The sequence below is a fragment of the Nyctereutes procyonoides genome, unplaced genomic scaffold, assembly GCF_905146905.1.
Source record: "Nyctereutes procyonoides isolate TBG_1078 unplaced genomic scaffold, NYPRO_anot_genome, whole genome shotgun sequence".
Lineage (NCBI taxonomy): Eukaryota > Metazoa > Chordata > Mammalia > Carnivora > Canidae > Nyctereutes > Nyctereutes procyonoides.
Window position 1 is genome coordinate 53,349,688 of NW_026575049.1, and position 288,358 is coordinate 53,638,045.

General features: G+C 34.7%; 1 protein-coding gene across 1 annotated transcript; it reads right to left on the minus strand.

The window, feature by feature from the left end:
- Positions 1-5,346: 5,346 nt before the first annotated feature.
- On the minus strand, positions 5,347-238,644 carry LOC129512185 (neurexin-1-like). Its single transcript, XM_055329447.1, has 6 exons — positions 237,830-238,644; positions 141,737-141,754; positions 138,445-138,474; positions 136,668-136,824; positions 75,689-75,845; positions 5,347-5,562 (listed from the first exon to the last, which is right to left on the minus strand). The coding sequence occupies exons 1-6, from the start codon at positions 238,599-238,601 to the stop codon at positions 5,347-5,349; spliced, it is 1,350 nt and encodes a 449-aa protein (XP_055185422.1). The 5' UTR covers positions 238,602-238,644.
- Between the last annotated feature and the right edge of the window lie 49,714 nt (positions 238,645-288,358).

The following is a 288,358-nucleotide window of genomic DNA, read 5'->3' on the forward strand; positions in this document are numbered from 1 at the left end:
GTTGAGATAGGGTCTTTAAGGAGGTAATTAAATTGATGTCATAAGGGGTGACAAGAGTCCCTGAATACACTGGTATTCTTATAAGAAGAGGAAACAGCATCAGAGTCCATTATCCCCACTCGGTTTTCTCCTCTGACACCCTCTCTACTTCCCTCTGCGCATGGGCGTGTGCGCGCGCGCACACACACACACACACACACACACACACACACAGAGGAAAGACCATATGAGAAGATAGCAAGAAGGCAAGTATCCGTGAGTCAGGAAAAGAAGACTCAACAGAAACTAACCCTGATGAGTGCCTTGGTATTGGACTTCTGCCTTTAGATCTGTGATAAAGTCAATTATTTTGTTTAAGGCACCTACAACCCTGTGGTATTTTGTTATGGTGACCACAGCCGACTAACGCAGAGTGTTTTGTAAGAAAAAGTAAAAGTAGTAAGGTAAACAAAGTCCCAAACTAGCAGAAACTCTGAGGTAGAAAAGTTCACAGAATAGAGGAAGCTTTCAGTTGTTAGCTTCACAGCACTGAAATAGAGTACACTCATGAGTATCTTGTACAAGGGAGTTCTAGCACAAAGGGCCATAGAGATTCGTTTCTGAGGAGACAGTATTCTGGAGTGGTGATGGATCAGCCACACAGTTGTCCAACTACTATTGTATCCTGGTCTCTATTTTCATTCCTGGAGGCTGTGTCACAGCCAAGGCTGTTTCTTGTACGACTTGATTCCCAGTGTGGTGTAAGAGCTATGGCCCTGCCTTTCTCTGGAGTCAACTGGAGCAGGCCTTTTCACTTGCACTCTGAAACTGCCGAATAAAAAAGTGGGAAGGAGAATTCATGTTAGGATGAGCAGAGAGGAAACAATGACTACAGACTGACTCAAGAAATCTGGGGAAGTGATGTTAGTAATCCAAAGATTTTGTAAAAAATATAAACTTTTTATTTTAGCAACCTGGTTTATAATATTGAAAAAACATGCACATAATGAGAGCCATCTATGTAACACAAAACGTGTGGCATGAGGCTGGCTCTAAATGAAGAGGGACTCTTTAAAAATGACACTACAAAATCTGTTTTTATTCACCTCTATAACAAATTGGCTCAGTTTAAATGCCAGGCTATAAAAGGCTTCATCCACATTCTCAATACCTACCGATTTTGAGAAAAGAAATGAAGGAAAGCTCTTAGTGCACTTTTTTTCAGCACCTGCCAACATGGTGCCTGGGTTTTCGGACAGAATTTCATAAATGGAACAAATGAAGAATAATGATCTTTCCTTTACCTCTGTGCCATTATAGCCCTATCAAGCTGAAGACAAGTAAGATTATAGGATTTAGACAGTCCTTGTAGAGGAATTGGCAAGTAGATTATTCTTCTGCCTGCTTAAAAATAGTTTAAATTCTGATCTGAGGCATATCTGTGTGTGTGTGTGTGTGTGTGTGTGCATCTGTATGAGATAGAGAGAGACATACAGAGTTTCTGAGGCAGATTCCCTCCTTTTGTTTTTCATATTAACACACTCCACCTGTGCTTTTAACATCCAGATGCTATCATATTTTAATTATACTGATTAATGTCTATGTAAGAATTACAAATGGTAAACCAACCTTCCCTCATATTAGGCAAGTCAATCTGTTTAAAAGCAGAACAGTGAAATAGGACACCAGGCTAAAATCATAGAAGAGATGGAAATGTCTTCATTTGTTTTTGTTTGTGTGCTTTTAATTAAAGGTGACAGAATGGCCTTTGCTACCAGTGCAGCAAGCGTGATGTGCAAAGATGAATGCGTTTACAGCTGTAGGTAGTGTTGCTATTTTAACATTATTACTCTCACCGTTGGGAAAACATCTGTGGAAAATAAGAAGAGGGGGAGTTATCTTAATAAAACTGAGAAGAGACGTTGAAAGAAATGCTGCTGTCTCCATCTTTGGAGAGTTTCAATCATTTTGACCAGATATTCCAATAACTCTGAAGTATCTCTTAGTGTATCCAAAGTCTCTCTCCAGTGCATCTCTGGCACACTTCTTTAGGAAAACACAAAGTAAGAAAACAAAACACCTCCATTATAATGTACCATGTAATTTAAAGTAAAATCATTTTTCTCCCTGACCACACCATGATTTAATGATTTTCCCTGAGTAAGGGCATTTGTGAAGTGGAGGATGAGGAGTGCCTTTGGCACTGGTGATCTGCCCTAAAGCATTTTGAATCCATGATTTTCAGTTCTGTCATCTAAGAATGGAGATCTCACCACTTCTCAGGGATGTCACAGGATTAAGTGACACAATGCAGATGAAAGTGCCTTGAATATTTCTGTATACTAATCTAAGGTGAGTTTGTACAGATAAGGATCCCAAAATATTTTGTGCTCCAAAATATGAGGAAGTAAATGCTGCTTTTTCATTCAGGTATTTTATCTTATCTGCATCACTGCCTTCCCCACTCTTTACACACTATTTGCTAAGAGCTTTCCATTTAGAGTGCATCAATGTCATGTAACAATTCCACACTAAACATGTTTATATGAGCCTGATGCTAGTGTATAAGGACAAGGTCATCGGTTTTGGGTAACTTATATGATATCACAGGCTCTCGTTTCCAAGATATCTACTACTGATGAAGTGTGTATGAGTGTGTATGTGTATGGGATGGAGGTAGAGAGAGAGAGAGGAGCACAAGCACACAAGGACGAGGGCACACACCTTTGACAATGGCTCCTCAAATCAAATTCTGAGAATAAGATAGAAATTTCAACCTAACAGTGATGGTATGCATGGTAGTTATCTATTGTGTGGCTAATATGCATCCTATCTATAAGGAGTATATAATATACAAGGATAGAGTTTCCTGGGTGGCTCAGTCAGTTAAGTGTCTGACTCTTGGTTTCAGTGCAGGTCACAAGATCAAGCCCTGCATCAGGCAATGGGCTGGTGCAGAGGTTGTTTCAGATTCTCTCTCTCCTTCCTTTTCTCCTCCATTCCACTTGCACACACTCTCTCTCTCTAAATTAAACGAATAAACTAATAAAGATTTTAAAAAGTCACTATATGAGGATAAAACAGACAAGTAGATTCAGCAATTACCATATAAGAACAAGAATTAAGGTAATTAAAGGCTTGAGCGGTCATAGAAACTTTGTCAACAAAGGCATTACATAAAAAATAACTCTTTGATGGAAATAGGGAGATAGAAAGGTTGAGGGAATGGATAAGTATGAATTCAAAAGTGGGGAATGGGATAGAAGAGAAAAAGAACATTACAGGCAAAGGGATAGCTTCTGTAAGGTCTGCAGGTTATTTTTTTTTAAATTTCATACATTCCAGAAAGGCTGAAGTTTTAAATCATAATTTACATCTTTTGTACATTTTCATATTTTCCTATATAAACACAGATAGCCACATCTTTCTATACCTAACTGCATGGATCTAAAACCTAATTTCTGGCTCCCATGTCCTCTACATACAGGCAAGAAAAGCCAAATACAACATGGCTGTGACATCTAAAAAGGCTTCTATTAAATGCAACCATGAAATGATAGGGTTTAACAAAGATTCATTGAAGTTTCATCTTGCAAGCACAATGCAAGTTTAAATAGATTCCAGCTCCATTCAATCTCAGCTACAGGGCAATCACAACTGTAACTAACTCCTACGTCTTTCATCTTTTGACAATGAAATTAAAATATTGCTTCATGCTACAGAAGGAAAGAAATGATCTAAAATAAATAATCCCAAAGTTGAAATAAAACTGAAAATAACAGCAGTGCCTCTCAGAGACAGTGGGCGGCAATGTTAATGAATGGAAGCTTTGCATACAAATAAACACATTGATTTTAAAGGAATATGGGAAGAAGATAAAGCTAAACTATGGACAGCAGGGGATCCCTGGGTGGCTCAGTGGTTTAGCACCTGCCTTTGGCCCAGGGCGTGATCCTAGAGTTCCGGGAAATCCCACGTCGGGCTCCCTGCATAGAGTCTGCTTCTCCCTTTGCCTGTGTCTCTGCCTTTGCCTCTCTCTGTGTCTCTCATGAATAAATAAATAAAAATCTTAAAAAAAAAATATGGACAGCAGATAGTTCAAAGTCGAAGTCACAGCCAACCAAATTAAGTAAAAAGAAGTAATTATTTTCTAAAAGAAGTGGTACATAGGGAAAGTACTGAAGAAAATCATCATTCACCTGAGATACTAATTTACAGAATAAGTAATCAAACTTGGACTTTACTATACATGGTGAGATGAAGAAGGATCATTTTAGAATATTACATTTCCCCTGCTCCTAGTATGAATGGACAGAAAAACACTGAGTCCTAGGTTTTTCCAAATTATATTCCTTAAAGTGAATGAATAGCTCTATGAATTAAGGCAGGATAAATCCTTTTTCAGCCTATCGTTACATGTTTCTGTACTACTGGTAAAGACATTCTGGCCTCCTATACTAGGGTAAACCTGGTCCTTTGGTTTTTCCTACCATGTTGGCCAAAAAGCAACCACCAAAGAATTGGATTAACTGCTTTTAACTTTATTTAACCCTCATCATTCTCAGACAAAAACCAGGCCTATTTGTCCCAGGGCTTCCTAATTATGAAACACTCCCATTCAGTTGTTACAGACTCTGTTCATCCTCTGTTGGGAATCTAATCTCAACCCAAAGAAACTTAGTGATATGTAGAAGTGGCAGCTGCTTTAATAATTCACTAGACATGATGATCTCTTATATTACTTGAAGTTTGCCTTGAAATGGGCAGTTCCTCTTTGGATTTGGATCCCCCAAATCACCTCAATTCCTGGCCACTCATTCCCCTCTACCTAAATAAAAAATAAAACCAAAAACATTAGAGACAGGCTATCTCAAGGAGTTAATATACTGCCCACTAAGAAAAATGACTTCACTGTTCCTTCAGAACAAACTCATAGAGTAAAATACATACTAGTTCCTGATTTTTGAGCTTTCCTGTTTGGAATAATTTTTCCAAAAATGACAAAAATGCAACAGATACTATAGAAAAACAGTAACTGAAACTCAACTTATGTTGCTACTTCTTTCAGTAGTAAATGCAACCAAAATAAAACAAAAACAAAAGCAACTCTCAAAAGCGAGGCATGCACTAAAGAAGAAAAGCTTTGGAGAGCTAGACTCTGCACTTCACAGCAAAATGTGGATATAAATGCTTTACTAACAGTGGAATTGGAAATTGGAGAAATTCCTTTGTGGGATAGAAACGGTCTAAATACTACAGCAGATTCCAAACTTTTTGCTTTGAAAAATCCTAGCTTTGCCTGTACAGCTCTCCTTCACACAGGAAAGATGTGGTCTTCCGTCCCAGGGAGAGTAATGGCTAGGCTTCTCAACTCTCGTAACAGAATGTCAACAGCACCATCTGCTCATCTGGCTTCCAAAGGATGCATATGGATTCATCTTCTCGCCCAGATTCTCCTCTCGCTTTGGGGCTTTTCCCTTCCGTTTGGTCCTCGGTGTGCATTCCTAAGTTTGCCAAATGCACACTGGAGGCCATTGAAGGCTCTTTGCTGAAGAATACCTCAGTGATGAATTGAATCCTTATCTATTCAGAAGGTTTTCTTAAAAGAAAAAAAATTCTCTGCAGCATATTCAACCTGTACAACCCCAATTATAATCCCCTGACTGTGGCAATTTAGAAGTTATTCCAAAATTAAGACCTTTGTTCATAAATACTATTTGCTTAAAAATTAGAATTATACCCTTTATATCAAATAACAATTTCCATGTGTCTTTAGATCTGCTTGTATTAATTGAAACAGAAGGGTCAGGGTCTCATTACTCTTTCAGAACCACAAAGAAACCTCTGGAAGCAAACATTTCTGTTGTTGTTTCTGTTCCACATAGGTTTAAAATGTGCTCTGAAAACACAATCCTGTCACAACTGAAATGTGGGTGGGCATTATGCATAATTAAATGAGAGTGAAGAGAGCATTACAAACTAAAGAAACAGAAAAATTTATTAAAGAATGTATAAATTCCAGTCCCATTTGAAGTATAGTTCTTTGGAAGAATGTTAGGGTCTTTACAACTAATTAGCTGAGTGACTTTGGGCAAGACATAATCTCTCTAGAGATTTATGTAAAATTAGAATTATGTGTGAGAAAACTGAAGTTTGGAAGGATGAAAAGTAATTACAAAGTAAAGAAGTTGAACATAAATCTTGAACATGATCATTAATTGAGTGATAGAAGAAAAATAATAAAAAATATCATTAATCTTTGTTTAATTTTCTATCTTCTCCCACAAGATTCCAAGCCCATGAGATCATATATATCTTGGTCATCATTTTATCTTCTACATAATACAGTGCCTAGTACAGTGCAGATTAAAAAACTGGAGAAAAGACTAAATAGGTTTTAACTATCTCATCTGGTATTATAATATCATGATGATTTTGTCTTTCAGTTCCTTGCTAATGAAATAGATACACTACATACTTTCTAACATAAATATGGGAAGGGATGACATTGGTGATCGCTGAGTATGTAAAAAGAGGTTAGGTCTTGCATAAGAAATAAATTTCTCAAAATATTATTAATGGAAAAATAGGTATAAACTTCAATTATACTGAAAGCAGAGACTTGTATCACAAAAAGGGTCAATGGTTAGTTCAGAATCAAATGAAATAAAAATATAATATTTTATTTAAAAAATTCCATTTAGTGAACATAAATTACAAAAGTAAAATTTCTCAACAATTCTAATTATAGATACAATAACAGTTTTAAATAAGAAAAAAATAAAACGTAAACAAAGTTAAGTGACTTACCCAAAGTCACATGAACTGTAAGCAGGAAAATGGGCATTTGAGTCTTGGTACCATAGTTCTAAAGTTGGCCCTCTTTCTTGTATATATCTCATATTAAATGAGAGTCTACCAACCACCAGATATTGAGCTGAACACTCCTTGGGTAGGAAGACAAATTTTTTTTTAAAAAAGATTTCATTTATTTATTCATAAGAGGCTCACAGAGAGAGGCAGAGACATAGGCAAAGGGAGAAGCAGGCTCCCCACAGGGAGTCTGATGTGGGACTTGATCCCATGACCCCGGGATCACGCTCTGAGCTGAAGGCAGATGCTCAACTACTGAGCCACGCAGGCATCCCAAGAAGACAAATTAAACATTGGCTTCAATTAATGAGAAATGTTTCCCTCTACTAAGTGTAAATAATACATTTTGGAAATGTAATGTTATGAATGTTATCAAGAAGAACATCAAAGTATTTAGAGGTCTAACATCTATTTATAATGAAATAATTGTGGAAAAACCAACAAAAATAAACTCCTTAAGATCAATGCTTAATGAAAGCCCATAATAGTTAACAGTATAAGTAAAAATTCATGATTGTCAATGGTATGGGAATGTCCAGAGAAAGAAATCATGTCTACATAAGACAGAAAGTTTATGTCTCAGTTGTGTGGTCATCAATGAAGTATTAATGTTCATTGAGTCAAGACTATTATTCCTCAGCTTTGACATCTTCATTTTCAGTGGGGGGTAGAAGAGCCATCTTTGATTCAAGGTTCCACTTAGCCTTCACTAATGGTAAGAAAGAGAGCTGAGTTGTATGAGATAATCCTGCGTATGAAAGCAGAGATCCAAAGGTAGTAGAACATTCACTCATCAGAAACCACTACACTAAAACCTCAAAAAAAAAAAAAAATATCTGAAAACCTTCATAATGCCCCCTTGTTTATTCCCTGATTTTATTACCGTGGAAATTAGCATAAAATCTTCCAAGTACAAAAGAGTTTGTTCTTTCAAAGATATAAAAGAAGAGGCAGCTGAAGAGACTTTACCTTGCTTCACACCAGAAGATAAACAAAACTCAAAGGACCTACTGGATTAGGATACTCATTGTATGAGAGGAAAATACCCTATATTCTTGGATTTCTGGACAAGATAGAAGAGTGCATAAAAGAATCTGGAAAATCCCCCAAAAGGCCCTGAGACTGAGCAGCAGAATTATCCAAGATGACTTACGTGCAATAGGTCTGTTTTTGTTGTTGTTGTTTGCTTGTTTAAGTTAGCAACATTTTACAGTTTAAGCTTTTATTTCAATGACATCAAGCAATAGTTCTCATCTAAGGGGCAATCTTGAGACCGTGGAAACATGTAACAACATCCGCAGACATTTTTGGTTGTCACAACTTGTGAGAGGACGTTGTGATAATACTTCTAAGTATCTGGTAGACAGACACAGGGGTATTGCTAAACATCCTACAATGCATGGGTCCATCCTTTGCTTTTTAAAAATAATTTATTTATTCATGAGAGACACAGAGAGAGGCAGAGACATAAGCAGAGAGAGAATCAGGCTCCTCGCGGGGGAGCCTGATGCACGACTAGATTCCTGATCCTGGACCCCAGGATCACGCCCTGAGCCAAAGGCAGATGTTCAACCACTGAGCCACCCAGGCATCCCTGGGCCCTTCCTTAGAATAAAGAATTAAACAGCCCAGAATGTCAATAGTGCCAAGGTTGTAAAATCCTGGAGTAAAGCAGAAACTACATCTATTTTTTTTCTATTTGGTCTGGTTATAGGCATTTTTCACGTTTCTTTGATACATCTGACTCAAACAGCCTAACTAGCAAACTTCAGGAGTGACCTTGTTACAAGACACATCATTTGTCAGCATCAGATTCACAATACTCTTTCTTATTTAAAGTCTACCATTAGTTATTTCTCCCCAAAAGGCTTCTACGATTTAACAGTCAGGACATGTTATGGCTGTGAAATAGATGTCCCTATCATCCTGCTTTAGATGAGAAAAGAAACATTCTGCAGTGTTTATAAGTCATAAAGAATTCTAAATATCTCCCACTCAACACATTCAGGCAAAATGATGGTATAATTTCTGTGCTGGGTGGCACTCTTTCATACCATTATGTGTCTTGTGAACCAACCGTAGGTAATGCACTATCTTCCTTTAATCAAATCTGCATTGTAATTTCTATAAAAAAATCAATTAAACACAAGAAGCAATTACTTATTTTTTATCACAGCATAATTTACTTTCCCAGAACAGCAGCATGAAAATGTGAGGAAAGATCTCATCTATGTCACTGTATTTAAATAAAGAATGCATATTTTTAAAAGAAATGCAAAGGAAACACTGCCAAATGTGCAATATATTACCTATACATAATTCCCCATCTACATCAACTTTATGGATGGGTAATATGGTATAATGGCAGAAGACAGATTTTTTTAAAAAGCTTTTTTTTAATATATTCAATATTATGCCCGAAAACCTTTTTCAGATCCTTGCAGTGATATAATTAGACAACAATTTGCTCATCAACCTCATCCAGTCAGTTTTATGAATGATCCACTTAGATGTCAAATAAACCCTAAAGAGTAATTTCCTTAAAACCTCACAAATCCATCCTTATTTGTATTTCTATACCTATCTGTAGTTCTTATTATCCTTAAAGAATTTTATTAATTATTTGCTTAGTTTGGATTTATGTTAGTTTAGGAGACTTAGTATCCTTCCAAATAGGACCTCTAGTCTTTTCAAATTCATTCTACACTATTAATCAGTGGTTCCCAAATTTGAGCCAGCATCAGAATCACTTGGAGGTCTAAATTAAGTAGGTGTGGGGTGCCCCAAAATTTGCATTTCTAACGAGATCTCAAGAGTGCTGATGCTACTGGTCTGGGGAATCACACTTTGAAAAAGCCAATTATCATCATGACACAGTGATCTAGATGCACTCTTACCCACTAGGCAAGTTTATTTCTCTTCTAGTTTTATGTTATCAGTCTCTTTCTCACTAGGATACTTAGAACAATCCTCTTCTATCTGAATGATTGCATTTGTTCCTCTCTTTCTCCCCTCTCCTCCCCTCTCCTTTCCTTTGCCCCCTCCCTCCCACCCATTTGCCTGCCTGTCTTCATTCCTTCTTCCTTTCCTCATTCCCCCCTTCCTTCCCCCTCCTCCTCCTTCTCCCCTGATTCTCTTTTTCTCTCTCTTCTCTGTATAATTTTACAGTTTTACTAATGTTGTTTCCTCTAACATTCTGTAACTATGATCTCTTTCAATTCCACATTCACCATGGCAATGAAACCATCGATAATTCACTTGATCTAATGAAAAAATCTCCCCTCCATCTTGAACCACTCAGTACTTATGTACTCACTTTTAAGACATTCCTTGGTACATTACTTAATAAATTAGGGCCTTTGTGCATGCCTATGATGTATGGCACTAATCATATTATTATATTATTTATTATATACATAGTTCCTTATTCATGACAATGCCTGCTTGGATGATTGGCTCACAATCAGTGTGTAATAAATGTGGTTAGTACAATATTATAATGAACCAGGAGTACAAAGCAAATCAGTGTCCCATCACTAAATGACTGAAAGTTCAAAAGATATCTAACTAGCCCTACAACCAAAGCCACCAGCCAAATCTGGAGGAAATCAGCTATAAAATATGCTGCCTTAGATTTCCCAGTGGCTGCTGCTATTATTCTATTGATGAGGGAACTGTATGGAAGAAAAAGCTTAGTATGTTGTGAGGGTGTCTGCACAATATCCAGCAGGGAATTTGGAAACCATTGTAAGCATGTTTAAACTCTCCTAAAATGGCCACTGTTGACAGAGGAAAGAGAAATTTCAAAAAATAATTTCTACACCTCTTTAATAGCCCGGTGTGCCCTAACCCGTAATTGAGAAGTCTCTTAACTATCCTGTCTTATTTAATGTGTCATTCAGTTCTGAACATAAGTAATTTTGGAATAAAGACCTTTTGGACATACAGGTGATATGGGTATCATGAATAGTAGGACAGCAGAAGTCTTAAAAGGATGATCAAAGCTTCCTCTGTGTCTGCGTGTGCACATGTGCGTGCATGTCTCTCTCTCTCTCTCTCTCTCTCTCTCTCTCTCTCTTCCTCCTTCTCTCTAAGATATAGATGGCTAATAGAAGATTAATTATCTAAGGGCTATAGGAAAATTCCACACTTTATCAGCACTGGATAAAAAGTTTGGCTTTTCCCATGTGATTCCACACAAATGAAGTAACAGAGAAACTCTCTGAGTGTTAAGGAATTTCTATGAAGGTGACAAGGCACTTATATTTAAAAGTGGCTAATCAGGTTGCGCCTTGTAGTTTTAGTAAAGTATAAGACTCTTGACCTTGGGGTTCTGAGTTCAAGCCCCATGTTGGAGATAGAGATTACTTAAAAATAAAAATATTCAAATAAATAAATAAAACTTACTGATCAGATTAAAGGAGCCAATGTCATGGTTACTTCACATTAATGATCAGAATTTTAATTTTAATTTGATAACCAGGTCATTAATCCAGTGTTTTTGTTTGTTCATTTTCTTTTTTTCCCCTCCCTGGTTGGTTCATAATTTGATTTATTGTTATATGAAAGCTTAAGTTGTGGATATTTTTTCTTATCATTTCCATGTCATGGACATGATATTAGAAATGCAGTAAGGACACAACACATGTCCAGGTTTAATTAGACTGTGGTTCTCGTCTAGGGGAGATTTTATCCCCCATGAGACCTGTCAAAATATCTGACAACATACTCGGTTGTCATAAAAAAGGAATGGGTTTCTACTGGCATACGGTGAGTAGAGGTCAGATATGCTGTTAAACATTTTAAAGGCACAGAACAGCCCCCTCAACAAAGAGTTATCTAGCCTCAAATGTAAACAATATCGAGGGTACATCACAGCCCTGGTACATCTTAGGGACTACATAAATGCTATCTTCCATTAGTTCAAATTTACCATGACTATAAGCTCTTACCAGAAAAAAAAAAGATCATCCTCAGATAAACCATTCTCTGTAAAAATGTTCAAAAATTCCCAGTGTAAGCTAAGAGAGCAGTTTCCTTGTCCATAAATACTTAATCGGTTTCCTTTGTCCATGTAAGAACTCAACTATTTAAATATTTCCTTGATATTTGTTATTTATTTGAAGGGGGCTAATGGAAAATGTGCATTAAAAATAGATATATCCTATTATTCCATAAAATATTTACTATGAAATAAAACAAACTCTGGTTTTTTTTTAAAGAAATAATCACCCAATAAAAAGTTTACTTAGAGAAAAGAGTAATAAAAAGAACTTGGGAAGAAAAAAAAAAGCTATATTTAACTAACCTCTTAGAAGATTCCAATAGCAATAAGAATACTTGTGAGTTTAGTTGTGACTGGGAAAATTTAGGTCATTAAAATTCCAAACCAATATTCTCCTCAATAAGTCCATATGCATATTTTATTTGAAAACTACTGTGTATACATGGAACATTCCTTCTTTTCTTAACCAGGTACTGCTTCTTAAATCTGCTTTTTTCAAGTCTTAAGAGGACTTACAAAAAATTCAGACAAGCAATTGAGTTTCAGCACTACATGAAAACAGAGTGATAATTTTATATGTGTATCTGTGATCCAGGGCTTATTTTCTGAAGCTCTCATCATTAGGACTGCTGAAACTCTCTGATGTAGCACACTAATGCTGTACGTTCTATATCTTCATCAAGAAAATGTAATACTTTAGAAGGCAAACCCAAATAAGGAAATATTTTCCTTACAAAATAAAGTCCATCGAAGCCACATACTGATTGATATGTCTGTATAAACTAGAGAAGCCATATCAGATATTACAACAAGGTCTATTCCATGCCTCAAATGCAGTAAAATTACAACAGTCTAAATCAGTTCTCTTTTGAATAAAAGCTTACAAAGTCATTAAAAAGAATGTTTAAATACTAAATAAAATCAGATTTTAATCTATAATACCAGAATACCAGAAGATTAGAAGATTGTGGTGAAATAATTTGAGAAACATTTTCTACAGTGGTACTTTAGTTGTTGGAAGCAAGTGCTGAAAACTTAGTAATTTTACTTATTTTTTGGTAGAATATATCTAAACATCTTAGAACAGTTTTATCTATCTATATCTATTTTTTTTCTTTTATGGGGTTTGAAAAGATTAATATATATGAATCTCTCCTAGTCATTAATATATGCAGTAAGATGATGCTCAAAATAAGTTTATTTGGTAAATAAATGAATTACTTTGTACTTTGTTCCAAAAAGGTATATTAAGCTTCACCAAAATCTTGTACTATGTTTGGATTCCTATAAGAAGTAGTTTTTGAATTTATATTTGAGAAAGGGAGTGATTTTATTCCTATAATGATGGCAAAGTTGAAAGTTATATAGACGTGAAGAAATACCTGCCTTTTTAGGGGTTAGGGGAGGGAGAATGGGACAAAAAGCAGAGAGAGAGAGTCTGTCTGAGAACTATCTAGCAAAACTACTTGAAATCTTAGGTGCACTGTGTGGATGTGTTCAGAACACAGTATTTGTTTAGGAAATACTTGTTGTGATCAATCCCCAACTCTAATTTTGTGATACTTCAAGATACACACACACACACACACGAATTAAATATATATATAAATATATTAAATATATATAATATAATAAATTAATATATAAATATATTAAATATATATAAACTTAATTACATTTAAAAGATCCTGTGTATATAATATGTGGAAATGAATGATAGAAGTGGTTTAACAAAATGAATGTTGAAGAATCATCATCACACAAAAAAGTAAAAAGTCACTATTTTATGACTCCATGGTCTTTAACCTCTAAGCAGGAATATAGATTGTTTGTTTGGTTGGTTGGTTGGTTGGTTTGTTTTAGAGAGGCAGAGAGAGAGAGGAGGGGCAGAAGGAGAAGGAGAGAAAAAAATCTTAAGCAGATGCCACACCAAGCACAAAGCCCTATGTGGAGCTTGATCTCAAAACTCTAATATCATGACTTGAGACAAAATCAAGAGTTAGATGCCTAGCAGATTGAGCCACCCAGGTGCCCCTACAGATAGTTTTAATCTTGTCATTTTAACCATTTTACTTTGACCCATTGTTTGTATTGACTTCAAAGATATTTTGAGTTTTTTAAATGTATGCAAGTATACCATAAGAATTTACACAGAATTTTCTTGAATGACTTCCATTAAACTAAATTAATTGCTTAATTTCCTCCAAAATGTTACATTTTTGGAGAATTTTGAAATCTCACTTATCTCTTAACTAAAAATTACTGTTATCAATTATTTCCTATGTAATAGAAATACATTTTTTTAAAGATTTTATTTATTTATTCATGAGAGACACAGAGAGGCAGAGACATAGGCAGAGGAAGAAGGAGGCTCCCTGCAGGGAGCCTGATGTGGAACTTGATCCCAGGACCCTGGGATCACAACCTAAGCCAAAGGCAGATGCCCAATCACTGAACCACCCAGGTACCACTACAAATACCATTTTTAATTAAAAAAATAACTGAGTCGGGATCCCTGGGTGGCGCAGTGGTTTGGCGCCTGCCTTTGGCCCAGGGTGCGATCCTGGAGACCCGGGATCGAATCCCACATCGGGCTCCCGGTGCATGGAGCCTGCTTCTCCCTCTGCCTGTGTCTCTGCCTCTCTCTCTCTCTCTCTCTGTGACTATCATAAATAAATTAAAAAATTAAAAAAAATACCTGAGTCACTAATCAGTTTTATCTATATCAAAATTTTCTATTAATATTATTCTGGCATGGTGAGGCTTTTGTTATAATTGTTGTTAAAGTCTCTACAAAACCCCATTTTTCTGAGACAAATTTTCAGATAGCAGCTTTTGTTTCACACAAAAATTTACCTATCATAACTGTTATTTAGTTTCCATAATTTATATGCAGTTATGTTTACCAGCAGTGTGTATTGTGAATCATTTTATTTCTTGGAGTAAAGGATTAGGTAAAAGTTTCAGCTTTTGCATATCTTTCTTGGGAAAAAAATTCTGCTCTACAAGACACTGTCAAGAAAATGAAACATACTACAGAGTGGGAGGAAGTATTTGGAAGTATTTATATCTGATAAAGGATTATTAACCCAAATAAGAAAAGAACTCTTTTTAAGAGTTTAAGAGTTTAAAATCTTAAGAGTTTAAGAGTCAATAAGAATGCACACAGATTTAAAAATAAACCAAAGACCTTACTCGACATCTCATCAGAGAAGACATACAGATGGAAAGATGTTCTACATCATATGTCATCAGGGAAATACAAATAAAAACAGTGAGATACCACAACAAATCTATCAGAACAGCCAACATCTAGAAAAGTGACAACACCAAACTCTGCTGGCAAGAATGTGGAGCAACAGAAACAATCATTCATTACTGGTGGTAATGCCAAATGGTGCAGCCACTTTGGAAGACAATTTGACAGTTTCGTACAAAACTAAACATACCCGTACCATATAACCGAGCAGTCATGCTCCTTAGTATTTACCCAAAGAAGTTGAAAACTTCACAACCATACAACAATCTGCACATGAATGTCTATAGCAACTTTATTCATAATTGTTGAAACTTGCAATCAAGATGTTCTTCATAGGTAAATGGATGAATAAACTGGCCCATCCATCCAATGAAATTTTATGAAGTACTAAAAAGAAATCAAGTCATGATATGACATAGAGGAAATTTTAAATGCTTATTACCAAGTGAAATAAGTCAACCTAAAAATACTACATACTTCGTGATTTCAACTATATATTTCAAATCTTTCTACAAAAGGCAAAACTATGGAGACCCTAAAAACATCAGTGGTTGCCAGGAGTTACAAGTTAAGGAGTGATGAATGGGCAGAACACGGAGAATTTTTAGAGAGGAAAACTACTCATTTTGATACAATAATGGTAGATACATGTCATTATACATTTGTCCAAACCCACAGAATGTAACACAATGAGTGAACCCTACTGTGAGCTATGGACTCTACATGACAATGATGTACCAAGGTGGGTTCATCAATTATAGCAAATGTACCTCTCCAGCAGGGATGCTGAGATGGGGGGTGGATATACATGTCTGAGGCAGAGGATATGTGGGAAATACATTTTTCTCAATTTTGCTGTGAACCTGAAAGTGCTCTAAAAAAAATAAAGTTTATTTAAAAATATCTTTGTTAGGTAAAGATACAGGATCCATGTATATAGTAAAGTTTAAATAGCAGGTATAAACTCTAAGGCTAAAACATCATATGCTATCATATTAGGCCTTTGACCCAAACTCCATTCTTTGTCCTTTAAAAACAAACAAACAAAAAAACCCTGAATTATTTTGAAGGATTTTGCAGAAGAAAAGTTCCAGTTATACATAGTTTTGCCCCTAAATTTTTTTTTATAGGAGTCTAGTTTTTGTAATTTCTGTAACTGCACTTCCGTAATTTCAGGACTACATTTGATGTAATGGAAATAGGGGCTAAGAGTTGATAAAGCTGATGCAGGATGAGATGTGGGCTTGATCTTGACACACTGCTGTGTGCATCCCCACGCATGGCCCTGGCCCTCATCCTGACCCCGCACTTCCTGGGAGCTCCTGTGCCTACCTCCCTGCTGGATCCTGCAGCCACGGAGACCAGCAGTGAGCATCGTTCACTTTTCTAAGTTCTCCGTTCTGGTAACGTATTGCTTTTACAAGTGGGGAGAAAAACAAATAGGACATTTTTAAAGCAAAAAATATATGTTTTTTCTGAAGACAAATTATTCCTGGTGTAACTTTTGAATAAATGTGTATTTTCTTGTATCAAGTTACCTTAGAATGAAATCAAACTGCATTGACATTTTGGTTTCCCAGGGTTCATTGTTATGTGGACCATTCAAAAGCAGAGATAGCCAAAGGTTTTTAAGTTCTAATGTCACCATTATAATCTTACCAACCAAGAACAAGAAGGCTGCAAACTTTGCCATCTTTACGATTTTGATAATTTCGTATTTATATGCAGAGAAAAACCATGCCCAACAAAAGAAAATAATATATGATATGGAGTTATAAAGTCTTCTCTATTTCCAGCTCCTGGTTTAGCTGTGTCTCCTGACCAGAAAAACAAACAAACAAAAAAACATGTTAAAGTCATAACCCTTAGTATCTCAGAATGCGACCTTGTTAGGAAACAGGCAGTCAAATTAAAATGAGGTTATCAGCATAGGCCCTAATCCAATACGACTATTTCTCTAAAAACAAGAAGATACTTGGAAAGAAATCACACATAGAGGGAAGCCAGGGCGAAGACACACCGTGAGAATGCCTTGCTCAATCAAGGATGCACCTACAGGCAAAGGAACACTAAAGTGCCTGCAGACAACCAGATCCTAGGAAGAGGCAAGGAAGGATGCCTCTACAGGTTTCAGAGGAAGCACTGCCCTGCCAACACAATGATTTTAAGTTTCCAGTCTCCAGGACTGTGAGATAAACAATTCTGTTGTTTTAAGCCATTAGCTTTTTTTTTTTTTTTTTAAAGATCTTATTTATTTGAGAGAGGAAGAGAGAGAGAGAGAGCAAGCACAAGTGGGTGGAGGGGCAGAGGGAGACGCAGATCCCCACTGAGCAGGGAGCCCAATGCAGGGCTGGATTCCAGAATCCTGAGATTATGACCTGAGCAGACACTTCACCAACTGAGCCACCCAGGTACCCCATCAAGCCACCCAGTTTTAGCTGCTTTGTTAAGGCTGCCCTAGGAAACCAATATGCTGCTTTTCCCAACATTTTCCCATGGCAAAATCCCAACAACGCCAATAATAAAAAGCCTACTTTTCTGCTTACTCTTCTTGTAAAACCTGCCAGGGACTCATTTCCTCTGATTTGATTACATTTACATACAATTTTAATTAAAGAACTACTAGTAGATATTTCAAGTACAGGAAAAAAATACACTTAATAAGATATCCTCAATGATGATGATTTGACAAGTCTTTTTGTCAGAAAACTTCATAGATATATTTATTTTTCTGTTCTGATGTCACAGAAAAAAGTGGGGGAGACGCTAATTCAAATCCCATACATTATCAACTGAGTAATGGATCCCTCACGATTATAGGTAGGAATTCATAGATGCTTACCCCATAGTTTCTTCAGTAAATATTTCTATTTATCATTTATATATAAAGAATAATACATTTTTATCCCTTAGCATAATAAATGTGTAATTTTTGCAGTTATTCATTGTGTACTATTTTATAAAATGGTGTCAATGCTGAGAATTTTCTTGAGTAGTCCCTCTTGGCAGATAAAATGAATTTTTGGAAGATTTTCAAAATAATATCCTTGCAAATGGGAATGGTAAGCTTAATAGAGCATGTTGTTTGAGGTCAGTATTGCTGAACCTTACTATTTGCATCATCTTCAGATGTATAAAGCCATGAAGGATGCCTGCACGGAAGATCCTAAGTGGTATGTTGGCATAGCTAGGTAATTTCTTTTCCATACTTAAGACATTGCTTTCAAAAACAACATGTATTCAACATATTTTTTACTCTCTTGATAATAATGCAGGGCTTTGATATTTTTGTCATTCTTTTGGGCTTTAGGATCAGCCCTTTGACACACGAACATATTCTATACCACTGACAAACCTCAAAGGCTTTATTGCACTTTCCTTTAAATTCTCTCTGGGTTGACATTTAGAGTATAATCCATTAGCCACGTCCTTGCAATAACCACAGTGGAAGATGGAAGAGAAAAGTAAATATCACTGTGATTTTTTTACTGAGATATTTTCCTACGTTCTCCCCTCTCAAACAGCAAATCAGTTCTATAGAAGAAATGCCTTTTAGATATGATTGCCAATTATAAAAAGATTGTGGTGCCAGTCTTTTTTAAATTGGATCAATCGCCAAGCACCATTAAGATTACCTTGCTTACCTTGTATTAAGTGAACCATGGTATCTACAGACACTTAATAGACAAAGCTGAGCTTATACTAACAAGAACTACCATTTATTCAATGTTTTCATATACAAAAACTGATACTTTGCAAGCATTACCTTGCCTAAAACTGTTTTTGTTTGTTTGTTTTTAAGTAGGCTTTATGCCCAACATGGGGCTTGAACTCACTGATCCAGAGAGAATCTGTAAGGTACCCCGTAATCGTAAGCCTATGAAGTGCATGTTATTTTTCCAAATTTACACGTGAGGGATGTTATCCCCACAGCCATATAGGAAATATGTCTCAGGCAAAATTTTAAGTTTAGTCTCTCAGATTCCAAAGCCTGGTTCTTTTTCAAATATGTCACCTTAATTTCTACACTGACACTTTTGACACTTGCCATAAAGTCAGCACATCCTCTTTGACACCGTGAATACAGTGAATGCTGTCTACTTTGAACAAAAATAAGAGGAAGTAAAAGTACAAGACTATCTTCAGACAAATGAAGGAGTATCCCAGTTTGTCTTTTTTGTTGCAGCTTCTCTTCCTAATTCCCTCTTTTCTATCAACCTCCCCAAAGAAAATGTATGTTTGCACCTTCAGGAGTTTAGAGGTTGCTCTCTTCACATTTAACTACCCAAACTGTTACTCTAGCTCCAACAGGTCCTTGACACCAATAAAAAAATTTGATATTAGCAAGGTTACTGGATGACTGTGAATCTGTTTCTTTCCCTTTGTTTCTTTCAGGGTCAAGGTGTATGTACATGTAAGAAGCGATGCAATGTAATAAAGTAGGAGGGTTTGGAGCTAGACTCTGGGATATGAATCTCTGTTCTGCCATTCTTTAGCAGTATCATCTGACTACCTGCTTAGCCAGTTTGTGTCTCAAGTTTATCATTTGTAAAGTAGGGCCTATCTTGAAGGCTCATGGTGAGAATTAAACGAGGTAATATATGTAAATGCTTAAAATGATGCTTGGCACATAGTTGTCATTATTCTCTAAATGTATCTGTATCTGTCATTAATTAAAAAAATAAATAAACTCTATCTTCTACCAAAGGAATTGCATAAAAACCATGTAGAGGTGGGTATAAAACAGTTATTTGGTGGTGGGGATTTTATTGAAATCAGATCCCATGAACATTTTAGACATACAAGGTCACTCCTATGAGGAAGTAAAATATAAACTATGTCAAGTGATTTAAGATTTTCAATTTTAACATTCACATATTTTTCCATGTACACATGATTTCATTTTGAATTAACGGTGTTGCATGGGCAATTAGAAAATTGACAAAAACTGAAATAAACTTAAAAATGTGCTTGATTGAAAAAGACAGAGAAATATTCATTCTCTAAATTCTGTAGGAGTCTGGATTTTGTGCCATAGAGTTTCTTGTTACCTGTCATGATCTATTTTGCTGGTTGCTTTTATAGGGTATTCCACTCTCTCCCTTATTACCTTGGCTTTTAAAAGTCACATGGCAATGTATTATTTTCATTTAGAGGCCATAGATATCTACATTTTTTCTGTCCTTCAAGTTGTATTATTTTCCAACCATATTTACCACTTAAGTACATAAAATTAACTTTTATAATTTTTCTGATGGGCCATATACAAATATACAAATGTGTTTGAGACACAATTCATTTCATCATATTTTACAATCCACACTGCCAGCTATAAATAATCTGAAACCACTATAAAAGTGTATCTCTTTAAATGTAACAGCAGGCATTCTTTATTTTCCAATTTGCTATAGGCAAACTTCAAATAATGCCTAAAGAAATGATGGTTAACCTTATTAGCATGAGAGGAAATCATTTACTGTATATCAGCTTGAGTTGAAATAATTACAGTTAAGAAAACGTTTTGTCAATTAATGATGGCTTTCACTCCATAAACGAATGCTTTACAACTTAAGATATATAACCTTGTATTTAATCATTTTGTTAGGAAACCTCATTATGACATCCTTTAACCCTATTATTAAACATAAAATGACAAAATACATTTTTTTTTGCTGTTGTTATTTACTCAAGGTCTGTTCAAGTGTTTTACTTTCACATAATCGAACTTCCCTTCTCTGCTTAAGGAGTATATAGCTGGGGGAAACACATAAACCCTAAAAATGACAAGTTAAGCAAAAAGAAGGAAAGAGGGAAGGAAGGAAGGAGAGAGAGAGAAAGAAAGAGAGAGGGAGGGAAGGAGGAAGGGGGAGGAAAGAAAAGAAGAGAAAAGAAAAGAAAAAAGAAAAGAAAAAAAGTTTAAGTGCATCAATGTGTCTATATATGATGAGGTATTTTTCCCCCTCTAACTAAAAGATGGTTTCCTTTCCATGCTGCCTATGTCTTTCATTGAGCCACCTCTGAATATGCAAGCCTAAATTAATATAAGCTTTCTATTCTACCTATACTCAGAAATATATGATTGGAAACTTTAATATAATCTGTCTTGTATTTTTATCTAATTGTTGGTAAGCATTATCCTTTAGTTCCAACTTTGTGTTGCAGTTCTAATTTATGTTATATAGTATTTAGTCCATTGTGAACAATAGGCTGAAATTAAAAACATAATTTTTGATTATTTATGTTGCTTTATAGGTAGAATTATGGGAGTACCATACATTCCTAGCAGCCTTGAAATTTAGGGCAACCCCGGTAGCTCAGTGGTTTAGTGCTGACTTCAGCTCAGGGCGCGATCCTGGGGATCTGGGATTGAGTCCCTCATCGGGGTCCCTGCATGGAGCCTGCTTCTCCCTCTGCCTGTGTCTCTGCCTCTCTCTCTCTCTGTGCCTCTCATGAGTAAATAAATAAAATCTTTAAAAAAAAAAGAAATTTATAAAAACTGCAGTGTCCTTGAGTGTTCCAGAAAAGTCAATGTATTAATTAATGAAGTCTTTGACTCAGGTTGAAATATTTGATTACTTTCTTCTCTCTCTCTTTCTCTACTTCTATTTTCCTCTCAGATATGAAAATTTTGCTTAACACTGCTTTGGAGAAACCTTAACTAAGATACTGGGGATTATTATCCAGGATAAGTCAACAGCAGGTTCTGGCCTTAGTATAGCTAAAGTAAGTCACCTGAAAAATCAAATGATTAATGACAAGAAAATTAGGGCTCCTATCCTATTGATGAACTTCCAAGAGTTCTATGCCCACTTCCAAAAGGTATTATAACAAACTGATATGAATACTGAAAGTGCATGAAGGAATGGTAGTGACATATGGATAGGCTTTTATAATAGAGAGCTTTCCTAGCAGAGGAGGTAAGGATAAATAAGCCTTAAATTTTGTCACATCACAAGCTTGCAAAGAGGGCCCTCCAGTATTGAGTTTCTTTCCTTGGTCCAGCTCTACTAATGTAAATCTGATCTATCACTCATTCCGCTTGTCCTGGACTTGTATTACTATCGTTAGTGATTCTTGACATCAATATATTATAAGTTTAACCCTACCTGATTGCAAGTAGGCATTGTATCAAAAATTGTATAGAAAATTCAAAGCTTTATGAAGACTAAGGAAGAAATGTAAATAAAGATATTTGTATGCAAGGAAATGAAACACAGTCAAACTAAGAACCAAGCAAGGGCATGCACATTTTAAATATAGGGTTTTCAAACTCTTACTGCATTGAAAAAATACTTATCGGTCTTTCTGAAAATTTCATTCTAAACACATTAGTATTTTTTTAAAAGATTTTATTTATTTATTCATAGAGACACAGAGAGAGAGAGAGAGAGAGAGAGAGAGAGAGAGAGGCAGAGACACAGGCAGAGGGAGAAGCAGGCTCCATGCAGAGCCCGACATGGGACTCGATCCAGGGTCTCCAGGATCATGCCCTGGGCTGCAGGTGGCGCTAAACTGCTGCGCCACAGGGGCTGCCCAACACATTAGTATTTAAACTTTATTTCAGAAGTGCTGAAATGAACACTTTCAGGTCAGTTTATTCAGATTTACTCAGATAACTAAACCAATTGGCTTAGTGGATCACCCAACCTTCTGACCTTCAACACACTGAATACTTTAAGTTGATGTAACAAGCTTTAAGGATCTTCTGAAGAAGACAACAAATTATCACAATTTTGTCAATCACTCCAGGTAAACAATATTATCTTGATTCATGCAATTTCCTTATGAATATATGGGAAACTTTTTGGAAAAGGATGTATCTAAGAAAATACAGAGTACTTCTAACCTGTTGAAATTCCTCAAATAGGTTCAGTGGCACATTATATGCAGTGTACATATAGAGTTCACAGACTGAGAGACAACAGAAAGGGGTCTCTTTATGGAAAAGAATGAAAATTTATTTTTTCTTGAGAATGAAAATTTCATTCATTCATTCATTCATTCATACATTTATTCATTCATTTGAGAGAGAGCAAGCAGGAATGGGGGAAGGGATAGAGGGGGAGGGAGAAGAAGACTCCCCACTGACTGCAGGGCTGATCCCAGAACCCTGAGATCATGACCTGAGCTGAAGGCAGACACTCAGGCCAACTCAACCAACTGAGCCACCCAGGCACCTCTGAAAATTTACTTAAAATTCATTAATAATCAGAGATTTTTGTCAAGTTATTGCAAAAGGTCTAGCTTTCTGATAATACAACTCCTCAAAAGAAGCCTAAGCATGATGATAGCCACTTCTCCCAAGAATAAATCAAGATACTTGGTGACCTCTAACTCAAGCTCCCTCAAAGCCAAATGGCCAAATATTTTTAGATCATTACTCTCACAGTAATGCTTAGAAGTTAATAGTTCATTAAAGATTCTGTGTCATATGAGCAGAGGAGAAAAATTGTTGGAGATACTTTCCAAGACAGAAGATAATCCAAAACAATTCATATGTTATTCTAGAAACTGCAAATGAGTAAAATTCTGTCTTTAAGTATTTTCCCTTTTTTAATTATATAGAGAAAACATTTAATGTTTTTAGGCTATTACAAATCCTGAAGTAAAACTTGTTATGCTCTATACTTTGGGGCTCCAGAAAACATAAAAAGAAAGCAAATTTTAATTTAGAAGAATTAAACTACTTTTGTGAATAATTAGCTTAAACATTCCTGGGTCAGAGAAGAGGGTACCAGTTTATTGTGATGTAAACATGTCTCAGAGTGCCAGATCAAGGTCACTTACATTTTCCACACTGACTGCCAAACAACTATCAGCAATCAAGGGTTTGAGGTCACTACCCTTCATGAGTTGAATTCAAATGATTCTCTAAAGGAGAAATAATACACTAAGTTTTGTTCTTTCATTGGTGGAGAGGGAAGTATACCTGCCAATTGCCTATATAGAAATTCATTGTTGAGTTTATTTCTTTAAATAGGCTTTCAGCCCTTCCATTTCAATTTCTTTGCTAAACTCACTAGTGCATTGTCTTTCAATACACACACGTGCAAAACAAGATAGCATGCAACCATTGAGGGAGGAATATATATTTCATATAGTTTTATTGCTTCCTCCTACCATCTACTGTTGATGAATATACTCCAAAACATTCTAAAGCAATCTTTGAGATCAATTCTTGGACTTAGAGTACAAAGAATAGAAGTTTGGCTAATTCCAAGAATTTCCTTATATGGTAAAGATGCTACTTTGAGGCCAAATCCATGCTACCTAACACTGAGTAATTTATTTCAAATGACTTCAAATCTTCCAAAACACAGCAAGCATTTTTAGATAGATAGATTGATAGATATCAAAAGTTTCTGAATAAAGTAATAAAGTGCTTTGAAACTTGAGAGCGAACCAAAGGATGTTTATTACTAAGATGTAGTGTCTTTCTGAAGAGTTGACACCTGATACTTCAAATACCTTAATCTTGCCAAAAAACATTTTACACTCAGAAATTCATCTTATAAGATAAACAAGAATAGTAAGTAACATTATTAGTAGAAATCTCTGGCTGAGCTCCATACATATATTCAACTTCCTCTAAAAAAAACTATCTTGCTTGACACAACACAGAAATTAATCAGCATAAGTAATACTTCAATAAGTGTTTGCATCTCACTTTGAGAACATTAATAAAGAAATGCATACCTTGATAAATGGGTCAGATAACCTAAAAGAATTCAGGAGAGGGGTAGTTTCCCTTAGATAATGATCTTATTTAAAATGTTTTAATATGCCAATTATATCTCAATAAAGCGGGGGTGGGGGTTATAGTTGGCAGGCAGATAAATGAAGTATAAAAATTTTGCCTTTAATTCCTTAATATAACGTACATCATCTCTCTCAAAGATGTGCTAAAGTAACACTGATGACTTCCCTGAAAATTCACTTGACTTAAATTTATACTTTCTAAAAACTTTTAGTGATTAGATCTTGCTAACTCATTATATTTTAGTTATTCTTTGAACTACTAATTATTCTCTCATTTCTTCCATTATTTTATTATTGTGACTTAACACATTTTCTGTTCTCACTAATCTATTTTTAATTAAGAAGCTTAGTTTAGGGATCCCTGGGTGGCGCAGCAGTTTGGCGCCTGCCTTTGGCCCAGGGCGCGATCCTGGAGACCCGGGATCGAATCCCACGTTGGGCTCCCGGTGCATGGAGCCTGCTTCTCCCTCTGCCTGTGTCTCTGCCTCTCTCTCTCTCTCTCTCTCTCTCTCTGACTATCATAAATAAATAAAAATTAAAAAAAATTTAAAAAAAAAAAAAAAAAAAAAAAGAAGCTTAGTTTATTCCACCAAGATTAAATAGGAGATCATAATCCAGTTTTATTCAAAAAACAAAGTCTTCTTATTCTTAGAAAGAGAAGAAGAAAAATGAGAGCAACAATTAGTAAAACTCTAATTTAGGTCACTCATTCACATCATAGGGTAACTATGGCAGCAGTGTGGAAAATGCAGCAGCCAAGCACTTTATTAATATATATAATAAAATATTATATATATATAAATACATGACCGGGCTTTCTTCCTAATTTTTTAAATCAATATAAACTCTGAAACTTCATTCATTAGGTTTAATAACACTCTGACACTCTGAACTTCTATCCCTTTCACCTTCTCATTCCCTAAGATCTGTGTGTCTACTGTGAAATGAATTCATAAACCAAGAAATAATTTTTTTATTCCAATACTTACATATTTACATGGCAAACACAGAAAGAGGTTGGGAAGTACTTTTTGGAAAACCATAGAAAGAAAAATCCTGAAGAATGGAGAATAATTTCTAGGAGTATACCATACTACATAAAATCTGAAAAATCCCTTCATTCCTGCCTATTTCCCTCTCTCAATTTATCCCCATATCAGATAAAAATTATGTCTGGAATTTGATCAATTCTCTTATACCACCTGCAAATATTACTTCAAAGGTCTTAATGGGACCCCTGCCCCTCAAAAAAAAAAAAAAAGAAGAAGGAAAGAGACAAAGGAAGAAAGAAAAGGCTCTTCTTTTAAAATCTATAGATAACCATATTTGATAAACATTTATTTTTTGAGGTACCAATTTGAATCCTGTTTTGTGTCCCCTTATCTAGCATTTCACTGAGAATAAAGTGTGCACCATTTACTTTACTCAATTATTTACTTTAAAAGGAGAGAGAGTTTCAGAAAAAATTCTAAAAAAAAACTATGTTGATGCATGTTCTGATTCTATATCATAAAAGCATAAGGTGCTCAGAGGAGAATTCTAGAACCATATCTATAATCAGAACATGATGGGGCAGAATTTTTAAAATTATGTTGCAAGTAGGGATGCCCGGGTGGCTCAGCAGTTTAGCCCCTGCCTTTGGCCCAGGGCGTGATCCTGGAGCCCTGGGACTGAGTCCCACGTCGGGCTCCCTGCGTGGAGCCTGCTTCTCCCTCTGCCTGTGCACTCTACCTCTCTCTCTCTTTCTGTCTCTCATGAATAAATAGATATAATCTTTAAAAATATGTTGCAAGTAGATGAATTGACATCTTTTTCCCCCTCTTTCCTATATAATCAACTTGCAACTATTTACCTTGATCATGTTAGTATTAGTCCTACTTCCTCCTTACTGAAAAATCTGTTCCTTCCTTTATGAAAACCAAGCTACATTTTATAACTTTCTTTTCATTAAAGCAGATGCACTCTCAATGATTATGCATGTCATGTACACAGATCAAGACAGACACAAGTCTCCAGTGTACAGGTACATCAGACAATGTGACAACAAAAGCAGTGGTAATTATAAAAGGCATATTGACATTACATTTTTTTCTAATTCCCATTAGGATGACGTATGTTTTTTAATTTGTTATTTGATCAGGATGAAGGGGGTGAGGTAATTAAAATCTTTACAGGATCTATACTTGATATATACTACAAAAGAGGAAAAATATGTGGAAGTACATTTCAGGCACTGCATCACCTCTGTGTCTTATAAGTCTCTTATTGAAAAATCCATGGTATTTAATCTGATTTCTATTTATATATTACTAATTATTAAAAACAGTTATAACCACATTTCTGATATTTCAGGGGAGATACAATATAATAACTTTTAAAACTCTTTTACAAAATTTTGTGACCCCCTTAATAAATTTTAAATTAAAAGCATGAATAAAATAAATACCATGGCTATTTCAAAACCAATGTGTGGTGTGTGTGTCACAGTAATCTTAAGGAAGTCTGAGATTTCATTGAAACATATACTTCAATACTAGTTTAAATAGTCTTCAAAGCAAAGCATTATTTTTACACTGTTTTATCCAAAGAATCAATAGTTTTATAATAGAATCATATAATTTTCTATCTGAAAGGGTCCTCAGAGCCCACCTTTCTACAGATCAAGTCATACATAAGCTTACCCCCAAAAATGTTAGAATATTTTTCCTCAAGGAAACCCATATAATGAACTACTAATTTCTGTAAAAGAGACCTGCTGTATTTGCAGATCCTTTTTCACTATGCCTAGACAGACTTCAACTTATAAATGGACATTCAATAAAGTCTGAAGTATAATTAATGCAACCAAAACACATAAATATCACTCTTATTCTTTAAAATTGCATTAATTTTAAAATAATAAATCCCTTTGTTCCCTAAGAACCAGAGCCCTGTGGCTTGCTCTTAATGTTCAAGGAAATAAATTGTATAATTATAAATCAAAGTCACATTAGAAAACTCATATCTACTATGTTAGGAATGTTTTGGGAGGATGATGTTAAAGCTGCTTCTATTTAGTTCAGGGCTCTCATTGGATGTTATATCTCAGTTTACATATTTTAGTGGCCCTGTTTGACCTCACAGAATGAGGCAAAGAGTTTTATGATGAGAGAGCAGGAATGTTTCACCGGGTCTTTATCACAAAAAAATAAAATAAAATAAAAAATAAAAAGCAATCATAAGTCAAATAGCTTTCAGCAATCATGAAATAGCATGGACGGTGTCTTAGAGTGAAATTAAACAAGTCGTGTAGATATAGAACTTGGAAGGGAAACAAAGCTAACACTGTTAGAAGGCAGAGGCTGCTTATCTCTATGTATTTTGTTTCATTCTGCATTAATGAAAGATCCTTTAAAGTACTGCTTGTTTGACATGTGGGGTGAAAATCTTCAAAAAGAGAAGAACCAGGAGTTACAAGAAGAGAATATCTCCCATGTTGATGCAATTAATATCACCCAGACCAGAGAAGATTCTGGCTCTAATGTTGATGATCATTTGAACCATAAGTTGTTTGCTAGTAGGCCCCCTACAGAAGGCCTGACCAACTACTATTTTTGCCTAACAGCAGAGATTCCAAAATTTAATGACTCAACAAAAGTCTTTCCCTAAATAGATTACAGATGCAAATGAGCCAGGGAGAATTCAGGTATCTTTATTTGAGATAAAACAGTATAGATTGCTTTAACATTATTGGTAAGTTATCTTTAAGGTAGTTGTATTTAAAAATGCCATGAGGGCTCTCTGAGACTGTAAGAATTCCATAGGGTTCTCAGAGACCAAAAACTGCATCAAGAAAGTGCTTCAGCTCTCTGTGTGTTCATGACTGAATTTCCACATTTGGGTAAATATGATTTCTTGCAATGGAAGTGAGACCATGAGGGACACAGAGAAAGAGCAAGTTACCTTAAAAAGAGATATAGGATAGTAAATGCTTTTCTAGTTAGAATCCTTTTTTTTTTTTTTTCAATGCAAACACACGAGGGCTTATTTTCTCTAGTTAGAATCTCAATGACTTTGAGGGGATTATGAAGATTACTATGAACAATTATACAGCAACAATAGGAAAACATGAAAGGAATTGTTAAACTCTTAAAAACATGCAACCCATCAAGACTGAGTCATGAAGAAACAGAAAATCTGAATAGACTAATAATGAGTGAGGAGATTGAATTAGTAGTCAAAATCTTTCCAACAAAGAGAAGTCCAGGACCAGATGGCTTCACTGGAGAATTATATCAAACTTTAAGGAAGAATTAACGACAATCTTTCTTCAAATTTCCACTGAATAAGTGCAAATATACTCCGAAAGTCATTTTATGAAGCCAGCACTGTCCTTAATTCAAAGCCAGACAAAAGCACTGTAAGAAAAGAAAACTACTATAGGCAACTATCCTTGATGTATATATTTTTTCCTTGATGTATATTGATGCAATATACATAACAATATACTAGCAAGTCAAATTCAACAGCACATTAAGATAAATTATACACCATGACAGACTGGTATTTATCCTTGGGATGTAAGAATGGCTCAGCATACACAAATCAATGAATGTGATATAATATATTAATAGAACAAAGGATAAAAAAAATCACACAATCTTCTCATTATACGCAGAAAGTGCCTATTACAAAATTCAAAACTTTTCATGACAAAAACTCTTAACAAACTAGATATACAAGGAAATTATCTCAAAATAATAAAGGCCATATACAAAAATCCCAGAGCTGACATTGTAATTAATAGTGGAAAACTAAAAGCCTATACTCTAAGATCAGGAACAAGGTAAGAATGTCCAATTTTGATACTTCTATTCAACACAGTACTGGAAGTCCTAGCCAGAGCAGTTGGCTACATAAGAGAAATAGAAGGCATCTAAATAGGAAAAGAAGATGTAAAATTATCTATTCACAAATGACATGATCTTCCATGTAGAAAATCCTAAAGATTCCACAAAAAAATCCTGCCAAAACTACAGGAAATTCAGTAAAGTTGTAGAATATAATCAACGTATAAAAATTAGTTGTATTTCTACATACAATGAACAATTTGAAAAGGAAATTAAGAAAAAAATTCCATTTTTACATAGCACGAAAAAATTTTTATTCTAAAAGAATAAAATACTTAGGAGTAAATTTAACCATGTAGGTTAAAGACTTACACATTGAAAATGAGAAAACACTGGTTAAATAAAAGGTTACAGAATTAAGTAGAATGGCATTTCATCTTCATGAATTAGAAAACTTAATATTGTTAAAAATGTCTATACCACTCAAAATGATATACAATTCAATGTAATTCCTATCAAAACCACAATGGCATATTTTACATAAATAGAAAAAAAATCCTAAAATTCATATGGAATCCCAAAGGACCCCAGAGAGTCAAAACAATCTTGAAAAAGAAAAAGATGGGAGCCACATATTTTTTTACTTCAAAAGATAATTACAAAGGTACAATAGTCAAAACAGTATGGTGCTGGCACAGAGACAGAGACCAATGGGACAGAATTATAAAACCCAAAAATAAACCCATGCATATTTAAGGTCAAATTATCTTCCACAAGGGTGTCAAGACTACACAATAGGAAAAAAATATAGTCTCTTCAACAAATAGTAAAACTGGATATCCACATGAAAAAGAATAATTGTCCCTTATTCTCTATATAAAAGTAAACTCAAATGGATTAGACATAGATGTAAAACCTGAAACTATAAAACTATAGGAGAAACTATAGTTGAAAAGTTTCATGACACTGGTCTTCACAATGATTTCTTTGATATATCACTACAAGCGCAGGCAACAAAAGTAAAAATAGACAACTGAGACAACATCAAACTAAAAACCTTCTATACAGCAAAGGAAATAATAGTGTAAAAAGGCAACCTATGAAATGGGATAAAATATGTGTAAAGCATATGTTTGATAAGAGATTGATATCTAAAATATATAAGGAACTCCTACAACTCTACAGCAAAAGAACAAAATAAACTAATTTAAAAATGGGCAAAGGATTTGAATAGACATCTTTCCAAAGAATATATACAATGGCTAACAGGTATGTGAAAAGCTGTTTAACATCACTAATTGTAAGGGAAATACAAACCCAAATCACAAGGAGCTATTACCTCATACCTGTAAGAAAGACCATTATAAAACAAAACAAAACAGAAAATAGTGTTAGTGATGATGCAGCTTAATTGGAACCCATGTGAACTTTTGATGGGAATATAAAATGGTGCAGGAGGCAGGGAAACAGTATGGAGATTTCTCAAAAAAAAAATAAAAATAAAAAGAGAACTACCATATGATTCAGTAATCTCACCTTTAGGTATTTATCTGAAAGAACTGAAAACAGAGTGTCAGATATTTGCACTTCAGTGTTTTATAACATTACTCACAATAGGTACGGGGTGAAAACAACCTAAATGTCCATAGACTGATGACTAGATAAATTATGATATGTACATAATCATATTTTATGGACTATTATTTAGCCTTAAAAATGAAGAAAACCTTTCATATGCCACAACATGGATGAAATTAAAGGAAATCATACAAAGTGAAATAAGTCAGTCATAGAAGGACAATTAGTACATGATCCACTTATATGAAGTCTCTAAAGTAGTCAAACCCACAGAAGCAGAAAATAGAATGGTGGTGGATAAGGATGGGGAAAGGAAGAAATGGGGCAGCTATTATTCAATAGGCACAGAGTTTCAATCATGCAAGCTGAAAAAAATGGATTTAGAGATCCACCATACAACAAATTTGCATTTACTTATTAATAATATTATATTGTACACATAAACATTTGTTAAAAGAATAGATGTCATGACTTTTGTTAATACAATAAAAACAGAAAAAAAAAAGAAAAAGAACAAAAAAGCTTGGTTGCTCATTCAGCCATAGAATAATTGCTATAATCCCTGACTCATCAGTACTTGCCAGTTGACACTGAACTGAGCCGACTTTGCTCATAACAGTCACTGTGTTTGCCAGTTCCATTATACCACACTGACTTGTCCCTGGATGCACCAGCACCACTCTACTTGCTTGATAATAGACATGTTTTCCATTTGTACATAGTGGTCACAGGTCACTCTGTCCTTACATTTAATTGTTGACTTCTCTTCAAAATAAGTAGAGCAGAATCATAAATATTGAGGTGTTTGGTCAGCAAGGATGGATTAACTAGGACTCACGCTCTTGCCTTAGTTTATCTATAGCAGACCATATATGCTATTCTCTCAGCTCCAGGGATAGGAATGTGCAAAAAGAGCCATTAAGTGGTCCAGAAAATTTTTCTGGCCCATCCTGATTCCTCTCCTCTCTAAATTCTTATTAATCTTACTACTCATTCTATTTGGTTTAGTGCAAAATTGCTTTCTGATAGTGCCTGTCATTCATTATTCTGTTTCCCTATTAGATTATTTCACTCTGTTATTTTAGTTTTTCACACTACTTCCAGCAGAGGATTGTCTCTCATAATCGTACTGCTTGAGTGATCCCAGTTAATTGAACTCACATGACCTTCTTGTAGTTCAGTGAAAGGTGCCCTTTAGACAAAACAGAGGAGAACCTTGACCTCAGAATTGCTCAGCTGTACTGCTAAGGACCTATTCTGAGACCACAGAAACTTTTTTCAGTGATTTGTTTAAATTGCTCAACAGATAATATATTCACAAAGCTCGAAAATCATAAAACACAAAAAGATCTATGGCACAAAGTGTCCCTCCTACCTTGGTCTTCTTTCCATCCTTCCTCCTTCCCATATCCTCCTAAGTGATCCTGGGATGTAGTAAACAAGAACATTGTTCCATTTTCAGTCATAAGTAAGGAGAAGTGCCTGGTATAATTTCAGGGTCTGGTTTCCCAGTGCTGCCTGTCCAGTGTGGTTTCCAGGTGCTGCAGTGTCAGTTTTTTAAAAACCAATTAATCAACCACTGAATCAACCAACCAAATTCTTACTGAGAACTCAGGAGGAAAAACTGTGTTATAGGTTATAAAGAATAGGAACAAGGGGCAGCTGGGGTAGCGCCGCCTTCAGCCCAGGGCCTGATCCTGGAGACTCGGGATCGAGTCCCAGGTCAGGCTCCCAGCGTAGAGCCTGCTTCTCCCTCTGCCTCTCTCTCTCTCCGTCTCTCATAGCTAAATAAATAAAATCTTAAAAAAAAAATAATAGGAATAAAAAGTTTTTTTTGAAGCTATCATTCGTAAAACATTTATGTGGAAAATCATCAATACGAGAATATTTCTAATTAAGCAAGTGTGAAATTTTCATATATACATTTACCCCTATCAACATATTCATTTATTTAGGGTTTGGCAGAACTTCAGGTGTCATCAATGCCAATCCATTCATTTAACTAATGAGGAAAGTGAAATTCAGAGAAGCAGCAAGATTTATAATTAAAACCATGAAGCCTGACTCAGTTTAAATCCTAGTTCCACCATTAGCATTTTGTGAATTACACAAAGTACTTAACTTATTTGTGCTTAAATCTTCCCGTCTGGAAAATAGGTATAATAAGAATATTTCTCTTATAGGAATATAGTGATTATTATATGGGTTAATATATATAAAAGGTTATTTGACACAGAATAAGCACCATAGAAGTGAAAGCTATTTTCACTGGTTAATGACTTGTGAAAGATGAAACAGCTGAATGGCATGGAAAGGACTAGCCTGATAAAATTCGGTATTGGATTATTCCTTACAAAACAATAAAGGTATATAAAATTCCTAATAAGGTAACAACATAGTGTACAAGTGAAAAAAGGAATCTTAGAAAAAAGAGGGAATGAAAATGATACTTGATTTGGTTTAGTTAGCTCTTAAATAATTAAACAGAAAATCAAGGAGGTGAGCAAAGTAGCAGGTTTTTATAAGCATCATTGGGCCAGGAGACAGGTCCTAGAGACTCCAAATCTGCTTCAGGTGGAAATGTTTCCCTTTGCTTTTCTTTTTTATGTTTTCTAAAGAAAAAAAAAAAAAAGATGGAAAAGAAGAATATTCATAGGTAAGACCTAAATGTTTAGGGTCGGGGAAACATTTTAAACACTAACTGACTTTCAATCGGGACTGAATAAATTCTAGTCTTTGTTTTAATTAAGTGATGGCGCCTTTGATGTAAGAGTATTAACAAAGGGATAAAATAAAAAGGATGAGCTACTACTCACCTGTTCGTATGTGAATGCTAACATGAATTTTAGAAATGCAAAAAGCTTGAAAGCTTAATAAAAGTTCACTTCTTAATTTAAAATAAATTTAAAAAAATAAAATAAAATAAAATAAAAAATAAAATAAATATAATTTTCCCTTTAAATTCTGTCATGGAATACTTTTAACAGCAAAAAAAAAAGTACATGTGGTATGCTTCAAAGTTATAATACATAATTTTATTGAAGAGAAAATGGAGCAAAGCTCACAAATAACACTGATCTATAATTTCCAGATTGGTTGTGTTTCAGTGATTGAACACCTACTAGGGAAATCCTTAAAAAATGAATTTTTTTTTCCTGAAAGAAAATCACAACCACATCCTAGTCTTGAGAGTTCCTGCCTTTTGCATAAGATGGGACACTCACAGGATGCAGTAAGCCCAGAGAGCCTTTAAAGGCAAGGCAGTCAAATCTAATCAAGTTGAGATTATCAGATAAACCAAAGGGAATCACCCCTATTTTATTCAAGAGTTAATTCTAAGGAAACAAAAAAAAAAAAAAAAGGGAAAATGTATCTTGCACATTATGAATAAGATAATTAGCTACCTTGCTAGTGTAGTCCTTCTGATATTAAAGTCCTTCATCTTCATTCTTCTTTCCTACCAGATCTAATATAACATGAGAACTACATAGCACAGTAAGAAAAATAATAATGTACTTAAAGTCTCTGTTTGTCAGTACAGCTTATACCCCTACCTAGAGTTTAGAACTTGGCCTTTTAATTAAATTGCAGACAAATACTTTTTTTTCAGTTATAGTTTATATTTTGTAATGAATTATTTTGAGTCTTTGACTTACCATAGATTATTGAGCATATTTTGTGGCAATGGAAAAGGTAAGTGATTGCATTTCCAGCACTCATTCAACTTCATTAGACAAACCACACAATTCAGTAGTTGATGTGCACTTGCACCAGGGATCCTGAGCACCAATGAGCCTGAAAGGCTTCCAGGGACTCCTTTGTCACTTTAATTATTTGCATATTAAGATCTCTTCAGATAGGCAATGCTTCAAATGTTAGGACAAATAGCCCCTTCAGAAGTCACTAAGCCCAGTGTTGCCAAATATTTTAATTGTCATACAATTTTGATAACTAACAAAATGTCTTAAAGTCTATTATTCCAAGCCTGTCAGAGTGAGGAGAAGGGCTGAGGTATTGAGCTATGGCTGAAGGCCACCAGTACAAGCTGGAAGTGCTGAAGATTTGAAATTCTACATAGAAATATTTCCCTTGGAAGAAAGACAGGAAATAACAAATAAGAACACCTACCACCATATAGTTGTAGTCAAATAAAGCCTTTACTTTAACAAGTAAAGTCACATAGTAGATAATAACTAAAAGCTAACCTTTGTCATCGTAATTAGTGGCAGAGGTAACTTAAGAGCCATATTCCTGTTTCACATATCACCACTTTTTAATGGATTAATTAATTTGGTTTCCTCAAACTAAAATGCAGGGCCAAAAAAAAAAAAAAAGTCTTATTTTGCCAAAGCACAAAGTGTTTTGTTTTGTCTATATGCTGATTAAGTTTGCCAAACTATTCTCTATGTTCCTAGAAGACAAATAATAAGTGTTGGGTCCTACAGAGCACCCAAAATTGTGCTGGATCCACAGTAAATGTTCAGCAATTGGTTATTTATTGCTGATTTTTGAGTAAGCCTCAAAAATGAAGGACTCAGTGTTAAAGAATCAAACAGGCATTGATGAATGGGATCAATCAGGGATGGTTACCATCCTAAAGGTAAATTTAAATTCTTTTGTTCTTCAAATCACCGTCAAATGTCTCTGCAACATAAGGAACTGATGCTCTTCTCTGTGAATGGCATGTGGCACTTGTGCTGAGCTTTGACCTCTCCTACTCCCATACCACCTTACATATCCTTTGAACAAGGGACAGGAAGTCATATTGGCCAGACTATCCATCATAGAAACAATCTCCTGCTTACAGGGCAGGATTTGATATAGGGAATAGTAGGGAAGAAGATGCCACAACTATTCCTATGAAATCATCTTCTCACTATATCTTTTCATGAAAAAAAGAGGAAGGAGCAGTGAAATTGTGAAATTAGAAGCTAAATGGAGAGAAGAAACAGTATTTATTGTTTATATCCAATATATGAAAAACTTATTTGAGAAAAGAAAAATACGACTACAGTGTGGTATTACATTATTATTACTGCAATTCCAGGCCTTTGTGTGTATGTGAAAAATAAAAAGTTAAATTTACAGAAATGCCAAGTGTGGAATTTTATAATCTTAAATATTTTAAGGGTATGACTATTACACCTTGGCCAACTGTCACTTACATTTTAAATATAAGAATACAGAGGCAGTTAATACTTAAAAAATTTACCATCCCTAAAATTCTGTAATTTTACATTTCTGACTAAAAGTAAGCTGCTTTTAAAACAAGATGATGTATTTGAGCTATGAGCCTTCCCAAGAACAGATTATGCCAGGACCCAGCAAGAGGAAATAGAGGCTTGGCCTAAGGGTTAAACAAATAAGCATGCTGAGGCCAGAGGAACACTCAAGGGTCAGGTTCGGAGGTAAGACAACAGTTCCTGTCTGAAGCCTGTAGGTAAACCTGGAGCCCAGACAGAAAAATGCTCACTTTTCCAGGGGATTACCAATCTAAAACAGGCAGTTGTGGAATCAGATAAAAAGTTAAGTGGACTCCAAGAAGAACCAGAACCCCAGAAGTCATCCCTCAGTAAGGTCCTTCTGATGGGTGAAATGAAAACACTTGTTCTAAAATTGCATCAAACTAACTGAAAAGTAAAGATTAGGTAAAGGCGTTCACCATTTATAACTACTTTTTAAAGCTTGGACACTGGAATTTTCTCACGTACTTGAACTGACTGCATTCAAGTGACAGACTATAGAGTAAAGCGAGAACAAAATCAAAAAATTGGTAACTAAACAGGGCGGCTACCACCTTTTCCCCCTGAATGCTTCAAATGTATCCACAGTTTATATTTATTTAGAAAAATATATATTGTAGGAACAAACTCAGAGTACATAAGTCATGAAAAGATCAGTAAGACTGAAACAAAGCAAGTGAAGGAGAGTAAAGTAAGTATGAGGCAATCTGGGGTCACAGAGCAAGAAAGGTGCCAAGTCATGTAGATCTACAGTAATGAGTGATTTTAGAGATTAAATCAAGGGCTATTCCAGTCATCATGTTACTGGATGATGATGGCTTGATTAGAGTGTTAGCTGTGGCAATGGAGAAACACAGAAATTGATATGTTTTGAAAGTGGACTCGTGGGCTTTCAATTGTTGGATCACATGTGTCCTTATATTTTAGGGAGGGGCTCAGGGAGGAATTAATAACAAATATGAAGTATTAGATTTGAACAACTCGATGTATGATAATAGTACTTTTTGAGAAGGGATTTCTGCAGAACTTTTGGGTTTGGAAAGGGAAAATGGACAGCTCTGTTTCAGTCCTGAGAAGTCTGAGATAGCTCTTAGACATATTAGTGGAAATATCAAGTAGGTGGTCAGTTTTGTAAATTAGGAGTCCATCGTAGGGATGAAGATTCCAGATACACATTGGGGATTCATCAGTATATAAATGACATCAAAAGCCACAATATGATGGACTGAGTAAGTCTTATTAAAATGTGGCAGGGCTCTTAGCAAAGAAATGCTATCATTTTCATTCAAAGCAATTCATGCCTGATTTTATGAATATCACAATATAGGATTTGGTAATAATTTATTGTTTCATGGCAGTTATTTTTTTAAGTATTGAGAACCCACAATAATTAGCAGCAAATAAATTGTATGTTTTATAAAATGCTTTGGGGAAATATGCCTTATTACCTAGTGTTCCAAATGGCACCATTCTTATAAGTAATAAATGTGACCCTGTGGCTATAATATTGAAAAAAAAATTAGGAGAAACAAAGTAAACTCTTCTAAAGACGTATTTTCAAATGTCACCAGAGCAATAAATTATTGATTTCCACATCTAAAATTAATGTTTTTATTTATGAAGTAACTTTTAACTCTTGGTAACATAATATATAACTTTGCTTTAACAGACCATTTTATTTTAAAGAATTATAGAGTCTGAATGAACCCAATTAAGTGTGCTCTGTGTGTCTTCTCAGTCGGCCCTTACCAAAGCTCACAATGTGAGTTCTGTTCTACTTGGTATCAGGGAAAACCACACAGGAACACAGAGAATATTGCTTGCTGGGGGAAAAAAAAAAAAAAAAAAAGGAGCTCGTTTCTTCATAAAGTCTCTGGCTGTGGTCACATAGAACACAGCATCCATTTATACATCTCCTAACTGGCCCTAAGCCATTGTCTGAGCTTGCATTTCCTTACTGGAAAATGCACTTCATTTTTATTTGTGCTCTTCAACAGATACAGTTACTAATACCTACAGATGTGAATTACAAAAAATTATCTAGGCAGGTAGAAAGAATTAAAATTTAGAGATAGTTCAGTGGCTTAGCAGGAAGAGGGAAGGAGGCCTAAACTACATTGAAGAAGGAATATTTTGTGAAAATGAACAAAGCCCCATGTTCTCTTTTGAATAATAAAAAACACTCATCCACATACTGACATGACACAGGGATTTTATTATCAATTGTCACACACAGTAGTTTTATTAGCACCTATTCAAGACTAAGCTAATTTAAAAGCACTTGAAACCTTAGGCAGATGTTTTTAAATGCAAAAAAAAAAGTTCAAAAAGCTCTGCATCATATACTATCGACTATAAATAAAAAAAGGATCAGTTCTTCCTCAGTTTTTTTTTTTTTCGTCAGTTTTAGAACACATTCATTTACACAGGAGCTGCCTGTACCAGGATCATAGTCATCATTCTTTAGGGCATCATTTTTAGGGCATCATTCTTTAGGTTGTTCTCTACTTTGTTAGAACTTTATGACATGTATTTTTTTATTTTTTTGCCTAATTTTAACTGCTCTGTCCATTTAATGTTATTTTTTTAATTTCCTTTTTTTCAAAAAAAATTTCCTTTTTTTCTTTTTTTTTAATTTTTTTTTTTATTCATTTATGATAGTCACACAGAGACAGAGAGAGAGAGGTGCAGAGACACAGGCAGAGGGAGAAGCAGGCTCCATGCACCGGGAGCCCGATGTGGGATTCGATCCCGGGTCTCCAGGATCGCGCCCTGGGCCAAAGGCAGGCGCCAAACCGCTGCGCCACCCAGGGATCCCCCATTTAATGTTATAATACATCTCCTCCCACATTAGATTCTTATAAATAGTCTCATTCAGATTCTTTTAAAATTTGATGAAATAAAGGGAGAGTGGGTGTCTCCTTTGGTTTAGCATCGGACTCTTTGTTTCCACTCAGGTCATGATCTCAGAATTGTGAGACAGAGCCCCAGATGGGGCTCCACGCTCAAAGTAGAGTCTTCTTGAGACTCTTTCTCTCTCCCTCTGCTTCTCTCTCCACTTGTATGCTCACACACGCACACACACACACACATATTCTCTCTGTCTGTAAAATAAATAAATACATCTTTAAAAATTTTTGAGGAAATAAGACTTTGAAAAATTGGTGGTCTTCACTAAAGCTCAACATAAGCATACTCCACAACCTAGACTTTCCTTTTTTTTTTCAACCTAGACTTTCCATGCCTAAATACAGATCTCACAGAAAAGACTTAACACATGTTCACCAAATGGCATGCACTATAATAAATATTATGAGATACACCACTATTCCTAATAGCACATAACAGGAAACACCCTAAATGTGCCCAAATCAAAAATAGAATGGATAAAATTATCACACAATGGAAACTGTACTACAATGAGCATGAACAATCTACAACATTATGCAACAATGGGGGAAAAAAATCTCAAGAATAGTTTGTTGAATGAAAGACATCAGATAGAGATTACCAGAGTGAATGTCTTCATTACATAAGCCATAATACCTAAATAACATAAAAATAGTTAATAAAACATATTGGAAAATTTGGCTGATGTGAACATTAACGATTTCGGAGGGGTAGTTTTTATTGGAAACAGGCGCACAACATGTGTTCTAAAAATCTCTTCAAATCTCAAGTTTAATTCTAAATTCTATCCCTAATAAGCAATAATTTTAAAATATTGTATTTATTTTAGAGAGAAATAGAGAGTGCATGAGCAGGAAGATGAGCAGAGGAAGAAGGGAAAGAGAGAATCCCAAGTAAACTCCACAGGGAGCATGGAGCCTGATATGGGGTTAATGTGAGGCTGGATCTCAAAACCCTGAGATCATGACCTGAGCCAAGATCAAGAGCTGGCCACTTAACTGACTTAACCACCTAACCAGGTGTCCCTATTAAGGAGATTTTTAAAATGACTGTTCTTTGTTTTGTTTTGGTTGTTTGCTTTCTTCTTTCTTTTTATGCCCACCTTCATGTTTGGGCCAAATTTTCAGTTTTATAACATAATAAAATAGTACAGAACTAGTAACTGACTTTTAGTGTCATACAAATAGCCAGTTTGCTATATAAACTAGATTGTACATTTCCCGAGAGCAGGAGAGTAGAAGCCATTTCTATATACAGCACTGCTGCAAAGAGAACATTCTGAGTGGAACTGATTGCTCACTCTGAGTAATAGTCGTAGGCAAGCAAGGAGAAACAGGACTGAAGTTTGGAAGATCTTGAATAATAATAGGTTTCCAAGTTTGGATGCCATTCTCCTCACAATGGTGAATTACAGAAAGTTTTTAAGTAAAGATCACAAACTTAAAATATCATTTTGAGCATGCATGCTAGACTAGAACCTGGTAAATAAGTGCTAGCAGGCCAGTTAGCAAGATTTGTATGAGGGGATAAATAGACTCTGAACTAGGATGATGGTAGCACTAATGGAAAATAGGGGTGCCTGTATGTGAAGAAAGTTAGACAAATAATCTATTGAACTTGGAAACTGACAGAGTAAAAGGGAGTTGGAAGGGTCTAATATGACTCAGTTTTGGAAACAGAGTAAGAACTTGAGAAAGAGAGGAAAACTTTATGGGTCAGTTGGTTTGAGAAGACAATGGAAAAAAATGACCAAATGAATACCTAAGGGTGCAGGTCAGTGCAGGAACAATATAAGTATAAGGCTCAGATAACATATAGTCAATGTTTCTGTTTTTTCCAATGTACTACAAACACTAAGGGGGTGCACAGTTACAGTGAGAAATCATGAGAAGATTTAGAAACATTAAATACTATCAAAATTAAAACTTTTGGGCAGCCCAGGTGGTTCAGCAATTTAGTGCTACCTTCAGCGCAGGGCCTGATCGTGAAGACCTGGGATCGAGTCCCACGTCAGGCTCCCTGCATGGAGCCTGCTTCTCCCTCTGCCTGTGTCTCTGCCTCTCTTTCTCTCTGTGTCTCTCATGAATAAATAAATAAAAACTTAAAAAAAATAAAACTTTTTCTCTGTGGAAATAATGGATAAGAGAATAATAAGACAAGCTACAGGCTAGGAGAATATGCAAATCTCATATCTGACAAAAGATTTGCATCTAGGCTATATCAATAACTCTCAAATCTTAACATTAATCAAATCTCCAATTTGCAAATGGGCAAAAGAATTGAACAAACATTTTAGCAGATAGGATATACAGATGGTAACTAAGCACAGGAAGAAAAATGTTTAACATCATTAGCCATTGGACTCAGTGGTGGATCGCTAAATTCTACACTGAAACTGATATTACTCTATGTTAACTAACTGGTATTTAAATAAAAATTTGAAACTACAAAAAAATCACATTACAAAAAAAACCCCATTAGGAAAGCCATTAGGAAAATGCAAATTAACACTTCACTGAAATACCACAATATACACATTATACTGATTATAGTAAGAAGTACTGATAATAACCAAGTGTTGGCAAAGATGTGGAACACTAACACATTGCTATTGGGAATGAAAAATGTTACAGTTACTCTGAAAAATGATTTGGATATTTCTTTTAAATTTATATTTATCATATGGCCCAGAAATCCCACTATTAGGTATTTACGTTAAGAGAAAGGAAAGTATCTATCCATAAGAAGATTTATATATGACTATTTATAGCTGCTCTATTCATAATCGTCAATGACAGGATACTTAAATGAACCTTCACTTCACCAGGTGAATGGATATACAAATTGGTACATCTCTTCAATGAAATACTGTGATTCAGCAATAAAAAAAGGAGCAAACTAAAAAAAAAAAAAGGAGCAAACTATTGAGACACACAAAGGGCATGAATCTCAAAGGCAGTGCTGAGAGAAAGAAAGTGGTCCAAATGGTCATATAGGGCATGATTTCATTTATACTATATTCGCAATAAGACAAAACGCCAGTGACAGTAGACAGTTCAGTGAATGCTAGTGGTTAAAGATGGGAGAAAGGTATACCTACAAAGTGAAAGCAAACACTATTTTCTGAGTGATGGAAATTTCTTTAATCCATTTTGTGGTGGTGGCTATACAAATCTCTTCATGAGTTAAAATTCACAGAATTATGTACTCCATCCCCACAAGTCATTTTTATGTTAACTTGAGAAAACAATTTTAATAATGACATCTGTAAGGAAATACACAGATGCAAAACAAGTGTTTCAATGCCAGTATTATTTTACACTTTGAGTTTTATCAGCATAACTATTACTGCTTCTCTAACAGGACCTCTAAAGAGTAAATAGGCCAAGTTACTTACCAGAAAATCTTCAGTATTCCTTTTAAAAAGACATAAAAAAACAAAACCATCAAACTAAAAAGGGTAGAGCCTTTTTTTACCCGATAATCAAAACTAATTTGTACCACACTGCACAAAATATTTAATGCAAAATTTGTTATTAAATCTATTAGCAAGTTTATATTGCCACTGACTGAGATAGCTGAATACCGAGCAGTACTTACTAGGAAATTAAAGACTAGTCAAGAAACAAAAGATATTTAACTAAATTGATCATGGGATGGGCTACAATAATGGGTTACAATTATTTGAAATCAGTTTTTGATAATCTGAATGAATATGTTCTCTAGATAAACAGGGACAATAATAAATCATCAGTGAATAATGTTTTGTCAATTTTGTTAAAGTGGGTCTCATGAGCATATCCTGGAGTTCTCAGACAATTAAGTGGTTCTGCACAGTTTTGAAGAATCTAGTGCTCAGGTTCCTTTGGTGTGGGTTTAAAAATAATTCAACTGCTTGAATTTCAGGAGGAAAGAAACAACCATAATAAAATCTATCTATGGTGGCCTTTCAAACTAAGACCTTTTCAAAAAACTTAGTCTAAATGATCAGACTGGTTTCATGTGTCATATTGGTGTTGAATTAAGATGGGAATCATTGATAGAAGACGTCAAAAAACCTAGATTTGAAGGATGCTGTTAGCAAAGTAGATGATCTCAGGTAAAGTCTTAAATCTCTTTGGGCCTCAGTTTACTCATTTGTAAAATGAAGTGTCTGGATTTGATAAATCATTCTAATCTTTCCTATATTCTCCCTCTCCTTTTCTTTCCTTCTCCCTCTCTCTCTTTCTCTCTCTCTCTCTCTGTGTGTGTGTGTGTGTGTGTTTATATGTGTGTATCTTAGATTCTTAGATAAGGCTCAACACCAGATTTGAGTTACAGCTCGAAGATCTACCTTTGTAATAAGGAGCCCTAATGATGCTCAGCTCGGTAGTCCTTAGATCACACTTTGAGAAACACTGAACTAGATAGAGAGGCAGTCCCTCCCTCTCGCAGCTCTAATACTCTATGATTTAGTCAATGTCTTTGTAGCCTACTTTCATATTGTCCTTCCCTGCTCTTTAGCAGTGCAGACCAGGCTATTAGATTTGTCCTCTTTCATATCAGAAAGGCCAAAAAATTACTAGGGTTTCCCTTAGATCTGTATTTTCTGTGAATAATACAGATAACCTCAGACAGCCCAGGGAGAGCTTACTTTTCACAACTGCTTTCAGAAGGGGTATCTTCTACTCTGCAGTCTCACCTTCCCTATAATTTTTGTAATTCAAACAGGGCTCATAAACCACAATTGATCTTAAAGGAGTCACCTTTTAGATTGTCTCCTCAAAAAGATTGAAACTCCTAACTGCGAGATGGAATAATATGATATAGATGAAAATCTACTTATATCCTTGAAATTAGATTGCATTTAGGCAAACTAAATGACCTACTAAAGAAAATTATGTTTGACCTTTACTTTCAATTTCTTACATAATTCTGCCTTGTTTTTTTCAACAATAAAGATAAAATTACATTTAAAATATTTTGATATTTAGTTAAAGGAATTCTATTGGTTCTAAAAGAAGGTTTTAATTTTACTCCAAAAGTAAATTCTAGTGGGTTAATCTTATCCTGTGATTTAAAAAATGTAAATGTTTCGAATAATAATGATAATTGACATGCCAGTAGATGACATTTGCTTTGAGAATATTAAAATTCTCTGAGGAAATATGGGTATAAACATTCAAAATTAAACTTTGAGATAATTAATTATTTTAATTCTAGGTGAATAATAAATCTCCAGAAGTAAAAATAATCTTTAAGTGCTAGAAAAATCAACATAATCATATTCATTTATGCTGCCCAAGTGTACACACTGTGTGGAAGAACCCTGACGTGGAGGGCTGAAATCTAACATTTCAGCCAAAACCAGATGAGAGTAATGGGTCAGAATCCAAGATCCTTTCTTTAAAAAATAGATTGGGGCAGATAATTTAAGCTTACTGAATCCCATTTTCTTTATAAAATAGGGATGACTTTGGGCATATAACAAAATCTGTGTTAATTCCTTAAATTAAATGAGGGTAGTTAAAGGCCTCTGTTAATCCTTATGTTGCAGCATCTACATTGTTGTGCCTGAAAAACTTTTAAATATTCTCTTCACATCTGATAAATATGAAAACATGCTATCAGCCACTATAAACTATAAAATAAATTGCATGGTTATACTTTTAGAAATTAATAAGAAAAAGAGGCATGCTTGGTTTTAGTCATTCACAATAATAAAATTGATTTTATTTTTCATTTTTTAAATGTTTTGTTCCTATTTTCCTTCTGTGATTTTCCATAGTCTTTTTTTTAATTTAATTTATTTATTCATGAAAGACACAGAAAGAAGCAGAGACATAGGCAGAGGGAGCCTGATGTGGGAACTGATCCCAGGACCTCGGGATCACAACCAAAGGCAGACGCTCAGCCACTGAGCCACTCAGGTGTCCTGATCTTCCATAATCTTGATCTAGGTTACAAATCTGAGGATCCTTTAGGTTTTCATATTCTTGGGATATGAGAAATATTTAAGTCATTACAGAATCAGTGTAAGAAATTTGGAGGACAACAGATATTGACTGTTGCAATACCGATAGACGTTGCTTAGTTTATATAAAGTTTAAAAATTAGATATAACTGAAATCACCCGGGACAATATTCAAAGTCAAGATCCAGAGCACATGGTCATGTCTCAGTTTACAATGCTAAAAAGGTATAAATCCTAAAGATACCTTGCATAATAGCCTCATCACCTTAACTAGACTTTGTTCTGTGAAAAGAAGTCTACCCTGGTTATCACTGTATTCCCAGAGGAAAACACAATGCTTTCTACTTAATAGGTGTTAATTTTCTATAATTGAAGAATATGCTAATGAACAATGTACAATAGTTCTGAGGAAACAACAGAACTATATAACCTTAGTGTTATCTACACATAGTCAAGTGAGAATCCAACTGAATATCCTGAAGATTGGCATAAAGAAGACCCTTTAAAATATGAGTGAGATCAATAATTTATTTAACTGGAAACTGAACATCTTTGCATTTAGTTGAGGCTGCACAACATAATGGTTTAGGGCAGGAATAATGTTTGAGTCAGATAAGAAGGGTAAAAAATCAAGCTCCCTCTATACAAACATTGTTAACTTGGGCAAGTAACTTCATCCTGTTGAGGCTCATTTTCTTTACTTACAAAACTGGGCAAATGAATTTTAACTTATGGTGCTAAAGAGATATTGAAATGTCACAAATTGTATAAAACATTTAGTATGGTGTCCAGCACATAGCAATTGCTCAATAAACAACTGTTAGGACAGCTATTAAAATCACCATTTACATAATTCACAGCTATCCCCAAAGGCTGGTGTCAACTTAATAGATAAGAAACAAGATAATCATTTTTATCTTGAGATATTTTTCAAGACATAAGAAATTCAGTTTGCTTTTTAACTCCTCCTTGCTTAATTTGTATTTCTAGCACCAAGATTAATATTGTTAATATTAACATTAGCTAGTCTTAATATTAATAATGTTGTCTTTTCCTTACAGCATGCAATTATTAATCCTCTTTCATACACATTCAAGCTCCACCTCCTCTCTGACACTTAAAGAATTTCAGCCCATACAGTCTCTCAATCCTTTATTATTTTTTAAGATTTATTTATTTATTTATGATAGACATAGAGAGAGAGAGAGAGAGAGAGAGAGAGAGAGAGCGAGGCAGAGACACAGGAGGAGAGAGAAGCAGGCTCCATGCGAGGAGCCTGACGTGGGACTCAATCCCGGGACTCCAGGATCACACCCCGGGCCAAAGGCAGGCGCTAAACGGCTGAGCCACCCAGGGATCCCTCTCTCAATCCTTTAACCTTCCACCACTATCAGACACATATTTTAGCTGGTTGTGTTTATGCTGATTTTATCTCTGTAGTTACACAATGAGCTCCTTAAGGGTATAGGCCATGCACAAAAATTAATGTGTTTTGTCTTTCTTCTCCATACTCTTAGTGCTGTCTTCTTTTAATATTAATAGTTTCATGCATTATATAAATTGTTTCTTTCCTCTTTTCATCAAATAAACTGCATACCAGAACCTTTACCTTCTCTTTCTTTCTTTTTTTTTTTTTACCTTCTCTTTCTTTGCCTTACTTGTACACATATACCACACTTTAAAAAGAGGCTGGTACACGTATGTGCATCATCGAGAGATAAACAAGGTAATGCTTAACCTACTGAGCCACCCAGGCACCCCAATATAACATGTCTTAATTTCTATTTAAAAATATAATTCCTGAAATTGCTATGAAATCACATTTTTTTTGTCTTTTGGGATGGGATAAGTAATTTCTGTGACCTAACTATTTTTCTGTGACCTCAGATACAAATATATACATGTAAAATTTAATGTAATTATATTTGTATGGCAATATATAATTTATGTATTTATTATAAATTAATATGTCCATACAGTTAATATATTCAAAGCAGCATAATAAACTAATACTCTAAGGTTTACTTACAAATAAGATTTGTATTTTTAAATTATAATTTGTTATACATTAAATATAAATTATATATACACATTTATAATTTAATTTCCTAGATCTCTTAAGATGGAGAAATGTTTTAGGCCAAGAAATATATATATATAAATGCTTATAATATGCAAGGTTATCTTGCTAGACACTGAACATGTTCATGAAGGCTTAGAAAGTGGCACTTGAGAGATTTTTATTATGCAGTGCTTGTTGCTGGATTGTTTTAGTCAACTCATATTTTGACAGTTGTATTTAAGTCAGCATATGGAAGTTTGTACTTGATTTCAACATTACTATTGAAGAAGTACTCACAACAGTCACTTAACCTAATATTACAGACAGCAAAAAATAGGTTGGCATTCTGAATATTTACAACTAAATTCTGTTCAATTAGCTAGCTGCTCTAAAATTCAAAGACAAAGTTATCATCAAGATGCTTTCCGCAAAAAAAAAAAAAAAAAAAAAGATGCCTTCCGCCTATTAAGAAGTATGATGGTATCTCATTTTTGAGGGTCCAAGAACCTTTTTCCTTTTTCGAAAAAAAATAAGTTTTTATAAAAATGCAATTAAGCATTCATATTCTATTTCCAAATATCCATAAAAATGATCCTACTTTATACTTTCAATAGGATCTTGCTTACTGTATGGATAACAATTTTTATACAATATACTATCTTACCAAGCTGAGATGAGATAAAATTTTTATTTTTCTAAATCTATCTTTCTATTTATTTATATTGTCATTTCCGAGGTATATTAAAAATATTTAAAAACCTTAAACTTTGGAAATTTACATATAATTGTCCATAAAAAGAATAGCAAGTATACTTACAACAAATATATTTTTGAAAATATGTCTCTTCAAAGTTTTACAAACCAGTATCAAATAGGTCAGTTCTTAGAAATAATTTTTACAAATCAAGAAATTCAAACTATATTAAATGATCTAAATTGGATCTCAAATACTCCACTGTTTTGCTTTTCCATTTAATATCAGTTTTGACTTTGTAATTGAAATGCCAAGTTATGTTTCTATAAAGATATCCTCACTCTTAGAATTTCATTTTGTAAGCTAAACAATGTTGAGTTTTTATCTTAACTCATAACTTTGTTTTCTGATTAAGCAGAACAGAGGGAAATTAAGGAATTGAGATAGTAATATAATAAGCAAGATATGAGGAAAAATAGCCAAGTAGATAAAAAACGCCAAAAGTACAATGCCATTTCTATACTTATGTAAATTTATCACATTATCTAGTTATGTGGTAGTTACATGGTAGGATATTCTATAACTATGTTTTGAATGGTCTATTGCTCAGAGACATGTTGATGAAAGGAAACTATTTTATATCTTAAAAACATGCTTGTCAGATTATACGTTTTATACACAAGAGTGTATAACAAAATCACAGTGATGGGCTGTATGAGACAGAGTGGTGTCAGAATGACCTTTCTCTCACAGTTCACATCATTTTCATCCCAATTTCTTTCCTCTTCCTTTCTTGTCATTTCCACTACTGCATAGACATAAAGATTTCAGCGAATGAGAAAGATTCTGAACATGGACACAACACACTGAACCCATCAAAAATAGATGGCTATTTCTCAAGTATGCCACTCTGAAGTGGCAAGTAAGAACAATGATAATGGCAAAATAAAAATAAACATGCACTTAAAAAACAACAACACTATTTTAGGAGAGGATATAGTGGACTGGTCTTTGATTAGAACACACACACACACACACATTAAAAAAAAAAAAAAAGAACACTCACACAATGTCATAACATATGCCTTTCTCCTGACCAAGGAAAGAGAAGGAAGTAAATTAAGTCCGTATTGTGTTAGAATCTCTGGTAATGAGTCCAAGAGCATTCTTCTATTAAAGACATGTCTCACACAGCAGAGATAAATGGCTTTTCAAAAGAAAACATGTTGACTATGCCCAACGGAGGCTTTACTATAGCAACTTCTGCCAAAAACTTTCTAAACCTCAGTGAATATGTCAAAGGTGCTAATGGATTTGCACAACTCTTTTGACCAAATGTTTTCTAGAGATCTGAAATGAAATCAAATTTGATTTGATTAAAATTTGAAAATAATTAAAATTTGGAGAAAAAAGTAAAAATTAAAATATATTTTACCAAAAATATATATTTTATCAATACTAATATCTTGAAAATTTTAATTTATTTAGGGGGTCTCACTGGCAATTTGCGATGTTCTATACCTGAAAAGCATTTAGCTTCTTTAGTAATGATGAATTCAATTGCTACTCCTTATGAATTGAATTTTCTATAATAGTAAGAAGGAAGTGATTTTTTATTACGTTAGAGATGCATGCAATAATATTTTTCCATAAATAAGAAAAAGATACAGAATAAGTGTTAACAGATTTAAGTGATTCAATGTGCTTAACATTTATGAAATTGTAGTAGTTGTCATAAAAATAAATAAATCCATTTCTACATGGAAATACAGAAATCTGGTACAGAAATCCTTTTCAGAAGTATTCCTAGAAATGTCTAAATATGAATTCATGGTATTCCACAGTGAGTTTATTTCTTTACCTTAGTTATTGTTTTGGAAACCTATTATGTTACCAGTCCTTCAATATTCTACATTGTCAGCTTTTTGATACTAAGTGAAATACAGCTAAAAATTACCACAATCTACTTTGTTCTTATGAAGTGGCAGAGAATAAATGGTTGAAAAGAGTTGCTCAAATTTTATAGAAGTTTCACTGTCTACTACAAACTGTCCAGGTTCAACATAAATCCTGAAATCTCTCTTTAGTTGTCGAAATCACACTTCTTTACAATGACGTTAGTTTAGGAATTACTCTGAAAACTATTATAAACAACTTAAAAAATGTATATAAATCATGAAAATCATTCTATCTTCCATAATGACCCAGAAGATCTTTATATTTATATGATGGTAAAAGAATGGGTAGATATGGTTTTAAAAGTTATCTGGTAGAGATCTCCAAGTGATAGATAGATAGATAGATAGATAGATAGATAGATAGATAGATAGATATAATTTTTTCTTTTTAAATTTACTATTAATTCTTCTTGATATTAGAGTTATAATCATGTAGAACCTAAAGGAACTGTTATGGGTTAAACTGTGCCCCACGGCTACCCCCCATCCCCCCAGAAAATAATGTTGTAGCATGAATCCTTGGTACTTCAGAATGTGGCCTTATATAGAAATAGGGATTTTGTAGGGATAATCAAGTTAAAATGAGATCACTGGGTAAATTCTAGTCCAAAATGACTTCTACAAAAGAGAAATTTGGACACAGACATGCACAGAGGAAAGACAATATTATAATAGTGAGGGATAAGACAGCAATGGGACTATACAGTGATGCATCCACAAGCCAACGAACACTTCTATAAGTTGGAAGAGGTAAAGAATGATCCTCCTTAGAGCTGTCAGGGACAATGTGGCCATGCCTATACCTAGATTTCAGAGTTTAAGCCTCCAGAATTGTGATGAATCTCTGTTGTTTTAGCCACTCAGGTTTCGGTACTTTGATACTGCAGCATTAGGAAACTAATACAGGAACCTTAAAGAACTTATGATCCCGTAAGTCAAAAAACCGATGTAAGAAATGAATGAAAAAGAATATATCAAAAGTAAAAAAAAAAAAAAAAAAGAAAAAGAAAGAATGAGGTGTCTTGCTGCCCAAGATCACATAGCTACTTCAGCCTGGTTTACTTAACTACAAGTTGATGGCTGCCTCTTCCTCACCTTAGAGAATGAAAGATTGAAAATTCTCAGTTCTAAAAGGTTCATTCCTTTAAGCTATTTTATTTAGTCTTCTGTTAAAACTGAAAATAAACATTAGTACTCTTGCTTCTATTCTAATTCTTTCAAAGTAGCCATGGACCAATTTCTAAAGCTAATTTTCTTTTTCCTTTTTTAAAGATTTTATTTATTTATTTATTTATTTATTTATTTATTTATTTATTTATAAAGATTTTATTTATTTATTCATGAGAGACACAGAGAGAGAGGCAGAGACACAGGCAGAGGGAGAAGCAGGCTCCCTGATGCGGGACTCAATCCCAGGACTCCAGGATCATGCCCTGAGCCAAAGGCAGACACTGAACTCCTGAGCCACCCAGGAGTCCCTTATTTATTTATCTTAGACAAATAGTATGAGGGCGGAGAGGGGCAAAGGAAGAGGGAGAGGGGCACAGAGAGACAGAGAGTGAGAAGCAGACTCTCTGCTGAGCATGGAGTCCAACTCAGGGCTCGATCTCAGGACCTTGAGATTATAACCTGAGCCAAAAATCAGGAGCTGGATGCTTAACCAATTGAACCACCCAGGTGCCCCTAAAGCTATGTTTTCCATCTTCAAGATAAAATTAAAATGTCTTTTTAACCCATTTGTTTCTTGATTTTTATCAAATGATTCACTCATTATGTGCAAAATGATGTGACACTTAAAAATTATTAAAACAGGGGCACCTCGCTGGCTCAGTTGGTAGCGAATGTGACTCTTGATCTCAGGGCAATGAATTCAAACCCCATGTTGGGTGTGGAGCCCACTTAAAAAATTATTAAAACAAAATGAAAAGGAAAATGAAATTATCGTGAAAGATCAGACTATCAGGGTTTTGATTACACAATACTTTTGGTAATATTTGAATCATTAACCTTGTAAAATACTAATTTTACAAAACCCTACATACATATGAAACCTTTCATATTTCAGCTGTAAGAATAATTATTTCTTCCAACTAATTTGGAAGCTTTGTGAAGGCAGAGAAAGATTTTTGTACCTCTGAACATCTAGTACTATGCCCAGCACAAAACTGGTGCTCCAAAATGGAGCAATACATATAGTGAGCATTTATTTAGCAGTTACTGTGTGTTAGATATAACTCTGTATGCTGGGAATAAACCAATGGAAACTTAGGAAAATTCCTGCCATTACTGAGTTTATATTAGAATGAAGAGCTACAGAGAAGAAAGAAGATAAATTATATTGTATACTGAAATGTGATAAGTATTAAGGAAAAAATAAGGCAGGGGGCAAAGATTAAGAATACTGAGGGTTGCTGCCCTTCTCATTAGGGATGCAAGGGCTTTTGGGGCTTTTGAAAATTTCAACTGGTCATTGACACTTGAGCAAAGACTTAAAGAATGCATGTTTGAGCAGCTCTAAGCTTGAAAACCAAGCTGTATCTTTTCATTGTCAAGAAATAAGATCCTGGTTTGCCTGGATGGTGCCAGTTTCTATATCTCTTATCCTAGTATAACTACTAGTAGCTCTACCTTTAACTCTTACTGGTATTTCAGATTGAATGATAAATTACAGTGTCAGACCACTTAGATCATCATCTCTACAGAGTATGTGCCAAGGTCGGTTAAATGAATGAGTAAATAAAAAAAAAAAGTGTATCTCCACCTCATGTCTTATCATTTGTTATTTGTCAAAATATTTAACCTCGTTGTACAGCAATGCAGCCATCAATCCCAAAACTTTAAGACCAAGATTGGCACTGAGAGAATCTTTTAATATCCTTAGGTGAAAAGCTCAAAAGATATACTTATGATTAGCATCAACAATAACAATTTTCTCTCACTACGTAAGTTTTATTTAGTATCCTCCTTGTCTTTCATTTCACCGCTGAGACCAACATCTTTATAGAGGTCCAGATGGTGCAGAGAGATTATAACAATGAAAGGTAGCTCATGCTGAGGGCCTAAAGGAAAAACAAATCACGGCTTGCCTGAAAGACCAATTTCAATTACATACTTACTATGTCCTTATCAGATGGAGCACTTGCTCTGTACCATGCCTTGTGCAACTTAAGATAACACATGAGTATATCAGTAGTCGCATACTAAAGAGGGGTGCTGTGGACAATTAAAATTCTTACTACTATAAATAAGCTACATTACATCTATTTTAGATGTGGGGGAATTCATCGAAAATGACTACCTGTGCAGAAATCCCATGTTAATCATCTGACATTGTATCTTACAGTAGACTTTTAGGGTTCCTTATTATAAGAGGAAACTTTGAAGCATACCATGTTTGTCAGGCTGGCCATTCCAATTTGTATAAGTAGGTTGTCAGAAGAAGACAAAGACTTCAGCTCAGATGTGTAATTTACTTTCTCCACCCGGTTCCAGATTTAGGAAGAAATGATAATTAGAGTTGGAGTTTCTTTTTGGAGTCTGCATAAATTCAGCCCTGTCAACTTTGCCTATGCCCTTCTGCAAAGTGGAAAATAGTGATGTTCTACATACCATGCTAATGTATAAATAACTTCTATGCTCATTTAGCCACGTTAGCACATCCGAGAAAATGACATTATGAATGAGCTACATTACCTAGAGGAAACAGACAGACTAAATGTGGGCTCCTACACAACTTAATATGCATCTAATGTACAACTTAAGCAGTATCTTCTGCACTAAGTGACAGGCAATTTATCTCCATACATCAGTATGTGTCATGAATATGACACAGCTTTATTGTTGAAGGAATTTGAAATTTCCAGCCATAACTAGCTTTTCCTATCTCCATTTATTAACGAGCTACTTGCAGAAATCAAATTAATTGCCACATTCATGCCTACGCTTGCCTGCATTTAATTAATTTTGTTTAAGCTTTTCCTATCCTTTATTGAAATCAATCCAAGCAGGAGGTCACTGTTGAAAAGTGACAATGTTACATAGGTGTGTGTGTATGTGCATATTTTGCATTGCTGAAATCCCTCTATTTCTGTTAAGTAAATGTTTAGATCTATGTTAGTTATAGGACATTTACCTCAATTTAATATCTGTTATTTAGAGCACTTGTTTTCTGGCAAATGTCAACAGTTTTTGAAAACTAAGCATTGCTTATTGTTTAGCTGGCAGTTATAAAATAAGCACATCTAACATTTTTGTTACTTCTTAGAAAAGATAGTTTGTAATTCCTGTAATCCAAAGGGTTTCTGGAAAAATTTCCACAGTTTGTTTTATAAGGTCTTCATATTCTTGGCACCAATTCCTTACTCTTATGTTGCAAAACCATTTATTAACCCTAGCATGTACATATTTGGCATTTAACTTAATGAAGTATAATTCATTTAGATGAATAATTTGTGGAAGAAACAGTCTTTTACATGTGGACATACCTAAGTCTTACTGACTAAAACTGGTTTATATTTATCAATAATACAATTTCATGCAAAGAATTTCATTTTGACCATATAATACCAAATAACTAACTTGGCTGAATTTCTCACAGTTTTTTTAGCCCCCAAATGGACACAGTTGCTCTTTATGTATAGGCATCAGGTCTATTTCCCTTCCTCTTTCTAAGCATCTTATCTGTGAGTGGACGAGTTATCTGTCACCAGCAGAACTGTTCACCAATTTACCTTTCACTAAATCATCACTGGCCACTAGGCCCTGTCATATTTATTCCCTTCAAGTGATTTTGTATCATTATTCACAAACGTATTTAGAATATAGATACATGTTACTATAACTGGGAACCATGAGTGGCTGAAGGAAAAACATTCAAAGAATTAATAAAGGGTATCAACAATTTAGTAGAAGGACTCTTAGGTAATTTCTTAAGGAATTTTTATAGGCTATAGGACAACTGTAAATAAATTAGATGCTGTATAATCTTGAAGATTCTCTAAATTTGACTCCTTAGGTAAATTACAGAATGCCAAATAAGCTAAAGCCAAAAATTGGTGGGGGTCCCAGTCAAAATTACATACTAGAGAATAAATGCAACGTAACATCAGGACATCTGCTTTAATGGCTCAATACATGTTTGTTATGCCCCTGGAAATTAAACCGGTGCTAGTTTTTGTAGCTTGGTCAAACTGTCTGTAAGCAATTAACTAGTAACCAACTGCTAATCAGAAAATTAATTTATGAAGATGACCCTCAAAATGGATGATCTCTAAATGTTCAAGTAATGACTCTCTATGGAACCCCATCTAAAATTACATTGCTTGTATGAAGCAAGATTGATTCCTTTATTATACATGTTTATGTCAGTAAATAGTACTTTCCTATCCCTGCTAGCAAAGGTAGCCTTTGGAAACTATGATCACTTAGTTCTTAAGATGATATAAGTAGTTTCTGTTACAAGAATTTTATGGTGATCCTGTCCCTTTGGCATTATTAGAAAGATATCTCGTCATTTACACAAATCTGGAAGTAGTAAAGGTAAAGTTTGTGTGTAGAGTCCTCATTATCTCCAGAAGTGCAGGAAGGGAAAGGAAAGGAAAGGAAAGGAAAGGAAAGGAAAGGAAAGGAAAGGAAAGGAAAGGAAAGGAAGCAAACAAGCAAGCTAGCAAGCAAACAGCTAGATGGCTGGGAGCTCTGAGGAGGACACTAACTAGCTTAGATGTATCACTCATGCTGGGACCCTGGATCCTGGGCCAGGAAACCACATCATTCAAACTCCTGTCTCCCGGGAAGGGGGATCACCAAGATTCTTCTTCCACAAGCTATTAACTCCTTTAATTAAAACATGCCCCCCGCCCCCTATGGAGGTTTATAAAAAATGTTTAAAATAGCATATAAATCAAAACCTTAACATAAGGCACATAATTTTTCAATGTATTAAATTCCTGCTTTTGATGTATAAGTCTAGTTTCTTTAATCCCACAGATGAAAACTGGACCACAACATATGAAAAAATGATTGAGGAAAAGGATGTACCAGTTTTGAACTAAAGATGGAGAGTCTCTCCTCCAGAAGGAGTTCCAATGTTTTCCCCTATTACCTTATTATGTACCCTGTCATGGAATATGCCTGTTGTAGAACTGCCCCACTCACCTTTTAACTTCACTTCATTGATAACAAGTAGAAGCCCACGCAGTGGCAATTCCCACTGAGAACTGAAACTACCTATCCCTACCCAGTTTACTGTTTATGAACATGACTTCACTGTTACATTTTTCTCATTAGTATAACTTAAATACTCTAGAAGACTCATGGCCTAGCAAATAACTTGACTGTGAATTACAGGAAACTTCCAAAAGACTCATCTAGTTTTCAACAACACACAGTTAATACCCTATGACTCTTCTGCACCTCCTTCTTCCAAATCCTAAAGGTGCTATTTTTACTGATCCTTTACTAATTTTCACATTATGATCTTTAGCTATTTTTAGATAAGTCCCTACACTGAAAGACCCACCTTAAACTGAACTCCTAATTCTCAATTTATTCTGACCTAGTCTTCACTCCTCTGAGACCATGTCATAACCCAGATGAGGTAGTCCCTTACCAGAGTAAGTAGTGCATTCAGCTTTGTCTTATCAGCAGATTATGTTGGTGATATTTGGCATTTAGAATTAGCCATTTCTTACACAGGACAGAAGAGTGTATAGATTAGTGGGAGAAAACCATTTTACCAAAAGGTAGAAGTAATGTTATTATAATTCCTCTTGAAGAGAATTTAATCTTTGGTTTTAATTCCACCCATGTTTTCCCGGTTTCCAGAATAGTTGGTATGTCACACGAGAAAAAGTATAAACAGACTGCCCTGGGTTACAGGAAACATCATGGGTTGGGCACTAAGATGAGAACTACCTACTAAACATATTCATTGTATAGTATAGTTTAGCCACCCTTAACTAACCCCTAAATCAAAACAGTTACCTTTGATATGAATAAGAGAGAGTCCTATAGTTTGGATAAATCCAGGAGATAATTTCAGATCTCGTCCTTATCCCTAAAGGGACCAAGCCACACAACTCTCATAATAACTATCATTTACTGAATACTTACTGCTTATTGAATGCATATTATGAACCAGAGTATGAAAATATGTGATCACTCTTAGTTTTCGCATCAGTTTTCTATGGTGGAAGCTACAGCTATCATTTTCCAAAGAAAGTGATTCGGAGAGATTAAGGAAACTTCCCCGACATCAAATAAAAACATCCCTCCATCTCAGTCACCCTCTCTTGAAACGATGAATTGCTTTCTTCATTGTAGAATTATCCTGTCCATTTGACTGTTCACCTGTTAACTCTGTTTCCCCAACATAAATTTGTACCTCAGAAGATTAGGGAACTTGCCACTTATCTACCCTTATATCATTATTGCTAGGATAGTCCCCAGGACATAGTAAATGTACAGTATATTAAATGGCTATGGTAGAGATTACAAAGGGCTGAGGGCTGAAATAGGAGTTTAGAAAGGTTCTTATGTAATTCTGATATGTATACCCCACGCCCCTTCATGAACATGCCTGGTATAAATATCTACTCTGACAAAAACTAAAAGGAAAATAAAATATTTTTATATTTTAGAGGGAAAAAAGGTAGAAAACTCATATGAAAGTTCACTTTGACTGACAAAAGTGATAATCCTTTAGTGATGAATTTGTTAGCTTACAGTAAACTGCTACTAGAATATATCAATATTGCTGACTGGTTTTTAAAGATTACTGTTTCAGTGTTGTTTTCACATTGAAATTTCTTTCCTAGCCTCTAATAGTGGGTGACAACCTGTGGGGAGTGGTAGGTAGGAGTAGAAGAGTTCTGTAGAGATGACTTAAATAAAAATTCTCGTTGACTAAGTAATTCCATACTCCCCCAATCCTTCTCAGCTTCTAATAATTTCTAATCTACTTTGTTTCTACAAGTTTGCTTATTCTAGATGTTTATTATAAGTGGAAGCATTTGGTTTTCACCAAATTGTACACCACTACTAAACTGTTTTCCACAGCGACTGCACCATTTTACATTCCTACCAGTAATGTATGCGGACTCCAATTTCTCCACATCCCTTCCAACTATCCATTATTTTTCCATTTTTTGGACTACAGAGATTCTAGTAGACATGAAATGGTATTTTTGTTTTTTCAAGCATCAGTAAAACATATATGGTCTTATTGAATTCTCCACAACTGAAGCTATCACAGACCTGTTTTGAATCGGTATTCTCAAAATGTCAGGCATGAGGCCTAAAAGAAGGAATGTTCTTCACTCAAATCAATTTGCTCACTCAAATCAATCTACTAACTGGCTGGCAGCCAGTTACCAGCTCCTGGTCTGTAAGCAAGAAAGTCTTTTTCTTCTTCTTCTTCTTCTTCTTCTTCTTCTTCTTCTTCTTCTTCTTCTTCTTCTTCTTCTTCTTCTCTTCTTCTTCTTCTTCTTCTTTCTTCTTCTTCTTCTTCTTTTTCTTCTTCTTTCTTCTTCTTCTTCTTCTTCTTCTTCTTCTTCTTCTTCTTCTTCTTCTTCTTGTTTTAAAGCTCTGAATCCTATGGTATATTTAGCTCATGTCACTATATTTGCCTTAATATCCTTAAGAAATCTCTGTACCCTCTAAAAGACTTGTGTACATTTTTTAGAAATATACTGAGGCTAGATCTTACACCCTAAAAGATACTGTAGTCAAAGAAATAGTATAGGTCAAAAAATAAAAATAAAAAAAAAGTTCCAGCTGCAGTTGTACTATTAAATTTCTCACATTGTTTTTACTATGAAAGCAACAATTCAAGACAAAATAACAATTCAAGCAAAAAATATGACTGCATTTATGATTCCCTCATTTCAATCAATAAATTAGGAAACTGGCATTTAGAAAGAATGTGTAACCTGTCAAAGTCACAGATAAGTAAGAAGGAACTTGGCTTGAAGGCCAGGTCAGACTCCAGAGTTAAGCCTCCAAGTTGTTGGCACTCTGCCATTCCTCTTCCTGGTACTAGCATTCCCTGGGAAAGCCATTCCTCAATGAGCCAGGATTATCACCTTGCGTGCACAAATTTAAAAATTCTAGTTACATATTTGAGAAGAACTGTCTCCCACTTCTGTGAATTGGCTTGGCAGGCAAGTGGTTGGCTTGCTCTTCACCTACAATTTTAGAGGGGAAAATGTTAGAAGGAAAGCTGATGGCTAGTGAGCTCTGAAATAAAAACCTAGATAAAAAGCCTGTAGGGGTTTCCTGTTAACATTCCAGAAAGATTCACACAGGAAGACTCTAGAGCTTTGTATGATTTAGTTTGTTTCAAATTTCCCCCTATTTGTTATGCTGCTAAGACTCAAAAGTGATTAGGAGGAAACAATAGAACAAATCTACCATGCTTTGTCTTCATAGGGTGCAAATATGGCAGGGTCATCTGTGTCCCCCTGCATGCCTGGGGTCAAGAACACAAGGGTTAGTGTATGGATCGGCCATTTTAGGGAGGACAGAACAACTGGCTTACATGAAGGGAGGAAAGGAGTCTGCTCAAGTTGATCGAAAATTGAGGAAGGAACTTGTCTTTTTGTTTTGTTTTGTTTTTATTGAAGTTCGATTTGACAACATATAGTATAATACCCAGTGCTCATCTCATCAAGAGGAAGGGACTTGTCTTATCAAAAGTAAGTCCCAGCTGGTTCCCCACATGTAGCACTTACTATGTCTTAACCATCATCATTCATTGTGTTGCTCTTGACAGAAATGTCTTTCTTTCCAGTTACTTCATAGGATTCTGCAAAGTGCAACTGAAATCTTTCCACTTCCAGAACACTGTTGATCTCTCTCTGATTTCCAGCATGTCTGTAATGCTATGGCATATGTACCCTGAACTATGTAACAAAGAATATAATTTGACAGTTGGCCAAGAAGGCCTTAACATTCCCCTCAACAAAATTTTAGACAGGTTTCTTCCAGTCTAAAGGAAGGCTCCTGACCTCCCTTTTCCTAAAAGCATTTACTTTAGAAAACTTGGGAATTGTAACTCATTTCTCTGTCTCTTTGAGATGTAAATCTTTTTTCTGGATTCTTGCTAGTTTTACAACCCAGGAATGACTCTCTCAAGAACTGGGGAGACAACCTTTTGACATGTGATCATCAAGAAAGCGGGTCCAAAATCCCAGTCATTGTGGGATGGCAGAAGGCTAATCTTAGTAAGTACCAATTAGCAGCCACAGAGGGCCTAATCACTTTGACCAATTTCTCCCACCGATGTCCTCTAGTACTTTCTACTAGTTCATACCAGCTATCAAAACTCTCCTGCCTTTTCTTTCAGTGGAAAGTATTTAACCCCTCTCTCCTATTACAACAGTCTTGACTCTTACAATAATCTTGAATAAAGTCTTCTTTGTTTATTTAACCTGTCTGGTGCAATTTCTCTTTGACACACTGTCTTTCGAATTTAGCAGTTGTTTTCTGTGTATTAATTTTCTGGAGCCAGAATGTAAGATACTGAGTTAGAATGTATAATTAAATAATCTGGGTCTTTCTGGAAAGTTTTCGGTTAAAATATTCCATCTCTTCCTCGACCACTTCCACTTTTCCCAAAACTATGTCCCCACCCCTAATCTTCGACATACTATATGTCTGAATTCTAATCTTTGGAAAAGTACATATTTGGGGCCTCCCTCTCACACTGCTTCTAACAAGGGACTAAGGAGCAGTCAGTCAATACCAACTTCTTTGGTAGTCACATGCCGAACCTCAGAAAACAGACGACACATGCACCCACAGTTTTTATCCACCGTAACTATTTTAACTCTTTCCTGCTTCAGTCAGATTAGGCTCAGAATTCTTTCAACCTCACATTCCAGAGAGCTGGTTTTGTTCAATGTGGTTCCACACACAAATTAAAACCGATTTGCCCTTCTTAGACTAAACGAAGTCCTTTAATCTAAAGTACAAATGATTTTGAACTGTCTTTTGACAAGTTTCATCACCTCTATGCTTAAAGGATGATTTATTATATGGTGAGTAAATTATTTCACATTCTTAAAAAATCACTATCAAAGAATAAACTGTGTTTTTCCCCCCACACACATATTTGAGTTGTGAAATCACTGGCAGAGGGCATCTAAAATTAAACAGACCAAAAACATGCTCAAAAACAACAGATTTTGTTTTCTTGAGAGAACTTTTCCAGTCAGTATATCTTCCTAGGAAAATAAAGCCTTCCGATTGTGATTGCCTGGAAATTTTCCACTGCTTTTCTGAGGGAATGGAGCTGGAGTAGAATGTTCTTCATTCTAACAGGATCACTCTTTCTTAATACCTTCCTATGCCGTAGGGTTTAGAATGTTAAGAAAAGATACAAGAATCACTCTAGCAGACTATATGAAACAGGGATCACTAAGAAGATGCTTTTCTAAGATAGAAATACAAGAATTGAAGAACTGAGGGACATGAATCCACCATACAGCCACTTAGTATCCATTGTTTTCTGCCTTAAAGGGATTACATATTTATTGCTAAAAAAAAAAAAAAAAAAAAAAAAGGAGGGAGGTGAGATTGGTTTCAAGGTTGATTCCTAGATGAATTAATTGCCAAGATTAAAAAAAAAATGAGATGAGGGGACGAGAGTCTCCCAAGAATTCTCAAAAAAAAAAAAAAAAGTCCCAACTCCAGTCAGTCTTTTATATCAGGGTATACACTTCACCCAAGTTGAGTGATACGATGTTCATGGAATTTGGAATTGAATATTAACTTAAAATAAAGATAATTCATGAGAAATGAAAGATCTTCCAGGTGAAACAGGCAGATAAAACATAAAGGAGAGACCAATGGGAGGTGGAAAGAGAACAGAAACAAAGCAACTACCCAAGGTTCTCACCTTTCTATTGCCTTTTTCCAGGTCCTTATGAGAGGCCTTTAAATTCTGTGAAATTAAACTATGTCTTAAATTCACATTTTTTTTTTTTTTGCTAATGGTGGCTTAAATTATTTTTTTCAATTAAAAATAAAAGATACACTAAGACACTCCTAACTGTGTGCCTTTGTTTTTATTATCAGTAACAACAGAAAACACTTCAAAGGGCTTAAAGATCTTCTTAGCAATAAAAAGCTAAAGGGGAAATTGCTCAGCTATGTTAGTGATGGTCTGAAAGTCAAGGAACCCAGGTGGAAGGGCAGATGGTTGTAGCCAGAAGGGCAGAGAATGGGCCAAGTTCTTGGAACCCATGGGATATAGAGATGGAAGATGAATAAAATGTTGGCGGGGACAGATAACTGGCCTCACAGGATTTGACCAGGGAAAAGGACCTATTCTCTCATATGGTAGTTTTACAATATAACATTTGAAATACCTTCTTAAATAGATTCTAGAATATTATACACAAGGGGAGCTCCACAACTCTCTCTTCTTCCCCATGCCAGACAAAGAAGGCAAGAGGAAGGCAACTCTAAGCAAGGATGGGAATGATTCTTTCTTTTCTCTGGCCAATTTAACATGTTTTTAAAGGGATTTATTAATTTGAAAGAGAGAGGCAAGGGGCAGGCAGAGGGTGAGGGAGAGAGAAAGCCAAGCAGACTCTGTGCTGAGCCCTGAGTGTGGAGCCCATCACAGGGCTTGATCTCATGACCCAGAGATCATGACCTGAGCCTAAAGCACAAGTCGCTTCTCATTGCTTCGCTTTTCATTTTATTTTGTTGTTACATAAGAATAGAGAATTAAAGTATAATTTTTTTAATGAATGAAACATAAGTTTGCCTATCTGCTCAGACCTCAGCAGAGAGCCAGATTTCTGCCACTGTTTTGATTGTCAAAAAGACAGAAAGATTCTGGACCAAGACCTTTAGCAACTTAACTTCTTTGAACTCCGTTTTTGCTTAGGGAGAAGGATGGTTATATTTGTCTTCACACAATCTCAGAGTTGAGAAAAAATAGAAGTTATCAAATATAATTTCTCATTCACATATGCATACTGCTTGTGTCAATATTTGCTTGATATTTTTATTTAAATTCACTTTTGGAGGGGAATGCATAATTCACTTTTTACCTTTTCACAGTATTTAAAAAAATTAATATCACTGCCATGAATAAAAAACAGATAGCATATTCACAAATAGAAAGTATTAATTTAAGAAAATGTTCATCTGAATACCACCTAAAATCAACCAGTATATACATTATTCACTATCTCAGTGATGTATCATCGTTTCCTCTTGCCATCTACAAGGGTATCATAAGATATCTTTCAAAATGCTGTGCTAACAAGCAGGTAGCTATTGTTCCCAAAGCGGTTCCCCCAGAAAAGAAATCTCAATTAGTCTAGTTTGGTTTGTTCTTAGGAAGCCTACCTTGATTCCCTATTAGTATTCACTACTGAAAACGACCCAGAACCATAAAGATGCTGTGACACTTGCAAGAGGAATGGTTCTTTGTAGAATAAATATGTTGTAATGATCTTTTTCTCTATTGTCTTAAGACTGTCTGTCTGTGTTGACTAGTTGCACAAAGGAACTTTTAGACATTCTATATGCTCACGTTTCTTCAACCGCTTACTGAACAAAACAATTTCACAGTAGGATATCAGTGAAGATTTTAAAATGGAAATCTGCATGAAAGCACTGCAATAACATGCTATCATTGCTCAGAGAGAAAGAATCCTTCACATCCAGACTCTCAAAGGCTCCTTCTATGATTATCTGCAGTGGAACAGGTCACTTATATTTCTCTGTATCAGAGTCACAGGTTTCAGTTAGCCTGTGTGTTTTACTTCTGAACTTGCAAACCAGAGTGAGGCTTATAGGGGAGATGGTATTGAAAATTATATGTGAGATCTCTTTTTGTAGTAACCTATCTTTATTCATGTCTTAGCTTTGTGCAAGAAACAGACCCAGAAAAAATAGAGCTAGAAGCCCCATCAAACATTCATATAATTAGGACTCTGGGCTTAAGGAAGAAATCTCTTTTATACCTATGATAAACTCGGGTGTTTAATTTTCCCTGCAACCAAGCATATCCCTTTCTGGATAAATTGCTCAAAGAGGTTCTCTATATAACTTGTTATCCATAAACACAGGCATCCTAATCTGTATTTGTCACTGTTATTTTCTTTAATATGTAAGTCAATTATAGCAAGCTTTAAATAGAGCAGCATAATGAGAAAATCTTCTCATAATTGAAGAAAAAAGAGTAGAGAACTTACTGCCAACATGAAATGTTAATTTTGTAAACACTTTATGGACTTTTCCTAATTTCTGTGTCTTAGTCAGACTGTAAGTTTTTGCAAAATAATGTTTTTAATGAAATTTCCCCATTGAGTGCAATTTTCTTACTTTAAATGATGACTACATTTTGAATGTGAAACGTCTGTAAAATTCTCCTTGGCAAAAGGCAAGATTGAAATCACTTCCATTTGCAGGAAATTGTGTGATCAGCATGGCAGATATAGCAATAGATATCTCCCTTCCTTTTAAACTTTGAGACCCAGAAGCTTATTATTTGAATAGCTATAAAAATTGTCACTTCATTTCAAAATTCAATGTTGCCATTTAATACAGAATTATATTAGATTTCAAAAAAGAAAAAAAAAATGGATGAATAAGGAAAAAAACACATGTTCACACACACACATACTTTTTTTTTTCCTACCAGAAGTTAAAATTGCATTTCACTTAACTGACTAAAAATACGGAGCGTAACCTCTCTTCTATATTAATGCATCTTCATGTAAGATCTGTTTTAGTATGCAGACATATCCAAATGCTAAATTCCACAGAACAGTGCAAGGAAAAAAAATAAGAAAATCCAATGGAAACCTACCACTGGAAGTGGAGTGTATTCCTCTTGCTTTGCACTGCAGTAGAATTCACTCAATGGAGTATATTCAGAGTAGCAATGACCTAACTTTAAGCTATATTGTCTTACATATTTTAAGCCACACTTCGTTTGAAAGAACAGACTGGTTATTTCCAAGATGTCTTACTGAATACTTATTATAGTTTGAGGAAAATGAGACTTGGTGCTTGGCAAAACAGCCAAAGGCCTTTTGTTTTTCTGACTACTATTCAAATCTTACTTGGCCCAACTTGACAGTCATTGTTTCTGAAAACTTTAACAGGTTTCCATAGGTGGTGTGATACCTTCAGTTTTCTTCCAATTGGGATTCTAGCTCTACAGCTAATGCAGGCAACAAGGGACTTGAAAATATACTATTTTTACAACTATAAAAGTTATTTGTTTGGCTTTCCAGCTCCTACGCTATGTAGATGACATACAGGAGTAGAAGAAAGAGCAATAGACCAGGACAGGTTTTTTGTTTGTTTGTTTTTTAGATTTGGCAAGCACCAGGAAACTATTTAAAAGATAGATTATAGGGCCCTCTCTCCAGAGAGATGAATTGTGTCTGGGGTTCATGCCGGGAAACCTGTATTTTGAAAAACCTCCTCAAATTATTCCTATACCGGACATCCAGTTCCACTTCAAGTATTCTCTCTGAACACCTTGGAGTAGGGACTAAATTACTAGAATACCAATAGTACATGACAGGGAAGAGGGTGAGTATGTTTGTAGAAGATATTCTTCCCTCAGAGTTGTGTACCTTTCTACTACTATTCCATGTTATGTGCACTTTCTATCTTAAGTGTCATTTCAGCAGAAGAAAGGATGACTGGGTATTTACTTGAGCTGCATATAGAGTACTACAGATATATGTTCATAAGAATTTGTTCTCCTAATGTCCCAATGGATACCTATAGTTCCCCTCTCCCTTGCTCTGCATGTGAAGATGATGATTCTGTGGGGTAATTGGAAAAAAAAAAAGAAAAGAACACTGTGTGCAATGAGCAACAGGGTATGAGTAGTCATTTTCCCACCTAGTAGGAAGCCGCAGTTTCTAAGAATGCATTTCGTTAGGGCCATAATTATGCAGAGGACAGTTGGTTGTTCTCAGTTTTCCCTGAAGACAGAATGAAAGATAATAAGCTTCAACCATTCAGGTAATGCTTACATTGCTGGGAAGTAAGCTTTAGAACTACCGGGAAGAACAGTCTGATGACAAAGTGCTTCTAGTTTTGGCTATGGAAGAGGACATTGAGGGGATTCTTTTTTTTTTTTTTTTTCTTATTTATGATAGTCACAGAGAGAGAGAGAGAGAGAGAGAGAGAGAGGCAGAGACACAGGCAGAGGGAGAAGCAGGCTCCATGCACCGAGAGCCTGATGTGGGATTCGATCCCGGGTCTCCAGGATCACGCCCTGGGCCAAAGGCAGGCGCTAAACCGCTGCGCCACCCAGGGATCCCATTGAGGGGATTCTTACCTTAAAAACTAGATAGCTTCCCAACTGGCTAGAAGGCAAGAGGGAGACTGAGGAAATTACTCAAGACTGCTTGCAGCTCTGTATATTTATGGTTAACTCCTTTAAAACAACCTCAGAAAACAGATTTCTCCCTCAACCTGCCCCTATCTGCTTACTTGTTTTTCTTATTTAGTGTATTCTATCAGAGTAACTCCAAGAGAAAAGCTTTTCTGAAAGAAAAGGTGAGATAAAGAATAACCTGGTCAGTGGGGGAGGGGGGGGATGATTTATTCTTGCCTTATAACTTAAAGCAAATCTAGTATCAATATATTATCAATGTTTCCTCCAAATTTTGTATCAAGACAAGTGTGTATAAAAAGAGGTATTTATTCTTAATTGCCTAGAAATGTTTATCTTAGGCAAGTGTCATAATTTGAAGAACATTTGTGATACTTCATCTAATTACTTTTGTGTTTTAATTCACTTAATTTTTCCTCTAAGGGCGTTAACATTCTCTGGTCTTTCAGAGCCATGATATACAAGTTATCTTCCATTTCAATATGACATTCCTGTGTAGGAATTCTTACGGTATGACTAGCTTAGATATTAGGTTTTGAATCACAAATAATTCTCAGAGAACTAGCCCATTTTCACATTAATTGTCACATCCAATGTACCAGACACAACTGGGGACAAATGCCCTTTTATATTGTTATCAATGGCTGTCTTTCTGCAATTACTTTTAGATCAAGCTGACAAAAGTCTTGAACCAGTCTAAATGTAAACACTGAATATTACAGTACTGCTTTCTTTTATAGTTGCATATGTATTGAAGATACAGATAATATTTTAATTACTTGGGTGCTTTGTTGAGAGATGACTTGATGAATTCACTTCAAGGTAAGCGTTGAGCATGTGTGCCCTCTGAACCAGTTTTTAGGAAAAGTAGGAAAGTGGGATGCCTGGGTGGCTCAGTGATTGAACACCTGCCTTTGGTTGGCTCAGGGTCCAGGGATCGAGTTCCGCATTAGGCTCCCTGCAGGAAGTCTGCTTCTCCCTCTGCCTATTTCTCTATCTCTGTGTCTTTTATGAATAAATAAATAAAATCTTAAAAAAAATAAAGGGTAGGAAAGAGAACTTCATATTGCCAGAATGAATTCAGGAAGGAGGGGGAACTTGGCTGAGGGGGGCACTTGGTGGAGAGGTCAGAGAAAAAGCCTTTGGCAGCTGCACGGCTGGGAAAGAACTTTGGTGAAGAGCTATGGCTAGCAGTATTTTTTATGGGTTGATTTCAGATGTGAAAAATGATCTTCCTTTCCCATTCTAAAGGATGATCACTGGTGAATTCTATGTGGCTCACTGATGCTTTTGTGGAAGTAGATTCTGTTTGGAGGGCTTATAGAGAAAAATGAAGAGGCAGTTAACATCTAGGTTTTAGAAGTGTATACTCAGAGACTAACCTCTTTGAAAAAAGATACATGAGGACATCAATTTCTCTGGAGAGTGGGTCATCATTCCCCATGAGTCTACAGTTCCTCAAGGTCTCGGTCAAGGCCTTTTTCTCCAGGAAGCCATTTCTGATTATCCCTTCCTTAGTGATCTTCCTCCCTTTTGAATTCATACAATTCTTACAGCTGGTGCCATTTAATTTAGCATGTAATTCTACTGCCTTATAGAAGATTTAATACAAATAGATGGAAAAACAGAATGGAATCCAGACCAAAGCCTAGCATCCTTATTATTCATTCAACCCAGCACTAGATGATGAGGGTTTACAACACCTGCTGAAACATGATGCAATCTGATGCAAGGATCTTTTTTTGTTACACTTTCACATGTGATTCTGGGTGCTTTGATTAGAGGTAGACATCACCATTTTACCAGTGGGTAAATCTTTTCTTTTCCTAACATCTAAAATTAGTGAGGGTGGGGACAGAGAACTCAGCATGTTTTATCTACACAGATTTCTTTTTTAAAGATTTTATTTATTTATTCATGAGAGACACACAGAGAGAGAGAGAGAGAGGCAGAGACATAAACAGGCTCCATGCAGGGAAGGGAGCCCGATGTGGGACTCGATCCCGGGACTCCAGGACCATGCCCTCAGCCAAAGGCAGAGGCGCAACCGCTGAGCCACCCACGCGTCCCTACAGAGTTTTGTTTTTTTTTTTTTTCAGAATGCATCAAGACAAATTTTGGAGTGAAATGCATCATTGTTTATGGTTAGATATCAAAAGGCTGGTTGAATTAAGCTCTACATATTCATCAATAGGCACTGCCAATAAAGACACAAATAAAGCAAATTAATATTTTTTAAAACTCTGTCTTTGGAAAATTTCTATGTGGTTTTGATGAACAAAACACTAACATAAGAAGCAGTACCATTGTCTCAGTGTTTGGGCACAATCATTCTCAAGGACATCTGTGCTGTCTTTTCAAACTTGGAAGGCTGCTATCTGAATCAAACCCAGACTCCTTTGTTGGGGAAAAAAAATCTGAATTTTGAGATTTCCATTTAAGTTGAGAAACAGCTTTCTCTCCTCAAACACAAGATGCAATTTATTTTACAGTGAGATTATCAGCAGTGATTGGCTTGGAAATAAAAAAGTCTTGAATAAAAGCACCACATATCAAAAGGCTACTTAAAAAAGTTGTTCTTTGCTAAGGCAATGGAGCACACTATATATTTGCAGATCATTCTATTATAATTTCAGTCATACTATGCAGACTACTTAAGCTCAAGCTATTTGACACCTGAAAATTCAGGATTTTATTTTAGAAATCAAGATGGTTGAAATTGGACTTGTAAATATGGTATCTGCATTTCAATATAAAGTCGTACCATTTTATCTAGAATAAAACTCACCCAGCAAAGTCTCAATGCGACAACGATTTACTTAGGGGCCCAGAAAGTGGCTATCGGCAGAGATTCCATTTTTCTCAGATGAAAATATTGAGTGAAGTGTACTTCCTCTTTGATAGGAAGTCCAACTCAGAGATAAACTTTTGATGGATTCATTAATAGCCTGGCCTGTAAATCTTATCTCCACGGAGATCTTAAAGCAAATGGCATCATTCTTTCATTATGCTGAGGCCCTTACCATCCTGTTCTGAGTCAGAGCTTCAACCTAATGGCCTAAGAATATTGAAAAAGTGAAGACAGAAAGGAAATACATTTTCTTTTTTTTTTTTCCTCTCTCTCAATGCTCACTTTACATGTACAGTTATTGGCTCTGGGTCCAGGGAAGTCTTTGGTCTCTGCATACAGAATTCATCCATTCTATGTCTTACAATACCCCACCAGATCTCTTCATTCCCCCAAATCACCAGTGCCTTTAGCAGAGGCTGGAGGTAATGTAAAGAAGTGAGATTTAGCAAGAGGGGAGAAGGAGAATTTCTAAATGTTAGCTGAATGCCACAGTACACTGCATCATCTTGTTAGGTTCAAATAAGAATTATTTCTAGGGACAATATGGAATTACTGAAAGCAAGAAAAACAGGTAGTTTTACAGAAAAACAAAATGATTATTCAGAGAAACAGAAGAGGTGTAAAACAAAGAGGAAGTCTTCAACATCTGTTTTTTTGGGGTGAGTGAAGGGAAAAGTCTAATAGAATCATATACAAATGGGTTTTAGGTTTCTGTGTGTGTGTGTGTGAAATGAACAAGTTGGAAGGGTGCTGTGGGGAAGGTGTGGACAAAATGCTTGTCAGTGATAATCATTGCTGGTAAAAAAAAATAAATCATAAGATATACTCAACTCTCCCTTTCAAGTAACTTGAACACAAGGAGAAAAGCTTCACAATTTTTTTAATACTCAGAATGTCATTTCCTTCTAAAAAATGAATGTTCATGCTATATTGGATACATATTTATCAATTAAAGCTAGAGCTAAATATTTATGTTTATCCCCTTATATAAACTGTGGACACTAATACAGCAGTCTTTTCCCTATTGCAATCCAATTCCAATTCAGCATAGGAAACTGTCCTCATATCTTGTTCTTTCTAAAGCCCTTATTATATAACACAGTTTGTGTTTTTTTAGTTTTTATTTTTGTCTTTGATTTTGATGAAAAAAAAAAAAAAAAAAGATGGGGATGCCTGGGTGGCTCAGCAGGAGAGCGTCTGCCTTTGGCTCAGGGCATGATCCTGGAGTCCCGGGATGGAGTCCCACATTGGGCTCCCTGCGTAGAGCCTGCTTCTCCCTCTGCCTATGTCTCTGCCTCTCTCTGTATCTCTCAGAATAAATAAATAAAATATTTTTAAAAAAGATGGATGAAAACCTCTGGTTATGACTCTCCATCAATCAACAATTACTTAGTGGTTATCCACAACATGAACAGTCCACTGTACTAAGTTGATTTGGTGATAAGAGGAAAAAGACACTGTTTCTGACATAAACAACATGTCAACATCAGGGAAAAAAAAAAACCGTGAGGTAAGTTAATTATCTTTTTAGCTGTCTATTTGTTTGAATTTTCAGAACCTCAGACCCTGTACTAATAGCTTCAGCCCAATATTTTAATTCTACTTATGGACATCAGAGGCTAAACAAGATTTTTTGTTGGCAAATTTAATTTAAATTTAAAAAATGTAAAAAACAAAACAAAAACAAACAAAAAATAAATAAATAAACAAGATTTTAGGGAAGGGGAGATCAGAAAAAGACTTTCGGGTTTAAGGGGTGGGCTGAAGAGGTCCTTAAAAGGTAGAAGGCCATTTCTCATCAAGAAAGCAGCACATGCAATGGCTTAGACCTAGGATTTAGGTGGGGTATCTGGCCACTTGGGGAGAGGACATTAACCTACCAAGCTGGGAAGGACTCAGGAAGCATAGGTGACAGAGACAGGCTGAGAAAGACAGACAGAGGAGTTTATATTTGATACACAAATTATTCTTTCGTTTCACCCTCACTGACCATTTCCTGAGTCCCTCTCCAGGCCAGGTCCTGCACAAGAGCCCCAAAGTGAGACAAACAGGCACGGCCCAAACTACACAGAGTAGAGACTAAGACTAAAGGGCCAGACTTGGAACCCTATTCAGGTTAAGTGTTTACAAATTCAACATAAAGAAGGAAGAGGAAGAGAACATTCTTTATCAAGGAGAATATGATCTTCAATGTCATTCAGTTTTATATGTGGTAAGATATTTTATAAAGGGGTTTGTAATATTAAAATAACAGCACAGGAGTTTCAATAAAATGTTTCCTTTTAAGATACTCAAGGAAAGAACAATGAGCCAACTTTAAGAAGAATTATTGGGTCTATCAGATGACTTTTCTGAAATGATTATCAAAAAGACATCCGATCCTTATAAAGACTAAGATAAATAATTATACCACTGCAGTAATTTCAGGTCTGAGCTGCTTCCTGAATGCTGCCCCAAATAAAGGTCTTCAAAACACTTTCCAAATATGCTAATTAGCTGAGTGGGTTTGTGTGTGTTTTAAACTATATTGAGTTTCGGAGCCAATCTGCTTCACAGTCAGCTGAGGGAATAAAAGCACAGCTTGATCTGAGGTTAGCAGAGCGAAGGACAAGTGCATTTTGTCCCCTTTTACACCCTGTAGCTTCACTGTGTGTCTGTGCACTACTCTCTGAAGATTAGGCTGTAAACGCCCATACGTTTTGAGACTTAAACACAAAAGCTTTTGATATAAGGTATTTCCTAAAAATATCCAAAAACAATTTAATGCGTTCTTGAAGCTGAAGCACAGAACTACATTTTCCTGTCCCTGTCCACTGTCCCTTCCCACCCTATTACAGTGATTTCCAAATGAATAGCATTGGGTTGATTGCTTATTAGGCTGGATAATGGCCTAATTTATTATAGAAACCCTAGTCAAATATTTTTTAAAAAGGCAAAATCCTGCTGATTTATCAAATTCTTTTGAGACATAGGCTTTATGTGCAATAAAACTCTTCTAGAACATAGTGAACTTATGAGATGGGAGATCTTTGTCTCATTGGCACGAGCATTTAAAAATAGAGCACCACACCTCAGGTTGAAATGTCAAGCCTGAGATGACTGTGTTTAGATGGGTGTGCAGGACACCTAAGTTAGTCTTAAATCAGTGTGCAAACAGCAGGACTAGTGTTTCTGGATCTCTACTGTGCACAAGTGTCCACCTGTCTTATTCAATTTAAACACAAAAGGCTATTAGTCCTTTTGGGTAAAAAAGGTAAGACAGAAAAAGAACCTCAGCTCATTCCTTTCCCTAGATATTTGGACTCACATACTCAATCATTCATTTATTAAGGAAATATTTATTAAGCACTGACCAAGATCCAGGTAATATAAAATGAACAAAACAGCAATGAACAAAAACAAATATTTCTGACCCTAATGAATTTTTTAAAAGCTATGAGTCAAACAAAAACATGAATTTCAGCCTGATTTCAAGCTCCTTGAAGTAGAGTACTGCCTTTTAATATTTTCATTCCCCAGTAGACTAGCTGAATGACTTATAAATAACAGGCACCTAATATATAGAAAGAAAAGGAGGTTTTAAAATAAAGATTATAAAGGTTAGTTTTAAAGTAATAATAATTACTATCATTTATCAAAATTATACTATGTTCTGAGCACTGATTGCTCAAAAGAATCTTTGGAAGTAAAATGTCAGGTGATACTTGGGCGGAGAACCTACAAAGAATCTGCAGATCTTCTAATACTGCCCTGTAACAACCATTTCTCACGGGAAACTGATACAATTAATAGACTATTGATTTTAAGGAAGGCATGCTAAGATCTTTGGTCCTCTTCCAAAAGCCTACCTATGTCAATGGGGAAGAATGTGCAGCATCTGAAAGATCTTTGAAAGTTGGTTTCTGATGAGTTGGTTTCTTTTACACTACATTAAAAGCAATGGTTTTCAAACTTTTTGTCAGCATCAGAAGCCTGGAGAGACTATTATGACACAAATTCCAGGGCTATGACTCTAGAGTTTCTAATTTAGCACATCTTAAGTGAAGCCAGAAATTGGCATTTCTAACAAGTTTGCAGGTAAGGTTGATTCTGCTTGGTCTGCTGACTGATTTTGTGAGCCACATATGGGGAAAAGCTCTCTCTAAGAATGTATGCTTGCTAATTCTTCTAAAATGGGGTGCATAGGGGGAGATGAACATGATGATTAGGGGAAAACTGGTCCCTCACTCTCCCAGACAAAGTAATAAGAAAGAAACATACAGATAAAACATTAAAGTCATTTAGCTTAATCTCTGAAAGAAAAATAAAAGGAGTGGAACAATTGTCTCCTACATCCCATCTCTTGCTTGTACTTGCAGAGCCCAATCAAAAGCTGCAAGCAAAGCTCTCTGGGGTTCACCTTCATATCAAAGTGAGCAACTGCAGTTTTAGGACCCAGGGATAGGTGGAACTGCAGAAGACAGCTAGGAGCAGTGCAAGGAATATTCGGGTGTTTTCTGCCAAAGTGGTAACTGGGGGATAAGGAGACAGAAACCCTTCTGACTAGTCTTGGTCTCTCAGTATCCTGCAAATTCTATTCCATTACTAAAGAATAAAAGTATAGTCTTATCCAAAAAGAAGGACGCTCAAATTGTGAAACATCCTAAGATTAGTAGATTCTTTTTCATCTTCTTAGTTTTACAAACAAGAAAACTGAAGCTCAGAGTGGTTATGCAGCATCACCATGGTCACAAAACAAGAAAGCAAAGAGCCTGGATTTAACCTAGATCTACCTAGTTCCAGAGACCATGTATGTATCCATTGTATTGTTCTAGTCCTGGCTACCCTCTGTGGCCTCAATTTTTAAAAATACTATTAAACTATTATTGAGTACATACTATATATCAGGTACTAATGTTTAGGTTAACTAATTTTAAAATAATCCTGAGGGGATGCCTGGACGGCTCAGTCAGTTAAGTGTCCAACCCTTAATCTCAGCCCAAATCTTGATCTCAGGGATCTTAGATCCAGCATAAGGATATTTGAAGAAAAAAAAAAAAAAAAACGATCCTAAGAAAGAGGTATCCTATAATTCCAAGTATACTGATTTTAAACATTGAGGATTAAATAACTTGTCAGACCTTGTAGAACCAGTGGCAAAAAAATGAACCCCAAAACAATTTTACTTCAGAGCTAGCATTTTTAGATTTTTTTCTTTCTGTATAATACCAGTTACCTTCCACGATTCTTCCAAATTGATCTGTCTCTCACTCCTTATTTCTAATTATGTTTCTATGAAGTTAGGTCCTCAGAATAAAATTTAATATGTACATGAAATATCCAAGAACGTAAAGATACCTACTGTTGAATACCAATTATTATAGAAAGGTAGGAAGAATTCCACCACATTGAAACTATGGCTGATGGCTGCATTAGGGATGATTTATATCTATATTAGAGTTTCAGTTAATGTGAAATGAAATGTATCCTTACCTTTTCCACTCTCAAAATGAAATGAACCTGAATAAATTATGAATTGTATACTTTCCAATGACAGCTTTTTTTGCAGTTAAATTGATTAAATAAATGTTATCATTCAATGATGAAGAAATAATTTTCTTGAGATAACTGACCAGGCAACAGAGTTAAAATTTCCTAAAAAACAAAACAAAACAAAAAACAGGAATCATCCACTCTGACACAACATGAACTGTTTTTAACATAAAGGTCATTTTCTTGCAGTATACGTGGCTATCATTACAGTAGATGTTAAAGTTTTCAAGTTATGGACTCTTCCCTAACTTCATTTAACAGCATGAGTAATAATTTCTAATTCACATGTTTCCTTAAGGGCAGATATGAAGTCAGGACAGGGAGGAGAAAGGGAAAATAGTGGTTAACAATGGAATGGTTAGAGTTAAAACAGAACTAGTCATCATCGGAAGTTATGGAAACCAGAGAGAGGTCGATTCATGTACTTCAGAAAATTTCAAATGGCTACAAATTCACTGGCTCCACAGAAAACAAAGGACAAAAACCAGAAAAGCAAAACAAACCAAAAATTATAATTCTTTGCTTCCTTAAAGTCCAACGAGATAAGGAGAAGGATCTCTTGTGGCACCATCACTAGTAACTGATAACACAGTGCAGGACGGATACTGCCTTTTCTCCAATAAGTGTGCACACTATTTGTTTGCATCTGTCTTTTGAGAATAACTGAAAGGAACCACCTCTAAAATGTTTTATTTCATTAATAAAATTCACTAACCTAGCTCTCTGAGGCAGTCCACCCTGAGCTCCGAGTTGCAGAGGCACATTTAACCTGACTTTGGCATCTCTCCTGCATACTACCACTAGCAGATAGCGCATTCTTACCTCAACACATCTGTCCAGGGGTCCTCCAGCCGACTCCTCAGCTGTGACTGGCTTCTGACTGGTCAAAGCACTGAGTCCTAGATGCTCACTGTCCCTATTAAGACCTGTACTTGGGAGTTCTTGAGACTCTATTTTAAACACCTGCTTAGATGGCTCCCTAAAATCAACGGGGGGGTTTTACTTTCTCACTGACATTGTGCAAATGCTCATTCACTGAGGGGAAATGGCTGAGAGGGGACAGATGGAGAACTGTGAAGAAATTAAAGGACCTTTAATGGATTAAAAACAAAAAGCCATTCTGCTCTCCAGGGTGCACATTTATTTAGCTAGATTTGCTTAAAAGTATTCTCAAGCTTCCAAATTCAATAGACCAGAATGACTTTAAACAGTTTTTTTTTTTTTCTGGTCTGCTGGAGAGATATGCCTTTATATGATTATTTTAATGAGAATTATCTATCAGGTAATTGCAATGTAAAGCTAATATATAAGTATGGCAGAGTATGTGAATTATGCAAGTCAAATGTCTCCAGAGTATCTTGAAAAGCACTTTGGCTACATTTTTACGTCTAACTAAACACTCCAACAGGCACAGGAGTTATTACTCTTGGGCAAGATTCATAAGAATGGGTGAAATTAAAAAGTATGATTTTCTGAAAGATTTGTGACAGCAATTAATTTTACAAGGGACGCATTTCCTACATCCCAAGAAAACATATTTACAGTACATAATAAGATGCACTTTTTTTTTAATTTTTATTTATTTATGATAGTCACACACAGAGAGAGAGAGGCAGAGACACAGGCAGAGGGAGAAGCAGGCTCCATGCACCGGAAGCCCGACGTGGGATTCGATCCCGGATCTCCAGGATCGCGCCCTGGGCCAAAGGCAGGCGCCAAACCACTGCGCCACCCAGGGATCCCTAAGATGCACTTTTTAAAGAGAAATGCTTCCACTAAAGTTTATAATGATCTGGACTACAGAAAAAATATAATTAAATTGCTTCTTTACAAGTTCTTTTAACAAGGTAATTTAATTGCATTTTTACCAAACCTGGAATAACTTTCAATCATTGTTCAGGTTTAACAAGAATTACAGAAACAGAGTTTTTAAAAGTTCTATAAATAGGAATATAATCAGATTTTTATCTTTGAGGATTATTATTGTTGTAGACCAATGATAATATTTATATTCTTTTTTTTCTTACTTCATATTATAAATGCAAGCCAAAAATTAGAGACTAATTGACCACATTTTATTTCCATTTTGGCAACAATTTTCCTATCCTGATGGTCAGTTGAGGAAACATTGGTTTATCTCCTCCCCACCCTCAGTATACACTTTTGCCCAAGAAGTGCCTTAAAATTCAAAATATAGTCATAAAGACAAAGGGAAGAACTAAAAAAAAGTATTTAAAAAAACTTATTATCTTTGAAAAAAATATTTCCTAAATACTAATTTGGGGATTTTAAACCAATTTCTAATGTAAAATGACAATAGTTTAAAGATGTAAATAAGTTAATATTCCACAATGTAGAAATTGCTTCTTAGTCAAGGCCCATTCTTCTTTAGGTGCCTCAGATACAACTATATCATATCACTTTTCCTTTTTGAAATGACATGATAGGGAGGCCCAGATGGCTCATTTGGTTGGTTAAACATCAACTCTTGATTTTGGCTCAGGTCGCCATCTCAGGGTTTTGAGATCAAGCCCAGCATGGGGCTCCAAACTGGGCATGTAACCTGCTTAAGATTCTCTCCCTCTCTGTTTGCCCCTTTCCCCTTCACACATGATCACTGTCTCTCTCAAATAAATAAATTGACATGATATTGTACTTTTCATACTGACATGTGATAAAATTCTTGTAATGCAAGAACTCTTCTAGTAATAAAACAATAACAGCCTCAAAGAATTTAGATGACCTGTGAGTCCTTTCTTTTAGGAAGACAGAAACTAATTTACTATAATGATCTTCAAGGTTATAGGGATGAAATTATTATTTATGTAATAGAAGTATGAGGAACTAATAGGTAATACCTTCATGATGACAAAATTACTCCTATTACCAACATAACCACTACCACCAACATGACAATTTAATTTTCCTTTTTTAATTTTGCTAAAGAACAGTTTGGGAGAAAATGCTATCAGTTAAAGTATACTGATTTAAAAGTAAACCAGAAAAAAAAAAAAACAGAAAATCACTAACCACATAAGTATTAATGCTTAAATTACTTTGAGGACAAAGGAAAGTTAATACAAATAAGAACTAATTTTCATGTTAAATACACATTAAATAAAATTTTAAAGAAACTTAACATGGAACTCTGACAAGTTTCAGAGGTTTAATCAGTGATATAATTACATATGTAGCTACTGATGACATAGCCTAGAAATTTTGTGTTAGAAAGTCATAATAAAATTTTACTTTAATTAGTCTATCTAATTAAAAATACTTATGTCACTAGATTTTGAATTCCAAAATGTCAGGTACAATGCATTATACCCCTCATATCCACCAAAATCCAAACATTCTTAGCTGTTTTAGGAACTCAACAATGTAAGTTGATTTGAAATTTCTAGTTAATTGACAACATAAGGCATTAAAGTTGAAGGACAAATTCTGATAAATTAGTTAAAAGCATTATTCATTAGTTTCATAAACAGTTCTAAGCACCTCCTCTGGGCTAGGTACCATAAGTTTTGTGAATGCAAAAGTGAATAAGACATTTATTTAAAAGCTCCTTGGATTTTTTGTTTGTTTTTGTTTTTGTTTTGTTTTTGTTTTTAAATAGGCTCCATGCCTAGCATGGAGCCCAACACAGGACTTGCACTCAGGACTCTGAGATCAAGACCTGAGCTGAGATTAAGAGTTGGATTTTGACTCTTGATCCAAGAGTCAAGTGACTAAGTTTCTAAGCCACCCAGGTCCCCTAAAAGCTCTTTAGTTTTTTAAAAATAACTTCTTATAAACTGACTGCCATTTCTACATAATTCTAAGTACCTAAAATGACACTGTGATTGATTCCTGAATATTATAAAAATTTACTGATAGATCAATAACATTTAGTCACCAATGCTGCAAACTGTTGGACCTCTGTATAGCATCCCTAGAAGTTCATATACTGCTGTGAATAAAGTCAATGTATTTTGCTGAATGATGTGCTAATGATAATTTGGGGGCACAGTATGATTTTAAAGTGTATTCTAAAGATACACATACTGTGTAAATATAGTGTTAATCACATATTTTATTGAAAAATTTTAATTTTTCAAAATTAAACAATTACCTGTAGTATATAGGACAAATCCCTAGTAATTAGAAAAGTCAGTTAATTAGATCTTTTTTTTTAAGATTTTATTTTATTTTATTTTATTTTTGAGAGAACAAGAGAGAGCATGAGTGGGGAGGGGACAGGAAAGCAGAAAGAGGGAAAATCAGGCTCCCCACTTAGCAGGGAGCCTAAGGCTGCCTTTCCCAGGATCTTGGGATCATGACCTGAGCTAAAGGCAGATGCTTAACTGACTGAGCCACCTAGGTGCCCCTAGACCTTTCATTTTTCTAATTATTCTGAAACATATCCAGAAATCTACGGAAACTATCTTAGGTATAGATGTTTTAGTTTAATTCTAAACAGGAGCGCTCTCCTTTCTCTGACTTTACTTCTGTATATTCATCAATTTAGCACTTAACATAACTTGCTCTTATATGTTTGAAATTTTACAAAGAAAATCTTTAAAAGTTCCACATTATCCCATTTACATGACTTTCTTTGAGGTTAACATGGATATGCAGGCTATCAAATGGACTTAAAAGGCTGAGAATCATACAACATTCTAAAAAATTGTTGTATCATTTTAAGCAGGACTTTATAAATATGAATAATAAATTATGCTGAGTAAGTTAAATAATCATTAATTCAGTTTTTGAGAAATATGTAGGCATATATCATATTGCTAGATCTGAATATGCTTAAGGATGTCTCTGATAAAATTCTAATTCCATATTTATTTAAATCAACTTTTCATCTTTCCTGTAGAGGACTGGGAGAAAGGAAAAACTCTTAATACAGAAAGTCTTTAAAAACATATCAGGGAGCTTTAATATTCTCAAGAGGGATGATGCAAAAAGAATTTCCAAATACGAGGATTTCCTTGGTTTGAACAGAGATGTCACATTCAAGTACTTTATTCATCCTTTAATGCAAATATATTAAACGCTACATCCCACACATTAAGAATTAATATTAAGAATTATACTATTCTTGGGGCGCCTGGGTGGCTCAGTTGGTTGGGCAACTCCCTTTGGCTGGGGTCATATTGCCAGAGTGCTGGGATCCAGCCCCAAGTTGGGGGTCCCGGCTCAATAGAAGCCTGTATCTCCCTCTTCCTCTGCCTGTCGCCCCCTACTTGTGTTCTCTGTCAAATAAATGAACAAAATCTTTTTTAAAAATCAATTAATTAAAGCAAGACGTTTTTACTCTTTTGAAGTACAGATGTAGTTAACTGTAGTTAACCTCTCTGTCAAATAAATTTTAAAAATCTTAAATAAAAATAAGAATTATACTATTTTTAAAAAGCTCTTTGTGGGATTCCTGGGTGGCTCAGTGGTTTAGCACCTACCTTCGGCCCAGGGCATGATCCTGTGGGATCGGGTCCCACATCAGACTCCTTGCGTGGCACCTGTTTCTCCTTCTGCCTGTGTCTCTTCCCCTCTCTCTCTCTGTCTCTCTCATGAATAAATACATAAAATATTTAAAAAAAAGCTCTTTGCGTATAATGTTCAGTAAGAAACTGCATTCTTATTTTTAATAGACTTACAGCATGCTTTTTTTTTTTTAAATGTAATAATAGTAACTCATTTTCATTGTAAAGAAATTGAAGGGACACCTGAGTGGCTCAGCAGTTAAGCACCTGCTTTCAGCTCAGGGCATGATCCTGGAGTTCTGGAATCTAGTCCCACATCGGGTTCCTTGTATGGAGTCTGTTTCTCCCTATGTCTCTGACTCTCTCTCTCCTCTCTCTCTCCTCTCTGTGTGTGTCTTTCATGAATAAATAAATAAAATCTTTAAAAAAAAAGAAATTGAAAAATTTAGAAAACGTGTAAAAAAAGCCTCTCATAACCACTACTCAGAGATATCTTATCTTTTTCAAATATTTCCCTACATTTCTCCTGATGGCATAAATGGGTTATTATTCTATATGACATTTGTACATTTCTTTTTCTACAATGAGACTTTTATCCAAGGAAGAGTCACTACCCTCCAGGAACGTTCCACTTAGTGGGACAGACAGATGTGAGACCAAAAGATTAGCTAAAATGTAACATGTAAAAATGGAGAGACTGGACTGTAGACAGTACAATGTACATATACAGAAAGGTCCATCCATCAGTCTGGTGAATGGAAGACATGATAGATTGAGCTGAAGGTTGAGGAGTATGCACAATTGCTGAAAGACTTCTGATGGAGGTTGGGGGTGGGAAAGAAAGCAATGGGACTGGGCACTTTGGGTCTAATGGAGAACTTAGAGATGCTATAAAACTAGCAGTAGAATGGTAGAGCACCATTGAGGCCTAAGGAACAAAGCAGAGGGTGTTGGGGTTATGTCTTGCTAAGTAGCTAGATCTTTTGTCTAGGATGGTGGTCAAGAAAAAAAAATTACCATGAACAAGAAATAAAACAAATACACTCTCACTGCTGATACCCTTGAAAATCTCCCTCTCTCACCACTCTGATGTTCAATGAGTCCCTTCCAACCTCTACTGTATGCCTCTGTTGCCATAGGGCTACAGGATATACTATCAGAGCTTAAAAGATTTTGGAGGTGACCAATGTTTTATCTCTAGGGTAACCTCCACAGTGTCAAGATCTAGTGCTAAGGGGATGCTCAGTGTAGTCAGGGTCACAGACTCTGAGGCCAGATTAGATGGCTTAGAATTCTAGCTCCACCACTCACTGGCTATGTGGCCTTAGACCAATTGTCCTATCTGTGACTCAGTTTCCTTACATATATATAAAAATATAAATAATAATATCTAACTTTTAAGGCTGTTATAAGGGACAGATATGATAACATTTCTGAAGTGCTAATGATGCCTGGCACATAATAACACTGTATAAATTGTTGTTAAATAAAGCCAATATCCCCAGAGTATCAGGGAAAAAAAATGTATTATCTAAAATTCCTGCTATAGAACACAATCCATGTGTTTTGAGGCAATTGCTAATTCATTACACAGTTATTTCTAAATGGTTTCATAATCATAAAATGGGTCAATCTAACATTTCTATGGATGAATTAAAAAGGTAAAGCATCTGAGTTGATTTTAATTGAACTCATTTTAAAGTCTGATAATTTTGGGGTAGCAGTTTTGGGGTAGCAGAATACATAGGTTCTGAGTTATTTCTGAAATGGATGGTCTATGCTCTGAATTACCATAGTCTCATTTTAGAGAACTTGTAGAAATGCTCAAAAATACCTGCATTCTAGAATATTTTCGGCATTACATACAAATTGCTTAATAAACTGCAAAAGATTGAGTAATTTTTCAAAACACCCAGACTGCAGCTGTTAGATCATTATTATTCCAGAAATTCTATATTATACATGGAAGAAAAACCCCACAAGTATCTTTCTGTATTTATAGCCAAAGGCTGGTCACCAGAGATTTATGATACTCTGTGATAAACAATGCTGACCTTGCAAGTGGCCCTAGGAAGAGAGGAGCTTCAGATTCCATTGAATGAAATAAATTGCTATTAATTATGGTACCCAGCTTCGACTCCAGCCCACCCCACTGGCTTGTGACCCAGTTTTTAAAAAATTTCTTAATTCAGTCTATAATAAAGCTCCCTGAGGGAAAACAACCTCTTTCTTACATGTTTTTCTGGAGCCCGATATAGTATTTTGGCATATGACACCTTAAACATGTTTAATGAGTATTTGTTAGTTAAAAACAAATACAAATGTCATCAACAAAGCTTGTTTTGTATGGGAGCATCAGATATTTTGGAAAGAAATATTAGCTCAGATGTCATCCCTACTTCTTTCATGTATCCAATATTTCTACAAAATTTCTAAGAAATGGGTAATTCTACTTATTTTTTTTTCCCTAGGACAGAACCTTAAATAGTCTAACTTGAATCTCAAAGTAAACACATACCATGATGTCAATTCCACATCATATACTTTGCACACATTAGATAACATTCTTACAACCATTCTGCAAACTGGATATTTTCCATTCCTATTTTATAGATGAAGACACTGAGGCACCAAGTGCCCAAAGGTCACAAAGGGGATAAGGGGAAACTTTAGGATCCTGATCATCTGCCTTAGCTTTGAAATCTTCTAACTGCTTAGGATCTTACCTTGAGAATATTTTTTTGATAAAATGCGGAGTAAATGAATCCCAAAATAAATGTTATATCCCTACCCCAAATGAAATAGTGATAATAAAATCAAGTACTTTATTCCCTTTTATTTTTTTTTTTTCTAGCAAGAGATTGTCTTTCTTTTATTTCCATGGAAGGATGCTTAGTGAAAGAGAAAAAAATCCTTAATACCATCGACAGAAAGAAGTTGAATCCCATTCAGTTCCCTGTGGGGACCTTCCTTCACAGGATTGGGGACTCTGACCATTAACACATAGCTACCACTTCGATTTTTTTCAGTCCGCTAAGCAGCAGGAGAATCCTTTACATTTTCAAATACTACATTGAGAAGAGGGAATCTGTGTGCACCAAGGAGATGTTTGTTAAATGCATCTTAGAAATGCATATTATCTGTTAGAAAATTATCAAATGGGAGGAGTTAAAGACTGAAACCGGTCTAACCACAAATATAAAGTATGTTAAAAAGCTGTATCACTTGCTCATTCCCCCCCAAAAGGTGGTATTTTATGTTAGTATATGTAAAATATTTTTATGCTAGCACATTTTGCATACAGCAGTTTTGTTTTGCTTACCTAGAAAATCCTCTAGTAATACCAAGCCTTTTGCTGAGACATTCTTAATTCTTTTTGTTGTTATTTTACTAGCAAAACATATTTACAACTTAATTTCTTATTATGTGGAGTAAATTTTCTTGGCATGACTACACAAAGCTTTGAATTAAGCCAAACTAGGTTGTCCCCAAACCTTAGTATACTATATATGGAGATATAAAGTTCTATTGATATAATCTAATATAGTCTCAAATAATGAGATATTCCATTAAAAAGCTGACACATGCTTAGGATATGATAGTTCCTCAGTAAATGTTAGCAATTACTATTGTTGCTGCATTATTATTATTACTATTATTATTTCCACATAATCAAATCTCTATGCTAAACTCTAGCATCTTTCCTCCAATGCTTTCCTCTTTATAGCTTTCAAGTTTATCCTTAGGAAGCAAGATAAGCCCCTTACTTTATGCCTATCAATTACATAACATCTTGAAAACTAAGTTGCTCAATAGTGATTCTTTTTGAAGATTTTATTTAATCATTTGAGACAGAGAGAGAACACAAGCAAGGAGAGCAGCAGGCAGTGGGAGAGGCAGACAAGGCTCCCGGCTGAGCAGGGAGCCCAATGTGGGGATCCCAGAACCCAGGGATCATGACCTGAGCCCAAGGCAGACACTTAATTTTTTTTTAAGATTTTATTTATTTATTCATGAGAGAGAGAGAGAGAGAGAGAGAGAGAGAGAGAGAGAGAGAGAGAGAGAAGGCACAGACACAGGCAGAGGGAGAAGCAGGCTCCGTGCAGGGAGCCTGACGTGGGACTCGATCCCGGGTCTCCAGTATCAGGCCCTGGACCCAAGGTGGCGCTAAACCGCTGAGCCACCCGGGCTGCCCCCAAGGCAGACACTTAATTAACTGAACCAGCCAGGTGCTCATCAATAGTGATCTGATTTGATTTTTTCCCAAGTACTTTATACTGTGGGATTCTGGTAGAAGTTAGTATGAGACCAACAGAATCAACAAGTTTGGTAGCTAGGCACAAAATCTCCAGGAATTGTGATTCTAAATTGGCAGACAGCTAAACAGTTAAACTAAGCTAATGGGTAGCAGAGGCAAATAACACCTCAGTTAATTTTTCTGCTTCAATCAAATCTTATCTCATGTTCCTAGAACTATTTAATAACAGTCCAGAGTTGAAAAGGTGAGAGACTCCCGAATCTAGTACCACCAACTGCAACTAGACCCAGCCCAATCAAGTGCCCCAAAGGATTGAAAAACTAAGCAGAAGGCCTTCCAAATGGATGGAATCCTATAATTCTGTGTTGTTTATGAGACTGACTAATCTAAGCCTGATTTCTAAAGGTCATGTTGTGTGTATTTGCAGAAACAGAACAGAACTATTAAGACTATCCTTTTCCTACGCCTCGTGGATTCTAATTATTCAATGGGAGAGCATGATCTCAAATAAAGATCCCACAGTTAAAAATGTTGAAATGGAACATATTTCTTTTGCTTGGTGAATGTGACTCAGCTTAGACCAAAAAAAAAAAAAAAATTGTGTTTTTTTTTTTTTCCAATTTAATGAAAATTTTGCAAGGATTTTTTTTTTTCCTTAAAGCACTTCCAAATGTCTATGACATTATTATAATAATGAAAAATTCCACTCTGAAAGTCACAAAAAATACTATGGTCTAGTGATAGAAACTACTATTTCAAATATTTATTACATGCTTTACAATTAAAATGCAGTTTGGGAAACATGAAGAAAACAGAATGAGTAAGGGTTAGTGTCTGATGTAAATAAAACAGAAATCGTTGCCTTTTGGTTTTCTTTGGTATTTCTTTGGCTATATTAAATTCATAGTAAAATACCAATATTTGTTCACAAGTTCCCCATTTCTTTCAAAATCCTCCTTTCACATAACTTATAGTAAGCATCTATGATTTTAATGAGATAAAATATGCTGGTTTACCACAGCAACTGATATATATCCATATATCACCAGCTGTCTCAACACTGTCCACTGTTGAACTTTCATATTTTTAAGCAAGAACATGGTAGAAAAGACAGACATTGAATTTTTATGTACTTAGGAGACAATTAGACTTATTTCCAACTAATCCAAGATATTAGTGTGGTAAATGAGTCCTGAAGAGCATACGTAAGACTTATTTAAAACAAATGTGATTCTTTTATTGTCCAAAGAGAGTTCCTAGTTATATTTTGTAATACTTTTCTTTTTTTTAAGATTTTTATTTGAGAGACAGAGCACATGTGCACACGAGTGAGTGGGGGGAGGGGCAGTGAGGGAGGAACAAGCTGACTCCATGCTGAGTGTAGAGCCCTATGTGGGGCTCAATTCCAGGACCCTGAGATTCCAGGACCCTGAGATCATGACATGGGCTGAAACCAAGAGTTGGATGCTCAAATGACTGTGTCACCCACGTGCCCCAAATATTATAATACTTTGATAGTTATTTACTTCCCTTTTACTCCCTCCACACCCACAATAGTAATTTTTTACATTTAATTTTTATTGACATATTCATATTTCATTTTAACTAATTTCTATCCCTCTTTTCCAATTAGAACTTAAGGAACTCATCTGCAGGATGGTGCCCTTGTTGAATGTTGACTTGCTTAATGGAATATCCTTTAACACACACAAACATACATATTTTTATTTTCTCCTATAACTAGAGCTCTGTGAAGAAGCTTTAGAAACACCAAAGGGTTTAGCAGGCCAGTGAAAGGCTGATAGGGAGAGTAAAATATTCAGCTTTAACAGATGAACTTCTTGCTCTACCTCTTCAAATGCTGAACTTCTTTCCAAACCCAGGTCAAATGCCACCCTCCTCACACATATTTTCTAGACCACTGCACTGCAGTGTTTCCTTCTTAGTTTGAACTCCACATGCTTTCAGTCTTTGACAATTTAACAGATAAATATATATACACACATATGTATTCTCTATGCTGATCTTTTATTGTTTTCTGAATTCATGTTTTGCCCTTCTGCTTAGTCTAAGCTTTCTTGAAAATAAGGTAATGACTATATTTTATTTAGAGCATTTGAATGATAATAAGCATGTAGTGTTTTAGTAAATACATATAGATGTCTGCCTCACTATAATGTCATACTTATAAAGCCATAAGTGAAATTTGTTATACAGTTAGCAACAAGCCAGAGGGTGCTTAGCAAAGTCATGTTCTGTGGGAAGGATGCAAAATCCAAGAACACTGGAGAATTATTTTTCTTGGCAACAATCTACTGAGATGGAGCCATATAGGCATTCTATAAATGTTAACTGATTATGATCAACATATTTTATTTCCAAGAATTCGCATCCAACCAGCTGCCACACCTTACCTCCAATATAGATTCCAAAAGGACTCTAAATCAGTTTTCAAAGTTTGCCTTCCCTCCTTCTCTAAATTCTGTTTTTTGAAAGTAGGAAGCATCATGGTAGTGAAAAAAGATACTGTTTTAAATATATCAAAGTAATACAGTGAGTGCCTTGAAACAAAGGGACTTCTAAAGTTACTGTCAATATGAATCAAAAACAGGAAAAAAAAAAAAACTAATGCTGCCTTTGTCAAGTTCTACATTGCCAGAGCCCACTCTTAATGCTCAAATTTTCATCAGTCCCAGTTCCCCTCTCCCTAAAACCCACATGCAGCTGAGTTGACATTTTGAATTTTTCCTGTGAGTACAGCCCTGTGAAGAAGCTTTCAAAGTTTTAGAAGGTGCAGTGACTTTGTTTTTGTTTTTGTTTTGTTCAGTAGTTTCTTTGATCAGTTGCAGAGCCAGATACACAGATCATTCTTCCTTCCCCTATACCATAGGGGAAACAGACAGCAGTTCCTGTTTTGTTTCATTTTGTTTCATCCTTAGAAGATAGGCTTGATATACCAGCTTTTTATAAGCACTGTGTGTCTAGAACTCCAGGGATCAGAGAAGCTACCAGCCCTTCAGTGATGGAACTACAAGGCTTTAATTAAGGGAAGAAGCAAATGTACATTCATTGGCACATGTTTTCCTTTATGCCAACCACAGAATCAAATAAACTGTATAGGTTACTACACTGTGCCTGAGAATCTTTTACTAGATATACATGGGAAAAGCTCTCTTCAGAATCACCTGTGCCAGATTTGTAAATTCATCAGGTACTTTTTTACTTCCCTCACAGACTCTAATGTACAAAGAAATATTTTAACAAAGTTATAAATATGCTATTTCTACAAAGTAGAAGACAACTATTTGTGTTTATATTTTAGAGCACTATAATGGTTAACTCTGCATGTAATTTGACTAGACTATGGTGACCAGTTATTTGGCCAAACAGTAGTTTAGATGTTGCTATAAAGGTATTTGTAGATGTGATTAACACGTATAAGCACTTGACTTTATGTATAGTGGATTACCCTCCAAAATATGGGTGGACTTCTTCCAGTCATTTAAAGACCTTAAGAGCAAAGACTAAGGTTTTCCAAAGAGGAAGGACTTCCACCTCCAGACTGCAACACATAAATTGTGCTTGAGTTTCCAACCTTTGGACTCAAGACTGCGCCACCCTCTTAGATCAATCTCCAGACCTGCTGGCTCACTCTAGGGATTTTGGACTTAATAGCCTCCAATTACATGAACTAATCTCACTGAGTCTCTCCATCTAGATAGATAGATAGATAGATAGATAGATAGATAGATAGATAGATAGACAGATGACTCTCTATATACATAGATTAATATAAGCACTGATTCTGATTAATATAAGCACTAAACCCAATGCCTAAGAGAATCTGCATATAAGCAAGTCAGGGCAATTTACTAGTCTATTTGTAGTTGTTGCTAATTACTTTTCTATGTGAGTGTGCAGGCCAGGCACTAGACTATATAGTATGCCAAACAAAGGGTTGGGGCTAAAGAGCCCCAATAAATTTTTTTCTTTTCCTCTGTAGTGTTGAAAATGCCTTTATAAAAAGGCAAATATCTTCATTGAATAACCTGAAATCAGCCATATGATGGTGCAGGCAGCACATGAAGGTATAAATGGAATGACTAAGATAGGTTATAAGTTGCAGGAGGGCAGGTGGGACTTGCTTGCCAAGATACTCTTTCCCAGTTTTGCCTGTGGTCTATTCTTTGAAGGGATAGATATGTAATTAGAATTTTGTTTCCACCATTGCTTTTCTTGCTATTCTGAAGTGCCTGGGTGTGCCTAGAGGCATCTGTGGATCTAAGTATCTGTTACAGGAAAAGAATCACGTCAAATCGTGTTACGGTCCTAATGCTACAGAGAATAGCATTAAGAAGATGCACTGAGGCATTCTTTTACTTGGGACTGATCTCTGGCATGTTCTAAGTTCTGCTATGCAAGAGTCTACAGAAATTGCGCCATGGGAGAAATAAAAATACATTTTTCAACATTGGTTAAAAGATGCCTTCTGTCCCAGTACTCTGCAATAGCAATAAAAATTAACTCCAAGGATATGGAAAACCATGACACAGACAAATAGCTCTCTTTGCTACAATTCTATGGTCAGATATGGGGAAAACTGAAACATTTGCTTTGCAGTTTAACAACACACCCAAAAAGCAAAGGAGCTGCTTTTTGTTAAATAATCAAAGAGCAGTACAAGATCTGAATTACAATGTTTTATAAAATTATTTGCAATTTACACGTGAACTCTTGGGGAATTTGATTCCACTCACACAGTATCAGGCCATCTCCCTGTATTTTCAACTGGCCAACAGAAATTAGGAGTAGTATTCTGAAAGGCCAAGATGATGCTACATTTTTTGTTGAACAAGTAAAATTAAACTCAAGAAAAATAAAAGTATCTGGTGATTGCAGTTTTGATATACTACAAACCTTTATAATTCATAAGCATTAGAATATACATTACATTAACTATGGTATGTCTCACAGAGCAATCCATAAGACCTGGTAGACAATCACAAATATTTGTCACATCAACAAGTGAGCATTTTTTTTTTAAAAGAGGGTCTCATTTAATTTTCACTGTGGTTTCTGAGGTTCTTTATATTAAAAAAAAAAAAAAACTTGGCTTCAAATGGTCAAAAATTTGCCTTTGGTTATACAGACAGCAGATTGGGCATTCATCATTTTGTTTTGTTTTCAGAGCAACAGGATTTTCTTCCTGACACAAAGAAATGGAATTTGACAGTGATCGCCAATTTTGGAACCTAGGTCTATAGAAATATACTGAAAATAATTCTGTGGATCACTCAAGGAAAAAGATAAACCATAATATGGAGACAAAACATCAATATGGGGATGTACTAACTTGAACCAACCAAAGCTGTCACAGATAACAAGCTTTATACAATGCCTGTACTAAGCCCTTACTTATATAATTATGACTGAAGAAGACACAAGTTGAGGTAAGATATAATACTGCCAGGAAACAGGTAAGTCAAAAGGTATAGACCAGATTTGAGGGCTGACTGTAGATTATTAAGTAATGGCCTGTTATCAACTATATGAAATCAATTCATTAAATCAAGCTCAAAACTTGATTCAGACAATCTTATCTAAAGTTATCTGAAAATAAGCCGAAAGTGGTATTTTTTAAAAAAAACAAAAATTTGCAATTAAAGAGTCCTCTCTGCTTAAAAATATATAATTCATTAAAATCTCAGACAGATAGATACATCTAATCTAATCTTAAGCATTTCCTAGAAGTTTTATCTTGTTTTCTTTAGCAATCTATTCCCCTTTGCCGCTAAAAACAGAGTATATATTTGCCTCTAATACATTGTTACAAGATATACACATTCCTCCTATGTTCTTGCTTTCCTAAAGAAATATAAGAGTGCTTATATATATAATAGTATCTAGCAAGCTAAATACTATTTAGCCATAAATTTTCTGAAATACAGCATTTTCTTTTATTTTAGTTGGCCATTTCTACTTTTCTTATGCAGTATTAGTAACTGAACATTAAGATGTCTTTGTTCTCATGGTGCTGATGAAAGTAGTACTGAAAAAAATGAAACACAACTAATTCTGTAAGGAAAGCTAGCTGAAGTTTTCTCTCTTACCCAACAAGATTTCTGAATTATGGAAAACAAGGTATAGACAAGATCAAACAGGACTGGGGAAGTGTTAGACTCTGGGAAGTCCAAATCTATGTGCTAATTCATAAGCCAAATATAATGACTATGAAATTTTAAAGAATTAAAAGTACATGAAATTTTCAGTAAAGGGTAATGATTCTCAATAGAAAATCATGACATAAAGGCTGTAACAGATACTTGAATAATACACCCTCTTTCAATAAGGCATCCACCAAAAGAATGTATCATTCAAAACAAAGCACTGTCTCCATGAAAAATGACTTAAAACCTTTTAGTGGAATTTGTGATTTTCTAGACTCTGAATAAATTATACTGCCTAGCATACCAAAAATCAATTTCCTAACATGTCAGTACATATATTCACTTACACATTTCCTTTAAGTAAAACATCTGATTTTTTTTTTTTACTAAAATCAGACACAGTTATATCAAATTTAAGACCTTTATTTCTATATTTGTTTTTACCTTGTTGCTCTGGTACAATGTTAAAAGTATACAATAACTACATTTATGAAGTTCCTACCATTTGTCAAGCACCTTATATATGCATTATCTCTTGCATAAAATACTGCCTTCAGTATCTTAGTAGAAGCATATAAATTTCAGAGACTTTAAGTAATCGTGGAGGTGACATGGCTGGTAAACGATAAAGCTAATGATTAAACTATTGTTTATTGGAATCCAGTGCAATTATTTTCTCAGGCCACCCAGAGAGAAACAGCAAACCATAAAAGTCTTTGTAGGTACTTGGTCTTAAACAGGGAGACTGAGGCCAAAATCACTTAGCATGCAGTTAAAGAACCCCTGTACACCCACAGTATTTTTATAGTCACCATGAGGAGTGTTCCAAGTTCCTAAAAAATAACAATCTTTGGAATTTGGGAACAAGAAATTGGAATTCATAGGACTCCGTGGGAATTACTTAAACCTGAGTAAGTCTATATATTTAATAACTTTTTTGTGTTTTTGCATAATAACAAGTGACCATGATAACTAGTAAAGCATATTTTTGTGACAGGGTTATATAAAGTTTCAGATATATGTGGAACTAGCTTTGGCAAAACATATATATATATATATATATATATATATATATATATATATACAGTTTTTATTATTATGAATATATTATGGCAATATTATATATTTAGATAACATTAAAATATACTTCATTGATATGGGTATTTGATAATAGAAAACTTTAACATCAACATAAAATATATATTCAGAAAATTATTTTTAGAACTGTAAAATTAACTAAACTCAAGAAAAATAAAAGCATCTGGCAATAGCAGTGTTGATATATTGCAAACATTAAAACTGAATGGATTTAGGTTGGTATGATGTCTTCTCTAACATATACCATCATTTCAGTTCTTGTTTAGGATAGAAATGCATTGTTATGTATCTTCACATGAGCAGATAAGTGAAACTGAACCTAAATAGACAAGCAAATCATATATTTTAGGTTCCAGATGCTCACTCAGTATGTTGGTTGGAGGATTATGGTAAAGATGGGTGATGTTCATCAATATTTGGCTTTGATCTTCCTGGCAATCAGCTGGGCTACATTTTTCTGACTTTCAATCTGTATGGGAACATGTGGCTAGTTATTTGCCACTGGAATATTCAACATGTGCCATCCTTGGGATGATGCAGTTAATAGCAAGTATGCCTCCTTTCTCTTTCGTCCTCCCTCCACACTCCTCACCCCCCCAAAGCCTCCTCTTTCTCCTCTTGCCAGCCAGATGCTTATGGTCTAGCAGAGGATTCTGAGACCCTAGAGCTAGCTGTGAAGGCCTTGAGATGGAAGCACTCTATATCCCTAAACTTTGGGAAAAGCAGAGCCTGTTCCCCACCATAAGTATATCTTCTCATCTTCACTGAGCTATCATCATTTAAGTGAGAAAGAAAACTTTCTTGTGTTAAGCCACTGAGTTTTGGAGCTGATGGTTACAGTAACTGATATATATACATTAGCATATGTTGAATGACAAGAATAAACGTTCAATGAGAGAACTTAATTTATATTAATATTTTAAACTTTAATGAAATATTTGGTTAGAATGATTCTATGGTTGAGAAGTATCTAATGTTATTCTAATTGTTTTAAAAGACAGACATTTCTAGGAATTAAAGCATATGCCGCTTACCGGGAAGCTTCCTTAACATAATGAAAAATATTGACCAAAAAACCTTGCACAGTCATACTCAATGGTGGAATGTGAAAATAAGAATGCCTCTATCACCACTTTCATTCACGATATTATTTGAGGTCCTAGCTAGTATAATAAATTAAGAAAAGGAAATAAAAAAGCATAAGGATTACAAAGGATGTAATAAAACTGCCACTATTCATATATAACCTGATTACATATTTAACAATCCAAACATTTAAAAACTATTAAAATTAATAACAAATTGGGCTAAGGTGCTGAGTATAAAGTTAATATAGCAAAATCGATTGTATTTCTGTTGACGAAGGCAGTCTTAACATTTTCCTCAGCTTGACTTCTTCCTGCTTCAAGGCCCATGACCTCCTTTCATCTCTGCTCTAAAAAAAATCCATATGGTCTACCACAGAAGTCTCTCTATTCCCTTTTCTTAGAGCATTTACTTTAGAAAATTTGTAAATGTAAATTATTTTTTTTGCCTTTTTGAGATATAAATCTTCTCTTCTTGTTTTTTTTTTTTGTCAGGAATGTACAAATAAATGTCTTTTTGTTCAAAAATACAAAATAAATTCTCTGTAGGCATAGAAAATGACAGCAGTAAATCATTATATCTTGTCAACTGAAACCAGTACCTGATGGTTATAGTGATTTTCTTAAACATCAGCCCGCCTTTTCTTCAGTCATTTCCTTCAACTGACTTCTCTGAAGTTATGGTTGTGATGTAAATCTTTTCTAAAGCTTCTTGATAGATTTACAACTCAGGGTTTTCTTTCTCAAGGCTCTGAAAGCCAACCCTTTGAGATGTAATCATGAAGGAAGATATTGCCCCTAACTCTCCATCTGTATGAGGGTAGGAGCTTGACTTCGGTGAGCACCTTGCTCCGAGTTGTAAATAAATCCCTAGTTATGATGATATGAGAAATTTTACTTTTCATTTAGGTAAGATCAATTAACAAAACAGATGGCCTATGATGTTCCCACCTCAGCTCTTAAAAGCCTTTACATACTTTGTTTCAGAAGAGTTGAGCACAAGACACACAAGACAAATAGGTGTTAAATTCTGAACCCTCCACATTATATTCTAAATTGAAAAATCTCTATGATAACTAAAAAAGATTAAGTATCAACAAACAGATATCAGAAGATATCTGGCAGGTATGATAAATTAAATTTTAAAAAGCAAGTTTCAGAACAGTACATATGATAGGACTACATTTTGTTAAAACGAGTGTGTGTTTGTGTGTGTGTGTGTTTGCAAATATTCAGTAATATTTGTGGATGATAAAATACAGTTTTGAGACAGGATAAGGATACACGGGGGCAGGGTTTAGAGAGGATAATTTTACTTTTTCTTCATATAATCTCCCATAATTTGAAAATCTGAAATAAGAAATCACTTTTATAAATGGTTTAAATAGGTAATTATACTTGTATAGATATCAATCTTCTATACTTCGATCTTCCTGCGATTCTGCTTTCCAAAGTATTCTTCAGTTCTTCTATGTATTTATCTTTTTAAGTTTTTTTATTGTGGTAATATACATATAAAATTTGGTATCTTAGATTTTAAGTGTACAATTCAGTGGCATTCATTACCTTCATAATGTTCTACAATCATCATAACTATACTTTTCCAAAATATTTTTTATCACCCAAACAGAAACTCTATAACATTATCTCAATCCTCCTAAGTTTCAATAATATCTAATTTACTTGGTTTCTACGAATTCACCTATTCTAGGTTATTTAATATAAGTGGAAGCATTGGGTTTTCACCAAATTGTACACCACTGCTAAACTGTTTTCCACAGCAACTGCACCATTTTACATTCCTACCAGTAATGTATGAGGACTCCAATTTCTCCACATCCCTTCCAACTGTCTGTATTTTTCCTTTTTTTTTTTTTTTTGGACTACAGATATTCTAGTGGATGTAAAATGGTATTTTATTGTTATTTTGCTTTGCATTTTCCTAATAATTAATGATGTTGGGCATTTTTCAATGTGTCAATAAATACATTTGTTTTAGCCATTTGTGTCTTTTCTATGGAGAAATGTCTATTCAAGCTCTCTGTGCATTTTATGGGTTATAATTTTGTTGTTTAATTTTAGGAGTTCTTTATATATTTTGGATATTAAACTCTTAGAAACATGATTTGCAAATATTTTCTATCATTTTGCAGTTTATGTCACTATCCCTCCCCAATTTTACTCTGATATAATTGACTGACATATACACACTGTATTTGTTTGAGGTATATAATATAATGGTTTCATATATCTATGTTATAAAATTATCACCACAATATATTTGGTTAACACCCATTGCCTTACAGTAATATTTTTTTGTATGTGATGAGAAGAATTTCTAAGATTTACTGTTGGCAACTTTCAAATATATAATATAGTACTGATAGTCACCATGAAGTACATTATATCCCCAGAACTGATTTACCTTATAACTAAAGTTTGTACCTTTTGATCACTTTCACCCATTTCACCCATCCTCCCACCTCTGGAAACTATGATTATCATTTTACTCATTTATTTTTTTAATTTTTAAAAGATTTTAGTTACTTACTTGAGAAAGAGGGCACAAGATGGGGTGGGGAGAGGGGCAGAGGGAGAAAGAGAAGCAGACTCCCAACTGAGCAGGGAGCCCAATGTGGTGCTCAGTCCCAGGACCCTGGGATCATGACCTGAGCCAGCTAGGTGACCCTACCATTATCAATCATTTTATTGATAACATCCTCTCATGCACAATTTATAATATTAAGACCAATTTACCTGTTGTTTCTTCTGTTGCTCAGGCTTCTTATTGTTATACCTAAGAACCCACTGACAAATTCAAGGTCATGAAAACTTGCCTTCTAAGAGTACCACAGTTTCAGATCTTATATTTAGGCCAGTGATTCATGTTGAAATTATTCTTTATTGTTGTTGAAATTATTTTTTAATATATTTGTATACAGCACCAAATACGGCATGTGGAAATTCAGCAGGTTTCCCACCATTTGTGTAGAAACTTGTTATTTCCCCCACTGAATGGTCCTGACACTGTTGTCAAAAATCAACTGGCCAGAGATGTAGGTGATTTTCAATTCTATTTCATGAGGTATCTATATTTCTTTCCTTGTGCCAGTACCATATTGGTTTAGTTATTTTAGCTTTGTAATGAGTTTTGAAATTGAAAAACATAAGCACTCTTTGTTCTTCTGAGACTGAATTGGCTATTTGGAGCCTCTTGCAATTTCCTAAGGTTTGGGGCCTCTTACAATTTCAAGGTAGGCTTTCCATTCCTGGAGGGAAAAAAAGCTACTGGGATTTTCATAAGAATTCTGTGAAATGCCTTGAGAAGAACTGACTCTATAAGAATAAGTCTTTCTACCCAAGAATACAGGACAGCTTTTCACTTGTTTGGGTCTTTAATTTCTTTCAGCAAAGTTTTGTTGTGAATAGAGATAATTTCACTTCTCAAGTTGGATCTATTTTTCCCCTAATTTACCTGGTTAGAACTTTTAGTACAATAATATATAGCAGTGTGAAAGTGGACATCCTTATCTTTTCCTAATCTTAAGTGGAAAGCTTTTACATTTGAGTGTAATATTAGCTGTGTGGTTTTCCTAAATGCTTATCATGTTAAAGTTCTCTTCTTTTCTTTTCTTTTTTTTTTTTTTTTTTTGTCATGAAAGAATGTTGGATTTTGTCAGCCTTTTTAGCATCAATTGAGATGATCATTTTTCCCTTTTGTTCTACTAATGTGGTGTATTACATGAGTTAATGTTCTTATGTTGAACACTTTTGCATTCATAATTCAGCATTCACTTGGTTGCTCCAAACCTCTGGCTTTTACAGAGCTGAAACATTTGGTTCTGACTTTTCATTGTTGTTTTCTGATGTTTTGTGGGGATGATAGCATGAAGCCACCCATGCCATCACTTTGCTGATGTCACTTTTACTTTTTATCATGTGTTATCATAATTATTAAAATTATCTGTGAACCTACTCTATCTTATTCTATATTTTATGATGCAATGTTCTAGGTAATAAACCAAATTATTTCTTCACAATTCCAGTCTATTATTATTTAAAACCTTTGAACTTAATAATTGTGACTCTGGGCAAATAATTTTACTTCTCTTAGCCTCAGATTCCTCGTTGATGAAATGTAAATATTTATAACATGGAATCTACTCCATAGAGTAAGGAATAAATAATATAATAAGGTAATGCAGGTAAAGTATTTTACTCAATATATATTAGCTATTAAAGCAATTATAACAATAGCATTTTGCTATGTACAGACATAATCTCTTAGTTTATTGGCTTTTCTGTTATTGCTGAGGTTCTTTTAATGTATTCTCAATATAAGGGACCTAATCAGACTTAATGAAAAGATATGAAGATGAGGAAAATATATTCCTATCAACAAGAAATTTACTGCACTATAGGAAACATGGTGCAGTTATGAATACTACAAAAAATATATAAATATTCTCATAGGGTTACTAGCACCGTTTGATTACATATCCAGAAAATGCAGAAGTTCATTCTTCTCTCCCAAATAAATTACAAATACCTTGAATGTGGAAAATATGTTTCCTAAATCCCTCTATACCAAAAGTGGAAACTGGACTGGGCGTATAGCTGGATAATATGTATTCATGACTCAGAGCCCAGTATCTGACCACCGGATCCTTGTAGGAGGTGGATATGAACTAGGTCCTCTAAGATTATATTGTCTTTCAATAGAAATGTACCAATATATCATAGAAAACTGAAACTCTATGACAGTTTAAAATCCACTTTTCACAGAAACATACAATCCAGCCTAATACTAAGTTGAGATAACAGATAGAAACACACCAGTTTTAATAGTACCCATTAAATGAAGTTTTCCAGCTGAGAACATATTGCCTTTTAAAAAACATAACACTAGCTTTTTTCTATAAAGTGAAGAAACAGTAATTAGTGAGGGCAAAAATTCTCTCTGATATTCAGTGTCTGGAAGGAAAACATATGTTCAATGTTTTTATTCTCTGCTTTATTCAAAATAATCTATCTGTGGAAAAAAGAAAAAGATCATAAAAATAACAGAATCTTTTACAAAGGAGGTTATTTTCAAAGAGGAGACTTAAGAACAATGTAAAATGAGACTCTGGGTTCAGTATCTAATATTACTAAGAAAAGTGAAATTCCCATAAAGCAACACTCAGTAACTACACTCAGTAACTATAGCAACCTTGCAAGGTAACACAAAAGGATTCATCTTTATGCAGCACAGTTTTATAAAATTTATCATCCTAGATGTGACAGTATGTACTATCTTTTCTGGTCTGCTGTGACATCCTAATACATAGACATTATTAACTATAACCAATGGTTCATTTATTACCAGTCAAGAAAGTTATGTCTTTAATACACATGTTTAAAGTCAAAATGAGGTGTTTAAACAGTTAAGCTTCCTAACTATAAATTACCAAAAACAAAAATACAAGTAAAGCCAACTCTGCCAACATCTCTATTTTAAACATAAAAACACCAATACTTATCTATATGTTTATATTCAGTAACTATTTTATACTAGAATAAGGGAAACTAGTCAAAGTGCTATAATGGCTCTATAGTGAAAACTTTCAAGATAAAATCCCCTTGGTCTCCAAGCACACAAAACTTGATGAGTGAAAATGAGTTGTCCCAAGAGACTTGAAGAACATAGCTGCTGAAACTAGCAGTGAGCATCATTAATAATTTCCATGATGGACTCAATGTGAAACAAAATAGCTTTTTTTCTACTTAAATATGTTTGATGATGAAATTAGGACATTAAGAACGCTTGGAAAAGTTTATGGATATCTTTTTGCCCAGAATGTCTAAATTATAAACTGCAAATGTGTCCATTTATTGATAAATTATACACATAACATATATCATTATATATATGTGTATGCATTTTACACACACACACACACACACGTATACACACACACCCATTTAGTTTAGTCTAAAATATTGGAGTTATAAATGCATTTTAGAAAATCGTCTCTTTAAGGGAAAAATAAAACATAAAATAAAATACAACCCACAGACTAAATATAAAGAACTCTGTAATTTGATTTGGACCTAGCTCCTGGTTTGATTTTAACTAATATAGAAATTTTTATTTGATCATTTCGTAGACCACTAAACCATTTTTGTGCTTCCTTTTAAGTAGTCTACTGAGGAGTATAACAAACATATACTGCTGACTTAATTAATGTGAAACTACACATAAAGGTGTTTATCCAACACTTTTATGAATGGCTAAATAACTTGTTCTAAAAATAAACGGGAAAAATGAAAAGGAGAGAGGTGGTGTGAAAATACAGAAATTTACTTAATATTCTTGATGATATATTGTGAAATTTTTGTCTAATGTGTTCATTTGGAAGGCAAAAAAAAAAAAGATGGCTTTAAAAAAGCTCTGGAAAATTCTGAGGCCCAAATGTTTATTTTTTTTTCTATAATCCCCTAGCTTCTATTTTAAAAAAAAGGTTTCTATTTTTTAAAATTTATTTTGGCACACAATTATACACAGAATAAATTAGACAAAAATCTCCTAAGATTTGAGATGCAGAGAATTACAAACAACAAAGAATTATGAATATGATTTTGAAGGCCCGAGGGAAGTTAAATGCTGCTTGGAAACAGATTATTAAAGTCCATGTTCTATCAATAGTCACTGGGTGGTTGGGTAGGAGTGTTTGTGTGAAACAGACAATATGTCCATCTAAGAAACAGTAAGCCCACTGAACAGTCATAAGACATTTGCTCAGATTCTGCCTGGCAAGTTTTAAATATCCTTTAAGAACACAATTTTTTTGGTCGTTGTTGTTCTTTTTTCGTCTCTAGCTACATTGTTCTTTGGAAAACCTAAGGTCTCAAGTATTCAAAGAAACACATAAGGATCGATGTCTAAACCGTCAATTCATAAGTATGTGTTCCTCTAATATGTACATTACTGGCCTTGCATATGTGTGTGTCTTTCCTTAAAACAAAGAATTAGTTGAACTTCAAAAAAAAAATGTGTAGAACATGCTAAAACTAGGATGAAGACTTGGTAGGAAATAGAGGCTATGATGGGTACTTGTTATAGTTAGTGGTAATCATTTGTCAGAACATATTTTTTTCCTTACAAAATTAATAAAGTTATTTATGACTGAATGCTACTAGCCTCATTTTATTCATATTGATATTTTTAACATCCTAGAGAGTGATCTGACCAACTCCACTTTTGCTAGATTGTTCTCCACGACTAAACAGAGTTCAGGTGTTGGAAAAAAAAAATTCCTGAGTCTCTTCTCTAAATGACTCAGTAGAGCACTATCATTTACTTTATTTACTTATTTTCTAGATTACCAAAGTCTATATAAAATCTAAGCACTTAACTAAGCGCTTAAATAATTTCACAGACTATCAGTTGTAGATATATAATAGGCTATTGAATATAATTTTGTTGAGAAATCTAATAGAATTTTTAAATTCTCAGAATACTTAAAAGCTTCAGAAATATTCTCCTGCCATTATAATAATAATAATAATAATAATAATAGTAACCGGTGGTACAATTTTAAGTAAAGAGTAGACGTTTGAAATTAAAGAAGCTTTTGGGTCACCTGGGTGGCTCTGCTCAGGGCGTGATCCAGGGGTCCTGGGATCAAGGCCCCCATCAGGCTCCCTGCACATCGCTCTTCTTTTTGGCTTTCCCCCTTCCTGCCCACTGGTCCCCTCCCACTTGAGTGATCCATCCAGATCCTGTTTCCAATGGGTCTCTTGGTATTTATAAATCTCTTTTCTGGGACACCTGGGTGGTTCAGTGGTTAAGCGTCTGCCTTTGGCTCAGGTCATGATCCCAGGGTGCTGAGATCAAGTTTCACATAGGGCTCCCCATAAAGAGCCTGCTTCTCCCTCTGCCATGTCTCTGCTTCTCTCTCTGTCCCCAATGAATAAATAAATAAATCTTTTTTTTTTTTTTTTATAAAGAAGCTTTTGGAAAATGTCTCAAACCATTTTGATGGCCTTTAAGTATCTAGGAATTAAAATGATCAGAATTCTGTTCAGAAGTGTATCTTCGATTTTGCAATTAGGCATACATTTCTCTGTAATACAGGCATATCTCAGAGATATTGTGGATTTGGCTTCAGAACACAACAAGAAGGCAACCATGATAAAAAAAATAATAATAATAAAGTGAGTCAAATGAATTCTTTGGTTTTCCAATGCATATAAAAACTATGTTTAAAAATATATACTTACACTATACTGTAGCCTATTAAGTGTCTAATAATATTATGCCTTAAAAAACAATGCATATACCTTAATATGAAAGTATTGCTGAATAGTGTTAACCATCATCTGAGTTTTCAGTAAGTTGAGACATTTTTGCTGGTGGAGAGTCTTGGCTCATGGTTGACAGCTACTGATCAGTGCGGTGTTGATGAAGGTTGGGGAGGCTAAGGAAGTTTCTTAAAATGAGACAATATTATAGTTTGCTGCCTCAACTTCTTTTCATGATATAGATTTCTCTGTAGCATGTGATGCTCGTTTGATAGCATTCTACCCACAGCAGAACTTCTCTCAAAATTGGAGATAATCCTCTCAAACCCTGACACTGTTTTATTAACTAAGTTTATTTAATATTCTAAACCCTTTCTTGTTTTTCAGCATTCTTTGCAGCATCTTCACCAGGGGTAGAATATACCTCAAAAAACCACTTTCTTTGCTCATCCATGGGGAGGAACTCCTTAGCCATTAAATTTTGATCATGAGACTGTAGCAATTCAGTCCCATTTAAAGCTCTGCTCCTAAATCTAGGTCTCTTGCTATTTCTACCACATTTGGAGTTACTTCCTCCACTGAAGTCTTGAACCCCTCAAAGTCATCCATAAGAGTTGGAAACACCTTTTTCCAAACTCTGGTCAATGTTGATATTCTGACCTCTTCTCACGAATCATAAACATTCTTAAATGACATCTAGAATGGTGTATCCTTTCTGGGTTTTCAATTTACTATACCCAGATCCATCAGAAGAATCACTATCTATGGCAGTTATAGCCTTATGAAATGTATTTCTTAAGTAATAAGACTTGAAAGTCAAAATTATTTCTTAATCCATGGGCTGCAGAATGAATGTTGTGTTAGTAGGCATGAAAATGACACTGATCTTATTGCACATCTCCATCACAGTTCATGGGTGACACTGTCAATGAGAAGTAATACTTCAAAAATGATCTTTTTCTAAGTAGTAGGTCTCAACAATGGCCTTAAGGTATTCATAGAACTATGCTGTAAACAGATGTGCTATCACCCAGACTTCGTTGTTCCATTTTTACAGCACAGACAGAAGATTGAGTATAATTCTCAAGGGCCCTATAATTTTCAAAATGGACAACAATAATTGTCTTCAACTTAAGGTCACCAGCTCCAATAGCCTGTAAGAAGTGAGTCAACCTGTCCTTTGAAGCTTTTAGCCAGGCATGGACTTTTCTTTTGCTGTCCAAGTCCTAGATGGCATCTTCTTCCATTTGAAGACTGTTCTCTCTACATGGAAAATCTCTTGTTTAGTGCAGCCACCTTCATTCATTATCTTAGCTACAACTTCAAGATAACTTGCTGTAGCTTCTACATCAGTGCTTGTTGCTCCACTTCACACATTTTATGGAAATGATTGCTCTTTTTAAAATCATGAATCAATCTCTGCTAGCTTCAGATTTTTCTTCTGTAGCTTTCTTGCCTCTGTCAGTGTTCATAAAATTGAGAGTCAGGGCCTTGCTCTGGATTACTCAATGGCTTAAAAGAATGCTGTGACTAGTTTGATCTACCTAGATCACTAAAACTTTCTCCACTGCAGCATAAAGGTTCTTTTGTTTTCTTACCATTGGTGTGTTCACTGGTATAGCACTTTTAATTTCCTTCAAGAACTCTTCCTTTGCATTCACAACTTGGTTAACTACTTGATACAAGAAGCCTACGTTTTAGCCTATCCCAGCTTTCCTCACTAAGCTTAATAATTTTTAGCTTTTGATTTAAAGTAAGAGATATGTGACCCTTTCACTTGAATGCTTAGAGACCTTTGTATGGTTTTTAATTCACCTAATTTCAATATTTCTGTTTTCTTAGGGAATAAGGAGCCCCCAGGGGAGGGAAAGATGGTGGAATGGCTGGTTGGTAGAGCGGTGAGAACACACAACCTTTACAGATTAAATTCACTGTCTTATTTGGGAGCAATTCAATTACAATAGCAACATCAAAGATCACTGGTTGCAGATCAGCATAACAAATGTAATAATGAAAAATTTGAAATATTGTGAAAATTAGCAAAATATGATACAGAGACATGAAGTGAGCAAACGCTATTGGAAAAATGATGCCGATAGACTTGTCTGACATAGAGTTGCCATAAACCTTCAATTTGTAAAATATGCAATATCTGTGAGGCATAATAAAGCAAAGCACAATAAAACAGGTATGCCTGTAGTCAGTAACTATCATATATTTAATTTTGCCATTGTGTATTATCCATTAAATTCATGCTAATCATGAGAAGAAAAATGAGACTTGGTCACCAGTATGAGGTGTTTCGGTGTTTAAGGGATAAACTAAAGGGACTCGGTAGCAAATCATATATTATAATTAAAAATATAGTAAAATAAAGTAAAAAAACAAAACAAAACAAAACTTAACATTTTATATTTCCTCTCTGCAAAGAAAAACAAAACAGAAACATTCATTTACCCTTTTAAGGAAAAAAAATGTAGAAAAGGTCCAATAATATATAATCAGTGTTTTGTTGTTGTATTCTTTGTTTTGTTTTTACAAACAAACAAATGTGGCCATTAGGTTTTCTATTTGTCACCATCCCTACACTGGGAAATAGTGGCACTTGTCTTACCAATTCCTCAAGAAAAGAATGGTGACAAAGGTGGCTGGGAAGAAAGCGAGAACACTCAAAAATCTGTCAGAATGCAGCCAGAAGAACACACACTTGTACTCTCCTCTATTTCTTTACTTCTTGAAACAGTCAAAACTGCATCAACTCTTTCTTGAATTATAGAGCTTCCAGAAAAATGGTATGAATATTATCCCCAGACATAAAAAAAAAAAAAAAACAGACAGACAAAACCTTTAGGAACTGTAAAAGGCAAAGCTGAGGGATGATCAAGATATAAACCGAATATATAGACTGGAAGGAAAGAATAGTTTATGAGATTTGGTCAGAGGAAGCTGAAATTCAGAATTTCTTTTGATTTCAATTTGGCAGAGGTCACACAGCACCTTCAGTACTAAGAAGAAAGAACAGTCCAGGGCCATCAAGACATTATGAATGGTAAAGAACTCAGTGGATGTGGGAGAGATTAGAACAGAATGAATACAAAGGGGATGGGTGGAAGCTGTAAAATTAACCAAGTGCCTGGGAGAGTTAGAACAGTTTACTCAATGTCCTTTCCTTTCTCTCTCTCTATTCTTCCCTGCACCATCTTTTCCTCCTCCCTCTTTCTTTCTGCAGAGAATCTTGAAGCATAAAATTGCAATTCATTATTAGCTTCAGAAAAAAAAAAAGTATAATGTTCCTTGAATTTTATACTAAATTGTTTTGAGAACACCAGATACCTAATTGCCTTAACAATGTACTCTCAATCATCACACAAAATCAGAATAACACAGGTACTCTATTTTAATTCTGTGGCTTAAGTCTTGTTTAGTTTTCATATGATAATTAGCACAAATCACTACATCCATACTAGCTCTGATTAAGAAATGGCTTCTCCTGACCTGACAAATTTGATAACTACCTGTTGTAAGAGTTTGCTTTCCTGTTTTAATCTTTTTTTATGATTGTCACAACATGGAAACACATACTTGTTTGGAAATATCAGATCATTATGTATCTAACTGGCATTCTACTTTACAAATCAGACACTGCAGCCTAAACGGTAAAGTCTAATCTTAGCACAGCATCCAAGATTTTCATTATATGTAGACACAACTTAATCATCTTTCACTTTCAAAAATGAAAAAAGAACACTCTGGAAATGTGGAAACTGATAAAGAATTTGAATGTGAACTATAAGTCTCTGTAACTACTCTTTAATGTATTTAAAATCCCACCAAGATTTCAAAATGGTTCATATCACATATGCCTTCTTTCGGGAAGTCTTTTGAATTGCTCCTCAGTTCAGCACTGATCTCTTCAGAACATCCAAAGCGCTCTAGTCCTGTGGTTTTTTAAATGCACATTTGCATGTGATTATGTTTAGTTCCTTAAAAATAGTAACCATGTTCTTCTTTCTTCATCAACTCCCACTCTACCTGTCACTGACCTCTACACACATAGCAAATGCTCAATATACACTCCTTACATTCAGGGAAATTATAAGTAAATTAAATTCCATCAAAAGAAATGAAAAATAATTTTTGGCAGTAGCTTCCTTTCCAATTTTATTTTTTTAGCCTCCACTTCAAAATAAGAAAAGACTATGATGCAACTTGTATGGTCTTTACATAAATAAATATATGCAATGTTAACATTCAAATATATATATATATGTATCTAACTGCTATATGCATCTGAATTAAGTATGAGATAATTCATATAATATACCAAAAAAATCTTACAGGTATAACTTTTCAGTTAAATATAGGATAAGACTTAGTTTCATCATTAAATTACATTCTTATATTACATTTTAAGAAAACTTTGGAAAATATAAATACTATGAGAAACTATAAATACTTAATTTTATAAGACATTCATAAGCATAACAAATATATACAATTTATAATATACATTCGGTAAAATATAGCATTTAGGATATTATGGGCAGGTTATTCCTTATACATTTAAGTCTTTTCTATCAACTGCTTTCTGATAATAAAAATCTAAATGTCTAATGTCTTGGGAATTAATTCAATTTATAAGTATTTAAAATATCTTTATAATACTGCATAACTTTTTTACTATTTTTTTCTATTTACTATTTTTACTATTTATATGCTCATATTATAACCTTAAGATTTCACATTAATGGAGAGTCTGTATTTCAAACACAAATGTGTGCATTAGGCAGTGTTTGGAACTTGTAAATATAATGCTTCTTTATCTTTTGAGTTAATCTACTTTTTAAAGAGAGCTTTTGCTCTTTTGATTACCTAGAGAGATGTACAGACCAGCAATATTATATATTAATTAGACTTCATTGCAAAGGTGATGAAGTGAATCTCTAGCCTTACCAAAGAGGAAGGAAAAAAAAAAAAGTACCAATGTATTTCACAGAACTTGGAAAGAACATTATCTTTGCCCTTTATGAACCAAGCACCGAGTAAATGTAGTATATGAGACCACTACTTATGTCGTATATTGTAATAATAAGCTGATATAAGAGATTGAAATGGACTTTTAAAATTTAATGGTAGCCACTGAAGAAATTATTATTAATTTCAAAGTTTAACTTAGATTATGAAAAATGTAGGTTGTTAGTATGTTTTGTCAGACTATACTTGTTTTTTGCTACTCTTTAATGGTATTTAACATTCATTCATATTTGAAAGTTGAGATCAAATATATCTGGCATTTTATCAGCTCGCATGAGCGTAACTGTGACTACTGTATCAAAACTTCTGGCTCCTCCTAAAGCATTATGTTCAGGATTTTTTTTTTCCCATTTATATTGAACAATTAGCAACAACAACAACAACAACAACCATGAACACAATTTTGCACTGGAAAATTCATTTAATTATCATCTTACAGCTCATAACAGCTCTATACTGAAATGAGATGTCTAAATACCATTCCCTTAGTGAGACAGAATGGTATTTGATTTCTGTTTTATTGTATTGCACACAAAACAGAAACTGCTAATAATTAGATTTCTTTTCACTATGATTATTGTTCTTACACTTCAACATAAGGAATATAACAAGAGAGTGGATCTTTAAAGCTTTAACAGACTATAGCAAAATTTACATATTTTAACCCCAGTTTAGCAAAAGCATAGCACATATCTAAAATTTTACTCTTCAGGGGCCTAGGTTTCTCATTCTGGCAAAGAGTATTCTATAGCCTCCTTGAGGTTATAACTTGCAGCCAGGGATATAATCTGTCAGTAACTATTGATTATTTAGGGAAGATATTAGTGATTTATTGAAAGATCTATACTTCTATCTTACAATAGTAAATGCAAAAGTAGGTCAAGTGAACCATGATTCGATGACATGGAGAAGAGTATCTCCTATATTACTTACTGCTGCAGAGGCAAGAGAAATAGAAAAGTAGCAAGTTGAAATCAATACTAATTTTAGCCTTACTGATGAGGTGCTTCATGATTACCAGACTGACCATAAAGCAAAGTACGCCAGGTCAATTGCAAAAGCTACATATGTGTGCCCTTTCTTTACTTCCTAGTGGACATGAATGAATTGACTATGTTTATTCCTAAATATATATAAAAAAATACTTGATTATGTAATCACAGAAGACTTGGAGACTCATTGACTTTGCGCCATTATACTGTTGAAAGACTCTGAAATACTTAGAAGAAGAGAAAGAGGTTTCTATAAAAACTAATTAGTCATTATTTGAAGTAATGGCTGCTTAAAACAGATTGCTGCTCTTATGAAATTACATGCCAAGGTTAGAAAAACAACTTTTCTCTCTAACATATCTTGCTAAACTAAGTATATTATTGGAGGGAAAAATCCATTTCTAGTTCATGATGTTATAGTTTCTCCTGAACTGAGAATGCACCATAAGCCCAGGTGTGGGTAAACTCTTGCCTTTCCACAGGCACAATTATATTTTTGAGGGATGAGTGGAGACCACTCAGCATTGCCATTTGGTTCTTCATTAACTTATCATCCATCCAGTCAATGAATAGTCATCCATCAACAAATATTTTTGAGTGATGACCGTATATGTCATAGACTATTATAGACACTATGGGCACAAGAACATTCAGTGAAGGCAAAATCTCTTCCCTTATACAGCATGCAATCTTGTTGGATAAATAGATAAATAGCCATTGAATACAATGTCCTATAGGAATAACTTTTTTTTTTTTTTTTTTTTTAAGCAGAGAAGAAATAACAATGAGGTCTGCTGCTTCAGACTGGATGGAGGCATGATTCTTGAATAGGGATTACTTTGTTTTTTTTTTTTTTGTTTTTGTTTTTTTATTTTAAGGATTTATTTATTTATTCAGAGAGAGACACAGAGAGAGAGACAGGCAGAGACACAGGCAGAAGGAGAAGCGGGCTCCATGCAGGGAGCCTGACGTGGGACTCGATCCCGGGACTCCAGTATCACGCCCTGGGCTGCAGGCGGCGCTAAACCGCTGTGCCACTGGGGCTGCCCTGAATAGGGATTACAGTGAAATATGGAAGCTTGTATTGACAACATCTAAGAGCAGAATATGCAAAAGGAATATCAGGTGAAAAATTCCTGATACAGAACATGACATTGATTAGGCATGTGGACTAGATGAAGAAGCCTTGAAAATAATATTGAGAATAATGCTTGATGATTGTGTTGCTTTTTATAGCAAGCTGTTTTTTTCTTAGCTATTAGGAATTGAGACATTAATGGCTCCTGAGGTTGGATAATATCAGGGTATTTGCATTATGTATCACAAGCATCAATCCCTGACAATTTAGGATGTTATCCCCATAACATGGTGGCAGACTTTACTTGATGATCTTACAAAAGCAATAGTGCTTATAGTTAACTAGAGAAAAAGTCATCTAATCAGTCTGAACTTCACATGGCACATTAGCTTGATAGGTGTAGTTATTTGATCTTTCAAAATTATTTTGACATAGAATTCTTAAACCATTGAGAAAAGCTACAAACTTTAAAGATCTACTGGGTCTAAGATACCACTGCAAATTATATAAACATGCCTTACTTAAATACACATTACATATCGTGCATATAAATATATTTACTTATGAACATATGCATGTAAAGTTATTATATGCTGGAGTTGCCATGAAGGTGTTCCAGTTGCTGTATGTCACTCAGTGTTCCTTTCAACAACACAGTATTCAGCTTCAAGGAATAGGGTTGGGTGACAACCCCCAACAATTATTACTTTCAGGTTCTGCTGAGACCATGCTTTTCTAGGGAGCTCCTAACCAGTGACTAAGTATAGTGGTGAGGTGGGAAGGCCAAGGAAAGGCAGTGGGGTATCAGGGCCTGGTCATTTCAACCAGGACCTCCAAGGAACAATCTGTGTTCCGGAGCTTTCCACAGTCAGCTGAGGGATAATCAGATAAGCATCAGAGTTTGAGGCTTGCCTCCCTGACCCATCCTGCTTCTTTCTTCTTCAACCTTTCATAGCTGCTACACTCAACAGCTTTCTGTACCTCTGACTGACTACATTTGAGTATCTGTATTCTCAAAATTCCAAGTGGCACACATATGGTCACAAATGCACATGTAAGTACCTGTTAATTTAGAGTTGATCAAGGCAACTCTCTTCATTTACTGATAGTTTGACTAATTCTAATAAAGACAGGAGAATATTTTGTAAACATTCATCCTAGAATGAATACTAGAATACTTAAAAGAGCCTTTCCCATAACAAAATATGTGACATCTGTGCAGAATTTTTTAATGAAAATTTTAATATAGAAGGAACACTCACTAGAAGAGTCTTCTGTAGGGCTTGATACAGGATTTGGTTTAGCTTTTTTCATCTCGATTATCAAAAGACCAGAATATGTTACAAGCAGTTCTTACACCTGAGATACTCTCATGTCATAGAAATAAAATGTTAGTGTAGGACGAGTCTCTGCAATGTGATTCTTATTTTTATTGAACTGATAGCATTATCTTTAATTATGTAGGACGGCATTATAACTACAGTAATATAAATATAAGTCAGACCATACATTCACAAATAGTGATTTTTGCACTTTATTAATGAGGATCTCCCTGATGATTTGTATGCATTTTCCAGAATTTTCCAATACTTAATATGTTAAAATGTTGACTCATTCCCACAATTTTGACAAATGAATTTGGGGAGATTGTCAGTAATTATTCATTACTTCAGCAAAGAGAATTTAAATCAAATAGAATAGTTCAAGATCTCCTCCTGATTATCCAAGTGGAACTTCTTATTTTCCACATGCTCTTCATAGAAGCAGAAACATTTAATTAATATTTTCTGTACACACGGAGTTGGAATAATATCAAAAGCACTTTGCTGTATAAATGCATTTTATAATGTCTAACACTCATTGAACATGAAAAAATATTTACCAGCATTCATAAAGATTAATGTAAGAATTACTGCTAACATAATGTTGGGCCCCCTACATGATTACATAACTTAGAAATTACCTCAGTACTAAAAATAAACTTACCAAAAAGGATATTTTCTAGTACTTAATCCACTAGAAGAAGATATCATTTGAAAAATATCGTTTTGCATTTTAAATTAATTTTTTAAAAGATTTTATTTATTTATTCATGAGAGACACACATAGAGAGAGGCAGAGACACAGGCAGAGGGAGAGGCAGGCTCCATGCAGGGAGCCCGATGTGGGACTCCATCCCGGGACCTTGGGATCATGCCCTGAGCTGAAGGCAGATGCTCAACAGCTGAGCCACCCAAGTACCCGTGTTTTTAAATTAATTTAAATAAAAGTTTGGCAACGGAAGTTTTGTTTAAAGAGATAATCATGTCAGTATGGTTCAAAATAGCAATGAGACACTTTTCTGACTAGGAAACAAAAGTTTCCTAGCCTTTGGCCAATATTATATTCATCCTAGACATATGAAATGATCCTGCTCTATTCCTTCATGTTACTCCCCACTCCACACTTATATCACATGTAATCACTGTTCTTTTTTGAAGAAATGAACATGAAGAGTCAGTAAATACAATTTTTCAACTTTGAATGGGTTCCCATCACACATAAGAGTAAATAACAAATGAGTCATTCACCTTTCCCTGCCTAAAGTTTAATGGAAGCTTCTGCACATCTTGTACCATTTAGGAGTTCTCTCTGAAAGAGATCACACCATATTTGAGCCTACATGACCACAAACTATGAGCCATTTTAGGGATATTAAGGAATTCAACAAAAAGATGATTGAAAAGGGCAAATAATAATATTTTCTAATTAATCTTTGCTCTAATTGATTGTCAAATGCTTCCACAATATTGGATTTTTTTTCCCCATCAGAGAAAATGGCACTAAGTTATCATTTCATTGTAGACAACACACTTCACCACTTGTCCGTCTGTTTTCTCTTCCATAAAATAAAGTTGTATCAGAGGCAATCTAATTAACCATGCTTTGAGGTCAGACACCAAAATGAATGGGTCAGGGTGAATTGAGACAAAAAACTGCTTTCACAAGAAGTTTCATCTAGCGGCATCTGAATTCACAACTCATATGACATCCATTTGGTTCACACTCCTCCAAAACTCCCAAAGGTAAGATTTTTGGACCAAGTTACCTCAAAACTCTCAGGCTCCTTCCAGCTCTAAGAAACTATCTAGGAAATCACTGATACAGTGAACTAATAAGATATGAGAAATAAAATTGTAAGAGGAAATTAAAATAGGGAATTATTCCTTATTCTTTATGGACTTCTGTTATACATCTAGATATCAATGTTTGTATTCTTTTACCCTGATGGCTTAATGCCATTTCTTCTGAGGAAAAAGAAAAAAAAAAAAGTAGTTAGTAGGAGAAGAAGACCAAAAATATCCCAGCTCATATCTGAAATACATTTATTGGGAACCTACTATGTGCAAGGCACCTCTTATGGACTCAGTGTCCCCTCAAAATTCGTATGTTGGAAAGCTAACTCCTGATGTAACAGTAATAGGAGGTAGGACCTTTGGGGAGTAATTAAATCATGAATGGGATTAATGAATGCCATTGTAAGAGAAGACAAAAGAGCTTGCTCTCTCAATCTGCTTTCCACAGTGATGATACAATGAGAAGACTGACAACTACAAACCAGAAAGAGGACCCTCACCAGAACTCAATCTGCCGACACCTTGATCTTGGACTTCCTTGCATCCAGGAGTGTGAGAAATAGATGTTTGTTGTATAAATCTTCTAATATAGGGATGCCTGGGTGGCTCAGTGGTTAAGCGTCTGCCTTCGCCTCAGGGTGTGATTCCAGGGTCCCAGAATCGAGGCCCACATCGAGCTCCCTGCATGCAGCCTGCTTCTCCCTCTTTCTATGTCTCTATCTCTCTCTATGTGTCTCTCATGAATAAATAAATGAAATCTTTAAAATAAAGATAATCTTTAATCTTTAATCTCCTAATATATAGTAATTGTTATAGCAGCCTGAACTAAGACTGCACTGTTCCAGATATTTGGATAAGTAAGGAAGCAACACTGTCAAAGATACCTGTTCTTGTGCGGATTATATTCTGCAGCAAGGCAGGGGGCAATCGTTAAACCTAGTGAAACGAGTAATAGAGGTATATATTAGAAAATAATACGTGCTATGAAGAAAAATAGGGAAAACATGAAAACATGTTAGCGTAGAAGGGATTGGGAGGGCAGGAGGCAAAGGGTGGCTTGCAGTATTTAATAGAGAGGTTCAGGGTAGACCTCAGTGAGTTGAAGTCTGAGCAAAAACTTGGAAGATGTGAGGCAAGTGGGCTTCCTGAGAGATGAAAGGGCCACCACTGTCAAGGCCCTGAAGTGGTAGCATGTGTCATGTGCCTGAGGAACAATGGCAGAGAAGCCATCATGAGTGAGGGAGAGAGTAGGACATCTGAGAGACATTTATTTCCACCTGGAAATAAATAACACCCTGCAGCTTCACTATGGACTTTCATTCTAAGTACAAAAGAAATGGAAGAAACTACAGTGGTTTGAGCAGAGGAGAAGCATGGAACAAGTTTTCATTTCCCTGATGAAATAGGATACGTCCTTAAGAACAACAGCTTTGGAAACAAGCAGCTATACTGCTTATCAACTCGAATCATCGGGGCTAAATCCCTTAATTCCCTGCCTCACTTATCAAATGAGCATAATAATATGAACATCACATAGGACGAGTCATAAAGATAAATGAGATAATGCAGCCAAGAAACTCTGTACTGTAACTGGCATATTATAACAGTTCAATAAATTATCTCTTACCTGGCTATGTCTAATACAAATATTTTGTCCAAAACTGAGTACAGCTGATACCAGGATCATTCTAAAACTCCTTTCCAACATCTAACTTCAGAGAAATGAATCAATCAACCAAACAATCTCAATTATGTGCAAAGGACTATTCTAGGTATCAAGGGGATATACAAAATTTAAAATGAAGCTCTTAATATGAATATGATTTAGCTGAAGAAATAAAACATACATATAAAAATAGAATGATTGTGTACTACTTGGCAATAACAAAAAACTATTGAACTATTGCTATAAATAAACACATGGATAAATCTTAAATTCATTATGCAGAGTAAAAGAACCCACAAAGAGCACATTTTTATGACATGAAGATTCATCTATAGTGACAAAAGGCAGACAAGAGGTTTCCTGGGCTCAGGAGAAGATTACAGGAATGGACTACACAAAGAGGTACAAATAATCTTTTGGAAGTAACAGAAATGCCCTGTACTTTACACAGGTGCCATTTTTTGGCATGTAAATTGTTCCCTCATAAAATTGATGCCAGTAAAATGAAAATCAATTGCAATAATAATCGATTAAAATGTACTGGATGATCCAACAAGAGTATACCTTTTACTAGTTTTGACTATAAAATTACTGGCCAAGTTTGGCTCAGATTTGAAAGGTTACACAGTTAATTTCCAAATATTACTTGATTTGTATTAGGTCTAGAAAACTTGTTGACCTTGAAGACAAAGTTCTCTTATGGAGTTAATCAGTTTTGGACTCATTCGGTCAGTATTTTAGTAACTTTATGTCAGTCTTTCTATTTCTTTTTGGAGGATCCTTTCACTTGAAGCTTATTCTCTTTCTTTTTCTATACTAGTTGACTTTTTCTTGGAACTAGCCTTTATGGAGATTTAAAGCACTTTTTTTTTTCATTCTATTTAACGTAACCTACAAAGATTATAATCACAGTTTCGTTTTTAAATATAGGCAACTGTGGCTTCTATCTGAAACCCTTTTCAAGTGATATATAAGAGAAGAGGAGAGTGTCTCATATCTCTAATTCTAAAAGAGCAGGACTTTTCAAAAAATTTTAAAAATAATCCCATATTATACTTGGGTTCCAAGAATTACAACACATCTTTATGCAATAACAAATAAAACAGATATACTTGTTTCTAGAGTGTGAGACAAGAAATGGTAAGATATATTATTTTTTTCTATAATTCTATTTTGGTAATATGTTCTGTGGGATTATCAATTAATTGTATTAAAACCCAAATTCCCACTTCTTTAAAATTTTTATTTTCTTATAAAATTAATTGCTTAATATAAAGACCCATTTATAAGCTATTCTCCAGAAATAAATGCTTTGAAAGCATATTTATAAGCATAAAATAAATTTTATATTGAAGGAGAATATTAACAGTGAAATATAGTTTAAAGACTAAACTGCTTAGTTTTCATTTACGGGAGCAAGGGGGTTGAATCTCTAGGAAAGCTTTCTGTTCAGCATATTAAATGCCTAAGGAGTCACACTGGATTTAAAATATAGTACCTATTTTGGAAAGCAAATTCAGGATTCTTGTAGACAGTTTGAAATTACTTCCTAATATAGATGACTCAAAGAAATGCCTGTCAAACAGAGAGTTAAGACTTTTGAATGCAGACATGGTTTGAAAAATAAGATGGTGTATTTTCTATGGAACATTTGCCAAAGGACTATTCAGCAGAGACATAAATAATTAAAATTAAACGATAGTCACAAAAATAAATGAGCCATATTCTGAAGCAATAGGTTGACTTTTAATCCTGATTTTTCACATACTTCTAAACACAAAATTCAAGCATCTGCAGCAAGTCTCCACATCAATAATTTGAATTAGCAGGGTTCCATGATAATTCCTGAAGTTCTCAATACTGGACTCTCCAATGCCATCAACTGAAAACGTTTCTTGGATAAAAATGGTCCCAAGGTTCCACAACAGTTAATGTTTTTACAAAAATAAAAACAATAAATAAAGTCTGATAGGTCTTAAAAGGAAGGTCTTTGGGCTACACTGTGTTTATTAAATTCTAGGGCTCCTTTTGCCTCATTTCAAGGCCCAGTAAAGACTAGTAGATGTGGGTCCCCCTTCCCATGAATTTATATTTCTATGCAAGGTTAGTCATGTAACAAGAATACCAAAGAATAAAAGAAAAGAAACAAACACAAAATACAGAGGGTCAAAAAATAAAACTTTAAAAAAGAAAAAAAGGGTAGAAATTATATCAAAGTCCCCTTTGAAGAGAGGCTGAGCTTGTTATTTTCTAATATTTTGAAGGATGTATTAAAGAAATCTGTGGAAAGGCTGGGGAAAAAGGTGACAGGAGACCACACAAATCACTTCTATGTTCTTGTTTACAGCATTTTTGCTTGACATAACCTCATGTAGGTGATGTTACAGAACTTTTGATATCTGGCAGAATTAAGTCAAATATATGAGCCGCAGTTTAAGAAGAATAAATGTCAGCTTTCTAAAGCCTTCTACATCAAAGCAATCAGCGATGGTTTTTGAACACCAACTACATCAGTATATTAGGTGTCGTGGGAGATATAGAAGATGTACTATGATATTAGACACACAGAAGGTATTTTAAAAAATATATAAAAACCGAAGGGATAAGGTATGAAAGCTACCAGTAGGGAATTTTTGGTGCAAATAAAGCACCTAGTCATAAAATAGAGAATCAGGCAATCCAGATCAACATGCACATTAAAAAAGGAAGACTAAACTATACAAAAAGGAAATAACATGTCTCCAAGGCAACACAAGGAACTCAACCTTTCTGAACCTGTTTACCCTTGAGTGATAGGGACTAGGTTAAGGGTTTATGGTCCACAATAATGAGTTGAACAATGCTGGATATGCATGATGGATCCCTCACCATCCCCACATGGCAGCACACTGCAGCTTTTCAACAGGGGTGTAAATATCTGCAAACAAATCCTTTAAAGACAGCACTTGTAAATGTCTTAGTACATACCTGGGACCAGCCTCCAGTTGAGATTATCAGGTCTCAGCTTCACTTTGTTTTACAATAAATGTATTTGTCACTATCAATCCATTAAACTCTAGGCTCAGGGAAACAAAATTTAGAAAAGGGACAATATTTTAATTGGGAAGAGGGTCTAAGTAAGAGCATAAAACTGGAAGTAAGCATGACTTACTCAAGACAAAATAAAGAGATCCGTTTTCTGGGAGTAAGGATTACAGATAAAATTATCAAATAAATAGGGTTCTCAAAAAATACTAAAATGATGTGGAGGAATCTAGAATTCCTATAATTGGCAATAGGAAACAACTACATTTCTGAGCAAGGACATTCCATGATACCATACAAGCCAGAAAGGATGAACTATAAAGAAGAGAAATCAGCTGGGATGAACAAAATAGTGTAAAAATGATTGATGAGGATCACCTGGATGAGGCTGAGCTCACCGAAGGTAGAAATGAAAAACGGCATTTCTCAAAAGAATCAAAAGGACTGAACATACATTGAATCTCCCTTTCGGGTCTCTTCACAAATGGCATACGACAAATGGTGGTCTTTTCAGACACTTATAAAAACTATGCCTCATTCTCTCATCTGTGCACTCCCATGTCCCAGTCACCGTTTCATTTTTTACCATAAAATGTGTCACCATCTAACATACTATGTATTTCTTTTCGTCAACACTTGTTTCCCAGCATTAAAATATAAATACCATGATTTTGTTCTGCTTATTTCCCAGGAGAAAGGGTTCCATAAATTTTGAGTTGAATGTAATTAATATCCAATAAAGAAAACAAAAATGAGGAAAGATTAATTATGTTTTCTATGTTCCTTACCTGGAGTGCTGGTAAAAATTAATATGCTGGAGATAACTTCATTAAGAAACCTCAAATAAATTTCATATTCTTTTTTTTAATGTTCTAAAAGGAAAGTTCAACAATGATTTAATGTGATGGGACACTAAGACAAAAATGCAGTTTGTGTCACTAGGTAATGGAAAAAAGATCAAACAAACAACAAACCAAAAAAGACTTCCAATAGTCCACTTATCCTGTAATAAATGTGAATTATGTCAATTTTATTGCTAATTCATATTTATTAAACTGCCTTCTCTCAGGATTTCAAAGTGTTCACAAAATGTTTTCATCTGTGACTGCAATATGCATGGCAGACACACAGGGTTTAAACAGCCTCCTATATGCCGTCACTACCAGAGCCACGAATAGAGCATTACTTGCTTCAGCACTAACCCAGCATTTAGTTGGAAAATGATGGGATTCTCTAAAAAGAATTTTGAGCCATCCGCTTCAGGAAATGAGTAAAAGAATCTATTTTTCCCTTTAAAAAAGAGCCTAACCTCAATTGACCATTGAGATGGATGATTTTATTAGATCCTAATGGATCTTAAATATCATTAATTCACTCATCAATATCTAGTAACACTCTTTAACCAGATGGGCAATACAGAGTATATTCTTAGCAATATTCATTACATGAAAACATTTATCTATTTTGCTTATCAGAACTACTGAAGTAAAAACTGACTCAATTTTTTAAAAAAGGATACTGAAATATATTCTAAGTTTAGAATGGAATAAGAACAAAAACAAGTTTTCTTAGGAACGACAACAAGAGGCCACAAATGGAAATATATTAGATCCACACAAATTGTAACAAAGATTTTCACATCTCCAAGCCAGAAATCATTTTAACTTACCTTGGAACATAGTGCTAGTAAAAAAAAATTAATATCAGTTAATTTTGCTTTCTAATAAATTTGAGATAACAGTGGATTTACTGAGAAATACTACATCTCTGGAACTTCTAAGACACAGGATAATTCAGGAGCACTGAGAATGTTATTACTCCACCCTCAAGAAATTGGGGCTTGATGTAGCCTGGCCTTGGGCTGGCTGGAAACTTTAAGATCACCATCCATTTCTAACTTTGCCATTACTGTGTGATTTGGGAAAGTTACCATCTTGGTCATGTTTCCTCATCTGTGAAGGAGAGTTAAATGTCAATGCCTGTTTATCTCAGAATTACTATAAGATAATAGATAAGGACATGTTTTAAGAGTTGAAAATTAATGCATTAACTTAATGTATTAATCTATAACTTCACCTCAATCTGAACTGGCATTATTTGAAGTAGATAAGGTAAGGGAGGATTAGTGGGATTTCAGAACTGCCTTTACAAATCATAAGCAAGTATTTACAAATAAAAGATACAGCTGAGAAGAAGAATGGAAAATTATAATAATATCACTTTACACAAGAAGATATTCAGCATATATCCACTCAGTGCAAATATATCATTTTACAGGAAAAAAAGTTACTTTTATGTACAGAGGTCTAGAATGAATGAACAAACTAACTAAATAAAATAAATATGATACTGAAATTAGTTTGGGCACCCTTCTAAATCCTTTTATTTTCTTTGCTCTCCAGGGATTCACCATCCAGGCTGTGCCAACCTAAATTTTCACTCTCTCTCACTATAGTGCTATTGACCAAATGACAGCTATTTAACACAAACCATATCAAAGTGGAATACAATCTAACTTTAATCTGCTTCAAATAAAGCCTGCATTGTCTTGGACAGGACTATTGGGTTGTCTTGGAAGTAATTGCATTTTTTTTTTAAATCACCACTCTTTAATAAGAGAATTATTATAGAAGTTTGCAGAAAGATTTGTTTTTTGTTGGTGACATTTACTCTCAATATGCTACTGTCATAGTACCTCCTAATACACTCTGTGGGCCTTTTGAATAACCATTCTGTAAATTATAATACAAAACGAATTGTGGTTTATATATTTCAATGAAAACAAATAGAAAAGGAGAAAGGTAAATAGAAACATTTTATTGTTTCTGAAAACAATCTCTCAGAGTTTGCCTCTATCCTGTCTCAGTATAAAGCCTCTCATTTAGTTGTGAAAACTTGAAAAACTTTCTTCTCCATATGGCCTTAGGGTAATGGAGCTGTGTTGGCAAAAACCAAAGATGTTGCTCACTAAAGGGAATAGAGGGGATGCTAAATGGCTCCATGGTACTTTTATGGTAAAATTTAATTTCTGTGATTTACTCATATGAAGCAACAGGATTTGGAGGGTTTCAATGTAATTCACAAATTCTAAAGGAAAAGATCTAAAATGCTGGTCATAGCCCTGAGATTAAAAACCCCTAGCAGTTTTAGAAATATTTGAAAATAAGAGATCCTTCCTTTTACAAAATCTTAAAGAAACCTCAATATTAAAACAGATAAAAGGATATGGTACAATGTTTGAATCAGGGCAGAGGCTTTAAGTCCTCTCCTCTCTGTGCTCTTAAACCCCCAGGGGTGGTCCTGAGCTGTCTACTCATCACTAAGGCTTCATAAAGCACGATTTGAAATCCACTGGCCTACATAATTCTGTGAAATTTAGAACTTAAGAGCTTGTTTTGTAACAGCACTGTGACTCCAGAAATGAAACCAGACAGCATGGCCAGGCCGAAGTACTCGGAATAAAATAAAACTGGTAACTTTTAGGCTAGGCTTCCATGTAGCCCCATCCTCTTCATCATGAAAATTAGGAAAAACTATCTTGATAATAAATAGTCTATACCTGAATTTGCCAAATGGATCAAGCTTCAGATTTGGCGACATAAAAGAGGTTAAAATGGCTGTCTTTTACGTAGCGAAATGACTCAGTGTGGAAATTTTCAGTGGGTAACAGGAGGAATTGCAGTAATGTGCTGATGTAACTCAAATGGCATCTTTTTATGTTCTAGGACCAATTATCCCACTTATTTGTTGAACATCTTTGGGCAAAACAAACACTTCTTTGTCTCTCAATTTCTCTATCCATAAAAGAATTGGTCTGTACTAAATGTTTTGACCTTTTTTTTTAAACTGTTAATAATTCATTATTTTATTTTGATACATATATTTTTGCTGGGTGACTTGAACCATCATCTCCAGGTTACAGACTTTCATATTTCCTTTTAATTATAAGCTCTACCCTGAGGGCCATATTCAGATTTTCACCCATCTCTTGGTTGCTTCCCCAAATATCTTTTCTGAACTTTAACAAAGATGAAATTTCTTCTCTCACAGACATTTTCAGAAGCATAACCTTTCCAGGTATTCATATTTGGGCTCTTAAAGTCATCTTCACTTACTTCCTTTAACCTCTCACATTCAACTTCTCCAATGTCCTCATCCATTCCTTTATTAAGCATCTACTTGTGTCTTGCCCCATATTATGCACCATAGAAAAAAATAAGACCCAGAACATGTCCTGAAGGAGTTTTGAATCTAGCTTTTCACATCTTCACATTTGAAAATTTTCTTTTCCCAATTATTGGAATAGTTTAGTGCCTATTACTTTCTACCAGAACTGTTTTTACAACCTCCTAATTCATTTTCTTTCCTCTAATGATCCCATCATTCTTCAACAGTATAATTTGCAATCCACTCCACCTTTATGATATCTTAGTATAGGAAATCTAAGGTAGGAGTATGAATGTACCCCCCCCCCCCCCACACACACACACAAATTGGCAGTGCACTGACTGCAAAGTAACTTTCTAAACCTAAGGTCATAGACCAGATATCTAAGGTACCAGATAAGAACTTGTCAATGCATAAATCCAGTTAGGGTACATAACAGAGAGTTATAGAGAATGTGTAGATATGGAGAAAGCATACCTACCCTAAGGTATTCAAATTCAATTAAAAATAACTACAATTGTGGGCCAGAGAATTACCAGTTTCCTGATTCTACACTTCCCTCTAGCCACCCCTGTGTTTCAACCACACTGCATCATCCTCTGCATAACACTCTTTCAATGTTTTTGATCATGGTGTTCTTTTTTTAAAAAGATTTTTATTTATTTATTCATGAGAGACACAGAGAGAGGCAGAGCCATAGGCAGAGTGAGGAAGCAGGCTCCCCAGAGGGAGCCTGATGTGGGACTCAATCTTGGGATTCTGGGATCATGACCTAAGCCAAAGGTAGACACTCAACCACTGAACCACCCAGGTATCCCATGATCGTGATGTTCTATCTTCTAGATGCTTTCCTCCCCATCAAGTTTATCCTCACTTCTTACCTCTTCCAATTCAACTACTATTTTCTCCAAGAACTTTCCCTTGCTCTTCCAGTAAGAATTAATCTCTTATTTTCCTTTGTGGTCACCATTTATTATTTCTTACACAGTTATAAATCTGACATGTATTTATGCTCCACAAAGGGCTTCACAAAGAACCTTACCCACAGAGTGCACTGAATAAGCATATACATTGAAGTGGAAGATCAAGTGAATTAATTAAATACTTATCACTACTGGATACAAATAACTTTTCCAATAATGCTTCATGATTTAGACAGAGTATATTAAATATTTCAACAAAGCATCTGATGGAATTTTTAAGATATATTTTGAAATACATTAAGAAATATGATCTGATTAACACTAAATAGTCAAAGATAATCAGAAGATAATATGCAGCGAATTCAGACTGATGTAATAGTGATTATTGAAGTAGGTCCCCAGCAGGATTCTGATGACTCTGTTCTCATCATATTTTTATCCATTTTAAAAGAAACATGGAAAAGATATGAATCATTTGTAGATAGCACAAAGATGGAGTTACAGGTTAAGATTCAAAAGATTGCTTGTATCCCTGAACTAAAATAGTAATCAGAGTATGCTTGCTTCCATTTCCTCCTCATCCTCACTTTCTCTTCATCAATCCACACTGTCTTGGTAAATGACACCACCATTCACCTAGAAATTTAGGAAGAAAATCTGGGAGTCAGTGATGACTCCAGTCTTGCCCTCACTCTTGCATCTAATCAATCAACAAGTCCTGCTGAACCCAACTCCTTAACATGTAGTGCATCTATTTACTTTTCTCCATCTCTGATGCTAAAACAAAAGTATAAGCTTTTGATGTTTCTTGACTAGATCATAATTGCTTTGCTCTTTTCTTATCTTTAGTTTGCACTCCTCAAATCTGTTCTCTTGTCAGAGTGATCTTTCTAAAAAGCAAATTTTATCTTGTTACTTAAGGCTTTTCATCATCTTGACCCTTATCTGTTTCTTCAGTTCTATCTTTTAGGCTCCCTTGCTGCATTCATGCTCTATTTCCAATTCTTAAAATCAGCCCTTCTCTACCATAACTCCATGACTTTTCTTACATTTTTTACGTTGCTTTAATATTTCTACCTGTGGTACAAAGAAATAATGGCATCTTAAGATGACCACATACTAATCCTCATAATCTGTGAGTACATTAGGTTACTTTGCAAAGGCAAGTAAGGTTGCAGATATAATTAAGTTTGTTAATCAGCTTAACAAAGGAAGAGTTCCCTGGATTATCCAGATGGGGCCAGTGTAAATTTAAACAACAGATACCGTATAAACAGAAAAACAAAAAGAAGAGTGTCTAAGGGAAACGTAACTACAGAAGAATGATTAGAGACACGCAAGATTACTAACTATGAAGAATGGGGGGGGGGAAGGAGTCATAACTCTAGCTTTTTTCTAGCTTCAAAAAGCTGGAATAGGAAACAAACCAATTTTCTCCTAGACCCTCCAGAAAAGAACATGGTCCTGCTGACATACAGAATTTAGCTTAATGAGACCCATATTGGACTTTTGACCTATAGAACTGTGAGATAACAAATCTGTGTTAAGATGTTTTATTTATAGAACTTATTATGGCATCAATAGAAAACAAATACACTACTCAACCTTCAGTCATGTTAAGCTAGTGAACATCCAATCATTCTACGATACTCAGCTAATCAGGAATGTTGGTCATTGTAAATGACTTCTATAATAGTTTTGTTTTAAGATTTTATTTAGTTAAAAAAAGATTTTATTCAGTTATTCATGAGAGACATAGAGGAGGCAGAGATACAGGGAGAGGGAGAAGCAGGCTCCCTATGGGGAGCCTGTTGCGGGACTCGATTCCAGGATCCCAGGATCACGACCTGAGCTGAAGGCAGATCTCAACCACCACACCACCAAGGTGCCCCTCTATCATGGGCTCTTAACTGTCGATGGGATTTATATGTTTAATGTCTTTACCTACTACTGAGCTATAAATCTCCCAAGAACAGATATCTTCTCATATACTATGGCTTATTTGCTTTTGCATTTCCAGCATCTTGTGTAGGACACTGAGTAGATATTTAAATTATTTTTTTTTTAATGTTTGAAGATGAAATTGAATAGAAATCTGTTTCGTGCTTTGAAATACCACAACATTAACTGTTAAATAGAGAATAAGGCTGATACCAGCAGTTCATGTGGAAAACCTTGCTGGTTTCAACTGACTAAAAGTTTAGTATAAGTCAACAAAACAGTAACAGTGATCAAAACAAAAACAAAATAAAGAAAAATAGCAAACAAAACACACACAAAGGTGTTATTATTTCCAGAACCAGAGAATGCTTCCACTTTATTGTGCCCTCTCTGCTCAGACATCAGAGATACTGTAATTAATAAGAAATATTCTGACAATTAAAATATGTCCAGACCAGGAGGAGGGGATGGCCATGAAGAACATGGGAAAGATTTAAACACTGTGAAGAATGGTCTTAGAAACTGAAGTTACAAAATTTGGAAAAAAAAAAATTAGGGCCTGGGTATGAGAGTGGGGAATGTAGTTATAGAAACTATTTTTTTTAATGTGCATGAGGAATTAGACAGACTGTGTTTAACTCCAGAGAATTTGAAAACACAGAGAGCACACCACACTGGAGAAACTCAATAAATATCTTAGTTAGCAAAAATAACAACATGCAGATGGCTAACTGGTGGTAGTTTCAGTAGGCATACTTTGATTCAGATGAAAAACTCTTTAATAATTAAAACTCTCCTTAAAAAGACTATTAAAAGTATACCCTCCTTCTGGACATGGAAACACAGTTTGGATCATCACCCTCCCAGAAACAGCAGAAGAGTTTGTTGAGTAGGCATTTGGACTAGAGTACTTCTCAAGTTGTAGTCATATTTATGATTCTATTATTTATTAAGTCCTTTTCCATGCTAAAGCAATTACACATACACCCTACTTTTTGAAAGTTCACACTACACCACTTGACTTTTATGGGAGATCTACATTAGTACCTATTTATGCTAGGCAAAAGAAATCCACAGGATTTTTACTTTTGCAAAAAAAGCTGCAAAGTGAAAATAGCTTTCCGCATTTGTTTTGCAGTGAGCCACTCTAGAGGCAGTATGCACCAGGAACAGCAAAACTCAGCATCTCAACATCAAGCAGCTGTACCTCTGAACCTTATCTGTGAGCATCTGTGCTTTATCTGTGTGCATTCATTAGCAAGACATGTCCTAAGGTCTCAGAAAAGCCTACAAGAGGTTATGTTTTTTTTTAAGTGAGGGAAATATGTTTAAAAATTCCATGTAAATCAATGGTGATTGCCTCATCATTTTATGCAATTTAAGCTTATGAAAGCTTTTTTAGGAATGCTCTATTTTCAGAAAGCGGGGGAAACCTGTACTGCGATTCTCTGATTTTAGTGAATTTCATAATTATCTTGGCTTAAGACCTATTACCATATGCTTTCTGAATCCTAGTAAATTTCATTAACTCAAATGTTATCTCTGGGTCCAAGGTGTAACAGACCCACTAAATCACATAGATAAGTACTCCCTCCCAAATCTAGCTTTATATACTCTCATATATTATCACTCTCCCATAACTTTTATATAATCTCTAACTCTCCAAAACACACCAAGGAAGGGAATTCCAGGACAGAAGGGAACTGTGGGTATTTTTTTTCACTGTATATTGTCTTTTAACAAAGAAAATCAATTAAGCAAAACAAGTCAAAAGCAAGCTGCAGTTTTCTTAACTGAGCCATGGAGTACAAAAAGCTTACTTGATTTAGGGTAAAACTGTATTTAAACCCACTTAAATAGAATCTTTATATCCTAATGAAGGAAATTTTAAAAAATCTTGTCTTTGTTTTTAGAAGCAAAAAATATGGCAAGTATTTCTTGCTCAGCATTCTTAGGCTCAATTCAAGTATATATATTTACATTAGCGGTAACACAAGTCATTATAAAATGAAATGGAGGGGCTGTATCATACACACAATATAAAAATCCAATTTCTTCTACTCCAACTTTCTTTTTCTACATCTGTGACTCAATGAAACTTTAAAATATGTATACAAAAGATAAATGCTTTTGACCTTTAAAAAAAAACCTTTCCTCCATATATTTTGTGGTTTTAAAAGTTACCTTTTTTTCCTTGAAAATGACTTAATTTTATTTTTTATCATCTATCTGAAAGAACACTTAACATTCTACCACATTTCCTACAATTGAGCATTCACTATGCTCTGGAAATATATACTTTATTGATAATCATACATGAAATCCTCAAACAGAGGTGGGTTTTATTATTCTCATTTTACTGATGAGGAAAATGAGTTTCAGAATGGTCAAATAACTTTCCCAAAGCCACATGGCTAATATATAATAAGTCTAGGATCTCAATGCAGATATACTCAACTCCAATCCCTATAATCTTTGACTATTCATTTTGCATCAAGCTTTACTGAGTATCTGTCACCTACCAAGCCCTGTCCTCCATGCAAAACTGAAAATAGCAAAACCACTGCCTTCAGTGATCTCACATTCTAATAGCGATGGCTAACACATCAATGAATGAAATTCAGCAAGAAAATTTTATAATAAAGATAAACATTAAGTGTAACAATGGTTCTACAGACAGAATAATCCACTTATGTCTGTTTCACGATAAAAGGTAAATACTAGGTATAACAATTGTCCTTAAGAAGAGAATAATCCATTTTGCCTAACAATCAGTACATATAATGATTAAATGTTTCCTACTAATGTAGCTAGTTCTTGGCCAAAAGACAATTAAGGTTCTTTCCTTGAGGGGATGCTGCTTCCTCCTTGACTCTAAGTATCAATCATGCCAATGTGCTTATATTTCACTAAGGGTCGCTTAAGAGATGGGCAATCTCATCTGATGTCTCACACACCAACAAATATCTGTCTAGTCAGCAGATCTCTTGTTAAGAACAGATACGTTAATTAAAATTATATTGTACTTTCAAACACTACTTGTTAGTGAGTGAATGAGTAACAGGATAGAGCTACGAGAGATTTATCTTTGGCAAGGGGTTATGGACTATTTTCACATGAAATATGTAACCATTTATTTAAAGAGCTTTCTAGTTTCTTAAGTTGCCCTAACCATTACTCTTCCACATTTTTGCTTCCTGGGGAAATAATGCTATATTGTCACTGCAGCCACATGATGAACTCCCCCTGCGAACCCCCACCCAACCCCGACCTTCTCACCTTAAGCATTCCTCTTCCTTTTTACTTCTACTTCCATTTTTTAAATCACTTCCTTTTGTAGACTTTTAAAATCTAGTAATATATCTCCATGTAAGTCTCATGCCTGTATCATTCATTTCTAAAATGTCTCTTAAGGGGGATCCCTGGGTGGCTCAGCCGTTTAGCACCTGCCTTCAGCCCAGGCGTGATCCTGGAGTCCCAGGATCAAGTCCCATATCAGGTTCCCTGCATGGAGCCTGCTTCTCTCTCTGCCTGTGTCTCTGCCTCTCTCTCTCAATGTGTCTCTCATGAATAAATAAATAAAATCTTTAAAAAAAATGTCTCATTAGAACATTATCTCTTTTTTTAACAGACTCCAAGGACCAAATTTCCACCCCCTAAAGCTTGACCTTTGTAAAACTGGCATGTTCTTATTTTATTTAATGCCTCTTTCAACATAATCTACAGTTTCAAAAAAGTATCATAATCAACTTTTTCATTGTATAGAGAAACCTATGTGTCATATTTCTTAGGTGAGCTCACCATTTGCTGTTTGGTTTTCCCTTTGTCTGGATCACTTTATCATGGCCTATTAAGGACAATGATCCTAGAATATATTACCAGTTATACTTGGGTGGGCATCATGTAAAAAGTTTAAATGTTACCACATATCCAATTTGATTTTTTAAGAAACTATCTGAACTCTAAACTCTACACAATGAAAATTTTAATGACCTTTCACATAAGGTTTGAAAGAGCCTAGTGACATATTTACTAGTCTGAATACCTAACTCAAAAACCGTCTCTTATTTCCCCATCCTTTCCTAATGGACCAACTTCTCATATATATATATATATATATATATATATATATATATATATACACACACACACATATATATATATATGAAAAGTCTCTCAATGCAAAAGCACTATGGATTTAATTAAAAACTGTACATGTCCCTTGCAAGAAGAAATAAATGACCTTCATCATCATGAAGTACAAATTTCAACTCTTAAGAGACCAAAAGCCAATTACTGAGTCAGTAACACTTCACAAAATGGCTGTACTTCAGCAGCTTCTCGGGGAGTTGAGAGGTTTTTTCAAAGTACAGGATTCTAATCCATCCTAGGCCTACTGAATACAACCATCTGTCAAGTTCCTTTAAAATGTGCCCTGGGTGTTTGGTGGGTGGGAGAGGGAAGGCAGCCAACTTGAGACAGAACAAAGGTAATGAGGCCAAAGTTTGTAGTGATTTTGATAAATTGTCCTAAGAAGGAGGTAAGTTACTTGATGAGCCTTGCTTAAATAACAGTCATCCCATTTATCAGACATTGATTTATTTTTTTTTTTAATTTTTAGAGAGAGAGAGAGAGAGCAGGGGAGGTGGAGAGGGAGAGGGAGAGGGAGGGAGGAGAGAGAGAGAGAGAGAGAGAAACTTAAGCAGACTACACATCTAGTGCATACTGGACATGGGGCTTGATCTCACGAACCTGGGATCATGATCTGAACTGAAATCAAGAGTTGGACACTTAACCAACTGAGCCACCCAGGTGCCCTCAGAACATTTTTTTTTTTTTAATTAGGGAATGACATATTTGAAGACATCTAAGAAAAAAGCAAGAGTGACTTAACCCTGGTCACGACTTCACTATTTATAAACAATGAGGGGGCAAATCCCAAACCAAATTGTCCTCACAGCCATGAGTCCAAATTCTGGCTTTCTTTTGGACCAACCAGCTTATTTCTCTTTCCATCACAACGAATGACTCCTAATTTAGTCTTCTTAGTCTTAGGCTTTTTACAAAGAATACCACTGGTCACAGGAAATACAAGACGGGTCAGTGCAAATCCAATGGCTCTGCTAGGGAAGGAATTCAAAATGTATGCCCTGCTATCAGTCAGTTACTGCATTCTTTTATCTTAAAAAATCTAAAAGACAGTCATAACAGGCCATCACATATCTTTTAGGTCAGCATAGCACCAAAAATAGCTGTTCCCAAAGTTTAACAGCAGATTTCTGGCATATTTTGCCACTAGCTATCTGCAACTATTCTATGGTTAGCTTGTGAATGAGGATTTCCCTGTGAACTGAAATCATGATTGACCAATTTAGGGATTTCCATCCCTCTGGCAGTACTTTAGCTCAATCTAAATTTGATTGTTTCTTTGAATGGAGTAATTTAATTTTCTTCAAATGTCTACTGACTTTATAATGCCAAACCTAGAAAATGAAATGGAGAACTGGGTCAGTTGACCAGGTAATCCAGGCCAAAAAATAAAATATTGCTTAGAAACTTCATATAACACATGAGTTGTTTTAATTTCCTGAACTATCATTTGTCTGAGTAGTCAGATTTTCTGCTCTATATCTGTACTATGTAATAAAAAAAAATATTTAAGGTGAAAGAAAACACTATTCTCAATTCACAACTCAGCATCCCTGTAAATTTACTGTGAAATAAATTATTTACTTCACATTAAGTGAAAGTAAATACTAATAATTACTGGAGATTACCTCAGACTCATGTGGTCATAGGCACACAGCAACTGACAGACAAACAAGCCAAGCATAAAGGGGGAAATGGCACTTAGTAAAATACATATTTGGTATAAGTAGATGTAATTTGAATGTATAAAGACATGTCTTGAAAAATGGTAGCTATTATCACCATGCTTATTTTCTTAATGTGAAAGACTTTGAGCGCATCCATTCTAAAAAGCTGTGGCTTTATATCATATATTAGAGTTCCACATAAAGAAGAATCTCATTGGTGCTTTTAGGAATATATGACTGAAACTGAATGAAACCATTCTCTCTCTCTCTCTCTCTCTCTCTCTCTCTCTCTCTCTCACCAAAAAACAGAATCAAAGGGCACTAATTTTAAGAGAACTATAATCTTAGGCTCTGCAGTTTTGTTGTGGCTTTTTAATTTGGCCATTTCCAACTATTGTAGTTCTTCAGTGAAAGTTCCATAGCTTAGGACAGCTGGCTGTAGACCTGGACTACCTGATGAATCATCTACTTGAACATATGATAATTTAACCCTGGGCTGGGGAAAAGTCAAAGGCCTGTAGGGTATATATAGCTATTTGAGGACCTGAGAAGAATGAATATATTTCTTTTAATGTTAGAAGCACAAGTTAAGCTACACAAACATGAAGTACAGTGGATCTACGCCATTCTTTGAAACTTTCCATCTCACAATATGCCAAAAAGCACATCCTGACAGTCACAATGAAAAATGCCATTTAGAAGCCAAACATGCAAGAGTTTCTTCCTGTTACCTGTGTACACACAAAAATGTACAAAGATGAATCCCTGTCCCTTCCTTAAAGAAACATTAATACTGGTTGTTAGAGGAATTTGAAAGGAAAAGCTGACCATCAGTAGTTGTTGGGGTGGTTTTCAAATCCTTTCCGAATTCTTTGAGATCACCTAAATTGGACAGGAAACAAAGAAATCAAAAGGGTCAAGCTGAGTCCACACTCCCAGTTCAAGGAGAAAAAAGAAAAATCTGGTTTTATTGATCTAGTTTGTCCTTCATAGGAAGATTTACCTCAAAGCAAAAAGGAAAAAGAAATGTTAAAATTAGTCTATTATAAGAAAGAAAAAATAATATCTGTAGTAGAATGTAAAAGGAAATTTTACAAACTTGTTTAGCCAATCACTTCAGTCATTAAACAAGGATTATTGGGTACCTACTTGTGACAGTCACTGTTCTAGGGGCCCTTGAGATACATCAAGGCAGGGCAGGAATCTCTGCCCTCTTATTTCTGGAGGGAGAAAAACAATAAACCGTGAACAAAACAAGTGAAAAACATTAAAATATGTTAGAAGATAATAATCATTGTGGAAAAGAAACTAGGTTGGGGTGTGATAGTTCAGGATAAGGGCAAATTGTAGTATTGAATAGGATAATCAGAGTAAGTCTCTTGAAAAAGTGCAATTTGAACAAAATCTAGAAGGATGTGAAGGTGCTACCCAATTATTTAAGTACTTTAAGGTAATTATATGGTATTTTCTACCAAAGATTCTATGTAGTAAGAGTCCCTAATTAGATTTTCTTTGAGAATTTGATCTTCAATTGACTAAGTGGTTTCCAATAAGCTCAACTCATATATCACTCTATGGAGTTGTTACTGAGGCAAAACATTAATTCACAAAAAAGTTTTCTCTGGATGGTACTTCCAGTGCTTGAGAAAATATTTACCTCCCTGCTTCCTTCAGCCAGCAAATTGGCATCTAAAAAGCAGCACTTTGCCATGGAACTCCTAGGTTTGTTCAAAGATGAGGCAAGTCCATTTCAACTTCTCATTGTATGAAAGAAAAAGGTGAAAGTTTAAAGAGTTACAGAAATATCTAAATAGTTTTGATTAAGTAGAATCAACCTTTAAATTACCAATATTATTCACAGGATGGGCCATCAGGACAATGAGGTTCAATTAGTTATAACTTAAAACAATCAAAGAATCATAGATTATAGGTACTTATAAGATGGACAGAAGATATTAAGAAATTAATACTGTTTTAAACCTTTGGCAGATTACAGATCATTACTTTTGAAATTCATTTAATCTAAATGTACAGAGTACTTCTTTTATTTTCCTGCCACGATCAATAATAACTATTTTCTAAGTACTTATAGTTCCATTTGTAAAATGTAACATATCCTTGAGAGCAGAGTATTTTATTAGCCCGTATTACAGATCATAACACCGATATATGTAAGGCTACATTACTTGTCCAGGGATAAATATAGGATCTGAACCCAGGTCTCATGACTTCATGGACTCTTGCCCATCTCACAATACTACCTCTTGTTATAAAATTAAATTTCACACCACTAAAAAAGGAAACCTTGAAATGAGAATCAATAGCATCCTATAAAATACTCTGATTGGTTTCCTTCACATTACCTCTAAATTTATTTTGTGAGAATAAGAATATGATACTTTGTTTCATGATTATCAGTGTGTAAGGAGAGGAAAATCTTTAATGTCTCCTTAAGGTAGGTTCTTTCCTATATCGGTTATTTTAGCTCAAAGTCTCCACAATGTTTTGTCTATCATAATAAATGATATATCATGCCCTATAATTAAAAGAGTATCATTTTTTTAGATGATCTGTAATGTTCTTCATTGTTCCAAAATTCTATGATTCTTTTTTTTTAAAGATTTTATTTTTGGGGGGGGCGGGGGGGGGACTTAATGGCACAGTCAGTTGAGGATCCAAATCTTGGTTTTGGTTCAGGTTGTGATTTTAGGGTCATGAGATCGAGAACCCTATTAAGTCTTCTTAAGATTCTCTCTCCTTCCACCCCTCTCCCACTAAAATAAGTAAATAAATCATTTAAAAAATGTATTTTTAAGTAATCTCCACACTAATGTGGGGTTCAAACTCACAACCCCGAGATCGAGTCAGACACCTCACTTACTGAGTCAGTCAAGTGCCCCCAAAATACCCAGATTCTTTTAGTATATCAGCTAAGCACTCTAGAAAATTACAATTTTCTTTAAAATCATGATCAACACAATTTAAAAAATATTCCCTTTTACCAGCCTGTGTTGATGTTGGTTTTTAAACAAAACCTAGATTAATAAAATTACAATTTAAAATGGACAGATAAAATTATTATTTTGGAGAAGGAATCATCCTTTTATTTTTATTTTTTTACTTATTTATTTATTTAGTAGGCTCCATGCTCAATATGGGACTAACAACTCCAAGATCAAGAGTCAGATGCTCTACCAACTGAACCAGCCAGGCACCCCAGATATCATTCTTTTAAAGTGTAGTATGCCATAATTTAAATTTTTTTTGCTATTTTTGATCTATTCCAGTAAAGCATCTAAATTTATATTTACACTACCTCATACTTTAAAATATTAGACTATGGAAACTCGTTTCTGTGTTCTTCTCCAAGGATAAATTAATCTAATAAAGTCTAAATAAAGTCCTTGTTTAGTTTATTAGTTATTCAATTTCACCATTGTTTATAAATGTATGAAGATGTGATTATCTCATCCCAGAGCTAAGAATGCAGAGATTTGGAGGATCTGGGACTCTTATTAGTAATAACTATAACGACAAAACTGACTGAATTCCAGCAAGAGATAACACATAAATATTTACTTTTCAAGCATTTTTCTTGATTATATCCAGAAGAGATAGACATATAGTCTAAAGAAAAACTAAAAAGTTCCAAATTCTAAATAGTCACATAACCTTCTATGTCATATTGATGAAGATATTTATAAGGATGATGAAGATATTTAATGTCTGATTTTATAAAGTGAAATTCTAGTCTTTCCATGTTCTGTAACTGTAAATGAGGAGCAGCACCTCCTGATACTGCAACAGTAAAAGTAATAACAGATAATTCAAAATAAATTACTGCTTAGTTTGCCTATGCACCAAATGTAGGCATTTCAATACAGTAAAATTCTGTCAACATTCACAAATATTTCTCAATGATGAAGAATATTTATTATAAAGATAAATGGGGAAATATGATTTAAGAAGCCATATGGAAGAAAAGAAATATATTTTTAAAATCAAATTAGATCCACATAAAAAAACACAGTAAAATGTATTTAAAAGTTATAAAACAAATATGCATCATGATGTTGGTGATCTGAAGTTGGGTACTTCATACACAAAAGGAAACTATACAAAAAATACTAAATGCTTTTTCCTTCCCCTAAATATGAACAACATCAACTCAATTTTAAGAGTAAATATAATAAAATTTTAAGAGTTATGGTGTGACATTACAGATAAAATTTTAAAACATGTAATCTTTGACATGGCTAATTGTAGTGGAATCAATTATATCTAGTTATTGATACCATTAGTTTTTAAAAAACCTTTTTTATATAATTTACTCTATTTTAAGATCTTCATTTTCACCAGTAAAATAAAGTTTAGGCCCTTTTACAATAATTTTATGCCTGACAGTTGTATTTGTGATACCTTGGCCTTCTGAAATACAAGAAACCGGGATAATCAAACACTTATTCTTGCATTTGAAATGGTAAAGTGGACATTCACTTTGCAAATATACTCTGGAATTTATGAATGTAGGAACAGCAAATATCATATCACAAGATAAGACTTATAAAACATTTTGGCTTTTTTGGAAGCTTACAATCCAAACCCAGTCTAAATAGGTCTTGTGGTACGTTACAGTTGATACAGTGAGATTCAAAACAACAATAATAGCAAAAAACAAACAAAAACCTCATGGAAACCACATAAGATAGCATAGCAAATTTAACTTTCAGGAAAATTTCTGTATTGTATAAACAATGAAAGCTACAAAATAAAAATTGATCATCTGACACTGTGAAAACAAATCACATTAAAATTCTTGAAAACCCTTAAATACAAAGATACATTGACTTCATTTCCTTATAGACTCCTTGTGGTGCATATGCTAAGGTATATCGCAGTGTTATCTTTGGAATGATGCCTTACTAGAAAGACATATTGCAGTTCTAGAAAAGGATATGAATGATAGGAAAAAAAAAAGTAAGTTGAGAGACAAGAGACAGAAAGGATTCTATGTGATTTGTTGCTACAATTCCTTTTAGTTATTTTCTAAATTTCCTCTTCCTTTTCCACCCTCTACTTTGTCCACTCCAAACTCTCCATGTCTTCTTCTACATTTGCCTCTTTTAATGTGCTCCTCTACCCCCTCCACCTCACACACACATTCTTAAGTCATGAAAATAGTAAGTTGAAGATACAATAAGAAAAATATTCTAGAAATACAATGTTTAAAAAGAAAGACAAACTTCCTGCCCTCATGGGGCTTACATTCTACTAGGAAATGTTAACATTAAATACATAATCACTCATCTAAATATATAATTACATCTAAAATGACTGCTATAAAAGAAAATACGAGCCTCTAATCAGAGCATGACCATTAATTATTAAAATAATAACTAATAGTTCCTGAGCTATAAACCAGCCATGGTGGCCGGATTTGCAGTGTAACTTATTTTTTTTTTTTTTTGGCATTTTCTGATCTAAATGGTCATTCATTTCTCTCAGACAACCATTAGAGTAAAAGATGAGTAAATAAAGTAATTACTGAAATGAAGCGACCAGTTAAAGAATCATGGAAAAAAAACAAAAACAATCAACTAATTCAAAGGCAAAGCCAAAATTATAAACAGAATGGAGAATCAAGTTAGCAGTGTCAATGGTCCTAACATTACTAATGACAAATTTCAAGCCTAAAAGGGAAAGCAAACACAATTTTCACAAAATCCATTTGGATCCCTCTAGGCACAATTAGCAGAAGCACGGATGGCTCTGAGTAGCGCTTGTCTTCAGCTCTCCCAAAGAAAGGTACAAATCATTGAAACAAAGTTTATTCCTAACTGTATCCAGTTAAAAGTGGCCTATCTTTATTCAGAAAATATGGAAACAAATCCAAATAATTGTAAAGTTTGAAGTAGAATGACCAATTGAAAGTATGACATAAGGTGGCCTATGGGAAGAGAGAGGAAGCTTAACAATGATCCTTAACACACCTCTTTAACATGACTTAGCTGTTCTTGTCATGTACAAATCAAAAGGAATTCTGCAGTTTCCAAACCCTGAAAAATTAATTAGGGATTATGAAAGGATCCACATCAACTATGTAAGGATACATCACAAAGTGATACCAGTGCTTACCTCTAGGGGGAAGACTAAGGAGGATGAAGGCTAACAGGAGTAATGTTCTCTTTAAATGAGTTACTTTATTTATTTATTTATTTGTTTATTTATTTATTATTTTTTTTTAAGGAATGGCATTCATCTATCTCTGGACATCAAAAATTTAGAAAATATTTAAAAATCCATATAGAAAAAATCAAAATGATAATAATAATGTTCTTGAATCCAATTTTGTCTCTGGACTCAAAAAAAAAAAAAGACATTAATGCATAGATATTCATTCCAGAGTCCCCAAATTCACTACTGCTAAAGAGAGCAGCAATGTCAAGAAAAATGCTCCAGGATTGTACTGTGATGGAAAGATTTTGAAGCATTAATTTACAATGCAAATCAATTATTTCAGACTGGACAGTTTTAACACCTATTTCATACACAACTAGGATTTAACTTGATATTAAAAGCTACAATGAAAGTTTCTAGGTATTTCTTTATTCCTTTGACTTGTGGCACAGGACAAGGAGAGGTACCTAAGGGAGGCCCTCATTCATGTTATTTTTATCTTCTCTGAATGCAAATCACATTTTTTTTACCATTTTCACAACACTTCCATTCTGTCATTTATACATTTGTCCACATGTTTTCATTTTCCTACTATACTGAAACTCTCTGAATGTGGATGCCATGTCAGTCAAGATTGTGTTTTTACTCTAGAATGCAGATTTATTGAATTGATTAACAATTAAAGAAGACTTACAAATCATATTTCTCATTTCTATACATCTAATTTGCAAAACAGTCAAATCTATCTTAAAATCTTCTTTCCCCATTTAACAACAAAAAACATCCTGGTCCCATTAACAGAGGAAAAATGTAAAGGAAAAACCAAATTCCTGTGCTCTGTAGTTTTGTGCTGACTGAGGAATAAAACTCAATGAAAAGTAGTGAATTAAAATATGTCTGACACACACGCCAACAGAAAGCATTTAAGACTCACATAATAAAACTGAATGAAGTTAAGTGACACTTAACATTAATTACATCAAAACAAATATCAGCTGAGTATAAACATGAATTATTCTGTATGTAGAGTTAAATGGTTATAGAATTAGAACATTATTTTTGAGTTACTTTTTATGACATAATGTATATGTGTTTGTATATTTATAATGTTTGTGTATATACATGCATTCATACATATACAAACACATATGCATATATATATCTCAGCCAGTAAAGTAAAATATACACACAGTTCCCTCTACAACATCCTGAGTCATCTAAAAAGAAATATGGTGGGAAATGCCCAATAAGAAAGGGAAGTAGATGGGAATTTGACCTAAGAATTTAGAAAGCATCCCAAATAGTACATGAAATCTCTAAAACAAAGGTACTGTCATTTGTATAGTTGCTAGAAGGCTTAAAATAAGATGAAATTATATTATTGTAAATGGTTGACCAAAACACACTGCAGTAGCATATGTTCTCTTTTATTGGCTCAAAATACCCAAGCAACATTTGTTTCTAAAGCTCCATTTTACACATTTAAAACTGATATCATTTCTTACTTATTGCCCGGCTCATGTTCATGTGCTTTTTCAAGCAGAGAAGTTTCCCTGCTAGATGACACAAAGGTAAAGGTGAAGATCTGTGACCTTTTGTCCCAATTCAGATTAAGATTCAGAGCACAAGAAAATTCAGAGAATTTAAGGATAAGAAAGATTCCTGCATTTAAAATAAAAACAAGACCCACAAAACAAACAAACAAAACAAAAACAAAAAACCAAGAGACCAAGGACACATTCAGAAATACATAGTTAAAAATGGTTAACTTAAAGGCTGTGATACATATTTACCACAGCTACATATTATCTACTTCTTGTTAATGAAAACACTAAACACAATGTGGATGGTTCTAAATGGCAAATTAAGCATGCTTTTAAATCTGGCATCAATGCTGTCAAGGAGTACACATGCCTGACTTACCAAGTGATGCAGAAATGTATACCTGGTTGATAATGTTCTTAAAACAAAGTTAGTATGTGAAAAATAAAGAACAGGCTTGTCTTGTTTCTTTATCTCTTTCACGGTACTGCCTTTTCAAATTATTGTGGAATTAATAATGTATATATGACACCTAGCAGGCAACAAAGTAATGAGCACACTGCAGTACTGTTTAGATGCTGCATATGTTTAGACTTACATCCCAATGCAAAATGGCTGGGGCAGGTGTGCTCCTGAGTTAAATGTTTGAGGATGATATATTTATGGTGACTACACTCATCATTAAATGATACTGCAAAAAGTGATACTGAAACCTGTAGCTAATTTCTAAATATACTGATTTTATAAGCAGCAAACATGAGAAAAATCACTCAAAAGAGCAAGGAAAAAAACAGTGAAACATTTTGATGGAGTTTTCTTACCTTAAATTAATATTCATTAACACTCATACCTACCTCTCAGTGCCCATTACTAATGTGAAAAGTTCTAAATACATTTTCATAAGTTATACACACTGTAATTCATACAGATGATAATAAAAAGAAATAAAATAATGTAATACCTTTACTTTTACCTATGGATTTGATGAAATGGTTCCATGAAGAAAGAGTTTCCATACAAAGAGAATAAAAAGAGAAACAACAATAAGAATTATGAATATATGTAAATGCACTACTGTTTGAAAATTAAACAAGACAAGAAAGTATAAATAAAGACTTGAAAACACGTGGAGATAAAATCGGCACACGTTGAGAAATCTGCCTTTTTTTTTAAAGGCAACATGCAAAAAAATTGAAACGCCCATGCTCACTTTAAAAGATTACACAAAAAAGAAGATACACAATGACTATGCTATAAGTAGGAAAATTATTGATTCTGTGAAACACTATACTCAGCATTCTAGAAGCCAGAAGCCAAAGATGTCTGCATGTTCCCAAACTGCCATGCATGGGTGAAAAATGGACTCTCTTTGGTACAGTCAGTTCAACTGAAAATCAGATATTAACTTCTGATGGTTCTCAGGTTTTCTTTACTATAGCTACCTTTAACTGCATATGCTTAGAAATGTACAGAAACTTTCAATCACAAAATCTTATGTCTCATCTATCTGCATATATTATAGTGCAAAGAATGAAGGAAAATAAAAGTCAACGGAGCAAACCAAAATCAAACCAACAAACACAGGGGCGAAAAACATGTAAAGATGTGAACAAAAGTTATGTATTTAATTTGCAGCCAGATAATTTGCAAGCATTTGCCCATCCTTTGTAGTGATGGTTTCAAGCAGCTACAGAACAAGAAAACACTGAAAGCAGAGTGGAAAAGGAACAGAGCCCATACCTTGGTCGCCCATCATCAGGTGCGCCAGACCTTGAAGGAAAACAAGAGCACAGTCAGCAATAAACAAGGGAGCATGGGAAGGCAGGGTGGTCACGGTGAAAAAAATGTCCAGTGACAGACATCTTATTTCCTATGAGACATGTCTGTATCACAGAGGCAAATCAAAAAGCCTTCTTTCAACCCCTGGTTGGAATGCTTGGGGGCAAAGAGTTATAGTACTACAATTTAAACACTGGCATATGCTGCCCTGTGTGTTTCTTCAATGTACCAGTTGGAACAATCAACAGCATAAAATCGTGACTTAAAATCCAACCAATCCCTTAAATATTGCATCTGTCCTTTGTGCCCTTTGATGAGACTACTTTGAACACTGCCACCACAGGGCTTCTTATTCTTTGGTGATGAAATTAGATTTTTAAAAACCCAAAGGAGTATCAGAAACATGGGCTGGGTCTGATCTTTTTCCCCTCGTCAAAAAAATGAGAAGTTTTATAATTAACTTAAAAAAATCCTTAGTCACACTGAAATGATAATGCAGAAATGTCTCCTTGTCTGACACATGTAGCAATTGACTAAGCTTGTTCAAATACAAAAAAAAAAAAAAAAGAAAGAAAGAAAGAAAGAAAGAAAGAAAGAAAGAAAGAAAGAAAAGCTATTAAACATGCAGCTGTAAAGTTGGAATTTACTATAGAATACTGTTTTTAGGAAACAATGGATCAGCTTTAAATAGGCTCAAGTAATTTTCCATGGAGAACAAAATTATTTAGTCTTTTACTTAAACATTGCCTAAACACTGAACTAGGAGTTGATGTAAATATATATATATTTAATAATGTTTTATATTTTTATATGAATCATACTTTCATCAAGGAAGTTTTCTAAAATGATGCTGAATTCCCTTTATTTAAATTACTTGTTATCTGTTACTTGACAAATGACTTCAGTTTGAAGATTACCTTTTCTAAAGAATACCACTAAGGTTCTTTTCAAAAACTCTCTCACAATCCAAGAAGATACTTTTTACTGAGAGGCATTAATTCCTAGTTCTTTATTCCATATTCAGAAACAAAGCTACTCCTTGATCCATGTCTATTTCAAGAATATGGGAAAATGTTAGAACAACATAGTAACACAGCAATTCAACAGAATTTATATTTCTAGTGTTATTTCAAATATATTTGAGACTTTATTGAGCTACATGATATCAATACTAAAACTAATCTGCATTATTTCCTTAAAATTTCAGGAGTATTTAAACATCCCTGTGGGGCAGATACAATTACAGATCAACATATAATCAAAATATGAGGACTACTGACTACAGGTTTAATGTTTCTGTAATATAGCTTCCTTTTGTATTTTCAAAGTGATTTTAACAAAAAAAAAATCACACAAGCAGATTAAAAAGTTTATGGTCTTTTGGTGATTCTGTGTATATTTTCTCATTTAATTCCACTTTTAAAACTACTAAATATATTTCCTAAAAACAGTTTATAATTTTTTGTAGACTAAATCAGGACATGATCTCTGTATAAGATCTTTCAGAAAATATATAAAACACTTGTAATGATGGTGCCAAATACCACCTCAGTAAGGATGGAAGTTAATAAATCTCAAAAGCATTCACATTCCTCATGCTAGAATTTCCTACCACTAAGGGAGCTCCACTATATTACCAAAGTCAAGTTATAAATAGGAATGGTACAATTATGATTGGATAAACTTTATTAGAGTAGTTTATGGGCCTTTGTTCTAAAAATCTTGTCAAAAATTTTCATGGGATGCATATGTGAGGAAAGAAGCATTCAGGCTTATTAGGCTGATTTTAAAGCCCCTGGAATGCAAGTGGATTTAAAGAGAAAGAACAAAAACATGGAACATTTTACAGAATGGTTGAGGAAATGCAAAAGAAGTTGAGAAGATACTTATTAAAAAAAATTCAATCTCAAATAACATGCATAATATAACTGATACTCATTTTGAAAGATGTCAGATCCTCGAGGTAATATCACCTTTACTAAGTGCATTTTCACACGCTATTAAAATTATAGTATAGAAAAACAGAAGCCATATCCAAAGCCAACACTTGAAAAAATAGTCATTGATGATTACTTTTGAGATCTTAAACTATTTTACTTAAATAATGGAATAGAAATGTTCAGGAGCTAAGCAATTTTATTATCCATGAAATCATCACAAATAAATGCTGAAGTCTGCTACTGACGAACTTTGTATTACCATGAATTGTACTTTGAGACATCAAATCTTAGTAACTTTCATAGCTATCTGTAACCTCAGATGGGAATTCTTTTTCTAAGACATCTGTCATTCTGTAGAAATGTTCATTATTTTTACAGAATGGCTCTATTTCAAAATATTGCAGCAAAATAAAATATGTTAAACATTTCTGAAATATAGACATTAGAAAAATAATTATGCAAGAATTGTTAATGCTGTGATTATATGCGTTGATAGAATATCAACTTCCCTCTCACAGTTCTTTGGTCTATCTAGTTGTTTTTGGATTTTTATCCTTTAGAGATTTGTTTGGCAGCAAACTGACTTATACATTTAAGTTCTTTAAAGATAAGAATATCGAAATATGTTTTAGTTTATTGGATTCTATAGGAAAAATATGTAACTTCCTCAAAGTTCCTTGATAGAGATAATTTTGGAAAAACTTTAATAAATATAGTTTTATTTAACAGACATAGAAAATCACAAATATACTTACCAGTAATCATGTTGGAGTGCTGTATACTTTCATTTCCAATGGCCAGTGGCTTATATTTTAATCTAAATTTGTGCCTCTTACTTATAGTCAATGCTTTATTCTGTGTTCTTTACATAAGTGAAATCATCTTAAATTAAACCAATGAGTTTGAGGTGATGTAATGCTAAACATTTCCAAAAGAAAATAAATCACTCTGACCAAGAAAAAAAAATGGAGAAAAGATCATGCACTGAGTTCTGAAACTGCAAAGAAATACTTTCTCATCTAAAATAAAAGAAGCAGGATTGTATCATGTTTTCCATACAGAACACTGCATCAAACATTCTAGGGTTTATATGGGATGCTGGAATTCATCAAGAGTTGGAGTTAAAGCTGAAGGAGTTTCAAATAGAGGCTGACGGGGTTGAGAGTGCATGTTCTATATGAAAAGTGATGCACAATCCAGAAATCAACAAATGCTCAGAAGTTCAACTTACCGTCTAAATTCGAGATGTACTCTATTAATACTAAGAACTAAAAAGTAAATGAGAGTTGGAAAATAAAGTAGAAAGCACCCACCTTCCACATTGTTGTCTTCTGAAAGCACATGACAAGGAGGGAGAGAAAAGGAAAAACATTCATTAAGCAGCATGCAGACTGGACCTTTGCCTTTGCATGTCTTCCTCATGCAAGGCACCAAACACATCATGCAAGTGCTCCATCGCTACCGTTCAAAGGGGGAAACAAAATCATGGGAAGCAGGTTCCCTCCTATTGGCAGCATTTAAAGAATGTGAGACAAAGTTTTGGTAATACTGCCATGTCCTGAGCAAGGATATTTAAAAAGCCTTTCCTGTCCTGTGTAAAATAAACATTATTCTTACATGTTACTGGCGTGGTTTTTCTAGACAATTATCTTTAAAATCTTATTTTTTTATTTATTTACAATTCCAAAAAGTTCTTGCCTCAACTCTGATTTGGACTTGGATACAATAAAGTCCATTGCCAACAGCCATGAAATTTCACTTAAAGATATTCCACTTCTACAAAATATCTAATTCCATTTACCATCATGGCCTTTAAGTATTTCTAATACTTCAATATTTTCCTTAAATACAATGAAAATCTATGTAACTAAAATTTATAATATACTTTATTTATAGTGTTCATATTTCATTGCAAATAATGGTAGTTTATCGCAATTTGTTAAAAGGCTGACTTTTAAAATGGTTAACTAGAAAAAGTAATCATTGCAAGAAAAGTCCATTTGGGAGCTGTCCATTAGGCAAAATTTATCATGATTTATTGACGTTGTACTTCTCCTTAGGGTGTGAATATGAATATAGTTAATATAATGACAATATTTGGTAAACTTCTCTTTTTGTTTCCATATAACCTATATAATTTTACACATGTTCATATATGTACGTGTATTTCCATATGTGTACATATATACGTGTATATACAAACACACATACATAATACAAGCAGATTTTGTATGTATTTCCTACACATAAACAATACAAGTGTATGGGATTTAAATTACCCTTTGTAACTACTAGACAATCCAAGTACCGTTGATACACAGGGCTTGGCATCCAGGTTAAGACATGGAAGAGAAGCTATCTTCCAAGACTAGGGCAACATCAAGATTTTGGTATTTATCAAATGTTTTCAATAATAAAATACAGCCATGTTGACATTTCTAGTCTCAGTCTTTTATTTAACCAGCTGTAATTTTAAAAGTGGCTATTTGATCAAAAGTGTTTATGAAGAACAAAAAAACAGCAAGTGTAGGAACTTGGGAGAAAAACAACTTATAAAAGCATCATTTCATAAGGTTCAACAAATAACTCTTTTCAATTGTTAAAGTTATTAACAAATTCAAAATCATTAATTTTGTTTAAAATATAATAGCAGGAAACTGAAATATCAACATAGGCACGTTTACTGATGTGGTCCTAACATATGACCAAAAATAGCTAGTGGATAAAGGTGGACAACAGCATCTGTACAAAATACTTGGTTTGCCAGAGTTTATTTTAAGAGAAATAACAAAAAAAAGACAAATACTTGATATGTGATATTCATTTCCTGATTGGTTTGGTTTCTAATTTGCTAAATAAGGAGGTAAGACTGAATTTGCTACTTTTCAGTTGCAACTTTGAGGTGACATGAATACAAAATATTAAAGATTTATTTTACTACATTGGAAATTATAAAAATATAGAAATTATTTTAATGTTTAAGACACATTTTCATTTTATAGATTATTTTCATGTTTAAGAAACACTTTCATTTAACGTTAACCACCCTTTAAAATTCTAGTCCCCATTTAAAATGCTTGCTTAAAAAAATAAAATTATTTAATATATAAAGTAAAACCACAAAATTATGGGGTTTAGGGGAGAGTCAATTGTCAAAATAGTCTATCATTTACTATGGCTCCAATTAACTTCTGTAAACAAAGACTGGCAAATATGGTGATGAGAAGTAGCAGTCTCAGGAAAATGGTTTTTTGGTAAAGTGCTGCATGAAAACCTAATAGTAAAATAAAAATGAAAAACAAATAACACCGGCCCGGGCCCAACACCAGTTTCATAAATGAGCTAAGTAAGATAAGGAAAGGAAGTTGTCCTGTAATAAAATCAAGGTCATTGATTCTGATCCCCTGAAAGTGAGTTTTCTTCTTTCACTGTCAACTAAGACACAGGGCCACAGGTGGCGCCATTGATCTTGTCCTGCCATCTGGCATGTTTCTGAGTTTTTATTCATAGACCAGCAAACTTAATGGAACCCCTTGTATGCAAATCCTAGTCATGCCCAATGTGTAAACAAATCCTGACTTGACCGAATTTAGAAAAACAGGCTGTCTCAGAAGACTTAGAAAAAAAAAAAAAAAAAAGAAAAAGAAAAGAAAAAAATCAAGGACACCTGACTAGTTTAGTGGGTCGAGTATGCAAATTCTTAATCTCTGGCTTGTGAGTTCAAACCCCATGTTTGGGCATGGAACCTACTTAAAAAACAAATTTAAAAATTAAAAATAATTAAAAATAATCAAAGTACTAGAATAAAAGGAAGGGTAATATATTAACTCCTATATGTTAAAAAAAATGACCATATAAAGAAGAATACTGTCTTGGAACAGACTTTACTGGCTTTCCATATGTTTTTAGACTCAGTCATAGAATTAAAAAAAAACAAAAAAACCTCTTTACTTCTATCATTCTATTCTACCCCTTTGGTATCCATTTGTTTGCTTTAATTGATTTAAATCTGGTAAGCTAGGGGCTCCTGGATGGCTCAGTCAGTTAAGTATCTGACTTGATTTTGGTTCAAGTTAGATCTCGGGGTCCTAATATAAAACCCCATGTGTGTGATTAGCAGGGAGTCTGCTGGAGATTCTCAATCTCTCCCTCTTTCTCTGCCCCTCCCCCGACTTGCTCCCTCACACTTTCCCTCTAAAAAGATAAATAAATAAATTTAAAGATGGTTAACCTAAAAGTGATCCCTATATTATTTCATAATTTGGACATAATAAATGGTGGTAGCTCTACCATTTACAGCCATTCTCCAGGTGTTTTTCCTTTTCTCTTTCCTTTCTACTTGATTTTTGAAATAAAAGAATATGATTTTTAAAAGAATAGTTTTCCTCATAACATCAATTTTTGCTTTCTCTTTGTAGATCTTTGGCAATCAAATAGTATTTTGATTTTTAATAGCAACAGAGAGAGAGGCAAAAATTGGCATGCCAGACTGTAAAAAGTAAAGTAGTATATTTTGCTTTAATGTAAGGAAGAAAGCAGTCTATCCAGCCTTACCTGTGGACACTGTCACCTTAGGAAGAAACTCTTGGTTTGCAGAAAACCTTGGCTTCTTAATTCTGCTGACTAATTCTGCTATGTACATCAAGGGAATCTTAGTAATCAACTTTACTTTGATGACCATGCCACCTATAAAGATCATCCTCATTTTTTTTCATTATGAAAATAAGGAATAAAATCACAAAAAAAAAAGATACCTTAAATTTTCCTTTCCTTTCAGACAAGACACGTTTCCCTCACGAAAATGAGAATAGGCACCAGTACATCAGTCATGTTATGAATAATTTTTGTGCTGTTGACATGAAGGGAAGCTGCATACTATTAAACTGTATATTCTTCAATTACTTCAAAAGAACATCTCCACAAAAAAAAAATTTCCTTTGGGCCCTAGCTTTTAAGACTGTAAAGACAGTAAGTTTAATTTATCATGAATGTTCCTTGCACATAATTTTAATTATATACTTTTTTTTCTGGGGGCGGGGGAGGATGAGTAAGGAAACAAATGAGTTTGCTTCAATATAAAGAAAATCAGGAATTTAATCATGACCAGTGGATAAATCAAAGATTGATATAAAATATTACAGGTAACTCTTTTTTGTATAATCAATATTTAAGTTTACCACTGTGAAAGGCTTCATCTAAATCTATAAGCAAGAGGCAACTTATGTGCTACATTTTACACTCAAGTAATCCGTCACTATTTAGCCATTCTTTCTCTCTTCTGGCTTCCTTCCTTCCCTGCTAGTTGCTTCTGACCAGCTCCCTTTATTTTTCTTTGGCTCTCTCTCTCCTTCATCAAAACTGCCTCTACTGCAGGTGACTTTCCAACCAATAAAACTGGTACTGGTCCCAGCCAGCAGAAAGAAGAATACAGAATAAGATTTTATTCTCTTCTTACATATATTGATTGAGCTTGCTAGCTTCTATCCTCTCCTTTCCAGCCCTTCACATTATTTTCAAGACTTTATCCCTCATTTTGGGGATTAAATGCCAGTATAGCAGAGTCCGGTTCCCATGGTGGCACCGGATGGAGCTTTGCTTTATTTTATTTTTCCTTCGGTGTTAACAGTGAAAGCCTTTAGAAAACCCCAATCATCTGGGAATGCTTCAAGGACTAGAAAATGGAGGAAAGCATTGAAAATGTGGATTTGTGCAGCAGTCAGCTGGACGAAGAGAAATGCTGGCCAGAACCAAGGGAAAGTTCAAACAGCAAATGAAGCAAAGAGGTCTATTACGGAAGGTTATGGAAGGAAAGAAACAGCCTGAGCAGGAATGGCTAGTTCCAAAAATGTTTTAACAGGTGCCCTCAGCCACTTGTTTTAAATCTACCTAAATCACACTTCCACCCAGGCTGCTGGAATCCCAGTCTTAGGGCCTGAGGGGAGCCAACTAGAATAGATGATGCTTTTTCTCTCTCTCTTCACTGTTCAGGAATAAAAGGAGTATCTCTAAACCAACTTGCAGCAGCAAAAACATTCCCGGCATCACCCTCGGAACTATAAAAACATCTTCCCTAGAAACATTATAAGCAATGCCCAAGTATACTTTTGATATAAAACTAGATTCAAATTTATTATGGAATTAACGAGTCATTTAAGTGGTCTGAGAAGTTTACCTTGCCTGAGAATGTTTCTGTTAGAAAATGATATGAGTTTCAACTTATTTATTCAAAGAACTTTTGAAATAGTACTTTGCTATGTTGCAGACTGCCTTTGTTTCTGCATCATACAGATACCAATTTTGTTATACAAAGTCCATGTAGCATTCAATTCAAAATGCTCCATCTTGTTAACAAGAGAAGGAAGGAGGAAAGGAAGGAAAAAAAGGATGAGAGAGAGGAAGGATAATTATTTGGCAGATTCATTCAATGGATTTGATGAAATTTAATAGCTATTAGTCAACATACTAAAATATATACAGGATGGGTCACATAAACTATATTGAACACAATTTCAACTTCTATTTTCATGAGGGACTATGACATTTTGTTTTTGCTTTTATAGCTTCAGTTCTTCCCTACAAATGTTAACTCTGAGTTAACATTACAATATTAATTTCAATAGCTGGACTTAAGAATAAAAATTATATATGAGTGACCATAAAAATTGTGACAAGAACAGTCTACACTGTGTCTGCTCATGTCACTCATTTTTATTCTTTTATTGCTGACATAGAAACAAACATTTCCTAACATGAAATTGACAGATAAAATTAAGCAGAGTGTTAGCATGTATTTTCCCAACAAAAGTCAATCACTGCTATATAACTTCAAAGAAAGCTGGTGGAGGTAAGGAGTGCTTCCTTTCTAAAAGTCTGAGGTTGTCATAATTTAGAAAGCAGAGCGAGAAAGTTCTTGGATTAGAGCTGAGAGAATAAAATTAAATGCATCCCTATCTAACTACCCAACTTACCACCACTTTTCATGGTTTTATGGATGTTCCAGTACCCAGATATGACTTTTCTTATGAACAAATGAATGGGAGATATCCTCTAGGTGTGTGGCACCAGAAGAGAATATTCCACAAAGTGGCCTAGGTTCACCAACAATAAGATGGTGAGTAGCTGAACTTCTGCTGAAGACTGCCAATGGCCCTTCATTTGAGAGAACTAACATAGGCTAGATTTACACAACTTTTTCACTAATTATTTTATTGCAGAGTATTTTCAAGTAAACTTCCAAATGCATTGGATTTTACTCATCTATACTTAGTTTCTCAGATCAGTCCAAAACAAATCTACTTCACTTATCTGAGAAAAAGTGAACATTTTAAGCATGGGGACATTGCATGAAGATAGGATAAGTCAACTATAATGTAAAAAAAAAAAAAAAAGAGCTAAATTTAGAGTTTAATAAATTTCTTTGTATATACTGAATAGAAAAAGGTTTATATAAAACTGACTTGTCAATTATACATATATTTTTATATTTAAGGAAAATGAAATCTTATTTCAATAATAGAAATACTTCATATTGTCTTCGATTCAATGGACCTTTGCATATGTAACAAATAGTCTTAGAAGAAAAAAATGCACTGGATATTAAAAGGATTGATCAGTTCTTTAGGGCTTTTAGTTTTCTTTTTCTTCAGTATTTAAAACACTGTACATTAATTATACCTAAATTTTAAAAACACCAAGACATTTACATATTTCATAATTCATGGCTGATCTAATTTTAAAATTTTATAGAAATTACTGAAAGTCATTTTAAAGGACTGTTTTTGATTTTGCTAGATAAATGAGATAATATGCAAAATTTTCTAGGAGTCTCCTGGGATTGGCTAAAATATTACTATAATGAACAAAATATCTAGTTATCTTTTCAACTATAGCACATTTCAATAGGAAGATGATTGCTACAAAGAATTCTTCTGCTTCTTCAAAGTCTGAAATCATTTAGTCCAATAGTACCTGAGATCGAAACATATGAAATTGCTGTTTTCAGATCAAAATTGGTCAAACAGCAATAGTTTAATATTGTTAAATCTAATATTTCTAAGTTGATGCTATTCTCTGCCTCCTAAATATAACATGGTAATATCAAGTTAAGCTAAAACACTATTGAATTCCTTAGAATCAATCCATAGAAAGCAGAAGGGAGTGAGAGGTACAGGCTTCCATATATGGAATGTAAAGGTCAGGTGAATGAAAGATACAGCATAGGGAACATAGTCAATGGTATCATAATAGCATTGTATGGTAACAAGGATAATTACCAGCCTGGTGAGGGTGAGCACATCATAACATATAGAGTTGTGGAATTACTATGTTGTACAACTGAAACTAATGTAGCATTGTATATCAATTATACTTCAATCAATAGATCAACAGCAATGACAAAAAAAGGAAGTAGAAAACGAGTGAATGTAATTCTTACAAAATATTTCATACAATGTTATGAAGATCTCAAATATTCAAGAGAAATAAGGAATAATATACTAATACTTTGGTTATCTTATCACTTTAAATGTGCTTGCATAAATATATCTTATATAATCTTTATATTATTGCATCAGTTATTTTGCTTTGGTTGAATGAATTGTCCAAGATACCCAAATAAAAAGTAGAAGAAAAAAAAAAGTGGAAGATGCTAAGAGTGGATAGAAAGTATGTTTGAAGGCTCCTTGTCCAAGTTTGTGTGGATTTCAAAAATTGTTTAAAAAAAATGAATATAGGGACAGCTAAGTGGCTCAGGGGTTGAGCGTCTGCCTTCAGCTCAGGGAGTGATCCCGAGATCCAGGATTGAGTCCCACATTGAGCTCCTTGCAGGAGGTCTGCTTCTCCCTCTGCTGTGTCTCTGTCTCTGTCTCTGTCTCTGTCTTTCTCTCTATCTTTCATGAATAAATAAAATCTTTAAAAAAATGAATATAAGGATTTTGGGTAATATAAGGTAATGTTGGCATGTCTACTACACTTGTGTTACATTACTGGAACTATTACCAAATGTATAAATTACTTTTTAAAAAGTAATATAATAAAGAAGTAAAAGAAAAAAAAAAGAAGAAGACTGTATTTACGATTTCTTTCACCCTTTTTAAGAAGGCATAAATATTTTATATGAAATACTTCTTTCTAAATTGCATTTATGTAATGATTCTATAAAGTCAAGAAAATGTAATGCTGCTTACTTTCCTTTATTGAGGAAAAAAATGTCCTAGCAATCTTCTCCCCTGTGCTATTAAAATTATTTCCCAAAGGACAAAAAAAAAAAAAAAAAAAAAAAAAAAAATAAACCAAAACAGACAAAAACAAAAACAAACACATACACGTACATTTAGAGAATCTTTTCCCTACTTTAATAGCAAAAAGCAGACCAGATTAGTAAATGTGTTTACCCTTGGGCATCCTAACCACTAGAAAGAAGAGAAAAAGTATCCATAAATATTTGCTGTCTTTAAAATTGAAAGGAAAGTGTTCATTTCATTCAGAGCATGCAAAATTTTGCATCCTTTTTTAAAATATATAAAATAAAAGGACACTTTCATTTATTAACAAAAGCAATTATTTTGGAAGGTTAGGTAATATATGCATTTGACATATAAAGTATATTTGCCCTTTCATTTTAGCTATGAAATGTAAATCTGATAAAATACTACTCTTATTCCTTTTACATATATGTTGTATAGTAAATCTCCTGGAAACTGAGCAGTGACTCCAAATTTTTTAAAATCTGAATCAACAACAACAATAAATAAATAAATAAATAAATAAATAAATAAATAAATAAATAAAATTTGAATCAACAGACAAGTAGGAAGAAAAATGAATAAATAGATTGTTCAAACTCCTATTTTCTTTAAAAATAAAATAATTTTATGATAAAGGCTAAAAAGAAAATCATTTGTTCACAGACACAACCAATTGTATATTTTTGAAGATTTTATATATGTAGTTGTTTGTCTTCATATCTAGTACTTTAGGCCATATGAATGCAAGCCCATGTGCAGAAAACCCATGAGCTTAAACAATCTACCCTTTATCTGCTGATTTATTGATCCATAAAAATCAAAGCACCACAAACACAAGCCTTCAAGGTAGCCTTATAATTCTCCATCATATCTTTTCCTAAAATGGCCTTTTGCTGCTCAAAAAAATATGTTGAAATATGAAGAGATTTCTTTTTTGGACTCTTGTAAAAATACTGAAATGTTAATTCCATTATACAAAACTATTTTTTTTAAATGAAACTGCATGAATGTGACATAATTCATTATTTCTTGACATTCGTATAAACTGTTTTCTGATTATTGGAAAGTCTGAATTCTTTTGACGCAAGCAACATCCAAACTGAAGATTTAATTTTCAAAATAATCTCATTAGGTTATAATTCATTACTTATTGATTTAGAATGTGTGGAATAGCATGATGTTGTAACCACTTCATAAGCTCTACTCTAAACATCTATACAAGCAGGTGTGCCATTTCTGACACATGCACACATACCCATCTAGCCTGCTCTTTCATAAACAAATTCAAACTTTCATATTTTTCTCTATAAAAATATTTTCCTACAAAAGTTAATGTGGGTAGTGGTGCCTGGTGGCTCAGTTGGTTAAGCATCTACCTTCAGCTTAGGTCATGGTCCCAGAGTCCTGGGACTGAGTTCCATGGGGAGTTTGCTGCTACCTCTCCCTCTGCTGCTCCCCATGCTTGTGCTACCTCTCTCTCTCAAATATATAAACTCTTTAAAAAAGGAATAGAAAGTTAATATGGCTAGAATAAAAAACTATTTATAATAAATACTTGATAACATAATCAATAATAACTACTAGTTTACTCCATTGGAAATATATTTATCTACTGATAATAAGCACTGAATAAGTTATAAATCTCTCTATATTTCTCTTTCTTATTTAACTTTACATGTTTGCCCATGTTAGAAGAGAAGAAAACCATTTTCTAACTGACTGTCCAGTATGTTAGCCATCAGACACATATGCCTACTTACATGTCCACTAAAATTAATTACAATTAAATAAAATTAAAAATTTAGTTTTTAAGTTGCAACAGCCAAATTTCACATTCTTACAGTCATATGCAGTCATTAGCTACTAGACTGGACATCACAGATTATGAACATTTCTATCTTTGCAGGAAGCCCTATTGGACAGTATTGTTAAGGGTTTTAAATAAGTCACTACTTCTCTGGTAATATCTTTTAATATAAAGCTGTCACTTATTGTGTATTATGTTCTTTGTTAATTTTGTTTATAAAGGAAAGAGTTTAAATTCATAATGATATTTTTAAAGGAACACCTAAATTGAGATTAGATTTAGTTACTGTATTTGTATACTGTGAATTATATATTTCCCTTTTAACTTTAAAATAAAAACTAAAGTTGGGAAATAACTCCAATAAAAATTTTGCTCTCATACTAAAATATTTTTGGATAATATAAGCTCTGGACAATTATTATTCTCTTTATCATAAGTTCTTTCCTGTAAGCTTCACAGATAATGAGAAAATGCTAAATATGTTTTGATTTTTGAGTAAACTAGCAATCAAATAACTTGTCTTGATCTCTTTCCATTTCTTTCAGTATTAGGTCATTTAATACTATTTGTCATAGACTTTATGTATAAGCTACATAATAGTTTGATAGCAACAGCAGTTTTAACACTAGTGAAAAGTACTCTCCATCCCAAATCTCATATAATAAATTCTCTTACATTATAATAAGTCAAAGATTTCCCTTTCTATAAAGCAGGTCTATTACTGAATAATACACTATGGGAAAATAAACCAAATGGGCAAATAAAGGAATCAACACTTTTGCAACACTGAAATATAACAGGAAAGAACTACAAAAGAATAAAAATAGCTGAAACCTCTAGATAATTCTGTAGAAGTCCAAGATCTTAAGAAATACATCATTGAGTAAGCAAATAAAAAAATATGAGTGGTACAAATAGAAAAAAATAACTCTGAATATGGAAGCATTAGCTGTGGAGTAGTAAAAGGAAAAAAATGTGGCAATGCTATTTTAAATAAAAATGAATAAGATACACAACAAAAATTTTAAGTAAACCTAGATAGTCTATTTTGAGTATTTAAAAAATGTAGGTCTGCTCTTAATGTTGAACACTGTCCACTTTATTATCAAAAACTATCATTTTTCATTATTGGTTAATGACATCCAAAGTATTTTTACAATGTAAGGGAAACGAGGCAATAGAAGAATAAAAACAAACATATTATTTATAGCCTCAACACCTTAATGAATAACAATCTATATATCCCAAAGAGCTGTTGTTTGGTAAGCGAAGTAAGTATTGAGAAGGACAGCTGATTTCTAAAGATTACTGAGGTCATCTCACATCTTAGTCCAATCATGGCATTAGAATGGCTTGAAAGAGATTATGTGACATAACCATATATTTATCTTATTTTCAAAGAAGAAAATGTATGTTGCAAAACCAAAGGCAGCATCCTGATATGATACTTGTTATGGACTGAATATTTGTATTCTCTCAAAATTCTTATGTTGAAACCCCATTTCTCAGAATGATGATATTAGGAGGTGGAGCCTTTGGAAGATAATTAGGGTCATATAAGGTAATCAGAGTGGAGCCCTCATGAATAGCATCAGGGCTCTTATGAGTCCTGAGAGAGTTTGCTTCCCCTCTTTGCTCTCCACCATGTAAAGATAAAACAAGAAGTCTGCAGCCTTCAACCTGGAAGAGGACTCTCATCAGTATTTGACCATGCTGGCACCCTGAGTTCAGATTTGCAGACTCCAGAACTGCAGGAAACAAATTTCTGTTTTTTATAAGCTACCCAGTGGATGATACTTTGTGATAGCAGTCTCAACTAAGACAGTACTGCTTTAAATCTTGTATTACCAGAGAAAATTCACCAGTACATAAAATGACACAAAACCTTAATAGACTTCTGATACTATTACATTAACAGAAAAAAACTAGTTACACTATATGTACAGTATGTGGAATGGCTAATGCCTGCTAGCAAATGTAGTTCAAAGTAGTACCTAGTAACTTAGCCTATATAGCTGTCTGAAGTAAATTATGGTAAAAATGTGCAATGTTGCAGGTAACATTGTGGGGAAAACAAGATGGAAAAAGACTAGAAAAATCACTATTTAAAAAAAATACTGAATAAAAGTGCCTGGGTGATTCAGTTGGTTAAGCATCCAACTCTTGGTTTTGGCTCAGGTCACGATCTTAGGGTTGTGAGATCGAGCCCCACGTTGGGCACCACACTGGGCATGCAGCCTGCTTAAGATTCTCTCTCTCCATCTGCCCTTCCCATCTCTCTTCTCTGATAAAAATTAAAAAAGATTAAAATACTGAGTTGGCGATTTCATCTTTTTTTTTTTTAATTAATATGCTTCCCTAGAGTAGTTTGGGAACTATTGTGAATGGAGACTGAGAGAATAAACTTGATAATTATACATGGATCTATCGATATAAATAACTAAGTAAACCACTCTAACTAAAATTTATAAATAGGAGTAAAATATTCACAGAATGAGAGGGAAAATAATTTGAATGAATTGTCAGAGTCAACTAGTACACTGAATCATTAAGAAACTAGCAATCCTTAAAGAATATGGGTATTTGCTGACGAAGTGATACTTCAATGTTTCATCTCATTCTCCCTAAAGAAGGAATTAGAAAGGACAGAAAGCCTGCAGTTAGGATCCTTTTTAGGCTCTACCATCACAAATCAGTTTTAGGAATCTAGGTACTTTTTTTAGAACATTTATTTAATTTTCCATGTACTAAACATCTAACTTGTTCCATAGAGAGGCTGTGGCTCATAGCAGTAAAATAATGCAAAGCCACTTATTCAATAATGACAGATTATAAAGTATTTCATGTACAGATAATACCTATTTAATGATGTTAGCCATGACATTATTATAATTAATGCTTCCTTCTACAAAGTTGGTTGCTGAATAACAGTTTTCTATTCCTCTCCCTTTGTTCAGCTGCTAGCCTGGTGTGTACATATAAGAGTTGCTTAATAAATGTGTTTTAATGAGTAATTAATTTCCAATCTTAATTTCCTGCTTAGCTCTTATGAAACTAGTAATGTGGGATGAAGACAATTAAGTTTCTTTGCATAGGCAAGATTTACTTGCCACAATAAGCCAAATTTAGTTACTATATTCTCACATCAGAAGTAAAGTAACAATTGGAAACATTTTTTATTTGGACAAGGTAAACCAAAGTGTGTATTAGTTTCTATCAAAATATTATTCTCAGGTAGTTCAAGATTCATTAATCAGACATTTCCAAAATGTTTCCTCCTTGGACTGTTATTTCTTAAGTAGATCTGACAGTGAAGATGATGGCAAAACAGTAGTATACAACAACCATCACTTCAATTCACAAAACCACTTGTATAATCTTATTCATTATCAAAATGATGTGATGAAGATCAGTTAAGAAAGTAACAATTAAAATCCAACAGGATGAACATAATATCTGTTTTCTTGTCACTTTATGTACAGTTCTGAGTACAGTGCCTGGCACATTGTAAACACTCAATAAACATGAGAGAATAAATGTAAACATGAGAGAATAAATGTAAATTGAAGACTAAATAGTAGAAATCAGTTTTCTTAATCCCAAATTATATGTTCTTTCCTCTATATTATGGAGGTTTAGCAAATTAATCACATGTACCCCAAAGGCTCATAGTATATTTGTAGGGAGCAAATTACTTAAGTTAAAACAAACAAAAAAAATTAAAATGCAAATAATCCCACTAAAATAATGACATATTATGGAGCTTCTTTAAAAAATCTTCTGTCAAATCATTGTTTCCTGCATGCAGTCTAATGCTTCATGATATATGTATAGTGATATATCAATAAAACAAATATTTTAATTAAATTGTTCATAATTTTAATAAGTTATATGATTTATTAATTATAATGGCATGTGTAAAGCTCACATATTTGTATTGGATGGAATGAGAGTCTTTAGCATGGTTAGACAAGTGACATTTTAAGACAATGTGGAATAAATTTTAAGTTTTCTACCAATTTTGCCTTGAAAGCTTTAAACAGAAAGGTACTGTTTAAAATGGCATCTCTGCAGTTGGGCCCAAAGAATTACCTCAGGTTTCATTTAAATTGGCCATTACTTGATGTGTAGCTACTAACCTAAAATGCTCTGTCCAATTAAAACAATTCAAAGCAGCTACATCAATTATGCATATGAGAAATATATAATTTAAAGTTGTCTTTAGTCATTTCTAAATACTACCTTCAGGGATGCTAGTCTGGTAAATGTGATAAACATCTTCTGGTTCCAATGGGATGTATATTGATTAGAATGCTTTTACATACTGTAGTTAACTTGGCAGAAATAACTGAATCATCTATTGTGTACACTTCTACAGTACACAACTAAATTTCATGTGATTTTCCTGTGAAGACATTACTATACAAGGCTTATCTTTAAATACAACACACTAAGAAATATAATTATTTTCTATTTGTCATTTAATCCTATTTATAGTCCCTGAAATTCTAATTGAATTTATCTTTTTACAAACGATGATCCCAAAATGCAACTGAAATGAATATTCTCTTGTTTGTCTAAAAAATCAAACCAATGGCCCATTTTTGTAAAACATGATAAAACCTTGGTTAACTGGCCTCAGAGTCACAATGAGTAAAACTCTAAAAGGAATGGTATTAATAACAACCAAAGTGGTTTAAAAATCAGATCAATGCTGCATGCTTCTTAAACTCCTTAAAATAATCCAAATTGGCTATTTTTCTCTTTTCATATGAATTTTAAGCAAGAAACTAGAATTCTAATTTTCTTTCTAATAGATTCCTGTTTTGAAAGTTTTGGAAAAAGGATAAAGAATAACCAATTAACTACACCCCCCTACCAAAAAAAAGAGCATCTGAAAACACATCTATCAAAATTTGCAAGTAAAACATTTAAAATTTGTCTGCATCAAGTACAGATGGATTGCTCGTATAACTTTTTTTTTAAATTTTACACATGAAAAAAAGTGAAACCCTAGAATGGGTAAGCTACTAATACATCAATGCCATTAGCAATAAGACATACAGTCTGAGGACATTTCTATGCTACTTTCTAAACCAGGACTGTTTAATAGAATCTTCTGTACCGTGGAAATGTTCCATAAAACCTAGGACTGGATTATGACCCTAACCAAAAGTAACCACCACCATGTAGGTTTTCCTGTTGAGAATCATGTCTTAGGAAATATTCCACTGTTCTTATAAAGATCTGGATAAGAAGCAATCATCTCAATACAAATTCCTGTCTATGAGGATACTTCAGTGTAGCTTTATGAAAATAAAAGACACATGGTCTAGCCCAGATCAGTCTTCCATACAAAGTAAAGTAAAATGCATTGTGAAATAACTTTCAGAAAATAATATATGATGCAAAGACACTAAGAACATGGTAGAAAATAATATAGAGGAGCAGCCTGGGTGGCTCAGCGGTTTAGCGCCACCTTCAGTCCAGGGTGTGACCCCAGAGACCTGGGATCGAGTCCCACGTCGGGCTCCCTGCACGAAGCCTGCTTCTCCCTCTGCCTGTGTATCTCTCTCTCTCTCTCTCTCTCACTCTCTCTCTCTTTCTCTCATGAATAAATAAATAAAATCTTTTTTTAAAAAAGAAAATAATATAGAAAAGGAAATAATTTCCTATAGGCCCATTTCCTTATTCTTCCAAAGAACCCCATAAGAACAATTACATAAGAAGCAAATTTTATTTGTGGAAGACCTTGGCATTTGACTTCCGACCAATGTTGGAAGGAAGTGGAAAGAAGAAATTATGAACCACTGGTAAAATAAAAATTGGCAAAACAAAAAAAAAATGGCTTCAGCACTCAAAATATGCAGAACATGGTTGTTTTTGTTTAGGCAGAATTAAGAAATTCATAGACCTTATTTCAGAAATACTTTACACATGGCTAAAAGAACTCAGTAGGGGATCCCTGGGTGGCGCAGCGGTTTGGCGCCTGCCTTTGGCCCAGGGCGCGATCCTGGAGACCCGGTATCGAGTCCCGCGTCGGGCTCTCGGTGCATGGAGCCTGCTTCTCCCTCTGCCTGTGTCTCTGCCTCTCTCTCTCTCTCTCTGTGACTATCATAAATAAAAAAAAAAAATTAAAAAAAAAAGAACTCAGTAGGATACAATAGTGCTATAAAACTGGGATGTGAATTTTACTTGTCAATTGTTATGGACAACTAAAAGCATATCTTGGAAATTTTTTTAAAAAATGGGAAGAGCCGATCCATTTTAAGCACTGGTTACAGAAATCATGGAGAATGGACCTTGGACATGTGGCTGAGGCACCATGGCAACGTGGAAGGAACTCACAGCCCAGCCCAAAGAGTCCCAATTAGGTTCCATCACAAATTATTTTCTAAGGTGCATTGGGCATGTCATTTCACATGCTGGGCCTCCATTTCCTCATATTTAAAATGAAAATAATAAAACCTAACTTATAGCATTAATCTAAGAATAAATTAGTAAGTGTATAAAATGTGTAGCATATAGCTGACATATATAGTTGAAACCTAATTACTTCTCTACTTCAGTTAATCATTTTTTAATGAGAAAGTAGGAAAAAATATTTAAAGTAAACCTAACTTTAATCTTAACATATTTAACAACATTTTTTTAATCCTATACTTCTATCTTGCAAAAGGAAATTGTACACAGAGTAACAGCAAGAATTTGAATGCCAACTGATTTTCAAAATGGTGCAGTATAATTAGGAAATTCATGAGTCAAATTCCTGTTTATGCCTGCAATGTAAAGGCTAATCATTTGTTTGTTTTCTATAAGAAGGGCTTGATTAAAGCCTCTAGCAGCAATAATTAAATAACCCTATGCGTGAAGGACGCAGGCTCAGCTAGCACTGTGGTGTGCTAAAACCCATAATTAATGCATAGGGATGTGTGTAAATTAACAACTGAGTGTCATTTACACTAACAGTACAAATGTAGGTTTCTTTTTTCGGAGAACTACCTCTGTGTTTTCTGTTAACCATCACATGCTATAAGCACAGTATAACTGGCATTCTAACACCTACATACAGCCTCTAGTTCAGGCCATGATCTGGATGTGGAGTAAGCAAAGTTTTCTAGAAAGGACCAGATAGTGAATATTTTGGGATTTTCAGGCTATATGGTCTCTACTGCAAACACTCAACTCTGCCCTTGTAGAGTGAAAACAGTCACAAGCAATACATAAACAAATGTGTATTACTGTGTTCTAATAAAACTTTAATAAAAAAATAAAACAAGCACTGGGCCAGATTTAGTCCCATGGTCTATATGATTACAGGTCGCAGTTTGCCTAACCCTGAATCACTGTTTGCCAACTTAGATCCTAACAGTCAGCTAGTACAATGTAAAGTATTATCTTAGATAAGCATTCTTTATACAACAGGTTAAGGACAAGGGAGTATAAACCTGACATAAAAACTTGACAAGCTTCTGAAACTTTCTAAGTTATTCTCAAATATAAATTAGAAAAAAAAAAAAAACACGACAAGCTGAATTTACCACAAGTTTGTTGTAAAAATAAAGTGACTCCAGATTTGAAAGCATTTTGAAAAAATAGGCTATATACTTGTGAATCATTATCATTGTTGTTGTTGTTGACTGCTGTTCTTTTCAGTTCTATGTTTCAAGGCCCCTGGAAGTCACATCTACTCTGGGACAACCTCAGAGGACAAATTGCCTAAAACTCACTCAGAGCTGGTCTAGAATTCTAAAATTTAAGAAAGATCAAGTACACTTAGAGGCCTATAGACGGCCCCCATAAGGTGTCTCTTCCTAAAATCAACCCCTTGTCATTAATCATGACAAGTTTTTCAAGAAGTCCTTGACCAATACTTTTGGAAACAGTGCATATGACATTATAAATATAAGTATATCGTTACACTATGAACATTAGTATTAAAGAGATACTTGTCAAAGAGTCCTTGACAAATAAATCTGAAACACTTAAACTCCTCTGTCAGAGATTCATAGCAAACAACTGCACAGTAAAGATGCCGAGATATACTGCAATAAAAATAAAAAAAAACTGTGTACCTTTGTCCAACCCAGTATTTCAAAATTTATTTCTATAGAAATTTTGTATTTTGTTGGTGAAGCCTATTAACATAGTTCTCCAGAATAAACATTAGGAAAAGCTGTCATTCAGATTATTTTGAACTATTACACTCTTTCACTCTGGGTGTGGGGAAACTGTCCCACTATTCTCACATCTGACAGTATGAGAGTAGAGGCACACACTTTAGCCATTTACTTACAATCCATCAGTGTGGCAGTACATTGGGATTTTTACATATAGTAATCAGGTGAAAACCAATCAAATTTGTAAGATAAGCTAAGCAGTATGAAAATTACACTCACCTCTGTATACTTGAAAAAGGGGGATGGAAAATAAATTGCAAACATCAAATACCTCTGATTTGAACTTGAAAGTTAACAACAAACATATCCACTGAGATAATATCAAGTGATAAGAGACTTAAATAACTTTGTGCTGAAGGCACTGAAATCCATTAAAATCCAAATAATTCTTGATTTTGCTGAATGTTGCTTAAGCTGTCCAACAGGAAGAAAAGAATGAAAAAAAATTGCATAGTTCATCAGTTTCCTATACATGACTTCTTACTTATAGGATTTCTTCTGGAGGCTTTTTCACAGACTGTTTAATCAAAAAAGGCAGTTCTGTTCTTGTAGCAAATCGTTTTTGGACAGTGATTATCTGAGTTATTATAGGACTTTAATTTCCCAATGTTTCTTTCCTTTGAGACTAAAATTTTTTCTATATCAAAGCTATACATTGTTGTCTAACATCAATTAGGGCACTAGAAGCTGGAGCTGGCTTCTGGAATTAAACATATAAATTAACCAAAACCAACTTATATCTAGAAAAATAAACAAGATATCCTATTTCTAGCACTTAATATAACCCCTGACATACAGAAGAAATTCAATAAATATTTGGTGAATGAGTAGTAAATGAAAAGATCAATCAAAGAGAGATACCAACTACTTTAGTTCAAATATCAGCTACTTTAGTTCAAATATACAAGTAGTATTATTTATAAATCATTTTAACTGAATAATTCAGAATTACTTTCTGAAACAAGCAAAATGATAATCTGTCATAACAGTTACTCATTTCAACATCATAACTACTGTTTGCCCATGCACAGTGATGGAGAACTAAGGTATTTTGTGCTTGATAAGATAATAAATCCATACATGATACAGAGACACTAAGGCAGAACAAACTTTTATTATAGTGCTTAGATTATATTACAGAGTCTATCTTAGTATTCTGAAGGATTAAAACCACCAATACAAGTTCAATGTCGTAAAACTCTTTTATACAGCAATAGAACAATCCTCCATCAAATGCTTAAGAAAACATACCCATCCAAGTAGAGCCACTAGTACAACGGCTACGAAGGTTTCCCCCCCGTTTCTAGTGAAATCTACACGTATGATATTTGTTTAACAGTGTACTTCCTAAATTATTTTTCCACACTAATGAAAAGAAAAAAAACTTTTTTTCACCATTCTCAGTATCAATCTAGTAAGTTATGCAATCTGCAACGTATTAATTTCATCTATTCAGAATGACAACATGGTTCCATCTATATTCCTTTGCCATTGATGAACCGTTGACTTATCTCAAAATAAGTCAAAAATTATTTTTCAGTTAATGCTGGAAACGTGTTTATTTTAAAACATATTACTATCTCAAAACATACTTCCCAGAACATGCTTATAATGATATGGTACACATACCACATTCTCCTTCTGTGAAAAAGTAAGTCTTTATCTCCAAGTGTACTTAATTTTCTGAGGCAATTTTTTTTCTTTTATCCATTAAAACATGTACCTCTTGACAAACGGTGTCAATTTTCACATTGACAAAACTTTAAAACCATCATATGACTATTAACTATTATGGAAGAATTAATAAACACTTCTACGGCAATTTAAAGAGATTCCAAATTTCATTAAATTAATCTGATATTATTGCTAAATGTTTATGTGTACTAATCATTACTATTACCTAGATACCTTTTATAAATGAAATACCTGGATGACAAATTAAACCATAAAAAACACACTTCAGATTGTGCAAAGGACACAATTATAATTAAAAGTATTTAACAAATATAGTAAGTGCTCTTTCTTCAATTATGGGTATAAAACCCAACAGATGACTAATAATTTTGTACAAATGTACTATATGCAATGCCAGGAAATAAAATAACGAACAAAAGTAAAAATACTGATGGGCAGGTTAATATTTTTCAAATTCTGGTTGCTCTTCTGAGGTTCCCTGGTTGCTCTGGACTTATTTACCGAAGTCTGCCTCACTGGTTTAGAATTCACTCAATTAAGAATTCTTATGATTGAAGGAGCACCTGATTCATATTGTTCCCCTGTCAGCTAACGTAATAATAAAATTGCACAACTCAATTGAAATTCAGAGCAGCCATACCATAGACAACTTTCTCTATGGCAGTCGCTCATTGAACACAGTTGCTTTTTGTCTGTGTTTCATAGTCAAGACACACTAAATTATAGATTTAGAGTTCTATTTTTGTAAGAATTAAGAGATAATTTACAATTAGGGACAATGAAAAAGACACCCTTTCCCTGAAGAGTTCAAAGAACACTGTCAATTTATTGAACAGTTATTTCCATGAATTCAAAATGGCTTACCACCAATTTTAGATCTGTTAGTAGGGTACACCAAGAAAACTTGCTTCAGAAAGTGACAACCAGGCAGCAAAGAAAAAAGGCTAAATCTGTTCTATGCCCCCAAAGGAATAAATATACTTAACTGGTCCAGTGTTTGTTAATAAGTAGATTTGTGCCTAGGACTGTGCAAACAGGACATGAGAAGAAACCTGAGAACACCTGGCTATTATCACTTCTACCCAATTGATTAAAATTATATAAATGCATTTTATTACATATTCTCATTTCCAAAATAACACATGGGGCTCAAAAGAAAAGGAAAAAAAAATCACTATTCAAACACAGAATCCTGAGTTAAAAAAGGGATTCAGTTAAATAAATAGGATAAAAGTGTGTTTGGTTTTAAAAGTGTCTAATTTAGTCACTTACCTCTCATTTCAATTCTGATGTTTCCAAGGGTGAGAAAATGACATCAAGAAATAGACTTGGCTGAACAGTTTACATACTCATACTGAAACATACCCTTTAAAAAAGTCATTAATATAGTTCCACATTTAGAAAAATCAATCTGGGGAACACAAGGCATAGAGATGGCCACAGTTCTCATCTGATAATTCCATTTTGTCTTTAGAATAAAAAAGTCATTCTCACTCTGCTTCTTCCTGCTGCAATCCGACATCCTGCAATGTTTTCCAAGGGGGAACACATTTCAGAGCACGAGACATGGTGTGGTTGCATTCCTATTCAGGCCTTCATTCTCCTAAGAGCTTCTCATAGTTTCTGCAAGGAAAGAATCTCTGATATCTTGGAAAAATTGGGAGCTCAGAATAAAAACTTCCCTGGAGAGCTTTTACTTGCCCAACTGGCACTTGCCATGCACTAACGTTTGCTAACCTTGCATTTCACAGGTCAGATAGTCCCACAGATGAGTGATTCCAGAGCCACAAACAGGCTTTTCTTGCTCTCATTTATGTCTGTCTCACCTATTTCTCTTTGAATTGTGAATGTACAAGGAAAATTCTGGGCAAAGTACATTCAGTTGATACCTTATGTAGAAATAAGGGCAGCTGAGATTAATTAAAGCAAGAACATACATGGAAGCACTAGTTACTTATGGACTCAGAAGACTAACAATACTGGAACCATCTCCTGGCCTAATATTTAGAACAACCTATAAATGCTCTAAACACTTTACCACTCACTCTTTCTTCTTCCAAAGTAGTGGGAGAAAGTGGCTGAATTTATTTTTTTTTCTGAAGACTACAAATTTTCTAAAATGTGACAAAATATTAGCTTCATAAATAATTCAAATGGGAAAGCTATAAAAAAGGGAAAATGAAAATGAATGGGTCTTAAAATAGCAATAATAATTAAAAGATAAATATTTATTAGCATGTGAAATCATATACCTTGTTCTCATTCATTTCTCAGAATATATATGTGGTGATTCAGGCCGGCTTTCACTACAGAAATAACTCCGTGAATCTGAGTTCATTTCATGAGCTTTTTCTCTTCAAGAATAAAAGAAAGCAGATGAAAAGCAAATACTAACAATAAATTGAAGACTATGTGCTATGTATCTATTGCAGAATTTCCTCACCTTCAGTGCTATTGACAGTTTGGGCTGGATCTTTCTTTCTTGTAGGGGACTATCCTACAAATTTTAGGATGTTAAGTACCCTTCCTGGCATGAGCTAATAAATATCAGTAGCAACTTCCCTATCCCCTGCCTAAATCACTCCTAACTGAGAACCACAGATCTATAACAAGATAAAAGGCCAAGACTTTTTGGTAAAAATAAGCACAAACATCAACTGCATGCTTATGGTTTACGCTAACGATGTTATACAGAGGATATGTTGTTTAATGATCAGAGATGTAATGACTTTAGTTTTAATTATTATTTCCATTTTATAGCCGAAAAATCTGAATCTCTAAGATATTACATAACCTGGCATTTATGATTTATAATAGGTGGTTAGCAAAAGCTTGTATTGGGTTTAGAAAGCCAGGAAAACTGAATTCTTCTTTCACAGACATATGGTAGAGGTCTGATGTTTAAACAAGAGGTCTTAGTTCTGATCTAAGCAAAAGAATCACACACACACACACACACACACATACACACATATACCTACACACATAGATAATATACACATACATATTTTTCAAGTAATGATTTAAGTACCTATAGTCAACAGTAGATCAGGAATTAATTTATTAGATTTTATTAAACGACCCAAAGACAGCAGCTTATAATAAGGATATATTATAATAAGGAATATAATAATTTTTCCTGGGAGGTGCATCTTGAGAACAACATGAGGACTGAAAAAGGATGGGATGAAATAATGACTGAAGGCAACCAGTGTCAGTGGTAGTACATCTGACTGAGGGGAGAAAATTGTATCTCAAATGAAGGCAAGAGAGAAATAAATTAAATTTTGTTTACCCTCTTATTTGTTTACAGCAATGGTTTTCAAAGGAGGTAATACCTCCCCACAGGCACAAATATTTTAAATTTGTGATTTAAAATATATATGTGTAGGTGTGTGTGTGTGTGTGTGTTTAGGTATGTATGTAGAATGGGGGAAGCACTGACATTTAGCAGGTAGAGGTTTGGGACACTAGATGTCACACAATACAAAGTGCATTCCATGCAGCTTTAAAACACTCTAACATATATATCTGAATGAATAACCTGTTTAAAATTATTGAAGCCTAGAATCTAATTTTAAGCAGATAAGTATCAAGTATTTTTCTGCACACTTTCACTGGATCTTTGTTATTCTGGTCGTTTTTTTCTTTTATGGGTTTGTTTTTGTTTTTTTTTTTTTTTTGGGGGGTGTTGTTTTGTTTCTGGAATGCAACCATTATGTAAACCTACAGGAACATAAAACTTATTTGGTTTGAAAATTTATAAAGAATTGTTCACCATTTCAAAAAATTACTGTGCAAATGTGACTTCATATCCATGGACCTTCTACATTTAAGTATAAGTAGCTGACTATCTTTTATGACTTCTATTATTTACATGCCTGAATATCTGCACATTGAGATACATAGAATTTTATTAAAAATAGCTTCCCTCATATTTTGCCTTTACACTAACAATATGGAATTATATTGTTTTTTTTAATTATGCAGTCATCTCTTATCTTATTAAATTACCTTATTTAGGAATTACAATTTAAGAAGGTAAAACAGGGCCTATGTAAATATGTCTTATAAAAAATACTGAAACTGAGACCCTGGTAAAAGTTCTGTCTTTTCTCATACATAGAAATACTACAACAAAACAAGAAACCTCATAACCCCCCACCTTGTTTGTAATAATAGACCCATATAATTTATTGAAAAGAACATTCAACCATATAAAACTCTTTAATATGAGCTGTTGTAGTAATCAGAAAGCACAATTAAGAATGCTTTTGTCTAACTCACCAAATTTTTATTATGAACCTGCCCCATGCCAGGGACAACTAAACATGTTAGAAATATAGACTTGAAGAAGTCAGACACAGCCTATAACGTCACTGACTTCATATTTCAGAAGTGAGAGATGGAAGTTAGATAAAAAAAATATTTGTTTAACTGTCAACTATTAAAAAGTGAAACGATTAAACTATTAAAAAAAGTTTAAAAAAAAAAGAGAAGAAACACCTCTAGTGAGTGTACATGTTTCAAAGTGCTTTTTCAGAAATAAAAGATCAGCATCAGGCCAAACCATCCAGTCTGGCCCAAAAATATTTCTCCAAATAATTTCTGCTTTTTTTATTCTGAATCATCTTCTACCTTTCTTCATCCATGCCAGATCACAGTGAGCTGTTCCTTCACCCTTCCACTTGACATACTCTGCCATTTTTATTCATCATCTGTATTGGGTTAATTTGGACCCGTCAACCAAAAGGAGGCTATCAGAAGGAGAGAACAGTCTCTTATGCTTCTTGGTGCTCAGTCATGTGCCCAAAAGATTGCTTTACACAGAATATCATTCACAAGCGGTCAATATATATGCAGGAGAAAAGTACTGAGAGAGATGAACACTGTTACCTGCCAAGAACAGGGCAGGCAAATGGGAGATTTAAGAGATAAGCTTTAACTTTTAATTATTCATTTCCACTTCCTAATAGAATGTAGACTAGAGTAAGCATAGACCCATTGTGGATACCATGTCTCTTGAACGGAGTTCAAATCCTGATTCAGCCCTTTATTATTATAATAACCTTTGGCAAATTTCTCAAAGTGTCTGAGCCTTAGCTTCCTAAGAGAGAGCAATAAAAAAAAACCTTATGAAGTTGTTACAATATGATGCTTCAGAAGTCCTTAGAAAACTGTGTAGAATACAATAAGTAGTCAAGTCTGGCTCATTTCTAGTTCACTAGTTTAGGAGCTGTACTTACAGTGTTGGAAGCAAATGGTCTAAATACTTTCTGTGTGATTGGTTCACACCAACTACATCATATATCATATGGACTTTGAAAACCAAAAGAGAAAAAGAAAAAAGCTGTTGAAAGTTTTTTTGTTTGTTTTTTGTTTTTTGTTTTTAAGGGGAAGGGCAAAGGAGAGGGGGAGAGAGGATCTTAAGCAGGTTCCATGCCCGGCACAGAGGCTGACCCAATGCTTGATCTCAAGCCCATGAGATCATGATCTGAGCCAAAATTGAGAGATACTTCACCGACTGAGCCACCCAGGCAACCCAAGACAAGTATTAAATCTATATTCAACTGACAAATCTGAGTCATATCATTTGTCACTACATGGAATATTCTGTGTAGGTTAAACATAAAATATATATTTTTCAAAGTTAAGAAGTCCCACCTTGGGGACAAAATATACACAACTAATTAATTAAGAACAACTTCTAATAGTTGGATCTATACTTTCTATATTCACTTAGGAACTCCCCAGGCCACACTCCCTTATACAGTCACACAAAAGCAACATTTTTTAAAATGACATCCAGAGGCCTAAAGTATTCATCCATTTTAATAAAGTTAACCATTTATTCTTCCTCCTAGGGAGAAATGATATATACCATATGTAGAAATTATATACCATCAAATCATATGCTCATTATATCATGTTTATGTTTTCTTTTTATCAATGGAAGTTAAAAACCAAAGCATAACACGACTGCTCAATTCCAATTTAATACAATTAATTTTAAGCTACTTAGTCAATTCTTTTGAAGGAATGAGGTTATATGGACCACCTGTGGAGACTTCCACTCCCAAGCTGACTATTTATTACTGACAACACCCAGTTCACAAGTTTGCTTGCAGGGTAAACTTCAATTCATGCAAATGCTAACCACAAAGAGTGTGACACAAGGATGATTCAGCAGCTCATGGAACTGGTGATGGACATCCATGAATTGAGGAACTGACAGATGCACTGGAAAATGGAGTAAATACTCAATTCAAGGTCCAGCAGTGCTGGGGAGAAAACATGGATGGATAGGGAGATCATAAAATGAATACAGTAATACACAGTGGTTAGAATTACAGAAACAGACAATCAGACAGGAAAGCAGGAGTGGCCTTGGGTAAAAAGGGTTTGTTCAAAAGGCTTGGGATTCAAGGTTGAATTTCAGTGATAGATAAACTGAGATCCAAGGCAGAGATGGGAGTTTCTGTAAACTGGGCACTCACTAGGGGTTTCCTCACAAAGAAAAGTTCTTAGTTTCCAAAACCAGGATTCACTGCAAAAACAAATACAGCAAATTGAGAGACCTGATGATGACACCTGATTGAGTCAAGAAGGTCCCTGGATGGACCCATCTACATTCAGATGGGAGATAAACAGACTTAGTCATGAAGACTGACTCCAGTGGCACTCACATCCAGAGTGCAGCAGATGAGGAACGACAGCTGGAGAAGGGGAACAGAGAAGGGGTCAGATCTGTGTGTGTGGTGGGGGGAGGGTTGCTTTCATTCTCTCTCTTCAGGTCTCAATCTTTCAATCTCTCTCTCTCTCTCTCTCTCTCTCTCACACACACACACACACACACACACACACAAAATGGTCTCATTAGGGTTATAGTATTTTAACCTACAACTGACCTGAATCACTACTCATACAATAAAACATATAAAGCAAAGGCTGGAAGTAATTACACACCAGAGACGTTATGAATAGGGTGAAAACTGCAGTTCACCAAATTGTTAGTAAATAAAAACCAGGAGAGGCAAGGCTCAGACCTGATGGCCATCAGCCGTGTACAGTTATAGTCCTTCAGAGCAGTTCAAAGAGTAATTTTAGAGAAGAGAGTGGTGGTTACACAGCATAATGTAGTCATCTATGTAGCCACTGTGTGCCTTCTTTAAGAGGAAAATATTGAAGCAGTTTTCTTTTTTAAGTGAGGTTGCAGATACACCAGTTTAAAAGTGAGTTTTATTAATAAACCATGTATAAAAGCTTCTCAAATGTCCCCTAAAGCTATGTCGGATGATCATAAATAAACCTGTTGGCTGTAGAACAAGAGCAACTGAAGGAAGACTGGGTTAGAATCTCCCACACTTTTGGAGCAAAACTTATTGATTTCCGTATTACTGTTTTTGGTCAGTTAACACATATTAATCTAACACGACTATATAAAATGATGCTATGCCAGGTGTTATAAGCTACTAGAAAATAAGCTTCTACAAGTTTAGAATCTAATTGGAAAAGCAAAGCACATTCAGAATAATTGATCTTAAAAGAAATGAATCTTATCTTATAAAGTCTAGGAAGCAGTGCCAAAGGGCCAAAGGGAGGGCAGTGAAAGATGTCAATAGAGTTAGCATCACAGGAAAAGCTTCAAAGAGAAGGGATGAGGGTACGTATTAAAAAAAAAAAAAAAAAAAAAAAACAACAACAACAACAAAACTTCCCTCCAACCCAGACTGTTTTCTACCACATTAAACAATAACAAGAAAATATAACCCTTTTTGTCAGCCTGACTACATCTCTGTATGTACAAATATACTGTGATACTGTAGCTGAAATCCATTGTAAAATCCTACAGTCGCTGTGGTCATGTATCAACCCTGGCTTGACATTTGGCACCAAACTGAAAGTTCTCATATAGTTTTCTTTTTATTACTATTATTTCAGAGCTGACATATAGGAGCCAAGAACAAAATTTACAATTTAGAGCACACTTAGCCTAAAGGCTAGAGAGATGCTATATAGCACGCACATAGTATCCCCATCTACCGCGCTACCCCATGAGGCAGGAGCCATGACTGTGGTATTTTTCTATATGAGGAAACAACAGAGAGAGGCAAGCAACTGGCTTATAATCAAACAGCTATATAATGTTGAAGTTGAGCTTTGAAAATAATTCCAGTATGAAACCAGTATTACACTATATGTTAATTTAATACAATTTAAATAAAAATTTGAAAAATAATGGAAATAATTCCATTAAACGGATATGATGGAGGTGCATTTTACATCTCCCAAAAACACTGTTATAGATAAGGCAACAGTTCATTCTCACCCAGTGCTTAGCACAGAATCTGGAAAATAGAAAGTGACAAATGTTTGAAGGGCAAACAACTGAATAAATAAACGGATGAAATCTGTAGCTTTCCCAGTCAGTTCTGTAGCAGATTATGCAGTAGGGTGAAGGCTTCCAGAGAGAACTGTCCAGCAAGAGTTGGGTTAGCAAAATACAAGAGACACACCTGTAGGAAAACAGTGTCGAAGAAAGAAAGAAAAAAGAAAGAAAGAAAAAAAAGAGAAAGAAAGAAAGAAAGAAAGAAAGAAAGAAAGAAGAAAGAAAGAAAGAAAGAAAGAAAGAAAGAAAGAAAGAAAGAAAGAAAGAGTCTCTACCCCAGCAACCCAGATTCTCTTCACGTGTTAGAACAAATGTTTAGCTAGTGCTCAGAGTGAAGCATAGCTTCCATGTACTTCTAGTAACATTTATGAAGGTGATATGTTTAAAACAAATTAGATTTTAAAACTGAGATTTAACATTTGCAGAGCCTCTGTTCCATTTACTATTCTAAAAGCTTTACCTATGATGACTCTTCTCATCCTGGCTCAAATTCTATGTGGGGACATTTAGGTACACAAAGACTAGGTCTTTTGCCCAAAATCATGCAGCTAAAAGGAAACAGTCTGGATTTAAATACAAGCATTCTGACTCCAGAGTCCACATTTCTGCAATGATATCTTGCTTTCCTTGAATATGAAATGAAAAGAATGCTACAGAACTTGTAATTGGGGGTCTGTGGGGCTCAAATACATTAGCTAAAATGTCATCTGACATTGGAATATCAGGGTAATCATTACTGCTGCTTTGTGTAATATTTTACTCTCAAAATATGTGCCTTTGTGTAAATTCCTACTGTGTGACCAAAAAACACTAATTCAGTAGGAGAATTTGGTGATCAAGATGTTGCATGCAGACAATCAAGATAAACCCGGTTTCAAATTTGGCTCTGGTGCTTTTTAGCTATGTTTCTTTCGGCAAGTATTTAATCTCTCCCAGCTTCATTTTTTGTATATAAAAGGGGAATTATAATCATACCTACCTTAAAGTTGTAGTGAGGTTATAAAGTTCTCAGTCAAGGATGACTATGCCCTACAGGGCATTTCTATTCTCATAACTGGGTGGGAATAATATTGGCATCTAGTGGGTAGAGGTCAAGGATGCTGCTAAATATGATTCAATGCACAGAACAAGCCCCACAACAACAACAACAAAAAATCACTCAACATAAAAAGTAAATAAAGCCAAGAATTTGAAAAACCCTGGCCAAATGTAGGTTTGCAATATGCCTGGCATAACATTAATAATCTATAAATGACAGCCTTTTATTGTTGCTTTATTATATGCACAAAATCTGTGGGATAATTTAGGCCAAATTTTTAAATACCAAAAAGATTTTTATGCTTTCTTTAACCTAGGAGAAAAACATGACTTCAAATTATGTAAGTATTGAGCCCTTGTGTGAATTATTTTTTCTCTTTCCCACACAGAGCAAAACTTAATTTTGAATGACATTTAAAGCAGTTGGTAACTTAAACTATCATCCTGGCACTGAGGTCTTGGTGGCTTATGGCTGATTTACAGTAGCCACTGGGAACAGTGGAGAACCTTTTAGAAATGAAAAAGAGGCCAATACAAAGATTTGTTTTTTCTAGTAGAACCTATTCACTCCTCTTTCTCCATTTGTGAAAGATATTTCTTCAAGAAAACAGTAGAGATCAGATTACTCTATTTATTTGTCTTACACAATTGTTCTGAGTATGTCTTTCTGGGCCAAAGTTTTGTTTTGTTTTATTTTGTTTTCTGAAAGATCAGTGATGGAAATTGGACTGTTTTCCTGAAATATTTGGAAATATGCCAATCAGGAAATATGGTCCAGAGAACAGGCGGCTCCCACGTTCATACAGAAAACAGTTGCAAAATAATGTTAAGTGCTCTGCAGCTAAAGAAGTTTACTGTGTCCCCAACACTGTACTAGACATAAGAGTAAGCACAACAAACTCTAAACAAAGGTGGCTGCTGTCACAGAGGGTCTCTAAGCCTTCATTTCAGCTTTATATAAATACTTTACTCAGGCACTTTCACATAAGTACAATTTCCAAATTGTTAGCTTCCCTTCTTTCTTTATGCTTTGTGCTGGAAACAAGTCCTTAAAAACCCTGTAATATTAGATACTACTGTAGTCAACTTATTTTTTAAGTTCAGTGTTGGAGCATTTGCTGTGATTGTGTAGAAAGATAACTGATTTTCTGTATCTTGATCTTGTGTTTTGCATCCTTGCTGAACTCATTAGTTCTAATTGTGTGTGTGTGTGTGTGTGTGTGGTTTCAATAGGATTTTCTATATATGTGATAATATAATCTTCACATATATGTAGTTCTATCTATTTCTTTCCAGTTTAGATGCCATTTATCTAAACTGCAACTAATTTGTCTTACCAAATTGCCCTGGATAAAACCTACAATGCAATGTTGAACAGAAATGTCCAGAGTGGACATTCCTTAAAGAAAAATACACATATGTTACATATTATTTAGCCATGGAAGGAAGGAAGGAAGGAAGGAAGGAAGGAAGGAAGGAAGGAAGGAAGGAAAAAATAAATTGCTGATTAGGATGTAAAATGATACAGCTGCTTTGAAAAATAATCTGTCAGATTTTCAAAATAATTAAATATAGAGTTATGTATGACCCAACAATTCCACACTTAGGTATGTGCTCAAGATACTGAAAACAAATGTTCACAAAAAAAATTGGTTGAATAATATTTATAGTAGCTTTATTCATAACCATCAAAATATGGAAACAATCCAAATATCTATCAACTGATGAATAAACAAAATGTGTGCATTCATACAGCTGAATATTATTTAGCTACTAAAATAAATAAATAAAGCACTTAATAGATGCCACTACATTAGGACACTATGTAAAATGAATGAAACCAGACAGAAAGTCCACATTTTGTATAATTTCATTATATTAAATGTCCTAGATAGGCAAATCCATATAGTAAAGAAGTAAATCAATTGTTCCTAAGGGCTTGGGTTGGGGGAAGAATAGGAGTGATCACTAATATGTATAGGTTTTTTTGAGTGACAAATTTTTTTTTGGAATTAGATAGTAGTGACAGTTGCACAATCTTGAGAATATGCTAAAATCAACTGAATTGTTCACTTTAGATATGGTATGTGAATTATGACTCAATTTAAGAAGTTGAACATGCTTATATGTATGTGAGTATATATACATACATATATATATATATATACACACACACATATATACCCATCACTGATTTTAACACATATATTAATGTATTATTTTCAAGAAGCATGATATTCAAAACTGAAAGTAACATTGCCTGGTAGCTCACGCTAGCATCTAGTTTTAGCAAATGGAAACTTGAGGCCTAGAGAAATTAAATTGCCAAAATCACATAGCTAATTACATAGAATTTTGTTTAAAAAATACTTATGGTCCTGTATTACTTCCAGAACCATTTTCTTACATATAAAAATTCTCCAATGTTGAAGGTATTAAAAAATAAAATAAAATAATAAAATCCTAAAGCAGCTACTTTTTTGACTCCTTGTTTTGCAAACAATTTTTTTTATGTCAGTCTATTTTTCTCAAGTTGTAACAAATGTTCTTTTTGGTAGAATTTAATATTAAGAATATTAACAAATCTATTATCACTCTCAAGGTGACTTACATTGAAAACTCCTAAGTGGATAAAATCAATGTTACCCCCTTATCTTTCAGATGAGAAGTAAACAATAAATATCAAGAATTTGTTTCCACACGGGCACCTAGGTGGCTCAGTACATTAAGCATCTGTCTTTGGCTCCAGTCCTGATCCCTGGGTTCTGGGATGGAGTCCCACATCCAGAGCCTGCTTCTTCCTCTCCCACGGCCTCTGACTGCTGCTCCCCCTACTTGTGAGCCTGTGGCTCTCTCTCTCCCTCCTGTGCGTGTGCACTTTCTCACGTGCATGAGCTCCCTCTCTCCAATAAATAAATAATCTTTAAAAAAAAGAATTTGTTTCCATAAAAAATTAGCCCAAAAGGGAACATCAGATCTGCCCTCCACAAGGCACTAATTTTTCATTTCAGATGTAGACAGAAGCTATTTAAAGGATATAAGGTTTTTTTTTTCCAAACTTGTTCCCTTCCTCCTTCTTATTCCTTACTTTTTCCTCCCTCCCTCCTTCTTCCTTCCTTCCTTTCTTTTCTAATTATCAATCTGACTTTCTAAAGCAGTCATTTCTTCTTGGGATAAACACAATGGGAATGCACTCAGCATTTATATGAAACTTGTAGTCTCATTTTGAACAAAATAATTAACCCTTAAAAAGAGGAACTACAGAAAATAAATTTTGAGAAGACCCCTAAGCTAGTGAAGTTAGTGCACAAAACGATACAAATATAAAATCTGAAAGGTAGGAAGTATATATGGCACCAGTGGAAGGACCAGACAAATCTCTGAATTTCTAGACTTTGCTCACATTCAGGATTAATCTGTAGCTTCTGGGACATGAACTTGAGTTATCCTAATCAAGGAGAGAGGCCACAGGATATTTGTACTTTGCATCTGGATCCATCCATATCAAGAGACTGCTAGAGCTCTTTACCTAGTGTATGTTCAAGGCAATTTCTAAAAACAGTACACTATTTACTCTCCATAGAGATACACTAACTTGGTTTCACTTCTTTTATCAGGTACTTAAAAAAATAATCAGGGCTAAAGCTTTTGTAGTCTCTTAAATTGACAGAGAAATGATTGTTTGAATGATTATATTCGGATTATTCCATCTTAATCTCAGAAATTCAGCTGATCTTTTTCTCCTTTAAACTTTGCTATGTTGAGGGAAAATGTATTATTTTATTTCTGTTCTGAAAGTCCAGAGGCTGATGCAGACCAAGGAAATAGAATCCTGCCCTAATTTGACATACTCTGGCTTGTTCTGGAAAGAAACAGGCACTTAAAATCATGTTGGTCCCAAGTATGCATTACCCACATAAGGTCAAATTAATAAACTGAACTGAATGGACTGTATGGTTATGACAGTCTCATAATGTAGTTTGAGAATTCTCAGTGAATTTTATTTGCCATAGATTGTTCTATAGGGAAAATAAATATTTGTTTAAATTCTAAAGAGAGGCAGCCCAGGTGGCTCACCAGTTTAGTGCCGCCTTCAGCCTAGGGCGTGATCCTGGAGAGTCCTGGGATTGAGTCCCTCATCGGGCTCCCTGCATGGAGCCTCCTTCTCCCTCTGCCTGTGTCTCTGCCTCTGTGTGTGTGTGTGTCTCATGAATAAGCAAATAAATAATAAAAATAAATTCTAAAGAGAAACAGGAAAAAGGCAACACAAAATAATGAATTTTTTAAAAATATGGTATACCATGGGTTTCTAATCATTAAGAATGGTAGATACTATTTCTAAAACACTTCATGTTGATTCACAAGACAAGATTCCTTCTTACTAGTTGTTCATACAATCCAGTTTTGTAAATCCAGGATTTTTTGAGTGAGTTAGGTCTTACTATGTCCAATAGCCACATTGTGACATGATTTTGCATTTATATACACAGCCAAATATTTGTTTTAAATTACCAAAATGTGTATTTGTAGACAACTGTAAAAATTTCTTTCCAAAAGTGGAATAATTTATGCTGAAACATATTTTAAGAATATAAAACAGATTTTATCTCTTGCAAATGTAATTTCCAGTATGTTAGAAGGCTAGATTTAGATGTTTAACCAAAACAATAAAAACAATAAAAGCGAACACAAAACCCAACCACAGTGTGTATTTCCAAGGAATTTCCCATTTTCTATTGAGTTTGCACAAATTAACTTGTATCTTAAAAGTCAAAATATGATATATAAATATATATGTTATATAATATATAATGTATATAACATATAATATATTGTAATATATAATAATATAAACATATATCTCTTTTAATCCTGAAATTAGTCCCATTGTTATTATTTTCAGGTAAGTAGTGCATAACTAACTTAAGTTTTCATAAAAATTAGATAACGTATTTGGGACAAATGAGCATGTATATTTCAACTGCTCAGTTTTACAGATATGCTGATATGGAGATATGACCTTCAGAAATTGTATGTCCACTGACAGAACTATAACTGTTACTTCATATCAATTATATATGTTTCTCTCATGATCCTGTGAAGTGGCTCAAATATATATCATAGTGGCCCTTTTACCAATGAGAAAACTGTATCCTGAAAGAGTAGTACACTAAAGGATTAAAGTTCAGCTCTAGATTCCAAGTTTTTTTCTATACCATCATGGAAATGACATGCAAAGAAGTGTAAGCTATTTAGTACATTACAAAAGCATTCTTAGGACAGAAGCAGTACACAGTGGTTTCAAAATGTGTGACTCCAAATAAATTTTCCTTTTCTCTACACTGACTCTCTGGACATCTTTCCAACATTCTATAAAGCTAAAACAGAGTAGAAATATGATTAGATGACAGCAAAGCACTATAATTTTGTGAAGAGAAACTACTTTTCAAGTATGCAGTTTTTTTAAATGATAAAAAAGAATCCCATTTGGCCATTACAACGTTTTTTTGTTATATTCATTTATTTCCTTCCTTTTATCATAACATAACAAATCAAGCACAATCTTTTGAAATTTGGTGCCTTCGTATTTTTCCAGAATACCATCCTTCCCTCCAGGGTGTCATTTCTGGAACCATAGTCATACTTCCTCTGTAAGATAAGAAGCCTTGTATAGATTTCCAAAACCTAAATAGATTTTATTATCATTGCATTGCCCAATATTATAATGAATCTTTCTAAATGGCAGCAATAAACCTGTATGTTCCTTTACAATAATACTTTTTTTTGAGCAAAAGAACCCTAGACAAAATACAAATAATGATTCTGTGAAACTCTCAACTGTTTCCATTTGCCAGAATGTATTCCAAACGTATGCAAGGGCGTGTGCTATAAAATATGCTTAATAAATAATGATAATTACCATAACTTGTACGTTTAATCTATGCCAACCAATTTACATATACTGTTTTACTGAAATCTTACAATAATTCTAAGCTATAAAACCATCTCTTCCCTACCAACTCAATTTAAAAAAAAGGCAGATAAAGCTAAGAGAGGATAAATAACTTTTCTAAGTCACATACCTAGATAGACATTGAGTTTGAGCCATGGTTTGCCCACCACCAAATCATATGCACATAGGATATAAAGTTTTCATTCCTGGAAGAGTACCTTGGCTCAGCTTTTCACCTCCAAGTTACACCATGGAGAATCTCTTCCTGTCTGATAGGTGAGGCACAAACCAACATACACAACAGACTTCTCCTGATTAAATACAAGTCCCTAGTTGTTAATAGTCTTTCTATAGATATTAAGTCAGAAGTGAATAGAGTGTCATAATGACTTTGCATTTCTGTACAAAAATCACTCCCTTATGATGGATGTTCTTCCATTTTAATGCCTTTATAATTGCAGCCTCTGTTGGTTTTTCAGAACTCACAACAATCCTGCCATACAAGCACCTTCCCACTTATCCCCTCCCTCATCCCATCTACACCCTTAAGGACTTTCACATTTATCTTCACAAATCGTATCAGGTTCCAACTTTCTTTCTCAAAGATTCATTCTGACCCTAAGCCATTGCCTAGTCTCAGTGTGTTGATCTATCCTTTCTGCCTATTACTCCTCAATATTGGTTTAACTGGTAATTATTTTTAAGCATATATTTTTACTCTTAATTTTGGCTAGTCATGGAAATTCATATCTTCTCAAACTAATATGCAGATTTTAATATAAATGTAGATTTCAATATTTGTATCTTGTTAGAATGTAGATTATTTTTCAGTAGGTATGGATTGGATCTAAGATTCTACATTTCTAACAAAATCTCAGGCAATGATGATGCTTCTGGTCCCTGGACAACACTTTAAGGAATAAATACTGAACCACTACAATAAAAAGTAATTATAGATAAGATGGACTCATCATTTGTTTTAAGTCTTCCATGATCTAATTCTTATAGTCACTGGCTTCAAAGAAAAGAGATGTTAAGAAAAAAATACACAGTTTCATACACACAAACACATATAAGGAATATTTAAGTTCTGAAAAGAGAAAAAGAAAAGATATAATATGATCAACTGGGATTCAGCTGTATCATCGGAGACAATTTATGTAACACACTCAATCAGACCACACATTTTGCCCAATGATTCAGTCACTAAAGTTGGTGTCTACTTGAGGATAAATAGCCCAGAATGTTGATCCGATCTCTGGGCATATGTGGTGTTGAACCAGGGCCAAAAAACGGGGATTTTTATTAATCTTTTCCTTAGAAGCAAAAGATCATTTTACATACATAAAGATGAATATACCTTCCCGGGAACAGGGTTTATTCTTGTATATACTATCTGTCACATTTGAATATTTATAAAATTTTCTACAAGTTATCAATTATAGCTGATGACAATTTCTAGAGTAGGCTGGCTGGCTAAAAATAAAACAGAAATTAAATTAAAAAAAAAACTGAAGACAATGTATAAAATGTAAAGCATAATGTAGAACAAAGTGGCATTTGCCCTGAAAGTACTTTCCTAGCATACGAAGTGATTCTGAAACTACTAATGACTACTTGCCAGGTTAACAAAATACTCTCATCTTCACTTACATACGAGTGTTTCATACTTACATAAAATAACAAATGGAATATAGATGTATCCTTCATCTCTGTTCCGTTCCACATTTGGGATGTGCTCATAGTTGATATTAACAAAAGGCTCATCTTCCTTTACTTGTAGTTCCTTCTATCACTGTTTTCCATATCTACTTTCCAATTAAAATTCTGATTATCTTCTTGAGTCTCTCCTGAGGCCACCGTTTCTTTTTTAGTAGTTGCTAGGTGAGCTGTATGCTGGTACTTTAAAACACCAGAACTATCCAATGATGGAGAATCTTCCAGTATGCACTGTGGAGATTTAAGTGTGGTCTCTACACATCAGAGCTTCTACATTTTTAAGTCTTCTCTCTATATCCACAAGCCCAAGAAAACTCAGTGCTTGCCTCCTTTTATTTCCCAAGATAACTGTTCAAGATCTGGAACCCACACTACAAGCCTCACAGCTTTTGCCATAGTTTGCCTAATGTCTGCTTTCTTGTGTTGATGGTGACTTCATCATTACTTTTTCCTCAGAAACTATATTTTTGCTGTAAATGTTGTCTCCAGTTTTTTTCGCATTTCTATGAATGCTATAAAAACAATTTAAGCCTCGTCAATAAATCAAGTATACCAGTTAGTATGTTAAGCTTCTGCCCCCAGATGATCTCAATTTTCCAAACCAAAGACTTCCTAAGATTTTGTTCAGTCAACCAGTAAGAATTGAATGTGTTGCATATACTCAGCCCTACAGAAGGAAGGGAAACACAGCCAAGATGATCAGAAATGTACAAAGATGGCTTAATCCTGGTATCTGGAATTACAGAATATCTCCCTAAAATGGGTTATATGAATAATTATTTTACAACAGATATTCCTCCAAGAAACAGAAAAGAAACTGTATTCCCTTCACATTAAGGGTATAAAGTGTGTGGTCTCAATTGTACACTAAATTGACCCTTTTTCTTCTTTATTCTGACTAGGAATTGCCTCATTAATCTGTCCATTGTTATTTCACTATAGTTGTTGGGACACTGTTGTCCGTTAAGATTGGGCACCTGGGTGGCTCAGGTAGTTGAGTGTCTGATTCTTGGTTTCTACTCAGGTCATGATCTCAGGGTCTTGAGATCAAGCCCTGTATTGCACTCTACACTCAGTATGGAGTCTGCTTGAGATTCTCTCTCTCCTCTGCCCCTTCCTTTCATTCTCTCTTTCTCTCCCTCCACCTTCAAATAAACAAATAAATATTTTAAAACAGATTGCTCAGAGATTAAAGAAAACAACAGATCACTCCTGCTTTGTTTGAAGGAGAATAGCTATATGCTTCCTTGCCATCTTCCTTCTTGCCTGCCTTCCTTCTCTGTTTGTCTTTCTTCTCTTACTTCCTCTTCCCTTCTTTCCTTCCTTCCTTCGATCTCCTAAAAACATCCTACAGTAGTGAAGTGGAAAAAATAAAAGAAAAATATAATGTAATTCCTCTAATACATCTTTATTATAAAGCATTTACCCCTTACTATTTTATAGTTTTCCTTAACTGATGGATTTAGAAGTATAGAAGTTTGAACTATGTGCTTACAAATATGTGACACAGGACATTCTTTAGTGATCATTATTAACATGGATGCTGCCAGTATGCTGAAATGGGAGATACACAGGACTTCTCATTCATGGTTAAGAAGGTAAGGGTAAGCACTGGGTGTTATACTATATGTTGGCAAATCGAACTTCAATAATAATAATTAAAAAAAAAAGGTAAAACACAATGTTGTTTTTTTTTTTTTCTTTTTCCCCCAAGTATATAAAGTAGCAGAGAGACTGACTGATGGAGACCTTACCTTTAAGCACACACATCTACTCTGGTACTGAAGAATTATGTCTTTCCAAGCAAAGTCAGTGTTTGAATAAATCACTTTATTCTATTTATTGAATAGCTCTGCAAGCAACCACCTCTTTCTGTTCATCATACACAATACCTAGCAAATAGTCAACAATACATATTTGCTTAATGAATTATGGTATCCTTGCACCAGGCATCATTCCAATTTAATTTGAACTCAAATAATACTGGACCAAATATATGTCATTGCATTTCTCTTGATGAAAAATAGAGTAATATTCTAATCAGCACTTAACTTTTTGCCTACCATGCAGAAGAATGGGGAATGAAAGTATTAAAAGCCTGCCATGGTATTTAGTCAAAAATCATTGAAAAATCTTTGTCATCTGACTTATTGATACATTTGAAAAAGGTCCATCAGTAGAAGGTTCAGGCCATGCAAAGGAAAAACTTCTATGTTATTAATCATTTCAAATTTTGTGCCATCCCAAATCCCATGTTTAGAATAAGAGCCAAGCAGTATTTTATTTTAAGCATTGGGAAAGTTGTGGCCATCTTTAAGACGAATGCTTATGATTCAGATAACCACTAAATCAATAATACAGTCCCCAGGGCTTTTTGTTATTCTGCTGTAGCATATAGAATATGCATTCTGTCCCTTCTCTCCTTGAAGACAGAGAACACAAAAATTAGTATGGCTTCTCAGTTAAAGGATACAATCTTTTCATTCCCTGCAAATGTGTCCCTTAAAAAAAACCTGAATTACAAATATCCAAATGTATGAAATAGTTGTGATCAGTCAGTTTGTCTCCAAAATGATTTTGCATGTTATAAAAGAAGTCACCATGATTTTTTTAACTCATTTAGGTATCATTCATTTTACATGATTTTGACTGACAACTTTTCATCTACATCCAATTTTCTTTAGAGATTTTCACATGGTAGATATTCAGAAATACTTTATTTCAGGTGATTTTTTACCTTCAGTTACATTCTCATATAAAAATATTGTTATATAATCAGATTTTAAATCTGATCAGATTCCAACTTCCATTAAGTCACTCCTGAGAACAGTTCCTATTGATGGTTCTGTGAAAGCTCAATATTCTTTTTAACTTATGAAAGTTAAAGACAGAAAATATGTAACAAAAAAAAAAAGAAACTATGTTACATTCTGGAGTTTTTGTTGAGCCTAGGTAAATGCATTCTAATAAAGAAATAATAAATATACAATATCCAGTCTTAAATTTTATTTTAAGAGGTGAATAAACATTAAATATACTTCTCATTAAACTAAGAATTCATTATTAAGTCAATTAAGGAAGAGAACTATACAACTTTCAAAGCCATCCTGCTCTCTCAAAAAATTATGAAACATCTTAATATACAATCACAATTTAAAACACATATACATTATACATACATACATATATGCATACACGTGACTGTATGTACTATATATGTGCATCTGTGTATGCAAATGTATGATATCTATGTATATTTATATACATATGTGAAATATAACTATTTGAAATAATTTTTATCTTAAGGTGACTTCAAGGTCTTGAACACAAATGTTTTTATTTCACTGAAAGAGTAGCTCTTGGGTCTGCATGAATGGAAAATATTAGCTACGTGAATACTTTGAAAAGTAATGCATTATCATAAAATAGAGATTATCATGTTTACTGATCATTTACCCAGGTTTCTATCAAACTTGGCAGGAAAAATTCTTTGAGAGCATTTTGCATAATAATCAATTACTTCTTCATGGTGATAAAGTTCAAACTGATGTTTTTAATTGTTTTACATTATTAAATATATCAAAAGTGACTTACCATGATTATCTAATGGTCCAGATTACATTTATTTTTACTTGAATAAGTTTTGCCTTCTCCATGATTTTACAGGAATTGTAAAACCTTTTATAGATTTTTTGATGACATGAAGATATTTTGCTAGATAAAACCCATAGTTTCAATGCTAACAAGAAATTAGTAGAGCTTAAAAAAAAAAAAGAAATTAGTAGAGCTTAAAAATTTTACACATGGATAAATGCACTAAGATAGCCAAAGAAAACAAATTTGTTGTTTTTTTTTTTTAAGGAAAACCTTAATATTTTCTTAAGAACAAAATTTTCTAATTAAACTGGACTTCAGTATCCATACTAGTTTTAGCCTTTTGACACACCAAGTTTTAGTTTTATGGATTTATATCGAGCTTTCCATATAAAATCAGTGAAAGGCCTACCATTACTTTTACGTATCATGTTGTCTTCTCTTTCATAGAATTTTGTCTTTCAATTCTTAAAAGTTACAACTTCTACTAAAAATTGGAGACTTTCACAATACAAGAGATGTATTATAGCAGCATCAGTTTTTGCGTATTTTTCAATAGTAATAAAAGAAAACTTCCCCAATGTGTTTTTCTTAATTTTTTCAGTTAGTCCAGTTATTTGGAACACTTTCTATCCAGCAGTCCAGTATTTTTTAAAAATAACACTGCACTTCACATTCCTGAATCTGTAACTACTTATGCATCTTATTCATGCAGAAGAGAGTAACATGTATGTATGATCCTTTGCTGTTATGAAATGTCAGGGGCTGGAAATTCTTAACAGAGGTGCCTACAAGCCAATTAAATCTTCTAGATGGCGCCATCTCAGCTTTCCTCCCAGTCCCAATAGAGATTTAAAAAAACGAAAACAAAACAAAACAAAAAAAAACCCAACCAAACAAAAAAATAACATCTACAATTAATGGCACTCCTGCAGCCTGTAGGTCTAGCCTGTTCCTTTAGTTTCCCCCTGACAATAATGGAGGGCCTTATTATTTTGTTTCCCCTAGGCATTTATTAGGCATGATGAGGAAAAGGTTACATCTTCTCTGGAAAAGTGCACAATCTTCAACTCTCTTCCAAATGCAGACGCATTAATGGGCATTACATTAGAAAGGCATGCTACCTATTATGTTACTTCTTCCCAATTAGAAACTCTATTTTAATGTGACTGCCAAAAATTTAGTGCTTATCATTTGACAAGATTGAGAGTAGGATTTGCTAAACATTAGTTAATAGAAAATGTGAGGCAAATGTTGCATGAGTAGACTGACTGCCAGTGGTAGAAATGAATGGATGATAATGGAAATTAATGGATAAGGGAAATCTACTTTGATTTCTTTGGAAATTGTATGATAATGTTATGCACACTGGTAAATCAAACTTCTTCCTATTGTTTAAAAAGTGAAAAATATGGTATTTTGATTTAATAGGATAATACATTTTTTTAAATCATATATCTGCATTAGCTACTGCTCTGTTGGATATATTCAAACTATACTGTTTTGCTCTGGTAAAATCATCTTTTATGGTGCTTAGCATTTAAACAAATCAAATTGTCAACAACTAAGAAAAAGCTGTAAAGGTGTCATCCTCAAATTTATCATTTTAAATAATAAAAAATGTTTTAAATAAATAAATCAGTTTACTACAACATATATTTTTAAATTTTTCCTCCATTTTAATCTCACTTTGGGTTCAGGACTTTTGTTAACGCTAATCCGGACACATAACTCAGATCTCATATAATCAATGGAAACATAAGGCACATACATTTGAACTTAGAAGATAATAGAGATTTATAGACTCATGATATTTGACAATTATATTTATTTAACACAAACATATCCAAAATGATTTTCAATCTTCATGTGTTTTCTCTAACATTTTCCTTTAAGAAAATCAATTAAATCTGTCATTTCATCTGAATGCTATGATCACTTTTATCTACTTAAATCCATCCTGCACACTATCCAGGTAAATTCTAAATGTAGTATTTCGTATTTAAAAATATGGCGTCAGCCAATCTTTTTAAAAGAATCCATCTGCTGATGATGCTCTGGAAAACTAGGAGACGTTCACTAATCATGAAGAGCCCAAAATGCACAAAGGAAATGTTCATTTATAGAGCTGTTATGATTTCAAACCAAGAAATTATTTACCCAAACTAAGTACTAAGTGATAAAAGAACATGAAGGACTGAAATGGAGAAGGCTCATTCTCCTTCCCGTATTGCCGTTAAAGGGGTTGATGTTGGTAAATCATTTCACTCTCAGAGCTTGTTTCCTCTTCAGCAAAACAAAGTAACTTGCATCATTTCTCTGGTATTTTCTAGCTCTAGAAATTTGATGAGCCCATATTATTGCAGTTGGCTTTTCTGTTCATTTATCTCACAGTAGGCTAAAATTATGGGATGAAAATATCAAAAGCTAAACTTAGCATGGTGATAATAGCAATGCATGGAGTTCATGAGTAATGGTTACACCTCTCAATGAAATAATTAAGAAACTCCCTGGGGGACAACTTCCTAACCCAGGAAACTGAGTAACGGAGTTTAAAAAGAGGGATTAGGTTACAGATTTAAAATTAAAATAATACTACTAATAAACCCTTCTGAATAAGTGAACAGAAAGTTATTCAAAGAATGATGACAACATTTTTCAGAAAGTCTGGCCCTACCATTCTCTTTGACTAACTCCTGCACAAAGGTCTCTATGCATCTTCTTTCCATTCCTGTTTGTGTCTTATATGTGACACAGTCAAGAGAGTGTCATCCACATTTCAAAGTTTTATAATAACTATGTCTGCATTGATTCAATTTTCAATTGTTATGCTCAGTGCCAACACTGAATTTTTTATTCATCTTTTCCACTCTTCTCAAATGTCCTATACCATGTCCACTCACTCCATCTGAACCATTTATCATTGAGAAAATGGAAGTGTCCTATCTTTTGATCACCAACTGTACCAGCCAGTCCCCACTTGCACTCCAAGCTCTCTGTGGATAAATTTGTTTTTCACTCATCAGAGGTCAAGGCTAACATCTGGTGGTGACTTGGATCCCATCTCCTTTCTCTTACTCAAATATTTTCCTCAGAGATGATAAAACCGTGTATCTGAATCACAAAGTCTTCCTTTTTTACTAGATCATTCACATCAACATTCAGAAATAGAGTTTATTTTCTCATTAAAAAGAAGAAACTACTGCGAACCTAAATTCCCTTAGCATGATCCATTTCTTTGTTTTTCACAGAAAGTCTTCTATAGTTCCTTTCCCTTTCTTTTTCTAATCTACCTCCCAATGTGCTCCAGTTGGATTTTATCTTAATTACTTCAATAATTCTCTTTTTAAAATACTCCAATAACTTCCATTTTGCCAACTCCATTGTTTATTTATTTGTTCTTTGTTGTATCATATCACTCTTTTGCTTAGAATTTGTCAAATAATTGACACAGCAGTCAGAATAGTATGCAAACACCTTATCCTGGTCAATATTTCTACTTCTATTCCACTTTTATTTCTTTACTCTCTCTTCTCACTTCCCGCTCTAGTTCAGTCCAGCTCCCAAAAATATCTCAAACCCTTCCCCACCTTAGCCTCTCTGCACTGCATGCCCCCTCTGGTGAAATGCTCTTCTTCCTGAAATGCACATGGCTGCCTTTTACTTGCCTTTCAAATATCCCATTCTCACAGAATCTTGTAGACCACCCATTGCAAGTCCCCAGCCAGTCACTCATATATACAGTTCTAATTTTTTGCAGAGTACATACCATTAATTAATATTATAATGACTTATTGATTTTTCTATCCCAAAAATATGAGATCCAAATGAGAAGAAATATTACTAACTTTTTTTGCTTCTACAACTCCCTATTAGAAGAAGCTGACTTTATTTTTTTTTTAATTTTTTTACCTACTTTTAAAATTTTTTTAGAGAAAGAAAGAAAGCAGGGGGTGGAGCAGGAAGAGAGAGAGAATCTTAAGCAGGCTCGATACCCAGTATGGTGACAGACATGGGGATCAATATTACAACCTGAGCCCATATCAAGAGTCAGATGCTTAACCTACTGAGCTACTACCCAGGTGCCCCAGAAGAGGCTGAACTCCCATTAAGAGTGTTGAAATAATTATAAACGCTCTTAATGATTTTACCCAGCTATTATTTAGTAATTAATACTAAATTAGTTATTAAACTAATATAATGATAGTAATTAATCAATGGTTCTTAGCAAGTTTTAATAACTTTCAGGAAAGAATATAATGCTTCAACAATAGAGCTCTTTTTCCATGAATCTAAAATGAAGAATTTAACCAAATTGTTTATTTAAGATTTTATTTATCTATTCATGAGAGACAGAGAGAGAGAGGCAGAGACACAGGCAGAGGGAGAAGCAGGCTCCATGCAGGGAGCCCGACATAAGACTCAATACTGGGTCTCCAGGATATGCCCTGGCCCTGAGCCTAAGGCAGACGCTTAACCACTGAGCCACCAGGCTCCATAACCAAATTATCTTTGTTTCCTGAAATTGTTTCTTCTGAGCTTTGCTTTTATCACTATTGATAGTATTTCTCCCAATATAGGGAAATTTATTTAAAAATCACAACTCTTTTTGGGAATTTTTTATTATGCAATAAAAATTGGTCATAAAATTGCTGCCCTAACCAAGACTTATGTTGAGAAAACAGGGTCTACAGATCTCAATTTTATATTGTATTTAAAAAAAACTAATATTTTATTGCTCAAAATAAAACTGAAAAACAGTATCAACTATTTTATCTCAGTATCTGCCTCCAATGTTAGTGCATAATAGACAGCTAATAAATGTCTGTGAAATGAATAAGTGAGTAACATAGCCATAATGCCTGTTATCATCTAGTGAATAAAATTCAAAGATTTAGATATCTAAGTTCTTAAAAATAAATATTTTAGGGAGTGAATAAATGTTTTTTGAAAAACACTTCACTTTTCCTCTTTATATTCATATGTATCTTAAACTTTCTGACAGTTGCACCTGATTAAAATATACACTCAGTTTATATGCATACACACACATGCACTTTTGAGAATGGGCCTGGAATCCTTATAATGGTCTACAAACATTAAATGGTTAATGTTTAAAATTTTTTTTCTTAAAATTTCCTTCTCAAGATAATATAGACTTACTAATTTATGTAAGAATTATTTCTCTTTTAACTTTTAATGATAGTGTTCATGCCACCTGACCAGTGCTAGAACAGACCCACTGATTGAAATCATGGGCATTTTATTTTCCAAAAGAAAATGTTGATATCTCTCACTTCATTCACTGGGGATTTCAGTAGGAGAGAAGATATGCTGGAGACTCAAAATATCCTTATTTAATTGTAAGCCACAAAGTTTCTAATAACTTATGTTGCTAATAATTTTTGGAACAACTTATTAGAAGTCTCACCAAGGATTTTGCTAAAAACCTAAACTGGAATCCAAATAATGTATATTTTTGTGGGCTTCACTTGGAAAGGTCAATACTTAATTTTTTTTTCCTCACACGATCTATGTTGCTAAAGAAAGAAGTGATTAGTTTAGATAAACATATCAATACTATTGCTTTCTGTTGGCCTGAAATATGCTCTATTGTGATTTTGATTTACCTTTATACCATGGCAATCACCAATCTAAACTCCACCTTTATGGGAATTAGAAAATGAGCCATCTTCACATAGAGACACAGGGCCTTTGAGGCAAGGCTTCATGAGGTGAGTACCAGCTACAAGTCAACTCCCATTGGCTTTTGCTGCTAAATGCCCTTCTGCAGGGAACAAGCTGAGCAATGGCACATGCTATCCCCGTCCTTTGGATATACATCCTCTTTCACAAGGACAGTCCACCATTATAGCTGCTTTGGTCATGTCCTATCTCCCCCTTAAAATTAGAATAAAACTAACCATGACCCCCCCATTTGGGGATCCTTAGCACAGATCTGACTATAGACGAAACAAGGAGTAGGGACCTGATCCAAATACATTTCATCTAGAAGCTGGCTGGAAACCCTAAAGGTAGCCAGGTATGTGGCAGTCTGCAATAATTATTATCTAAACTAGTTAGACTGGCTCCCTCAAAAACAGTGGTAAATAACTGGCGAGAGCAAATGTCCAAGGAGGTACAGAGACACACATGAACTATCCTGCACAATTCTTCAAAGGGAAGCCAGTCCTCCAAGGGCTAACGATTTTTTTTATTATAATCCCTATGTAATTCCCATTTGTCTTTGAATTTAATCACAGCCAATTCACCCACTAAAAACCCAGTCCTCCTCACACTTGCTATCATCTGCTTTAGGAATAGGTTCTTTAAGTTCAACATTTCTTGTTTCTTTAATCACTAAGAATATGTCAAAACTTTATAGTTCCTACATCATTTTGCCTGCTAGACTCTCAACACTTCCCAGAGTTCCTACTAAAGATAATACTAAGAAAAGGCAGAATTTAATACACTAACACAAAGTAGAGCAGAACTATCACCTCATTTAACGTTTCTTTGAGTTCTGCTAATGCAGCAAAATAAGTCCACAAGAATTTTCACTTAAGCTATGATTATAAACAGTGGTGCTATCTTTGGTGATTTGTGAGACTTCTGAAGTTCTCCAAATATCCTCGGGGTATCTTAGGAAACAATATCTTTATTCATTTCTGAAGGGGTAGAACGTTTTAGTTTAATGAAATCTTTATTTACCACAGAATTTTTATAATGTTACCTTCCTTGTGGGTCATTTTTCTCAGCCATTATTAGTGGGTTTCAAGGGGAAAAACATATTTATTGAGGCTCTCTGGTTATTCATATCGAACAAACCAATTAACATATTAATTGAGCCCTGTATACTCAAAATTACAGCATGCAATGTGAGAGCACAGAAATAACAAGAGGTCCTTGCACTCATGAGATAATCCTTCTGGAGTAGAGAGATACTAGCATTCATCAGATGATTTGCAGATGACTGAAAAGCCTGAAAAGTGCCCTCTACTCTGAGTGACCCAGGCTATCCAAACAGAAGGAAATGAGGGAGAGTCATGCAAAACTCTCTAAGCGAAGATCACTTGATTATTCAAATTGCCATTTTTCTCATGAGGTGAATACATTTTGACTATTTCAATAAAAGTTGTGATGAATAATAAGCACTTTTTGTACAAAATGCCAGACAAGGGACAGGAAATGAGCTTCTATTCCATATTATTCTCATTTTGACCATGATTCACTCACATCTATAAGACACATGCCTAACAGATCTTTAGGCTTGAAAAGCAAAAAGAGACCAGTACCTGGGGATTGTGCTTTTCAAGCTTACACAGCAGGATAGGAAGAAAAGAGGTCAGGATTTGTGCTAAAGGAACTGCAAAGAATAACATATTTGTCAGAATATGAGACATAGCTATATTTAAGAAAAGTTGACCTAAAATTGCTGACCATCTTATTGTCTGATAGTGGAGCTTTTGCTTCACTCTAGGCACTCAGGCTTTTATTCTCCTCACATACATTCAAGAGTCCTTCCTTTTTTTGAACAAGCTGGCTCTTCGCGTTTATGGCATTTCCTAAATCAGTCCCTCCGTGTCATGCCTGTGTAACTACTCTCCCCAATTCTATTTTTTCCACCTAAAATCTAACCTTCATCCTTATGCTGAATACTTTGATCATAAATGTAACTTTAAAAGATAATTTTCAAATTTGCAAAACTAAAATTCTTAATAAAAATATTTGCATTATGAAAAAATACATGATCACATATAGACACAAATTAAAATTCATAAAATTGTATCCTTCAGATCTACAATGCATTCATATATGCCATTTCTTTTCATTCTATTTAATTTTATTTAACTCCAGTCCTCAAATACTATTCATAAGCCACTGAATTAATTTCATGATCCTCTAACGTATTAATTCCTAAAATGTGGTCCAGGGACCCCATAATGTACCCAAGATGATTTCAAGAGATCCATGAGGTCAACATTATTTTCATAACAATACTAAAGCATCATTTGCCTTATTCACTTTCTCTTTCTCTAAGGAGTATATGATAGAATTTTCTAGAAACTACATGATATGATGATGTCATCACTTTGACAGCTAATGGAAGATATGCTTCCATATTTTTTATTTAACATTTTTCTCAGCATTAATTTATAATCCAATAAATATCAAAATATATAAACATATAAACAAAAGCTCTGTGAGTTTCTCAATTTTTAAGAATTCAAAGGGACTATGAGACCAAAAAGTTTGAGAACCACCAAGCTAAAGCAAGCTACAGTTTGAAAATCACTGATCCAAGTCCAATGTGTGTGCACACATACACACACGCATGCCCCCCTTTCTATAACCCTCTATGGGCTACAAAACAAATGCAACCTGGAACCAAATGTTTTCAACAACTTAGTCATGATTCTGTTGTTGGCTATGAACAACCCTCTACTCAACCAGAAACTCTATTCTAAGATCCCTAAACATACCTTGTTCACTTTTGCCTTTGAGTCTTCGTTCATATTATGCTCCTAAAATATATTTAAGCCTAATTTTTTTCATTTTCTGACAAGATAAATCATATCTATGTGGACATCTGCAATTATTGGCTTTGCCTTTTGTTTTGTTTCTTTGAAGTGGTCTCCATGCTGGGTGTGGAGCCCAACTCAGGGCTAAAGACCTAAGCTGAGATCAAGAGGCAGCTGGGGATCCCTGGGTGACTCAGTGGTTTAGTGCCTGCCTTCAGCCCAGGGCGTGATCCTGCAGTCCTGGGATCAAGTCCCATGGCAGGCTCCCTGCATGGAGCCTACTTCTCCCTCTGCCTGTGTCTCTGCCAATCTCTCTCTCTCTCTCTCTCTCTCTCTCTCTCTCCCTCTCTCTCTCTGTGACTATCATAAATAAATAAATAAAAATTAAAAAAAATCTTAAAAATAATAAAAGAAAGAGGCAGATGCTCAACTGACTGAACCACCCAGGTGCCCCTTTCCTGTGTTATTTCTTTAAAAACTGACACTTCAGGGGTGCCTGGTGGCTCAATCAGTTAAGCGTTTGCCTTTAGCTCAGATCATGATCCCAGGGCCCTAGGATCCAGCCCCCCCCCCCCCCCCCCCCCGCATAGGGTTCCCTGCTCAGTGGGGAGTCTGCTTCTCCCTCTCCCTTTGCTTCTGCCCTCCCCCTCCGTTCGTGTTTTCTCTTTCACTATCTCTCAAATAAATAAAATCTTAAAAAAAAAAAAAAAAAAAAGAGCAGGCTCCAGAGGCAGCTGTTATAAGGCACTCATCCATCTCTGGCCAATAATAAGGGCTCTGCTAATTAGAATGATAAATATCAAAATGGGCTTTCATCAGTGATGTGACTGGTATTCGTAACTGAAGCAAGAGGACTCTTAGCAAAGAGATTATCATGGTTGATAAAAGGAGCAACCTACAAAAATTAGTATCATTTCAGTAACACTAGAATTACCAATTCAAACTAACCCTTCAGGACTCTGTGGATTCATGTGGGAATGCAATTAGGTAGACCTAACTTTCTACAGATCTGGGGATCCACATCAGTCCATTGAAGAGCATTATCCTTTTAGCATAACTCTTAGTGTAGTATACAGATTACACAGGAAGAGCCAAACAAGGAGGTACACAGGAAGCAATACCAGTTCTGGGGAAGAAGAAATCATGTTCCTTTCTTTGAGATTGTTCATTATCGGAAAGTCAATGAGACTCGGTGGGAAGAACCCCACTTAGATAAAAAATGTTTTAAAATAGTATGAGTCATTCCTTGTCTAGAGATCTATGTATAATCTTCGGCCCTTGTTTGCCACCTCCCAAGGATGCCTGTATCACCTCTATGTTCTGATGAAGACCTATATCTTCTAACATCTCATCATTCTCTTTTAAGATACACTCTATTATTTTTCTTTGTGACTAGTTCTTTCATGTCTTTCTTTTTTTCTTACAAAATCAAAAGGTGCAAAAAGGAACTGATTCTGCCTTGGTGTCTAAGTAGACATTTTTTGTGGGGTTGGTTTTGTTTGTTTTAATCTTTCTGAGAACTCTGGAAGGGCTCAATTTTTAATATCCTTCTGGAATCTACTCACTTGAATTTTTGTTTTTCCTTTGAGGATGACTGACAAATTGAATAATTGGTTATCGTAACAGTTTTCTGATATTTTCTAAGATTGCTGTGTCACGTGCAACTTTTTTTTTCCACTTATGTTTTAGAGAGAAAATGTTGTCTTTCCCCCACCAAATATTATCCTTAATGATTTAAGAAGACATATAATTTACACATGTGAAATGAAGAGAAATTCCATGTTCTTGAAATGTAAAGTTGAAATCTTTTAATTACAAATATTAGAAAGGCAACTTATTAATATTCATACTAATAGAGAAAAAACTGAAAATCCATTTCTGTAATGTCAAAAGACCACAGTACTCAGGAAATGTGACCCTGTGTGAATTTCAATAAGATGAAGATTGGAGTATATGACAGAGTGATCAATTAAATCACATTCTGAATGGCCTGAGCAGGCTTTCCTATGCCTAAGATTCACAATTAATACATACCCTAGAAGAATTCAATGATTCCATTATCTCCTTGCAGAAATTAAAAAGGATGTGAATCAAAGGTCAAACATGACTTCTCATGTTGAATTTAATTGTTCAACAGGTCATTTGAAATTTTCAAGGCATAACTTAATATTCTTAGAATTAGCACTTTTTAATTAACCAAACAGCATAATAGAATTACAAGGGTGAAAAAAACTTAGTTAAAATGACATAAACAGTAATTCATGTAACTCGATATCTCTTGGTTCATTGATCATAATAGGATAACTCATTAACATTTAAAATACTACAAATAAAAAGAAAGAGGGAAAAAGAAGAAAGAACACTTAGAGCATATTCATTATTCTATTTTGGTTGTTTAGAAAATATAATTATAGCTTGTTTGGGGGTCAGAGATGATCATTTTGTTCAATTTTCCACAACAAAAGAAAAATTCCTGTTTTATAAAACCATACAAAGCATTTAATATCTATTCAGTCACATTTTATTATGAATACATTTTATACTATATATGCTAATATAAATATAGAACATTATAAATATAAGATTTGCATTATTTTTTAATTTTGTGAATCACTTAAATCGCTTTTCTTAAGTATATTCATCTATACAAAGACCACACATGCTCCAGTAAAAAAATAAGATAATCTCCATTTTTAAATTTTCATGCAGGAAATACTACAGGCTTAGGTGAAATTTGTGAAACAGTTAATTTCAACCCAAAACAATTTCTCTATTCAGCCAAAATATTACACAGCTCGAAGGTAATATGAGCCTGTCCACAGCATTAAGTACACTCCTACCCTTTTCTGATCTATTTTCCAGAATCTAAGTCACGTTATAGAATTTATCTAAGTCACTTCAACTCTCTCACCTTTTTAAAAACCAAAGGCAGTGCCCACTCATTACACAAATCTTAACTCACATCACTTTATAAATCTGCTTCTTGTTTTAAAAAATCATATCATAGTTGAATTAAGCACATTTTGCCTTACTCAAAAAATTGCTTAATCATTAACAATGAGTCATTTCCTCTATTCTTATTTCAAAAATGTAAAAAATTGCAGATTAAAACAAATTAAGATTAAGTTCTCTCCTCTTGGGGTCATTTTAATGTGTACTGCAGCATGTTGATGATTTTGCTAAATTAACCAGACCATTTTCTTGACTAAAAGTTAGCCATTACAAAGCAATAGATTTTCCTACTGGTACTATAATGATTTATACATATTTAAACATCTTCTTTGTAATGTTCCAAAATTACTTGTTCATTCTAAACAAGTCAGAAAAAATAGATAAGGAGAGATATTGCCTATATGTGTACTTACCAGAGAAAGCACCATTAAATTTTTGGTATGCAATATATCCTTCTATAGAATAAACCATGCAAATGGATATAATATATGCATACTGTATACAGATTTGTTTTTTAACTGGCAGATACCTTAAAGTATTATTTCATAACCTGCTTTATTCACTCAGTTGCATCACAAATTTATTTTCATGGCAAAAATATACACTTATGTAATCTGTATCATATTTTTAATGTCTGCAAAATATGCTATTAGTGGCTGTAACTATTCAACTAAAAATCTCTCACTGGACATCCTTCCTTTTAAATTCTGGCATTGTAAACAATGCTGGAATGAATATTTGATTACTAAAATGTGTACATCCTTCTGAGTGCTTTTGAGTAGAATGCTCAGATGCAGGTTATCAATACATATGTTACAAGAATGACTGAATGGATAAATAGAATAATAAGTGAGGATTTCAAAAATATTGACTTAAGAGGCACGTCTAGTTGACATTCTGATTTTGCCTCAAAACACTTCATATACTGTTGTGCTTTCTCTCTTTGAATTATGATAAAAAGAAAACATGCATAATAGTTAAATGAAATTCATCTCCAGATGCTTCCTTAACATATGTGATTTTGTGGAAGTATCAATAATACTCTGTGTAAGATAATATACACAATCAATATGCTGATAGTGTAGAGAAAACACAATTACTGTTTTAAAAATAGTGTAAATTTTGACCTCACATTTTAATTTTCCATTTTTTCCTGAATATAGTATCTAAAGTTATATGGAAAAATATTTTTTAGCAAAATTCATAGGTCCCATACTCTTCCCTAAAGTTTTCTAAATTTGATTTATAAGCACCTACTGAAAATTTATGGTTGCATTATGCTATCACTACAGGGAATACTAAAAAGTTTGCTCTAGCCAAAACCATACAACCAACCCTACATGGCTATCACTATGTTATTTGGTGCCCCTCCCAATGTAACACCAGATTTCCTCTCCATTATGAGAAAAGACTATGTGGTTCATTCTCCAGCTGAGATAAATGGATGTGATATTTACACCAGCTGGAAGGAAGACAGAACTGCTCACCAATGGACAATGTGACAGCAATTCCACCCCTATTCTCAGCACAGTATCCTACTTGTTTAACAAAAACACATTGGAAACTCGCCAGTTTTCAGGAATTCTTGTCTTGGGATAGTAGCCAGCTCTTCACAATGAAACCAGAACAAGAGGACAGATGTATAACATATAAGAATAAGAATTAGTCGTCTTTTGGTTGATTTATCATGATACTAGGGGATATAGTTTATATTTTAAATCATAAATTATTTAATAGATTGACAAAATTTACAAAAGTTTATTTGAATTTAAAAATTATATACCTTCTATGCACAAAATTATTGACCAAGTCACACAGGCTAACTCCATATTTTGGCTATGCCTATTAGTGAATATTATTCAACCTATAAAATCCCATGGATTCTCAATTAGTACCTTCTAATACTGTGTACTTCTTAGTACACTAAACAGAGTCTCACAAGGAAGGGATTCTATTTAAGCAATGAGAGGCTACTGAGTAAACAATGCCATCCCAAACCTGAATAATTCAATGACATTTTCCTGTATCCCTTCTTTGTCACATATACCTATTTTCCTGAAAAGGAGGGTAAAGCATCAACACTGGTTTCAAATATCTATTTGTCCTGATTTTAACAACTTCTTCCCTGATTAGGAGCCAAAGGGCAGCCCTGGTGGCTCAGCAGTTTAGCGCTGCCTTCAGCCCAGGGCCTGATCCTGGAGACCTGGGATCAAGTCCCACGTTAGGCTCCCTGCAGGGAGCCTGCTTCTCCCTTTGCCTGTATCTCTGCCTCTGTGTGTGTGTGTGTGTGTGTGTGTGTGTGTGTGTGTGCATGTCTCATGAGTAAATAATAAAATAAAATCTTTTTTAAAAAAGGAGCCAAATATTTTAGGCAGTATCTTGTTTGTCCTCTGTAATAACAAAGTAAAATTGCTAAATGTAATGGGAAAAATAATAGGTAGACAACAACACAAACAGGCCAAAACTCTACTATTAGTTAGTTTTGCATATTATTTTCTTAGTTTTTCTATTGTTGATATGGTTTTACTAGAGTTGAGTAAAATTCTGAAAATCTGTAGAAGAGCTTTGTTCTATACTTTTCATCTTCTGAATAAATGACAGATATTAACTGATTAGGAATTGTGGTGGTAATTACGATGGTAATGAGAAACATTGTATGATGTTAATCATTTAATAAAGCCAACTTTTATTATGAAGCAAATTTAGAAGATGGGAGTAAATAAATGCATGTAAGAAAGGTTTCTTTTTTTAAAGATTTTATTTATCTATTTATGAGAGACACAGAAAGGCAGAGACATAGGCAGAAGGAAAAGCAGGCTCCCTGTAGGGAGCCTGATACGGGACTCCATTCCAGGACCCCTCAGGACCTTCTGAGCTGAAGGCAGATATTCAACCACTGAGCCATCCAGGTGCCCCAGAAAGTGTTTTTTTTTTTAATACAATTGAAAAGATCCAGAGACGCTAATATATTATGCTAAATATCACAATGGTACTGCACAAATTGCTATATGAGAAAGTAACAGTTACTGAAACTATCCCCTACAGCATTTCCCTGCATTTTGCTACAAATGTGTTTATTTTAACTTAGATTGCATTTTCTGTACATTTTTCCTAAAGGTTTATATCCAGAAAGATTACCTGTGGTAGAAAAACTTCTATATAAATCTCAATGTATTCTGTTCCCCTATTTAACAACTTTCCCTAAATACTTGTTATTCCTTCTAGGTACAGAAACCTGGTATGGCATTAAAATGCATGTGTGAAACATCAACTTAAATTTTAAATAGTATTTACAGAAATATTGTCTGTGATCATCTAATATAAACTCTCACTCTGTAGATGCAGGTAACACCAAAATGGCAAACCAGATTCTAAAATAAAATGTTTATTACCCCAAAGTGCAAGAAACCTACCCAATTTATTCACTGTGGAAAATAGTCTCTTTGGTCATTTGTATTGTCTGTTGACAGTGTTTTTTGCATATTATGGTTTATATTTTTGTCATTTACCATTGACCATGAACTGATTCAAAACTTCCTAACCAAAGGAATGGTCTGCAAAATATATCCTTTGAGTTGCAACACCTTTTCCAGCTTTGGCTCAGAAATTAGAAAAGGAAATGACAACCACCAGAAAAGGGATTCCAGAGTTGAGTATGGATTTTCTCCTAGCAACGGGCATTTTTTAAGTCCAGAGCTTAATAATTATTTAGGTAAAGGATGAGTGTGCATGTGGGTTTGTGTAATCTACACACATAGAGAGGGGATTAAAGATTTTTAACAATGGTTCAATGGTATTAACAGAAATAAATACATATATATATATATATATATACACATATATATATATATATATTTTTTTAAGAAAAGAGGGGCCTTGAAGGTAATTGACATAGACTCTTTTAATCTTGAAATTTTAAAGGGCATTTAAGCTTCCATCATTCATCTTGACAGTTTATAGAGTCAACTCCAATTTCATCCTGGATGAAGGAGTAAACTACAAAACAAAACAAAACAAAAAAAAAAAACACCTTGAGATAAATATTAAATGGGCAAAAAGCCTTGGAAAAAAACATACAGATTTACATTATAATAAAGCCTGCCAACTTTCAAGTTGATAGTTCAACTTTGTTTTCTAACAATGATTAGCTTAAAACTATTTGTTTACAGTGATTTTTTCAATTGCAAAAAAAAATCTGAAGGACAAATCAAATGTATTTATAAGACTCCAAGAATAAATTACTTTAGGCAATTCTGCTATTAGTTTTATTAATGAAAAGCCTATCTTAAGGAAGCAAGTCATGCGCTGAAACAATTTGTTTTTGCAACTCATCAATAGTTAATTTGGAGTTTACTGGTTACCTGTTCTGAATATAAGCTAAGAATAATTCTAACCTGCCATTTAAAAAGCCCTTGATATAGTTAATATTAACACAGTGCATTACATTCAGAAAGTGCTTCATCAGTAACAGTTAATGAAAAATTACCAGAATTTACCTGAACTTCACCTTCCAGAAACAAGTAGGAGCATTCTAACCCAAAGGCATCAATGATGGGTCACTCAGCATCTCATCTAATTATTTTCCCATTCACATTCAAGCTTATAAAACTTGCTTTTTGACTAATATTGAAACTAAAAAAATATAAAAATAAATCTGTCAATATTTTTTATCTACTTGATATTTTAATGTGTGCCTAATGCCATCTTATTTTAAGCCCCCTGCCAGTAAAATGATTCAAACTCAAAAATGTCTTCTTACTTCCCCATTTTGCCTAATGAATTTAGTCTTTTATGGTTTGTAAACACATAATTTCCTGAAGCTTTCTGAGAATCACCAATGGCTTATGTTCTTCTCTAATTTATTCTTTTTTTTTTTTCGTTCAGTCATTCTTTCTGTTTTAAAAACAAAGATCTGTTGGTCAGGGAATTTTATATGTAAGTCCTTATACTCACTAAATTAGGAAAGTCATCTTTCCTGACCAAAATTCACTCTAAATATGGTATATTCAAAGTTCACACTTCCAAACCACAAAACATTTTCTGGTTATTAGTCCAGATATAGTATGATACCTTGGCTTCTCCTTTTGTCACTTAATTAAGTCAAATTAAATGTTCTTAGAATTTACATCTCTAAGATTTCCTCCCCAACAGAGAGGACGGATGCTACTTTTTCATATTCAAGGGTGTGAGAAACACCTCTCACTTTCTCTTGGATAAAAACTTCTTTTTCCAGGGCCACTATGGGGTGGTTCTCTAGCTTAGAGAATTTTGCCTGTTTCAAGAAACACTGAATCAATATTTTCTGTGGGAGCTTGATAAAAAATGGTTAAAGTCTATGGGGGCACTTGTGGCACCTGGTGGCTTGTCTTAGCCTTTTCTTACAAAAAGAAACCACTCATATTTTTATTTCCTCATATTCTTGGGAGCTCTTCAGAGAACAATTAACAAACTAGTAATAACTGTTGATCCTCCTAGGGAAAGGCTCTACATTTATTTGCCTATATATACAATTCAGGACACTTTTCCTTATCATAGAAATAGACAAAAAAATCAAAAAAATGGAAAATGTAAATAAAATATATATATATAATAAGAATCTGTCCATTTTAATGGAATGCGCTATCTCCCCTAAACCTGCTAGAAAGGATCTTGTCCATGAAAACACATTTTATGATACTTCCATGTCCCGCCATTATTTAATAGGCAAGTATCTTAAAGGCGATTGACACATCTCTTCTATATAACACTACCTACATACTACAGTGGATAGACATTATCTAGTTGCTAACAATGCTGGGTCAAAGACTGAAAATCTCTGTTGTTGTTTTTTTAAGGGAATTATTTCCCAAATGCAACTCTGAAGATCAGGAAGGAACCACAAAATGATAAAGAAAAATCTGAATGTTCTTTTTAAAAACTGTAGTTAGAAATAAATTATAAATTGGGCAAAGATAATCAGCATTTACAGACTGCTGACAGGTAAAACTATTTGCCAGTTTTATAATGACAGTTCATCTTAATACATCTGAAAAACATAACATGAGCTATATTCATTATAAAAATGCTTTTGATTCCAATGACAGATGTACAGAAACATAGTCATGGCTACCTTTCAGGTGTAAAAGAAGTTTTATAGAACCATTATCCTGGCCTTCACCACATCCAAAGATCCATCTATTCAAATTAACCTATTAACATAGAAGAATTACAGATTCCCAATATGAAAAGGTCACTAGAAAAGTTCAAAAAGAATCACGGTTGAAGGTCTTCTCTATTATCCTGCCTAGAACTGTTTTTGTCTGACCCTAGAGCTAAGAATGGTGCTAAAGGTTCATATAAAGACTAATAATAAAACAAAACAAAGAAGAATATGTAACAGAGAATGCATATGGCCCACAATGCCTAGAGTGTTATTTGACTATAGGAAAAAAAAAGTGTCAATCCTTACTCTACAGTATATACACTTTATATTTATCTACTATATAAAAAGTCTTAGATTCCTAGAAAAAAGGTACATAAAGAGAAGCAATCTTGATTTTTCCTCCTGAGTCATAGGCTGAAGGTTCTAACTGGGAAAGGAAAGAATGACTATTTTTAAAATATATATATATATATATATATATATATATATATATATATATATATTAATTACCACCAAATGTGAATGTATGTGTTAGAAGTTAAAAGCATATCAGCCTTAAAAAAAATATATTGGCCTATATCTTTAACACTGATAAAAGCACCATGTTTTGCTCCTATTTTATCCAAAATGTACTTTGGCGAAGGGAGGTTTCTTTAGTGAATATCAACAAATCAACTGAATGACATTAAGAGAATTTGAAAAGATAAACAGCATAAGGAGTCATTAGCTTATACTGTATCCTAAATTTTAGTTACAGCTCAATAAAATCCAATCCCTTTGTAAATACTTTATGGATTTAAGAATTTCTTAGTTATATAATGAGTTAAATCTGCCCATAAAGTTATCAGGAGATTAGACTGAGATTTCAGATTCAACATTTGTCAATTTTCCTTTCTGCTCCAGATCCAAGAAATGACAGAAAACATGCTCTTAAAAAGTCTACAAGAATATCAGAAAATAAAAGAAAGTGATAGCAACAGATGACAGATTTTAAGGGCTACCTTAAAAACAGGAGGAAAAAAAAAAAAAGGAGTGAAGTAAATCCAGAGATTACCACAGACCAAAATACACATGGTAAAAAATGCTACAGAACTGGGAGTGAAGGAAGCTCCAACCAGGAAGCACATTCCAGGCACCTGGGCCAGGCTGCCTGTCTACTCTTCCTAACTTGTGCTGCAGAAGAAGGAAGAAAGAGCACTGCTCAGCAATGACATTTACTACTAGGGAAAGCAGTAAGTGTGGTCGCTGAGGATGTGCATATAGAGCTACTGGCTCCTGGTCCTGAAGAGAAGCTACTGCTGTACACAGTCCTTCAACTCCTCCTCCTTATCTTCCTCCACAACCACAGCTTTTTTACCATTATCACTCTCATCAACATCATCATCACTAACAATATTCAATGAGCTCACCACATTTTAGGCAATGTGTTGAGAATTTTATACATACCCTTTTATTAAATCCTTAGCCCCATCAGGTAGATATGATGAATAGCTCTATAACATAAATGAAAAAACTGGGACATGAAGGGGTTACATAACTTTCCCATGGTTATAGCTATTAAGCTGTAAAGCTGAGTTCAAGCTCAAATCTGTCTGGCTCCAAGACCCAATTACTTAACCAATAAACTTACTGTTTTACTAAATACTCAAAATATAAACAAATAGTGTCACCAAAATCCATGATAGGCATTTTCAAACAGAAGGTTAAGCAGAAAACTAAGAATCACTATACATTTGAAGGATATCAAAGTTATGAAAGAGAGGTACCAATCTCACGAAAACAAGAATTCACATTGGAGACAGCAGAACATATAAAAGCAAATATAAGTAATAAATACAAGTATAAATTTGAAGAAATTAAAAAGGACTTACTCAGAATTTTAAAAATGGAAATATTTGAAAGAAAGTATCAGACTTTTGAAATAAATACTCTATAGCAATAGATTGGACACAGCTACAGCTCAAATTACTTAAGTGGAAGAAAGAGCTGAGGAGTACTTCCAGAAGGCAATGCAAAATATTAAGGAGGTGGAATGTATGAATGGAGAAAAGTTTAACAGATATGGACATTAGTTAAGAAAGTTCTCAAATCCATCTAATTAAATTTCATATAGAACACACAGAGTAGCTGTGCCAAAATAAAATTCCCCAAAGTGAGGACACACAGTTCAGAGTCTTATTAGATGCTGATAAACATGAAAAAATACACATAGATATTTGATAAAATTTTAGAATATTTAGAAGGAATAGGAGAATGTGTTTTTATTTTGAAACTTTCTGATGAAAATCCAAAAAGCTTCCAGAGAAAAGGTATAAAAATTACCCATATCAAAAAAGAAAAGTCAGACTGGTATCAGAGTTCTCATTTTCAGCCCTGGCTAGAGGGCTGAAATGTGTGATTTTGAAATGCTTGTCCATATAATAAATTAAATTAAAATAATTTTTTTAATTAAAGTTTCTAAGGGAAGAAAAGACAACACAAAGTTCAAAAAGCCGGTGTTAAGCCTGGAAAATGCCCATTTCCCAATGTAGCTGACAAAATATCCAGAGTACATAAGACAGTTTTCAACTCCAAAAGAAAAATAAGCAAAGATATAAACAGAAAAATTAGAGGAAAAAATAAGAAGGAAAAATGGCCAATATATATGCAAAAAGATGCCCTACCTTACCAGTGAGCAGGAAAATAGAAATTAAAATAACAGCACACTTTTCTCTTGATCAGACTGAGACAAGCAAAACATGATAATATTCTGTCGTGGTGAGGTGCTTAAAACAAAAGCTTTGTATGCTGTTAATGAAAGTATAAATTGGGAGAATCTCTTCCCGAGTAATCTGGTAGTTGTTAGCTCTTAGTAATTTCATTCTTTCAAATCTATCATAATTTTGTTCACATATGAATAAATATGCATCCATTTGTGAGTGAAATAGAGACAAACAGTACTTCGTATGGTGATTATTATCACGTAAACAATTTGCTAGCAAATACTAAAAATTTCCTATTTAAGTTAGTACAGTCATCAGCATAAAAAGTATTAAAAATAAAATAAAAATCGCGCCCCAGAAATCTAAGTGGTTTTTAAGGCATAGTCCTCATTTTCTCATTCCAAATATTCTCTTCCCTATGCATGGCGTCAGTTTTAGGTTAATGTATAACTTGTGAAATATATGTTCCTTTGCCCACATTGTCAAGTGGAATTTGTGGTAACATATTTTGAACAATCAACACTCCCAGAAGATCCTATTACAAACTTAGAACAAAATAATGAACAAACGGATTATTGCATTTGAGCATATCTTACATGTATTTTAGGAAACAAGAATCTTAACTAGGGAAAGGCCGGAAGTATAGTCTTCATGATCACTAAAGTATCTTCCTACTCTACATGCAATTTGCATGAATACACTTAAGGCAGCTTCTGAGAGAGGGTGCATATGTCCTGAGTTATTTTGGAATATTTTTTGTTGGCTTTGTTGGAAGAGCTAGTCAATGAATCAATAATATTGTAGAATCCGGGCATTTCTTTGGGGATTAATGGCTAGGTAAGTAGAGCTACTCAAGCCAAACACCATTAACCCCAATTGGTCCCTGTCCAGTTTGTGGCAGCTGCAGTAAAGGAGCACTACAAAATACAGACTTACTTTTTTAGACTTCACTTAAATGTTTCCTTAGCAAGTATCTTTTGTAACCAATCAAAGAGGATTGATGTTAGAGGCCAAACCCTCGATATTCTATCCAATTCAGAAAATCCATATTCTAAATCTGGATACCTACTATTGAAATCTTCATACATTACTCAAGTCTATCCAGGGAATTGAGATAATTCTGGTGCAACAATAATTTGTAGGATGCGGATTCTTCTATAAGGGTCGGTCATATCTCTAATATGCAGCTGACAGAAATAAGCCACCTGAGTACTATCTATTCCTTACAAGTAGGCTCCAACATCGATTAATATTAAATGGTATACCTAAACCAGCCTAATTCCTGATCTCTCTCTTTTTTATGTCATTGGTTTCCATTTAATAACTCATCTTACAAAGCACCCAGATTGAAATAACACAGATTTCTTTTAACAGAAACTACCTGTATTTATTTTCTTCCCCTAGGAACACTTGATGAGGTGAATAATATGGTTTCATGGCTTGCATTACTATGACAAAGTGGACAATCAAAAATGCCAAATCAAGGGCTGCCCAAGTGGCTCAGATGGTTAGATGTCCAACTCCTGTGTTTGACTCAGGTCATAATCTCAGAATCATGAAATTGAACCCCACATAGAGCTCCACCCTAGGCATGGAGCCTCCTTAAGATTCTCTCTCTTCTTCTCCCTCTGCTCACCCTCCCCTTCTCATAATAAATAAATAAATAAATAAATAGCCGCTTTCGAAAAATTTCAAGTCAAACGGTTCTCATCAATGAGAGGATTCTTTGGGAAATAAGTGTCACAACACATGAGCTTTAGACCAAACTGACAGAAGGTTAACAGTGACTCCATATTCCCTGCTGTTTAATTTCATATCACTCTTATGTTGTATAAGCCAATATAGCCATGATGTGTATTGAGATCAAATTCATTGAGATAAGTTACAATTCAATGAAGTAGCAGGGTACTTTTCCAAAAAGCTCCTTGCAGGCCATCAAAGCACCAGCTTTAGCAGAGGCTATATCTGATTTGCAAATGCTTTTTCTCCCCTATATAAGCTGTGCAAAGTTGCCTAAATTATGTATCCTGCCTAAAACATTAGTTTTCCCTTCAGCAGAACGGGAGCAACAACAGTATCTACTCCATGAGGTTGCTGTGAGGATTAAATTAGGTTATCCATGAAAATTCTCACCACACTGGCTGGTAAATAATAAGCACTCAACACACACAGATATTCTCATTAATATTTCTGTTGTCCCAGCTTCATATCTTTCTCTCTTTATGATACTATCCTTCCTTGTTTTTCAATTTCTCTTATTTTTCATCCTTTCTTCCCTTTCTCTTTCACCTATTTTTCTTTTTCTCAAAACTCAGGAATTCAGATCCGCAGAGAATTCTTATTTTTTTTTTGTTCAGTGTTTTAAAAAATATTATAAAATCACACTAATTTTCCTAATTGGAGGGATGGTCAATAAGAATTAAGCATCTTAGGAACAGAATATTTTGAAATTTGTAAAGTGTTAGTTGCAATGTACCAGCTCTTCTTACAAACACTTTTTAAATCCAGTTTCAAAAAACATGCATAGGGAACACATTTAATGCTCTTTTGAATTCTTCACCCCTTACCTTACCAAGGAAGAATACTTATGGAAACACTATTCTTTTCCAACTTAGATTTGGACCCAGATTCATCTCTGGATCCTCTTTAAAAATGCGATTCTGCTCTCCCAACTCAAAAAGCCACTATGCTAACTTTCTTTTTCTCCAACTCGCTCACATACTCACATGCTGACCGAGGTGTTGAAAGTATCATAAAGAACACATTTTCCCAGGCTGACACCTCAACATTTCTCAAATCCTTGACTTATTCTCTGGGATATAAGTGCAGATAGTAGAGAATAGTAGTAGGCAAAATATGCCCTTTGGGAATCCAAGAGAACTGGGTCTATGTTCTGGATCTATCATCATTCAATGTGTTTATTTACTCTTTTCTTCATGTATGCATATATACTCATTTAGCAAAATATTTCGTGACCATCTGCTGTATGTACCGTACTGGAACCTGGAAATACATTACTGAATGGGACAGACTTAGCTTTTCCTCTCAAAGGAATAGCAGGTTGTTCGTTGTCCTGAGTAAGCTTTAAGCTTTTCTGTTTCATTTCCCTACTCTGAAATGGGGAAAGAAATTTTCAGCTCACACATTTACTGAACATGATAATAAAATGAGAAATACCAAAACATAGATAAATATATGATTTTTTTTAAAAATAAGGGGAATGGGATATTCCTTTTGACCTTCCCTCCTCCACTTTCTCCAAAAAGTGACCTCCTAAATAATTATCTCTATGGGTGAAAAGAGAAGTCCAGCTGCAGCATCTCCCTGACATAGATGCCTGTGAGAATGGAGAGCTGACAGTAACAGGGAGCCTAGCCAAACCAACGTTCTGCTGTATGTTCTTGATAATCTATTTTAAAAATTATGGTATTATTGCCATAGCCTCTGAATAAACTTTCAGCAGAACATGTTGCCTTTCAAAAATTCTTCACTCCTATACTAATGCTTTGCCTGTTCTTTATAGTTCTCATTTCATCATTTATTCCTTTTCCACATGTCAGTGACATCTTTCTTTGCACTTCACAGAGAAAGACCTGGAAAAAAAGGACCAGAAAATAGCCTGGCATTAATACATGCTAATTTCCAGAAAATAGATTCTTTGATGTCTTAGGAATGTATTCTAGGGGTGGATGCTTCTTCTTCTTCTTCTTCCTCCTCCTCCTCCTCCTCCACTTCCTCCTTCTTCTCCTCCTTCTTTTTTTTTAAATTATTCATGAGAGACACACACACAGAGAGAGAGAGAGAGAGAGAGAGAGAGAAAGGGAGAGACAGGCAGAAGGAGAAGCAGGCTCCATGCAGAGCCTGATGCAGATCTGGATCCCAGGACTCCAGGATTATGTCCTGGGCTGAAGGCAGGAGCTAAATTGCTGAGCCACCCAGGCTTCCCATAGGGGAACATTCTTCTGAGATAAAAATAGTTGGGCAATACAAAGTATTAAAGGACGCCAAAACAATACAAGCTTTTTATTGTTAATTTCATTCTTTTGATTTCAGTTTCAATAAAAGATCCCAATTGAAATGCTTCCCCATCTGATGGCAGCTCTAGAATTTTTGCCACTACTTTCCAGACATTTTATCTAATTTTATTCATATCATAAATGGCTAAAAAGGAAAAGTCTATCTCATGAGTGTGTATGTGTGAATCTTTCAGCCTAAAAGCCTAAGGCATAGTCCAAAAGAGGATAGGATAATTCTTCAGAAGTGACCAGTTTTCTCTCCATCTCCATAAGGAACTGCCACCAAATCAATTGAGAACGACAGTGGGAGGGAGAGAGAAAGAGAAAATTAATAAACCTCACTGCTATTTCTATTGAAAAAGTTTGTCTCAACAAGGTATCAGCTTTTAATCCATATACTTATAACCAGAAACTGTTCAATATCTGAATCCAATATTTCAATCAAATAATAACCAATGGTACCCATCATGAGCATACCTATGGTAGATGCAGGTATCCATCAATAATTACTGTTTTGCTTCATATTACACACACACACACACCACAGCTTCTCCAAATACTAGCTAACATAACTAGTATTAATGAGTTTGAGTGCTAAAATCACATGTGATCTCTTTTATTCCCCAACTAGTAAAGTACATATAAACACTATCTGCATTTATAGAAAACAAACTGAGGTTTAAAGAACTTAAATAACCTTGTCCAAGGTCACACAGACAGACAGCAACAGAAAGGATTTATATGTAAACATTCTGTCCTCAAAGATTCATTTAGCTATCTATACATGATAGGACTTTAAATGGCCATCTCCCTCCTTACCGAGCACACAGTAGGCATACAACAGAAAATATAACCTGATACATCTGTGAACCTGGGGGCCCCAAAATAGGCTCAGTGCTTATAAAAGGCACAGCTCATTGGAGCCAGAATGCTACCTATCATAAAAATAAGCTGTTGGCTAGACCTGAAAGAAATCAGAGGGCCCCATGAGAATTAAGGAGAAGATATAATGAAAATCAGGAAGCTGGTTTAATGAGAAAGAAATTCAATACACTTCACCTCTCCTTCAATCTTTTTGTGTTTGGTGCATTCATCTAGGAACGACTCAGTGTTTTCTTACTACAGCTTTTCTTTTTCACATAACCTAGAAACTATTCATGTTTCTTTAGAAGCTTAAGACCAGAATAGTTTCTGGGGATGGTTTTTTAAAAGATAGACTATTACTAAAGACAGATGGATCAATATAACACATGGGTTAATTGTAAATAAATATCTTTGGAAGTTACTGGCAAGCCTGTATTTACACCACTATGAAACAAAATTTACCAAGTGTGTGATTTTTACAGAATAACTTCATTTTTTATGATTAAAAGCTACATAAACTATGTCCTTTCTAATGACTTATAAAATAACACATACAAGAAACTCAAATACAGGGACATGCAAGGAACAGGGAGAAAAAGCCATTAATAGGAAAGTATATGAAATATACATATATTACAAATTAGTACCTTTTGGTTAAGGAAAGGTAATGGTGGCTATGGGAGAAGAGAGTTACATATTAACTGTTTACAAGGAAAATTAATCTCAGAGTAATTGGACTAGAAGACACCATAAAGAAAGGATGCTCTTATTTCTTCATTTCACTAAATGAAAAAGGAATCCCAAATAATGTACACCATATGCACATTTATATGGTTAGTCTAAGGCTCTTCCCACCACACACACTACCCCCAAGATTTTTTATCACACAAAAAATACAGTACTAACTTGCTTCTGAATCTTCTATGTGATCCATAGATTTATTCTTTTATATTTGCATCATCTCAGTCCTTCAAATCTTCCCTTTATTAGTCAGTGGGTGATTTTTGTTTCAACCAAACTTGATTCTATTAATTAAAGTTTAATTCTCCAACTTGTCATTATTCTTTTGAATTCTCAGACGATCACCCAAATTTTTTGTCATCCTCACCATAAAAGTTGTCTGCACAATTATAGCTCATGATAATATGCTTCGTTCCTATAAAATGCTATGTGAGTGGAATGCTAGGACAATTTTAGATTCCACATAATGAGATTGCTCCATAGACCATCTTACGATTCACAGTAAGCTCCTCAATATACTACTCGCAAAGGATTCTTCACAACAATAATTATATATAGCACATCCTTCTCTGGTCTAACCAAGCCATGCACTAGCACGAGGAAAGGTTTACTATCATGTTGAAAAGGGAAACCCCAAGTACCTCACAAATGTTTGTTATTTTACTAGATGCATATGTTAACCTTCAACAGCTTTCAATATTCCTACCCTCAGTATTCTACTCATCCTTCCAGAATACCCATTTCAATTCCCAGAATATACAACAAAAACTAAAAAACAAGTTTTTTTATTTGTTTGTTTTTACCATGTTCTTTGTGCTAGACACAGTTCCAAGCATTTCACATTCATCATTTACTGCCTTGTTTCAAAATAGGGATTGTCACTGTCTCCATGCACAGATGAGAAGACTGAGACAGAGGTTAAATAATCTGACTACTGTCAGAGAAGTGGACCCAGGTATTTCGGATTTAGAACCTATATTCTTAAGTACTAAGTTTGACTAATAAACATGCACACAAACATACATACATTTAATAATAAACTACACTGAGGCTAAATATCAGCTGTATTTTACCCTTCTGTATTCAAGGAATACAATTATAAGAAAAAAAATGCATAACCTCAATATGGAGAAATTCTACACTCAAATTCCCAACTATACTTTATCACTAATCAAAAGCATTCAGGTTTGCACAGAGCCCCACCTTTTCAGAGTTTACCAAGATTTTCCCCTTGAATACACCCAGAGAGGCACAGCAGAAGGTGTAAGCCAAAGACCTAAGCTTGAATTTATTCTATTCTATGGCAAACCTCATCATATTCAAAGAAATAATTTTCAAACTGTCTCTTCCATAAAGAGTATTACTAATTTAGATGCAGTTCACTACTGGACAATGCATTAGGTGAGTGTTGTGCATACAGGAAATCCTCAATAAATATTAACAGATAATTACCAATGCTATAGATAATATAAATTACGCATGTAATACACATATCTGAGTTTTTAAAAAGCGTAAATTTAAAATAGGGTTTTCAATTACATACAGGAACACCAAAGCAAAATTAACTCCATGAAGGCTACAGCAAGCACAAGATACAAAATATCCTGAACCTTACTTGGTAACTAAATATGAACAGTGATGCAGTTATACTGGCCTTTTTATTCCTTTCTTCAAAATTCATTCTCAATATGATCTTCATTTTTAAATATTAAAGTCACTCGAGCTTGAAGAAAAGTATTCGCACTCAGTTCAAGATAAATATAGAGTGATAATCTTGAATATAAAAGATCATGGGAAAAGAAATACATTGATGGTAATATTTACTGAGGCCTAAACTATCAACCAGTATGTCACTCATCATCAATTTGATGCTCCATTGTTTTAAGGACTGACCAAAGGGCCTAAACAGGGAAATAATGAATTGTCAAGCTGAAAATAATCACAGAAGTCATTTGATCCTACCTTTCTGTCTTCCAGACAAGAACACAGAGAAATAGAAAGGAATAATTACTACCCCAATGTCACACCATGAATTAGTGGCAGAGAAAAGGTAAGAGCTCAAGAGAGACCTACACCTAAGACACTACATTACTTTGGAAAATGGGAGAATCTTGAAAGGTGTCACTAGATTTTAAGTAAATTCTGCAGCCCATCTCACAGTTTATCTTTCAGTCAAGAATAAACGCATCTGCAGACATGTCCTGGCTTTCATATACAGTTGGCCAGCTCAGAGATTCACAGCAATAATTCTTGTGTGACTAAGCAAAGGCTTCAGCTGCTATAAAACCCTGTGTGCTCTAATCTCACTGTCATCCTGGTCCAATCTCTCACTGTAGGAAGGGCCCTTAGAGGTAATAACTTTTAACTTTCTAAAAAATTCAGATGACTTTAGTAAATAAGCATTTAAACTGGTTATGTTCTTCTAAGTCCATACATTGGTAAGTAAGACTATTCTAGAGGGGAGGCTTGTGTATGTGGAATACATATGATTTTGACAATAAACAGTGCACACGTTCTACAAGAAAGTATCTTAGAATTACTAAGTTCCTGTGACTAAACTGAAGAATGGGAAAATAAAACAGTCACTTCTCTGGAAAGATGATAAATGGGCAGTTTGTGGGAGGAAAGTGGTGGTAACATTATTTTTTTAATCTGTATTTTCATGGCACAATGCTACAACTGTGTATGTACTCTGCTTAAAGAATATTCACTTGAAGGAAACTATCAACTCACATCTTCCAGGAGAAGCCTGGATAAAAATATGAACTGGAATGAGGTAGGAGAAGGTGGGCTGAATTTAGGCTCCTTGCCTACCAAGCTGAATCATTCAAAGTATGTACAAGATTAGTTCAATCCAGCATAAATCTTGTGCCCATGTATGTATTTATGTTTACACATACACATGTTATTTATTTTTCACACATTTTAATTAGTGTCAAAGATAGTAGTGATGATAGAAAACAGCACTGGCATAAAAACCACAAAACTTCATTTCATATTCCAGATATGCAGTTAGTTACCTGGCTTCTGGCCTTCATCAAACCAATAGCTTTAAGGATTCTAGACCTAGAGAAACTAAATCTTAGGAATTGCCCAGGGCAACTTCCTCATCTCATAAATGGGGAAACCATGGTTAAGATTTTTCAAAAGCAAAGTCTAGGTAACTAAGTGGCTGAGCTGGGACTCAGTGAGGAAGCACTCTAATCTCTTTTGATATTATCTTCGACTACTGTAGAAGCTGGAAAGTTAAAACCCACCTTTCACAGATCTTCCTGATTATTAAATTCTTCACATGATCAAGGTTTTACAAAACTCACAAAAGTAGAGAGTGAGCATCTTGAGTGGGCTAGCAGAGAAGTGAAGTTTCTGGGTCTCTGTTATAATTACCTACCTTGTAGGCTGCATTTAGGGAGAGAAATGGATTGATGAGGGTTTTCTCTTTCTTTCTTACAGATCATGAAATTGAAAAACTTGCAACAAAACATCTGAAATATATCATTAAGTTTGTATATTGTACACAGAAAATCATCATAATTTCTTTAAATACAGCTTAATATTTGTTGTTGTTTTTTCAATTTGGGGACCAAATTTTCCCCTTGGAAAGATCTCCAAGTTTTAAATACATAATGGGAAAACATTTTCCTTTAGACAACCTGAGCAATACTTCTGAAGAGCAACATATAATGAACATAATTTTTTAAATAAAATGAGGATTGCTTACACACTTACATGTATTTTTATTATGAAGTGCTATAAAGATTTTTGAATTTTTAGAAGAAACAAAATCAAAAGGGAAGGCTAGAAGAAAATGTACTTTCCAGAAAGGCCAAGTCTAGTTTGGAAAATAGAAGCAGGATTATCATCAGTAGCAGCCAGAGGAAGACAGACCAAAAGTTGTTTACATTTATAACTAAGGATCTTTCTAGTTGATGACAATTTGTATGCTACTTCATCCCTTCCTTATTTAATCCTGCTCATTTACTATGATATACACATTTTAAGTCAGGTATTTCATCCAAAAACTTCAGTAAGTTTATTAGACATAAACAATATTGATATGCAATAAACTGCTACTCACCAATACACACGCACAGAGAAAACACTAAGGTCAGATATATTTCAAGCTGTGTTTAAATGAATGTTCTCATTCCCAAACTAAGCCCTTTTGTGCTAACTAGAGTACTACTGCAAACAGGATGTTGAAACACAGGAGCCAGTTCTCCTGTAGTACTCAAGGAATATCTTTCACATTCAAATTGCCTTTTACATTAATGGACATGCTAAAAGGATTTGCATTCAGTTATTCATGAATCATATTGTTTTACTACTTCAGAGATAATGCATTGCATTCCCCCCTTATCATGTTTGATTCTAATAGATTTTCAGAAAGGAACTTTGGCTGGACACAACTTAGATAAATGCTATTAAGCATATGATTGCATGAGCATGTGCATGTAGAGTGTTTAGACTATGCTTGCCACACAGTTAAAGGCTCCGTTAAAAAAAACTATTAATGTTATGATTAGAAAATAAATCGATAGTAAAGTAGTATTGATGACAGAAACATATTTTAAATATCTTCTAGGTAAATTTCTGGTATTTCCAAGTAGTTTACAAACTTTTGTACAATACATAAACTACCATGGTGGGTACTCCTTCAAAAGAAGAACTGTCTTTCCCACACATAGCACACTATCAATACAATACATATTTATAAAATTAAGACATGAGCAAATGAAGTGCAGCTAGCCAAGTGTTAGAAACCATAATTCTTAGGATATAAGTGAATAAAAAAAATTATCTGGACAAGGTAATGAAAACAAGGGATTCCCAAAAAATTAAAACTAAAATTGACTAACATACCCATTATCTATCTTTCTGAAAACATAATCTGCAAAAAGACTTAGCAATAGCTTAACTGTTGTAGCAAAGTATGCTTCCAAATGCTTTAACTTGAAGAAGACTAAACCATTCTGCCAGCATGCTCAATCATTGGTATTACTCTTTTGTGCAATTTGCAAGCACAGGACCTAGAGAGTTGAAGAAGAAAGGCAAACACCACAAAATAATTCTTTAATCTGTGTTACCTTGTTTTTCTGGGGTCCACTATAATCATTCTCACTTATTCATTTATTTATTCAATAAATATTTATTGAGTTCCTATTACATGACTTACATACTGGACAGATAGGGCCCTAATCTTCTCTTTGCTTAATTAGGAATAAAAGGTCACTGGGAATGAGGATGTTTGTGTGGGGCTGGAAGATTACAGTAGAGTAGGAGGGAAAAGAAGCAGTGTTTATTGCATATCTCTTATGTGGCAAGCATAGTGCTCAGCATTCCTTCCCCAGAGTCCCTCATTTTAGGAAACGGCCCCTCCCGTCATCCAGGGGCCATGCGGATTGCTTACACACTTACATGTATTTTTATTATGAAGTGCTATGAAGATTTTTGAATTTTTAGAAGAGACGAAATCAAAAGGGAAGGCTAGAAGAAAATGTACTCCCAGTTAGCACACTAGTCTCTCTCTCGAGCTCTGCTTTGCTCACTGTGTTCAATCCCTCTGGCCTCCATGCTCTCCCACGATCATTCAAGCACACTCCCACCTCAGACCTGCTGCACTTGCAATAGAGCATTTAACCCCAGAACCGCATGCTTCTTTCTTGTGTTTATCAGGTGTCACCTTCTCAGGAGGCCCAACATGACCACCCTACCTAAAATCAAAATGTCCCTTAACAATTCTCTGTCCCTGTAACCTGCTTCAATGCTCTTCATAGCACTTGCTGTTTTCTGACGTCAGAATGCATTAGGTAATATCCTTATTGATTTATCACTTGCCTCACTACCTGAACACATCCATAAGAACAGTGCTTTGTGTTTATATAGTTCTGCATCTACAACAGTACACAGCATATAGCAAGAGATAGGAAAACATTTTTTGAAAGAACAAATTATTTCATTAAATCCCTACATTCTCTGAAGTTGTTAATATCGTTATTTTATATTCAAAAACAGTAAGATGGAAATAGATGATGCAACCATTTTTGGAAACAGATTAAAAGATTCAGAAAATGGGGCTTTATGGTTGAGGACTAGATGCCTAGTACAGGATGGAAACAATGAAGAAGGAAGTAGAAATAAGAAGGAAAGGTGTTTTTGTTTTTAATTTCCTCATTTCCTTAATTTTAATACTAGAAATAAATACTTAGGGAAAAATTGTACCCTGATTCAGTAACCCAATTTGTTTCATTAATTTCAAGTTAAAAATTAAAGACTAAAAACAATGGTTATTACTTACAAAAGACGAGGAATTATGGAAAACATATAGTAGCTATGAGTTAATTACTCCTCCATTTTTTCTGTTTCCATATCAGAAACAGGCCTAACTTATGCTACATTAGACCAGGCACAAATTATCATTTGAAAGTAAGGCATAGAACAATACAGTTGGAACTTGCTAGTATGCAAGAGCTTACAGCCAAAGGAACACTGGAAAAGTATGATCAGGACTAAAGAGGATTATATCTGTGGTGAATGAGTAGGTTTTGTGTTTCGTTTTACCATATCCTCAGGACTAAATGAATGCTTCGTGTACTAAACACAGTACCACTCAAGTCAAGTTTACTGTCTCCATATGGTTCCAACCACGTACGCACAATGGTAGATTCAGTGAAAGCAAACAAACAAATATATACAAAGATAAGTCATTTTCCTAGAAACGGCACTGTGTTACTAGAACTTTAATGAGCAAAAGTTCAAATGCAAGCCAGAGCAAAAAGTCAAATTTAGAACATCATTTTGTTGGTGCCTTTCCAAAACAGCAATTTGATAAAAGAGCATCTGCAAGTCTTTTATCTACAAACTTAATTTCATTATTGTACTATACTGTACTTAAAAACAGATCCACACATTTATTAAAAGTGTAATGAATGAATCTCTTATGCTTTGATCTTCTACACCAGTTTTAGTAATCTCCTTTAAAAGGAGATCAATTAGGCATACTTTTTTCTTCTTTTCTCAAATAATACTCTCAGATGGAACATTTTAACTTTATCAAAATTTAGGCATAGCAAACATTGTAAGAAATAAAATCAACTATATTCCGTTCATCCATTTGATTAATACAGGCAGCAGTCTTATTTCATTCTTGATATGAAAAAATAGAATTTTACATGTAGTAACACTTTCTAAGTGTTGTCTGATGCAGTACACTAAATTAACTCTTATGACACAATCAGAAACACTATTAGAGTGTTTCTAGGAAAGTACTCTTTTCATCAACTGACATGCCTTCCTAGAAAATAAAATCTTACTCTATATTGTGTAGGTTTTGATTTATATGCTGTAGTACACCACTGCTTTTGTGTTCCAAAATACAAAATAAGAGACTCCTATAATGATGAATTTGTTAAAATGACTTTCCATAGGAAAAAACATTTATTTTCTGTACATATAAACAGCTTTGTTATGAATCTAAAACTCTCTTCTGCATACGCAGGAATGAAGCTACCCAAACAGGCTACACAGAGGTAAGAACTCTCTATAAATGTAATGAAAAGAGAACAAAAGGAGACACATCATGAGAAATATTACAACATGTATAAAAGATAAATGAAATATAATTTTTGCAGTGCTATTTTCTTTGCTATCTATTTAAAAATGGAATGATTAAAGAACATGCTGGGCTCATGTTCTTGTTCCAGCTATGAAACTAAGTTTTGTGACTTGGAGAGTTCCCTAATTTCTCTTTGTCTGTTTGTTCATCTCTTAAAAACACAAACAAACAAACAAACAAACAGTGGCTATAGGAGGTACTCTTCATGGCCTCTCTAAACTCCAAAATTCTATTCTGTAGCGAGAATATTCTCAATATTTTCATCTCTTAGTAAATTGTTCTTGACTTTGTGACAAATCAATACTGAGTTCTAGCATTAAAATATAGGCTCCTTCAGCTGAAGGAACTGGCGAATTTAAGGATTTTTAAAAGGAAGGAGGAGAAAGGTTTTAGACATAATTATCCAGGAGAGTGTCCCGAAGTTCTACTCACTCAAACTTCCAATATTATATGCAGCTCTCATAAGGTAAAACGACATACAAATATAAAGGGTCTTGAAGGCACTATGAATTCCTGATTATCCACAATCTATGGGCCAGCTATGATGCACTACTCTAGTGATGTGAGGCCCATGTTTAACTGAATTATATTTATTACTTAACTTCTGTAGCATATTGTCTACTGAATATGGACCATTGAGAGCACCATTTCAGGTCATGTTCACATATGATTCTAATCCCTCAATATTCCAGAATAAGAAGAAAACAATTAAGGATTAATTATGGTGGCTATTAGAACTTTTCTAGAAATTTACTTTCTAAAAAATTAACATCACAATCATCAAAATATTCTATTTAAAATTAATTTATTTAGTTATAGTCTATTTCCACATAGGGTTTGAGGTGACTATACAACCACAGACAAAGTTCTAACTGAAAAAAGACTGCCTAAAATATAATCAGATAAGCAAGATGTATTACAATTAAGTGACTTATTTGCCTCTCAGTGTTCCCTTATTTATGGGGGCAAAAGGAAAATAAGTGGGCCAAAGAGAAAGATGTATCTTTCTATCAAAGGGAAGAACAAAAAAGAAATAAGTGGGGGAGGAAGAAGAAAAGTTGAGTAGTAACTGTTGTTCTCTGCTTACTGTTTCAACCATTACCTTTCTCACATTTTAAGCTCTCTTTTCACAGAACTACTAAAATCTCATTTTAGTAAACTCCTTTCTCCCAGTCATCCCATCTTTGTCCTAGATGGACCCCCCTTCTTGGTTTTTGACGAAAACCTGAAAGGAACTCAGCCTTTCGCCAGGTTTCTGGAGTTGGAGAAAGGAAGCCCTAGCTCAGAGCCTGGCTAAGGTTCCCATGGAGGGTGGACACATAACAAACTGCTGTTCACACATCTGCCGAAGCAAAAAGCCTTAGATAGGTTTAAAAAAACACAGCATAAATAAACAGATTCTGGGTGAGAAAACAAAGGAAATAAGCAGAGCCTAAAAAGAAGACATAGAGCCACCAAATAAATATTTGCTTTCAATACAGGTTATTTGTCTTCGGTTGCTCTGCATGCCTTCTCTCTCCATCTTGCCAGTATTTTGTATTTTCTTTGGGTATGTCATTGATCTAGTTGGTATTTTACTATATGACAAATATACATATTTTAAACTTATGAACATTTTAGAAAATTAAGTTTCATTAAGGTAACTTTCAAGTACATGATTTTGGGGATGCCTTGGTGGCTCAGCAGTTGAGAGTCTACTTTGGCTCAGGGCATGATCCCGGAGTCCCAGGATGAGTCCCACATTGGGCTACTTGAGTGGAGCCTGCTTCTCCCTCTCCCTGTGTCTCTGCCTCTCTCTTCTCTGTGTCTCTCATGAATAAATAAAATCTTTTTAAAAATAAAGTACATGATTTTTAAAATAAACATTTGTTTAAAAGAAATTTGGGAGTACAGCAGTTTGCTGTTTTTTTTTTCCCCTCACCCACAAATTGTGATATAAATGCATTATTTGAAATTAAAGGGATATCGGAAACCAGGAAAATCACTTCTTCAGTCATCTAGAGGAGTACTTATGCCAAGATGACTGGGACATCTGGATTACAAGGAAAGTATTGGTTTGTAAGTGTGGAAACAAATCAAAGGAAGGAGTAAAATCCTGAGGGATATTAATATTATAGGATGGTGAAACTTAATGAATGAATCTTGCATCAAAAGATACATCTCCAACAGTTACTAGAATATGCAAGTCTGCCTATATCTAGCTGTTTGCAAAAATTTGCTACTTTGTTTACCATGATATGTTCATTTGCCTGTTTTCCTGATTGTGTTAACTGGATCTACAACCTACATCTACCTCTAGATTTCACTGCATGTTCTCCTCTTTCATTTCCATTTCTCATTCTCTCCATCCCAATTTAAAAATTAGCCTACCCATATCCTAATCCCTCAATTCTAGGCCTTTCCTTATTTCCCAGGATTCTCCTTATTTTTCCTTATTTTCCCAAGAAAATACACTTTTTGCTGTGTTTCTAGATATAGTGGAAGTAGACAATCTTCCAAACATGTACCCAACTATTGGTAGTCACAGGCCTTTCTTACAAGAACCTCTTTGTCTCATTTGGGTCCACAGAGTATTATTTCCAGTTCTGCTTTCAATACAAGATCTGTCTTTGTAGTCACATCAGTCTTTCTAAAATTACAATTTTATATTATTTCCTGTTCTTTTAACTCTACCACTTAGTCAAAAGGTAAGTTCCATATGTCTTAATATAGTTTACAAGACTTGTACAGCTTAGTTTGCAGCCTGCATTAAGCCACTTTTACCATTTTTCCACTATGTACCATGAATTCTAAACTACTTTCAGTTCTGCAAATGAGGAACAGTCTCTTCTTGCATGCTTCTCGTTTCCCTTCTGTTCCCTTAGTAAACTCCTATTCATATTCTAGTCTCACCTCAGCTGTCTTATCCTTTGGGAAGCCTTCTGTACCTCCTAAGTCTGAGTTTTATATACCTTATCATTAGTATTGGTTACTCTATATTGTAGCTGACCTTATAGATTTCTGTATTCACTTACAGAAATATAAACTCCAATGAGAGTAGTGACTAGGCACATCTAATCACAAATATATCCCCAGTGCCTAAGCTCAATGCCTTTAAATATCACTTAAAATGTCATAAATGTTTAAAAATTTCTCTCTGGTACATCGATTACCACCTTAGACACTATAATAGACTATAGCTATTGATCCATTTTTACTCTGGAGCTCTATTTTATGTTCAACTATCTTTGCTTCGCTAGGTAATTGGACATATTTTTCATACCATTTTGAAGGGATTAGCAAAAATTAGGATTTTCTGAACTACTTCTGTAATGCATAGACAAAAGTCAAAGTAAAAATTATTGCCCAAAGAAAAACTGACCCAATAGCCATTTATCAATTTTGGAATCTAAAGAAGGCCAAAAGATATTGCACTATTATTTCTGAATTATTTACAGGAGTTTTGGTGATATGACAGGAAAACCAATAATATACTTTTTTTATGAGTCATTTATGAAATAAGTGCCAAAGTCAAACTAGGTTACCTAGAAATTGTTAAGGGTTTAGGGAAAGTATGCATAATACAGTTAACCACGATGTACTTAAGAACCTATATCCTTTTTACATATTATTCTTTTCTCTTAGGTGTTTTACATATTATTCTCTTTTCTTACATACTATTTTGTTTTACAAATCATTCTCTCTTTTTTTTTATGTTTGTGAAATTACTGAAAACTGAGAGTTCCAAAAGGAAAAAAGAGTAATACTGGTTAAATAAACATTTTCATGGAATGCATTTTTACATGAATCTTCATTCTTAAACGGAAATTTTGAGATAAAATGTCATAAAATATATTTATTTAGCTAAAATATGAACAAATCCTAAGAATTGTAGTCTACAGAGGTTAGGAAAAAATTTTCTGAGTTACTTTCTTTTTAATAATTATCATCTTAGCAGGTACATTATTTGAATGTTTTGTAATGAAAGATAACCCAGAATATAACAGAAAAAAATCACAAGGTGATATAGTCTTAAAAAGGAATGAAACACTAGAAAAAATAATTACTCTTTCACAGAGCAGAAGGAAAAGATAAAATTAGGAATACACTAATGATAAGATGAAGAAAATAAGAGTTAAAAATAAGGGACTTTTTATGTATGTTGAGGTTTGCCTATAGTCTTCCTGTAGAGTCTTTGGAAACCATATATAGAGGTTCTTCTTAATCATTACCAGCAATATATCATTTAGTTGGGAAATACATTCATCCATACATAAAAGAGATGAGGTCTAAAGAAAAATATGAAAGTCAAATTGGCTCAAAGCAAATTCCAAATAAAAGAAATGCTCTCAAAGTTTAAGAATATCTCAAATTCTATTTTGCTTTCCAAAAAGAGAAGGTTGACTCTTGATCATTTGTATATATGTCTCTACAGAGCCTACACAAACCATTCTAAAGCTGGAAGTCGTAACCATGGAGACACGGGAGAGAAAGCATGGAGTTATAGTAGTCTATGGGATTTGAAGCCTATGTTCAAATTCTCTCCTTGTTGCTTAGACCGTCTGAATTTTTGCTAAATTCAAGATGAAAATAATTAATCAAATATAGTTGTAGGGGTGATGGGATAATATACATAAAATTGATAAGACCAATATATAACAGACAATCAGTAAATGTCAATCCTTTCCTCCTCTTACACATTATTACTCAAGGCATTTTAAAAATACATTAATTTCACTTCATATAACACATAATTTTAAACCATGTATAAAGATTATCTGTAAATACTAAAAATCATCAAAATAATGATAATTTCTCAAATTAAAGTATTTTGATTCTTTATAAGTGGTCATAGCCACAAAACATTTGGTTAGGCTTTTTAAAAAAACATATATTTATATTTTTCAGGAGATCACTTTAAATTAGTAATGATATTAGGATTTTTTGTGGAGGTTAGTCACAGTATTGTGTTAACTTTAGTTTGCGCTTGTGTTTTTGTTTTGTTTTAATTGGGAAAATCAGAGATAGTGAAGGAACCAATGTCCAACAACGCATAGCTAGCTGGTGGGAAAGCAAAAACAAACAAACAAAAATCCACCAATTAATCATTCTATCGAATATCTTTAGTTCCTATTGAATCATGAGTTGGTAAGTAATCTGGATAATTTGAATAAATAATTGCAACTTAATTCCAATCTTGCCCTAAATAATTTCAAGGAACTGACCCATAAGGCCAGATCTAAGTTAGAAATTATGACTAATTATGACTAATGGAAAGATCTAAGTCTTTCCTCTACAGGCTTTTAGCATTTTCTTTAAGAATTTACTTGCGCAAGCTAAATCTTTGAGGAAGAGGTAAAAGAGCCATTTTGGGTTAGATATGAAAAACTTTATGCAACAAATGCATATTTGGAAACTGCAAAATGAGCATGCAAATCAATTTATATGCATGGGTGAATGAATATAGATGAGCTATTTTCAAAGTGTAGGCATCCTGGTGTAGCATAAGATATCTGTACAAAGGAATGGGAAGGAGGTGAATTGCTCAGCTTAGTCATCCATTTACAATTTTCAATGGAAAATTGCATTGTCAGTTTCCATTATGCCTGCACAAATTTAGACAAATTAAAGAGTCAACTAAGTAATTATTGATACGTGTATGAAGTAAAGCAGGAAAGCCTTGTCAGTCATTTGAAAATTCTCAGATGTTTCTAGAAGTTCCATTAGGAAGAGGAGACATTACAAGAATGATAATACACTTGACTACGAAGCCAGTTTGAAACACAGCACTGACTTATTTAGCCATTTCTCGAATTTGGGATTGGAGAAGGTGAGGGCAGGGGGACCTGACAAATGGGTACAAATTAAATAAATAGATAGATAGATAGATAGATAGATAGATAGATAGATAATCATCCATCCATCCATCCATCCATCCATCATCCATCTATAATTCTCTCTTTCATGATATCCTTTCAAAAAATATCCTGCAAGGTTAGTGCCATATTTTGTTCTGAAAACATGAACATTCTGTTTTTGCTTCTACAACAGAATGTTCAATCTAGAATGATAATACAAATCCTTGGTAAGTTGTATAATGAGTCTGATCTCATGAAATGGACTATTAGTTTGACATTTCAAAATCTCATTGAAAATCCCTCAAGATGGAGATTTCCTAATGTCCTTTGTTAATCCGGTTTTAGTATTTGCAAATATATTTACTTATAGCAATTAAATAGATTCTTTTTCTTTCCTCCCTCCATGGAAACAGTGATACAGCTGACCTTTATAAGTTATTTACTTTTGTTACGTAACTATATATTTGTGTGTGTGTATATATATATAATCCTATTGTTATATGCCATATAAATGTGTGTGCATGTTTGCAATTTGATTATGTGTACTAAACAATATATTTTAACACTGTTAACATTTTAACAATATATTTTAACATATATAGTTTATATAGCTATATCTCATTTTTGTTGTGTTGTGAGGCATTCTGCATGGGTCTACCATGGTTTAGTTAGCTAATTAAATGTTAATTAATAGTTGAGTTGATTCCATTTATTTGTTTTCACCATTACAGACAGTTACAATGTGTATCAGCACTAATACATTTGTGAGACTTGTTCAGGCATTTCTGTTAAAATTTTTTCCTAGAAAGGGAACTGCCATGTTAAAGGATACACATGTTTAAAACTGTCCTAGCTACTGTTAAATTGTCCCTAAAAACAGTTGCAGTAACTCACACTCCAACCAAAGATGTGCAAGAGCATAAGAGAATATGTGTAATTGCCACATCTCTGTCAATACTGTGTTCAATCGCACTTCTTTTTTTTATTTTTTTTTATTTTATTTATTCGTGAGAGACAGAGAGAGAGAGAGAGAGAGAGAGAGAGAGAGAGAGAGAGAGAGACCGGCAGAGGGAGAAGGAGGCTCCGTGCAGGGAGCCCGACATGGGACTCGATCCCAGGTCTCCAGGATCGCGCCCTGGGCTGAAGGCAGCACCAAACCACTGAGTCACCGGGGCTGCGCCCACACTTCTTAATTTCAATCAGCCAAGCAAGAAATAATAACCTCATTTTAATTTATTTTGCTTTACCCATTGAGATCAAACCTCTTTTCTTGTATGTGTTGGCTTTCTGTAGCTCTCCTTTAAAGAACTGCTTATTTGTTTTCTCTGATCATTATCTTTATTGTCTTCTTAAAATCTTGAACTTAATTAAATTTACTAACATTTTTTGAGCCCCTACTATGGGCTAGTCCACTAGCTCTTACTTATATAATAAATATAGGAATAAATAGGCGTATAAATGCTCCCCTGGGGACTTAGAATCACATGAAGAAATATTGTGGGGTGTTAAATAACTATAATAAAAAATACGTTGAGTGCAATACTATATGAACAAAGATCTACACAAAGCCAACATTTGCTCTGCGGGACAGCCAGGGAAAACGTCATGGAGAATTTCAGAAAGATCTCTTAGATGAGTCATAAGTGATAAGTGGAATTGTCACTTCAGGGTGGACAGAAGGCTTTTGGTATAGAGAGCCTAGCACTAAAAAGGGCCCCCATTAAATGTAAATTCAGTAATTATTCATAATACAAATAATGTTGGCTTATATCACAAGGTTTCTGTTGGGAGAAATGGAGATCAGACACAGAGTTTGAAAACTGCTTCATTGACATTCTTAAGAATTTGTGCTTTCTTCTCCTTAATCCTTAAGATAAAGGAGAAATACTATTTTTAAAGGATCATCCCAGTAGTAGAGAGGGATGGCTTTGGCTGGGGAAATGAGGAACACTGCTTGAGATTAGGAAAAGTGGTAAAGATTATAACAACAATCCTGATGGGTGAACAGGAGACCCTGAAATAGTGTATCAGTAGAACCAAGTGGACTTGGTCACTAAAAGCACATGACAAAATCTGCTCACATCTGTGATAGCATTTATTGCATTTATATTTACGCAACCAGGCATGTTTATCTACCAGCCTACTCCACTAGAAAGTAACTTCCTTCCCTTTCAATTCTTAGACCAGAGGTTGACCAAAATATAGTATTTCACCAAAAGATAAAATAACAAGTTTCAAGTTTCCTGACTTTCCTTGTGTTCAGTTTATGCCATAACAAGTATTTGTTAATCTGATACTTTTTCTACCTATCCTCTATAACCATCTAATGACTCACTGCACACTATTTTCTTTGGATATGGAAAAATCCAGTGATTAGAGTAATTTGAAATTATGGTAACTGAATTAAAAATTTGAAATGAATCCATTTAATGTAATTTTTAAAAGGATCCATATGTTTGTCACTCTTGACAGGCATACCACTATATGTGGATTTTTTCAAAAAGTAAGACTTATTTTTACAACTAAGAATATCACTAATATGACTAAATGATACACATCTGCACCTTATTATAGGTCTTCATACACTGTGAGTAATAGTAAGTTTTACTCATATTTTTGATACCTGAATATTTTATGCCTATAATTAGGTTTCAACATTTTCATTCGTACTTCCAAATTTTGGCTTCAAGAGCATTTGATAACACTGGTGAACAACTACATAAGTACTAAGGTCTCATCATAAATATGACAGCTTCTTAGTATGTGTTTGGGAATTATGAATTGGTTTATAAATGGGCTAAAAAACAGGGCTCAAAGATGAGACTAGATTTCTGGTTTGTGTAACTCGTTCTATTGAGAAACCACGCACATTACAGAGCATCCATAAATAAGTGTTTTCTAATGTTGTGATTGTTTTGGTCTTTTTTTTTTTTTTTAAATAAAAAACTATTTTTCAGCCTTCTCATCCCATTCTTCTCCAGGAAGAATTCACACCAGTGCCAAAACCCCTTTCACTCAAAGCTATGTTTCCCAGAGAAAGACCAATTGACACAGAATCTGAAAGGATCGATACCAGAGGGATATCACGTGGCTGTGCTGCCAAACTTGGCATGGCCACCTGGTGGGGGTAGGTTCAGCTTGGGGAGGAAACCCTAGAGAAGGCACAAGGAACAAGAGGAAGTGTGAGTTGAGACACAGGCATCAGCTGTAACTTGAGCTGAGACATGTTCAAGGAAACATGAAACTGGGGCAATCCACTATGTAAAGAGGACAACAAGAGTAGCTGGCTTAGGGCAAACACAGCATGTGGGCAAAGAGCCTGCCTAGAGTATATTCCTGGGACACGTATGTGCAGCAACAGCAAGTTAAGACAACTGGGAGGTGATTCAAGAACTAAAGGCTCTGTGGCAATTGATGCCATAATTTATCCAAATGCATCTGTGAATTATAACTTCAGATACTTTTAAAGCAGTTTTTTTTTTCTGTTTATGTGCTTTTTGTTTGTTTTGCCAGTGGATAATTTGGGGGGTGTTGTGGGGAGGGGGTTGTTTTAGGATAGTTCCATCTCATACTTGAGAGATTTGCACATTAAATGTTTCCCAAAAAGTTTGATTATTCATACAACTAAGAGCTGAAAATGTATTATGAAGGTCATTTAGTCTAGGCCTCTGACCAGAAAAAGCGAAATCCTAAGCAATTTAAAACTGGCAGTTGTATATCTAAGCTATTGTTAAGGATCTCCAGGAATAGAGATTCACCCACCACGCCTGCTAGCCTGTTCTCACATTTATACTAGAATTACAAGCAAATGCTGTTTTCTCTTTCCTTAGGCCTAAATCAACATACTCTTGTTCAAATCCATTTCCACTGTTTAGTCCTCTATGGGCCAGACTACTACCGCTGCCAGTTTTCCTTAGTCCAAATTCTTTTTTCTGTTTGTCAGCTCATATTTTTCTGGCCTACTTTTCCTGCTTACAAATGCAATGCTATCAAGACTTTTTCCTTCCTACAATTCTAGACTGCCTGATATACAGACACTAGTAGCAGACAGTTCTTTTTTTCTTTTAAACTGCCAAGTAACAACCACCTACTAAGGATTTTAGAAAGCTTCTGCCCAAGATATATTTATCTTGATATTTTCAAGATATAATGGGAAATTAGCAAGTCAGACAGAAGTGAAAGGAAAGGTTAGGGAGTCATGGGAAGTGCAGCATGTGGTGATCGGAGGAGAGGGTTGCTCTAGGTCTGGGGAACTCAGGGAACTCAGTCTTGGGAGAGCATTAGTGGGTCGAGGTGATAGTGAGTAACATGAATAAAGCAGGTGGCTATTAGGGAAAGGAGGCTGAGCGTCAGATCAGTTTCACAGAAGGGGGATCTAAAACATTTTTTGCTCAGTGAAGACAGCAGTCCTTCTCTTAAGCAGATAAAGATAATTCAAGGGGATATTGACTACATGAATTTTATTTCCACTGAGGACATAACAAGAAGAAATTAATTTATGTCAGCAGAGAAAGGATTTTCATTAAATTTAAAGAAGAAATTCTGCCCAGGAAAAGTTATTAAACACTTAGATGGAATACTGAGAGGGAGAGGAAATGAAAATGCTTTAGTTTATACAGGCATCGTTTAAATACCAGGCAGATTCCCTCATGTGAAAGAGTGTGTGGAGGATATACATTCAGTTGTTATTATTAAAAAAAGAAGGAATTATAAGTTGAGGGGAAGTCCTCAGGAGGTCACATAGCCTTGGTATGAATGCCAGCTTTGCAATTTCCTAGGGTATGAATTGAGTAAGTATTTTTTAAAAAATCTCTCCATGCCTCAGTTTTCTCAGCTGTAAATTGGGGAAGATCGTACCTACTTCATAGAGTTTTGGGAAGATCAAATGAATTACTATATATAAGAAGCTTAAAATAGTGCCTGGCACAGGGTATGAATTATGCAAGCTTTTGATATTGCTATTGCTGTTAGTAGGACAAAGTCCAACAACATACTGCCAGAACCTAGAGCTGAAGACTGATTATATTTCATGTGATTAAATTTTAGACAATAATGTATTGGTCCTTGTCTTTTTCTTCTTCCTAGCTCTCCAGCTCAACCTCGAGGCTAAAAGTCAAGAAATTCATGTTCTAGTCCCCTCCTCCACTAACCAGATGTGTGGTTTTTCTTATTTTAATTTGCCAGTTCTCAGTATTCTGGTTGTTTCAAATTCTGCGTTCTCTCTCTCTCTCTCTTTTCTCTCTCTCACGCACGTTCTCTCTCTCTAATTTACCTCCTTCTCTAACACTCATTTTCTCCCCCAATCATCTTCTTTTCTCCTATCTCCTGTTCCTTTTTCAATCTTTGGTCTCATTTTCTCAATTATTACACATCCTAAGCTCCACAGCTTCCCTAAGGCCTCATCATCCTTCCATCCTCCATCCCTTGTGGGAGGAAGACACTCCAGGATTGTATATTTGGCTCCAATCCAAATCTTTATTGCCTCTATTTAGGATGAAACACAGCATTTTCTGTGTCATACAAACAAGGACTTTGTCCAGGATGGATAACATCTTGGGTCTAAGGGAAGGGGAGGTGCCCATCATTCTTTATTTCTAATGACCTCTGGGAAAGCGCACAGCTCTCAGCTAACAGTCATAGAGGAATGCCATTCCCAGATGAAGAATTACTCTAATTCCTGAAGCTCTCCCTCTGCCTGTGTTTTTATGAAAGAAATCAATGAGAGTGTAGAAGGGTAAACAAAGGATGAAATTCAAGTGAAAAAAAAAAAACAGCAGCAGCAATAAAAAACAATTTTAAGCGTAACTTGAAGCCAAAAACTATAAATTGTGATAGAAACAGAAAAGCCATATTATTTTAATTCTACCATTCTCATCTAAACAAAGCTTTAAGAGGCCAGTGGAAGAAAAAAATAAGGATGTGTGAATCCAAAAATTCTCATAAAATGATAGAAATTGACCAGTAAGGCATGTTCTGAAACTTACACATGACTCCTTTAAGTATTAAAAATGAAAATTCTTATAGATTCTCTAACTACTGTGGTAAAAGAGATTTGTAGGCTATTTTCTACTTTTAAAAAGGCTCTTTCAGAATATCCCTGTGGTGGTCTTGGCTTATTTTGTACTCATTGGGAGCTCATTAAATAAATTCAACCCCCTAGTTTTCTTATGGATAGAAGTCTTAAAATGTCATTATTAATATTAGCCTAATTTTTTCTATGTATTTGAACCTAATTGTGGCTTATTCCAACAAATAGTTAAATAATATTATTATTTGATAATAATAGCTAAGTTTCCAGCAAAGCAAATTACTCTTGGTAACTGTCAGAACAATCTTAGAGCAAGACTTAATATAGTTAGATTTTCATATAACCCCCAGGAATAGTTGGGATGTTGTCAATCAATAATATGAAAATGGTACTTTGTAGAAACTTCAAAATCTCTAATCCCATGCCTTATTACAGAGAGTCATTTGTCTTACTATAAGTATAGACATTTTAGGTTTCTAAGGTCTTGTGTAGGAAAAAATATATATTACAGAGACTATTTTAAATAATAAAGACATATTTTAGTGACATGTTTAACCAATATATGTGTAAAGATTTTATTTTAACATGATTTCAAAGGCTAAAAAATCCTTCTCTGCTTACATTATATAATCATCATATATATGTCATATTTTTGTGTATATTTCTGTTTACATACATACACACAATCACTTATATGTGAATAGTATATATATCATCATTTTAAATATCTTAGTACTCTATGTCACAGGAAATAGACTCAATTTTTTTATTCAATTTTTAAAATAGAGGTTCACAAAAGTATTGCTGTAAACATTTACTTGGGCATTTTGATCAAGAAGTGCAATATATTATTTCCTATTTTTACAATGTTTTCAATTGTATAAATTAAACATTTGGTCCCTAAGCTTCACATGTAATAATTTTAAATAATCACATTATTTGCCCCCCCCAAAAAATCAGTGCTTCATTCAGATAAAGAGTTTAAGCTGAAAAGTAGTATCTTCCATATGGCAGCTATAGTTTTATGCTACCATGCCAGCCATTTCCCTAAGGAAAGTCTAGGCACGCTTAATTATAGAGAGACTTTATTACCTAGAAGAAAAACATGAGTCTTTAATTTCCTTGCCTCTGCTGAACTGGGGTAGTTCATTCTGCTGAATCAAGCAATGTCTGAGTCACACTTAAGTTTAGCTGGTTCCACATACAAGGCCTGGTATTGTTAGATCACCCACCACAGCAGCTCCTGTACTGTGATCAGTGTTGTTTTCTGTTGTGGAATGTCATCCACAGAATTCGTTATGTCTGTGATTAAACAGAGAAAGCCCTTCCTGATGTGAGGGTGCTTGTGAAGCAACTCTTCTTCTGGGCAGCCCCTCCTTTAACTTTTGGACCATCGGATCCCTCCTGGGAACCAACTTAAGAAAGTGCTATTTGAAGTAGCACTCACTCCTGTAATGTGGCATCAGTATATTTCTAATTACAGTCCAGACAGCTTTGAGCACAAGTTACTAGACAAGAGTCCAGGTCAGCACTTTGGCTTGCCATCTCAGACTTGTTCTCCTCCCACTTCTTTCCAATAATAGTTTCTCATATACACCAGAAATAGCATAGGGAATACATCTTTCTAACTCTAAGCCCTGCTCCTGAATTCAATTTTAGGCAATGTGTTGGGAAGCCAAGCTTACCCAAAAAGAAACACTACCTTCTCATTATCTAATTTCAATTAACTGCCCAGAGTACCATCATCTATACCTTCAGCAGAACCATGTTCTAACTCAGCAAGTCTAAGTATCTACTTATGTGATGGAGATAGATCTTTTTACCTGTGCTAAATCACCAAGGACTTTGATGATTTCACTTGTGTTATCTCCACACTCTGAAATGGATGTAAATTTTGTGCTGCCTGTTTTGTGAAAACTAAGTATTTTCATCCAAATGACAAAGAATTAATTGTAGTTCTTTATACATAATATACTGGGGCTTTACATCTAGTTACATTAAAGTAAAATCAACCCATTATGCATAATATTAATAGAAGGTCAACAAAAGCAGCAAATAAGTAAGTGTTATAGAAACAAAGTGTAGGGATCCCTGGGTGGCGCAGTGGTTTGGCGCCTGCCTTTGGCCCAGGGCGCGATCCTGGAGACCCGGGATCGAATCCCACGTCGGGCTACCGGTGCATGGAGCCTGCTTCTCCCTCTGCCTGTGACTCTGCCTCTCTGTCTCTCTCTGTGTGACTATCATGAATAATTAAATAAAATATTTTTTAAAAAAAGAAACAAAGTGTGATAAATTCTGACAAGCTATTTTGTTTATTATCATGACATTAGGAAATGGCACTAAATTTAAGGGTCTGCTGCCACAATCTTCAATTCTGAAGGCTTTATTATAAGTCAGCCGTTCATATCAGCAGCAAGCTGACAACGCAAGAACAAATTCCCAGCATCCACTAGCTGTTCATTAAGTGAAACACACAGGTTATGTCATATAATGGACAGAGTTGCCTGCTGGGGCAATGGACACACCTGGGTTCAGATTTTTAGCTCTATCATTGAGCTATGGTACTTTTGGCAAGTCAGCTTTTCTAATCCACAATTTTCTCTTCTGTAAAATGGGAATTTTATAAAATCTACCAAGTAGGATGTTGTAGCAATAACAAACAAACCATACAATGGTTTTTACTCAGTAAACACTAATAATTATAATAACTCTTATAATCCTAAACAGAATAATTTCAAGCTGTCCAATGGTATAGACAAAGCAAACCATAAAATGCTTTTTACTCAGTAAACACTAATTATAATAACTCTCATGATCCTAAGCAGAATAATTTCAAATTGTATTCAGACACGAAAGGTGCTTATGGCATCGAGAAAGGAGTGGCATCTAATGCATCTTTTGAAATAATTTTTTTAAAGATTTTATTTATTCATGAGAATACACAGAGAGGAGAGAGAGAGAGAGAGGCAGAGACACAGGCAGAGGGAGAAGCAGGCTCCATGCAAGGAGCCCGACGTGGGACTCGATCCCGAGGCTCCAGGATCAGGCCCTGGGCCCAAGGCGGCACTAAACCGCTGAGCCACCCGGGCTGCCCCTTTTGAAATAATTTTATGCCTAATATTTTTTTGGGGAAAAAATCATGTATATTTGTAGATTTAGAGAATATTTAGAGAGTTTATGGTGGGACTGGTAATTTTTTTCCAATATATAAACACTCATTCAAATATTTATTGAGCTCTTACAACATACTCATCATTCAATAACTTAAAATTCCAGTAGTTGAATCGTCCTGATTGGAAAACTTACATGCTTTAATGTGTTGGTAGAACTTTAGTTCAATAGATGAAAATTTTACCTATGTGTTATCTCTATTATAAAAGGCATAGGAAATTGGAAACAAGTTAAAAAGTGTCTGTTTAAAACAGGATACTCTCCCTACCCTTAAATTTATTCATATATACATATATTTGCTTTCTGGAATGTTACAAATATTTAACTCTTTTGGCTACCATTTTAAAATATGCATTCCCATTAAGAATCCCTTCATAAAGTGCATTTTCATATGTATTTAGGGTATGAATATATACACAACTACATGTATTCATTGGGCATCATTCTTTTATAATTTGAAGGATTTTTTTTAAACCGAGGTAGAGTATATATAAAGTATCTTATGTGTAGGTACTTAGGGATAGATATCTTATGTGTAAATACTTTGTGTATATAAATCTTAAGTGTATAGTTCAGTGAATCTTTACAAATATATATACCCAATATAAACATCACCTAGATCTTGTAAAAGATTCCTCTGTGCCCTCTTCTAGTCAATACCACTAAAAGGTAACCCCAATTCTGAACTGTATCATCATAGAATCGTTGTGTCTATTTTGAGCTTCATATAAATAGAATCATATAATATGCATTCATTTAGCTGCTGCCTTAAATTATTTATTTGTTCAGATTTTACACAGAAGGAACAAGGGGCCAATGTCTTCTTTACTCAGCTTGTCTGCACCAACGTATCAATGGATAATAAGAAAACACTTATACGTACTATTGGGCATAAATGATCTAAACTTCATCTAAACTGATCCCAACACAGATTTATAGAAATGACTTTAATATTTTCACGATTAACATTTACAATATTTAGAGCCATCTACCCTGCTGCCTTTAGATACTTCTTTCAAATGTTCACATTTTTCTCAGAGTTTACATCTATTACCTACGCACACTCTGAAATAGGTTAGCAGAAGTTCACAATGTGTTAGTTGTCTGATTATATGTTACTTGATTTACAATCTTGAAAATTGAAATAAAGAACATTAGTGACCTTATTCTACTTCTAACAGTGATTTAGAGGTAATGCCACATCTGGAATTTAGTTGTTCAGACACTATGCCACATTCTGTTTGCACACATTGTGTAAATAACATGGCAAGAAGACAATTTGAGAGAGCACTGCACCCATTCCCATATTCAAGTAGAAACACATGAAATCTATGCTTAAGAGAAAAAAAAACAGCAAAAAGCTATGCAATTTCAGAATAGCTCTAACACAACTAACCAAAAATACTTTTTTTCCAAAACCTAATTGGGACATTTTAAAACCTACTATTTAGCAAAGACCAAGAAATTTACAGTTCCTGTGTTTCAAGTAAGAGAAAAGGGACCGAGCCTAAAGTCATACAGAAGTACACAAGGACAAAAGTTTATGAGGTTGCATAATACTGTTTTGTACAACCAACTCAAAACTTTAAGAATTCAAAAATGATTTACTCTGAATTATGTCAAATACACATGTGCACTTCTTGAAAGTACACTTTGTGAAGTAACTTCAATAGTAGTTTTATATCACTAGACATATCTTTATATATCCAGAATAAAACAAAACCTAAATATGATACCTAATTTTCAATGAACATTTATAGGAGTTAACCGTGCACACAGTGTGGCTACCAAATGTTTACTGAGAGAGGGATATAAAATGTGGCCAATGACTGTTTTACAGGAAACAGTGTAGCTTAGGGTGCTGGTTCTCATAATACAGCTAAAAATAGGATACATATTATATAGTGTCAGTCCTTTCAGGAGTTATTTTTTTTTAATTTTAGTTAATGGTATCCAAAACTAGAACTTTATTTTACTAGCATATATACATATATATTTATATTTATATATATGCTGAAAATATAATCCACTTGCGATAACTATCTTCCTTAAGCTTTTAAAGCTCAAATATATTACCTTCCTTCTCTGCAGATACATGTAAATAACTTTAGCTTATAGGAAAGCCTCAAAGACAAATTGTAAACAGGACAGGTCCATCAGTTATCTGTATCTATACAGTATGCATCAATCACTATTTAAATATAGGATTGAGACAAGTAAGTTTATATGGAGAGTGACAGTTTTTATAAATGCTGTTCTATTAAAGGTTTTCTTAATAATAATAAAATCCTCAAATAAAATGAATTTAAAAATTAAGTATCCAAGTAGTATTTTTCTTTATTGCAGCAGCTAAAATATTGAAAGCCTAGAATCAATCAGCTAATATATACTGTCACAAGAAAGGCATATTGAGTAAGGTTCTTGGGGGGGGAGGAGATACAACATGGTATGACATTGCCAATGGGCTCCAGAAGCCTATAGATTTGGTGGGTTTATCTGAGGAAACCACATGATAATCCACAGAAAGGATTCTGATACTTTTACAGATAGAACCAAGTGTTCCTAACAAAAAAAAGGCCTTAGATTTCTATATATAACCAAACTCACAATGATTCTAAGCTCCTTAAAGACAGAATCTTGTTTTTCCCTATGTTCTTCTAGTTCAGTCTACAGCTGTCAATGGGTGCTTAAACATATTTTGTTGACTGGCAAACAGAAAACAAGGTTTTCTCTTTTTCTCCGCCCCCCACCCCCCATTAACTGTTCTCTAAACTATAGCCAGAGTGACATTTTTGAAATATAAATTTGATAATGGCACCCTCCTCTCCACCTTCCAAACTAACTCCTACCATTATTTTTTCCATCACTTTTACCATAAGATTCAAATCTGTGATATGGTCTAGAAGGCCCTGAAAGACCTGACGCCAGTCTGCTAAGAGCTCCAAACTCAAGGGCCCTCTCTCAGTTGCATGAATATGCCACACCAACTTCTATACCAGGCTTTTGTACCCAGTATTTCTCCTCTATGTTTACATGGTTAATTCCTTCTCATCTCTCAGATTTTAAACATCAATCAATCCTCAGGGAAACCTTCTTTGATTAAATTAGTTCACACTTTTTAAAATTCTCACAATACCATGTATCTGTCCTCCAAAATACATACCACCATTTTAAGTTTCCTTTTACTTATTTTTTAAATAACTGTGTCTCCACAATGTAATGCAAGGGCTAGCAAGGTAGGAACTGTTTGGGAGTTCACTCACCATTTCATTACCTGAGCCTGCTATTCAGACACATACAAAGCATTCAATCAATATTTGTCGAACATAGAAATGACTAAGTGAATATGGTTGTCTATCTGGTCACATTAGTAAAGTCCTAGAAAGTATGGGCTTTTATTAAGTGATATCTATCACACTACCATGTTTAGTAATATTTAGTAATAAGCCATTGAAAGGTTTATCTCTTTATGGCCACTTTAATAGGAAAAGTAAATAAAAGTGACCCTCAAGAGTCTAATATGAAATTTTAATATAAATGATCCTAAAATGCATGAAACCTGGAAATCATTTTAAAAAGTGTAACCTCACTTCTCATTGATCAGCTTTTTATTCTTATTTTTAAGCTGGATAGCCATGGAATTCACTAATTCTTTTAAGCTGCTAAGAAACTATTAGTCCTCTTAGGTAGAAACATATTAAGTGATAATGGTCCTGGAGCACTTAGAGGAGTATGATTCACTGAAAAAGCGCTGTACCCCCAAAGCATCCATCATTCAGGAAAGATGACATTCTTGGATAGCAGAGTTCTGAGGCTCACTTTCAGGGTCAAAGAACATAAGTGATACATAAGTTAGTTCTGTCCCATCAGCGATTTATACTTATTTTTTTTCTCTTGAATAATGCCTGAACATGAAAAAATATCAATCCTAGTAAAATGGAAACCTTATTCAGCAGAGAAGATAATACAGGGCTCTAGAATAAGAGTGCCTGCACTTGTATGTGGGCTCTGCCACTAATCTGGTCATGACACATAACCTTTCTGGTGTTCTTTTTCCATCACTAAATAAATAAATAAATAAATAAATAAATAAATAAATAAATAAATATAAATAAATCTTGCTAGGCTTGAATAAATTAGAGTAAGGATGAAACTGCACTATTAAATAAAAATATTCTAGAAAACCATAGATGCAGAAGTTGCTGCAAGACATTCTGGGCCAGAAAAAAAAAAGAGAGAGAGAGAGAGAGAGAGAGAAAGAATATTACCATTGTCCTTTTAGTTGTTCTTACTATATTTTTAATACGAAGGCTACTAAATATTAGGCTTTATTAAGTTAAAAAAGAAATTGTGGTTAGAACTAGATATAATTTGAATCTTGTTTAACGTTTGCTGTTGATTTTTTCCCTAAATTTTCTCTGATGAATGTGGATTTGTTTTTAAATTAGTTTTTAAAAGGAATGTGACAATCAGTGTGAATACTGGCTAGACGCAGGGCTCTGCTCATACTTCCTCTGAATAGAAACCATCTATCCCTGGCCATCAATACATGATTGGTGTTGGGAGAGGCATCCATTCTCAATTAATTATTTAACAGTCACTTGACACACATGAAATAAAGAAAATACATAAAAGTGGAGCCAATCCTTCTGGGCAGATTGACTCTGCCTTTATCATTCCATTTCCCATTTCTGTGATAATCAAAGAATCCAGCCTTTTGTTTTCCTTTCATGACTAGTGGTGATCTTTGCACTCCGTTTTCAGATCAGATTTTCAAAACGAATCAATGCTCCAGAACCATCCTGTTGGATTTTCCTTTCTGAATTGAATTACCTTATGCATCAGGTACTATACTGTTCAATTATGTATCTTGGTAATTCCAAATTCTTCCTCTTATGGAAAGAGCCTATCCACTGGCAAAATGAAATGCATTTCAGAAACATTTAATTCTGCTTCTCTTCAACGTATTACTTTTGCCACGCTTTCTCCACACTTAAGTGTTCCTGATTATGCATGATCCCTGGATCCCTACATTTAAAATGCACAAGAAAATAAAAATTTTAATTTAAAACACCCTCCCACACAGAACAAGCTGTCATTGTGTCATATTTGTTTCCTAATTTAAGGAAGGAAGTTATATCTTATGTGTCCTTCATTAAATTGCCTGCTCTGTATTTTAAAGTGGCATTGGGATACGTAGAGCAATTTTCCCCTTAAAATAATGTTCATTTAAAAAAAAAACTATTTCTATTAATCAGTGCAGAGATATGGAGCTTCAAATTATAATACAGCAAATCGTCACGTGTACCTGCTATTTCATTCAAGATTTGCAATTAAATTAGATTTGGGAGAGGAAAAGCATGTCCTGTTTTATTTTTGCAAAACCTAACTATAAAGCCTGGTACTAAATCCATGGAAATTTACTGGCCAAGCTGAAGTGCAGTATAGGCCATAGGATACACAGTCTTCTGTATTTATTTAAGCCAAAACCTAATGAAAACAAAAACCTTCATGAAGGCAGACAACAATAAAATAAGCCTTTACTTTTTTTTTTTCCTATAAACCCATGAAGGCTACAGAACTCTTTTTTTTTCCGATGACCAGCTTTTTTTTTTCTTCCTAACAAACTCCCTTTGCTGTTTAAACAATTACAAATTTTATCAAGTCTTCATTTCTCTTAAAAGTCGATGAGAGAAAACTGCCAAGTCTAATAAGATTTACAAGGGCTAGTTCCTCTTAGCAGTGTCAGCAAAAAAAAAAGAGAGAGAGAGAGAGAGAGAGAGAGAGACATTATACAATAAAATTCAGCCACACATAGAGCTTTTGTCCTCACAGCTTTCAAAATTAGATTTAATAATTTATCTTTTAGAAAATAATTTCAGCCATAAATGTCATTTATCCATGTGGTGACCGTCTTGATTTGACCCATAAGCTGTCTACTTTAAAACCTGACATCTCTCCCGCTCAGCCACAAATATATCCAATGTTTCCTCTTTTTCCTATCAGTCACTTTCTGTTCATAGGCTTTCCGGTATTTATACAAAATTTTTCCTTGGTCATGGTCATGTAGCAACATTGTAGACACATTAATGGCTGAATTTTATTTATTAAGGGGAGAAAATAAAACTTAGGTATGGTTTTCTTTTTTTTCATTCCACACTTTCAGTGCTTAAAACAACAAAAATTACAACGTGGCCTCCACAACTCGGATAAACCTCATTAGCTAAACGTACTCGGAAAATCTTTTGCAATCCTTCATATGCAACACCACCCACCCACCCACCTCTATCTATTAGCTTACAGAACCTTCCTAGGACAACAATGTCTAAATTTCTGTGCCATTTATCTTCCCAAGACATCTGCTAATTAAGAAATAGGTTATTTAATCTCTAACATGTGTAAATATTAGCTGACCTGTCTTCCGCTTCCAGAAATCACTTAATTTTTCCTAGACTGACAAATGCTGGACTTGGACATGACCATGGAAAGTAACGTTGATTCCAAGAACCCTTTTTCTTCTATCCAGAAAACCTTCCCCCCCATACACCCACCCCCACCCTCCACCCCATACACACACACACACACACACACACACACACACACACACACACATCCTCCTTTTCCCACAACCAGGAGCAGGACTTTATACTTCTCAAAGGGACCCTGTTCCCCTTGTGTCCTTCCCCACGCATAAGGCAACGTGGAGGTGCTCAAGCGTAGCCAACCTCGCCTGCCCTTGCTTCTTCACCACGTGGCTGCCCAATCTAGAGGCTCGCCTGCACCCGAGGGGGAACAGCTCCGTGTATTACAGGCTTGGGGCGGGCGGGCGAGGAAAGCACAGCGGTTGTGCAGGCGGGCCATGGCCCAGGGACGGTGGGGGGCAGCCTGGCAAGGAACCCGAGGGATCTGAAGACGAGCAGACCCGTTCTGCTCGCCCCTGGGCTGCAAGCGGTGGCCCAGAGGGCCGGCTCCCAGGGGGACTCCGGGCCCAGGGGGTGGGGGAGGCCAGAGGAGGAGCTGCGGGCCGTGCAGGCAAGGCAGGGAGGCCGCAAGCAGGTGGTCACCTGGCGGCTCGCCCGCGAGGGGGGCCTGCCTCGCCCTGCCCCCACCCCCGCGCCCCGCCCCGACCTCGCCCCCCCCCGCGCCCCCGCCCCCGCCCCCGCCCCCGGGAGGGGGAGTCCGGCGTCGGGCCTTACCTTGGCTGCAGTCCTTGCCGCGGAAGCCGGTTCTCGAGCAGTCGCACACCGCCTGGTCGTCCACAACCGAGCACACGCCCCCGTTGAGACACACCCCGCCCTCGCCCTCGTCGCCCGCCTCGCACGGGCTGCCCCCGCCGCTGTTGGGCGGCTCGTCGTCCAGCTTCACGTCGCCGCTGTCCAGCGGCAGGGCCTGCGAGGCGTTCACCCTGACGTCGCGGATCCAGCCCCGGAAGGGCTCGCGCTCCCTGACGGCGGCCAGCGTGAGCTTGAGCGCCGCGGCGCGCAGCTCGGGGGGCAGCCCGCCCACGAAGAGGCCGCTGAACACCGTCATGTCCCTGCGCTTGGACTTGACCTCCACCCACTTGGCCTCGGCCTGGTCGATGAAGAGCGTGGTGTTGCGGAACTGCCTGCGGATGCGCACGCTGTGCCAGGCGCCGTCGTTGACCGGCGTGTCGGCCAGCAGCGTGGCGGGCTCCGCGCAGAAGATGGAGAAGCTGAGCTGCAGGCGGCCGCCGCGGGTCAGGATGAGCTCCAGGAAGTCGCAGAAGCCCTCGTCGTCGAAGTAGAGCACGAGGCCGCGCGCGCTGCGCGTCTTGAGCTGGAAGCTCATCTCGCTCTCGCAGCAGGCGTTCCACTTGGGGAAGCGCGTCCACTGGCCCTCGGCCCCCGGGAACTCCAGGCCGCTGCCCAGCTCCGCCCAGCAGCCCAGGAGCAGCAGCGAGAGGCACAGCAGAAAGCAGCCCCCGCGCTGGAGGAGCGCCGTCCCCATGCTCGGGGCTGGGGTGCGGCGGGGGGGTGCCGGGGCCGACAGGGTCAACGTGGTCCTGGACACCGTGATGCAGAAACGGGGGTCCGGAGCCGGGCGGGGTGGGGGGTGGGGGGCCCGGAGCGGGAGGGACGCACCCTCCGGTATCTAGCTCTTTTTTTCTTCTTCTTCTTCCAGCAGCCCCTCCCTCTCTCCCGATAGTCCCCTCCCAACTGGAAGACGCAGACCCCGGGGGGTACAGGGCAGCAGCAGAGCTTCCAGACCAAAGGGAGGATGCACTTTGGAAGCAACGTTCTGGAAAAGGCGTCAACAGGCGGTCAGGGGGAGTCCCTTATCCATTTGAATCCGATGACCTAGTTCAAGGGCATCAGTGGTGTCAGGAGATGCCGCTTCGCTGCTCAAATAATATTATCTGCCAGGTACCGTCAGGGGTACCGGGCAACAGGGAAGCAGTCAGGGTCTGGCAAGGAGGAAATGCTTCTCAGGGAAGTACAAGAAGCCAGCAAGGAGCCAGGATCCTTGGATACTTGCAAAAGCCTCAAGTTGTTTCTCCTCCAGATGTGGTGTTCCCAAAGCAGAAGGGAGTGACAGGTTCCTTGCCTCTTTACGGCACCACTTAACCCCTGAGTGGCTTCAAAGGCCTGCTTCTTCGGTCATATCGTGGACTTTCCTGCACCACTGTAGCCAACGCAGACTTCCTTATGCATGGCCTCGCAGGCTGGGTTTTACTTCTTTTTTTTTTTTTTTCCCCTCCCCGACGGTAGGGTTCAAACCCAGAAGCTGTGGAAGAGCCAGAAGCTGTTAGATGTCACAACAGCTCCTCTTCTTTTCTCTTTGCCTCTGCAAGGCCAAGCTAAGATGCCAGCATGTCAATTGGTTGTGTGTTGGTGATGCATTTTGGTTTTGTCTTTTTATAAGGACCCAGAAAATCTGCAGAGAATTAAAATAAAAATTAATTTCTAAAGTCATGTATAGTATCATAGAAGTCACTATTCAGCTCAGAAACCAGGTATGTAACTAGAGCTGTTAGGAAGCCACAGTTAACCTTAACTAGAAGGGGCTCATTTGTCTTGATCTATCAAGGAAGACCTAATGTCTCCGAATAGTTAATATTGCACTTTTACAATAAGTTCATTACACCCTTGCAGTTTGTTATGACTGTTAATAGGTAACCCTCTCAGGATTTTGTAGAGATTTGTTTATGGCTATCTTTTACTTTTTCTGAGAAAGTTTAATTTTTCTTTTTTTTTTTTTAAATAGGAGGAAGAAAAAGGCCCCTTTAAGGACTTCTGCTCGTAATGTGTACTGATGGCATGGACAATAAGAATACAACCTATTCAAATCTCAGTTAATACAGATTTTACAATAGGCAAAGCAGACCAGACTGCAACTGGACGCTGCTGGCTTGGATTTATATAGCATTCCTACCATTTTATGGTTTCCAGAGAAAGAATATTGATAGTTTCTTGGGAGTCTCTTTTAAACTTCAAACACGCATTTTCTCCCCTTTTATTAAAGGAATATCTGTTATAGGAGAAAACATCTAACTGAAGTCATCTCTATTTGGAGCAGCATTTATGTTTCAATTGCCATAATATTAAATCCTCTAAAGACGGGTAAAGTATTTAATATTTTGCCACAGTGCAGTGATCTTAACTCCTCTTCAAGTCCTTATCTGGCTGTCAGCTCTTAGAATTTGTGTGGTCAGAACAGCAGTTGGCATGTGTGTCACCTTAGATGCTATGGCTCCAGGATGCTGGAATATAAAATTATATCTTTGAATCACTCACTATGAAAATCACCTCTTTATTTAACCCCAATTTGACAGGCTCCTGAAATGGTACAGAAATCTAAGCAGTGGGTTGTTTTTAAGTCTCTCTGTCTCTCTCTCTTTTTTTTTCTTTACCAAAAAACATTACTCTCACATTTTGACCAAAAAAAAAAAAAAATCACAAATGGTTCATCTGGTCATGTCAAGCAAACACATGCATTTCCCTCAGCATTTCCCACTATACCACACCACCCCCTGTGTACACACACACACACACACACACACACACACACACACATTTATTGCCTGGACACAGAAGCTCACTATCCAATTAACACTTTTTTTTTTCTTACAAGCTGAAACTAGCAGTAATTTATGGCACCGCATTGTGTTGCTGCTCCTCCATGGAGGGAGCTGAGAGCATTTCTCTTCAGTACAGAGCAATCCCTACAGGTGTCAGCTGAGAGCCACCACCAGGCTAGGGGATCCCACTTCAAGTTCCTCCCCAGATGAAATTGATGACTGGTTCCCTCTTTTGCAACACAGACACACAACACAACACATACACACACACATTGCCCAGCAGAAATAACAAAATAAATTAAAATCTCAGTTGCTTATTTATTATGGCTGATACATCCCACTCCAACAGCAATCACCAGCCATATCTTGTCTACTTCTGTGCCAAACCCAAAGAAAGGTGCTCTTAAAAATCATCCTAAGATAGCATATTATTCAATATACTCTAATTTTTAAGTGGACTCAGGCATCTGCCAAATTTTCAGTCATTTACAAAATGAATCTGGAATTTAAGGATCAAGAGTAGTGCTTTGAAACCATCCAAAAGCTTATGTATTAGAAAACCTTTGTGTGTGTGTGTGTGTGTGTGTGTGTGTGTGTGTGTGTGCACGCACGCGTGTGACTCAACTGGAGCCGATTATTTTATTAATTAATATTACATGGATCACAAAACCTTTCTTCACCCCTCTCTCCTGCACTCCTCCACTAATGCATACCTTGACGATTTTTTAAGGAATAGAGAGTGTGTGGGGGGGGGACACATATATTCTTACCACAGAGGAGGTCAACTGACTCTCCCAGTCCTTAGAGGAAGATCATTGTGTGTGAGAGAGTATCTGTATTTATATGGAGAAAGAGGATTCTCTCTAGGTGCCGGAAAAACCTGGTGAGTTCACAAATTAGAGGATGAAATAAAAGGATCTGAAAAACAACCTTACTGCAGCCAAAGGAAGAAGCGCTCTAATTCAAAAGCAGCCTAACAGCCTCATTAATCTTTTCTTTCATTTCTAGAATCAAATTCATTCCCAAGCCACTGGAAGGATCGATACTGTAGGCTCATCCGCTGCAGTTGCATTTATTTTAATATGTTTATAACACACATACACATATGCACGCATATCTTTCCATGCATCCTTCAATATAGACCATCGCAAAGAACCTGAAATCTTTGGGATAATTTTTAGAAACGCTCCCCACCACCACCACCTTGCTTTTGCAAAGTCCCTCAATACCAATGCACACCCAAATTCTCCCTGGCTTTCCCGCCCAGTCTCTAAGCTCCATCTCTAATACCAGTGCAGTTTCTTGGAGCCTGGAGTCAACTGCACAAATTAAGGATAGGCACAGCATGGGGCTGATGGGGAAGGGAAAGATGTAGATACAGATATATTTTATTGCTTTCGTTTCTAACTTGCCTGTTTTCTTTCTTTTGCTAATAAATCACTGCATTCAGCCTTTAAGTTACTACCTCAGTTCCACCATCTCGTCTTCTTGCCATCTATTTAAAAAGCTTCATGCAAAACAACGAAGATCTATACTCCTCCACCCTCCCACCACCCATCCTTCCTTGTGCATTTGTGGCAGATCCTGGCTCAGTTACTAGGAGGGAAATATATCCTTCTCCAGGTTGCCTCGCCCCATCCCCTCCCCCAACCCAAATTGAGCTTCTTTACCTGCCCGGTTATTCCCCTTAGCTCGACCCAGAGCCTGAAGCATGCATCGGTCAAAGCGAATTTCCTGAGGTCTGTGGATAAGGCGACTGCCGCTGCCTTTTCAGAGGCGTCAGGCTTGAGCGTCTATCTCCAGGAGTGCGGGAGGGGAGAACAGGCAACGGAGGGGAGCAGGAGGAGGAGGAAGAGAGGGAAAGAGCTGGGAAGGAGGAGGCGGTGGTGGAGCCTGAGAAGGCTGGGTTACGTGACGCCGGGTGCTGTCCTTCTGAAAGAGAAGGGCGGAGCTGAGCTCTCCGCAGTACCATGGAGAGCGGCGGGCCGTCCTCAGGCGGGGATGCTGGGGGGCTCGGCCCGCAGGCACAGCCCCTCCAGGTCGGGATGCTGCGGAGCCGGGTGTTTATACCTTTGCTTCGTCCCTTTGCAGGGGAAGCCCGATCCTGGAGGCGGAGACCTGCCGCAAGAGCTTCTAACTTGTCACCACCCACCCTCCCCCTAGAGAGAGAGAGAGAGAGAACCAGAGAACCACGTAGCCTACTGAGCATGCCCAGACCCCTGTTAGACCCACGGAAACCTGTGTGGAGATTCCACTTCTCCGGGGTTTAGTCGTGATTGGGCGAGGGTACCTGAAAGGGTGCCAGGGAAGAGCTGGGCAGCTAAAAGGAAGGGGGCAAGGAGTCAGTGATTAAGATGAGCTCCCGTTTTTCTTGCGCACTTTGGTCTCCTGTTTGCAACCCTTGAAAAGCTGCAGCTTTTCCAGGAATGCAGGGACAGGCAAGGCTCACACAGTCGCTGGCATTCCCACAGATCCAACGTCCCTGCCCCACCCCTGACTGTGTCCCCAGCCTGAGTGATGTCTTCAGACCTTCACGATCTGTCTAGGCTGTGCCCACAAGACGTGAGAGGGACCCACCAGACTAACGCGCCAACTTGGAGACCAGAGTCAAGTGTGTCTGACAAGGTGCTTTCTGCGACAGCCTCTCGTCTTTCCCCAGTTTTCTGTGCTCTGCCTTGGGCACGGGCATTCTGAGCTGAACCAAGTTCTGAACCTGTTTAACTCTTCTCTCCGCCTCCTCCTTTCTTTTGCAGCTGGTAAAACCTGGAGGAAGTAAGACTCCAAGTGATGCTCTAACCAAATCATTGGGCATACCCAGTAGGCATTGCTGGGTTTGGTGACAAAGGAGTTAACTCTCAGGGAGCTTGCAGAATAGGTGGTAGAAAAGTCCAAAGTGTGTGGCTTTAAGTTACAGTTTGAGTGCTATGGACATTTAAATTCCTAACCCTATTATATTCCTAGCCCGGGTTAGTTTTAGAGCAGAAACAGCAGACATATTTATTTCAGCACCACAAACCTAATAGCTCTAGTCTCAAGTGCTATAGGATAAGACTATTTTCCACCTCTAGGCCCTATAAAGCAAGACTGTAAGAACTTTCCAAAGTACTGAAATAATATACATTCCAAATGCAATATTCATTTCCTTCCAAAGAAACCATAACTTATTCCTGTGATAAGTGTATTTATATTTTCACTACCTCTATAAAAGAGTCTAAATAACTTGAAGGCAAGAACCACAGTTTTTATTTTTATTGTCTTTAGAAAGGCAGTGTGTCAAGTGATTAAATGTATGGGAACTAGAATCAGGTTGTCTGGGCTTGAATTCCATCTCTGCAATATATTAGCTGTGGCCTTAAGTGAGATACTTAACCTTACAATGCCTCAGGCACCTCATCTGTAAAATGAATATATTAATAGCTCCCACATCTGTTTCACGTTGTGAAGATCAAATAAGTGAACATAATATATTTAGAATTGTGTTGAGCCTATACTAGCTATTTCTATTAGTTTCAAGCCTACTCTGTTCTGTTTGACTCAATGGAAGTCACTTCTCTAAAATCCAGATTTCTTGGCTTTATAATAGGAATACTAGTGATTGCCAACTCATTCCATAGGATTTTTTTTTGGGGGGGGGATGGATTGAAATAACAACTTTAACATGATTTTCTAAAAACATAAATGAAATTTTAAATAACGTAGAGCTAAATCTCAAAAATAATACCTGATCTAAAGTTATGCAGTCATTAAGTGAGCTTAGACCCCCCCCCAAAAAAATAGTCTACTTAATTCAGGGTATTGTTTTGTTTTATTTATCTACCATTTATTTACCAGTAGGTTCTAGAGCAAACAGCACACAAGATATATGTGTCTAATATAGAGGTAAACCATACTGCAAAAGTAAGTGGAATGAACAACCAGTTTTTAAGAATTGAATCTAACATTTCCATGATGCCCCGAAGATCTGATGTATATATTCACCAGTGAATCCTATTTGATGGCAGATTTCTAAACTAACTCTTAAGAGTCAAAACCCTATCACTTACCTGGAATCCTTAAAGACAACAACAACAGCAAAACATTAATTGCCACTATGGCATATGGCTTGAAAAATTATCTAGTATTTTATTTTGTTCTTGTAAATTTTGGTCTTTTCTTTCAGTTGGGCTACACAGAGCTTTAGAACATGGTTCTCATTGGACTCTCTTCTATGGTTATGATTCAAAGGTACATTAAAATTCTTATTCTCCATGTATGAGTTTTAAAACAACAGGTGCTCTGTGCCCACCCCTTACACACACATACAGACACACATACACACACACTATCTAAACCGAGGAACTACATTATGTCCTGCAGTAATCTGCTTTGTAGTTAACAGATTTAAAGTAACTACTGTATCTAATCTAAGGAACATGGACAGCCACATGATCTGTTTGTTTGTTTTTTTTTTTCAGTAAATATGCAGAGGGGAAATTATCAGTATGTGCTTAGAATGGGGAAATATCAAAACATAATTTAGTGATAAAAGCTCTTAAAGTATGACTTCCTGTGTTGTTTCTACATAAATTGCTTTACCTTTTTGAGATTTAGTTTCCTCATCAGTAAAATAGGGAAAATAGCATCTTACTTCATAAAATTTGATAATGATAATGCCAGTGTTTAATGTTAAGTGCCTACTTCATCCCAAACAGCACTCCAAGTACTTTACTTACATTAACTTAGTCTATCACTCAAAACAATCCTATGAGGTAAATTATAGAATTTCATGCATTTTTCCAATGAGAAAAGCATAGCACAGAGAGATTGACCCAATCAAGGTCACATCTAGCAGGTATAAGTGGAAGGAAGGGTACAAACTCATGCCCTTGATGTTAAACACCGTGTTACATGCCTCTCATCAAATGATCAAATACACCTAGCACACTGGCACAATGCAGATACTAATGAATGTTAACTCCTTTTTTTCCCTTCTAAGAGTTTCCTCAAGAGAAATCTGGGAAACTAAATTTCAACTTTGGAATGTTGTAATGTCATTCCCTAATAACAAATACTGTATGAAATATCTTAATGAAAACAGGTGAGATGTTTTTAATGTTGTTATCTTGTTGTTGTTGTTGTTGTTGTTTGTGCATAACATGGAAAATTATTCCTATAGATCTAATTTGAGGCAATTTAACATTTGTCAAAGCAACTAGAGTTTTTCTAGAAAGGTGGAAACCAGGGTTAATTCCTCTCAAGTCACCTTAAGGAATCTACCAATTCTAGTCTACAGTAATGTGTAAAGGATTTTTAACTCCTGCCCCTTGTTACCACTCAAAACAAATGAGATAATTGTGAAATCAAGGTAGTTGTTTATGATTATGTCTGATTGGGAGAATTTCTGACAACCCAAATATGGAAACATAAGTAATATCTCATGCCATAAACTGGTAAACATTTTGCAACAATGAAAATGGAAATGCATGATCACCATAAACAAATAGATTTCCATAAGCTATTAAATATTAATGAGCATTCTAACATGGAAACTTGCTTCACACTAAAAATAAATGAAACTAAGTGATAAGATTTTTTGACTGATAAATGAATACAGAGAGACTCTGTGTTTATTGCTGCAATCATAGCTTGTGCTTTAACATTAGGAAATCAGTGTAAACACCTACTTTCTCAATTAACATTAAGGCAGAGTGGAGTGTTTGAGAAACCCATGAATCCCAAGATTGATACGAATTTGGAAGGGGGCTTTAACTTTACCAGTATAAGTAACTTAAGAAGAAATGCACGGTAATAATGGGGGGAAGTATACAAGTTGATACACACCAAATATTTTTCTACTAAAGATGGTAAACAGTTTAAAAGAGCAAGAAGATTTATCACTCTGTGGGGATTTTCTATTTGCTGTGATGCAGGTAATCAAAATGAAGCCATTTTTTTTTCTACTGAAATAATGGTATTACTAGGGAGAGATTAGATTACATGATATTCCTAGCTAAATTTCAGATTAATAATGAATTCCTCTAATCAATTATAGTATCATTGTTGCATAATTGGAATGCTACTGTTTAGCTCAACAACCTATTTATTTTAATAATAAATATAACCTTTGCTATTTGGTTTGTGGCTACACGTCGCTAGCTGGTTTCCTTTATATAAACCGATATGAGTTTCCTAGTTACAAAAGTTGATGAATACTTATTGAACATGCTGCTATATAAACCCCATTTTCAGCACAACTAGAGAAATTTCTAACTATAAGGCAATACAATCAAGTGTAGGGGTTTAGATTCAGTTATAGACAGAAATAAACACACTGTAATTTAAATATAGGAAAATCCACATAATTTCCCATGAAGTTGACAATGGTACTTTCAGGAGAAGTAAGCAAATTCAGTATGTGACATAATATCATACTCTTTGGGAAAAACCTTCAGCATTGTAAAATTAAGCTACTTTTCACAGAGCATATAGCTTTTCAGTAATCATAAGATAAAATGTGATTTTAAAATGGCTTCAAATAATTAGAATAATGGTAATTACTAAGGTATTAAGCTACGGTAAAGAAGCACATGAATAGGTACTTGAGAATAGTGGTTAAGTTCTAAAGGTTGCACCTGCTAGAGAGGTTTCACTGCGGGGACCCTGCAGTGTGTTTGATGGGCAGCATTTTTAAATCAAGGGCAGCACTAGCACCTGGCTATGTTCTGTCATGCTTTACTCCCACCGCTCTTTCCCCAACAGGGATGAAAAATCATTCTGAAAAGGAATAGCAGCTACCATGAGAAGCCCCTGTTTGGGAGTTTCTTGCAGTGATTCATGGCGTACTTGAGCCTGTCTTCGTCATTCCCTATAGGAACGTATTTCTCCTCCTATATGGAAACTGTCTCCTTACCACCACCACCACCTGCACATACAACCAACTCCCTCCAGTCATGCCAGACCCCAGGAAGGAAATTCTCTCGTTCATCAGAATTTAGCTGTACACTTATTTTCATTGGGTCCCAGCTATCAGTTAGTTTGTTTAACCAGTCCTGTTTAATTTCTTTAACTATGGCCTTTAAGCTTGCTTCCAAGCAAGAGAGTTGTGCTGAAGTTGATGACAGCAAGATTCAGAGCCTTGCGTGTCTTGCTCCATTTCAGCTATTTCTACCCCTAAAAATCTGTGGAAAATCGATTTTCTGTGGCGGCAAATTGAAATATTTTGTGGTTGGCTTTTTAAACACATCCTGTGTGATTTTATTTTATTTATGATGTTTGTTTGTTGTTTGTTTCCTATTCCTATCAGTTTCAAACTAATCCCCCCAACTTTCATAGTTTTAAGCCTCATTATTTTTTCAGGGCCTGTTCCTTCTCTAGTTTTTAAGCTTACCTTTCCTACCTAGTTTAGTTTTTGTTTTTGTTTGTTTGTTTGTTTTGTTTTTTTACCCTGTTGCATCTGCTTATTATTATTTTTGAATGCCACTACACATGTAATTATTTAAACATATGATCACACATGTATACATAAGCACACAGATATATAATTATTTAAATAAATAATCACACATACACACACAAATGCTACTGACACCAACTCTTTTGGTATTTCTGGATCCAGTTCCAACATCGGAGAACAGGGCTCCCCCGGACACAACACCAAGTGATTCTCAGGCACCAGCAGGATATCTAAGAATTCAATTCAATTCTGACACTATCTACCCAGAAATATAATCAGATTCCACAGATTAAGGATTTAGTCCTTCAAGACTACCCTCCAAACCCCATTTCAGATTCAAATTGCAAGCCCCAGACTGTTACCTGTGCACCTGACTAGCTATAGATTGGAGATTCCAATGACCTTTTCCTTGAGTTATTTTAATTTGCTAGAGTGACTCACAGAACTCAGGGAAACAATTACTTAAATTTACAAGTTTATTAAAGGTCATGATAAAGAATAAAAACCAATAGCCAGATACAGAGATACATAGGTCTAGGTGCGGGAAAGAGCTTGAACCTTCTGTGCCCTCTCTAGGAGTGCTACTCTTCCCTGGATTTCCACAGGTTCAAGCTAAAAGCTCTCTGAACCTAGTCCTTTTGGTTTTTTTATGGAGGCTTCATCGCACAGTTGTAATTGACCAAGTCATTGGTCATTGTTTGATTCAACCAATAGCCCCTTTCAGCTAGACTGAAGGTCAGAGAGTAGGACTGGAAATTCCAAGCAACTGACAACATGATTGGTCCTTCTGGCAACCAGCCCCACCTTTGGATGAGGTCCAATAGTTGCCTTCATTTAAAAAAAAAAATTACAACTTTACAAGTCTAAAATGCTTTCAGGAACTATGGATGAAGACGAAGTCTGAGATGTATTTTGGTCATCTGAATGATTAAATACATATCTCTTGTAAATCATATCACACACAGAATTAAATATGTTAACAATAAGACAATGATAGGTATTACATATACCCCATTGGAACTTCACATATTAGAGTTATAATATCCACTTTTTTATACAAAAAAAAGAGCTGAGCTTTCAAAGTTATTTGTGAATCAATTGACAACAGTTTTGTTTTTACAAGAAATTTATTCTTGCTGAAGAAAAAAATGACAGTAAAATAGAGATGAACTGGACCCTAAATTATGTTTGTGCACTTGATCTAAACATCCCATTGAATGAGACTATTGGCAGTGCTAAGCAATTCATTTTTCTCTAGATTAAGAAGAACAGACTCAAATGACTGACAAAGTCTGGCATGTGATATACTAGATAAGGTAAGCAGAACTGGGAAAATGATGAAGATTGGATGACATTGTGGGCAACTAAAAATCACATACCTCTTTAAAAAAAAATCCTCTCTTCAACTCTAGCAGGTTGTGGTCATGTGGATTCAATGTTGTCAGATCTTGACTTCTCAAGAGCAATTGGAAATCTGGAATTTGAAGTAAACTCTTCTAATTTTATAAATCTTAACTCATTAAAAAATAAAAACCTCCACAACCACTCTGTGTAGGATAAAACAGACCTCTCTGTCGGTTGGAGATGGCACACAGGCTGCCTATGTGTCACCTTCACTTTGTGTTCACATATACTGATGCCAACTCACACTTACGTATTATTTTTCTCTGAGTTCAACATTTCAAATGATTTATTTACATGTTCTAAAACCAGCCAAGGATATAGAATAGACTATAAATAGATATAATCAAGATTAAAAGTTTACCTTTGGAATCATGAAGATGATTTTTTTAAATAGCCTGGCATATGAGAAAAAACACTGGATTCTGAGTCACATATGTTGTCTAGTTCTGGCTTTGTTATGTGTTTCATTTACTACTCTAGGAAAATCTTTTAGATTCTCTCCATTTACTGCCTGCTTGATATATGTTGTGGGTTGAATTCTGTGCCCCCAAAACATAAGTTGAAGTTCTCACTCTCAGTATCCATGAATGTGACTTTATTTGGAAATAAGTTATCTGCAAATGCAATCAAGATTCCTTCATAGAGTCTTAAGAAAGGACCAACCTTGCTGCCATTTTTACTTCTAGCCTCCTGAATTGTGAGAAAATAAATTTAGGTTATCTTAAGCCACATAATTTGTGATAATGTCCTATAATAGCCCTAGGAAACTAATACAGTATACCTAATATTTGGGAAAATATAGGTATGGACAAACAAGTACACAAGGTGATTTGCTAGATGATTTTACGTATGTATCACTTTAATTCATATAACCTCCTTGAGACATAGACATTCATGCATTCATTCATTCATTCCCTCTCTCATGCTCTCTTGCTTTCTCATTCCCTCTCTCTCCCTCCATCTCTCTGTCTCTCTGGCTCTCTCAACTAAATATGGCTTAGATGGGGTTCCTGGGTAGCTCAGTCAGATAAGCATCTGACTCTTTCTGATTTCAGTTCGGTCATGATCTCAGAGCAGATAGAGTTCAGAGCAGGGCTCTGCACTGAGCATGGAGCTTGCTTAAGATTCTTTCTCCTTCTTGCCCTCTGCCCTTCCTCCCCATTCACATTCATGTGCTCTATCTCTTTAAAAAAATATATATATATACACGCATATATATACACATATATATACATATATATGTATATATATGGCTTAGAATATATATATACATATATATACACATATATATATATACATATATACATATATATGTGTGTGTGTATATATGGCTTAGAGATGCTAATTAACTTGCTCTGAAATTAAGAGATTGCTTCTTTTTTTTTTTTTGTTTTTTTTTTGTTTTTAATAAATTAATTTTTATTGGTGTTCAATTTACCCACATACAGAATAACACCCAGTGCTCATCCCGTCAAGTGTACCCCTCAGTGCCCGTCACCCATTCACCTCCACCCCCCGCCCTCCTCCCCCTCCACCACCCCTAGTTCATTTCCCAGAGTTAGAAGTCTTTATGTTCTGTCTCCCTTTCTGATATTTCTCACACATTTCTTCTCCCTTCCCTTATATTCCCTTTCACTATTATTCATATTCCCCAAATGAATGAGGACATACACTGTTTGTCCTTCTCCGGTTACTGTGGCCAAGTTCAAAAAGGGTGTTGCCTGAGTTCTCCTCTGGGATTTTGATGGAATCTTGTCTCACATTTAGATCTTTCATCTATTTTGAGTTTATCTTTGTGTATGGTGCAAGAGAGTGGTCCAGTTTCATTCTTCTGCATGTGGATGTCCAATTTTCCCAGCACCATTTATTGAAGAGACTGTCTTTCTTCCAGTGGATCGTCTTTCCTCCTTTATCGTATATTAGTTGAGCATAAAGTTCAGGGTCCACTTCTGGGTTCTCTGTTCTGTTCCATTGATCTATATGTCTGTTTCTGTGCCAGTACCACACTGTCTTGATGAACACAGCTTTGTAGTACAACCTGAAATCTGGCATTGTGATGCCCCCAGATATGGTTTTCTTTTTTTAAAATTCCCCTGGCTGTTTGGCGTCTTTTCTGATTCCACACAAATCTTAAAATAATTTGTTCTAAGTCTCTGAAGAAAGTCCATGGTATTTTGATAGGGATTGCATTATACGTGTAAATTGCCCTGGGTAACATTGACATTTTCACAATATTAATTCTGCCAATCCATGAGCATGGAATATTTTTCCATCTCTTTGTGTCTTCCTCAATTTCTTTCAGAAGTGTTCTATAGTTTTTAGGGTATATTTTGAGAACCATTTGAATGGTAAATGGTTCTCCAACCTTTTATTTTCAGGTTGTAGGTGTCCTTCTGTCTAAAATGAGTCTCTTGTAGACAGCAAATAGATGGGTCCTACTTTTTTATCCAGTCTGAAACCCTGTGCCTTTTGATGGGGTCATTAAGCCCGTTCACGTTCAGAGTTACTATTGACAGATATGAGTTTAGTGTCATCATGATATCTATTTAGTCCTTGTTTTTGTGGATTGTTCCACTGAACTTCTTCTTAAAGGGGAATTTTAAGAGTCCCCCTTAAAATTTCTTGCAGAGCTGGTTTGGAGGTCACATATTCTTTCAGTTCCTGCCTGTCTTGGAAGCTCTTTATCTCTCCTTCCATTTTGAATGAGAGCCTTGCTGGATAAAGTATTCTTGGTTGCATGTTCTTCTCATTTAGGACCCTGAATATGTCCTGCCAGCCCTTTCTGGCCTGCCAGGTCTCTGTGGAGAGGTCTGCTGTTACCCTAATATTCCTCCCCATGAAAGTCAGGGACTTCTTGTCTCTTGTTGCTTTAAGGATCTTCTCTTTATCTTTGGAATTTGCAAGCTTCACTATTAAATGTCGAGGTGTTGAACGGTTTTTATTGATTTTAGGGGGGGATCTCTCTATTTCCTGGATCTGAATGCCTGTTTCCCTTCCCAGATTGGGAAAGTTTTCAGCTAGGATTTGTTCAAATACATATTCTGGCCCTCTGTCCCTTTCGGCGCCCTCGGGAACCCCAATTAAACGTAGGTTTTTCTTCCTTAGACTGTCACTTATTTCCCTTAATCTGTCTTCATGGTCCCTTAATTGTTTGTCTCTTTTTTCCTCAGTTTCCCTCTTTGCCATTAACTTGTCTTCTATGTCACTCACTCGTTCTTCCACCTTGTTGACCCTCGTCGTTAGGACTTCTAGTTTGGATTGCATCTCATTCAATTGATTTTTAATTTCTGCCTGATTGGATCTAAATTCTGCAGTCATGAAGTCTCATGAGTCCTTAATGCTTTTTTCTAGAGCCACCAGTAGCTGTAGAATAGTCCTTCTGAATTGGCTTTCTGACATTGAAGTGTAATCCAGATTTTGTAACTCTGTGGGAGAGAGGGCTGTTTCTGATTGTTTCTTTTGAGGTGAGGTTTTCCTTCTAGTCATTTTGCTCAGTGCAGAGTGGCCAAAAACAAGTTGTATTGGAACACGGGGGAGTATCACTGGTCCGTCCAGCTGGTCTTCTGGGGGAGGGGCCTGCTGTGCTGATTTTCAGGTGTTAGCACTTGGGGGAGCTGCTCTGCCCCTGCCTGCTGCAGGGCTCAGCGGGGGTTGTTTACCCCGTGGGGCCCCAGGAGGAACAGCCGCAGTTGCTATGGCAGCTCTGGAAGCCTGGATTCAGCCTCCGCAGGAACTACGGGGCTCGGGGCTCTCGGCTCTCCGTCTGCAGGGCCTGGAGGCTCCGGGGCGGGGCCGCTGATCTGCTCAGCTCGGGGCAGGAGCGTCCTCGCTGTCCTGGGCCCTCCCGGCCTCTGCCTGTCCCGGGGAGGCCGGATCCTGGGCTGTGTCCCGGCGCCCTGTGCTCCGGGGCCTGCGCTGGTGGATTCGCGCTCCCGCCCCGCAGCCCCCTCCGCGGAGCCGCCGCCCGAGCCCCTCCGAGCTGCTCCGGTCGGTCCCTCCGTGCGCGCTGCAGCCCTTAGGGAGCTCGGAGCACTCTCCTGCGCTCGCAGGTGTCTGTTAGTGTCCCCGGGAGCCCGAGGGCATCCCCGCCCTCCTGGGTCCTGCTCTAACTCCCTGCGAGCCCCTTTCCGCCCGCCCGGGAAGGTTGGTGCAGCTCCTGCTCCTCCGGGACGGGGCTCTCCTGTCCTGGGGACACTCGCCCCGGCCTCAGCCCGGCTCCTCGCGGGGCCCCTCCCCCTCGGAGGCCTTTTGTTCCTTTATTTCTTTTTCCCCGTCTTCCTACCTGGATAGAAGCGCGGACTCTTCTCACTGTAGCGTTCCAGCTGGTCTCTCTTTACATCTCAGGCCGAATTCGTAAATTTTCAGGATGGTTTGAAGGTTATCTAGGTAATTTGGTGGGGACAGGTGATTTGGGGACCCTGCTCTTCCGCCATCTTGCCCCTCCCCCCGAGATTGCTTCTTGATGGATGTGAGAACTAAATCTGTCTAAGACTAAAGCCCATATTTTTGTTCACTGAACCATTCTGTTACAGTACTTCAATAACAGAAAGCTATACAATATAAAATTATTATTTTGAAATCTTCTTTAAATATTTAAGAGATTGAAAATGGGGAGAGAAAAATAAAACCAAAACAGAAAAAACAAGAATACCTTATTGTATAAGTCTCATTGAATTTAAAAAAAAAAGATTTTATGCATTTATTCATGAGAGACACAGAGAGAGAGAGGCAGAGACAACAGGCAGAGGGAGAAGCAGGGTCCCTATGGGGAGCCTGATGTGGGACTTGATCCCAGGACTCTGGGATCACCACCTGAGCCAAAGGCAGATGCTCAGCCACTGAGCCACCCAGATGCCCCCTTCCCATTGCATTTTAATATAATTTATCATGTTAAGTAAATTCCTTTCTAATCTCAGCCTACTAATCTACTAATATTAAATTCTATCAAATGCTATTTCAACATACTTTTATACAGTCATATAATTTATTTTCTTTCCTCTGTTAATGTGATTAACAACAGTGGTTAATTTTCTAATGTTAATAACTCTTAAATTCGTGGCATACCCTACTTGTTCATAATATATTACTCTTTTGGGCAGCCTGGGTGGCTCAGCATTTAGTGCCGCCTTTGGCCCAGGGCGTTATCCTGGAGACCCTGGATCAGGATCAAGTCCCACCTCGGGCTCCCTGCATGGAGTCTGCTTCTCCCTCTGCCTCTGTTTCTCTCTCTCTCAATCTCTCTCTCTCTCTGTGTGTGTGTGTCTCTTGTAGATAAATAAATAAAATCTTTAAATAAATAATACATTACTATTTTATTAATTTTGTTTAGGAATATTTATATAGGATTTCTACATGCAAATTTGTGAAAGAGAATGGCCTATAATTTGGAAACAAAGTAATGTTACCCTTTTAAAACAAAATGGGAAATGTTCCCTCCCTTTTTTTCCCTCTCATGCTTGATAAAATATTCACGAGTGAGGCCATCTAAACTAAGACTTTATATTTTTTTCATTCATAACAGATATTTACAGAACTTCCATTTTCCCTAGTACTAGTTAATTTTTAATCCCTCTCTCGTTTTACCTTCATAACTCACACCAGGGAGGTATTACTTTAATCATCTCCCCCAACAGTCAAGGTTTATTAACTTTTTATTGTATATTTGTTTTCCATATAATTGATTTATGCTTTCATTTTTTTTCTTTTATTTACCTTAGGTTTAATGCATGTTCTAATTCTAGTTAAGTTCCTGAGATAGTTACTTATAATTTAATTGTCACTCTTCTTTTTAAATATCTTCTTTGAAGATTATACATTTCCCTCTTTGTATGACTTTAGCTGCACCTGCAAGTTCTGATGTGAAATTTTCATTATGATTCAGGTAAAAAAAAAAGCATATTTTTTTTCATTTGTGATTGTAATTTTTTTCGATCCTTAGATATTTAGATGTAGATGACTCAACTTCAGACATTAGGGTTTTCTTCATAATGTTATGCATCAAAAGTCATTTCTATGTATCAGTTCTTTGAAATTTGATGAAACTTATGTTAAGGGAGTGTATATGTTACTTTTTTAGGTGTTGCACATATCTGAAAAGAATGTTTGCTCCATAGTTGTGCATAAGTGTTCTATATTGTCAATTAAATCAACTTTATATACCATATTATTCATATATATCCTTTATGTTCTACAAATTACTTTCATATATTTTGTTATAATAAATATAATTTTGTATATTTTGTCATTATATACTTGTTTAAGTTGTTGAATAAGAATATAATTGTTATATATTCTTGGTAGGTGAATAGTTTAATCAGTATGCTGTATCTCTTTTTATCTCTAGTAATGCTGCTGACCTTAAAGTTTATTTTGTCAGCTATTAGTGTAGCTAACCTAGTTTTCTTTTGGTTAGTTCTTGAAAGGTTTATCTTTTTAATTATCTTTTTACCTAATCTTTCTGCATGCTTGTATTTCATATGATTCTCCATAAATTGCATTTGCTTGAGTTTTAAAATTTTAGTTGGAGTTCATTGCCTATTTACACTTAATTCCTGATATATTTGGACATAAATCTACTACTATCTTCCTATTTATTTTGTAATTGTCCTCTTTTATGTTCTATTTTCTTCTTTTCTTGCATTTTGTCAACTTAGTGAATTATTTGTAGTATTTAATTTTTCTCTTCTAGCAGCTTTTAGTGGTTTCCTAGGATTATGGCACATACGTTTGACTTAACAGCCAAATATAAATCAACACTGCCATGACAATGCAAAGACTTTGGCTCTTTAACTGTCTTTACCCCCTTTCTGGCTTGGTGTTATTGTTGCCTTGCAATATATTTATGTGTACCTATAATACATTACTATTATTATTTCATAGATCAATATCTATAATAACTACATATTTAACTTTTCCATAGCTCTTCATCCCTTCTCTCATTTACTTGTTTCATTAGATTTATTTTTTTCTGTATGAAACTTTCTTTTATTTCATTTAGCATGGATATACTAGTGGCAAAAAAAATTCAGATTTTAATTCATAATATACTGATTTTGCTTTAATTTTTAAAGAAAATCTTAGTTTATAGAAAGTTCTTATTTGGAAATTTGTTCTCTTTTGACACTTTAAAACTATTATCCCAATTTCTGGCTTCCACCTATCATGGAATTTTGAACCATCCACTTTCAAGTCATCTTGCTGATTCTGTAAGTTAATGTGATTGTTAGCCTCAGTGATGGTTTTTAAGAATTCTACTCTGGTTTTGGGCAGTTTTACCAGGATTTTTTAAGTTGTGATTTATTTGCATATTTCTCTGTTTAGGGCCTCCTTAAACTTGTAACCTAATGTCTTTAATCAATTTTGGAGAATTTTTGGCCAGCATCTTATCACATATTGCTTAATCCCAATGATTTCTCTGCTTCATTGCTTGAATTGCAATTTCATATACATTAGATAATTTCACCACATTGTATAGATCTCAAGTGATTTTTTTATTTCTAATTTCTATTATTTTTTTCTTTCTATGCTTTAGTCTTGATATTTTCTATTGACTTATATGTAGTTCACCAACTTTTTTCTGCTACTGTCTCTAGCCTGCCCCATTTATATTTTCTTACTTATGTTGTGTTTTGTTCAGTTATGGAATTTCTACTTGATTTTTTATGATTCCAGTTTTTTTATGAAGCTCTTCATCCTGTTATCTATTTTGTTAACATATTAATCATAATTATTTCAAATTCTATATCTGATTAATTCTAGTATCAATCAGTTTTACTTGTGGTTCTCTTTTTAAAATCTTTTTTTTTTAATCATTCGGTTTTGTTGCCAAATGCCTAGTAATTTTTGATTGAATGCCACATTCCTTTTTGATTTCTTAGCCTTTCATCTAAGGGAAATGTTGTGTAAGTAACACCACAGCCGACCATCAGTTTAATCAAAATGTACTTACCTCTTGTTAAATATCATTGTCTATCATCTCTTGTCTGCTTCAGTTGCTCCTTGAGGCTTGTAAATTTTTTTTCAATATTTTTCTAGCTGTTCTTGGTGGGTCAGTTAATCTACATAAACCATTCTATCATCACTGGAAGTAGAACTTCAAAGAGTATCCATTCTCTGTATCATTAAAGAAAATTCATGACATGTCAAGAGAAGGATTTGTAAACTACACTCTTTGAAAAATGTCAAGACATTTCTGCATATATGTATAAAGGCCCTATTCTTCATGCAAGAGCTACAGAGAGTAGACTGTATGTCCTTATGGAATAGATAGTTTTATGCAGAATTTCTTCTAACAGCAAATTAATCTCATGTGCAAAGAGTCATGCTTTTCATTATGTTTGCAAATTTTCAAAATGTTTAAAAGCATGCAAATGAAGTATAGTTACCCAATGTGTAAATTGTTTATATATATATATATATATATACACACACACACACCTAGGTGAGAGTACATAGAAATATTTTCTCTCAAGTGTAAACCATGAATGCATGTGACTTCAACACCTAAACAGAGTTTTTATAGGAAATTACCCATGGCTATAAGCATTAGACTTTATTCAAAAAGCATTCATCATCAGTTAAGTAACAGTGAGCATGCATTTTCCCATTTTCTATTGTTTTATTCCTCAAAGTAATCTAGGAAATTCTCACCATAAAGATTTAAATGACTTTGTAAATATTATCTCCAGGGTAGAGAGATTCCAGAATAATCATGTCCTAAGTTATGGATAGGATATTTTGAAAGGTTCTACTTATTGGTAATTTCTTACAAAATAAAAGAGGCAACCATATAGCTTTTGCTTCCTAAGGACAGTCATTATGTCTAGCTTGTATGCCTTTGTTTCTTCAGGTCACAGAATCTCATACAGTGTCTGCTACATGGTAAATACAGACAATACTCATTTAATAAATGGATAAATAGGTGAAAAATCTTTAAAATGAAAGTGTAATGTTTAAGTTGACATAAAATATAAGTAAATATGGTATATAATAAGAGTATTAATTTCCCCTTACTAAATTGCTAGAAAGGCTTGAGGCAAAGGAAAAAAATTCCGTATCCTTAAATGTTAAGGAATTATTAGAACTTTTTCATCTATTTTGCTGAAATGAACTAAGTTTTTAGTATAAGTTGCCTACTTTCTTAAATTAAGATAAACTATATGTAGTTTATGTAATATTTTCATGTAAGTTAATGATAAAAAATATTTTTCCAATAACTTAACAGGACTAGCAAAACTCTTGAAAATTTATTATAGTACTCTTTCTGATTTTTTGAAAAAATATTTCAAGAAATATAATTATAAAGCTTGAAATGACCTAAAGCAGTCTTCTTGCTCATTTCTCCACCACTGTGCAAGGTAGTAATATAAACACTTATAAAAACTATCAATTTCAATTTTTAATGTCCCTAAAATTTTACTATATAAACAAATTTCCTTTTAGATTCTAACCCTAAAGTTTTTCCACTGATATTAGGATTTTTGAAGGTACAATTATTATAATGTCTTGTCTATAGGCAAAACAATCTCATTGTAGAAAAAAAATCAAACTATGTACCTTTTTAATAGTGAATAAAAGCACCAGATCATATTTCTAGAGATAATCTCAATCAACATATTGGTGACCATCACCATTGCTAATTTTACTCATCTACATTTGATTTTTTTTTCTTTTGCAGGCTTTTAAGAAATTATCATCAACAGGTCACCTTTTTTACTTCCCCATCTAACCAAATCCTGACTCCCTTACCTGTGCTCAAAAGGATAACTTTAAATGAATTCTTCAGATTTCTTATTCCTTTATAGTTTGCAAATCTATGCCATGTTTGAACAATTTTTTAAGGAGCCCTGTCTCTATAGGCTTTAAACAAACTGTTCTAGTCTAATGAAGACAATAGTGCAACTCCAAAAATGAAAGAGCCAGTATGACAAAATTTGCCTCTATGAATATATATCACAACAAGTACTTAATAGGCAATCAATTACTTGGCTCTGGTTTCCTCTTCTTGGTCATAGGACTTCAAAAGAATTTTCTTTAGAGAAATTCTCCCACCTAAAATATAATAATAACAATAAAGCAGAACCTTTGAAGACAGGTTGTTGTTGAGGATTATTATTTCATCAACTGAGTATGTTTATTATATACCCAAAGCTAAATATAGGCATTCCAGTTCAGCATGATATATGTTTTTCTTTATGCATCTTCCTTCCCATTTTATTACATTTTTAGTACATTAACAGGTTAACTTAAAAAATTATTAACCAAAGTATATATTTTAAGACACTCTCACTTCTATTTCAGTCTGAGGAAACAGGTTCGTTTGGTTTCATTACATAATGAATCTGATTAAATCTGGGAGCATGATTGGTCCCACTTTAGAAAGAAGCATATTTACCAAAAAAGATGCAATAGGTGGAAAATAACCTTTCATGCTTGGATTTTAACATGCTTTAAAATAACTGTGGTAAGTCCATTGCCAGAACTAGGGTGAAGCATTTGCCACTGGTGCAAAAATTAAGGGAATGCTGAAAAACTTAGGAGTCAAGTCAAACAATATTTTAATATACTTTCAAAAAAATAATGTTAATGCAAAAATATTCATGATGAATAAAAATAATTTTAAATAGAGACAGAAGAAGTGTTACCTCTTTTAAATATTACTTATTTTACTTCCTTCAATATGACTTGGCACAGCATTTTATCCTATTTTTATTTATTTTCTTTTTTTAAATCACCCTTAATTTTTGCATGCAAGGCAAGTGCCTCACTCACCTCATCTTAGCCCTGACTCCACACTGGATGCTTTCCTTTGTCAGTAGTGAAAGAAATGAAACTTTTAGAAAATACAGTGGCAATTCAAGCCACATAATCTTTTTTCCTCTCTGCTGTACTTAAGGAATTGACATCTTTATGCAGTGCATCTCCAACTCTAAAACTGGAAACTATTTCTTTAAAGATAGTCACCGTCATTCTGGAACCACACCTTCTACCAGATTCTTATTTAATATGTGTAAGGGCAGGTCTAGGAATCTGTACTTTAAATAAATACCAAGTGATTCTGTTGCAGTTTGTCTAAGGATAATGCTTGGAGAAACACTTGGCTGACTCTAACAGCTATTTTCTATTTATTATATCTCTCCTGGTAGTGCAGTTTTCTTAAGGGTAACTATGTGGTTAAAAAAAAAAAGAAAAAAAGAAAGAAAAGTGGCCAGAGACTGTGCCTGGTTGTATTCAATACAATGCCACCCTTCCCCAGAATTGTGGCATTTTTATGTGTCTTTATGTTTTCATGGGGCTTTCAGAGCTATATTACTTTTATTATGTTGTGCAGTTTGGAAATTTAAAGTAGAATCTATTTTTATTTTTAGTAGAATCTATTTGGTATTCTAAAAATGATAGTAATTGGTGAATCCTGTGCCTAGTTGATCTAGACTAATTGTATTTGCCTTGTAGGAAATGTACCATTTCAACTCTTCTTCATTTAAAAATGTGAAGAAAAAAAATGTGAATAAGAGGGGATCCCTGGGTGGCGCAGCGGTTTGGCGCCTGCCTTTGGCCCAGGGCACGATCCTGGAGACCCGGGATCGAATCCTATGTCGGGCTCCCGGTACATGGAGCCTGCTTCTCCCTCTGCCTGTGTCTCTGCCTCTCTCTCTCTCTCTCTCTCTGTGTGTGACTATCATAAATAAATTTAAAAAAAATTAAAAATGTGAATAAGAATGTATTTAATGTGATTATAAAATGTAGATCCATAAACTTATAAATATACCTATAATCTACAATGAGAATCTTAATATTTTCCTATTATCTCATGAAGAATAAATGTACACTTTCTAATTTCTACCTCTTTTTATATAGTGTCAGTTTGTTAATGTTTATGATAATCATGTTCCAGGAACTAGACATATTGAAGTCACCTATTCACTAACATACAAATTCCTAGACCTGCTCCACTATCTGATGAATTGGAATTATCTGAGAGTAGAGCCTAAGAACCTGTATTTTTAACCTTCTTGATCATATAATTCTACTGTATCCTAAAACTTGAGCATTAAAAAAAAACTTGAGCATCAATGGGTATGAATCCTTCTGTTTGCTATATATATATATATATATATATATATATATATATATATATATATAGTATGTTTTCAGCATGATAATTTGGTGGGATGATTCAGTCTTCCTAAAAGCTCTGCCCATTTGCCAATTGGCCTCTAAATGCACAGGAATGTCTGACTGCTTTTCTTCATTTTATAAATACCAAAATAACAGAATAGCATGGTTATTACAGAATAGCAGAGCATAGCCGAGCAAGAACTGTAATTCAGATTTCTCTGATGTTTTTTCTGAGGAGTTTATGTCTCATGTTGTATCTTTATAGTTGTAAATGTCCTACATGGGCATGGGAGCTGACATACAGAGCCAAATCAATAATCCCTCTGGTTGTATATAACAGCATTCTTGCTCTAGAAAAGAACCTTAGAGGAGATACAGGAAAGACCGTCTTTCTTAATTCTTTTAGTACTAATACCATTACTTACTAATTTCCTTCCTGAAAACTACCAATCTTTAAATTTTGGCCAACTTTGCCAACACAAGACCAGTTCGTGAGCACACTGTTAACCTTGGATGATATAAGGGACACTTCCATTCACGTATCTACTTATATGCTCTGTATCATCCCTCCTTCTCTCCATATCTCTGTATCTTTGTATTTATCTCCCCCTCTCTCTCTGTCCATCTATCTCCCTCATCTTTGGTGACTTCACATACAATTCAACATTTGACACACTTTCTGATGCCAAGGTTTCACATTACCTTAAGTTAAAAAGCATAATGAAAATTAAAAAATGCCACTACTTCAAAGTCACATGTCCAGGAACTAATCTCTTCACTGTGGAAACTCAATTCTAGAAAAATCAGCTAGATAACTACACAAAAGTCCCATCTGCAATCAGAGCTTCTATAGGTAAGACAAGAGCACTGATACTTAACAGTAGTTCTTACACATTTTTGTTTGGAGCCACACATTGTCTTTGGACTATTAAAATTCTTACTAGATAACTTTCATGAAGAGGCTTAATGACATCAGAGTAATAAAAGGATAGCTTTAGCTCACCAGAGTCTTGTGGCACAAAATAAATTATGTCATTTAATGCCAGCCCTTCATGAAAGCTTAAGGAATATAAATAACACAGAATTACAATGTCCCTGTCTTAATTATTTAAGTATTGGTGGCAACTCATTAACTGTCTCACATCAGCAAGAATTATTTATGAAATATACAATTATTCATGTTATATGATGTTATACTATCATAAGCCATTTATAAAGGTACTCAGGGTGTTTGATCATCAGAGGAAACATATTTAGCCTAATGCATGAATATGGTCACATAGGTGAGGATTTTTTTTTTTTTTTTTTAGTTGCTCAATTCCTTATTCTAGGAATATCAGTTACTGCTCTGGATTAAAGTCTAACTTCCAAATCTTGGAAAACTAGCACCCACTTTAGTTTTGTTATTGATTTCTCAGTGTCACGGATATTAGGTGGCATCCTAAGTACTATTCAGAAGAGAATGACGTAAAAAGTGTCCACTAGCCACTGTCTTCTGATTCTCTAGTCAGGCCGCCTAATGGATAACTTGGGCTTTCCACTCCAAAATAAGACATGTTCTGTTTATTTATTTATTTAAAGATTTTATTTATTTATTAATGAGAGACAGAGAGAGAGAGAGAAAGGCAGAAGCAGGCTCCATGCAGGGAGCCCAACATGGGACTCAATCCCAGGACTCCAGGATCAGGCCCTGGGCTGAAGGCAGGCGCTAAACCGCTGAGCCACCTGGGTTACCCTGTTCTGTCTGTTTAAATCACACCTTTCAAAAAATGCCCAGTGGCTTACTTTAAGAAAAAAAAATATTATTCAAATTCAGATATCTACAAAAATAGGCTTAAAAACTTCCATGTTCCTTCACTCAACTTTAATAATCATCAATTCGTGGATGATCTTATTTGTTCTGAGCAGTTTTTACATCATAGTTCCCTATATCCTGGGTTTTGCAAATTGCATTTCATGGTTTAATGAAACATGTTTCTGTCTCCCTTGTATCTGAAATAAATTAGAGGCAAGATCTAGAGACTTGATTAGATTGCAGTTAGAAGGTTTTGGGAATACTGCTTTATAGGTGGCATTATATATTTTATTCAAGAGACATGTAGCTATTTGTCTTTTTTTGGGTAATGTTAGCAACTGATGATCATCGTTTAAGTCTGTTACTTGATTAGGGACTGTAGAATTGTGAAATTCTAATTCGTTCAAGTCTCATTAATTTAGTAACTAAAATACTTAAAGAGAAACTTTCTCTAATCAGCTATTTGGTTACCCTGAGTTACAGTTCATATAGGAAATGCTGGACAAGTACTTGTTTCCCTTCTTTCTTACATTTAAAATGATGAATTAATTTCTTTCTATCATCATAACATTAGCAGTGTTATTTTTGCTCGTGTAAATTTTGTTTGTCTTTAATATCTTTAACACTCATGTTTAAACATTTTAATGAATTTGACGTACTGCTATTATTATGTTTATCAATGCTCAAATTTTATCATCTTTGACTAGTAAGAGGAGTCTAGGTTGTTTATTAAATTTTATATCACTCTGGAATTGTTATTTTCCTTATTCCATAAGCTTTTCCTATAATATTCTTATCTAGCAATGATGATAATGGGTCAATATGTTATTTCATTGTACACATAGAAAATGGTGATAGTCTAATTCTAGAATATTTAAGAATGATAATATTTTGGGCAGCCCTGGTGGCTCAGTGGTTTAGTGCCGCCTTCAGCCCAGGGTGTGATCCTGGAGACCCAGGATCAAGTCCCACATCAGGCGCCCTGCATGGAGCCTGCGTCTCCCTCTGCCTGTGTCTCTGCTTCTCTCTCCTCTCTGTGTATTCTCATGAATAAATAAATAAAATAAAATAAAAAAGAATGATAATATTTTGATTTTATCATTTCCTCTTTTTTTGCTAGTTGAAGAAATAAATTCTTCATCAACTCTTTCTATATCTTGATTTTTGCCTTGTACTAGTAAGGCAGGATATTTTTTAAACATATCTTTTCATTTGCTGATATTTCATAGTATTAGTTGGTTCTGTTTAAAAGGTCCCATAAGTGGTTGTGGAAGATTAAATCATTGATATTAATGTTTCATCCTATTGGTGTCTCTGTTACTCCTCAGTTTATTTTTAGCAGAAGCAGAATGTCCTCTTTCCTGTCTTAGGCTCAGTCTTACTTTGGCCAAAGGCATGTTAGCAGCTATGAAGCCTTAAGCAGTTTCACACCTGCTTGTGTGGTTGGGTTTTCTTTCTTGTTTTCTGTCATTTTCATGAGAAGATTTTCATCAGTAATTCAAAGACCCAAAGAGGATGACAGACATGTAGATGAAAACTGGACCCCATCTGCTGCTTGGAGTCAAGCCCAGACAAACCTGTATTAGAGCACCTGACTTCTAGGAACCCCATAGGCACATGAGCAAGAATCTATGATTTTTGCATAAGCCACTGAGTTTGAGGGTATTTTATTTCACAAGATTAGCATTGGTAATGGATGAGTGTTATAATGGCCAGTGAGGATTTTATATTATCATGAAATGATAGTTTAAAAGGTTTGCTGTGTTTCAATCCATTTGCTTTAGTGTTAGAATATTCACCAATGTCTCACTTTTATGCAGCAGGAATCTCTTCAAACTGCCTCCTAACTCTGTTTGACCTAATTTTAGTAGTCTTTGATAACTTCATTGCTTTCTCTATAATCAGATCTTCCAAGTTCATTTGTACCGCCCCAGGTCTGGAGTTAGCCACTTTTTTCAAGAAGCTTTGCATCCTTATAGTGTAAAAATGTTATTTAAAACCAACAATCTTGGTGCTAGAGAAACTATTAGTACTATGTAGTACTATGTTGATCAGTTTCTTAGCTGATTCAATGGACAGAGCTAGAGTCTTCTTTTCCTTCCTATCTTGAGAGAAAACATGTCATTAGTTTATTTCAATACTTACAGTTAAAATGTAAAAATTTAAGATTTTATGTAAGTTTTATATTTATAAATATATTTTTCTTACATACATAAAACAATTTCTGAATATTTATCTTACTACTACTATATGATTACTGAAAATACCTTGAGATTTATTTTGTAGTTATTTTTTGTTTTTATGCTATATCTCCCTAGGAATTCATCATCAAATTACTTTCTTTAACAGTCATTCATTATACCTTCTCAGTATATAATTTAGGCACCAACCTGATGCCTTGTTAGATTCATTTTTCCTTTGGTTCTTAGATGCTGCTGTTAGAATTTAGATTTTTCTTATGAGTATGTAAAACACTTACATAGTTGTAAACAATATGTATGAAATTAAGTAATTTTCTGTGAAGTCTGGTTTCTATCCCTAATTCCTCCAACTTATTCTCCCCCTCTTAGATAATTTTCATCAGTTTATTATTTTATTCTTGAAGTTATTCTTCATACTCAAAACAACATAATTGTAAATCAACATTCATATAGTTTTTATTATATATATTTTTACTCTCTTTTTTTAAAGAATGAACACATATTATACATATTTCTCCATGATTAATTTGTCATTTACTTAACAATACACTTTGGAGACTTCTACAAAACAATATTTGAATATATTCTCTATTTTTTAGTGGCTAAATATTATTCCAAGATGTAGATAAACCATAATTTATTCAACAGTCTTCAATTGATGATGGTTGAATGATTTCCAAACTTTTGCTAATACTATAGTACTATGCTAAATGGTCTTGTGCAAAGACCTTTTGTTTTTTTTTGCCACTTTGTTTTTGTTTTTATTTCTATCTTTTTGCCACTTTATTTTTGAAATGTAATCCTGGGAGTCATTTTGGTGGTCCAAGAATAAATACATAGATGATTTTGCCACATACTGCTGAATTCCTTCTATAAAGGTTGTACTGGTTTTACTTTCTTATGTGATTGACCCAGTGTTAAGTCATAGTACTAAAGTGAGAGCTGAGAATTTGGATAAGATAAAAGCTCATGAAAATAAATGTGGTATTACTTGGCTGGCATCTTTTTAGTACTTTTAAGATTTAAGTCTTAAAAATTGAGGATCTTATACGGTTTCCAGTAAACATGCCATCCTATTTAATTCACAAAGCCATGACACATTTCTTACAATGGCTTCACTTAAAAAATAAATGTGTATGTTAGTTGTTAATGTACTTCCATATTCTCCAACAAAGAATCAGTGACATTCTCAAACTTCTTGAATCACAGAAAGATTATATTATCAAAAGGAATTAATATAACTTGAAATGCTCATATTCTTAAATGTAAAAGTTAAAATATAAACCTTGTAAATTAAAATAAGAGAAAAATCTACCCTGGTCTGGCAAAGACATCCCAGAAAACAGAAAGTACGTATAAAAGAAAACTTGATAAGTTGGACTTCATTCAAATTAAAATCTTTTATTCTTTAGAAGATGACACTTAAAAAGGAAATTTAAAGCCATAGACTGTGAGAAACTAATCGTATTTATTGACAAATGACTCATACTCAGATATATACAAAAAATTATTTACAACTTGATGTTACAAATACAAGCAACCCAATTAAAGCATGGAATAGATATTTCATAAAAGAAGGCACATGAATAGTCAAAAAGCAAATGGAGAAATAAGTAGATCATTAGTCATTGGAGAAATGATCATTAAACCAAATGAGATACCAAAAAACTCCATTATTGGGATCCCTGGGTGGCGCAGTGGTTTGGCCCAGGGCGCGATCCTGGAGACCTGGAATCGAATCCCACGTTGGGCTCCCGGTGCATGGAGCCTGCTTCTCCCTCTGCCTGTGTCTCTGCCTCTCTCTCTTTCTCTCTCTGTGACTATCATAAATAATAATAAATAAAAATTAAAAAAAAACTCCATTATAATGACTATAATACCAAATGTTGGAAAAGACGTGGAGCAATTAGAATTCTCAGATACGACTGGTGGAAGTGTAACCAGTGCAACCATTTTGAAAAACTGGCATTTTTTTTTTAAACTGGAAGTTTGTACCTTTTAACTCCTTTTACCCATTTGACATACCCCCGACCCTCTGTTTTTAGCTATTACCAATCTGTTCTCTGTATCTCACTAGAAGCTTGATTTTGGGGGACTTGTTTTTGTTTTGGTTTAGTTCCACACATAAATAAGATCCCACAGTATTTGTCTTTCTCTGTCTGACTTACTTGATTTAACATAATGTCCTCAAGGTCCATCCATGTTGCCACAAATGGCAAAATTTCATTATTTTTTATGACTATAATAACTCACATGTATTACATTTTCTTTATTCATTCATCTGTCAATGAACACTTAGGTTGTTTCCACGTCTCGGCTATTGTAAATATGCTGCAATGAACTTGGGGTGCATATATCTTTTTGAATTAGTGTTTTTCATCTCTCTGGATAAATACCAGAAGTGAAATTGCTGGCTTATGTAAAAGTTTTATTTTTAATTTTTTGAGAAACCTCCATATTGTTTTTCATAGTGGCTGCACCGATTTGCATTCTTACCAAGACTGCACAAAGGTTCCCTTTATCTACATCTTTGCCAACACTTGCTATTTCTTATCTTTTTGAAAATAACCATTGACAGGAGATAGGTCATTGTGGTTTTGATTTGCACTTCTCTGTTGATTGGTAATGTTGAACATCTTTCTATGTACCTGTTTAACATTTATATGTCTTCTTGGAAAAATGTCTATTTAGATCTTCTGTTCATTTTTAATTTTTCTATTAAGTTTTATGAGATTTGTTTGTATTTTACATATTAACTTATTTTCAAATATATCATTTGCAAATATTTTCTTCCATTCAGTAAGTTGCCTTTTCTTTTTACTGATAATTTTTCTTGCCATGCAGAAATTTCTAGTTTGAAACAGTCCTACTTGTTTATTTTGGCTTTATTTTTGATGTCACATCTAAAAAATCACCACTAAACCTATTTTTAATTTCTAGGGAATTGGCTATATTAAATATAATTCAGTTAAAATTACTTAATAGCAAAAAATAGTCAACAGAATTTTGTAATGAACATTTATAGAGTGCCTTTTTATCTCCAGGCCTATTCTAAAAACATAACTTCCATCATCTCTTTTAGTCTTTGCAACAGTATTATAAAGTAGATATCATCATCGGGTGCTTGATAGGGCTTGAGCAGAGTACATGCTGGTTGAATACATTTTGAATAGACTATCCCCACTTTACAGATGAAGATGCTGAAGCTTCAAGAGGCTAAGTCGTTTGTCCAAAGCCATGCACTGTCCGTGATAAAGCCAAGTCTCAGAGTCATATCCATCTGCAGATGACGTTATATTCTTAGCTCCAAAGCCTAAGATTCTTTTCACTTCTGACAAGTTAATAAGGCATTCTTCTTTTTTTGAACACTTCTCTATAATCAATGATATGAGAACAGTTTGTCCCTTCCTTGAGAAGAGCAGGTTAATCTCCAGCATTTGCTCTAAAACTGCTAGCCTTGCAAATAGTGTCAAATATCATTTAGCCACAAGCATTCTATTTGGGCTGCACTGTGCATATTTTATGAAGTTGTCCCTACTCTTTCTTCAGCCCTTGTATCAGTAAAGAAGGTAAATTAAGAAAACATTACCAACTGGATGCAAAAATTGAGAAATGGTTAAGAAGTCATCCTCCTAAGTGGCTGGAGCCATAACAAATTCTTGTAGTTTTGAAAGAGTGGGATTTGGGGAAGGGAAGAATATAAAGCTATTCCATGGCCACAAAGTTTGTCCTTGGTTTCCTGTGAGAAAGTCTTATTGTCTCTTTCCAGATTTGAAACTCAATGTGTAATAACAGCTATGCAATTTTTGAAAATTCCACTCAGTTACCTTGGACTTGAAGCAGTCTGGACACATATGATAAAACAGATGAAAGGGCGGTTCCAGACTATAGCCAAATTCTCCAAGGGAACGCTTTCTCAAAGAATAGAGCAACTATCTTAGGATATCTACAGGAAGATATAGAGATGTAGATTTATAATTTGTATATATGTACATATATGTATATTATATGTATATTATATTATAAATGTATTTTATTTTAATATAATGTAATATTAAATGTATATGAGTTCATAAACATAAAATATATAACATTTTAGGAACATATTTTAAGAGACAGTATTCATATAAGAGCCAGGTGCTTTCATATCCATGGCCTCATTATAATTCATATGAGCACCCTAGTGTGGCCTTCTTTTAAAAAGAAAGTCTTTACTTCACTTCATAGCACTATTTTAGACAATTACCGAGGTTAGTTTTATATTTTGTTAACTTTCCTTATAAATACTGGACCTCAGAAAAAAAACGTGTAAAAAGTTGAAGTTTTCCATCAATAAAGTAAGAATATCATTTCCTGTGAAAGACAGTAGGAAGAAGAAAGAGGGGTAAAATGACTTTTCCTTAATGAGGTTTTATTTCTCTTTTATGGTAATAATAATAACAAAATGCTAAGAATTTATTACTGTGGCAATATTATAAAAAATGTCTAGCTATTACCCTGTCTTGTATTTTGTTCATATCAGAATTATACTACATTTTAATATTAAGAGGTAAATGGGCTATAATATTACCACTTCATCACTGAATGTGTCAAAGCACAAATATCAATATAGCCCAGATTAAATAAGCAAATCAGCACCCAAAAAAGGTGAGGACACTAAATTTGGAACCCTGGACAAGAATTCTCTACTTCAGCTTAGATTTTCTTCATTCAGTAAGTAGAAGAAAACTGGCTGTCTCCCCAATAGCCTGTGAAAGGCGAGCTGGTATCATTGTAAGAGACAAGTCTCTCACATTTTAAATTGGTAAAATTTAACAGTTCCACTTGTACCCACTTCAAACTCGAAAGGAAATATCATTCTACAATGAAATGTTTTGCCTTTATTTCTCACATTTGTGTTGGATTTAAAAGCATGTCCTAAGTTTGTTAAGAATTTTGAGATTTCAGGCATAAAACAGAATTATGTCTCTAGGAAAGAAACTAAAAGTCTCAGATTCTTGTCTTTCATGTGGTTCTTTTACAAAACTATAAATCATCAAAGAAATATTTTTCTTTTATTCTCCTGAATAACTTTTCAACATAATTTTAAATTTAATTGTAAAGGGACAATAAATAGCATTTTGGCTCTTTTGTTCATTTTATAAAATTTAAAATATCATCGTTTTTTTGTCATAACATATAGCAATCACTAATGCCAGAATTAACTTATAATTTTGTAATAACCCTGAGGTCTCCTTTGTAGATATCATTAAATTATAAAAGTAAGACAAAGTTCTTATATGACGACAAACAATAGCTACTTGCTGGATGGATGTAATACTAACAAATAGGCAGAATTATTTAAAACTCATTTTGAATAACAGATATTATACTATACTTCATTGTTTGCCTTGTCTTCTTGGTACTAGTTTATACTGTGGGAGTAGAATGAGTAATCTAAGCAAGCATAATGAAGTGTAGTTCCAAGAGTAACCATCACACTCACTCTTGGTTTAAATAAAAAGTATTTAAGATCTTAAATAAACACATTTAAGGATCATCTGGGTGGCAAGTTCAAAATGTAGATTTCCAGGCTCAATGCCCATAAATTCTGTGTAGAGGGGGGAAAAACATGAATTTTAAAATAATACATACTTCAGTGATAAGGAGGAAGGTCCAGACCACATTTTGAAAATGATTGTCTCAAGGCTTCCTCCAATCCCAAATCTCTTTTTATCCTCTGACTGCTAGGAACGCAACACACTTGGCATGAATAGGTAAGCCATACTCTCTTGGGTGTTACTGCTCCATTTATAGAACCTGTTAAGATTTATCCAGTACGAAAAAAAAAAAAGATTTATCCAGTACGTAGATGGCAGAGGGAAGATGAAAACTGAAGAGATTTGCACAGTCATTCCAAATTCCATATCTTTTAAATAAAACTAATAAATTATACACAATTTCCCTGCAAGATTTTAAGTTCAATATCCAAATAAAAAGAGGCTTCTTTATGGCAAGTTTATTTAATAAGTATAATGATTTTTTTTCTCTGAAGTTGCACCAAAAGAAATGATTTTTTTTACTGTCATTTTCAACACATTTTACCAGTATTAAGTGAAAAATTGCTCACACTAATAAGGAGGCATGCATAAATATTGTATAAAATTCTTATTTAAAATTAAGAAACTCTCTTCAGCAGGAGTACTTGAAGAAAAAAAATTCACCCCATGTCTAGTAAAAAAAAAAAAATCCTAGAATCATTTCAAGCACAAAAACATGTCTAGCTCTTAAGAAAAAAATTGACAGTAGCCATAAGGAAGGAAGTCAAACATATTTCTTTCCCAAAATATAGCTACCCAATTATAGCAGCTGAGAGACAGAATGGCATTCCCACTACTTCTTCAACAATTGTCATTCTACGTCATACAGAAGCTTCTTATTTGAATGAGGTACAATTGCCTTTAGCTAGAGATGAGTGTTGAGCCAAAAATATTTCTATTGGATCTGTCTACTAGAACAAGTCATGGGTTTTCCTGCTCAGCACAATGGTTCTAGAGAAACTCCTGGCATATAATCTTTTTCTCAAGGCAATTTCCTTACTCGTAGTTCATCAATTTATCCTATTCCCTTTCATGTGTACTTGAATATTAAAAAGTTAAATTTTGAAAGATGGATAATAATTCAAAAAATAAAATTATCCTAATGTCAAACAACCTAGAGAAATAAGAATTTAACTCAGGAAAGCTAGATTCTAATTATATGCATGCGTGTATATTTATAATATCCATATATTGTATATGTCATGTAATAAATGTATTATTATTTTAATATTTATTTTTTAAATTGAAGGCTAACAAATCTAGAGTAAAGCTCACAAAGTTACCTAACCTTAAATGTTCTATTCAATATTTTTACACATTTTAATATTCAAAGTACTAATTTATGTGATCACCAAAGGGATAAATAATATTTTTATGACACTTTATTTTGTTCTTTTTAAACACCATATAAATAGAATTACAGAATATATACTTATTTGTGTCTGACTCATTTTACTTAGCAAAATACCGTTCGGATTCAATTGTGATGTTTAGTGTACTAGTATTTAATTTTTTTTATTGATGCATTGTATTTTATCTTACAAATGTTTTAGTTTGTTCATCCTCCTACCAAAGAACATTTGAGTTGCTTCCATTTGAGGTTATTATTAATATAACTGCTATGGACATTCTTATACAGGTCTTTTCATGGAAATATGTACTCCTTTCTTTAGGATTTATACTTGGGAATAATGCAAGTGGCCACTGGGTTTAATTTCAAAACTTTTTTTTTTTTCAAGTGGATTCATGTTAGTCCAGGTCTTCAGAGAGGCAGATACTAAAGAGGGACTAAATGTACAAAGATTTTATTTCTCTCACCTGTGAGAGAAAATGGAGAGCTGCGGAAGTCTGAGAGAGCTATCTAGGAGCAATGCAAATCTGAACACCTCCTTAAGGATGAGAAGAAGGGAGGTTGGGTGGTTATTAACCGAAAGGTTGAGTTGTAACCAACTCTAAGGGAGTTTTGGTAAGGCAATCAGGAAGGCTACTAGGATTTGGAGAATTACAAGGCATAATCTCATGGCTCTGCATACATTTTGTCCAGAAAATTATGAGAATTCTAATTGCCTTATAGCTTCATCAACATTTGGCATTGTCAGTCCTTAATTTTAGCTATAATGGTGAGTGTGCAGTGAAATCTCATTGTGGTTTTAATTTGTGTTTTCTTAATAAATATATTAATTACTTTTTCAGATACTGTCCACTTTGCTTTTCTTTCTGGTAAAGTCCGTAGTCAAACATTTAAGTCCGTAGTCCAATTTAAAAGGTTATCTTGTACCTAAAGGGTTTTTTCTTGTTTATTTGTGGGAGTTTTTCCTATGTTCTGAATATGAATCCTTTCTTGGCTATATATATTATATGTATCTTATCTAATCCATCATGTCCTTATTTATTTTCTTAACAATGTATTTTTATAACCAGGGGTTCTAAATTTTGGTTAAGTCCTATCCATCACTGTTTTCCTTTAATGGCTTGTACTTGTCTTCTAAAATTATTTTTGTCTATATCATGATCATGAAGATTTTTCTTATATTTTCTTCTAGAATCTGTGTAGTTTTACTTTTCATATTTATATATAAAATTGATCTCAAATTAACTTTTGATTATCATATGAGGTATGAGGTCAAGATTCATTTTTTTCATATAGAAATCCAATTACCCAAGCACCATTATTGAAAATAAAACAAAACAAAACGTATTTCCCCTTTTGAAATTCATCAGCACCTTTGCTATAAATCAAGTACACATTTATTTAGTAAACACTTTGCTAATCATAATTTTATAAATAACTCATTTATTCTGCATAAAGAAACTTACAAAGTAAATTCTACCTCAGCCACTTTGTAAGTGAGAAAACTTGTCATAGAGATGACAAGTGAGCAGATGTCACTTAGCTAATGAGTAGCAGAGCCAGGATTCAAACATAGCCATTCCAACTCCAGGAGCCATGTGCCTAAACTTCGGGTGGCCTGAATTATAAATTTTATAAAAATTAACCAAAATTTAATTGGTTATTTTAAATTATCTAGAGATGGTTCATTTAGTTATTTCATAAGGTAACTGATGAGTTTATAAGTTATATGATTTTTTATAAGGGATCAAATTATGCAGATCTAAATAAGATGTCTAACTCCTCAAAGTTAAAAAATTGTTTTTGAATCCTTATGGAAAAGTATAAAATAGGGGCACCAAGGGGCATGGCTCAGTCAGTTAAGCATTTACCTTCGGCTCTGGTCATGATCCCAGGGTCCTGGTATTGAGTCTCGCACTGGGCTCCCTGTTCAGTGGGGAGCCTACTTCTCCTTTCCACTGGTAGTCTCTCTCATTATCAGTCTCTCTCTCAAATAAATAAATAAAATATTTTTAAAGTATAAAATGTCTTGTAAGATTAACAAATTAAAAAATATGGTGAAATTCATAAATGTAAAATGGCATATGATGTTGCACTATTTGAGAATGAGGACAGTATTAAAGCAACCAAAATTTTTCAACTATTTTTAAAGAATTAGTATTGAGCACCCACAATATGCAACACAGAGAAATACAGACATGAACTAACCATGTATCCTTATCACAAGAAACTTATGAATATGTGAAATAATATTTTATGTCATCAGCTATGTTGCATGTCTAAATTAGTTTGGAAATATTAATGGAACCAGAAAGCAAATCTACAAGCCAAAGTGAATACCATTCTACCCTCGGGAAGGGACTACCCCTTAGGAAGAAAAGTTCTGCTTTAAAAGAGTTCATCAAATCATTTGAGAAGGAGGAAGTGGTTAACAGTTCTTAATGGGAAGTTAGAGTGAAGAAATCAGCCCTTTTTTACCCCCTATAGTGTACTCTTTTAATGATTCTTATTCTGAATATAAAACTAATAAATGCTTCATATATAATCATGTAAATATAAGTATAATGAAGAAAATAATAAATGTTTGTATGTAAATCCACAATTTGCTATTACTGTTTTGTTGTATTTCTTCAAGTAATTATATATTAATATTAATATTTATATATGCATGCATATATATGCACATACACACATATATATCCCCTGTTAAAAACAAAATCAATAAATATTTTATATATAGGTGGAAGTTGGCTTTTTCACTTACTATTCTGAGCATTATAAACTTTGAAAATGAGGTTTAAAATAAGTGCATGATAGAACATTATATAGTTCCAATCTAATTTTTTACAATATGCTTTACTGCTTCTATTAACGTCCTATGAATTCTCAGAATTTTAGACTCCTACACAATCCAAACAGTATAAAGTGCCTTCTAAATGTAAATGATTTACAGAGTATTCATATTTCCTTATTAGTATAACAATCAAACCTATGTGAAAATAGAGAAGCCCTATGTCATGGGCTTGCATAGAATTTATTAACCTGTGAAACCACATGAGAACTTATTATAATTCAGAAATGTATATTTTTCTAGTACAGTGATTCCCAACATGATGTCTCTGGTCTCATAGGGGTCCATAAAATAGTAATGACAGCCTTTGAGCTATTTCTAGTTTTTCAAAAATGCTGAATATAAATCACATATTTATCTACAACAAAGCAAAATGCAAAATGGCAGAAATTGTACAACTCAGTATGGTAACACTGGCTATCTAACACTAATCTAAAAATTTGATTGACAGCTATATCTTTTTGATTAACTGAAAAAGAAAAATAAATTAATTATTAGTACATAAATTTAATAAAATCTTTTAAAGTATAGTACGTGGGCAGGAATTTTCATTTTTTACAAAAATGTGTTAGTGATTAGTCATAAGTGTAAGTTGAAACCATATCTTCCAAAAAAAAAAAAAGAAACCATATCTTTCTATATCATTGAATTTAAGAACCATTAATTATAAGATACCTCCTGATACCAAAAAGTTCACAGGTACAAAAAACAAAAAAGGCCAAAAAAAATTGTCAGATAATTTTAATTATGAGTCTTATTTTGATTCAGAGATGACAAATCAAAGTTAACAATGTTTGTACTTTCCGTGTAGTTAGAGCAATAATATTGAAACTATTCATGTATCTTAGAATTATACTAATGAATAAAACAAATGGCAATAAAACTATCAATATATCAAGTTTTATTAACAGAATAAATGGATTTGCATAGTAGAACTTTGAGATTCTTTCTTTAGGAGTCCCCTGCATGGATATCATCTTAGGTCACCTCATCCCACTATAAAAGCAGCTTGGTTAAATGCCTAGCAGAGAAGTAGACAAACACTACGAGTGCATGTAATTAGACTATTTTATTTCTTTTTTAAAAAAGATTTATTATTTATTTATTTATTTATTTATTTATTTATTTGCTTATCTATTTATTTATTTATTATTTTAAGAAAAGATAGAGTGTGAGCAGTGGGAGAAGCAGAGAGGGGTAAAGAATCTCAAGCAGACTCCACGCTGAGCATGGAGCTGGAAATGGGGCTCACTCTCCACCTCATGACTCTGAGATCATGACTTGAGCCAAAACCAAGAGTCAAATGGTTAACAGCTTAAACCACCCAGGCAGGGCTCTCTGTGCTATTTTATTACTAGTGGATGTTTTTTAACCCATACAACAATACTGTTTTCCAAGAGCATGTCTTATTCTTATAGCACTACAGTTATTGAGAAGATCAAAATATGTGTTTACGGAAAGGTCCACATATTATTTTTCCCACTTGATGAAAGAAGAACCTGCAGCTCAGAGAAGATACAACTTTCCTGAGTTTACCCAGCTAGTTAATATTCAAGTCAAAAAAAGTATTGAACAATTTTGCCTAAATAATGTGATTTGTGAATCCCTCTTACTTATTACTTGATAAGCTTATTCTTTTCAATCAATACTACAGTATTCTCCCTAGCAAAATAAAAAAAATTAAGATTTATTTAGGTTAGACAGAGAGAGAGAGAGAGAGAGAGAGAGAGAGAGGCAGAGACACAGGCAGAGGGAGAAGCAGGCTCCATGTCAGAAGCCTGACGTTGGACTCGATCCTGGGTCTCCAGGATCACACCTTGGGCCAAAGGCAGGCACTAAACCGCTGAGCCACCCAGGGATCCCCAAAATAAATCAAATTTAAAAACAAGTATGCATTCCTTTAATAATAACAAAAGAATTTCATCTAATTATTTGGTATATGGAGTTTTTTTATACCTACTCAGTATTGTTGATCTATGTCTATTAAGCAAAATCAACTTAACATTTTTAGGATTTTTTTTTACTTCCTGTAACAACCTAAATCTCCAAGTTCAGCTAAAATATCAGTTTTAATATTGCATTGTGATTCATAAATTGTGATGGCACCTAGTCTTATCATTGATTGGGTCAATTGCAGAAAGTAAAGTAGGCCAGTAGATAATTTTTTCCATAAGATATCCATATATTTTAAGCTTTTAAAGTTATGTGCATATAAGTTTTATCTTCACTATAAAATCATCAATAAATATTTGCACTTAATGTTTTTACATCACATGTTTGCATAGAACTTTTAAAAATCCTTTTTTAGTCTATACTATTATGAATAACAGTGTAAGACAATTATTTTTACTTTGTGATATATATATATTAAGGCAAGTATGTGTATTGCTTTGACATGTATAAGAGTTGCATCAATCAATGATGTTAATCATAAAATATACAAATATTACATGAATTTTTAATATACACTGCATAGTTCAGCAGAATTTTGACCATACCATATTGGAAACAATCGAATCCAAAATCAAAAGGCTTTTTTGTCCATTTTACCGTACTTAGTTAGATTGATTATAACAGATGCCTCTTATGCATAAATCACATCCTGGCCTCACTTGTCACCAGGTATTTTGGTAACTTTTTTCCATTGTGATTATATGGCAACTAATACTGAGGTGTCTCAGCAACTCCACACAGGACAACCTGACAATGTCTTGCATCATGCTTGCTCCACTTTTTTCAGCTGTGTACAGAGATTTTCCTATTGATTTGCAGATTTGAGGTCCCAGGAAACAACTCCGTATCCACACATGTACAACCCAGAAATGAACCATAAGCATTTCTGCCATTTTCCACAGGATGGACTATATTGGGAGTAGTAGTTTATTGTCTTTTAGAAGAAGGCCACATAGGATTGAATAATCTGTCATGTTTAATCCTGCATGAAAAGCTAGATAATGTATATTCTATTTGCCTCTCTTGTTTTTCCCTTCCTCCAACCCCACTTTTTCTCACTCCTGCTCTCTGGGATGCACTCATTTATACAACATAAACACATGAGGGCAGCCCGGGTGGCTCTGCAGTTTAGCACTGCCTTCAGCCCAGGACCTGATCCTGGAGACCCGGAATGGAGTACCACGTCGGGCTCCCTGCATGGAGCCTGCTTCTACCTCTGCCTGTGTCTCTGCCTCTCTCTCTTTCTCTCTCTCTCTCTAATGAATAAATAAATAAAATCTTTAAAAAAAAAACATAAGTACATGAATCTTTGCCTAATGCTTTATTTTCTGGGAAAATCTAAGATGGTTACTATGCGTCCTGGTCTACCTGTGGTGCATGTAAACATTATAATTAAAAATAAGGCCTCTTTCTTCTTTACCAACATAGATGTCTCATTTCCTTTTCTTGTGTGATTGCTGTGGCTAGGGCTTCCAGTGCTATGTTTAATAAAAATGGTAAGAGTGGATATCCTTGACTTGTTCCTGACCTTTATTATATTGAGGTATGTTCACTTTGGTCTCATTTTGATGAGAGTTTTTATCATGTATGAATGTTGAATCTTGTTAAATACTTTCTCTGCACCTACTGAAATGATCATAGGATTTTTATCCTTCGTTTGTTGTTGCTGTGTATGATGTTGATTGATTTGAGAATACTGAGCCATCTGTGCATCCCAGAAATAAATCCCACCTGATTGTGGTGAATGATCTTTTTAATGTTTTGTCACATGGGGTTTGCTAATATTTAGTTAGGGATTTTTGCATCAGAAATACTGATCTGTGGTGTTCTTTTTTTTGAGGTATCTTTGTCTAGTTTTGGCATCGGAATAATGCTTGCCTCATAGAAAAATCTGGAAGCTTTCCTTACTCTTCTATTTTTTGGAATAGTTTGATGAGAATAGATATTAATTCTTCTTTAAATGTCTAATAGAATTCACTTGTGAATCCATCTGATACTAGACTTTTATTTTTTGGTAGTTTTTTTTTTTTATTACTGATTCAATTTCATTACTGCTGATCAGTCTGTTCAGATTTCTATTTTGTCCTGGTTCCATCTGGGAATATTGTATGCTTTTAGGAATTTATCCATTTCTTCTAAGTTGTCTGGTTGTTGGCATATAAATTTTTTGTAGTTTTCGCTTATAATCCCTGTGTTTTTGTGGCATCAGTTGTTAATTCTTCTCTTGTTTTTTATTTTATTTACTTGGGTCTTTTCTCTTTTTTCTTGATGAATATGACTGTTTTGCCAATTTTGTTTATTCTTTAGGAGAATCAGCTCTTGGCTTCATTGATTTTTTTTTCTATTGCCGTTTTTAGTCTCTAAATCATTTATTTCTGCTCTGGTCTTTACTATTTTTTTCTACTCACCTTTAAAAGACTGATGCACCCCTACATTTATTGCAACATTATTTACAATAGTCAAGATATGGAAACAACCTAAGGGTCATAAATACATGAATGGATAAGAGAATACACACACAAAGGAATATTACACAGCCATAGAAAGGATGAGATAGTGCCATTTGAAACAGCATGAATTGATCTAGAATGTACTATGCTGCGAAAAATAAGTCAGGCTGAGAAAGACAAATATTATATGATCCCATTCATAAATGAAATAAATTAAAAAAATGAATAAAACACAATCAGAATTATAAATACAGAGAACATACTAATGGTTGCCAGAGGGGAAAGAGGTAAGGGGTTGGGTAAAAGGGAGACGGATGGGGGAGATACAGGTCTCTAGTTATGGAATATGTAAGTCATGGGGAGGAAAAAAAAAGCAAAACGAAACAGAGCATAAGGAATATAGTCAATGATAGTGTATTAGCAATGTAATGGGACAGATGGTAGCTATACTTGTGGTAAACATAGCATAATATATAAGCTTGTGAAATCACTAAGGTGTACATCTGAAACTAATATAACATTGCGTGTCCACTATACTTTTTTTTTTTCACAAATTGCAAAATAAATAAATAATTTAAAAATAGGACCTCCTTTCAGACCCAAACATGTCCTGGTTTGTATAGTCAATAGCATAGCTGCTCTATTTCTAGTGCAACTGCTAACCAATATTAAGACAACCAAGTAATTCTAGATTTTCAAGTACTCATATGCCTAGCAGTGTAGCTAGCATATAATGGAACTTAACAAGTATTAATTCAATGAATAAGATAATCCACTATTTAAATTTCATTGAATTGATAGTGTTTAATAAAGCATATATTATATAATAACCTAATCAGTTATAGTTATCTATTTAAATAATACAAGTCAGAGCATAATTATATAACAATAATAAAATAATAAATTATATTAATAAGATAATAAAACATAAAAATATATAATTAGATAATAATTAATAAGCAGAAGGCATGATTTATAAACCACAGGACAATGTTTGCCAGAACATATTCAAGGAGAGAGTAACTGTTGGAAAGTGCCATATAAGTCTTCACAGTGGGGATGCCATTTGAGATGATCTTGGGAATGAAATATTTTTAAGCTTTAAACAAGAGAGAACAGATATTCCAAACAGACGGGAATATGCCAATGAATGAAACTGGGAAATTATATGCCTCAATTAAGAAAGGGCAATTACACATTTAAATAATTTTAATTTTCACATTTCAATATCTCTGAAAGCTGAATACATTTTTAAATCAGAAGAATTGCATGAAATGTGGTTGTTTTACTTGACAATCTAGTAGGGTAAATAGTAAATGAATAGGTATTGCAGCAAAATAAGTAACTTGGAACTAGATCATAATGTGTGTTAAATGCTATGCTGAAAGGTTTGAATTTCATTCTACAGATTAGTAGAAGCAAAATAATGTTTTTTCAGACAGGAAGCAATAGGAAGTTTTTAAAGATAACTCTAGTATCAGAATGAAGAATAGGGTAAAATGTAGAGAATCAAGACTGGGGAACAATCAGGAAGCCTATTTCAAAAATCTATGGAAGAGATAAAACCATGGTAGGAAAAAAAAGAATGGAAATGAATTACAGAGATACTTCGATGTAGAATCTTGGAATCTGGGTACTAGTTGGATGTAGCATTTAACAGAGGAGAAAGGGGAATTGAGGAAATAATGCTCAGGTTTCTAATTTTGACAACTAAATGACTAACAACAAAATTAACCAATGAAGAAAACACTAGGAGAAAGATGATGAGGAAAGTGTATAAAGTACATACCATGCATTTAAATTTTAAAGTTTTGGTGGAAATTGGTAGATTGTGTGTTACACTATATTAGTCTGGGTTCACAAGAGAAATCACTGTATGAGATAAATATTTAGGTGTCACTGATTTATATTGATTGAAACTGGATACAGAAGACATCTCCCAGGGAAAGGGTAAGAGTAAGAAAAGGAGACCAGGATAAAACTCTGAAAGACTCATTTCTGAAAATGACAGAACAGCTTTTGAAGGCATCAAAGAAAGCTAGAGGAAAGAACAAAAGAGGCTCATGAACTGATTGGTCCACAGACACCCAAAGTGGAAGGAAATTAATGACAAGAGTAATAAAAAATTTTAGTGTTTTTCTGAGGGATGAACTGAAACAAAGTATGAACACAGATAATTAACTTAGAAAATTAGTGATGACATATATAGAGATATTAAGTTCAATATTAAGCACAGACACACTACTGCAGTGAATACAAGGAGGGAAAATGGCAAATCTGAATTTTGCACTCAAAGCATTTAGATGTGACAGCAAGCAAAGCAAAGTACACTAAATATATGGGGATAAAGGGTTACGGCCAGACTGCTACTGTTATTTTAGAATGGAAACTACAAGCTTATTAACAGAACAACTAAGTGAGGAGAGATGAAAATTCAAGAGAATAAAGGAGAAATTACCTGAGTGTTTTTAGAGGGAAGAGAGTGGGGTGAGATTAGAGCAAAAGTGAAGGTGGAGCTATAAATGCAGATTGGGAGTGAGATGGAGAAACTGAGAGTTTTGTTTTAGTTTTCATTCTGGTTATTCTGTTCACACCTGGCCTTATTTTTACAGACTATTCATTTCCAAACTATGTTATAAACTAAAAGAAGAAATCTAAGGGCTCTTACAACTCCTTCCAGGATTTCCCAGATATTTTATTTAGAATTTCTGAATACTTAAACGCACACTAAAAAACTAATAAAAATTGTAATAAAAGATATGTGCTCTTATAAAACATATATCTTACGTGGGTATATAATAAAGATCATTACACTGAAGGCTACTAACACATAGATTTAATCATCAGATTAATTTTTCCCTTCAACATCTCTGTTTATCAGAAGAGAGTTCTGACATGAAAAGATGAGAAATTTGTTTCAAAAAGTTAATATTTGTAACAATTTCAGTACATGAGCCAAAATTTTTGCAGTGTTGAACAGCCAAAGAAGAAAAAAGGTAAAATAATGTTAAAAATATTGAGGCTGAATTAAGACTGAAGAGTAAACACAGCAACACATAGTTTTGTTCTTCAAGTAGTTTTGGTATTCTTTCTTATTCTTTATGACTGACTTCAGAATAATTTGAATTAATGTTTCTAATGATAAAATATTTTTATATCTTCTATATTGCGTTTTCCTGTAAGATTGAATGTAATTTGAAAACTACTGCTTTAGGGATGCCTGGGTGACTCAGTGATTGGGTGTCTGCCTTTGACTCAGGGCATGATCCTGGAGTTCCAGGATCAAGTCCCACATTGTGATCTCTGTAGGAAGTCTGCTTCTCCAGACCACATTCCCCCCAGGCACCCCAGTTTGGGGGGGCCTGTATTTTTTTAACGACACCCCAGTTCCCCACCTCTTCCTCCCTTTTCCCATGCTGCCAACTTCTAACCGCAATAGTGACTCTGTGCTTGTCTGTTTAGTTCTGTGTATAAATGGAATGTTGTGGAGATGACCCTTCCTTGCACCATCTGGTTCCCCTCCCCTTTTCCCCTGGTTTTGGCACTCATGGAAACAGGGCCAGTAAGGGAACTTCAATTAAAAAAAACCACCACCAACACACACACACACACACACACACACACACACACACACACAAGTCTGCTTCTCCCTCTGCCTGTGTCTCTGTCTCTCTCTCATGAATAAATAAATAAAATCTTTAAAAAAAAAACAGAAAACTACTGCTTCAAAATATGGAAACACATGGCTTGCAGTAACATGCCAGGCCTTTCTATATGCTGCTCTATTTTCTTGATAATATTGATAAAAAAATATTCTCTTGGGAAAGATATGCACAGCTAGAGATATGCAAAACAAATAAACAAATAAATGCCTTACACTGAGTCTGTAAGTTTCATATAGACCTGATAGATTTTAGGGATTGAATAGAACCAACCAATGGGTGAATTGTGTAAAGGGGAGAGATGAAATCCATCGAATTTGGAAGAAAATCGTCTATTTCTATACGTATTTCTTCTACATATATTGTCCAGTTCATCAAAAGTTCAACATGGATAATTTAACTTCATGAAAGTGAACCTTATGTGTATATTTTTAAATCTTAAGTTTCTTCATATTTTTGATCCTCTCAACCTCAAGTCCAGCTTCCAAAGACTTCAAGGAGATCAAAGTTGTAACAAATAAAATTGGGTATTCAGTTTTCCTTCTGTCATCATTATTTAGGGGGCAAGCATTACTTTTGCTTTCAACTAATATTTTAATGTCACAGGAGACAACGGTCCTTAACACTCATTCCACAGCATAATAATCTTGACTGTGATATAAAATGCACTTGTCTTTGGATACCTTGATTCTTTACTACAGCAAGTTGTTCTATTTTAAATCATAGTTAACCTTAAATGTGTACATTATTAAACTGCCAAGAATAAATCAAAAGTGGTAGAGCCAAAGTTTAAATTACAGTTCGCTTCATCCTTTTTCATTAAATCCTTTTCTTTTATAATCTTTTTTTTTTAAATAAAGGGGATTATAGCCACTTTATTTTTATGCAGAATACCCTTATCAAGAAAATAAAGATGGTATAACTTCCTAGTACCATGGCTTACGTCCCCCACCCCTTTTTAAAGTAAGTTCCATGGCCAGCATAGAGCCCAACACAGGGCTTGAACTCATGATCTGAGCTGTGATCAAGAGTCAGATACTTACCTGACTGAGCCACAATGATTTCTATATTGCACTGTCTGTCTCCTTGACCAATATATCACATGGAACAGAACATAAAATGGGAGTATAGCAAACAAAGCTAGGTTATCATTACTTTACTACAAATCCAAAGTTTAGCTCCAAATTATCTCTCAGAAGGATTTTCAGAAATGCATGTAGCATCCCAAATTTATAATTTCTGTTTCGAATGTTTTCTTGACTTCATTCACTATGAATATAGACAAGAAAAAATAAAGGAAGTTTAATATTGACTGAAATTGCAAAACTTTCAAGATAGACAATAAGGGATTTTTGGGAGCCTTTGAATTGAAACTGTGGAAATGATTGACTATAAACTGTCAGAGGATGTTTCAGAATCTACAGAAATACGGTGTTTGAAATACTTGTATAATATAGCATGTACTGTCTTTTGATACTACATATATTGATAGTTACATAGTTTTTCACCACTCTATTTTCTATATAATGTGTATTTTTATGCCATAACCTGAAATAAGGGCTTATCTCCTGGCTTCTAGTTGAGGAAATAGAGTATATATATAAACTTTTCTCTCTCTTTTAATATCATTGCTCATAAGATACTTTGAACAATATCCATATGTCTCGAATAATTAACGTATCTTCTTAGATTTCCATATTGACAAACACTATGACTTTTTTGGAAATGAGTAGAATCAACTTTGTTCAAACTGTTCAACCCTCAAACTCTTCCCCAAATCTCTTCTATCCAACCTCTTGCTCATGCCGAAAATCCCCACTCCAACCTCATTTCTTCCTTAAAACATCTTAGGGGTTTACTTTCTTCTCTCTTTCACAGTGATATTGCCTAAATTCAACCCTCCAGTGGCACCATCCTCCACACTATATTCTCACTGTTATCCCTTGAACTCAAAATCTGATCATAGCCTTCCATGCTCAAAATCTCTTGATCACTGTTAGTACACATTTCTTGGACATTTACCACTTGCTGCACTAATCTCACTGCCCTTTGTGAATTCATTCAACCAATTCTCAGTACAACCCTAAGAGGTACTTATCTCTATTTTTCCAAACAAGGAAACTGAGGCATAGGGCAGCTAAGCAACTTTTTCAACTTCACATTTCTAATGAATGGCAGGGTCAGGACCCAAACTCAGGCAATATGACTTTTGACACTGCTGTAAACCTCTTCTGCTCATGCAGGACGTCTTTGGTAAGCATCCTATGTTTAACAAACTATGAATTTAATTACATGAAGCTGCTAGTACCCTGTGCATATCACCTTGTACTTATTGCTTCGGGGCATGCAGATGGACTCCCAATAATCAGTACTTGAATTCTTTCTCTGAATGTCTTATTTGGTTTCTAGACCCTGCTCTCTGCCTGTGCAGTAGTTTGGAAACACCAGTGAATTATCACCTCCCTTCAACCAACAACCAAGGGAGTTGGCATATAAATATACCAAGTCCCATTTGCCTGCTCAAGTGGAAGAACTCACAGGCCTTCATTTTACACTGTCTTCAGAGTTCCCCAATGGGATTAAGGGGATTAAATGTTAGCGTGCTTTATAATAAGCTCTTAATTGTTTACCTTTCTTCCCACCTACCTCCTCCCTTATTCTCCAAAGGGGTTTTTGGCATTCACCTGCAAAATAAAGTAATTGCACTTCCATTTTTTGCTTAAGTACTATTTCTGGAGGAATTCAAACAAAGTACATGGTACAGAAGCTGGTTTCTTGTCCTTTCTCCTCTACCAATTCTCCTATCTTCTTCTCAAAGTCCTGACATAGACCAATACTTTTAGTCTCTTAAATGTACCACATTCTCTCAATTTACCACGATTTTGCAGAGTTCAGACCTTCCACATGGAAAGGTCTTTCCTTCTTAACCCGCATACAAAATTGTTGCTCGTCTTCATTCTGATTAAAAGCTAAAACACTTCATCTTATATTGTAAAGCCTTTCTTGATTCCCAGGGAGATGTAGAATGCATTTGCCTCTGCCGATATATTTTATTACTTCACCATGGCAATCATCTTACTTGTTTTAAGTAGACCTGCCTGTGTCCGCACAAGTGTTGAGACACCTTGATGATGTGAAATGAATCACTACATGTCTATATCCTCAACTCTCAAGAGTAAGCACTTAGTAAATATTTGTCCAAAAAAATGGGTAAATGATGCATATTGTTATATCTTTAGATATTCTGATGTACAAAATAATATTTAAGTCTTTTATTTATAAATATGCTATTATTTAATGACAAAAGGTTTTCTATGTCCAGCAGCCTAATTTTATGGTAAAAGCTCGACATTATCTACAGATTTTTAGCTATGTATCAATGATACAAATGTTACAAAGTTATCTACTGTATTATAAGATTTAAACAAAATAGATTTGCAAGTAACTATTATATTATTTTAAATGGAGTTTAAAAAGTTAAATAAATGTAATTTTAGGCTATTACAGTGAGAGAGAGACTTTAATAATTTGATGGAACTATATTCTATTATTCTTACAATTTTATTATGAAATATTTTCATGAAACGTAAGAAAACAAAAAACGATCTTTTAACAGCATTAGTACTAATCATATTGCCTAACTGTGGTACCAAAACAATTCTTCAGATAATTTATAAGGTAAATTAACATTATTATTAGCTAAAATTTTGTTCAAATGACTCTCAGTTGATTTACCACTTGAGTTTCATAGAGAATCAAATGAAAGCTTATTCTCTATCAATTCACCTTTCATTTAGGGTAGTCCGATTAGTTTTTATTCATAGAGTGTAATTGCTTTAGGTATTTTTTAAACATATTCCAGTTTTCTTTTCCTAGGTAGTTTATCCTTACCTGTAAGAATTAGTCCCAGTAAAGAATTGTGGCAAAAAAGAGACATTTTGAGTATATATATGCCCGCAGCAAAAGAACCCAGTACTTTTTCTTTTAGGTTAGCCTAACATTGTGTCACAGCTGATATTTTAAACATGATTTTGAGAATTGAGAATTGAGAATTGAGTTTAGTTCCCTCAGTGACACTAAGTCATACTCCCTCTTGCAGCTATTTGTGTGTCTGGCTTTTACATCTAACACTTTTCTTTTTCCCACCTTCCATTCGTGAAGAGAATTGTTAAGATGCATTCAAGTCCAGAAATTCAAAATTATGGTTCCCAAAGCAAGTGTGACTCAGCCAGGTTGTGAATTAAGGCAATAAAGCAAATGCCTATGTTCAACTTTTATTTTTATTCATTTCAAAAATGTTATTCCCTGGAATGGCCGCATGAGACAGACACCTCATAGTGATTTGCTTCAGCAAACTTCTTTTCCATCTGGTGATCTCTAGAATGAAAATGGAACTGGCACAAGTGATAGAAATCCAGTTAACTTAGAATAGGCCAATTTCCTTTCTGCCTAAAGTGCATACTCTTCCTATGGCTTAATACTTTTACCACTCTCTACCCTCCACATATCCAAGCCTTGTTCTCAGTCTTTCAGATCTTGATGTAACTATAGCTTCCTAATCAACCAACACCCACATTTTATATGAATTCATAGCTACCAAAGTATCTACTTCATAGTACTTTTCATTGCAGTTTTAAAGTAATCACATATTTATTTAAATATATTATGCTTTTACCCATAGGATGTTAATTCCACCAAGACAGAATCCTGCTGCATTCCCACCTATAGCAGATATAATGCCTTCCCTTTTATAGGCATTCAAGGAGCATGAATTAATAAGTGATTCTCCTCTTATTACCAATTTGTGCCGTCTCTATTTTAATTGGTTTTGAAAAATCATCTCCAAAGTTGCTAGTAGCATCCTAGTAATCCTTCTTGGGCCACTCAAATA

Coding starts and splice junctions, on each gene's coding strand:
- LOC129512185 (XM_055329447.1), bottom strand. CDS start 238,601: ATGGGGACGGCGCTCCTCCAGCGCGGGGGCTGCTTTCTGCTGTGCCTC. Junction 136,825..138,444: donor CCTGATGATGGGCGACCAAG/GTATGGGCTCTG, acceptor TTTTAAATGCAG/GAATCTTTCTTATCCTTAAA. Junction 5,563..75,688: donor CCCTGGACAGATGTGTTGAG/GTAAGAATGCGC, acceptor CCTTCTGAATAG/ATAAGGATTCAATTCATCAC.